At 45.5% G+C, this 288,358-nt stretch overlaps 4 protein-coding genes, 4 long non-coding RNA genes and 2 pseudogenes across 13 annotated transcripts; 8 read left to right on the plus strand and 2 right to left on the minus strand.

Moving 5' to 3' along the window:
* Positions 1 to 11,205: 11,205 nt before the first annotated feature.
* Positions 11,206 to 147,216, plus strand: DDAH1 (dimethylarginine dimethylaminohydrolase 1). The gene is made up of 6 exons (XM_084755466.1): positions 11,206 to 11,686; positions 106,339 to 106,438; positions 112,288 to 112,361; positions 113,218 to 113,337; positions 141,855 to 141,998; positions 144,323 to 147,216. The coding sequence occupies exons 1-6, from the start codon at positions 11,384 to 11,386 to the stop codon at positions 144,437 to 144,439; spliced, it is 858 nt and encodes a 285-aa protein (XP_084611592.1). The 5' UTR covers positions 11,206 to 11,383; the 3' UTR covers positions 144,440 to 147,216.
* Positions 12,042 to 29,389, plus strand: LOC311582389. The gene is made up of 2 exons (XR_014774116.1): positions 12,042 to 12,332; positions 28,892 to 29,389. It is a non-coding gene; the product is annotated as an uncharacterized lncRNA (long non-coding RNA).
* Positions 32,115 to 34,025, plus strand: LOC311582289. The gene is made up of 2 exons (XR_014774073.1): positions 32,115 to 32,686; positions 33,467 to 34,025. It is a non-coding gene; the product is annotated as an uncharacterized lncRNA (long non-coding RNA).
* On the minus strand, positions 113,350 to 143,211 carry LOC311582387. Its single transcript, XR_014774114.1, has 5 exons — positions 142,718 to 143,211; positions 139,377 to 139,675; positions 117,363 to 117,468; positions 114,238 to 114,434; positions 113,350 to 113,577 (listed from the first exon to the last, which is right to left on the minus strand). It is a non-coding gene; the product is annotated as an uncharacterized lncRNA (long non-coding RNA).
* Positions 147,217 to 160,079: 12,863 nt separating the features above from the next.
* On the plus strand, positions 160,080 to 161,312 carry LOC311582382 (large ribosomal subunit protein eL6-like; annotated as a pseudogene). The gene has a single exon. The product of its transcript is annotated as a large ribosomal subunit protein eL6-like (transcript).
* Positions 161,313 to 182,121: 20,809 nt separating this feature from the next.
* Positions 182,122 to 185,716, minus strand: LOC311582386. The gene is made up of 3 exons (XR_014774113.1): positions 185,149 to 185,716; positions 185,010 to 185,058; positions 182,122 to 184,858 (listed from the first exon to the last, which is right to left on the minus strand). It is a non-coding gene; the product is annotated as an uncharacterized lncRNA (long non-coding RNA).
* Positions 185,717 to 185,863: 147 nt separating this feature from the next.
* Positions 185,864 to 196,978, plus strand: BCL10 (BCL10 immune signaling adaptor). Of its 2 annotated transcripts, XR_014774112.1 has the most exons (4): positions 185,864 to 186,082; positions 192,985 to 193,273; positions 195,652 to 196,367; positions 196,401 to 196,978. XR_014774112.1 is itself a non-coding variant. In XM_084755467.1 (3 exons), exons 1-3 carry the CDS (start codon positions 186,026 to 186,028, stop codon positions 196,005 to 196,007), a joined length of 702 nt encoding a protein of 233 aa, XP_084611593.1. In that variant the 5' UTR covers positions 185,864 to 186,025; the 3' UTR covers positions 196,008 to 196,978. The 2 variants fall into 2 exon arrangements, 1 of the variants encoding a protein (XP_084611593.1); XM_084755467.1 differs by having other exon boundaries at positions 195,652 to 196,978.
* On the plus strand, positions 186,098 to 192,978 carry LOC311582385 (small ribosomal subunit protein uS8-like; annotated as a pseudogene). Its single transcript has one exon. The product of its transcript is annotated as a small ribosomal subunit protein uS8-like (transcript).
* Positions 196,979 to 199,511: 2,533 nt separating the features above from the next.
* On the plus strand, positions 199,512 to 206,353 carry LOC311582384 (UPF0690 protein C1orf52 homolog). Its single transcript, XM_084755468.1, has 3 exons — positions 199,512 to 199,840; positions 200,387 to 200,585; positions 205,860 to 206,353. Exons 1-3 carry the CDS (start codon positions 199,568 to 199,570, stop codon positions 205,931 to 205,933), a joined length of 546 nt encoding a protein of 181 aa, XP_084611594.1. The 5' UTR covers positions 199,512 to 199,567; the 3' UTR covers positions 205,934 to 206,353.
* A 38,836-nt stretch (positions 206,354 to 245,189) lies between these two features.
* Positions 245,190 to 282,644, plus strand: SYDE2 (synapse defective Rho GTPase homolog 2). 3 transcript variants are annotated; one of them, XM_084755470.1, is made up of 8 exons: positions 245,402 to 246,711; positions 255,476 to 256,171; positions 261,474 to 262,567; positions 266,540 to 266,666; positions 273,920 to 274,101; positions 275,745 to 275,973; positions 279,840 to 279,923; positions 280,429 to 280,555. In XM_084755470.1, the coding sequence occupies exons 1-7, from the start codon at positions 245,526 to 245,528 to the stop codon at positions 279,896 to 279,898; spliced, it is 3,573 nt and encodes a 1,190-aa protein (XP_084611596.1). In that variant the 5' UTR covers positions 245,402 to 245,525; the 3' UTR covers positions 279,899 to 279,923; positions 280,429 to 280,555. The 3 variants fall into 3 exon arrangements, with proteins under 3 accessions (XP_084611597.1, XP_084611595.1, XP_084611596.1); XM_084755471.1 differs by lacking the exon at positions 279,840 to 279,923 and having other exon boundaries at positions 245,190 to 246,711; positions 255,479 to 256,171; positions 280,429 to 282,644; XM_084755469.1 differs by lacking the exon at positions 279,840 to 279,923 and having other exon boundaries at positions 245,191 to 246,711; positions 280,429 to 282,644.
* The last annotated feature ends 5,714 nt before the right edge of the window (positions 282,645 to 288,358 follow it).

Raw genomic sequence — 288,358 nt, forward strand, 5'->3', positions numbered from 1 at the left:
CACTAGCACCTGCACTCTATAGTAAATAACCATAATTACATAGATAAATCTGTAAATATGGATCCTGATTTTAATTTACAAAAAAAAAAAGTAAAACTTAAGAAAAAAAATTTTTTTTGTTTTTTGAGACAGGGTTTCTCTGTGTAGCCCTGGCTGTCCTGGCCCAGCTTTGTAGATGAGGCTGGCCTTGAACTCACAGCAGTCTGCCTGCCTCTGCCTCCCGAGGGCTGGGATTAAAGGCGGGTGCCACTACGCCCAGTATAAACTTCAGATAGTTTAAGGGAATTTTTGAAAATAATGTTTAAATACTACATGAAAACAATACCGAGTTGATAAGAGAGTCTGACTGACTAGTGGCACACTAGTCTTTTATCAAGGAGTCATTTCTCTCCCTTTGACTCTGTCCAGTGCTGTGCTTACTTTGATCATGGTGGAACACAAACTATGGTAAGAGCTCTTCTCTGGCCCAAGTGCTTCTACTTCTCATCTTCAGGAAGCCACCTGCCAACAAGGAGTGAGACTCTCCTGAGAGAAGCCCAAGGCAGGTGCAGAGGCCCCCAAGGAAAAGCCATGTTGGTCAAACAAGGCCCAAGGACCCTGAGCACAAGCAATGTGAGCAAGGAAAGCTGCCCCGAGAGTGGCTTCTCCAACTCCCGCTGCCCCCAACAAGCTCTGTGAGTCAAAGAGGAAGTGCCTAGGCTTGTCCTTCCTGGTTCATCAATCAGGCACAGAACACAGTGGCTGTTGTAAGCCACTCAGCTTTGAGTGACAGTCTGCTATGAAGCAACGGACAACTGGAGCAAAGATGGAACAAGCAAGTGGACAAGGAGGAAACAGCTGAGCATCAATGACTCAAAGAAGAAAATGGGTTGAAAGACGAGGTCAAGAGAGGTCTGTCACCTGCCATGGAAGCAAGAGTATCCGATGAACAAACGAAAGTGTCCCCAATAATGAGAGAAAAATGTCATGAGAAAGAGCAGGAAGGGTGGCTCTACTGTGAGGTTTTACAGGGTCTTAACTCCTTATTTTCCTATGTCATCACAGAAGTGACCAACTTGTATTAATCCCTTTTACATATTTTACCTAACCAGTGGAGGGCAGGTAGGTGCCACATCTTCATTTGGGGAACTCTAAAACAAAGTCAGATCTCCAGGACCATTCGGATAGTAAGTTGATGAGCATTGAATCAGAGCTCTGTCTTAGCTAGTAGAAGAGAAAAGGAAAACGTGTTAACATCATTTGACTCCCATAATGACTACACAGTGTGAGAAATGACATTTCTGTTTTACAGGTGAGGCCTTGAGGCCCGAAAACCAAAAGCACATGTGTGACACCACACAGATGAGACGGGGAGGCTTCAAATCCAGACTGCGCTCTCCAGCACCACAGTTAACAGACATCTGGAGCAGTAAAGTCACTGACTTTTGGAACAGGAACTGGGCCTTATTTTATAAAAATGGGAAGTTTTATGAAGAGAGGCCAGTGAGAAGATGAGAGGGAAATTCTATCTCCGGGTCACTAATCCATGCTCTACATACCCGAGTGGAGGGTCTAGCAATAAGAGTATGCACCTGTCCCAGGAGCTCCTCAAATTAGCCAGTGACAGCACCTTGTGACAGAAGTTAAATCTGAGATCCAGTTATGTCATCTAGCTTGGGGGATTTGGGGAATGCTTCATTGATTGGTGTCTTTTTTTTTTTAAGCATGTATTATTTGTACAAAACAATGTGGCATGTACTTTCCAAGAAATAAAATGCCATGGGCAGAATCCTAAGTAAGAGACAGAGTGGGAAAAAGGAACAGAATCCAGTCTGGAGAACTGGTGGAGGGTGTCTTATGGGGGGAGCTGGGAGCCATTAAAGGATAAAGAGAATGGCTCATCAGATCTTCAGTTTGGAAAAACCCCACTTGCCATAAGGCTGCTGTGGCCGTAATCCAGGGAGTTAATAATTTAAAGGTAGGTGGTGACAAGTGTTCGACATGCGTGGATGTGAGGTAAACCTGTTAGAACATGTCAATGATTAAATGTGAGCATGCCGTTATAAAAAAAAATGGAAATCCCACACATTTGCTTTTACCAATAAAGACTCAGGAGTCAGATGCTAGGGTGAAAACCTGCTAGCTCAGAGAGGCAGAGAAAGCACAAAGCTGACCTTCCTACTCAACTCACATCTCAGAGGAAAAAGCACAAGAAAACCCTCACTGGCTGCTCACTTGACAGCCCAGGGAAAAGCCAAGAAAAACTAAAAGCCAAAGAACTTGCTAGCTCAAAACTCAAAAGCCCCATTCTTATCCATGCTGTCTTAAGTGCCCTTCTACTCAAAGTCCCTCCTACTCTTTAATCCCTGTCAGATGGTTTCTTGCCCCATCTCTTGACCAGAGTTGACTTTATTAAGTCCTGTATATAGATAGCTCTTGGTTTAAAGGTGTGTGCTAGGGTTAGCTGAACCACACCTTAGTCACCTGTTTACAATAAACAGAAAATTCTTGGATTAAAGGTGTGTGTTAGGGCTCAGCCACGCCAAACAAGAAAAAGAGTTTTACAGTTCACAATCTCGGAGCTCACAATGGGATCAAATATCCTGCAACATGGGGACCCAGATGAAAGAAAAGTGGGCAGCAATAAGATCGCCAGCTTGCTTCCAAAGCTCTATGGATTAAAGGGACAGACTGGAAGGGAAGACAGGTCATTTGTTAGTTTCTTTTTTGCTGCTGTGATTAAAGTAAAGAGTTGGGTATTGTTGAGAGTCATGGGCCAATATTAACCCACCCGACCCAACTGACAAGGCATGTAAAGTTGGAAGAAAAGCAACAGGCAAGAAACAGGCACAGACAGACACACTGAAGAAAATAAGCCAGAAGAAAGTACTGCCTATGAGGTGATGCTTTTCTATGACAGGTGCTTACCAGCATCATGATAAAACAGTGCTCCATCTGCACACGGGCAAACACGACAATCCTCTGTCTGTGTAATTCACTGTCTGTATAAGGAAATATGAACACTTTACAGACAGCCTGGGGTGCACATGTGTAAGCACATTTAAAGAGATATATAACTATCTTAACTGTAGATAAAATGGTTTTTCTACACACACACACACACACACACAAACACACATTTTCAATTTCAAAGGCTTTTCCTTCAAGCTATTCCTTCTTTCCATGAACTTAAGTATGAAATTGTATTAAAAATATTCCTGGAAATTTAGATGTCACAAAAAACTCTGAGAAACTGAAAGTCTGGAGCCATGCCTACCCCAGTGGATGATCATCTTCCTAGGGATAATGTAACAGTTTCTTGATAAAAATTCAAGACAATTTAATGACCCTTTGTACATTTTAGGACTTTATTTTCCTCTGTAGCCTCGAATGTAGGTCCAATGCAGTTATGGCTGTAGCAGGATGGGCTGTTGCACTAGGCAGATAAGCAGCAGGGCAGGATGTGGCGAGGATCAGGAAAATGCAGGGAGTGGGTGTATTGTCTATGCACAAAGGGGTGGGAGTGGAGAAGGTCGTATTTTAGGGAGCGCTGAGGATACTGTATTCATCTTGTCAGTTACAGGCTTTCTATAGGCTTTGCAGTATGATAGGATTTGGGCATTTTGAAGGTAAACATGGGTATTTTACACAAGGCAGATGGATACTTGGTATTGATCACAGTGTGTGGCATAAGGGCACAAGGCTATTAATAGTGTCCACCTAGCCGCATCTCAGCCTTGTGACAATTCTGATGTCCACTTTACACATAAACTCAAGCGACTTTTTCCTCTAAAAGGAAATGGCATACTTAGCTAAGAACTTGAAAGAGACTACTTAATGTTTTTGGCGGTATGGACAGAGTAAAGAGAACAAAGGACATTGAGGCACCAGGGACTAGCAAAAAACAAAAACAAAAAAACAAAAAACAAAAACAAAAACAAAAACAAAAAAACAAAAAACCAGGAAGCTGATGTCACCTGTTGTTAGAGATTAGTGCGTGTCCGTGGCATTACAGACCTCAGTTGAGGGTTCACCAATAGAAACTATGTTTGTAGAGGGAAAGCATTGCTAGAATCATCAGAAGGTAAGAAGGGGCCATGGAAGTCATACTCCAACCTTTCTCTTCTTTCCTCCTAGCTCCCCTGTAGGAATACCCCATAAGTTGAACTCAAAAAAAAGGGGGGGGGATTCGAGGTGACTCGATCCATGAAGACAGTCCTATGGGGGCTATAATAAGATGGAAAATAGCAAAGCATAATTCTTGACCTTGTAGAGGTTACAAAATGCAGCAGGAGTAGGAATCCAACTCAAGTGTGTCAGCATCTAAACTTCGTGCTGAACGGGGAAGGGGTACCTTTTCTCCACTCCACACACTTCTACTGCTTAGCTAGTCAGTAGCTAGTCAGTGCAGCAGCAGACTAGCAGTGCAGAGCTAGTCAGAGAGGAGCCTAGGTATATGTCCTGGGTATTTGTAAATGATTATCATGATTCTCAAGAGTCATTATTGTAGGATCTGGGGACAGGAGGAAAAACACTGCACCTACCAAAATGTCAGAGCTGTGTCTTGACTTTCTTGTCTGCAATTCCCTGCCTGCCCATTTGACCAAACATCACTCATTCCTTCGGGGGTTAGAGGAAATCTTTCACATTAGATTTCTCCACAGTTACCTGTTCTGTAAATGTTCCTGTGTTGAAATCCTCAGGTTTAATGCCAGTCCACTCACTATTCATGGTACTTTCTCGATCCATGTTTCTAGCACTTGTGATGGGCATGAACACCTCTGTGCTGAAGGATGTTTTGTGCCCTGTGTATTCAAATGCTAATTTCTGTGCCCGGAGAACTGGTTGCAGTCTGGACATTGTCCATTGTCGTTGCTGTTATTATTGAAGCATCTCCTGTCTCAATGTTGCGTAAAAGTTATTCTCTCTCACCTCTGATTGGTTAATAAAGAGTGGAACAGCCTATAGATAGGCAGGTGAGTTAAGGTAGGGCTTCAGATCCCAGGTGGGGATGAGAGAGAAAGAGAGAGAGAGAAGAGAGAGAGAGAGAGAGAGAGAGGGAGGGAGGGAGGGAGGGAGAGAGACAGAGACAGAGACAGAGACAGAGAGACAGACAGACAGACAGACAGACAGACACAGAGTCACAGAGAGAGACATAGAGAGAGAGAGAGAGAGACTCCATGAGGACACAGATGGAGCAGGAACAAGGCGATGTTAAAATGGCAGGTAATGGGTCAGTAGAACAGGCCAGAATAGCTCAGAATCTGCCCAGCTGTAGTGCCTAGAGCTATTATTCATAAATGTAATCTCTGTATCATTATTTGGGAGCTAGAGTGAGCATAGAAAAACCCAGACTTTCAAATTTATACCTTTGAATCCTCCATCTCTTTTGATATTCCCAATCCCATCCCAAAAGACCCTCCCCCAAGAAAGCACATCTTGTATATGCCAAAAATTAAGGAAGGAGCAAAGCAGGAAACGTCTTTAATCTTGAAGTATTTTATGTCTAAACTGATTTCAAATGCAGAATCGGCAGAGGAGATTTGCCTCCATCCTCAACAGCCAGTCGGGAAACTAGAAACAACCCCAGGTTTGTCAAGAGAATTGGCCTCTGCCAGTTCTCCACCCTTCATTTTTTCCCCATCCTTTCTTTTAATTTACCCATGGTGCTCTACTTCCTAGAACTGGCTTCAAATATGCCAAAATTTAAATATCAAAATAGTTATAAATACTTTTATATGTCTGAAAGGCCAAATGAGGCAACTGGACAACATACTGTGCTTTGCTACCCACACTACACACCCAACACCTAGCACAGTCTCTGGCAGGGCAGTGGTTCAGCAAATACTCCCAGGATCTATGATCACACCCCTGGTGAGGCTGTGACCATCAGTCTAACTCCACTGTGGGAAAACAGGAGGACACCACGTGACCCTTGTCAGTGGCTGCGCAGGTACTGTTTGGTTTGAAGCCTTCTGTTCAGCCCCTGTCATAAGGAGGTCAGTCAGTGGGGCAAGTGCAAGGACCTGAAACTGATCCCTAGAGCCCAAGGCACAAACCAGTCATGGTGGCCCACGTTTATAACCCAGGGCTAGGGAGGCAGGTTCTTCCGGCTCACCGGCAGGCCAGCCTCACCTACTTGGTGAGTTGCCGGCTAATGATAAATCCTGGTTCCAAAGACAAGGAGGATGGTGCCTAATGAATGACACCTAGGGCTAACATCCACCCAGTTATAATAAACATGGGCCAGCCTGGGTCTAGCAAAAACTGCAGCCAATGCCTGACCACACACAGAGTGCTGATGAGTAATATTTACTGAACATCTATGTGCTGGGCTGCAGGTACCACTTTAAATACTTCGAAAGTACTTTGCTTAGGAATATCTTCAAAGCCGCCTCCTGACAATGGCTTTGGTTTTCCGTTTTATGAATGAGGACAGACTGAGCTAGAGCGCCATGATGTCTAAGGCCATGCAAGAAGGGAAACAACTCCTCACTTTTGCCCACACAGTCTGACACCAGGACCTAGCTCTTGCTTTCTCTAACATGTCTGCCACTGCTCAGTGATGAGAATACAGTCTGCCTGTTTCCCATTCTCTGCACTGTGCTCAGGGACAGGCATTAGCTAGCAGTTTCTGAAGCCTCCTGTTTCTTTCTAGACCCAGGCTAGGCCGTGTTTATTATAACTGGGTGAACATATGCTAGCCAGTAGACCGGGCATCCCTTCCAGGCCTGACCCATCATACCTTCCACACACGCTGCCCGACGTTCTTCCTCATGAGGAAGGTGAACACACAGACCTGGGACCTGTGCTAAAGGGTTGGGGCAATAGAATAAAAGATGGATCCTTGGTGCTGCTTGGAAAAAGAACTGCAGATGGAGGAACATCATTGCTGGGGCTGAAGAGACCAAGAGCTATGCTTCTGTCACCTTGTGCTGCCAAATGAGGTGGTTGTCCTGTCATTGTTACAGCAGCTAGGGCTACTCCTGTGACACTGAGTTGATTCACCTATTGTCCCCTTGAACATGTCTCTAGCAGCTAGCGCATACTTTCCTTAGGATTCTCTTTCCCTCTTTCAATAACTCACATCCTAAAAAAAAAATTATTTGTGGCCTGGGCCAAGTCCCACCACCCTGGAGCAGCGCCCCTCCCCCTCCTGCCAGCCACAGTGACAGCTCTTTCCTCAGCTGCTTACGCTGTTGGGTTGTTTATACTCTTCTTGTGTGCTTATCTTAGCTTGAGTTCTGCGCATCTTGGGTTTCTTTCTGCTAAGGATTCTGAGCGCTTCAAGGTCAGAGATCATTTTATGCTATTTGCATTGCTCTGAAGTATGTGGTGTGGTGGTGTGCCTCGAGAGCTTTTGATAAATATGCATGAGGAAAATGAGCTCATAAATGTCTTAGCTTCAGTAAGTCCATCTTCCTACGAACAGGCTTCCTGTGATGAAGCATGTAGTCTATAATTTACTGGATCCTGGGTGGTTTTCTTACCATTTTTCAGAAGTATACACATTTTTTTTTTGACAACTGCTTAGAGCAGACAGAAGGCACGTTTATCAAATTTCAGATGGCATAGACCAGAAGTAATAAATAATGTACAAGATGACAGAATCAGACTTAGACAAGTTGGAACGAAGCAGATGACATTAAATACGGATAAACTACAAAATTAGATTTGGGAAAAAAACCCGAAGCTCTGCAACTTCAGTATGGGAAACGTGGACAACACTTATTTATGGGGGAGACTTACAGTTCTGATCATTCGCTAGGCTAACACAAACCATGCGTGATACACAAGGCCCCATTCACAGATTAGCTGAGGGCGTCGAGTGACAGAAAAATGGATGAGGCTCCAGTGAGGCACAGACATGAATAATGTCTACGTCATGACCAGCTGAGGGTAGATACAACCTTGTTGTTAAATAAAGTTCATAGGAGCAACAAACCGAAGGAGAAATAAAGGCATCTGTTTTGACTGAGTAACCGAGACACATGGGTGAACATCGGTGTCTTCTATCTAAAAACTATTGGGTGATTTCTGACATTAAGATGATGCTAATAGGGCTGGGCCCCCGGAGAGCTCTGATTTGGAAGAAGAACCTAGCTGGCCTTAGAGGCCTTGCTTCTAGTGGTTAGTCAGTCAGCACTGTCTCACACTGAAGCCTTCTCAATTTGGAAGCTGGAAGGTGCTTTACCAACTGTAAACTCAAGTCATCCCTGGGGGAAGAGAGAAAAGGAATGCCCCAACCACTCTGGGCTTAGCTGGGACAGCCACTATAGCATAGACCAGATGACCTTGCTCCTGGACATTCACAGACGTCCGAAAAGCTACCATTTGAGTTCTATCAAGATGGCACTAGACCCCTGGGGAAATGTGTGCAGAACTGAGAGGCCCTGGCACCTGTCACAAGTGCACATGCGTGGATTGCAGGGGCAAGCCGCCTCAGCGGCTCACATATTAATACTCAATGGTCCTTAGGTCACCCCCATGTTACAGAACATGGGGGAAGAAGGCTAGCACCTTAGATTTTTTTTTAGAGGTGCAGCCTGGATTTTGAATGGTCTCCATGGGCAGAGCATACCACCCCCCCCCCCCACCCTCTGCCACCCCCATCCCGGGTTAAACTGCCTGTCAGTCAGACAAGGGAACAATCATCTCCTGTCTGAATACCACGCCTCAGACGGGGGCTGGTCAAGTCAGTTTTCATGGAAACGAAGACTACTAGGGTGCTAACGGGACTATGACACCAAATCATCATCAGCTTTCTGCTGGGTCAGGCTTCAGGAGTGCTGGGGCCAGGATGGACGGCAGAGATAAGGGAATTGCCTTCAGTCATGCCGCAAGAATGGCGGCCCTTTCGTCAGGAGGCGGAACCTGGAGACAAAGTGGAGTGTAAGCTCACACCGAAGAACTTCTTAAGCACAATAAAGGTTCTCAAACACAGGGAAATATACCTTGTTTTGTTAAACATGGCTCAAAATACACGGCAAAAGGTTGATGCGGATACTGCATAGCCAAGCTGGATTTCAAAACATTAGATAAAAAAAAAAAAAAGAGTCAAATGAGAGGGTTCCTAAGGTCACATTTATTTATTTATTTTGGTTTTCTGAGACAGGGTTTCTCTGTGTAGGCTTGGCTGTCCTGGACTTGCTTGGTAGACCAGGCTGGCCTCGAACTCACAGTGATCCACCTGCCTCTGCTTCCCGAGTGCTGGGATTAAAGGCGTGTGCCACCACACCCGGCCCTGAGGTCACATTCAAATCATACATAGACATGCTTGTGTATGTGTACATATGTGTATACATGTAAATAAGCGGCTTATGTATCCCCTACTGGCCTAGAACTCATTCTACAGGTCAGGCTAGCTCAAGCTTTCCTCTCTGACTCCCTAGTACTTTGACTGCAGACACCTGGTTCATACATAATATTTGGTCATCAAAATGATCTTTAAATTGGTAGTGTGTTACAGAATACAAGGAAAAAGGACTTCGAAGATGGTCCCCTTGGGAAGGGCGTACCCCCTGGATGATTTAAACTCTGATGTATAGAGAGCAAAAGGTAGAGGCTTTGCATCATCAGGAAACAAAGCACAGACTCTTGAGAGGTAAGGAAAGGGAAAGGTCAATCAGTAACAGGAATTCCGCAGTGTGTGCGCCCACAGGAAGGGCGAGGCTGGGAGGAAGCTGGAATCTCCTTTCCAAGGTCAAGGAACTGACTGTACAGTGTGTTCGTATTTCTACCTTAGGGACAATGTGCTTGCTCCTAGCTCTGCAGGCTCTGGAGACGAGCTTTATATCACGTATTCTTCGGAACTGATCACGTTGGGATCCGGTTTTATGTTTTACCTGAGCTTTAGGGTAAATGTCCCCAGCTCTGGGAGTCCCCATGGGCTAGGCTCAGCCACCAGTCCCCAAGAGGAGAGTGTTGCTGAATGGCAGAGAAAGGAGACTTAATGAATGCGGCTTCATTAGAAGTACAGATAAAGGGGTTCAGAGACCCCCAAGTCCATCTTTGGAGTCCTGACAAGAACTTTATCTAGAGGAGGAGTTGGGGGAGGGGGGAGGCTTGCACTGCTCAGATGTCCAGTTGTCCTTAATTACAGTCTCAGTTGTTGAAGGTATTCTGGGGACTGGATAAGATGGTTATTCCTGCTCGGAGGGGGTGCTGTGAACCCACCAGGGATGGTATGTCTCCCAAGCTCGGCTGTTTCTGGCACTCAAGGTTACCACGGGTTTATTTTATTTTATTTTATTTTTGTTTTGTTTTTTGAGACAGGGTTTCTCTGTGTAGGCTTGGCTGTCCTGGACTTGCTTGGTAGACCAGGCTGGCCTCGAACTCACAGTGATCCACCTGCCTCTGCTTTCCAAGTGCTGGGATTAAAGGCATGAACCATCAACACCTGGCTGACCACGGGTTTATTTTAACAGTGACTTTCCAGTGCACTCTGGCCAAGTCTGGAATAGGACGTTGTTAAAGTCCACAGCGGCATTCCCCAGCTTCTCTCCGTGCTGTCTGCCCTGAAGGGAGATGAGATAGCGCAGGTATGCAGGTATGCTGGTTTAGGCGGGAACTCCTTGAATGAGTGCCGCGAGCAGCGAAGAGTTAATCAGATGAAGGAGAAAAACAAGATGAAGGAAGAGACTAGGTTTTCCTCCTGCTTTTAGTTGCCTTGTGGGCTTGAAGTATCAGTGTTTTGTTTTGTTTTTTTGTTTTTTGTTTCCTTGTTTGCAAAAGAGGTTTATAGATATGTATTATATCTGTGTGTCTGTCTCTTGGATTGCTCTTTCTCAGGGGTGGGAAGAAATGTATCCTTTGTACAATATTGAGTTTCACTTGGGCCAATAGGTCACTCTGAAGAAAGTCAAGACACTATGGGTGAAGGACAGGCTGCCACACAGGAATCTAGGGCCCATGAACTGGATAATGAAGGAAGATGAGAGTGAGAAAGTTTAGCCATATCGCGCTTCACCTGGTCCCCTGACCATTACTAAGTCCTCTCCAGCAGGTCCGGTACAGCACTGCTGGAGGATTTCCAGGTCCTTATGGGGGACCTTGTGAGGCATGCACCTGCGGTGGGATACACACACCTAGGCCCAGGGAGGGAATCATTGCTGAGAATTCCCGAGCCGAGTCACCGCATGCCAACTGACCCAGGTCGAGCTGCGGCAGCTGCGGGAGCGCCGGAGTAGGCGCGCGGGCGCTGGGCTGGCGCCCTGAGCTCTGGGCATGCTCAGTGGCGCGGGCAGGGTTCCGGGCGCGAGCCGGGCTCCCGCAGCAGCACATTCATCCGCTGCCAAGAGGAGCTGCCGGGCGCTCGCAGGCTTGCAGGCTGAGCGCGCGCTGCTCTCTGAAGGACGCGGCTGCCGCGCCAAAGCCCCGCCGCCACCGTCTCTCTGCGTGAGCCATGGCCGGCCTCGGCCACCCCGCCGTCTTCGGCCGGGCCACCCACGCCGTGGTGCGGGCTCCGCCCGAGTCCTTGTGCCGCCACGCGCTCAGGCGCTCCCAGGGCGAAGAGGTGGATTTCGCTCGCGCCGAGCGCCAGCACCAGCTCTACGTGGGCGTGCTGGGCAGCAAGCTGGGGCTGCAGGTGGTGCAGCTGCCGGCCGACGAGAGCCTGCCCGACTGCGTGTTCGTGGAGGACGTGGCCGTGGTGTGCGAGGAGACCGCCCTCATCACCCGCCCCGGGGCGCCCAGCCGCAGGAAGGAGGTAACCCGCCAGCCCCGGGCAGGCGACGCGAGGGGCGCGGCCGGGGGAACGTGCGCGTGGGCCCTTTCGCTCGTGGAGTCGACCCCACGGGCTCAGTTCCTAAGTTCCCACTGCGAGACTTGGGGCAGTGTGTCTGGGTGTGGGCGATCCGAGCCAGACAAGTTCATTGTTCACACCTCCAGGGTGTCGGGAGCCTTCGAGGCGATCTCCATTGGAGTGTGGTGACGCGGACTTGGTCGGGCAGGTGGCAGGGCTGGGGACCCATCTCGCCACCGTTTCTATCTTGCAAATTACACAGCGCCTAAGTCAATGCTACTCTGTTTCTTTGCCAGTGAAAACAAGAAGGGACCTCCAGGAGGGCATGTGGAGTCTTGGCGGGGTGGGGGTGGGGGTGGGGGCGCCTCCCAAGTCCTGCTGGGCGCTCCTGGCAGGGCGGCCCACGTGACATTAGGGAGCGCCTGTGCCCAGTGACCTGGGGGTGTCCAAGTTACTTTTCAGTTGTGGCCAGTGAGTCTTGAAGAACGCGCTTGGCAGGCGAATGTGTTTAACGTTTGTTGAGCTGTGTTTAAATGTGTGTGTGGACAGGCCGTGTTTGAAAAGCTGTGCTCTCTGCGGGGAGTTGGGTGCATATGTTTCATTAGCAGTGGTAATTATTATTTTTTTTACAAGTTCTGTAACTTTTATTTTTCTTTCTCTTCCTCTTCCTCCTTCTCTTGTACTCTCTCCCCTCCGTCCCCTCCCTTCCCTCCCCCCTTTCAGCAATTAAGACTTTAGTGTGTGTGTGTGTGTGTGTGTGTGTGTGCATGTGTGTGTGTATGTGTGTGTGTTCGTGTGTGTTCTTAAAGGAGCGCGGAGTAGTGCCTACAAATTATTTTATCTTGTGGAAACGGCTGTGGGTGCTTTAAAAATAATGTAGGTTAGTGGGGGAGAGACACATTGAGCAAGATTAGATTTTAAGATGCCATCTGCCTGGGATTCTTCTTGCTGCCTGGGAAGAGCCTAAGCTCAGAGAGTCTCCTTCATTCTTGGCATCCAGCAGGGTAACAAGATGCAGGTGCTTTCTTTTATATCTGAAGGGATTCCCACCCCCCTCTTTTCTGTCATATTGGAAGTAGTTCCTGGGGCTTAGGATTTAAATATGCTTATTCCACATTTGCTCTGCTTTCCTGGTGAAACCCTTCAGAGCCCAAGTACAATCAAAGTCCACCTATTTGTCACTTAGGTAATCAGCTTTCTCAGCACAAACCAAGAGTAACAGGTCTCATTTTCTTAGCCCACCGGCTTTCCTTTTGTCACACCTTCCGGACTGGACTATACAAAGGCTCCCACTCTGTCTTAACCTAATATAAACCTAGCCATGGTGGATAACTTCTGATGTACTTCTTACCATATGGTATGTGTAAAACAGACTTCAAAACTCTCAAAATGGTGCTCATCTGATGGGAGTCTTCATTTCTTCTCTTGACTGTGACCATCCTTATCCATTGCATTTTACTTCTGTAAGGTACATCTCTGTAACACAAATAACATGTTATTGCTGTAATTAACTTTACAAGCCTTGGTTTTCCCAATGTAAGAGCTAGCAGTAACCTTTCTTTCTTTCTTTCTTTCTTTCTTTCTCTCTCTCTCTCTCTCTCTCTCTCTCTCTCTCTCTCTTTCCTGGTTTTTTGAGACAGGGTTTCTCTGTGTAGCCTTGGCTGTCCTGGACTCACTTTGTAGACCAGGCTGGCCTCGAACTCACAGCAATCCACCTGCCTCTCCCTCCCAGGTGTTGAGATTAAAGGCGTGTGCCACCACGCCTGGCTCTGAGCTAGCAATGATCTTTCATCTGGTGAGATTTTGATATATTAAATGTCACAATTTGACTCCACTCTGCAGTCAGCAGCTCAGTGGCCCACACTTGCCAAAGGTCACCCCAAACTCTTGTTGTGTTTTTCTGTGTAGGGCACTGAACCCAAGACCTTGCCCATTAGGTAATCGTTGTAGTGCTGAACTACAGCTCCAGCTCCAGAAACCACACAGCATAGAGATTAAGAGCACTGGGCTGGGGCTCAGCGTTATTGCTCTGATTCTGTGCCTCTAGGCACGTGACTAATTCTTCTTACTCTGTCATGGGCATACCAATACCTGTTTCATAAAGTGGTGATAAATATGTAAACCCACCTGAACTCCACCAAAAAATGTTGAGTAAACGTTGGTTGTTACTTCATGGTCCATGAATAGTGTCAGCTGCACACTAACGTTCTTAGTGACCTTCTGTGTCCCAGGGTGAAGCCAGGCCACCGGCATGCCTTGGGCTTGGGCGTGTCTGTTCTATGGGACCGCCATGTCCTCTCTACAGAGCACCTGCTCACGCCTGGGGGCCAAGGCTCCCCACCCAGCTAGAGAAGAGATGGGCAGTCATGGTTAGGTGGGATGCTTCTGGTGAGCAGGGTGGTGCTTGCTAATATCTCTTACAGCGCAGTCTGCCAACATCACAGGGATGGATGGCCGGTGAATGGATAAATGAATAAACAAGTGGATGGGTGAAAGAAAAATAAGGAACTTCAAGTGCTGATACTCATTGAGTGAGTGAATGAATGAATGAATGAATGAATGAATGAAATGCTGGACAGACAAGCTGTCTCGTATTGATGCTCTTTGGATAGATGGATGGGTGGGTGGATGGAAGGAAGGAAGGAATGCTGACTTTAGGTATCGATGCTGATTGAACAAATGAGTGAATCCATCAGTCAGTCAGCCAGTCAATGAAATGCTAAACAGACAAGCTAATGGTTGACTCCAGGCTCCTTTTTAGATTGAGATAGGAGTGTGTGTGTGTGTGTGTGTGTGTGTGTGTGTGTGTGTGTGTGTGAAAACCTACAGCATCCCAGGAGTTGTTTTAAAAATCTTATCATTGGTATTCCTGTCTGCAGTCACTTTACTCACCATGGCCACCACCACACCAAGGCCAAGATGGCCAACACAAATTTGATTCTCCTCTGAACAGAGTTCTAGAGCGGCACCAGCTGAGGTGAGCTCTGCTGCCTTCCCAGCCTTAGCGTCATCATCTCTGCATCCTCTTCCTCAACACTTGGCTCATTCATAGGACCTCCTTCCTGCATGCACAGTTTTCCTTCATCTGGAACCTACCTCTCTTCCCTTAACCTTGCTGTCTTGGCCTGCCGTCACCATTAATGCCATTTTAGCTGACATTTACTGGGTGCTTGCCATTTGCCTGCAAACTGCCAGGTCTGTGACATGCATTTCATCAATGCTCATTCAACAGTATCATTATGGATGAAACAGAGTCAAAGAGATTGCATAAATTGCCCAGGGATACAGAGTGGCACCAAGGAAAAACCAGCCTCAGAACTAAGGTGTGTAGGATTCCGGAGCTCTTGCCCCCCACTCACTGTGACATTAGACACCACCTTCCCTGCCTGAATTGTTTCTCCATATGAGTGTCCCCACCCCCACCACCATCCCCACCCACCCACCCCCATCCCTGCCACCCACCCTGGCCACCTCTGCCTTTCTGACGTTTCTCATACCCTGTGATCGCCTGCCTACAGGCCCCTACCCTCTGCTGTCTTGTAAGAGCAGGCATCTTGTCTACATTGTTTCATATTTTGTTTCCAAGGCCTAATACACAAGAGAAGCAGAAAATATGTTGTAGGACAAACGTTTCCATGATTTGGCTGAACTTATTTTTCTCCGCTTAGGAGGGATTTGTATTTTGTTTTGAGATGGGTCTCACGCTGTAGCTCCAGTTGGCCGGCAGCTCACTATATAGCCCCGGCTATGTTCAACTAGTGGCAGTCCTCCTGTCTCAGCCTTCCAAGTGCTGTAATGACAGGCACGGTCCACCACCCTCATTTCTAATGATAGATTTGGTATTTTATAAGCATTCCGAGTTGGTGGAGTCGCAAACATTTCATTATGAGCACGGGTGGTTTATAACGTCAGTCCTCTGCCCTTGCCTGACTCTTCTTGTCATTTATCACTGCTTTGTTTTTAATAAAAAGTCTTGAGAAAGTATTTCTTAATCAAAGCATTGTGCTGTATTTAATAACTTTTCTTCCTTAGAAGAAAGAGCCGAGAGGGCTTCCAGCGATTCCTGGAACTTGGAAGCCCTGTGAGGAAAGCTGTAGAGTTAATGAAAACAACTGTATACACAGAAAGTCAGCAACCATATCCACTGACAGCTCTGTGTCTTCCTGGGTTGGGATATTTTTTTTAATAGGTTTAATAATTAGGAAACAAATAACTTTGAGAAGCCAATCGCGTTTCAGATGTACTCCTAAGGGCAACGCCTGAGAGTCAAAGTCCTATAAATAAACTAAAGCCAGCAGGACTGAAGACAGTGTGAGCATTGGGGTGGTCTAATGATTAAACTTTCCGTGTGGACAATGATTGCCTAAGATCAGGGTGTACCTGAGGACGTGTGATGTCCCAGCCTTACCTCCACTTTTGGGGAAACCACTAAGCCATTTTCTTCAGAAGGAAGAAAGCCATCTTCTTCTCAGAAGGGTTTTAACTGCCAAGGCTTACTTAAACAAAACTGTGAACGGCGTCCTTTCTCAGGCACGTGTCCTGCGGTTTCCAGGAGAAACCACACCTATCTATTCCCACAGGACGATAATGCCTTTAATTATTCTTTCTTCAACCGTTTTGAGTCTTACAGACCTCTTTAGGAAGACGGTGCTTAGCTTAAGGTAATATAAATTCCAAATGGGGAGGAGATGAGTGGGAAAATGGCGATGTTAAGTGGAGGGAGGGAACAGTGTGGCCCACAGCTAGGAGTATACGGACAGCACGTATTGGAGTCAATGGGTCATAGAATTAAAACAAGAAGTGACATGAAGCTGGGGCATTAGGAAGCTGGCAGTGGATCTGGGGGAAGATAAAGGGAGGGACTGAAGATAAAATATCATAAAAACGGATTCTTATGAAATTCTCAAGGAATTAATAGAACATATTTAAAAAATGTACATTTATGTTGACAGTCCCTTTCTATAAGGACACTTAAATATCAGGACCTGTACATTTTGGTTCTGAGTTTCTTATGTTGCCTCCAGAGACAAAGTTTGTGCTGAACAGTAGCAGGTAACCACGGAGTATATGGGTCCTGAAAGATGGTACTATTGCCACTCTCTTTAAAAGTCAAGGAAATCTGGATTTGGCTTGACCTCCAGCCCCAGGCATGTGCTTGGTGTTCCTACATACATGCAGGCGAAACACGCACATAAAATAAAATAGTGAATCTGTAATAGGAATTGTCATTTACATGAACCTTCAAAATTGCGCAGCAGAGTTTATTGATAACTGTGTTGTCTGTGAGCAGAGGAGATGCTTGCTTCCTCCTCCTCCCCCTCCTTCTCCTCCCCCTCCTCCCCCTCCTCCTCCTCCCCCCACCCCCTCTCTTCTTTTTCCGAGACAGGATTTCTTTGTGTAAACTTGATTGGTCTGGACTCTCTTTGTAGACCAAGCCGGCCTCGAATTCACAGAGATCCACCTACCTCTGCCTCTGTGCTGGTATTAAAGGCGTGCGCCACCATGCCAGGCTGAGATGGTTGCTTCTCAAACACATGCATTTCCTCAAGCTTCCGTGTGACTTCAGGTGAGGATGCCACTCACAACCATAGTCAGAAATGCCTCTGGCTGCCACTCATGGGAGGAGACCTCACCAGAGGCCGCTCTCAACAGCAAACCATCACCTCACAATGGCTAGAACAACGGGTTCTTTTCCGGGTGTTTCGTTTTCAACTTTTCTATATGGGCTGGGCAATAACATTGGAAAATTGGTGTGAATCAGAGACAGAGGTGTGTCCACTAATGTAACCTGTTCCAGTACGGGGGTGGGGGGTGGTGGGGGGGTAGGGTGGGGGGAACTCAAATGCTTTGGAAACGAGGAAGAAAGCGAAGATCAGGGACTGACTTTCAGTAGAGAGAGACCCTTAGGCAGAAAACAAAACAAAACAAAACAAAAAAAAACGAGCCCCCTGGTGAGACTCTAGGAGCCACTAGAGGGGAACGGGAACGCAGGGCTGGATCCCTCACAGCTCACATGTCCTGTGGCATTGCTCTTGCATGTATTTGAAATTTTTTTTTATTAAGCTCAAATGTCTTTCCAATCAGTTTTATTATAGTCATGGTAGTAATCTATCCACTATTATATAATCCTTGACTATGGAAAAGTCTAAGATTTGATGGGGAAATGTCTCCAGCTACCTTTCTGAGACAATCTACTGTAATTTGAAGATGTATTTAGTTTTATTTTTCCATTTGGGTGTGTGAGGGGATGGAAAATGCATGTTTGCAAGGTGTGGGCACACCATGTGGGGGTGCAAATGCATGTGTAACACAAATACACAGAGGCTCAAGGTTTATATCAGGGATCATCTTCAATCATTCTTCCACAGTTCACTGGGCTGTGGTCTCAGTCAGACCCAGAGCTCATATATATGGCTCACCTCAGGGGGTCGATCCTCTCTCTCTCTGCTTTCTGGGGCTACAGTTTACAGATGGGCTGCCACACCTGCCCAGCATTTGTGTGAGTTCTGGGGTTCCAAACTCAGGCTCTGACACTGTCTGGGCAAGAGCGTTAACCACGGAAGCATCTCCCAACCTCTAGAGATGCTTATTTAAAAGGTGTGTTGGTTAGCTTTCATTTTGTGGGCCAATGAAAAACCTGTAATCTTTGAGGAGATTTTCTGAATTTGCTGAATGGAGATCTACATATACGGTAGCCATTCTTTCTTCCTCATCAAAATGAATCACAGCCGGGCGTGGTGGTGCACACCTTTAATCCCAGCACTCGGGAGGCAGAGGCAGGAGGATTGATGTGAGTTTGAGGCCAGCCTGGTCTACAAAGTGAGCCGAGGACAGCCAAGGCAACACCGAGAAGCCCTGTCTTGAAAAACAACAACAACAACAACAACAACAACTAAACAAAACAAACTCCCCCCAAACAAGAAGGAATCACAAAGATAAATTAACTAAAGCTGTAATGAGAGAAAATGGCTTTATTAATATCATACATACACATCTCATTGCATTATTAACTCTATGTTGTCTTTAAATATGTATTCACCATGACTGAATCTGCAGTGCTCTATAAAGATGATCAGGCGACCTTTGACATTAGCCATTGTTGCTTTCTTCAGACTGATGCCAGGTATTAAGTCAGTCCTCTGGCTCATTTCGAGAGTAACCTCAAGCAACAAATCTTACTTAAAACTGTGTGTCCCTAAGGCTAACCTAGTTGACTTTGTCATTGTCAAGTAATTGAATAATGTCCATTGTCTTCCTGGAGCTGGTGCTGACAGAGCAGTGGCGTCCATCCCCCAGAAACACATGAGTCGCCAGGCTTTAGACTCCTGTCTCCCAGATCAGCCAAGCAAGAATGACAGAGGAATCCCTGCAGCACAGTGTAAGATTAAAGAACAAAGAGCTACAGGTTTAATTTCCCCAGCACATCCTCTGCTGGGCCTGGCTGTTTGGGCTGAAAGTCAGATGGGGCGGTTCTGTTGTTTTGAGCCCAATGGGCTTAGAAGGGTTAGTTGTTAGTCAGTGGCTTATGCTGAATGCATGCAAATAAGTAACCTTTGCCCTCATCAAAAGACTTTTGCTTTAGTTCTTTGTTTTGGTTTGTTTGGTTTTTTTTAAGACAGGGTCTCTCTGTATAGCCTTAGCTGTCCTGGACTCTCTTTGTAGACCGGGCTGGCCTTGAACTCACTGAGTACTGGGATTAAAGGCATGTGTCACCACACCTGGGTAATTCTCATATTGCTTAATAAATATAGTGTTGTTGTTGTTTTTTTTTTTTTTTTAATTTTTGGATAGCAGTGATTGTGAGTGCGGTGATGGTGCTAAAAACAACTTGGGAAGCTGGACCAGTCGTGTTTGTGTGTGCAGCAAGCGCTTGCATGTGCCAGACCCAATGTTCAGTGTTGGAGAGATTGACAGCATCAGACAGCATCACTGCCCTTTGCCCAGCCAGGGGAGCAGACCACTGGCCGAGTGGGGAATGGGCTCTGGGATGGAACTGGTGGGTGATGGGATGTTCCCGGAGTGTCTGACCCATCCTCGGGCTCCCAGAAGAGCAGTGGTCGCGTAAGAATGAACTAGAACAGTCAGAGGCAGCCTCTCCAGATAAAGGAAGCTAGGTGGTCCAGGATGGGAAGGGCCGCAGTGGGAGAGGAGTTCATTTGTGTTGGGAAAGATGCAGAGAAGCAGCCCTTTCCACAGTGCTCTGTTCCTGGGGTTTCAGGTGCCGGGTTTGAAGTTCGCCGTCACATCTGTAGCTGTTGGATGGATCTGGCTGTCTAGCACGCAGACCCCATTTCTAAGTGGACTTCCTTCCTCCCTCTTACCCAAATGCTCGGCAATGGTCTTCATCTCCTCAGATTCCTAAAGTAGAGCACACAGGAACTCTGGAACACACCCTGAATTGGTCCCAAGTCCTCCTCGGGCCTGAGACTCATCTCTTCTGTTGCTAAGCTCTAGAAGCGTGTACTTATGTGGGTGCTATAAGTTATCAGTGTGTTCTTTGCCGTTCAGTCAGTTTCCCTCTTTGGCCGGTCATTGTCCATACTAGTATATAGCAAGCAACCCTGATCCCTGTACTGTAGCAATTTTACTCATGACTACTGTTATGACTAAAGAATGAAAGCCACGAGATAAGGTAATAAGGTATAAGATATAAGAAGGTACCAGGCAGCAGATATTATGTTATAGGGGAGTTTATTACATGAGCATGGGGGTGGGGGGAGGAGAAAGGGGGAAGGGCTACCCCAGAGAGAGAGAAAGACAGAGGAAGAATGAGAAGAAGAGAAAGGAAGGGTAAGAGGGGTAAGAGAGGGAGGGAGGAGAAGGGGGTAGAGAGGAGGGGGGGGGGGGGCATGTGGACGGCTGTCCTTTTATATGGCCCTGGTTAGGGTCACGCCTCTGTGGCAGGTAAGCAATGACATCACAAGTAGGCAGGCTGAAGCAGAATGCTAACACCTACTGTATGCAAGATTGTCCGTGCCTACTGTACACAACATTACCCATGCCGATGACAGGAAAGAAAACTCTTCATTTTTATTTGGTATTAAAATGCATTTTTACTCACAAATCTCATCTTGGCAGCACTCAGCATGGAACTTCATACTGAGATGAGGTAGCCCACTCCGGAGGCACGTCTGTAATCATGGGCTGAGATCTGTACACACTGCAGTAGGCAGTGTGCGATGGAGGGAACACTACTGCCCAGGAGGATGCTGGTTTTAATTTCTGAAATGGTGTTAGCATAAACATTCTTTTCACTAGAAGATGCTCTTTTTTCCTTTTGAAACTCAGGTTGCATTGGGGTGGGAAGTGTAAGCTGAACAGGATAAAGAGATTGGGGAAACATATGGGGAGGTGATGATGGCTTGCATCCATAAGGAGATAAAATTGCATGAATAAACGCAGGGTCTTCCTCAGCCCAAGACATTATACTTGTTTCAGTTAGTTAACCTATAGTGTAAACTTGTGCCTTGGCTAATGATAATCCAGTATAAGATGAAGCTGAATTTGCTAAATCTGTTCAAAGGCTGTATTTATTCAGCCATTTATGGCACATCTGATAGGTGGTTTTTCCCCATTGAAGAGGTTGAGTAAAAAAGCAGTGAGGTAGCCTAAGAGCCTAGGTCCACGTGGTTTGCGTTCTCACCATCAGCTTCACTCAAGTTTGCCAGTTGTGTTCTGTGGTCACCGTGAGAGCAACGACCACCAGAAAGTGGGAGGGAGTGCAGGGGTACGGAAGAGAAGAGCTTCCAGACACATTTTTGTGGCAAGCCTCTTAACTTGCCCAGGTAATTGTTATAAACTCTCTGTATATTCCATTTGTGCCTCTAGACTCCTGGAGTTGTCTCCAAGATTTTAACTTTTGTCTTCTGAAACTGTATGATGAAGTTATATTTTTTCTAAATAAAGATATAACGTGAGGAACTAGTTGTTTGAGTGTTCCCTTCCTGCAGTTAGCTGTGTACACAGAAAGATTTTTGTTAGTATAGCATAGGCATGATTGTATTTGACTTCCTAATGGATTCTTGGAACAATTACCAAAATCTCAGAAGATCTCACATGTATATCAAACCATGTGTGATTGCCACTCTGTTGGGTTGACTCCTTCTAATGATGGTTTCCTTGCTGTTGGCAGCCCTCCGTCCACCAAGCTGGCATCAAGCCCTCCTACCCATCGCGGCTGCACAGATGCGATTAGAGCACTGGGTAGAAGGAGGAGGGTATATGCTGGTGCTAAACCTAGAGATCCTGAACCTGAAATTATTTTTTTAAAAAGCTGAAATTAGCAAATTTCATGGTACAGCTGTAAAATAATAATAGAGGGCAAGCATATCCATTTTCTTCCCTTAATTTTTTGATTCAGGAGAAAAAAATAATATGATTCCACTTTGGCTGTGGGTCATATTTCAGGCTAATTATGTTTTAATCGTATTTTCTAGTTCAAGAGATTTTTGTGAGAAAGTCAAGCCTACTAATTCATTCTAAAATGCCCATACTATCCTTGCTCTTGATTTTGTATTTCTTAGGACACTCCAGGCTTAGGAGTCGTTTTGTTTGGTTGTGTTACATGTGCATGGGGCATGCGTGGAGGGCAGAGGACAACTTTGGGAGCCAGTACGTTCTTTCTACCCTGAGGGTTCTAAGGATGGAACTCGGGTTGTCAATGTTGGTGGCAAGCACCTTTCCCTGCTGAGCTGTGTCACCAAGCCAACTTTGTATTTTTCTGTTTTCCTTTGCGGTGCTGTGATCCTCGATCAGAATCTTCGTATTTATTACATTAACCCTCTCTGGTTTTGTCTTTTCAAATATAGAACCAGCTTAACTATCATTGGAGCACATTTTTCTGTTTTGTTTTGTTTTTGTTTTTTCAAATCAGGGTTTCTCTGTGTAGCCTTGGCTGTCCTGGACTCGCTTTGTAGACCAGGCTGGCCTTGAACTCATGGAAATCCGCCTGCCTCTGCCTCCCGAGTGCTGGGATTAAAGACGTGCGCCACCACCTCCAGCTGTTGGAGCACATTTTGAAGACAAGGCTCTCTGCACTGTTTGTCCTTCTTCTTCAGATGGCTGTTCTGGCCTCACCAGTAGGTCATGAAATCAATTCAATGGGTCATGACTAGATCTTTTATTTTTTAGAGTAATAGAATTAGTTGTCTTTTGTAAAATCAGCATATTATTGCAACACGGAAAAGGAACTATTTCGTAAAACTTGGCTCATTTGGTTTTGCGTGCATACTAACTTAGTAAATGAAATATAGTTCTTATTCTGGCTCATGGTGAGAACAAAATAGAAAAATCTATTGTATCTCTCCTTTCAACTAGATTGCTCCACTCAGGCTTTTTGCAGAAACCACTGAGGATCATGCCATGGGCCAGGTAGACTCTGGGAATCACAACCAACCTCTCAGAAGGTCCCCCACATAGTAAGCCATGCTGCATTCCCACCTTCTCAGGTCGACTCCTCGCGGTGACTGTTTTCTTACCGTCTGAACCCTGTCCGTCCACCTGTGCTGAATCCCTCCTTCCACTGTGGCTTAGTGGGTGTCAGTGGAGAACAGGAGGAGGTGGAAGGTACCGGTCTCATCCTTAGCTAGAAACCGGTTCTCTGGTTCTCTCTCCCCTTGTGTGACATTTAAGAACATTTAAGGGAAGACTGTGCTGAGTGAGCTGGGAGGACGCTGACTTCCATCAGAGCTGGCGTCCCCTCACATTGTTTTAGAGCAGGTTCGGCAGCAGGAGTCCACCTTCCTCCCCACGCAGAGGTCACACCCTCCAAGAGGCAGCCATCCTCCCAGCACAGACCGTGTGTGTGCACGCGGGAAGCTTTACTGACACCAGCATGACCCAGAACCCATATTGCCTTGGGATGAGGATGAAAACTCGGAGTGTATTTTTCAATTTAGAAAACTCTAGGATAAATCCAAACGCAGGATTGCTACAGCATAATTATGACTTTCGTGTCATTCTCAGAACACATCCCAGAGGCCTGGAGGTGACTTTGAAAAGTCACTCAATTCACAATTTTCCCTTCATATTCTTTCAATACTACATAGAAATTCAGCCTTTGTATACAAATGATTATAGAAAGTTTAGGGATTTTTTTTTTCTCCTAAATAGCCAGCTTCGACATTTGTTGATAATGGGACTGAAATATCGGCAAATATATGTGGCTGTTTGGAGACGAGATAGTGTTGAGGACAGGAGGCCTGGGCTGCATTAGTAGCCCTGTTACCAGCGGAGCAGCTGACTCCTAAGAGTGGGTTGTGTGCCCTCACACACGCGGTGCCCTCAGAGGCCTTTGAAGACTCCGTGGAGTGATGACTCTGTGTGTTTGTCAGAAAGGGGAATTGTGCAACCTGGAGCTAAAAAATGGTGGGCGATAGTGTCGCCATGTCCTAGTCTTCTCCTCTTTTCTCAGAGCCTTGGTTGTCTGCATGAATGCTGAGGGTTACTATAGTCTCTGTATGGGTCCCATAGAAGCCTCTTGTTGAGGGTGAGGAGTATTGAGGGTTTAGTTCAATGGCTTTTCTTGACAGTAAATGTGGGAAAACATATACGACACTGGCCATTGACCTCGGAGCAGCTGAGGGCTCAATTAGAATTCAGAACACGCTCTTCCAAACCAACCCTGCCCAGCTCGAGGTCAGAGGTCAGACTAATGGCTGCAGTCACCACAGCTATAACAACCACTGTCCCTTGGCTTGCTTTAAAAGTCCTGTCTACACACACGCATGCACACATATATGCACGCACATGGTTGGACACATTCAGAATAACGTTGGAATAAAACCAGTTCCTCTAGCCCCTGCCTTGTAAATGACGTTTAGTGGCAATGTGGCTGTAGAAAATGCTTAGAGGATTTCTTGAGTTCCTTTTTTTTTTTTAACGTGAGAGCAGGAGAGATTTTTATAAAATGAGCTGCTTTTTCACAAGCTCCTGGTAACACCTCCATGCTGATTCCCTTCCCTAATGTCATTCTTGCTGTGTCTTTCTGGAACGGTCCACAAAGGAGATCATCCGTGCAGCTCCTGGGGCTGCCCTATCCTCCCTTACCTCTCCCGGTACGTCCTGGGACACTGTGGATTGGTCCTTATCCTGTGACTCTGCGTGGTTATGTTCAAATGATAGGTTCCATTTCATATGTGGATTACAGAGTCCCTTGAGTGGGTCATGGCCAATACTTTTGTTTGTCTGTTAGCAGGTGAGCGTGAGTATCTTGAGTTAGGACAGAGTGTCCCTGATCACAGTGTAGCCAGGGATGGTCAGATGCAGACTTCGCTTCCATTGTACATGGATGCATATGTGCATTCCCTGTGTGCTGTGGATCACACAGTGACATCTGTCTTGTCCTGTGGTTTGTAAAGAGGTTTGAAACCTACTTACATAGACCTAGATAAAAGTTACACATTATTATCTTAGTCTTTGTTGTCAATCTTCACTGTTTTCTTTTTTTTTAAATGTATGTATATTAGTGCATGCCAGAAAGGGAACTAGATCCCCATACAGATGGTCGTGAGCCACCATGTGGTTGCTGGGAATTGAACTCAAGACCTCTGGAAGAGCAGGCAGTTCTCTTAACCACTGAGCCGTCTCTCCAGCCCAATCTTTGCTGTTTTCAACAATGAAATTTCAGCACAGGTCAAAAAGCAGGTGAGTAGGTGGAAGCTTGGTGGCAGGTTAGTGACCCTTTGTGACCAAGTAGGAAGATCAAATCAAGTATCTGTGTGTGGCAGAGTGTGAGAGGCAGAGAGAACGAGAAAATCAGGCTCTCAGTAGACAGAGCCACGGACCCTTCCCAACGATCTGGCAGGTTCAGTATCAACGTTTGCTCACACAGCACCACAGAATCGATCTGTGTGCTCAGACATGATTTGTTGTTTTTAAAATCAAGTTGGGGTGATATTACAGCTGGGGGTTCAGGCACGTGCCACCAGGCTTGTCCTTTTATGTGGGTGGGTGCTGGAGACCAAACTCCAATTCTCTTGCTTGCGTGGCAAACACTGCCCACTGAGCCATCTCACCAGCCCCCAACCTCTTTATTAAGGGCCATGTTCCTGAGGGTTAACACTGACCGCTGTGGGTTTCAGAATGTCTACCTATAAACTAGAGAAGTTTGAATGAAGACATTAATGTAAAAGTAGTTTGTAAGCGGCCGGGAGTGGTGGCACACACCTTTAATCCCAGCACTTGGGAGGCAGAGGCAGGTGGATCTCTGTGAGTTCGAGGCCAGCCTGGTCTACAAAGTGAGTCCAGGACAGCCAAGGCTACACAGAGAAACTCTGTCTCGAAAAAAAACAAACAAACAAAAAAATTAAAAGCAGTTTCTAAGGACTGTGTCTGTGGGTGTTAGAGACTGTCTGATTTTGAGCAGCAAGCTCAGCATCTACACCGTGCTGTTCCAGGACATTTGAAGGTGGACCTTCAGCCTCATGGTTCTCTCTAGAAGTTGAGAGCCAGTGCTAGCCTGCCTGAGATGACCCTTCAGGCTTTGGTTGTGGCTCTGTGTGTGGAATCCTCCCAGGCTAAGAGACTGCTGAGCAAATGGGAAACATTCAGGTCAGCAGAGACCAGAAGGTGAATGATTGTCAGAGTGTGCACCGTGTTAGGATTCGGAGCTGGGAGCACTCTAGGCATGACTGTTGAGTATTACACTCTGTGTGCTGTGCTGTGAACCCCTCTGTCTCATCTCACCAGTGCAGAGGCCCCAACTTACTCCATTTGCCCACATTGTCTCTTCAAACAAGATAACAGTCACTGTCGTAAGATTCAGTAGCTCGTTACTATTATTTACACTTGCCCAGCTGGTTTCTTCAGAACAAAACACTTGAGTCTCCATGATTTATAAGGTGGAGGTGGTCTACAACTCCACTGGATGGGTGGTCTAAGTGTCACAGTGCCAGCATGCCTGTGCGGGCACCCCGCCAGCACAGAGTGAGCTCTGTGCCAATAAGAGGCCCAGGTGTAGGAAAGGAAAAGATGGTAGAACCCAAAGCAGGATGGCAGGAGCATACCAGCTTACTCTCACTGCAGAACTCCACTCTCTGTAGCTAACTCAGGCTGCTCTCCCATGGGATGGTCTTTTATTTTATTTTTCATTTAAGTAATTTATTCAGATTACATCTCATTTGTTATCCCCTCACTTGTATCTTCCGTTCCCCCTCCCTCCTCCTTTCATCCTATTCCCCTCCTCCAGGTCTGTGACAGAAGGGGATCTTGTCCCCCACTATAAGACCACAGCCTATCAGTTCTCTTCCTGGTAGCCTGCTTACTCTAACTCTGAGTGTCACCAGGCTTCCCCATCAAGGGGAAGTTGTCAAATGGGAGGCACCAGAGCTCATGTCAGAGTTAGCTCCTGCTCTCCACACAATTGTGGAGAACGTGCTGTCCATTGGCTAGATGGCCTTACCCATTCGTGAGAGAGTAGTTGTGACCTAGTCACCTGTCTCACAGGGACCATGTTTCCAGACCAGGGACCTTTCAGGGTTACGTTCAAAACAGATCCAAACCCTAGTGATCCTAAGGCTGTGCTGTAGAACCAGCGTTTCTTCTCCAAAGCCAGGGCTTCTGGTACCTCTGCCAGAGCAGGCATGCACACTGAGACTCCTATTAGAGGATCAGGCTTTCCAAGACACTGATGACATCAACAATGCAGCCATTAGCTTTGTGCCCCCAGGAGTCAGCTGAGCAAAGAAGACACAGAGACATGGCCTTCTCCTGCTGAAGACCTTGCTTCTGCCCCTCACCATATGGGCAGCTCAGAAGCCTTCCACACCCAGAGAAACACAGAAGGGGCCGCCACCTCTAGCCATGTTTAATATTTCCTGGCAGAGACCTAGTCCAAATACTTAGACAGCTTGTGGAGAGTGTTGACCTTAACTTGTAAGCACAGAAGAGTGTGGTTAAAAACCAGTTTGAACCGGAGGGCTAAGAATCTTCCCTGCTCCTGGAAGGAGGCTGCCCCCTCAGGGTTAATTCCACCTTTACTCCCACACTAGCTCTTGCTCAGCTTTCCCATAGACAATCCAGGGGAAATTCCCTGAAAAGCACATGGAAGTTGGGACATAGATTGTCATTGTTGTGAAATAACTGTTACCCTGACTCCATGGCTCAGTTGCTGTCACGGACCCCAGGCCACCAATGGGAGCAGTAATAAGCCACAGTGTAACTAAGAAGCTCCTCAAGTTACCCTCTGTGCACCTGTGTTGTGGCTGAGGGGCTACAGGTGCTCATAGGCCCAGATCATGTGACAGGAATGAGGCAGGGTGATATGCGTGGATTCGAGTCCCACCATCCTTAGCCCCATAGCTAAGTTCTTTCATGTCTGTGAAGGCTTGGGTAAGGCCTTGGCTCCACACACTTCTCTCCTCAGACCAGCTATTGGCTCAGAACCAATGTTTCCTATGCTCAAAAGACATTGTCACAAGTACTGTTGCTCCTGTTCGTACAATTCTGATTTTACTCTTATTAATGTCATTTTCTCTGATGGAGGACACTCTAAACCTGCCCCAAATGGTAACCCCACAGTTACTTATCTCTGGCCAGCTGTGACTGCTGGCCAACCCCTCCCCCTCCTCCCTCTCCCTCTCTCTCTCCCTCTCCCTCGGGCAGGGTGTCTCACTTCCTTTTCATTAACTCTCTCATCACTATAATACCACACGCTCCCCAAAGATGCAGTCCACCAGCATGAACTTTGCACAAAACATGATGCTGTCTTGTGCTTGGGTCCAGCTTTCAGGTTTGTAAACTCCCTCCAGTGCAGCTCACCGTCTCCCAGTGAAACCTTTCATTGAGAGGATGAACGAGCAGCGCCATGCCTCATGTGCACTACCACTGCGCTAATGTGTGCTAGCACTGCAGTGTGCACCAGCACTGCACTAATGGTCACTATCACTGCAATGTGCACTAGCACTGCACCACTGTGCACTATAACTGCAAGCCCATCCTTCTTAGCAGCTGGCTTGGCCCTGTTCCAAGCTCTGTGAGCAGTCACTGCCCCACTATTAGCAGAGGAAATAAGAGGTCCATTGGCCGGTAGGTCGGTTGGCCAGCTTGGTCATTTCTGCTGTTTAGCCTGCTCTGAGGTGACCATTATTCCTTCCGTATGCTCAAGCTGTCAACTGGTTTCATTAACTGGGCTTACATTTACTTCCACCCTCTGCTGATTTCCTCTTCTAGGTCTCTAATACAAAACCCACAGATTGATCCCTGAAGTTGTGGAATATCCCTGAAATGTGCAGCCAAGACCTCTGGCGCCATGTTCTGTCAGCCCTCCTCATACACCGGCTTGGTAAATACGATGGGCTGAGCACCAGCCTACCATATGCTGGGTGTCCCTGCCAGCCTGGGTCCTTCTGCGAGAGCTTCTGGTGCCAGCCTCTCCTCCTCCTACTCTCCCAGAGTCGCAGTCATGCCTGGGCAGAACTAGACTTAACCTACCAGGAAGATTAGAGCCACGTGACAGCCGAGGCACAGACCTCGGCTTCCTACTCTCTCTCACGTCTTGTGGTAGTTATCAGTTAGATGTTACCGTTCTGACCAAGTTTAATCAAGGAACTTGGATCTCTCATCAAACTGACTTCAGTGCAATTTAGCAAAATGGCACTTGCTGATGGAGAAGCAATTTTACCGTGTTTAATTAAGCAGAATAAAATATGAACATCTCAGTTGTCAAAACCGTTATTGTAGAGTTCCTGTGTTCTATGACTTTTTTTTTTTGTAAAAGAAAAATTGTTCACATTATTGCAATTCCATACAGCGAAGAATGGAACAAAGGAAGTGACGTGGGTCCTTCAGCAGAAAGGTCAGCCGGGCCAGCGGCTGTCCTCGGCTGCAGTGAGGGGGGCGGTGCGGAGCAGCTCTGGGCTGGACATTCCTTCAGATGGAGACGTGTCCTACATGGGACTTCTAAACATTTGGGCAGAATGCAGTCAGTAGAGGCACGCTGTCTTGTAAACACAGGTGGGCAGTGTGGGGAGGAGGGAAACATTTCACAGACCACTCACATAAAACCTGCTCTCAGAGTCTCTAACTCTTAGCCAGAATCCCTGCTGCTGTTCTGTGTCTCTCAGAGCAAGGCTGACTGAGGGAATTAAAGAGTGTGCAAAGGGATGCTGCAAACACAGGTTCTGGCTGATGAGCAGGGAGAGCCACCTGAAATACCGGGCCTGGCTGTTCTAACAAGGGGCTAATGAGAATGCCGCTCCTGGTCATAATTGGTGGATGTTTACTGCTGAGCACAAATACTGTATGTAATCTTCATGGCCTCCTCAGGAGGCGGAGGCAGAAGTGGAGACAGGAGCACAGCCACCTCCTCTGGCTGATGGCTGTGAAAAGAGAAATGGCCAAAAAACCATTCCAGCATTTGCGTGGAGGGTCGGCCTGTGCATGAGGAAACTCAGAGAGCAAAGGCCAGTGAAACATTTTACATAATTCAGACCCACTAAATCTGTAACTCTTGGTAACTGGATTTCCAATGAGCCAATTTCAATCCATGGCAAGCCTTGGCATAGAATGGATTGGCCTCTAGGCTAAGACAAGCAGTCATATTACTGAGTTGGTGATTTTATATTCTAGTCAGATTTTTTTTTCTCTTAGCCTGGGAACAATAAAGAACTGCCCTTGCCCACTTAAGAAAGAAAAAAACAATTAAGAGTTATACTCGAGTTGAAACCACAAAATTGTTAGGACCCAGGAGTCTGACCTCCCGCCTCTTCTCTCCTTAGGGATTTCTATGGTTCTGTCTGCCCATTTATCTAACTTAAGCTACTCATATCTTGTGGCCCACCCGAATTCTCATGGGCCTATATCAATTTGTTGAGCCAAACAACCAAATCAAACCATTGATAGGTAGCTCTCCAACCTGTAAGTACCCTGGGTTTGGGACAGTTTCCCAGTCTGGATTGGATCCTATTAGTTTCAGGGTTGAAAGGTCAAGAATTGTTTTTCTTAGAGTGGCGGAGTCTGCACGCTAACATAGTTTGTATATAAATGGTCAGACAGTGTCTCATGTGTTGCTGGCCTCTCCTGCTGCATCAATCCAAACACCCAGCCGTTGTGCAAGACAGAGTGCCCTGGGTGAGGAGACCACACCCTCCTGTTAAAAGGTGGCCTGCCTATGGGAGAAACCTAAGTCACCCTCTAAAAGGTATTGCTGCAAGGAAAGCGAACACAAAGAAGGAAAGGGGACAAAGGGAAACTAAAGAAAAAAGGGGGGAGGAACTGGCTAAAAGAGACCCTGACAGTATCTACTCAGATGTCGTAAGATGTAAGTTAGCTTTGGGACTTGGCAGAAGGATTGAAGGAGGCGGGCATGGAAGGAGATGGGCTGTGTGCAAGGGAGCAGAGAACAGGAAGGCATCGCTGTTCCTACCTTGGTCGTAATGTTGCCAGAACGTCATTCCAAAACTGGCCTCAATCCCCCGGGCCGGGGGGCTGATGCTCAACATTCCCTTTTTCCTGAAAGCATGCTCTTAGTCATGAAACCCCGAGCAATCCTGGAGGCAGGACAGCTCAGCGGGTGCCCCAACATCTAAGCAGCTGCAGTGAGAAGTACCGGGAAACGAGTGAGTGAGTGAGCGTAGGGGGTGTTCCAGATGTCTTCCCTGGCTTGTGTTACTGTGAGGTTGCATTCTAAAAGTGGTTGGAGTGGCAGATGGCATTTTAGCCATGGGGTAAATTCATCTGACTCTGAAATGTAACATCACCTTCTCATCACACACGCTGTGGGGAGGGCAGATGGATCTCTTCATTCTTCTGCCGCTATCTTAACCGGCTCTTCTAATTTGTTAACTGTCTCTTCTAATTTGATGCAGATGATCTGGCCTGCAGATCCATAGACGTCAAGGTCCCTAAATACCCGGTCCAGACCTAACACTGCACAAATCAATCCACTTTTCTTTCCCCACCTCCTTTTTCCTGTATCTTCATCTCTTCTTCCTCTTCCTCTCTTCTTTTTCTGCACCTTTCCCTCCCTCCCTTCCTCCTTCCCTCCCTCCTTTCTTCCTTCCCTCCTTCCATTGTGCTGGCAAGTGAACACAGGGTCTGACTCGGTGCCCATTCTAGGCAGCATTCTCCCTCGAGGTCATACACCCACCACACCCTTCTTTCTTGACTTAATAATACTTTTAGTGCTAAGCGTAGTGACTCACACTTGTAATTCGAGCGCTTGGGAGGTGGAGATCTGCTAACCAGGGATTCATGGTCATCATAGCAAGGCCGAGACCATCCGGAGCTACATGCGCTCCCTATCAATAACAGTAGTAACAACAACCATTATTGCTTTGCTTAACTCCTGGATTTATGCTACTAAAATAGCTCAGATGTTTGTCGCTTTTATAGATGCCCAGAGTCATAGTGTCCCATCTGACTTGGACACCATACACTACTTCCTTGTCGTGACTTACTGCATAATGATCTTCCTATGTCTTCTATCAGTTTTCTTCTCAAAGCACCTGTGACCCTTGCTACATGTCAGTGCTCAGTGAATTCTAGGTAATCAAGCAAACTGGGTTCAGTGCATTTTAGGGTTCACTTCCCTCTTTAGGCCCACTCTGGGGGCTGTTGCATAGGTGACAATTTTGGAATAGTAAGAAGAATAGAAGATTTGAGGTCAGGATCCCTGTGTTTATTAAGCCTTTTTTTTTTTTTTTTTTTTTGGATCCTTTTGGATATGTGGCTTTGGCCACAGTCCTCCTGAGCCAGGTTTTCTCATATGTAAGTGGACAGTGTGGTTCTTGTGAAAATGAAAGTAGAGGGCAGTTACTGTATTGGAGTGCAATTTATAGGCAAAATATCATCACTAGCATCCGTGTGGAACTGCAGACCGTAATCCTCCTTAGGTGCTATTCAGGACAGACCTCTCCTTCTGTGAACCCTGCTCAACAGCAAATGCCACAGAGTTGAAAGCTATTCAGAGGCGAATGAAAAGCTGGGCCAGTTCAGTTTATGACATCTGCCGTCTTCAATATTAAGGTAATGTAGCCTTCCCTCAGCCAGTGGGAAGAGAGCAGCTGCAGCTCCCCCACCCCGCCCCACTCTGTGTGTGTGTGTGTGTGTGTGTGTGTGTGTGTGTGTGTGTGTGTGTGTAGAGCAGGGAATCTTCAGCTTTATGCAGGGTCTGCAGCCCCTCTACCTGTGAACCCAGCAGAATTAGTCTCCCGTTGTAATCCTCTCCTCCTTCTACTAGTGTACAAGGGTGGGTCTGAGCTCAGAGGAGCTGCGGGATACCAGGTGAGTGTCACTTTCCTCCCAAGCATGTGTTTTTCTTCCCCTTTTCTCTGTTTGTGTCAGCAAGGCTGCCACGGATGAGGGGGGCTCTACAGATGACAGCCTTCATCTGCAGGGCGAGCTGTGCCTCTATTGGAAGCTCGGGGAGAAGCAGAAGTCGTTCAAGCTCTTGGTGCTAGTGAGCTTTGTCAATGTGTGAAAGAGATTGGTCTGTTTCTCTGTCTCTGTCTGTCTTCCTCCCATTCTTCTTCTCCTCCTCCTCCCTCCTACCCCCTCCTCCTCCTTCCTGTCTCCCCCCCCCCCCCCCCGCCCTCTCTCTCAATTTTCCAGTCCTATTTTTCCTTGGCTTCAAACATACTCAAGAGCCTTGCCAGCTTTAGTTGGAAGAAATATATTTCCGAGCTTAGTTGGACATTAGTTTTTTTTGGGCTCTGCCCAGAGTCTTGACAGAGAAGGTAGTGTTAAGGAGGTTGATGGTGTCTAGACAGTAAAATCAGAAACTGTGTGATTTATGTTGTATTACAGACATCCACTTCCCGGACTGGAAAAGGGAAAGTGGCTTTTACCTACGGAAGTCACATTAAAAACCCAAACCCCTGGGTCCTTCTGACCTATGAAATGTTGACGTTTGAAAGCCTCTACACAATATTCTTCAGCCCCTTCAAAGAGCAGCAGTGTATAGAGGTAGAGATGAGAAATTAACCTCTAGGAGACACAGGCTCACAGGCTCGCTCCTGTCCTTCCTAGCCATGCACCTCTGGCTAGAGCTCTGCAAGCCCACAAGGCAACTTAGGTTGAACACATCAACTTCAGAGGACTATCGAGAAGCAGTGGAGGAGAAGAGTCCAATAAGGATGGAGATTTTTTAGAAGAGAAAAAAGATAGAAAGTCACACTTAAGGATAGGAGAGAGAAAGAAAAGGAAGAGGAAGAAGAGGAAGAGGAAGAAGAAGAAGAAGAAGAAGAGGAAGAGGAGGAGGAGGAGGAGGAAGAACCCCAAACATTGACTTTTTTTTCCTAAAAAAAAAGAAATGTACTTTTGATTCGAAACAATGATAATAAAAAAAAAATTGTAAAGATCTCAATTACCCAATCATCTTCAGAGTTTTGTTTTAGGTTATTTAATGCTCATAAACACCAGATTTACAATGAAGAACAATGAAAAGATAAAATCTTAATGAGCTAGGCAGAGTTTGTGTGCTGCTAAACGCTAAAAACCCACTTTTGTTTTGTTTGGACCTGGACAGTCATCCAGGTCCTCCGTCAGACTCTGAGACGGTACCAGGAAAGCAAAGCCTCCTCTGGTGGAGCCACAAGGTTCCGTCAAAGACTAGGCTCCCAGTTGTTTTAAGGTTGTGTATTTAAAATGCTGTTGTCCTGTTAGCATTAGGAACCGAATCTGTGCTGTTGAGCTGCTCTTTTAAAAATTACTCTTAGGGCAAGAGAGAGGGCTCAGTGGGCTAAGAGCACATACTGTTCTTACAGAAGACCTAAGTATGAATCCCAACATCAGGCAACACAACGTGATGGTAGCTCCAGCTCCAGGGGATCCAATGCCTTTTCTGGCCTCTGTGGATACCCACATGCAGGTGCAAGCATGCACACACAGGCATGCATGTGCAAGCATGCACACAGGCACACTTGAGCTTGTGCACACACACATGAAATAAATCTTTTTCAAAAATAAAATCTAAAGCCCATTATTTTTTACCTAAAGGGGAATAGACCGATTATTTACATGCCCCATATTCTGGGAGGATCTAGAGAAGGCTCAAATAACTGGAGGCTGGCACAGCTGAGTTTGTCTAGGCCCTGCTCTGCATTTCTCTAGGGACGCCCTGTGTGGGCCCTCAGAGGTACCAGTCTCCCTCGTTGGTCTCAGGGTGTGGAGGACAGCAGTTACATTACCTTTTCTAAGCAGCTCACAGATTTAGCAGCATCACTTCCATCCTGTTTATTGTTAGAAATGAGCCATGAAAATAGGGGAAACCCAGGGGAGACAGAACATGCCTTTGCCTTTAGTGGGAAGCACATCCAAGAATTTGTGAACTTGTTTGAGAATTGCTGTGGTGCCTGTGAACTCAGATTGAGTTGCATGTCTCTTGATGACTGTCTCAATTTATACACAAGAGGGGTTGGTCCTGGGCAGTAATGTAGAAGAGAAAGAGATCTCAACAGCATCCACTGTCCACAGCACCCGCTGTCACCAGCATCCACTGTCCATAACACCCACTGTTCCACAGCATCCACTGTCCACATCATCCACTGTCCCAGCATCCACTGTTCCACAACATCCACTGTCCACAACATCCACTGTTCCACAGCATCCACTGTCCACAACATCCACTGTTCCACAGCGTCCACTGTTGTACAACATCCACTGTTCCACAGCACCCACTGTCCACAGCATCTACTGTCCACAACATCCACTCTCCACAACATCCACTGTTCCACAGCATCCACTGTCCACAGAATCCACTGTTCCACAATATCCACTGTCCACAATATCCACTGTTCCATGGCATCCACTGTCCACAGCATCCACCATCTACAACATCCAGCATCCACTGTCCACAGCATCCACTGTGTACAGTATCCACTGTCCACCACATCCATTGTTCCATAGCACTGATTCTCACCTCTTTTGAGGCTTCCTCTTCCCACCAATAATTAACTTTGTGTGGCCATAAAGTTTCTGCTCTGAAACCCAGAGCTTTCCAGCTCTCGAACCCACACCCTCCTGCCATGACCATAGTATTATCTGCTCAATTATTCCCGGGCAGAGCAGTCTAGAGATGGGGGTTGTATTCACGTGGCAGCATCAGTACCATGTACTACCCGAGGCTCACCATGCCACGGTTACCATCCCACATGTTTTCAAAATGCTCAAGATTCATTTCTCTCTCCTGTCAGTGACATACCACAACTTTCCTAGGGTGTTTCACTCAAAAGCTTCATTGTCCGCTTTAGTAAACCTCATTCTTAAGTTCTCAGAAATACTAAGTCATCAAAAGGCAGTCTGAGCTGCCAAGGTGGCTCAGTGGTAAGCACCTGCCACACAAGCATGAGAACTTGAGTGTGGGTCCCCAGGACCCACAGAAAAATCCAGGTATGGCCAAGTGCACCAACAGCTCCAGCACAGAGAACTGGGGGCTGGCGAATCCTGGGAGCTTGCTGGCCACCAGCCCAGTGGAAGCAGGTCCAGTGAGAAACTGCCCCAAGGTGAAGAAAGAGAGGAGACACATCCTCCTCTGGTCTCCACACATGCACACACAGGCAGTGTGCACCTGCATGATCACATGTATACACAGGCAGTGTGTACCTGCATGATCACATGCATTTGTGCACGTGCATGTGCGTGTGTGTGTGTGTGTGTGTGTGTGTGTGTGTGTGTGTGTGTACACACACATACAGTACACACAAGACAACATATGGTAATTTTAAAACACTGTGGTTTGGGAAGTAAGTTGTTTCAGACCATAAAAGAGAAGAAGGAGCCGGGCGTGGCGGTGCACGCCTTTAGTCCCAGTACTTGGGAGTCAGAGGCAGTTGGATCTCTGTGAGTTTGAGGCCAGGCTGGTCTACAAAAGCGAGTCCAGGACAGCCAAGGCTAAAGAACTTGAAGGGGGGGAGGGGGGAAGGCATGCTTCTTGGAAGAAGGGCATCGTGGCCAGAACAAGGCAGGATGTTTCCTCTCTGTTGCCCCTGGTGACTTCAGCACACTGGACAAGAGTTCAGTATTTCCATGTTTGCATACCTCTCCTTACTGCTTATTTTTCCTCACGTTTGTGAGAACGTGCTTAAAAGCTAAAAGCGTCTTAATGTTCCGAGAGGTCACAGGGAAAGCTGTTCTATGGGCTAGTAAAAGAAAGTGTTGTCATTTTCGTCTGGAACAGGCTCTGTCTCATTAGCCAAACATCATATTTTCACTGTGCTCCTCAAGTGGGAATAATCTGCAAGATTCATGCTGTGATAGCCAGTGACTCCATACCTTAATTATGTTATAAATTGCCTTGTGGCCTATGCAGGAACCAGCCTTGTGCATTTTCTGACTTTCAAACCTAGTGCTTGATTTGAGGAGTACAGGCATGGTCTTGAGCTCTTGACTTGGAATCATGACATCAGATGTGAGCAAGAGGCTCGTGCCACATAACCTATCCAGAAGCAGCTGTCCCCAGAGCTAGCTGCCCCCCAAAGGGCTGCCCTGGCCTAGACCAAGGGCTTAGTACAATGCCAGGTTATATGGCTCAGGCACCATTGATTGTGACCACTGAGGGGCGGTTTGTTGTGTGCGGCCCTAAACATGTTTTATTCTAATCCCCCGATGCATATATTAATATCTGCATTTACAGAAGCAAAGTGGAAGCTTTAAGAGACTACTCTAAGCTAGGCCATCTAATTCCCCACCCCTTGTTGGTACCCAATGATTGTTTCTCTCCATCTTCTTACTTCCTCCCAAGGTCTTAGCCTAGGATGTAAAGCTCTCAGTTGCTGAAAGAGGCTTTTTCTTTGAAGAGGTATTGCTAGGAGACAGATGCTTTTCTCATGTATCCAAAGGTAACACACATGGCAAGAGCATCCAAACAGAAATCTGAGGCACCGCAGTTTCTCTTTGCTTGCTGCTCCGATGAGCCTCCTGGGCTCTGGACTCAGAGGAGGCAACGGGCTTGATAGCCAGGCCTAGGCTGTAGCTACAGAATAAGGAGAAGGGGCCCAAGTTGCCTCCACTGCCTTGTTGATAGCTGAAAGTCTTTTATGAGAAAGCCAGTGGGAGACTTGGCGTAGAGCTCAGCGAGTGAGCAGCCAAAAGAGTAGTTTTTCTGAAAGGAGTTAACACTGAGCAAGAATACCTGGGACCTATCACTGGAGTGGGAACCGACATCAGTTCTCAACATCATGTGAACTTTGCTGAAGAAAGGCACGGCTTCCAACCTGGCACCTACAGAAGCAGGGAAAGCCAGGCCCCAGGCTTAGCCAGCTGCCTGGAAAGTGGGTGGCAGTCAGGCCAAGGGTCACACGTTGACGTGCTGATGAGTGTAGTTCTCATTGATGGTGGCTTGTGCTGTTGTCCACACAGCTCCATTGTGTGCTCGGTGCTTCATGGTAGCCTGCTGGGTTTATAGAGAGCGAGGAGGATGGGAGGAGGACGAGGGTGGGGAAGAGGAAGCTGGGAAACAGTAGCAAGAATCACGACTGAGAGAAGCAGCCTATAGTGAATCTGGGACCCTGTGATGGTTAGCTTTAATTGTCAGCTTAACACAACCATAAGTTAGGGGCGGTTGTCTTAATTAAGGCGGCTGATATAAGGAGACCCAGCCCATGGTGGGAGACACCATTCCTTATGCAAGGGGGCCCCGGAGCTGCCTGAAAGTAGAGAGACCAAGGCAAGCACAAGAAAGCACGTAAGCGCGTGTGCATTCACCTCCCTTGTTCCTGACTGTGTGTGACCTCTCTGGCTGCCTCAGGCTCCTTCCGTTGTGGCCACCCCTAACCCTAAGCCTGGAACTGTAAGCTTTCTCTCCTGGGTTACTTAGTGTCTTTGTCTCAGCTACAATCCCCCTCCCCCACCCAAACAGGTAGATCTAAAAGACCGAGCATAGGTAATGGTAAGTAGCATCTAAGATGAGATGCTGAGTTATTTTAAAAGACAAGTTAAATATAGTTGTATGACTTTCATTGGGAGATATTTCATCAAAGGAACTGCCAGCAATAAATTAATGATCCAGTTGCTCATATCTTCATCAAGTTTTTTTTGTCTCATATGTGTGTGAGTGTGAGCATGTGTGCATGTGTGTGTGTGTGTGTGTGTGTGTGTGTGTGTGTGTGTGTGTCTTGTCTGAAACAGACGCTTATGTAGCCCAAGCTCACCTAGTACTTACTGTGTAGCTGAGAATGAACTTAAACTCCTACCCGCCCCCCCACCTCCCAAGAAGTAGGAATATAGGCATCAGGCATTGCCCACCATGCCTGACCAACACCATTATTTTGTATCGAAACTATCCTGGCATGTTTACAATGAGAACTCATCATGGTTTTAATTTGCATTTCCCCCAGCTCCTAATGACATTGGTTCACCAGCTCTACCCTGCTACCCAGGTGAGGTGCAGGGCCCTGTTCTCCTGAGTGCAGCGGGAAGATGAAGAGCAGGGCCAGCTCTCCTGCTCTCGTGACTCCAGGCCAGCACTCTCACCCACTATAGATGGCACGGGACAAGGGATGGGAGAAGGGTGTCTCTCCTCATCCCTGCCATGACAGACAAGTACTGGCTGTCCTGTGCTCAAGCCCTCTGAGTCAGCCTACCTGCAACCCCCACATCCAGGGCAAGCTCTACTGTGCTGCAGCAGGTGCGGATCAGGGACAACTCTCCTGCCTGCCATAGGTGGTGAGAGGTGAGGGTGGGGGAGGGCATCTCTCCCTCACCCACACCACCACACAGAAGATAAGTGGTAAGGCCAGCTCTCCCATATTCATATCCTCGGGGCCTGCTCACCAGCAACTCCTGCAATGTGCAGGCCTTCTCTCCCTGATTACTGCAGCTGGTTAGGGGTGGAGTCAGCTCTCCTGCTCTCATGCTCCCAGGCTCAGCTTTCCCATGATGCTCAGGTAAGGGGTAGGGCCAATTCTGCACAGTCCTTAGACATTATTATCTCCCTGGTGTCTGCAGACCAGACCAGGGATGTCTGCCTGGCCTTTGGTAGTAAAAGACCCCTGCTGTTGCAGGGCCATTGTCCCAGACATGACCCCCAGTGGCAGCACAGGCCAGGACCCCACCATGGCTCTAGGTGACATCACTGGCTACTCACATCAGGCTGTTCCTCACTACCCTCAAGTCTCCAGCTCTGCCTCTTTTCATTGTGCACACATCCTTCTGTTTCTTTCTCTTCCATTTCTCCACCACTTACTTGCTCTTCTTAGTGGCACCTGGGGCCTCTGGGTATCTGGGTCATCTCAGGAGTGGTCTCAGGAGTGTCATGCCTTGCTTGTGCAGTATGGCCCCAGAAAGGGTCATGTTGGGTAGCTCCCTGTCCCGGACCCCTGGCACTGGACTGGTGGTCATTTCCTGCTTGCCTTTTTCAGGGGATGTTAGGCTACCAGCCATTCAGATATTCATACTGAGTATAGACATAGCCTCCCTCCTCTCTGCCACCTACTGATGCACAAGTGACAGACACAGCAGCCACACCTGCAATGCCTCTAGGGCTAGGTTGAAGTTTTCTTAGCAAGACTCTCTGTAATTAATATAGCTTGGGCTGTAAATAACCCATCTGTGTAGATTACATTGGTTGTTAATTTCTTGTTGATTTTTTTTAATAAAAGAGGAAAAGTGGTTTTAGCGTTCTTACAAAAAAAATGGTACAGAATATAAAAATACGATGCTGATACCTACAAATTCCCTAAAAATGGAGCATTAGTGAGCTTTCCCTAGAAATGTCTGGCATATTACATACATAAGATTCGTGTGCTTGGTGCTGCTCACAGCAAAAGCAGGAATTTCTGTGAAGTGAACCAGATGACACATTTCCCAGCAGCCACTGAGAGGAGGTAAGTCCATGGCCAGAGTGACAAAGAAGGCCTCCCCAGCACCCTGTTCATTGCTCTTCTGCAGCTGCCTTTCCTGGCTCTGCAGCCTGCAGCCCCTGACAGACTCATGATGCCTGGTCTCTTCCTTATGAGTCCTCTTGGCACCTTGCTGTTGCATGAGAGATTGCTGAGAGTCACAAAGAAGCCCTTTGTCTGTTTATACATATTAGTTGAAACAAGAGGGAGATATTGATCAGGACTGGGGTTTATTTTGTTTTGGTGTTGTGGATTTGTAAGTATTAGTCCAAGCCTCAGTCCTGTTGTTTCTAATTTTCTTTCACCACATTACATCTTCAAGATGCTAAAATACAGTTGGGTGCCGTAGCGCAGCCTTTAATCCCTGCGCTCAGGAGGCAGACAGGCAGATCTAAGTGAGTTCAAGGCCAGACGGGTCTACAGAGTGAGTTCCAGGACAGCCAGAGCTACATGGTGAGACTCTGTTTTGAAAACAAAACAAGGCAAAAACAAAAAACAAACAAAAAGGATGCTAAAATGCCAGAACTAATGTGAAAAATACAGTTACTTTTCTAAACGTTAAATGTTAAACATCTTAATAACAGTTGAGCTAACATTTCTACATTAGATATTTGAAGGTAGCTAAGCTCAACTAGAAGGCATTCAGATTTCTTACTGGAATATGTCATGTGGTGTTTTGCTGGGAAGAGTCACGTTCTTAATTGTGTTTGGTTTTCAATGATATTAAAATAAGTGCATTTCCTGAGTGCAATTGGATTGTGCCATTAAGGGATGTGATGCCCCTTCAACTCAGGCAGAACAGGATCCACTCTGGATAAAATCTAGCCATGAATAATCCACGCAAAAATCCAGTAGATAGACTCATATTCAGAACCATCCAGAACAAGAGGGTTTGAGTTCACTCTGTGTTCTATTGCTTAGACGTTTCTGAGTCACGATTCTTCTTGAGTTTGCATGTGTAGGCTGAGGCGATGCCTTTGTTAGCCCATGGGAAGGAAAGGGGAAGATGGAGAAGAGACACGCCCAAGGAGCCTGCTGTGTGGTGCTGCTCAGCCTAGCCCCGTGACACCGTGTCCCTTCCATCATGCTCCAGGACCGTGAAGCAAGATGCCACAGGGTCACAGTCTAGGGCAGGGCTTCTGAATCTTCTTCACTTGTTGCCCCCTTCTTTTTTTTTTTTTTTTTTTTTTTTGAGACAGGGTTTCTCTGTGTAGCCTTGGCTGTCCTGGACTTGCTTTGTAGACCAGGCTGGCCTTGAACGCACAGTGATTCACCTGCCTCTGCTTCCCGAGTGCTGGGATTAAAGGCGTGTGCCACCACAGCTTACTTGTTGCCCATTTTAACCTGAGAAATTTTTTACATAGCCTTGAGTATATAGACATACAAATCAAATCAAACATAATCATAAGAAAGTTACATTATATTAATTTACTTATAATTTATCGTGTGTGTGTGAGAGAGAGGGGGGGCGGGGGAGGGAGATATCTGTGTGGGCATGCTCAAACCACAGAGCATGTGGAGGTCAGAGGACAACTTGTGGAAGTCAGTTGTCTCCTTCTGGCCATTTATGTCCGGAGGCTCAGCCTCAGGTCCTCAGCCTTGGCAGCAGATCCCGTTGCCCCCTGAGTCATCCCCTCAGGCCCATGAAAATTTGGTTTGCTGTGAACTGGATCGGTGGCGTGGCTAAAAGTGCCCACTGCTTACATATAAGGACTTGAATTTGGATCCTAACACTCCCATAAACACTGGGCGTGGTGGGGTCACGCCTGCAACCAAAGTGCCGGAGATACAGAGATGTGCAGGTCTTGGGGCTCCCTGGCCAGCCAGTCTAACCCAAACAGCAAGATGTAGGGCCAGTGAGAGACCTTGTCTCAAAAAGCAAAGTGGAGAGTGATGGAGAAAGATAGCTGAGGTTGGCCTCTGGCCTCCAAGAGCCCACAGACAAGTAAGGGCACTCCTATATACATGCAGACGCACACATATGCACGCACACATGCATTTATTTTAATTCAATCTTTGGTATACATGTAATCTTACCATTAGTGAAAGAGGAAAGCAAGTTTGCACACTAACGAAATAGTTGTGCATGTCCCTTTTACATAAAGAGATAAAGCCTGGTGGAGTATATATTACCACAGAGCAAAACAAGTTCAGTGTTTTGGGGCTGGCTCATGTTTTGATTGCATACTCAACCATGTTGAGAGCACATGGATACATGCACATAATGACAGAAGTGTGTTTAAGACTGTTTCAGAAGTTGTTGGAAATTTTGTCAAACCCAAACAGCAATTTTAAAAATCATTCTAACAGAGTACAGTGCACAGGCTTGCAAACTTGATCCGTACATACTGCTAAATGGCAATAAGGAAACATCAAAAGGCTGTGTTTTTCTACAATCTAACATTAGATTTCTGTAAGAGCTTAACACTTCGAATGTGCAATCAAAACACCTCAGTTCGTAACGTACCACAGTCTTGAGCCCAAGTCAGGGCATCTCATACAGACTGGCAGTGTTGCACGGTGAGTTGGCGTGCACGCTGCCAAGGGAGTGAAGTTGCTCCATGCAACATGGGTGAGTGGTGACAGAAACATCTCAGATTCATTTCTTACCTGATTTTAAATTAAGTTTGGCTCTTTTAGGACTCAGGAACATTTTACCGCTGCCAAGCCTCTCATGACCCCCACATTTCGTTACGTGACCTATATAGTTTAAGAAGAGGTTGTGTCTAGGAGGTCACAGGACACCCCCCGCATATATGTATAAGATTTCCTAAAACTGTAATCACCTCATATTTTCTTGAGTGTCTTCTATGGGTACTTTTAATGGTTCTTATAAATAACTAAATTCTTAAGCTATAAAGCACATCACTGTTGAGTGAACATGTATGCTTTCTGTTAGGGTAGGTGACATAAAATAAGTGCCAGGGGTTCTGGGAAAGCATGCCTGGCAAACCCATGTACGGAACAGAGGGACACTGGCACCATGGGCCCTATCTAGTTTGATTGAATTCTTTTCCTGTTGATAAATAAATGCATTTAAGGACTATTGCTTAAATATAGAACATTGACCTTGTTCAGATGGGCCAACTAATCTCCTATAATAGACCAAGGGGCAAAAATGTATCCCTGCTTGAGGGAGAACTTATGGGGTGTTTCTAACACTTTATAGGGGCGTGCTAGTTACTTTTAACTGTCAATAGGACACAGCCTAGAATCTCCTAGGAAGAGAGCAGTTGAGGAACTGCCCAGGTCAAGTTGGCCTGGGGCATATCTTTGGTGATTGTTGAGGGCTACAAGAAGACTCAGTCCATTTGGGCAGCACCATTCCCTGCTTTGGGGCCCTGGGGGTGGGGGGTTGACCGAATCTGAGCAAGCAGAAAACATGATGGTTTTCCTGCTCTTTATACTGTGGATATGATGTCTATAAACTCTTGCCACTGTGACTTCCCAACACAAGGAATTGTAACCTGGAATTACAAAGCCACATACAAAGCAAGTCCCTTCCTCCCCTAAGTTGCTTTTGTCAAGGTATTTGTCACAGAAATGGAGCTAAAATGGTATGGGAGGAAGAAGCAAGAGAGCAAGGGTCAGGCTTGTCAGGCTTCTGGTTGTGAGACATAGGGAGAGTTTCAGCTTAAGGAATAGTTTTTTTCCTCCCTTCCAGTCCCTGAGGCTTTTATCTTCTCACTGTCACACAAGGAGGTAACTGTTTGCCCAGTAGCCTGCTTTGTATCGCAGTCCTTGCTGTCCCCAGCAGATCTGAAAATCCTCCTGTTGTTGCTAGCTCTCCCCAGTTTCCTACTCTTCTTGCCTGTAGTTGTAGGCTTCCAACCCTTTGCCCCCATCCCCTGCTTCTCTCCCTTGTGTGGCTGTCTCTCTCCGTATAGCCACAGTCCTCTCTTTTACTGTCCATACTCAATAGAAGGCTTCACTGGAAAAGGGCAGCCCAGCAGGGCTCTGGTTCCCTGGAGCTGAAATGCTGTCTCTACTGTCCAGACAAGCAGGGGTAAACAAACACCCTGCTGGCTCTCTGTGCTGTCTGAGGCTCCTCGGCCGGAGTCTGATGCAGGAAACTGATGGAGAACAGGCCACCCCCCCTCCCCACACCCCCTCCCCCCAGCCATCTCAGATGTCGGTTCACCGTCCTTGGCTACAACCTTATGCTTAAGTAGTGTTGGTATCCAACCAGAATTCTGCACACGCAACAGTATCCGTCTCCTGAGCTCTGATTCAAGGCAGATGGGTATCCCAGAGGACGTTGAGTGACACTAACTACTTGGGATCTAATAAAAATAGATAACTCAGGGCAGTTAGCTGGGGTGCAGCTGGTTAGCACTGTAACCTGTTACTTTGTCTAATTGGTAAGACTGGAACATGGGTGGGTGTGATAAATGTACCTCAGCTTATAACCATCTCCCCCATGTTCAGCACCCTTCTCTCCAACTTGTGATATTTCTGAGGACAGTTCACTTGGAAACACACACGTGTTTACAAGCTGGAATGGGTGTGAAAAAATATGCTCAGCTAGCAGAGGCCCTAGAGTGACTCTTGTTCACTTCTGCTCTTTCTCACGGCTATGACACAATATTTACACTGTGTTTATGTGTTTTTCCACAGCAGCTGACAGTCATGTAAACATACCCAGTTTAGTGATCAAGTCAGAAGATAGATGTTTGCCCCAGTCTGTCCCTCTGAGCTGGCTTCGTGAACTGGCAACACACAAGCATTTTGCACATGCCATGTCTATATAGAGAACTCAGAGCTGTAAAACCTCGCTTGAATCCAAGTTACCATATGAACCAGTTGGCATCAAAACCCTAAACAAAGTTCAGTGACTAGTTTGTTCCTTCCAAGCAGGCTCCTGGACAGAAATATAAAAGCGGCACACATGCAAACATTGTTTTTCCAGAAAATGAGCAGATTTTTAAAAAAAAACAAAAACATGCCCTGAACAGGATGCCCTCTTCCCTAGTTTCATCTCCATTCTGCCCCTACCCCCAGCTTACTTGCAGGGGAAGAAGGTAAAATAAAGCCCTGCTAGAAACAGAAGAAAGGTGAAATATTTACATCCTGTGGGGGCTGAGCTGGAATTCAAGACCTCTCCTATGTAGGCTATGCTTGTCTAGGACTAAGGATGAAATAGCGACAGACAGGCAGTGATCCTATGATCCAAGGTGGTGGGGGGGGGGGGGTGAGGGGAGGGGTGCCTCACCTCTCCAAGCCTTATTTCAATCCATTATAGCACAGGAAATTTGAATGAAGCTCACTCTTGACATAATAAGGAAGTTGAGAAGTTTTAGTCTAAGTTAGTGAGCCAGGAGAAAAATGTAGTATTTTAAGACATTTAAGATCTCAGGGGCCAGGTGTGCCTTTAATCCCAGCACTTGGGAGGCACAGGCAGATGGATTGCTGTGAGTTTGAGGCCAGCCTGGTCTACAAAGCCAGTCTAGGACACCTAAGGCTACATAGAAAAACACAACAAAAGCAAAAGCAAAACAAAACAAAAATAACTCAGATAAACTGGGTGTGGTGACAGAGGCCTGTAATCCTAGCACCCTGACTCAATAAATGAAAGAAAATAACCAGAGATAATTATCTGCAGTTGTTGTTTTGTTTTTATTTACATTTTCACTGTCAAATATATTTTCATGCACTTACCCATTACCAAGACCAAAACAAAAATAATTGTGACAGAGTTAGGAAAACTATTGCATGCAAACACAGTATAACATGCATGAAAGAGAACAAGAAACAATGAGTATTGCGGATGTGGAAGGGCTGACTGCAGGGAATGGATGAGTTATGAAAGAGGGTATGAAGCTACGCGCAGGAGAGCTGGCCCTGCCCCTCCCCTGGGCAATACAGTGGAGCCGTCCCTGGTGGCTTGGACATGGGAAAGGCAGCCATAATGGCATGAATGCCAGAGATCCAGTTCTGCCCCTCAACAGCTGGCAGGAGAGTTGTCCCTGCCCCTCACCTGGGCCAAGTGGGAGAGCTGGTTCTGGTGGTGTGGATGCAGGAGAGCTGACAAGCTGAACAACACAGCCACAACCCAGGCCCAGATCCAGGACTCTGAGTTGGCCCACCCTACCTCTACCTCATCTGCGGACTGCTGGAGTGCATGAAGATGCTGGTCCTGCAGAACCAAAGTGGCAGCAGCTCCATGACACAGGATAACAACAGGGTATCTGAGAGGAGTCCTAGTGAGGATCCAGTATTGATAGTGTAGCAGAAACCAGAAGCCTGGAAACAGACCAGTGGCTCATTGCAATGAACATTTCTAAGTAAAGCTGTTGGGCAAAAGGGTGTACTGTGCGACACACTGTGACACATCACAGCTTCCACCATGAATGGGCTTGTTATTTTTATTTTTTGTTTTCTTTGGAGGGAGGTTGCAAGGGTGGAGGGTAGATATGGAGGGATGCGGCGGGGTAAGTGGGTTTGGGATGCATGATGTGAAATTCACAAAGACCCAATAAAAAGATAAAAGGAGAAAAAAGGTCTTCCACAGGATATAGATGTTTATGTGTGGGTGGTCAAACTTAGAAAAAAGATTGTTTAGTTGAATGAATACTCTGGTTTTTCTGTTTAAAATGTTCTATAAATTGGGCTGGAGAGATGGCATGGTCATTAAGAGTCCCTGGTATGCTGAGTTCAGATCCTAGCAGCCACAGCCTAGTGCTATTGTGGAGAGAGACAGGAAGGTTTCTGCAGATGTTGGCTGTCAGCTTAGCACTAGGCTCAGTGAGAGTCCTCCCTCAGTGGGGTAGGTGGAGAGTGATAGAGCGATACACCGATGTAGTCCGCTGGCCTCTATATACACAGGAGTGGGTAAGGGAATGCATGGCTGCACACACAAACATGTACATACACCATACACACACACACATATGCAGGCATATACCACACACATACACACATGTGTGTACATACAACATACACATGTGCATACACCACATGTGTGTGCACACAACACACATGTGCATACACATGCATGCATGGACATACAGCACATATGTGTGTACATGCCGTGCACACACGTGCAGTGCACACACCACACACATGTGCATACAATGCACACATGGGCAGTACATATACCACACACGCATACATACACGTATGTGCATACAACACACACATGCAGTGCATACAATGCACATACACGTGCAGTGCATATACCATACCACACACGTTTGCATAAACCACACATATATACTATGCACACACATACACACACACACATACACAAATGCATCCTGTAAACATGTCTAACAGTTTAGAGGATTTTTTTTTAAACCAGTGTCATTTTAAACTAGGAAAGTGTAACTCCATTTACCCACTGAAGGACAATAAATGTCTGAGATGTTGTAACTGCAGAAGCTGAGATTGGGGCTTGGAGAAAAGGAAACACATTCATTTCCTCTCTTCCTCTCCTTACTCTCCCCTCTTTGCCTCACTTCCTATCCTTTCCTCCCCCTTTCCTTCCCCCCTCCCTCCTTTCTTCTTCCTTGTGATTGAGACTGAGCCCTCATGCCCACGTCTCCAAGAGCTGCACATTCTCCTGCCCAGAGATGATGTCGAGCTTGTAGAAAGACAGGGGTGACAATATTAAAAAGTGATGGGTTATCTTTGAAAGTGAAAATCAAAAACTACAATCCTGACATGAGATTTAGTTTCCACTTGAAAGAACTACAGTGTGAGATGTAGCGCCTAATTACACACAGCAGCTGATACGACTTGACAACTCACCTGAAAACGAACTGCAAAGGAGGGCTTAATCTAAAAAAAACGGTACCACCTGGCCTCGATAATTGAAATATTGAAAACCTCTTAGCAGAGCACAAATAAATATTTCAGCATGAGAGCTATATATTCTCCCCTGCAGCCTGTGACAACAGACTAATGGGTGATCATTTTCATTATTTTTTACATAACTTATGTTCTGTGTGTTTGTATTTTCTTCTTGTTATATGTTGACACTAAAGAAAGGAAATATAATAGCGATTCCTCTCTACTTTATAAATCTTATATGGGAATAAAACTAATAAATAGATAATCATTAGAGAAAACTTGAATACAAAGGCTTTTAACTTAAAATCCCAAAGCTTAGATATTTCCATTAGAGAGGCCTCATATTTCCCTTTATGAAATCTTTTAGGAACTCAAAACTGTAAGTGATGCTTTGTCATTACACACCTCCATGAGCTAAAATGTAAGCTGATAGTGGTACCCACTTTATGCTTGAGAGCACAGAGATGCTGGCTAAGGGAAGAAGGTAAGCAAATGTTTTTTAAACACCTTCCAAGAACCCCTCCCCCTTCCTATATTGATTGTTGACCATTAACACCTTAGTTTATACAGAAATCAAAGCTATGTAAGGTAAAATCCATACTTGACACTTCATCTCAGTTTTATAGATCCTGTGCCTTCTCCATCATAATGTCATTAATAATCTTAAAGCGACAGACATAGAGGCAAGTTGCTTTCATTAGCAGGTTCTGCCAAGTATTTAAAGAGAGAAGAGATACCAGTTTTCTGTGGTCAGTAAAACAGAAGCAGAGAACACATGTTAACTGGTCCTTCAGAGCAATATTAGTCTAATACCGAATGGATAAAGACATTGTAAGACAAGCCTAGAGGCCAGTATTAACATGAACATTGACTTTAAGTGGAACCTTTGTGGCTGGAGTGGCGGCTCTGTGGTTAAGAGCATTTGCTGTTCTGTTTTTTTATTATTTTAATTTTATTAATTTATTCAGATTACAACTAAATTGTTATCCCATCACTTGTATCCTCTCATTCCTCCCTCCCTCCCATTTCATCCTATTCCCCTCCCCTAGGTCTAAGACCTAGGGGGGCCTCCTCCCCCCAACTATATGGTCATAGGCTATCAAGTCTCATCTTGGTAGCCTGCTTATTCTTTCTTTGAGTGTCACCAGGCCTCCCCACCAAGAGGAAGGAGTCAAATATGGGGCACTAGAGTTCATGTCAGAGTTAGTCCCCAATCTCCACATAACTGTGGAGAATGTCCTGTCCATTGGGTAGATCAGAGTAGGGGTTTGATATTTACTACTTGTATTGTCCTTGGTTAGTGCAGTAGTTTGAGCAGACCCTCCTGGGCCCCAATCCACTTGTCACGATGTTCTTCTTGTAGTTTTCTAGGGCCCTCTGGGTCCTTCTATTTCCCCATCTCCTATATTTCTCTTACCTAGAGTCTCGGTAGGATGTCCTCACATCTGTCCCAATCTCCTGGTAAGTGAAGACTTTTGTGGGACATGCCTTTTGGGCTAGTGCCCAATTATAAGTGAGTATACACCATGTGAGTCTTTCTGCTTCTGGGTTAACTCACTCAGGATGATCATCTCTAGTTCCATCCATTTGTCCACAAATTTCAGGATTTCCTTGTTTTTAAAAGCTGAGTAGTTTTCCATAGTGTGAATGTACCACAGTTTCTTTATCCATTCTTCAACTGAGGGACATTTAGGCTGTTTCCAGGTTCTGGCTATTATGAATAAGGCTGCTATGAACATAGTTGAGCAAATATCCTTGCTGTGTGGTGGAGCATTTTCTGGGTATATTCCAAGGAGTGGAATAGCTGGGTCTTGAGGAAGCCTTATTTCCAGTTTTCTGAGAAAGCACCAGATAGATTTCCAAAGTGGTTGTACAGCACTTGCTGTACAACCTGGGACCTGGGTTCATTTCCCAGCCCCTCGCATGGCAGCTCACAACTGCCCATAACTCCCGTTCCAGGGGATCTGATGCCCTCTTCTCACCACCTCAGGCTCCTGCATACATGTGCTGCACACATACACACACACACACACACACACACACACACACACACACACCAGGGCATAAAATAAATAAGTCTTTTTTTAAAATCCCTTAAAATACTAACAAACAGAACCCAATAATAAGTAACCCAATTATATACCATGTCTAGTAGCATTTATCCCAGGGATACAAAGATAATTGAGCTCCTGAATATCAGCATAACCTAACAAATCAGCATGCAAAAAGAGGAAAAATCTTACATACATGTCAACATATACAGGGAGAAAAAACTATGTGAGGAAACGCCCATTCACAATTACTAACAAACAAACAACAACAACACAAGCATACACTCTCAACAAGCCTGAAATGGAGAGAACGTCTTCAACTAGACAAAGAACTTCCACTAAGGGGCCAGTGAGCTGCATTAGAGGGTAAAGGCTCTGAAAACCTGGATTTGGTCCTCTGGGACCCACATGTAGAAGGAGAGAACCAACTCTGCGAATTGTCCTCCGACCTCCACACATGCACCATGGCAGCCACGCCACCACCCACCTCCGAGCACAATAAAAGTAATGAAATATGACAAAATATCTTTAAAAAAGAGCATATACCAAATCCTTACAGTAAGTACATGCTTAAGGGTAACCAGCTAAATATTTGTCCTTTAAGATTAGGAACAGGTGCTACAAGTCTTAGCTAGTGTAATAAGACAAGAAAATAAAATGAAAGATGTATATATTTTTGAAAAGGAAGAAAACCTAAACTGCCTTTTATTTTCAAATGACATGATTTTCTACATGAGAAAATTTCAAAGAATTGACCTTCACACATACACAAAATTCCAAGAATTAGGAGAGAAATATAGCAAAGTTTCAGGGAAAGATGTTTATACACCAAGTCAGCCACTTCGGTACCAGCAGTGAACTCAGGGATTTTTAAACCAGAAAAAATCATGTAAAAATAAAGCCACACAGGTATAGTTAACTGGTCTTTGACAGGGATTTTAAAAAAGTCTCTTATGTTAGTCTTCTCAGATGACTACCATAACAAAATCCATTGCTAGGTAGCTTAAACAATGGGGCAAAATTCTCAGCTCTAAAGGCTGTAGGTTTGAGATAAAGGTGCCAAAGTGGCTGCATTCTGTTAAGTGAACAGCAGATAAGCTACAGACAGAGTAACAGGATTTGTAGAATGCATACCTGGAAGTAGATTTCTATATAAAATGTTTAAAGAACTCTTAAAGGTCAACACTAGTGGTGAGCAGTGGTGTACACCTTTAATCCCAGCACTTGGGAGGTAGAGGAAAGTATTTCCTCTGTGAATTCTATGCAAGACCAGTTTGCACAGAAAGTTCCAGAAGAGCTAGAGTTATGTAGAAAGATCTTATCTCCAACACCATCACCACCACCACCAAACAAACAAACAAACAAAAAACAAAGGTCAAAAATAAGAAATGGTATGGTTAAAACTGACTTCTCCGCCAAGCGGTGGTGGCGCACGCCATTAATCCCAGCACTCGGGAGGCAGAGGCAGGAGGATCGCTGTGAGTTCGAGGCCAGCCTGGTCTACAAAGCGAATCCAGGACAGCCAAGGCTACACAGAGAAACCCTGTCTCAAAAAAACCAAAAACAAACCAAACAAAAAATTGACTTCTCTATAAATAAAACATACAAATGTTAGCAAATTATAAATTAAAACGAGAGACCATAACTTGCCTAATAAGACGATAGAAAAAAAAGAAAAGAAAAGAAATGTCACTACCAGCTCCTTGGCAAGAATATGACGAAGCAAGGAATTCTTACTGCTTATAGAAATGTAAATGGCACAGCCACTGTGGAAGCTTCTTGCAAAGCCAGAAGAGCCTTACAATACAGTCCAGCAACTACTTCCAAATTGTATGCCCACACAAATGCTGGTGTTTAGCTATGTACAGCAGCATAAACATAATCACCCAAACCTGGAAGCAACACAATACCCTGTAAGTAAAGGAGCACACTAACTATGGCACATTCACAGGAGGGAAATTATTTAGCAATAAGAAATGAGCAGGAATGTGTGTAAGGCAAAACCATCTGGAAAGGCTAGATACCACGTGATTCCTTCTATATGACAACTTGGGAGACACAATCACAGCAACATAAAGGAAAGGATTAGTGAGTGATAAGGTGGAGACTGAATAGGTGAAACACGGGATGGGGACAATAATACCGCTCCGTGTGGCATGCGTGGGGTTTGTGGTATTCATGTGACAGCACCAGAGAAACTATGCAAATAAACACACGAATGGCATGTCTCAGTATGGCAAACCGAAAAAGTATTCAAGAGGTGGGGAGTCCACAACGGAAACCAGTATTGTTTTTTTTTTAAATCTATTTATATTGCAGCGTATGAGACAGCTTTGCTAGGAGGGAGGGAACTGCTGACCTGGGTGACTTTGGAAATGAGGAAAGCCCATTAAGTTAGAAGCAGAAGCAGCTACTGAACACAGTGGTCTAGTTAGTGGTGGTCCAGCGCTGATGCGGGTGACCAGATGGGCGAGTGGGCGGCGGGTGGTGGAACAAGGGCGTTTGCAACAGTGGATCAGAGCTGAAGAGATTGATGTGAATCCGTATTTGATTGTGTAGATGCTTATGGATGTTTGTATGGGTTCGTATACTAATCATTATATATGCATTTACACATTCACATATATTTCTGTGCTCTGTTGGCTGAGAGAGCGTAGAAGAAACAGTACCCCAGTAGTTCTGACTAGGTGAATTGTGTCAGGGTCACCAAAAGCCGACTAAAAGTTTGCAGTGGCCAAATGGAGCAGTTCGGAGCAACAAGATAAACTACCCTTGGGTAGCTTAGTGTTGTGGACATCTCTGGGTCTCTCCTGATATGAACAAGTTGCATAAAAGGCTCATCTCCCACATAGGGTTTATGTAGGCATTCTGCCTTCGGGAAGATAACCCACTACTCCCTATGTGTGGACAGCACATACCCGTCGTCCTTTCAAAAAGGCATTGTGGGAAAATGGGCCAAGGAGGTCACGGAAGAAACTTGGCAGGGAGAAGATGGACAAACACTTCCTCAGTGGAGTGGTCCAGGTCAGTGTTCTCGAGGTAAGCTCCTGCAAAGAGGCTGCTGTTGGTGTGAAACAGTGCACGTGGTCTTCACCTGCTTCGTTCCCACCCTCCCACAAACTGTAAACCTGATGTCTCGAGAGGAAAAGACATCGATCAGATCCAAAGTTTGAGACATTCTAAAAAAAAAAAAAAAGCATAAAAATCTGACTGACACTCCTTACTTCTGTCGGGTTTTCAACACAAGTGAAGTCTAAAAACAATTACAGCCAAGAGGGGCCATAGGGAGCTAGGGTGAGTGAAGTGTCCTAATCTAGACTTGATTCTGCTTTTCCTGCTAGTTAGTTGTCGGCAATGTAGCAACACACCGTAATGAGTGCACCACAGTAATTAGCCTGTCAGTAACTGGGGGAACTGGTTGCAGGGTGCGTGAGAACCCTCTGCACTGGCTTGAGGTTTTTCTGTAAATCTAAAACTGCCTCGACAACAAGGCTTATCCAGACTCTTTCATTGTTACCCTGTGACAGCACAGAATTCCAAGAGACACCATTCATGTGAAATTTGGGGTGACCAGTCTCCCTGCGAATCTCTGCACCCCACAATTACAGAACCTCCCTGATTGCTGTGCTCAGGATGGGATGGTCGGGCTGAATCTGAGGCTACCCTTTTTCGGAGGGTATGTAAGGGTTTGCGTGTGTAGCGTCCTCCAGGGGCTCATGTGTTTGAAGGCAGGGGCAACAGCTGGTGGCACTGTTTTGGGATACTGTGATTCTGGAAGCTTTGGAAGGACCTGACCCTCCCAGAGGTAAGCAAGCAACCTCATGGACAATAAACCATTCTCCCTTAAGTTGTTTCCTGTTGGGTGTTTAATTACATCAATGGGAAAGTAACGGATATAGCATAGGGTACTTAACCTCTTCACTCTGCTACACAGAAGATGACAAAGACGGAATCCAATAAGGGACATATGATGGGCTACTCCTGGCCTGTGATGCCTGCGCCTTGCCTTTACCTCGGAGAGGGCTAGGAACCTCAGCGCACCATGAATGGCAGTCCTGGTGCTTCAGTGCCCAGCACCATGTGCAGGGATGTGGGTTGAGAGGAGGCTGCAGGGTCTCTCCAGAGCACTGAGGAAGGTCCCAACAATCAAAGAGATGCTCCACACTATGACTGCTTGAGCAGGAGCCCAAAGGGCAAAGACATTTTGTTGATTCTTCTGAAAACATGGGCACCTAAACTGAGATATGTAAATGAGATTTTAAACCCCCGTAAGCTGTGAGGCCTCTTCTTAGTATTTGGTCCATAAATTATGTCCCACCATAGCTGTAGGTTGTAAAATTGCCCCATTCCAGCCAAATTAATGCTCTTTTGCTTTCTGTTTATATAAATTACAAACCCCAGATGTGTCAAAATACGTAATGAAAGCCATATAAAAAGAAATTTGTATTTCAAAGAACTTAGTCAATTTCTTATTTTGCTGGGGTTTCTTGGTCTTATCTTAATGGGAGAGAAGAAAAATTAACCTTTCGTTCTTTCCCTTTTTTGTTGCAATGCCGGGAGAGCATGAATTGTCAGGGAAAATGCTTTTCCTGGGCCAATTTCTAAATAGAGGAGGGCCAGCTGTGGAGATAAGCCTGCGCGTTGGTGTTTGGTCTTGGATCTTATCTGTCCGCAGCAGCAGCAGCAGCAGCAGCTTTATAACAAATGAGGTTCAAAGAGACGCAGCCCGTGTTTGGGCCTCTCTGTGGAATATTTTCCTAGAGCACCGTAGATTTCGTCATTGTGTCCATCCCTACTCAAACTCTTTGAACGCTTATCATCCACCACCATTTCCTCCTGCCTGGCCCCAGATCAAGAGTCATCTGTAATCATTAGCAGAATGGAATGTGCTGTGTTAATGTGTCGACCGCTTACATTTCTAAGACACCCTACAAGGCCAGGGATACATCTCAGCTGTATAGTGTCAACCACCAGTTCTATCAAAATGAGTAAGCAAATAAATAAAAAGATCATGGCCATCCCTTAGGACCACCCTTTTTAAAAAAGCATCAGCTTGACCACAAATTGGAATACTTCTCAATTATTCTCGCAGTTGCTTACCTGAACCTAGAGTTTCTGAGAAGCGCGCGGCTTTTACCGCAGATAAATTAAACCGATGCCACTTGGGATACAGAGAAGGCAGCTGGGGATTGTTTCTCTCTCTCTTGTGTAGGAAGATGGCACAGACTACAGGAAGAACCACAAAGGGAGGCCTATAAAGAGGGATGCTTTTAGGATGTTCAGATTTCTCTAGGACGAGATGGATCCACAGACCAAATGTGGTTTTCTGCAAAGAAGCCATTGTGCACATCCTCAGAAAGCATGGCTGGACTGCACAGACAGCAGAGCTGAGAAGGGAACTGGGAGGCCTGGGGAGGGGACCAGAGACTGGCTTGGTGGGAGGGATGGGACCAAAAGCCATGCAAGCCTGTTGAGCCCACTGGGCTGGGAGTGGAGCTCCTGACCTGACCGTGGCCTGGCCTGGCCTGGCTTCTCTTCTGACCTCTTCCTCCTCATCAGGCAGACTCATCCAGCCCAGCCAGGAGGTGGCTGTCCTTGGTCCCATCCAGCTTCCGGCTGCGTGCTGTGCTCCACACAGCCATCCAGCCAAACAACTTGCCTTTGGGGGACCTTCAGATTTCATCTCAAGGTGCCATAGTGTCCCATCACTAACGTCGCATTTCCCCCTCCAGTTTAGTAATTTGGTTGTTTTATAGTTGGTGGGTTTCATCCACATAGATTGTATTATTAAAAAATAAAATCCAGTGTGATCTTTCATCATGTTCTGTGTGAGACTTACACCACCCACCGGAAGTTTTTCTAAGACTTGGTTAGGAAACACTGACTGTCTGTCCTACTCCATAGCTGGCGCCAGGGTTCCGAGTTCCTCTGCAGAAACTGGAGAGACTTGTTTATAAAAATAAATTTCAAAAGTTAGTAACTGCATAAGCAAATAGGGATTGGGGAGATGTCTTGGTAAAGTGCTCGCTGTACAAGCATGTAGACAAGAGGTTAACCCCCCAGCATCAGATAAAAAAAAAAAACAGGCAAATGGCACACACCTGTGATCTCTGCGCTAGGGAGGCACAGACAGCCAGATCCCAGGAGCTTGTTGGTTCTATGAGAGGCAGTCAAAATATAAGGTGGGGGGCAATTGAGGAAGATACCCCAAACTGACCTCTGGCCTCCACCACACACACACACACACACACACACACACACACACACACACACACACACACACACCCCACAGAGGAAAATAATGGGATTGGCACATGGCACTTATCTAGTTGTGTGTTTGGTCGCTGGTTGGGAGGGAGAGCAAAAGATAAAAAGGGAAGGAGGGAGGGAAGAAGGGAAGGACAGAGTAGAGAAGGAAGGAAATAAAGGAGAAAAGGAAAATACTTTATATATTCAGAAGTCTTAAAACTGTAACCAGCATAAAGAAAGGCAATAAAATAACACATGTATACTTAGTACCCAGATGAGGTAATCAATACTTGGGAGGTTCCTGTGTCCCCCTCCTAAGGCATAGTCCTTCCCACGTTCCTCTGAATTTTACATCAGCCTGTTCTTACGACCTATGTATTGCTCCCAAATAATAATATTTAATCCCTTGGGCTGGAGAGATGGCTCAGTGGTTAAGAACTCCGTCTGCTCTTCCAGAGGTCCTGAGTTCAATTCCCAGCAACTACATGGTGGCTCACAACCATCTACACTGGGATCTGATGCCTTCTTCTGCAGATAAAGCACTCATATACAATACATAAATAAATTTTAAAAATATGTAATCCCACTGAACATCCTGTAACTAGGGTCATTACACATCATGCACCTTCTTTCTTTGCGCTGCTGTATTTTGTGCTGTGTTCCTCGTTCTCCTGCCAACTTAACACTAGAGTTGTTTCCAGGTTTTTGCTGATGTGACCGATCTGCAATCAGTAGTTCTTGACATCTCTCTTGGGCCGTGTGTAGAAGATTCTCTCAGATCTATTCCCAGGTGCAAGGCTGGATCGTAGGATTTTCAGATATGTTAAATTAGGCTAAAACACCTTCCTAAGTGGCTGCCGCACCGACCTTCGCACAGGCAGAGGCTAGGGTGCCCGTGGACCACATCTGCCTGAGACTCCAAATCCCTTGATTTTGGTGTTTTCTGGAGTGGTGAACATGAAATGCACGGCATTGTGGCTTCCTTCTACTTACTTCTATCATATTATCTTCTTGTGTGTTTGTGGCTGTTTGGGTTTTCACTTGTTCTGCTTTCAAGTGCAACACCTTTACAATCCTCCCCGTATGCCAGAGGCACTCTTTGAGTCTCTGCTTCCTTGAAACTCCTGAATCTATCAGGTGAGTTCTTAGTGTGTTCTGGAAACTTCTCTTGCTACACACGCTGCAGTAGTTTTCTCTGAGTTTGAGGTTTGATGTTCTACTTTGGGGTGTTTCCTGTTGCATGGAAGCTCTGTTTTAAAGTAGAGCTTTAGACTTCAACCTTGCACATTTAAGACCTTCCTTTCATTTGAAATATATTCTTGTGTGTTGTGTAAATAAGAGTCCAATTTCTTTTTTTTACCCATTTCTCCAAGAGCTAACTCTCACAGCACCATTTTGAAGAGCCTGGGTTTTTTTTTTTTTTTTTTGGCCTAGTAATCTACAATGCTTTCTTTGTCCTGAGTTATGCACTCACCCTGACCTCATAATATCCTATATATGTATGTTTCTGTTTCTGAGCTCTTCTATTTATCCGTGTCAGTTCCTCTCTGCCAGTGTGCCAGTGTATCAGTTACTCATAAGAAGAAATGGATAATAAATATCATTTTCAAACTTAAACTCACAGAACTTGACACGTTAAATAATTATTATCCTAGTAAGGCACACATTTTGGTGCCCAAAATTGTGTAGAAAGTTGGTAAGCATTGAGTAAAAACACAACCACTCTTTGCATTTGATTTGTGTTGCTTGTAGGTATTTTGAGATTCAATAAATGCAGCTATTCAGCCATTGACTTTGCTCATATTGGGGTTCAACAAACAGCATTAGTGTATGACACCTGGTGTGGTGAGTGCTTTGCACAAAAGGATATTGGGAAAACTCTGAGATGAAGTTTCTCTGACTGTCCCCCTTCCTCACGTCTCTTCAACCTGCTCCTCCCCTAAGGGAGTCACAGAAAATTGCATTTCTTTTCCTCTAGATGTGTCATGGGAACTAGACCTCCACTCATTCTCGAGAGTAAGCTGTGAATCTCAGAAAGATCACTCTCTCTGTTCTTCCTTAAAGACTGCCACCACGAGGGTTCTTTCTCCATCCCCACGAAGACGGAGTGATACCAAGAGAAGCCAAGAAGAGTGTAAACAAACAAGCCTCACTTGTCCCTCCTCATCCACCATCAAAGCCTTTTTTTCCAAGTCACATTTTAACACAGGTGTCTAAGTTCACTCAACCTAAACATAAAAGGGTTACCCGGTTCTTTGGGTCTTCAGTTCTGATGGCTCCTGTGCCGTGGAGAACGTGAACGGAATAGATTTGCTCACCCACCCTTCTCATTAACTTATTGTTTATTTGTTTGTTTGTTTGTTTTGATGGCCAAGGGATGAGGAACCTTCCTGCCCCAGAAGTTCTTAGGTAAAGATGAGACTACAGAGTTTGTCTCTTCACTCAGCATCCCCAGAAAGGTTTAGTTAGGAAGGCTTTGCTTGGATGTTTGTTTGTTTTTCGGAGCTGAATTTACGATAAGAGTAATGCCGAAAGCATGAAGAAACATATTTAGGAAATGCATTCAGTTCATTTGCTGCACTGTGATGTCTTCATAGTCTACCCAGGATAAACCGGACTGGCACTTTATCAAAGAAACCCATTTATTTGATGGAAGAGAGGGAAGCGCTACATTTTAACTGTTGCTGAAAGAAACGTTCTTTGCTCTGTTGGTCTTGGACTTCCACAGAATGCTCACATCCAGATGTTAAATTGTTGTTTTTGTTTTGTTTTGTTTTCAGAAGCTTTGCTAAACTGCCAGAGGGTTAGATTCTCCAAGGCACTTCCAAATTCTGGCCTATTATCACAACACACAGGAATCCAAACTTTCAAAGCACAGCTTTGGCTCAGAACTGGATCAGCAGCTGCAAAAAATATGTGCAAAGGCCCAGGTTCGGAGGACTAGGATGCAGCGCCCTTGGGTGCTAAAACTGTAAACAAATTGCCTTCCCTTCCACCTTGTCAAAGAGTCACCTCGACTTTTAAAGTATCTGAGATCCCTGATTCTATCAGGACTTGATAAAGAGAAGCTGACACTTGAGTTCTGCTGTATAAAATTATGGCAGTTTCAAAAATTCCCAGTTTTAATTTTATTTTAATATTCATTTTTCTGTTTGACAGAATCTCACTATGTAGCCCCAGGCTGGCCTTGAACTGTGATCAGCCTGCCCACCTCAGCCTTCCAAGTACTGAAATTGCAATTGTCACCGTGGCTTGCTTTCTTTTTTTTAACTCTTCTATCAGTATTTCCCTGGAGTTGGTTTTATTTTACATTTTACTCTAGTTATATCATGATTCCTCAAACACACCAATAAATCAACCTTTCATCAAAACATTGTGTACATACTACTTGCACTTTTACCGAGATATGTCATTGTTGCCTAGGAAACTGATACTGTACTTTTCCAGGGATGGAGAGAAGGAAGGTCCTCTCAACATGCTGAAGGCAGGAAGCGGGGACTTAGGGGGAAGATTAAGTTATACTGCACTGACTGGACACATGCAAGAATTTTCTGTTCAGGAAATACCCAGGCAAAGGCAGAGATGGTAGTGATAAGAGACTAGCCACCATGGGAAGGTTGCATTACCCTGAGGGGAGGAGCTTTATACTCACAGCTTCGGTTTGCTATTTTTGTTTTTGTTTTTTTTGTTTTTTGGGTTTTTTTTTCTCCTTTATTAATTTATTCTTGTTACATCTCAATGGTTATCCCATCCCTTGTATCCTCCCATTCTTCCCTCCCTCCCATTTTCCCCTTATTCCCCTCCCCTATGACTGTTCCTGAGGGGGATTACCTCCCCCTGTATATGCTCATAGGGTATCAAGTCTCTTCTTGGTAACCTGCTGTCCTTCCTCTGAGTGCCATCAGGCCTCCCCCTCCAGGGGACATGGTCAAAGGTGAGGCACCGGTTTGCTATTTTTGAGACAGGATCTCCTGTAGGTCAGGTGGCCTCACAGTTGCTTGTAGTCCAGGATGATCTTAAGGCCCGCATCTCATGTGCTGGGCTGCAAGCCTGTGGCACAACTCCTGGTTAGAGAAGGCACTGTGGTTGGTTATGATGATCTAGTCAGAAGAGGCACATGAGCAAGCAATCAGTTCCCCACTAGGTAGGGTCCACTGGCTCCAACAGCAGGCTAGTCTCTGTTTGTTTGTATCATATAATAAATAACATTGGCACGGGTAATGGGATATAGTGGACTTCACTATAAAGTAACATGTGCTATCAGGCCAAGCTGAATTATGCAGATATTTTATAGTCAGTTAGTCTACCTAAGACCTTAAAATAAAGCCTTACAAATGTTTCAAATTGGTTTTCAAAGACCTATTTAATTCCCTGCTATTGCTGCTATACTGGGAATTTGGTACATACACAAATTCTTTTTTGACCAAAAACTCAGTCTTCTTTGCTTTTAAAAAATATTTATTTACACATATATTATTTATTTATTTGAATGTGTGACTGTTATTGGTACATGCACGTGTGTCTGCACATGCCTGTGGGAACCAAAAGCCAACATGGGTTATCATTTCTCAGGTGTCATTTGTTGTGTGTGTGGGGGCGGGGAGTGCGTGCGTGTGTATGTGTGTGTGCACTCAGGTTGTCATATTTGCACAGCAGGTGCTTTGCTGATCATCCTCTCTTCTCCCCATCTCCTACCTTCCTTGAATCAGGGTCTCTTCCTTGTCTGGCTGACCGGCAAGTTCCAGAGGCCAGCCTGTTCCAACTCTCTAGTGCCGCGGTTACCGATGTATGCCCGCACACCCAGCTTTTTTACACGAGTCCTAATGGATCACATTTAGGCCATCCTGCTTACGGCAGGGACTTCACCAGCCAAGCTCTCTCCCTGGCCCAATCCTCTTTCTCTCTTAAACTGGGCAAGCTTGTGCTACGCAGGCAGGATGACGCAGAAGGAAAGGCAGTGACAGCATTGCCGGACTCCCTGTGTGGGTGACATTTAGCCCTAAGTCCTATCCCAGCTGCTGATTGGCCCGAGGTGGTAGCTGATCCTTCTATCTCCAAAGACCCCTCCACTCAGAGCAGAATCCAGCGTGGCTAAAATACATGTGGGGGAATCCACCCCAAGGAGAGCCTCAGAATGACAGTGGACCTGCACATACCCTCAGATGCCTCAGCAGGGTGTCATCACGGCAGCTGTCTGGAGCTGTATCTGGACTCTGCTGCTCCAGCTTCTGGACCTAGATAGATGTGCAATGACTGGTCATTTGCTCAGGGCTGGGGACCAAGGAATGACTGGCGTGATAGCCGTCAGACGAGCTCCTGCTGTCTATCAAAGGACAGTGATGACCATCAGACGAGCTCCTGCTATCTGTGAAAGAATGCACCACGTGGTAAAGAAACACAGCATCAACATCCCCAAAGAAGTCACCATCATTGTGTTTGCCAGGAGAAGGAGCATCCAACTGCAGGCAGATCTCTTGCCTTCCCGGCTGGTAGGAATTCCTCTCTTTGCTTTTTCAGCTGTAGCTCCTGGTTTGTTTTCTTAGTCTGACTCTAAGCTCCCAACTTCCATCTTTTCCCCCCAAATGCTTATTTAATTCAGCCAGCTCATAGCAATTTATTACTATGTCTCAGACTCCCTCCTCTCTACCAAACTGCTATTGGTTTCTTTCCTGGATGACAGCAGCTGAGTGTTTTCACATACCCTGGGTGATTTGGGGGGATAATGTAGCGAAGCATGGAGGACACCAGGCCTGACTGCCGACGGTCCTTGCAGGGAGATGGCTTCAGTGTAATTGTAAAGAGTGTTCCTAGGTATGACAAGCTCCCACAGGACATCTCAGCCCATGGATGAACAGTGGAAGTCACACCAGCTCGCCCTCTCTGTCAGGGCCTCTACTCTTCCAAAGGATCTTCTTCCTCCTCACGCCTGTCATCAGAGCTCCTCAGGCTCCTGTCCCCAAGGTTGCTGCACCCAGTAGGGGCAAACAGCCTTAGATGCTGCTGGAGGATTGAATGCCACCCGCTGTAGGACTCATCAGAGAGCCAAGGCTCTGCTGAGGCATGAGGTAGACTTCACTAAGGGGGCCATGTCTGACTGGGTCTAAGACCATGTATGGGAGGCCACTTGGAGAACAGTGATACTATTTTAGTCAGCACTGGAAAAAGAAGAGAAGTATACAGAATCTCCACAGACCAGTAAAGTGTTTTATGTAGCTGGAACTCAAAGGTGAAAGAGAAAAATTGGGAAGTAAGGCTGTGAATGTCAGAGTAGGGAGAGTGTGGTTTGCCCTGTTCAAGGAAAGATAATGAAGGCTGTCCGTTTGGGCTACAGTGTGATCAGACCTTTGGAGATATCTTTGTTGTTGATGGAAGAGCAAGATGCAGGACTTGGGGATGCTGTGAAAGTGCCCTGCACAGAAAAGCCCAACTGTGACTGTGGGAACAGAAAACAAAGGATGCAGGTGTGGGCTGCTCACCTGTAAGCTCTGAAGGGCAGGGGCATGAGGCTCTTTCTGTCTCCTTCCTATCTTCCTGCTTATCCAACGTAACAAGCCCACTTGCACTGCTAGTAGAAACATAGAATTATCAGGAGGTAAGTGAATCAAAAATTAAATGCCAAACATCTGTATTTTTCATATTCTAGGTTTTTAAAAAATTCATCTTGGTTAACATTTAAAAAAAAAAACAAAAACAACCCCCACCAATACATGAGTGGGACTTGACCTATTCCAAATACTAAGCTATGTGCTACAAAATACAAGGTTTTTGGTTTTTGGTTTTGTTTTGTTTCTGAGACTGGATTTCTCTCTGTATAGCCCTGGCTGTCCTGGAACTTGCTTTGTAGACCAGGCTGGCCTTGAACCCACAGAGATCTGCCTGCCTCTGCCTCCCAAATGGTGGGATTAAAGTCATGCACCACCACTGCCTGGCCTGGTTTTTGGTTTTTGGGGGGTTTTGTTTTGTTGTTGTTGTTTATTTGTTTTAAGGTAGGTGTGTGTGTGTGTGTGTGTGTGTGTGTGTGTGTGTGTGTGTGTGTAAACATAAGTGCAGATGCCCTTGGAGACAAAAAGAAGGTGTTAGCTCCCCGGAAAGCTGGAGTTAAAAGCAGTTTTGATCAGCCTAATGTGAACGCCGTGAACCCAGCTTGGGTCCTCTGCAAGAGCAGTGTGTGCTCTTGTGTGCTGAGCTGTCTCTCCTGCCTGCCCCACTTACTTTTTGAAAAGCAAGTCGATTTATATGTATGTACAGAGCTAGTAAGATATTCCATATATTTTTAAAGCGTTTTGTATTTTATTCAAGTGAAATTTTAAAGTAACAAAATACATGTCAATATATTAAAAGAGAGAAAAGCACAAATCAAAACTATGTTTTTATACATAGAATTGTGTATATACCAGTTTGAAAGGAAGCAGTACAAAATGATGGATTACCAATTGAAGAGCCAACAATAGAAGGGATAATATCTCAGTTAATTTTTAGCTTGGATGAAAATATTTTTTAAAAAAGAGGAAGAAAAGTTAGGAGTGCTTTCTGTGCCCTCATGAGGACCTGCGTCTGGATCCTAGTACCTTGTGAGGCAGTCCACAGAAACCTAAGACTCCAGTCCAAGGTAACGAACACCATCTTCTGGTCTCCATGGGTGACTGTACACACGTGTGCACATACATTCACATAGATACACACATTTTATTATGAAAGGGAAAGGGGAAATAAATATGAAGTAAAACAACCTAAGACAAAGCTCTTTCTTCAAGGCTCCATTTATCAAGGGCAGAAGAAATCAGGATGTCTTTGTCTAACACTGGGGAAGAAGGATTATGTGTCACAAATGAATTTTTTTTAATTACAGCAGTTAAAGTTTTGAGTAGTATTGAAAAGACATCAGTCTAATGCTGTGTTTTAAACTAGAAAAATTCATATTGCAACCTGGTCCTATCTTAGGACAGTTGTGACTTCAGTAACAGTTTAAAGTCCCATGTGCCTGGTAGTTCAGTTTCTAAAGCAAAAATAAGTAAGACTTGCCCATAAAAAGGATGCCAGGGGAGGCACCAGACGTACGTAAGTGAACTGCTGACCTCTTCCGAGTCATAAATACGATATGATGTGTCGTGGTATGCTGTGTGTAGTCACACACTGACAAACACTGGGTGTACCTTATATAATGTTTATCAGTTTCAAGTGTGCAAATTATTATTTAGGTTAATCCTTGGGTCAGTATTAAAACACACACACACACACACACAATCAGTTTTTTGAGATTTTTATTTCAAAAAGCCTCCTTTCAGATATAAATGGAATAGACAGCCATTGTTTTTATTGCTTAAACACACAGTGGTGCCCCTTGGAACGCTCTCATTCCTGGCCGCTGTTGTCTAATTAGGTAAAAACAATCATTTAAGAGAGTCTATCGGTTGCTGTAAAAGTAAGATGTTTATAATCCAAGCCATCTTTCCAGATGCCTGAGAATTGCTGGAAAGCTGTGAGCTTAGCTTCCCACCCTGATAGGGTTTTAAAAGAGGTCAGGGTACGTTTTACCATAGCGTCTAGCAATGTGAGTTTATTCAGACCGCTTGGCAGACGTTCCTGCCCACTCAGGCCGAATCAATGAATCAACTATTGTGGGCCAGCTCTGCTCTAAGTTGCTAAGAAAAATTTCAAGCATACTAAGGTCTTTTTCTATGTGGTCCAGAGAAAAGGCAAAATGCATTAAACCTTAAAATGTCTCATCTTTCTTAAATTAGGAATTAAAACTTGCACAGAGATTTAATTGGGAGCAATGGAAAGTCTAAAGGCAACGGAAAGATTTCTGATTGGGGGGAAATACAAGAAAATGACCTGCCCATAACACCTAGGGGGCGGGGGAGCACATATGCAGAGGAGACCCGATGTGGATACAGCCATTGAAAAACTCAGCAAGGGGTGTCTAAACCTTTAAAGTAACACGATGCATTTGCACTTAGGTTTCAAATGAAGATTTTCTTTAATTTTTACTGACTATGGTTTAATCACTCTACTTTCATCTTAGATTTTCTTTGCAATTTAGCATATTATTTTCAGATTTTGCTATAATTGTTTTTTGGAGAAACAACTATTGTAACAATGTCTCCAATGTGCTCTTTATAATTGTTTGTAGTTTGTTTTACAATGACAATGCATTGGATACTTAGAGAAATTGCTGAAAGATGAGATGTTTAAGACTACTTGCCATGAGTAAATGGTAATTATGTAAGGTGATGCACATGCTAATTAGTTTGATTTAGCTACTCCATAACACATATATGTACTTTAAGCATGTTATTGCCCATAAGTATAATTCCTGTTTCTTGCAATTCCTGTAGCTTGTAAAAAAAGTAAAATTTAAAATATAAAGTTTATCGTAACCTGTATAGTCTTAATGAATGTTGCTAAATGCCCAACAGCTGTTCTGTTGCTCCTCCCTGTGAACGTGGCAATGATTTCACGGTGCTGATTTGACCTGCCCTGATGACTTGAAAGAGATAATTGATAATATGAATTCAAAACTAGGGACCGAGTACAATGCATCTGAATATATCTAAGATGTTTGAGGTCTGGTAGGCTCAGCAGTGGAACACTTGTCTAACATACGGGCTAGCACCCTCAGCACACCACACACACACACACACACGCACACACACACACACGCACACACACACATACACACATACACACACATATGCACGCATGCACACACAGAGACATATACATGCACACATAGACACACACATGCACACACGCACGCACACACGCACATACACACAGTTTACTGGATTTAGATCTAATGATGAGATAAGTTTCCTGTGCTGGTTAGTTGGTTGGTTGATTGGTTGTTGTTGTTGCTGTTGTTTTTTAACTTGACACAAGTTAGGGTCATCTGGGAGAAGAGCATGTCTGTGGAACATTTTCTTGATTACCAATCAGTGTGGGAGGCTACAGCCCACTGTACACAGAGACACCCCCTGGGCTGCTGGTCCTGAGGTCCATAAGACAGCAGGCTGGGTGATCCGTGAGGAACAAGCCAGTGAGCAGCACTCCTCCACAGTCTCTGCCTGAGATCCTGCCTCCAGGTTCCTGCTTTGAGTTTCCTGCTCGGACTCCGCTTCATGATGGGGACATGTAAGCCAAATAACCCCCTTCATTCCCAGCTGCTCTGCGGGCATGGTGCTGTAGCACAGCAACAGGGAGCAAAATCGCAGGTAGTCGTGGGGTTCAAACAAGGAGTCAGTAGCTCCAGCGAGGACTCTTGGATGGGTGCCCACTCTCTGCTTGTCTGAGGTGGTGAGGGGCACTTGTCAGCACGTCACTGAGCATTCACAACCAAGCCCTGCTTGTTTTAAGTTGGCGGCGTGAGTGTTTTGTTTTCTATCTCACTCCAGCAGGTGTCTGGGAGGTGGTGAGGACATTTGCAGCAGGTGAGGGGGCTGGGGCTGAAGGAGCATCACACCTGCAACCTCTCTTTTGCAGAGAAACAAATACTTGTGACTCTTAGGTTCTTTTCCCCCTGTCCTCCTAGATGCCCTTTTCTTTCTTTTTTTTTTTAATTTTATTAATTTGTTCATATTACATCTCAATAGTTAGCCCATCCCTTGTATCCTCCCATTCCTCCCTCCCTCCCATTTTCCCCTTACTCCCCTCTCCTATGACTGTGACTGAGGGGGACCTCTTCTCCCTGTATATGCTCATAGGGTATCAAGTCTCTTCTTGGTAGCCTGCTATCCTTCCTCTGAGTGCCACCAGGTCTCCCCATCCAGGGGACATGGTCAAATATGGGGCACCAGAGTACGTGTGAAAGTCAGACCTCACTCTCCACTCAACTGTGGAGAATGTCCTGTCCATTGGCTAGATCTGGGTAGGGGTTCGAAGTTTACTGCACGTATTGTCCTTGGCTGGTGCCATAGTTTGAGCAGGACCCCTGGGCCCAGATCTGCCTATCATAATGTTCTACTTGTAGGTTTCTAGGACCCTCAGGATCCTTCTGTTTCCCCATTCTCCCATGCTTCTCTCACCTAGAGTCCCAATAGGATGTCCTCCCACCTGTCCCACTTTCCTAGTAAGTGAAGACTTTCATGGGACATATCCCTTGGGCTATGTCCTTTTCTTAATGGGTGACCTCATCTTCTCTTCAGACTCCTGGCCCCTCACTGCAACAGGGAAGGCATCAAGCCTTGCTTCTAGAACAGTTGCTGTTGACAGAGCATCGCTCTGTGTGTGTGTGTATACATAATTTTTAAATTTCACATCAGGCACCCAATCCCACTCATCTTTTCATCCTCTCACACTTGCCCTCCAACCTTGTAACCTCTCTCCAGCAGAGAAAAAGAAATGTCATTTTGGAAGCTGTAGTGTGTCACGTTGTGTCCCACAGCATACACTTATGTCCGCATGTCTTTGCTTGCAAATGTTGGTTGCAATGACTTGGTGATCTTGTATGAGGCCTCTCTCTGCCTTCTGCTACTTTATCAATACTGGAACCTCACTGGGACTCCTCCAGGATCTTCTGTTGCCCTATGTATTGGAGATCCTGTAGGTTTGGATCTGTAGGACTGGCCCCATCTCTCGCTTCAGCAGTTCATGGATGGGATAGATGTTGGCATGGGCCAGCTCAAAGCTCTGTCCCTGGGCCTGAGAGGTGTCTGAGTTGGTCAGTCCGCCAGCTCTCCTGCAACTACACCACTGGCTTGACCTCTCCTGTTCTGGATGGTCCATCTGATGCCACAGCCAGCAAGGGGCAGAGACAGCTCTCCTGCTCGCAGGCCCTTGGGACCGGCTCATCCACAACCCTGTACCCAGGGCCAGCTCTACAGTACTGCCCAGGTGAGGTGCAGGGCGAGTGCTACAGTAGGCGAGGGCCAGGGCCAGTTCCCCAGAGACAGAGCACTGTGTTTAAGACCATAAAACAAGCTTACTAAAAAATAAGGAGTGATCCTACTCACACACTCTAACTTCTGGACAGCTGTGTTTGCTTAAAGGCTATATCTCATGTCTGCATTGACAACCGACTAATGCTAACTCCTATACAGCCAAGCACCAATGCTTTTGTAGTACGTTGTTGTTGTTGTTGTTGTTGTTGTTGTTGTTGTTGTTGTTGTTGTTTGAGACAGGGTTTCTCTGTGTAGCGCTGGCTGCCCTGGACTCACTTTGTTGACCAGGCTGACCTCAAACACACAGAGATCTGCCTGTCTCTGCCTCCCTGAGTACTGGGATTACAGGCATGTGCCACTGTGCCCACCTGTACATTTTAAAAATTAATTTATTTATTAAATTTGCATCCCGACCATGGCCCCCTACCCCACTCTTCCCCCATCCCTCTTCCTTTACTCAGAAAAGGGGGACCCTTACCCCCCAACCCCACCATCAACCCTCCCTAGCACACCAAGTTGCATCAGGATTGAGCACATCCTCTTCCCCTGTGGCCTGGTGATGCAGTCCTGTCAGGCAGAAGTGATCAAAAAGCAGACAACAGTGTCCATGTCAGAGACAGCTCTTGCTCCACTTACTAAGGTACCCACATGAAGCCTGAGCTGCCCATTGGCTCCATCTGTGTATGGAGAATAGGTCTTCAGCTTGTCACAGAGATGTCCCCTCTCATAGTTTCTCTTCTCTGCAGGCCCTCTGTCCTCCCATTCGTTCTCCCTAGGTCTGACCTTTACCCTCATTTCTCTCTGCCTCTCTAACCTTGTTCCCTCTCTGTTCAAACACTTCCACTGTCTATTCTATTTCCCTTTCTTGGGTCTGTGAGTTTTAGTATGTTAATCCTGTACTATATGACCAATATCCACATATAAGCAAGTACATCTCATGTGTATCTTTCTGGGTCTGGGTTACCTCACTCATGGTGATCTTTTCTAGTTCCATCCATTTGCCTGGAAATGTCATGATTTCCTTGTTTTTAATAGCTGAGTATCACTATGTACCATAGTCTCTTTATCCATTCTTTGGTTGAAGGACATCTAAGTTTTTTTCCCCCCAGATCCTGGCTATAAATAAGGCTGCTATGAACACAGTTGAGCAAGTGTCCTTGTTGTATGGTAGAACATCTTTGGGGTATATGCCCAGGAGTGGTATAGCTGGGTCTTGAGGTTGAGCTCTTCCCAATTTGCTGATAAAAACACCAGATTGATTTCCAAAGTAGTTGTACGTTTTTTTTTTTAATAGTAGAAAAAAATGTGAGTGTCTCGATGTCTCCCTCTAATATTAGGGATGGCCTAAGTCCCATTTCTTTTAAGTGGTCTTTCCTATGCTAGACAGTGGGCAAAGCAGAACCATACCTACTTGGACCACCTACTTAAACCAAAGGGAACTGTTAGCAGATTTGCTCTCAGATTAACATGAAGTAGACACTAGATAGGCCTGACACAGAACCTTGTAGCCTCTATAGAGAAAAGGAGAGGCCTTGTAAGCCCTTGTCAGGAGGGGGAGGAGAATGGCAGAACACGGGTGGCATGTGAGCGAGAGACAACATTGATCTGAATCATCCTCGTTAACTTTACTTGTGAATCATAATATCTAGTTCTTAAAGGTTCATACATTAGAATTTTGTTGAGGGGAGGCTTAAAATACTCCAGAAATTCATTATTAACTAGTTATAATATGGTGATTTATTTTTTAAGTGTTGGGAGTTGAACCCAGGGACTTGCTTATGCTAGGCAAGTATTCAATCACTGAGCTATATCCCCAGAACTCTTCACTTTCCTTCACAGGGGCCCATAGTGTCACCGTCTTGCCAAGGCTCACTTTGAACTCACCCTGTAGCCCAGAAAGGCCTTGGGTTTGCCTTCTTGACCTTCTTATCTGGGCTAATAGGCTGGTGCCACCAGGCCTGACTCGTTGTAAGGTGGTGTTGGCTTATTAAAGGCATCAGAAGAAGGACGCGGTTGCAGCTTAAGATACAGAAGTTGGCGTGCTTTACCTACGGCAGTCACTACACTGCCAGGCTCTCCTCGGGTTGTTACAGTGTCAACCGTCCTCTGGCAAAAATGAAACGCAAGAGAATCCAAAGGCAAGAAGCTTGTGTTTAATGGCTGAAGAATGATATTTCCCTAAGCAAAGAAAATCAGCACAATATGACTTCAGTTGTGGTGCTGGGATTCAACAAGAGACATGGAACAACTGAGGGAGAGAGAGAGAGAGAGAAAGGAGATTTTCTTTCTAAATTCACTTTCTAAATCATGGCTCAGAAATGTGTTATAAAACACCAAGAACGGAAAAGCCATTACATAGAGTATAAAGAAATACTTGAGTCTACAATGCCATCGGACTCTTGGATCCGGTTTCCGCAGACATGCTCTTATATTCCCACAAGTGTCTGGAAAATTGACTCCCTTTTTTTTTCCTGTCTGGAGGTGCAATTGGTGTTAGTATTTGCTGCATGGCTCACTCTGGGTCAGAGTGTTCTACGGTCACAAGCGGATGCTCCGACGGGGAGTCTTGAAAAGACTGCAGAGGGACCTGCTTCCCCAAGGCAGTTTTGGGTGGCAGTTTGATGGCAGTCAGCTCTGGTAAGGATGACAGAAGCCCAGCCTACCTTCTTGTCACCCATGGACCATAGGCAAAGTTCACCTACGGAGACTCATTGTGAGTCGTTGGGCATCGTCTGAGTGAATGCTAAAACAGCTGTCATTGACTGCTTAATACTTGTGAGTTCCAGTGTTGATCTGCACTTTTGTTTGTGAATTGCAATATGTCGGGGGAAATTCTATCAAAACTGTGTGTGTGTGCGCTTAAAATATTTGTCAAATGTTAAAAAAAGAAAACTAATTGTAGAATACTTTCTTATCTTGTTAAAGGAGTAGAAGTAATAGAATAGCTATGATTTTTGAGATATAGAAATTGCTTTGTATCAATAGATGTGTTTTATTGTCAACAAATATATTGTTACTATCTAGTAAGTAAATTTTGCCAAGAGTATATTGTATATCTATTTGTGAGCAATCACACAGAGGAAACTATATTTTATATCTTCCACTGAGTGAATTATTTTTCTGGTAAACAACTTGATATAAAAGAGAGTGAAACATTCATTGATTTTTAACAGCTATGCTGAATTACAGATTAATGGTCCAAAATAAAATATAAACTGATTTAATACACAATTCAGCATGAGGGAGGGAGGGAGATCTTTTTCCAACTGAGTGTTCACATGATTCTTTTCTTTTGAGGATAACTGGTTTTCCCCTTAATAACTGTAAGACTGCCCTGAACCACAGCCAACCTGGGAACCCTTTGTTCAGAACCGTTTAATGTCGTATTGACTAAGGAGCAACTTGGGAGTTGAAAAAATAGATCCATATTTCAGTTTCTGACTTGAGACTGTTTTTAAAAGTATAGTGCTAAGAGTTCCAGTCGACAGACTGCGAAAGCTCCAGGCCACTGTGCCTGCGAAGGAGATTCTTGGAAGAGCCATGCTCGGGGGATGCTGAGGCGGCCCTCACAAGAACGAGCCTTTGAGTACATCTTAGGTACGGTGTGTCTCGCACGTTGGAATGACTCTTCTCAGACATTTCTTGGATGCAACTTGAATTTAATTTTTCCTTCCCCCCCCCACCCCACCCCAATCCCTTCTCTGTAACTTGGCTTGGTAAACGTAGGTGTTTACATGCCCAAGGGAAAAATTCCCTGAGACTTATTACTCACCAGATCAAACACCAGACACTGCTATGTGGGGGAGGGAGGGTGGGGTGGCTGCCAGACCACGGCCAACACACACATCCTTCTTATCACTGGCAGCAGACGCTCCACGGGGCTGTGTACCCAGCTCTCTTAAGAGAATGGCTATCTGGTGGGGTTAAGCTAATGTTATTGGAGCAAAAAGATGAGAATTCTGAGAATATTTTTATTAGTTGTGTTTTCCAGAAATGGAATTTTAGGTGGTGTGTATTTCATTGGAAATCCACACAGCAATTTTATTATTTGTGAGTGAAATGACAGAATCCAAAAAACATAACTTAATCTGCAGCTAAAACAGTGAAGGGAGGTGCATACACACTGTCTTTGAGAAAATATTTTTCTTAAAAACAGAAAGCCATAGTCTCTTAATTTGAGAGGGGAAAAGGCCATCTCATTGCTATGAGCTCACAATGGAAGAGGGAAGATCATATTGTTTCCCTAACGGCAAGAAAGAAATAAGAGATGGACTTGAAACAAAGCCTGCACATCCAAGACACATTAAAAGTGTGCTGAGTTGTTTGGGAAAGCCCATTTCTTCCAGGTGAAACAGTAGTAGCACACTATTTTAAAAAAACACAAAACTATGTTTCTATCTGTGTGGGGGTATTTGTGTGTGAATACTGGTCCCTGTAGAAGCCAGAAGAGTGTGTCAGATCCCCTGGAGGTGGCGTTCTATGCAGCTGTGCACTGCCTGACACAGGTTTGGGGCCTAAACCCTTACACAGGAGAAGTGTGTGTTCTTGGCTGCTAACCCTTCTCTCTAGCCCTGTGGTGCTGCCCTTAAAATCAGCTGTACCTGAGTACCTGGCTCTGAAGCCAGATGCCGAGCCTTCTAGGACACCTCAGGGCTGCTTCTTTGACATGGAAGGAAAATCACTCCCTAGCTCTGAGCACCTCTTTTTCCGTGAGGAAGGTGTTAGCCACGGTATTCTGCATACACAGCTTAGTCTATGTCTGATTTGTTCAGTCATGCTCCAATGCTCCTAGGAAATGGATAAATCTAGGAGAAAATGTCAATAATGAAAGATTGAACTTTGCCCTGAGTATCGAGGTCTCGAGGTGGGCTTCCTTCTTTAGGGGGGCTCTAGGCTTTTGGAGGGAGGAACACTTCTCGGTCTATCAACACAGTGCATTCTCATGGGTCCTTAACCGCCATTTATTTCTAGAAGCAGCAAGATGTAATGGTGAACGGTGTTCATTGACTGTGCTTAGAAGTGTGAGCATTTTTTTTTTAGTCCAGTGTGTTGTGTTGTGCAGATAAAATTTGAGTACCCCAGATGTCTGCCTATTGCATCTTTGAAAGATGCAATCACATCCTGAATATGGGTCTAAATCAAACCCCTGGTTACATTTTTATGTTTCTCTTTTATGTGCGATCATAGTGCAGAAAGGATATAAGACAGCTTAGCAGGATGTATAAAATATAAGGGTCAATCAATCAAAAAAGATGGACATAAACCTTGCCATCAGGTAGAGCCAGGAACGTGGCTAATGGCATGCAGGCCATGTGCACTGTTGTAGCTGCCTCACAGAGGCCACACAGCCTTTTCAGTGGCCTACAGAGGTAGCCTTGGTGGGCCCTGTGCAGACCCAGACAGAAGCAGGTCGGTTAGTGTTGGGGTAAGCAGGCAGTCGGGGATTGGAAAGCTTCCCAAGGAAGCAGCTGGAAACTTTCAAAGCCTTAACTGCTCATAAGCAGTCCTTAAACTGCCTGCCATTGCGCAGTTCAAAATAGAGTAGAGGCGCAGCTGGGAGCTGGTAAGTGGGAGGTTAAATAGCAACCAGTGAAGGGGGCTTTGAACTGGCCACAAAGCTGAGGGGTAAAGCGATGAGAGTAGATACTGTTCCTTCTTGACCCAGAGGTAACAAAAGCTAATCGCAAAACCTGGCGTGATTGGTTCACGCCTAAGTTATATCTCCTATCTAACATACTTGTTGTGAGTTCTGAGCCCCCATAGAACAGCCTTTAAGTGAACAGTGATGCAATGAGGTTATTTCGTTCTGTGATGGCTCTAGGAAGTGCAGCATAGTTTTTGCACCTAAGGCTCTTGCTTCTTGAGTCAAATGCAGTGGGGGTTTTTCTTTGGTTTTGGTTTTGTGGCACAGTCTCACACAGCCCAGGCCGGCCTCAAACCTGCTATTTGGTTGAAGGTGACCTTCGTCTTCTGATTCTCTCGGGTCTGCCTCTGGAGCGCTGGGACTCTGGGGTGAGTACCACCGCATCCTGTGTGTGTGGTGCTGAGGATTGAGCCCGGAGCTTCGTCCGCGCTAGGCAAGCCTTCTACCTATATCCCCAGCTTGGCTTTCATGCCTGCCTCACTGAAAGCCTCACTAGACAGATGAGGTGACTGATGCTCTGCCCTGCTTTGGTTCACCCACTGTGCTCCCTCCCCCGTCACACTTACACGCCCCCCCTCCCCCTACGTCCTCTTCACCTTTCCTCTGGCCTCTGTTTGCTGTGGTTCTTTGTCTGGGAAGATGTTTTATAGGAGGTGCCCTCAGCCTTAAGCCATCTCGCTCAAAGATCAGGTGGCTTTCCCTGCTCTCCAGGAACATGACTGAGGAGAAGATAAATTCAACATGAAGTTTTTGATGACATCACCTCCTGCAGACTCAGGCAGACAGTGTACACTGATGTGAGCAACAGCACCTAGAATGTCTTTACATTTGGTGTGAACCTCAGAATCCAAGATCACTGCGCTTGAACCCTCTGAATTCAGGTGTACATTTTAGAATTTCTGGAGGAGAAGACTATGTTTTTCGGGCAATCTTCTGGGGTTATTTTTTGATAAAGTGTTCTAATAACCCTAAGATTTTATTTTGAAGTGGCTGAGACACAGCAATATAAGGCCAAAGTTCTCCAGTATACAGGACTGGGCCCTATACTTTGAGTCCAAAATACATACACAAAGATAAAAGTGGGCCCTCCTGGCTTGACATTCCATTTAACAGTCTCAGTGGACTTGATCTCAGTAAAATAGCTGCTGGGGTTAGGCAGGCCGTGGCCGCTGGGTTCGTCTCCAAGGTGAACTCTCCATGAATATGGTACCCAGGCACTAAACTTGCTGAATTTCATTTATGTAACAAGCAAACGATAGAGCAACTTTGGGTTTAAGAGTATTTATTATTGAGACAGGGTCTCCCTAGGTAGCTTTGTTGCCCCGGAATTCACTTTGTAGACCAGTCTGGCATCGAACTCACCGAAGTTCACCTGCCTCCACCCCCAGAGTGGTGTTGAATTAAAGGCATTCGACACCACGGCCAGCACTGATTTTATGGTATTTTAAATAAAGCCCCTCCCCCTTTTGGTCTCTAGCAGCTTGTAAACTTGTCTTCTGGATCCAGCCCTAGTTAGAGGTTCTATATTCATAGTGAATACTGTAATATGCACTTTCAAACTGCTTTAGCTGGAAAGCATTGACGCTTCCCCGGGGCCAGTTAAGTAACTAAAAGGAGGACAGAAGCCAGGCACCGCTCGCTGCCTTTGCTCTGCGTCTGTTTCTTTAAGTATCTCAGATCGGGTTTTTAATGTGTCCTGTCCCAGTGTCACCCGAAGTTACTGTCTTAAACCTGCAGTCGCCTTGGATTCTAAGAATGGCAGGTCTGAGTGATAAGATGTTCTGACAAGAAACCAGCCCTCCTTCCCTCCTCCCCTGCAGGCATCAGGTCCCGGAGGGAGCAGTCCTCAAAGTGAGGGCGATTGTCCATGGTGGTGAGGCTGCGCCTGGACAGGACCCCTCACTCTCCTCAGGCAACAAGCAGCTCTTCAAGCTACGTTGACGAGCCAGGAGAGGAAGGACTGAATAGACCAGACTGTCTAGTTCTGCATAGTTCTTGCCCCTGCCCCAGTTCTAACTGGATTTCAATGCAAATCTCATCTTCTCCCTGGAGACGGACTTGAGTCATTAGGCCTCCCCATGCAACTCCTGGTTCCCATTTGCCACATCGCCCCATCTCCTTTCTCTCCATTTCACCTTCCCTCGTCTCTTTATTTTTTTTTTTAAGATTTATTTATTTATTATTATGTATACAGCGCTCTAGCTACATGTGCACCTGCCTACCAGAAGAGGGCGTCAGATCCCAGTATAGATGGTTGTGAGCCACCATGTTGTTGCTGGGAATTGAACTCAGGACCTCTGTAAGAGCAGACAGTGCTCTTAACCTCTAAGCCATCTCTCCAGGCCCCTCGTCTCTTTAATTGACCAGTCTAGTCACTGAAGACTCCCCAAGCCAAGGCTTTGCCCTGAAACTCCAGCAACAACAGTACCGGGTATGCGGACCCTATTCATACTGATCATTATCGGTTTTGTGTTCAAACTCCAGGTCTGACAGTACCGGAGTGAGCCAAGTGAGCTTTGGATTCTGTGAGGTTAGGGTGTGGCCCCTCGGGTCGGCCCCCACTTCCCTTGCTGATCGCCAGTCTGCACTTCCTACATTGTTTCCGCTTGCCTTTGCTGATTTGTTGGACGAGATCACAGGATGATTGCACTCACCAACTAATGATCGAAGATAGAACGTAGGCATAACTAGGGAGAAATGAACTACAGGCCAGTGTATGGAGGCGAGCCAAAGGTTCCGTGCTTTTTCTGGATGCACCATTCATTCTTCCAGTACCTTGGTATGTGCACTAACCCGGAAGCCCACCGAATCTTACCATTGAATATTTGTTACAGAACACAAACTCTAGCCGCTGCCGCCCTTTTCCTGGAGATCACTGGGTGAGTCTCCACATTCCATCGCTACAATCACTTGGTTTTCTGACCAGCTGCGTTTGTACCCAGTCCTGCCGGTTATAAATTCAAGTGCAGTGGAAGGAGGCTTGTTTTGAATAACAAAAGGGGCTCTTATCAGGCAGGAAATCCCAAGCTCATTAGAAGCTCAGTGCCAGGAACTGGAGGCAAAGACCAATTCAAAAAATAGTGTACTAAGACCGCTGGACTTTATGGTACCTACAGCAGAAACTAGCACATCTCTTGAACTCAGACATGGTGTCAGGATCAATTAAAATCAAGTGGAGCCAGAGAGTGTCAAGTCTAATATACTTTTATGCTTTCCTTTCCTTTCCCTCATAAACAAAACAAAACAAAACAAAACAAAAAACACAGAGTATGGAAGGCAGGGGCCCCTGGCTCTCTGGTCCTTTGTGCATGGAGGTGTCTAGCCGTGTGTCTCAGCCACCCACGCTGGAGTGGGTTGGCAGGCAGGTTCACTTCACCAGCTTCCGTGCCTCGGGACAGCAGAGCTAAACAGCGGAGGGGACCGTTGAGATGTTGAAGATTAGGCTGTGCTGGGGTCTCCGCAGAGGGGCGTGGTGTTTCTCCATCTTGGAATAGTTTGGGGCTTGAGGTAAGGCTATGTGAGGGCACAGTCCTTTCTTTCTGTAGATTCTTCTTCTATAAGTAATCAAAATGTTCATAAGAGGCCCGGAGAGATGAGTGGCTCAGTGGTTAAGAGTTCTGGCTGCTCTTCCAGAGGACCTGGGTTTAAGTCCCAGCATCCGCAACTGTCTGTAACTCCAGTTTCAGGGTAACCCATGCCCTCATAGAAACATACATGCAGGCAAAAACACTAATGCTATGACATAAAAATAAATCATTTTAAAGCCTTTCTGGAAGTGCCAAGTTTGACTACACATTCTTTTCATTATTACTGAATTACATGCCATAATTATAAAGCAATTTGGGATATTTTACTAACTGCCATCCCACTGCCTGAAATTCCCTCCCACTTTCATTCCTTTTGTGGGAGAGTGGCTGATTCACCTAGAATGTGAGCTCAGGGAATTCGTCTGAGTGGGCCACGCCACTCACTCACCCTTGCCTTATTTATTCACTCCACAAAAGCATATTAGCATCTCCTATTTGGCACACACAGGGCTAAGTCCATACATCAGATGGTAAGGTAGCCATTGTGACGAAGCCATGGGTCTAAATGGCTACATTCAGTCTGTAGTGACGATGGTACCAAGATGTGGGTTTCAAGAACGTAAATAAAGCATTCACATGGAGCCTCACACAGGGCCTTCTGAGGGCTTTCTATACATTGTGTTTATTGTGTCAGCGTGTAGTGTGTATCCTACAGCTGAAGACTCTGAAGCTGGCATTATAAGCAGCTTGCTTGATCAGCTGAGAAATCAGAGTAATGATTTGAACCAAGTACCAACTTAACCATCTGGATGCAGAGCATCTGGGGACTTGAATTCCTTTGTGATGCATAGGCCAGTGAGAATCTATATGGGGTCCAAACACTCTATAGTAAAAGTCAAAGATAGCATCGTGAGCAGAACACAAAAGTGACACCTTACCCTAACCTTTTTTTTTTCATTTATGTGGCTTCTACCAGTGAAATTCTTCTACAAAATGTAACCATATCTTTATCACATGGGTCCTAATAAAACCAGATAGCAGATCTAGAGTGAAACCGGGAGGAGGGAACAGACAGCGTACTGCCCGTGCTTCCGGTATCCTTTCTTAGGAAAAATGTGCTTCCGGTATCATTTCTCAGGAAAAGCAGTGGACCCGCCTAAAGTGAGGCTTAACATTTTTTTTTTTTTGTCACATTTTATTTGTTTATCTTGTGGCTGCGTTCCATGGGGCATGCGTGGAAATCAAAGGACAGCTCTAGGAAGTTGATTTTTCTCCTGCCACCATGTGAGTCCCCTAGGCATCTGCTGAGCAGGCCCCATGGCACGCACCTTTCCCCCTGAGCCATCTTGCTAACCCATAAAATAACTTTTATAATATACTTTTTAAATATGTATATTATTTTTGTAATGTCGCAGTGTGTGACATTTACTCGCTCTGTGTTTTTATGTAAATATCATGTATATTACGCTTTACTTACTTGTTATTCCAAAGGTTCATGATCAACGACAGCTTATTTATTTTTTAACAGCTGTGAGGGAGGCCAGGCTGGGAGTACAGCTCAGGGATAGAGTTCTTACCTAACATATGCAAGCTGCTGGGTTTGATGTGGAATTCCAAGAAGAAAAATGAAAAATAAAACACAACAGAGGTAAGAGTTATAGTGGCTAAAATTGAGGGCATGCTGTGTTCTAGCCTATGTACTGAGGCCTTTTCATACTTTCTCTTATTTAATCCTAACAGCAGCCCTAGGAGATAGTTGCTCCTGTTATCTCCACTTTACAAACAAGGAATCAGAAGCTGCAGAAGTTGAACAATAACTTAGTGTCACATGGCTAGTGAGAAAGTAACAGACCCTGTTCTGCAAATGAGGTCTGTCTGATCCCCTATCCTGCCTCTCCCCGCCTGGCTGGCCTGTGACACCCTATGCTCCAACCAAGTAGTTTCCCAGGCAAAATCATTAGAAGAAAATGCTAGCAAGCCTTCCAACTTGATAGCAGTCTTTTAAAATATGTTTCAAATCAGGGAGCTTTCCTCAAACCAAGCTGTTAAAGAGCTAATCCTTTATTTTCTTCTAATAGGACTCTGGCTTTCTTCACTAGGGACAATGGGATGTTTTTGCCCAAGACAGTGTAGGTTTGGTTTTGCCTCATGCAGAAAAGCTGCCGTGGCGTGGTGTGGTTCTGTTTTCCCAGCTGTGGTGTTGTGTAGTTCTGTGTTCCCAGCTGTGGTCTGGTGTGACTTTGTGTTCCCAGCTGTGGTGTGGTGTGACTTTCTGTTCCCAGATGTGGTGTGGTGTGGTTCTGTGTTCCCAGCTGTGGTGTGGTGTGACTTTGTGTTCCCAGCTATGGCATGGTATGATTCTGTGTTCCTACATGTGGTGTGGTGTGGTTCTGTGTTCCCAGCTGTGGTCTGATGTGACTTTGTGTTCCCAGCTGTGGTGTGGTGTGCTGTGGTGTGGTTTTGTGTTCCCAGCTGTGGTGTGGTGTGGTTCTGTGTTCCCAGCTGTGGTGTGGTATGATTCTGTGTTCCCAGCTGTGGTGTGGTGTGATGTTCCCAGCTGTGGTGTGGTGTGACTTTGTGTTCCCAGCTATAGCATGGTATGATTCTGTGTTCCCACATGTGGCGTGGTATGGTTCTGTGTTCCCAGCTGTGGTCTGATGTGACTTTGTGTTCCCAGCTGTGGTGTGGTTCTGTGTTCCCAGCTGTGGTGTGGTATGGTGTGGTCTGGTCTGGTGGGATCCTGTGTTCCCAGCTGCTTTGCTTTGCTCTGTGCAGTGGTTCTGAGTCCTTCGTTCCAGAAAGGCTGTCTGGCAGCAGGAGCTTAAGTAGACACCATAGAGGAGGGGGAAGGAGTCAGCAGCGGTTCGTAAATGGCACTTCTGGCTCTCTTAATTTCAATATAATGATTAAATTTGTTCATCAATCACCTTGCAATTATAGGTACACTCCTCCCCTCCAGAGCCCTGACACTAGATGCCACAGGGTTACAAATGGTCTCTTTAATTAGCTTTTCAGGTCTTCTGTCAGCATGGCCAGCCATAGTGGAACATAGCACTTCAGCTAACATACACACACATCTCATTTGCTGATCCATCCCTTGTTCTGACAGAAGTAATTGCAAGACTGTTGATTTGTTATTTGGGGGCTGCGGGGACATGCTGGTCCTCACCATTGCGATGAGAAGGAGAACGCGCTTGAGTTATGAGAAATTATACAATGTTGTCAGAGTAACCATGTGTATACACTATTTAGATGAGCAATTCACTTCTGTGCATGAAAGATTAACGGTCGAAGGAATTTCCCTTTCGCTGTAAACAATTATAAGCCTGGACCAAACATATGCAACAGCTCTTTTCAGACGGTGTATACCAGGAAACAGGACCATGTTCCGTGAGAAAAGGAAAAGTAAAGCAAGTGTCTGGTGGCAGTTTCCTGGCAGCAGCAGAGGGAGGATGGAGCAGAGCAGGACCTTCCCAGGACAGAGGCACAGAGAAAGGCGACGGTCAGGGAGGAGTCAAAGATGACCTGGGCTTCCCGGTTGGTGACTAAGATAGTGCTGGCAAACAGCTGAATTGGAAAGTATGTGTAGCAGCAGGTTAGGGAGCAGAGGCATGCATCAGAGAGCACACTGAACAGAGGGGCAGCAGATGGGTGGGCAAACCGAGAAAGACCGTAGTGTTGTCATGGTCAACATAGGTGTGTGGTATGGCTTCTGCACAAGAGAGACAACAGGGGCTGGAGAGATTGCAGTGGCCCAGGTTGGATTCCCAGCACCCACCTCATGTGCCTCATAACCATCTATAACCATTGATGCCCTCTTCTGGCTCTAACTGTACCATAGGTACATACAACAGACACTCGCACGGATACACACACACACACACACATACACACACACACACACACACACACACACAAATAATAAATCTTCAAGAGTGGTAAAAAAAAAAAAGCCCACAAATTTCATGGCTTTATTACAGAGCTTGAATTTCAATTAGATCATCCAGGAGAAAGGTCTCGAATGATGTCATCTTTGACTGTAGCTACAGCTGCTGGTGGTGAAGGTGAGGACAATGCTGTGGGTATGGTGGAAAGAGCACTGTTCTCTTGTCTGTCTTGATGAATGGAAATTTCTGGAACATAAGAAGAAGATTACACTCTGCTGTAGAAAGCAGGAAGAGTAATGGTAAATGAGTGAGTGCCCTGGCTACACAGCCTGGGGCCCCTGGTTAGTAGGGGGTTGTCTTGTAGCCCGCGCTGGTCTTCCCATCTCTACCTTCCAAAGTCCAGGATTGATTACAGAAGTGTACCACCACTTTCAGCTCCTGGCGATCCCTTTACTAGATGAAATCTTGGCATGCCACATGCCCTGGATGGCAGAGGGCAGCTCTGAAGTGCAACCAGCCGATGCCTTCGAATGGGAAATTCAGCGGGGCCTCTGTTCATGTATGAAACAAGAGCCTGGAAATTTCTCTAAAAGCATCTTCCAGCCAATTCTCAGTTGTCACACACTTCCCTCAAACTCAATGCAGATAAGGCGTGCTGGACGCCATTCATCCGCATACAGTGGAGAAAGCAGTTAAACACTGTCAAATACCTGCATTTCTGACTGTGGTAGTTTATATCAACTGTCAGGGTGGCCAGATCTGGAATCACCCTAGGAGACAGGCCTCTGGGCATACCTGTGAGAGATCATGCAGATGAGGTTACCTCTGCTCATGCCTGTGAGAGATCATGTGGATGAGGTTACCTCTGGGCGTGCCCGTGAGAAGTTATCTAAACTAGGCTGACTGAGGTAAGACCAGCTGTGGGCTAGGGCTGTAGACTGAGGATGAAGGAGAAACTGAGCTGGGTGCCAGCAATCATCACTCTCTGCTTCCTGGCTGTGGACAGATGTGACCAGCCACCCAGTTCCTGCCGCCATGACTTCCCTGCAAGGATGGGTTGTCCTCTCCAAGTGTGAGAAAAATAAACCCCGTCCCCCTTAAATTTAGTTCTCATCTGGTATTTTGTCCTGCAAGTGACAGCATGCAAGCCTAAGACACAGCTTTGCATTTGAAGAACTGGAGGGAGATTAGGAATGGTAGAGCAATAAGCTCTTTGAAATTTTGCCCTGGAGACTTATTGGATGTGGACTTTCAGCCACGCCTTACTCTTCAGCTGTGCTTGGCTTAGTGATGCTGCAGAACACGTGTGCGGATCCCTGCTTCTTTTGCAGCTGTAGAGCATTGCGTTTGTCAGGATTTCCATTTGCTGAGAAACAAAAACAAACAAAAATGCTCCACAGACAAGCTCACTTACTGCGAGCATTGTGGGGTTTGCTTCTCTTCATTATTAGAATTTTTGTAAATCAAGGCATGCTAAGTGCACACACAAAGGTTTGCATTGGGCATGTGTGGGAAGAAGCCCTGGGCAATGACCTCCTCTCCCAGCCCTCCTCACCCGCTCTGCAGCTTTGCCTTTTTAGAACAGATTTCATTCACCCTTATTAACTTCTTTTATCACCTTCTGCTTCTCAATAAAGCACACCCACTCATACGTACTGGGGCAATGTGGTTGGGAATTGTGGAATTAATCCAGTAAGGCAACTACAAAAATCAAACTCGTTTTGTGAAACCGGTATGAGTTTCTAATGCTGAAAGCTTGTTGCTGGTTAAAGTCCATTTTCACTGTGATCCACTGTGAGAATTTAGACATCAAATGTCAGCTGTGTCACTGTGTGTGTGTTTTCCAGTCTTCAGACCGACAGGCTTTCAAATATTAATGAAAAGATGGGGCGTATCAACTTATCTGGGAGGCTAAATCCTCAATCCTCAAATAAGTCAAAAAGTCATACGACAAGTGGCAAGGCACGGGGTTGTGTTTTTGCTTGTGTGTGTCTGACTGTGTGAATGTGTGTAGAAAAGAGAGAGACTCAAGAAAAAAATACGTCGCTTCCCAGAAGAATCATTTTAGGGAAAATCTTGACAATGTTGTAAATAGTGTTGCTTTTAAGATTTCTTATCAAAAGCAGTTGGAAAATGCCTAGGCCATTAATTTTACTTTTGTGGAAACTTCTAAAAGTGGCCGGCCTTGCCTGGAACATGCCATGGTGGGCCATGGCCCTCACTCGTGTCTTCATAGGACAAGCCACATGCATTTCATGGCCTTTGGGTTTGATCAGACGGTAGGTGGTTCCTCCTCTGGAATCAGAAGTAGGTGAGCTCACAGGCAATGTAAAAACCTCAGGAATCAATTTAAATATGTGCTCATAAACAACTAATAACTTATTAGCCATCTCCAAATTATTTGAGTAGAAGCAATTTCTTATTAGTAATCTTATTCTTGACTTTTTAGCTCAATGACCTTTCTAGTTCATCACAAATCTTGTCATACAGTCAAGAAAGGGAACCTGTGTCCTAATAATTTTTTTTCTTGTTGTGATGGGAGACTGTCCCTTAAAACTAGACTTAGTCACCTGGTCTGATTGAGCACAAGGCTTAATTTTTTTTCTGTTAGTCCCATTTCACAATTCGTCAAGCACAATGTATTGTACTCAGTTGTTTTTAGTTAATTCTCCAGTTGGGAAATTTACTGCACGTATATCTGCATCCCACTTGGACACAAAGGTGATCAATACACACTTGTCAGTGCAATGAATGGTATCTTTCTGTTTCTGAAGGATTGTGAAGTTACCGTATTTTCCATGGCTTTCAATACTGGAACTATTACTCATTTTTATTTTTGTTGAGTCATATTATTGTTGCTTTAACATTTACTTTCCCTCTTCTAAGGCTTTATTCATGCATTAGAGTTGTTTTTTATGCTTCCTTCCTAAAGGGCCTTTAATCTAGAGAGGAAACTATACCTAAGCTTGGGGGGGGGGCAGTTTATTTTCCTAATCATAAACTAATTCAAGAAGTTTGTTCTACTTTACAAAGTATTTTAATTACTTTTTTAATGAGTGGGGAGTGTGTGTGTGTCACCGTGTATGTGCCATGGTGTGGACATCAGTTTTCTCCTTCGGGCGTGGGTTCAGGGATGGACTTGGGGTCTTTAGGCTTGCTGGAAGGCACCTGCCCCGTCCATCTCACTCGCCTGCATTGGCCTTTCATTCAGCTTGATTCTTCTGATAAACAACCATATGGGGCACATTAGCAGTGTTTCCAACCACCCCAGTTCTGGTCACTGGAACCTGTCAGGAAAGAGACAGGCATTTGGTACTCACCTGGGGTTTGGGAAGACATTTTTCCGAGTTAGGAGCAGAAGCAAGGAAGTAATTGCCATGTGATAACAGTGTTTTAAAACAAAGACATTTATTCCCTTAACTTTAGGATTTTTGTTTTTCCTTACAATTTCAATTAATTGTTAAAATAAACCAGCAGCATCGTCCGACGGTATAAGTCATGTGCTCATCCTTGCAAAGGTGCCCGCCTCCACACAGAGGTCACCCACTCTGCTTCCTGTGTTTTCAGGACGTACAACTCTAGCAACAGCAGTGACGTAATGTGATGTGTGTGACGGAGGCGGAAAACTGGCCGTGCCAGTCAAAAGCACACTTCACAGCTTTTAATGTGTTCTATATCGCACTCGCTCTGAGGTACTATCAAGTGTGTGATGGTTCATTCCGAACCCCAGAATAAATGAAGGGACGGAGAGGCAAAGCCTCTGTGGTGTGAAGCCAAGTGCACGCTTCCGGACTTCATGAGCAGCGGTGCCCAGGGCCATTCATTCAGAGACCGGGAACTTACCACCCCATACTTAGGCTGGGTTTTAGTTTTAAGGAATGTTGGAAGTTTGTGGAGATGAATGTTTTATTTTCTTTTCTTTCTCTCCTTAATACCTCATGGATCCCGACCTTTTCCTTCAGACTGGCTTAGTGTGTGTTTCCCTTAAAATTGGTCATTGACCTCAGAATAAGTTTGATTTTCTTTTTCCATGATCTGCTCTAAAGAATTCCATTAATAGCATAGTAAACTGGATTACAACCTCCCTGAATAAGTCCTTTGAATTCTGGGCAACCTTGGAATAAAGGGTGCAGAGAAAGCAATACTGCCCAGAATGACACCGGGCAAGCTGGGAGAGAGGCATGGAATGCAGCTATCGCCTGGCCGGACCAACATCTCCGAGCAGGTTTATTAGCAACTTAATGGAATATGGTTATTCAGACATAATAGTGGCCTGGGCTGAAATGTCTGCTCTGTTCTTTTTCCCATACACTTTGGAATGAGTAGAATGTGACAGCTGAGCTTTCAAGCGGCCTCATGAATTTTAAATCCTCTTTAGTTACAGAACCGGGTGCGCGGCACATAATCAGTGTGGACAAGGAGCTGAGTGCCACAGGATATCGGGTGTCTCCAAGATAATGAGGGTTCAGGTTAGCCAAGTGCATTCTGGGTCTGTTCTGCATGTCTAGCTCATGACTGTGCAGTTGTTCTTTTGACATAAGACTTAAAAACCTCATGTCATCACACCTTACTGATGTCTGGAGACAGCAGCTTCCTTTAGCAGCTTAACATTTCTGTTTTGGTTTTATTTTTTATTTTATTTTTTTTCTCTTGCTGATACAGGTACATTTAGAGTCGCAGGGATCTGAATTAGGGTATGCCTTTGAGTTCTCAGACTTTAATATATATATTCTACATGAGTCCTTAAGTGTTCCCATAAGTATTTGAATATTTTATAAAGTTGTTCTCAAAATATATAGCCATAATAAAAGTTTGAATCTGACTTAGGTTAAGCCTTGAATTATTCTAAAATATAGTACAGGAAGGCTCACATTTGACATACCCTCATAACAAAATACCACCTTCAAAGATAATTTTTTCAGAAAATAATGTTATTCCTATATTAAATAGGATGGGTTGATTTCTAAATTGCTTTATATTAACTCCCTATTTTTTCAACTAATTTGACTTCTGATGTTGTGTGAACTCATGGTGTGTGTGTGCGCACCACAGCACAGTGCAGAGGCTGGAGAACAGCTCCTGCAAGTCAGTTGTTGAACTCAGGTTGCCCGGTCAGGTTTGCACAGCAAACACCTTTACCCTCTGAGTTATCTCACAGGTCCTGTCTCTACTTATTTATATCGTTGGGGTGAGGGGCCGTGTTGTTTCTCCTGGGAGTCGCAAGTAGCTGAGAGAGAATACCTTGTTTCATAGTAAAAATCCTAGAGATACAGCAGTGAGGGCCCTGTTGAGCAGGCTGGCAGAGCTCCCATGAGGTCCGTTTAAAGATGGTTGAAACCTGGCCTTGGCCACACACCAGAGGAAAGGAACGATGCCACCATGAGAGCAGGGTTTCTGAGCAGTGGTGGCTGCTTCGGTCCTCAGCCCTAATCTGCCACTGCTGCCCGTGTTGCCTGTTGAGGTCACCTTAGCTCAGCTTCTCCTCCATGTTTCATTTAAATGTAAAATGTGCATGTTTACAGTCTAACTTAGTAGTGTTACCAAAAGTGTATCCATGAGCACACTCAACAGAAATATCTGCAAACCTATGTTACCGGTGTTGGCCGGATGGTAGGTACACTGGCATATTGTGATGGCGAAGATTTCTAAGACAACAGCCCAGGAACCCATAGGAACAGTATTGACAGCCTATGTGGGCTAAGCCACAGATGTTTGGCTGATAAACTAAGCAAAACCAACTTCCATAATACCGCTTCAAGGGTCCATGTCTCGCATCTGGAGTCACACGAGCATTTGGATGACTGGATAACAGAAGCCTCTACTGAGCACCTTGTGTGCTGTGCTCTGCCTGGTAACAGAGCACGGTCGTTTGTACGGTTGTAGAGAGCGAATGCAGTTTTCCAGTGTGTAGGCTCTCAACACACTTTGGCTGTTGCCCCATAGCCAACCTTAGCTCTTTTCATTTTGCACATTTCCTTTGTTCTGTGAACCGACAGGCTGTTGCTGTCCTAGTTTTTCTGCTTGTCTGTTTTCTGCATCATGTTTGAGCTGTTAACTATGTCCACTATTTCCTTCCCCTCGGGCACGGGTCAGGGAGCTCTTGGGTAGTCCCTGCATGATGTATGTCCAGTGGCTTCCATTCCTAAGGAGGCTGCATGTTGAAGGGTGGTGCCCTGCAGACTACAAAGAGCTAACCTTCTTTCCAGAGTTTCTTTCCAAGAGAAACCGAAGCAACAAGAAAATCCAGCCTAAACTATATAGTGTCCATAAGAAGTACATTTGTCAGTTACATTAACCACACTCAGTCATGGCAAGTACAAATGAATCTGTTCTTTGGGGGTTCATCTCAAGATTTGAAGGTCTAACTTATATCATATTACGTATAGTTAAGAAACATCATAAAGCCTCACGGATTGTAACCACTATTCAGGTAAGTGGGTTTTGCCAGCAGATCATCTGCTTTGCCGGACTGCAAAGCTTTGCATTCCTACTGTGAGCAGGAATGCGTCTGAGCTGTAATAAATCTGCTTGACAGAGAGCGGAGTCCAGTGCAGCTCTGGTTCAAGGAGAAGGACAATACCCAGGGGGCAGTGACACTTATGGGAATCAGTCTCATTGTGCCCCGCCCCATCAGAAGCGTATCTAGTTGGTGTTAAAGTCACAGTGCATTCAGCATCGCTTAGAACCAGGGACCACGTCACGTCCCTCCTGTGTGGCATCTTTAGGAGCTCGTCCTCAAACGATGTTTTAGTTTAAAATTGCTATTTAGTGATAAGGTGGAAACAGAATTAAAGGATTTTCTCATTCCTAAGAGGGAAGAAGCACCACAAACGCAAGAAGCTTATCATATTTTTTTCAAAAGTAATTTGGGAACAGCAAAACTCATTAGCTCAACAGTAATTCGTTTTCCTTGCTAAAGCATTGACTGTTTCTGTTAGGAAAATATTACTGAGCGTTTCCATTCTCAGCCCAGCTGAAGATGTTCAGATTTGATAACAGAAAAGAGAAACTATTGGCTGGTTTTGTTCCTATCACGTGAGAGCTTGGGCAGCCGTCAGGGACAGTTCCTTGAAGCTGAGCATCTGTGTGCGTGTTCAGGGTATTTATTGAGCCAAGGGTCTTGTGCACGCAGGGCGAGTGCTCTGCCACCACTCTTCCCTTAGCCCTCAAAGCTAACCACTGTGTACAACTAGTGTTAGAAATGAAGCCTTCCATATTATCCACAAAGCTGTGATTAGTCAGCTAGTGTTTAAGCAAGCCGAACATGATTAAGTATGAGTTTCCACAAAACCATTTGCCACGCTGCAGCCTGGAATCAGATGGCAGCTTCTCAGAATCAATTACTCTGCACTCTACTCACTCTTACTGGGGCCCCTCATAGCCCCTCTACTGAAGGCTTTAAGTAGCAACTCACAAAGGGAATCCAGGATTAGGAAGGAAAAAAAATTAATAAGCATCAGGATTCTACAAGTAAATAAATAAACAATCTCATCTTCCTGCAGACTACATTCAGCCACTGGGCAGTCCAAAGCACTTGCTCACGGCCAGCATGAAGATTTGTTTCAGATGGGGAAAACCTGATATTTAAATGTAGCCTCACTCCCTCCCACCTTTTAAAATATATACAGTCATTGCAGAGAATATACTAATGAAGGGTTTCGCAGTCAAGATCCTTATGGAGCTCGGTGTTTAAAGGTGCTGGCTGCTCTTTCTCAGCACACACATAGCTCACAGCAGTCTGACTCGGTTCTCGGGACTCTGACATCCTTTCTGGCCTCTGGGGGCACTGCATGCACACGGCGCCCAGACGTACATGTAGACACACAGACCCATTAATTAAACACTTTAAATACTTTTCAAAGAACCGTTTCTTAGTAGGCACAGAAAACAGTCATTTCATCCCGGGCTGCCATATGGTGTAGACACAATCTGGGCCCATCGATCCAGACCGTGTTACGAAGCTGCGGAGCCTATCATCTTGCTCGCCCCATTCATTTGCTTAGTAGACGTCATCTTGCATCTGCTCAGGTGGTCACAGGATTCATGGTTTCAGAGAGGATGACGCCCTGTGTTTCTGCTACAGCCACGCAGCACCTACAAAGCCAAATTTAACAGGAACACGTATAGACAATGGGCAAGTAGCAACTGAAGCCAAAGCCATCAGGTACCTGTTCCTGCCACAAAGTTCAGTAACCATCCGTTTATTTATTTTGAGACCTCTCCCCTAGATCAGTGGTCTCATCCTTCCTCACGCTGCGACCCTTCAACACGGGGATCCCCCAACCATGCAACTATTTTGTTGGTATTTCATCACTGTAATGTAAGTATGTGTGTATTCTGGTGGTCTTAGGCGGCCTGTGAAAGGGCCGTTCAATCCCCCAAAAGATGTTGGGTAGGCTCAATTTTCTTAGCAAATATGTTTTACTATGAACATATCAACCGAGAGTACCTCACTTATAACCCGACTAACCTAAGCAATAGGAAAAGAAGATTAAAGAATACAATAATGAAACCATAAGGATATCAGTTCCGAGGAACAATTCTGGCGTAGTCAGCAGGATTTCTTCTGCTGGAACCTGGAGCAACCAGAACCCGGAACCTCAGCCGGAGCCCGGAGCCCCGGAGCCCAGAAGCCCCGACGCCTTCCCTCAAGTGGTTCTTTTGTGGAGCCATGAACAGCCAAACCTATCCCAAGTCTCCAAAGGCCTTGCCTCTTGTTTTTGGCTCACATTTATACCTCCTCTCAGCATTTGTTCAAAGATGTTTTTCAGCTGCTTAGTAACCAATCTCCCCCACATGGTGGTTCGACTTCTAAGGGGATAAACATCACCTGCTCTCTCACAAGTCTTTTTCTCATCCCCCACTTGTGATCTAAACAAAAAAACATGTCTACCTCTCCTTCAATGTTGTGACCCACAAGTTGAGAACCGCCCACCTAGATCCTGTCTGCACAGTCATAATCAGGATGCTCAATAAGTAACCCTTCCTGCCAAAGAGGGATTTTTCGGAGCCTTGTTTCTAACAGCCACCACCATCCACAAAGGCAATAAGTGAGCAGTGACTACAAGGCTGTCTTCCCTTAACCTTAGCTATGGAAAGGCCTATATGAGGCAAGTTTTCTGAAGCCCTTCCTGCAGATCACAGTCTACTTCCTCCCCAGCTCGTGGTTGTTGGTACACTGTCATGCCACTCACCCCCAATTTTGTTCTTTCTTGTCTATTATCCTCAAAGAAGCCCAGACCAACACATTCAGATTTGTTGACATCTGTCCATTTGAAGAGAGAACACTTCAAATTCAATAAGGCCAAAACATTTTTTTTTTAACACCTCTCCACCCTTACTGTGCTGAATAGTTTTATGTCAACTTGACACGAGCTAGAGTCATTGGACAGGAGGGGTCCTCAATTAAGAAATTCCTCCATAGGATTAGGCTGTAAGCAAGCCTGTAGGGTATTTTCTTAATTAGTGATGCTTGTGGATGGGGCCATGCCTGGGCTGATGCTCCTGGGTTCTACAAGCAAGCAGGCTGAGTGATCACCCCTCTATGACCTCTGCGTCAGCTCCGGCCTCCAGATTCCTGCCATGCTTGAGGTCCTGTCTTGACTCCCCATGATGAAGTGTAAGCCTCCCTCACCCCCCGAAAGTTGCTTTGGTCATGGTGTTTCAGCTTGCAGTAGTAACCCTAACGTAGACACTTGTTCTCATAGCTCCCTGCCTTTTCCATACGAGAAAGTGGTACCCTAGTCTGTCCCATTGTTCCCAGCAAAAAAAAAAAAAAAAAAAAAGTCATCGCAATCCCTCTCCTTCCCTCTCCACATCTAATCTACCAATCCCTGTCAACTCTCCTTTCGAAACACAAGCCAGACTCAGGCACACTTACTCATCTCCACTGTCACCACTGTTGTATGGACTTAGCCCTGTCATCTCCCTCTTAGATCATGGCAGCCGCCCCTCCACTAACTTCCCGGCTCCCGTTGTGTCTTCCTGTCCCCGTTCTACAAAGCAGCTATTCAGGATCATCTTTGTAAAATAGGCTATGTCCCTCCTCCCCTTCAGACTCTTCAGTAGCTTCCTATACACTTAAAATTCCAGCCCCGTAAGCTTGCTCGCTGTGGCCTGACCCCTCGCTACACACTCAGTTTTCTAGAACAGTCAGAAGGAAGTGCAAAACGTCTGGGAGGCTTCACCAACAGGGAATTATTTCCTTACAGGTCTGGAGACTGAAAGTCTAAAATAAAGCTGTCTGCCCAAGGGGCCACTGGTTTTCTTCTTTGTCTTCTCTTCCTTCTTCATTCAATGTCTATTTGTTTACTCAGTGTATGTACATGCACATACACATACACATGTGTCTGCGCACACACGTGTGTGTGCAAATCAGAGAATAACTTAGCAGAAGTCTATTTTCTCCCTCTACCATGTGGATTCTAGAAATTGACCTTGTGTCACAGACAGGCTTGAGGGCAGCTACTTTACCTGCCGAGCCATCTCTCCAGCCCAAGGTTGCTTTCTTTTTGAGGTGCCTCACCTCGCCTTGCAAACGGGCGCATTCTCCCACTGTTCTTCCAAGGCCTTCTTCCTCTGTGACTGTGTTCTAAACTTTTCTTGTCTTTGAAGCAGAGGCCCAGTGTAAAGGCCTCGTTTCAGTAGGGTCCACTTCTTATGCGTGTATTTTAAACTAATTACCCTTGAAGAGACTGTGTCTAAATACAGCCACATTCTGAAGTGCTGGGAGCTTTCAGCATGTGCCCTTGGCGGGGACACAGCTCGCACGTAACACTCGCCCTCTCACTTCAGCCTCATACTGCCTACCTTTCTTTACCTTGAACAAGTTAGGCTTGTTTCTGCCCGAGAGCCTCTGCAGTGGTTCCTGTTAGTCTGCTGCTGGCAGCAGCCTTGGCCTTTCTGGTTATTCTGGCTTTGACACAAATGCCACATTTTCAGAAAGGCTTTTCCTGACCTCCCACTAGTTTTATATTGAGATCTCCTGAATTAAATCTCTGTCCAGCACTCACTACTGTCAAGTTTTTTTTCTGTTTATTATTTATTTCCTGTCCCCTATTTCCCCAACAAAATAAACACAGTGGTCTTTTCTTTTTGATAATCTTGTCCTGATACTAGGACCAAGTATATTTTTTTAAAAAAATGAGTCGAGACTTACATAATTACTAGGTAACTGAGTGAAATTATTGGAGGACAGTGGTGGGCTTGTCATCGTTGAAACAAATAAATGAAAGACACTACTCTCTCTCCCTGGGAAGTGCTTAGAGACAGAATGACTCTACCCGCCCATGACATGCTGTGAGTTTGCTTATACATCATTCCTCCCTATGCCTATACCATGGCTAAATAAGCTATATATTTTTGCCTTGTGCATAAGAGTTTTTATTAAAATTTCTAGGAATTATGTTTAATTCACAGAGTTTTTTCAGCTTTCGTTCAATAAACATGTAAAGAGAGTTGACCAAGGCCAGTTATTACCTTGGAGGGCTGCTCTAGGAGATAGAGGAATACACAAAAGGAATGCCCACCATGATGAGGGCCTATAATTGGGGGTAGGAGCAGAAATATATAAAAAGGAGTCTGAGACAGGAGAGTTACTATGAGTTCAAAGCCAGACTGGACAGCACTCACATGAGCTGTAGTCCAGTCCAGACTGGGTTACAGTGTGAAGTTCAAAAGAAAACCAGCTGTGTGTGTGTGTGTGTGTGTGTGTGTGTGTGTGTGTGTGTGTAAAAACACTGACTTTGCAGGCCTGGCAACCCAAGGCAGTCCCTGGAACCCACAGAGTAGAGGGAAAGAAGCGACACCCAAAAGTTGTTCTTTAACCTGCACATGTACACTACTCCCTCCCTCCCAAATAAAAAATGTAATATTTTTTTAACTGGCTGGGGGTCCTCTGGGGTGGCTTAAGACCTATAATGTATTAATTATGTCCTGAAATTCAAGATGTTTCCCATACTTTAGCTCTATTTGCTTTTATGTTATAAATGGCAGTTGGGCAACGTTTCCAACATCTCAGAAAATCATGGCATTTTGAATGCTGTATCTGTTGCTTATTTTGGATGGCATGCACAGCAAATTTCTATGGTTCTCAGATTTCTGGAAAATTAGCTTAAAGTTGTAGACACTTGTCATTTTCCTGATTTTTTTTTTTAACATGCTGAATTTTGCAGGCCTTTTGGCAGCTGACACTTATTTTTATTTGGCCTTTGCAGGCAGAATATCAGTGGCTCTTAGGTACTGAATGCATGCCTTGTGGCATATGGTCTAACATGGGCTGGGAGCCACTTAAATGTGAATCTTACATATGAAAAGAATTAAAAAAATAAAAACAAAAAATTTCTGGACAAATGGATTGAACTAGAAATGATCATAATGAGTGAGCTAACCCAGAAGCAGAGAGACTCAAATGGGACTTATAACTGGACAAGGGGCATGTCCCATGAAAGTCTTAACTTACTAGGAAAGTGGGACAGAGGTGAGGACATCCTATTGGGATTCTACGTGAGAGAAATATAGGAGATGGGGAAAGAGAAGGATCCAGAGGGTCCTAGAAACCTACAAGAAGAACACTATGATGGGCAGTTCTAGGCCCAGGGGTTCTGCTCAAACTATGGCACCAACCAAGGACAATACGTGCAGTCAGAATCAAACCCCTACCCAGCTCTAGCCAAGGGACAGGACATTCTCCACAGTTAAGTGGAGAGTGGGGACTGACTTTCACACAAACTCTGGTGCCCCATATTTGGCCATATCCCCTTGATGGGGAGGCCTGATGGCACTCAGAGGAAGGATAGCAGACTACCAAGAAGAGACTTGATACCCTAGCATCATATTCAGGGGGAGGAGGTCCCCCTCAGCCACAGTCATAGGAAAGGGGAATGGGGTGAAAGTGGGAGCGAGGGAGGAATGGGAGGATGCACAGGATGGGATAGCAATTGAGATGTAATATGAATGGTTTTATTTTTCAATAATAATAATAATAATAATAATAATAATAATAATAATAAAAAGAAAAAAGAAAAGAGAGCTATGGAGACCAATGGAGCTGACTGTCACTTTGAGCCTTCCTCCAGGAGAGAGACTCAGTATGACATCATATGGAGTGGCTTTGGTCAGGGTTTCTATGTCATTGTTTCTCCTGACGGTGAAGGAGTATTTCTGTTTTGTCAGAGGGGTTTTGTTACCTCCGCGCACTCGGCCCCAGTGGACTTCCTTCTGCGTTTCTGTCAATTCCAGGCACAAACATCCATATGCTTGGCATCCAAAGGGAGATGAGGGCTTTTGTTTCTTCCTCTGGCTATGGGAACTACACAACAGATTTCCTGTTACTGGCTAAACTGGGTCACTTGGAAAAGAGATGGAACTGACATAATTGACTTAGACCGGGAGGTACCTGGAGGGATGTGGTGATAACTAAATGGCACATGCACTGTCAAATCACTTAGAACACCAGCTTGATAAATTTCACATGTAATTGCTAATGGAGCATCTGTGCTATTAAAATCATAAAAGAGCCCACGTTGTAATTGGTTGATGGATAGGTTCCTTAGTTCTGATTGATACAGATTCTAAGTCAAGGAGATGGAGCAATGACAAAGAAGCTGTAGTTCTGTGTCACAGAGCAAAGGCTCCATTCCCTCAGGAGAACACAAAGCAGGACCCTCCATATAGGAAGGAACTGGGCTTTATTAGTGCAGAACTCCAAGGGAAAGAACCTCCATGGTACCAGGATTGTAATCTTATGAAGGATTGAGCAGAAAAGATCATGTGATCCTGGGTATCAGAGTATGGGCGTGGAACTATGTAAATCCTCCATTCTCAGGAAGATTGGTCCTTAGAAATGAGTAAGGAATGAATGATCCCAGCATTGGTGAAATCTGCATGAAATATAGGTATATGAAAATATACAGGGGTTGATAAGTGAGAGGTCTTATTTATCTTCTCATAGAACACCTATCAGCCGGTGACTCACAGCCATAAAGAAACTGTGATGGGTGCAACTCCAAAAATAAAACATAATTATCAGTTAATGTTAGGCCGACACTCACCTCCTTTTCTATCTGGTTTGTGCAGCAGACCTGTTCAGCTCTGAGGACACCCATTCCACTGGGACTTTCAAATTCACTTTTGTTACTCCTATCTTTCTTCCAGCCTCTTGCTTCTGGCTTAAACGCCAGAGTCCTTGACTCTTGAATAACCATCTGGGGTGTTGTCAGTAACCTCAGTGGGAGGAAAACACCATCCCACATTTGTGGCTGCCAAAAGCAGTCTTGAGAGTACAACTCTTAGAATCTAAAACAGGGAATGACCTCATCTTAACCTCTGCCCCTCATATCCCAAATATAGGTATAGAGACGCTGAATATCCTGAGTAATTTTTAGTGCTTCTCACTAGAAATAAATCAGTAAGTGTAGAATCCAAGGGCTCAGTGAAGAAAAAATGCAACAGATACTAATTCTGTGGGAAATGTCTTAAAACATCTTATTCATGTAATGGCTGTTTTTATAAAGATTCATTGAGAGGGAAAATGAACTGTTGATACAACAGTTATATATATTGGGCATTCTATAAATAAGAGGAGTTCCCAGAATAATCAGCAGATAAAATGGCATTTGTTTAACTATGCCTGGTAACTTGAAATATTCAGGGAATAAATGTTTCCAGCTATGCAGGCCACTTTTCCAATACAATGATTCTTTTGTTGATTTATTGGCCCCTGGGGTGAGCTGTTTAGAGTCTGGGATCATCTGAGAAACCTCTTTTGTTACTAAGTTAAGGTAGGATGCCAGCACAGGTTAACAACTAGAGTAAACATTTTGCTTTCTTAACTTAAATGTCACCTCCTCAAAGAGCTCTTGTCTAAATAATGCACTTGCCTTGTTTCTCAAACAAGAAGTGTCCCACACATGAAATTATCATAACAAACGACTATATATGACTTGTGTGGTTTGGTTTTTGTAACTAAAAAATACTATATATGTAATATGTGTGTATGTAAATGTGTATATAAATATGTGTATATATTACGAAGATGGGGCCATATATATTTGTATTAAATTAAAAACTATTCATCTTTGATAACATCACACATGTATAGTGTAATTTGACCACTTTCTGCACCATTGCCCTCCCTCATCACCCCCCCGACACCCACTGAACTCTTTCAAGTTGTACTCCTATTTTCATGCCTTTTTGTTTGTTTCATTTGTTTGGGGACAGTTTGTGACTCACTGAACTTAATTAGGGTGGCTTGCATGAGCATGGGAGGGTTTTTTTGTTTTTTTGTGTGTGTGGTTTTTTGTTTTGTTTTTTTTTTTTACTGTCAGGCACAACTTAAGAGTGTCTACAGCACTGAGGAAAAGGCTCTCTTACCCTCAGCAACCATTAACTGCCAGTAGCTCTGTCAAGGCATGGGGAACTGTGAGCCCCTCCCCCACCCATGCTGGAGCACTGAAGGGCTAAATCTTGTGCAGGTCACCACAGCTGCAGTGAGTCTGTGAGTGCAACAGTCATGTTGTGTTCAGAAGTGTTCACAATACTCCTCCCATCTGTCAGCTCTGACATTCTGTGTTCCTTGAACCACTGCCCACAATCAATCATGATGTCTATCTCTCAATAAACATTCATCATTTATTGAACTGAATGAGTAAAAATAGATTGTGGTGACCCGGGGTACATTTCTGGAGACACACACACACACACACACACACACACACACACACTTTTTTTTCTAACTTTCATTTCTTCGGGCACCTGTTAGATGTATAACAACTTGTTTCAGGCAGTTTTTAATTTGACTGTATTTCAGAGTTATTGATTAAGAAATTTTTGTGCATCCAGGACCCTTGTGTAAGAAATTGGTATCAGCGCAGGACTTCCAAGATCAAGTTCTCAGCACAAAGGAGATTTATTTCCCCCAGAGGGACAAAAGCAGGGAGTAACAGACAAAGATAGGAGATAGAGGACAAGGCAGAGGGGAAGGAAACAAAGGAGTATTTGTCCAGGGCGGGGAGGAGTATTTGTCTTGGATGGACAAAGATGCCTCTGGACAGAGAGAAGACAGACGTGGCACATGGGCAAATGGCAAATGGTGGTTTATAAAGGGGAAAGGGGAAAGCCCCTGTGAGGATAGGTGCTTAGTTTTAACTGGGCGTGTTAATTAGGGAGGCCAAAGGGGACTTTGGACTGCTGGACTTCAGTACTTTGATAGCTAGACCTTGGTGGTCAGCCTCTGGAGGAGAAGTGGCCAAATAAGGGAATAGACCAGGAATGCAATCCAATGGGTTTTAGCAATGGAGGGGGGGGAACGGGGGTGGGGGGGGCACAGGCGGGGGAGGGAGAGCAGCAAGGCCTGCAGGGTCGTAACCAACATGCTCACGCTGACCAGAGTCCCTTCACCCAGAGCATTTCAAATGATTTTCTTGAGACTCTATTAGAAATGTCTTACAAATGGTGTACCATATTCTAAGGAAACAATTTAGAATGAGTCATATAAGTTTCTTTTTGCTTCTAACCAAAGAACTTTCCAAATGCAGACTTAAACTAAAATCTGTTTAAACTCGGGAGTTCCCTGCATTCCTTTTCTATAGCTACACAGTGAATTACCTAAATGTGGGCACATCTGTCTGTTATCTCAGTCTTTGCAGGTCACAGGTTTGAGCATAGCATATCTGTGTTTTGTTTTGTTTTGTTTTGTTTTGTTTTGTTTTGTTTTGTTTTCAAGGTCACACAGGGCTACAGTCAAGGTATTTTCAGCTCTCTCTCTTCTGAACCAGTTCAGACTGTCTGTAGCGCTTAGTTCCCTGTAGTTGTAGAACTAACCTGGATTGGATGCTTGGGTTTGGTTGTTTCCATTTTTCTTTTTGTTTTTGCTGGCTGTTAGCCAGCATTTGTTTTCTCTGCCTAAAGACTAGCCCAGTCTATAGGCAGTCTCACTATGGCTATGAAAGGCTATCTGGTCAACCTTGGGATTTAGAATAACTATGGAAACAAACCTCTGAGCCTATGAAAAAGGTTCTAGGTCCCGATATGTGGACCACACCATCCTCTGTTCTAGGGTTCTAGCATGAATTAACTTTGAGGCAAAACAAAACCCTCTTTTGGTTTTTCTGTGTTTCTCTGTGTAGCCTTGGCTATCCTGGACTCGCTTTGTAGACCAGGCAGCCTTGAACTCACAGCGATCTGCCTGCCTCTGCCTCTGCTTCTACCTCCCCAAGTGCTCGGATTAAAGGTGTACACCACCATGCCTGCCTAAACCCTTCCTTCTGAAGTTGCTTTCATCAGGGATTTTCTTCCAGCAATAGCACAGTAGCTAAAAATAACCTCTTCTTTTTTTAGCTGAGAACATCACAGTGTTATCCTGACCTCTCTCTAATCGTGAAAAGCCCTTTCAAGAGCCCCAGATTAGGTCAGGGCCATGCACGCTAAGCTCCCTCTTGATTAGCGTAAGTCAACTGTTTGGCCACCTAAATCACATCCTCAAAATATCAGTCACGGGAGTAGTAGGCCTGTCCCATATATTAGTCTTTTCCACTCTCAGAGGAAAAGTTAACGCAGGATATTTAAAGACATAAAAAGCAGTTTTAGAGTTGTGCCTGCCTCTTCCCACCATGGCAAAGGCCCTCCTCATTTTTGGAAAGTTACTATACTGTTCTGGAGATGTTTAAAGTGTCTTAGTTTTTTGTTTTGTTTTGTTTTTGTTTGTTTGCTCTTTGTTTTGTTTTGGGGGAGTATACCTGTTTGTTCATTTTCTTTTGTAACTTCATTGCCTTTAAAATACATTGTTGATCACTTACTTAAAAAAAAATTGCACAAATAACTACTTATAATTTAGTGAGTGAAGGAGTAGCGGACAAGCTCCCCAGACGCACTAGCTTCAGTTGGTGCTGTGCTTAGCAAAGCAAAATTCAAAGTTCAGGATCTTTAAACACCAACCCTAGGTTTTGGCCACTGTCATTTGGCCTTCAGGGTGCCTGAGTCCACCTTCTTATTCAAGTAAATGATAGCAAAGACACCCCGTTTCTGGTGTGCTTAGGGCCTCCCCATGCTCGGCACTCTGATTTCCCTTTGGCTGCATAGGAATTGATGTCCTGATGACTTTTTGTTAGTGACACAAGCTTCAGCGTACCCCAGAGGTTTCTGCCTGAGCTCTCTTGCTTACTTGATATGAGACTTCATCAGGCTGTCTTCTCCACTCAGTTTCCTCACGAGAAAAACAGGAAAAATGCAAGGACATGCTTCATCCGATCGTAAGCACCTTCTGAATTAAGCGCGTGTTCTTGTTAGGGCGCCAGGCATATAGGATGATCATATGTGTGTTTGCAATTGAAGACGATCCCAGTCTGGCTTCAATTAGAACTGAAATATGATTTTTTTTTATTAAACCACTCTTTGATCTTTTGTTTTAATAATTTTGGTTAGCTTTAGTAATTTAATGAACACATGTGGAAAATCCAAGAAATCAACCACTGAACAAATCCAAGGCATCCCAAGACCGAAGGGTGGTGGTTAATATGTGGGTTGCCCTCAGTCAGTGTTTCCTGGGGTGGTTTGTACATTCCACGCCTATTACTTTGTGCCCTCGATCACTCTGTAACCTGACATCCTACTGCTCAAGTACACAGAAACTCCCATTTATCTCTGGTACGGAGACCATTGCAGAATCTAAAGAACCCTTGGCATATGGTCTCATAACGCCAAGTTCACTTAAATGTACAGAATTCAAGAGACTCTCTGTTCAGATGCTAGCATGGCCTATACTGACTCGAGGGACACCGGCCTCACAGTGTAGTGAATGTGCAATGGGAATAGGCTCACAAGAGTCAATCAGCCTCCCTCAGCCTCAGTTTACTCACGTGTCAAATGGGCATCCTAACACCCTAATTCACTTTCAGAATAATTGCAAACACCACAAAATAATCCCCCCCCTTTTTTTGTCACTGTATATGTATACTCACAAGTTGAATCTGTCCCACTAAAACTTTACATTTCAAAGCATGGGCTTTGGTAGTGGTGCGGGAACTCTGTAGTCTGATAAAAGTAAGTTGCTGTTCACTCAGTGTTTGTTGGTATTCACTCAAAGACGTTGATTACATGAGAAAGTGTCTAGGAAACATGACACAGATAAAAAGCACTGACGTAACAGTAGCCGAATGTACCAGACCAAGTGGCCACAAATGTGCTGATTATCAAAGAATACTAATGTAGCATAAAGAAAGGACAGTGTGGCTTCTCAGAGGCTGCCATGCATGACATAGTGTGGCTTTGGTGCATCAGCAGGCTCCCAGCCAACGGTGCCCTGACGCACTAAAGGCCTGACAGAAGCTTCCCAGTAGCTTCCTCAGCAGTGCTCTCATGTCACACTTCACTTCCAAAGGCACAGCAGAAATCAGCAACAAGGGAGGAAAGAAAACCATTTCACTAACTAACGAATGATGGGGGCACCACTGACCTCATTGGCCAGTGTGACAGCATCCTGTTAAAAACTCTTCAACATGACTCCTGCAGAGACTTGGGAAATTGAGTGAATGTTGAAAACAGTGGTGTTACCAGGTTTCCACTGCATAACAAATGCTTGAGATGATCAACTTGTAAAGAGAAAAGGTCATTCGGGATCCCAGGTTCTGGGGTTATGGTCCAGGAACACTGGGTCTTCACCAGGGCAGCACAGCATTGGCAGGAGTGTGTGCTGATCAGACGTCTCATTCCATGCCTGGGATGTGAAACAGAGAAGCAAGGGTGGACTGAGGTGCACACTCCAGAGTGATCGGAAGCCCACTAAGCCCAACCTCATAAGCATTCCACTCCCTCCCAGAAGAACCCCAATCCAGGAACCATGGGCCTTTGCAGGCCATTCTGAATCCAAAGCATAAGAAACAAGTGAAGTTGCTGGTGACAGCGCGTGGCAGAACTGAGGGCGGGGTAGACATGCCACCTACAGCCAGGTCAGCTGGTCTCACAATCACGCCATCTGGAAGTCCATCAGACAGACGTAGGTGAAGGAGAAGGCGGCTGGGCAGACAGGCTGATGGGTATTCTGTCTGAGACTGCAGCACAGAGGTGTCCATCAGGCCCCTGAAGCCCGTTCATAACGTCCAGAATAAAGGTGTGAAACCTTCTGCATGGTGTTGCTGAGAATTCTCAATAGAAATCAGCTGTGGAAAGAGTCTGCGGGAAAACACTGAAGCTCAGTAGAACCCAGGCCATCAACTGTGGGACTCTGGGAACCTTTTTCAATGCAGCTTCCCAGGACAATGCTATGAGGATTTATGTTTAATTTGCTTTTACTTCATATTTGAAACATTTGTGGGAGGGGTTTGATTTTGTTTATATTAAGAAAAAGGGGAGTTTGCTCTTAAAAGGTTTTGTATAAAGTCTGTATTTGTATCTCTCTTCTTCCTTTTGAAATATAATCAGAAACAAAAGCAATAAATAAGTCACTTTAGAGTAAAATAACAATGTCATACACTGGGTTGCGAGCTCACTGTGCCAGGCAGTGAGCTAGGTGCTTCCAATGGGTGGTCCCGTTTGTGAATCACATTATGACCATGACAGAGAAAACATTTCCCCCTTTTCCCCTTTAAGGATCAGGAAACCACAAGTCGTTTCAGTCCTCCATTGCTTATTCAATCTGGGACCCCAGAGGCTTGAAGAGACACAATAAGATGGTGATGTCAAGGTGACAGGAGAAATGGGGGAACAGAGCGCGAGCCACGCAAGAAGGAAGGAGAGGAGGATGAGAAAGTTAAGCAAGGAAGCCAGGCACTGAGAAAGAAAAGGAACTCTACAGGCTAGTGTGGCAGTGTGCTCATAGCCTACTCAGCCTGTTGTCACGGCTAATGCCCTTTTGTGGGACTGTGCAATGACAGGGTTTGTAATCACATAGGTGACAAGCTTGGGGATATGGGGGTGGGAGTCGGGGGCATGCTGTGAGGGGTTGGCTGACTGGTTAGCTGAAGTGGGCAGATCATTCCCTGGGTCTGAACCAGGGCTGTATGAAGGTAAGAGGTCAACAGCACCAGCATTGCCGTGCCCTGCTGCTAGGAAGTCCCCTCAGGGTGGCCTGGAACCTCCAACAGTGAGCCAGAACAAGCCTTTGCTCCCTTAAGCTGCTTCCAGAGGGATGTTTCATCAGAGAATCAGGCAAAGGCTGCTGAGGAGACTCTTGTTCTCTTAAGTTGTTTTTGTGGGTAGTGTTGGTGTTTTGTTGCCTTAGCTTGTTTTTGTGGGTAGTGGTTGGTTGGTTTTGGCATTGGGTCTCTTTTTTGTTGGTTGGTTGGTTGGTTGGTTGGTTGGTCAGTTGGTTGGTTGGTTGGTTGGTTGGTTGGCTGGGTTTTAGTCAGGGGAATCCTTCTGTGTAACCCCCACTGACCTAGAACTTCACAGGTATCTTTAGACTGCCCTCAAAACGCACTACCCTCCTGTCCCATCAGCCTGGCTCTGCCTGTGGAGTGCTAGGACGAAAGGCAAAAGGCATGGTGCCCAACCTTCAACGCTTGTTTGCGTCCTGTGGGGCATCTTACCAGACAGGCCCACCTCTCTCTTGGTGCTGTTTCCGTCTAAGGTTAGTTCAAAGGACAGAGTATAAGAAACATGCCTCATCACGACAGCTTCTGAAGCTGGGAGGAAGTAAAATCAGCAAGATTTTAACATGAATGTGCCCTCACTCTGAGTTGGCTTGTGGGAAAGAATGCTGATTTGCAGCATAAGTGTCTGTTGCCATGGGGACACAGGCTGGTATTTCACCTGTCTGATATTTATTGGGCAAGTATAGTTCTCTGTGTTTTTAATGGGCTTCACATGAGTCTAGTGGTCAGAGGGAGCTTAAGAAGTTGGTGGCAGTATAGATAAGAAACCCACTTTAAAGATGTGCACACTGAGGCCCAGAATACCCAGGGGCCAGACAGGCCTTTAGAATAGAGTTGGACCATAAGCTAAGGTTTCTCTGATTTCTCTTTTTCATTTCTGATCTTGTGTGCCAGCAAAGTCCGTTCATGCCAGTGTTCAGCTCAGTAAGTTTGTTTTGATGGTTTCTCTTGGGAATGTAGAGTTCCACTGCAGACTTGGTGTCTCTGTGAGAAGTGACACATTGGTTGCTTTGACTTTTCCCTGCCTCTTGAATGTAAATGTAAGTCCACATTAGCCATATTTGTGTAACCACGCAACAAGCAGATCTGTGAAGGCTACTGGTTGGATCTATTCCTGTAAAGGTACCCTCTGTCATTACACTTAATGTCCTAACAACCCCGATAGCTGGCTTGCTCTGGGCTGGTGTGTCAAGGCTGTGCTAGGCCTATTGTGGGAGACTTTGCGTGATTCCTTGGAGATCTGTATCACGAGTGGACAGCCAGCACTGTTCCGCTCTCTCAGTGGACGGCCTGCAGGGCTCAGTTCTTCTGTTTTGTTAGACATCTCCCTGGAGTTAGCACCCCCAACTTGATGCTGCACAGCCCTGCACCTCTCAAAACTGCCTACTTTATACTTAAAATTCTCTGAAGTCTTATTCGTACATTGACTCTGAAAGTAATCTAGTACCACCTGCATGTATGATGCAGGCCTGTCCAAGCGACTGGTGATACAACAGCAACAGAAAATTCAGGTTTAATGTAATGCCGGTATACCTGGTTTCACGTTTAAGAAACCACAATATTTTATCCTCTAAAATAATTTTCCCTTTAGATTTATTTTATTATCTATTATCCAGCAACTTCTTAACCCTACACGTGCACTCAGAGTTTCCAAAGCAGAATGTGTGTGTGTGTGTGTGTGTGTGTGTGTGTGTGTGTGTGTGTGTGTGTGTGTGCTGCATGCGCGCATGCTCGCACTTGGGTTCAGGATCTCCCGATTCTTGGTAAATGTTGTTTTGGTCCTGTTGTATGATATGACAGTTCCTCTTCCTGTTAAAAGAAGTCACTGGGTGTATTTACTATATAAAGACCTTTTTACCCGTGGAAATAATTTTTATTGTTCTGAGTCACTCTGGTGTGTGGAAATGTAACATGAGTTCCCGGACAAGGATGAGGTGATGTGTTTATTTTACTTTATCCCCTCTCTAATGTTTTCGAATGCATGAATGTCAGTATTGTCAAAGCATTTCCATTAGTTTAGAAGCAACGTCTGTAGTGATATCTTTTCAGAGACAGTCTGCCCTGTGTATTGAGCATCTTGGCAGAAATGCCTGTTCTGCCTAGTGTGATGTGACCTCTTGTTTTTCCCGTAGCCCTGTTCATCTCTTCTTATAGATGCTTACTATTTTAAAGATCGTGCAGATCTTAGAAAATATGAAAGATGCTTTTGTGGAGCTGCTGGAAAGATGTGAATTACGTTGTAAGCTTTCGAGGGCACACTTTTAATCCCGGTACTACGAGGGTCATAAGTTCAAAGCCAGCCTGGGTTATCTAGTAACATGCTGTCTCAAAATAAAATAATTTTAAAAGTTAAAAATAAAGTAAGCCTCAGTAGTAACATTTTCTAATTCAGCCCAGAGTGTCCCCATGAGGGACAAGCCCAGACCCAAGGTCCTGACTGTTCTTCAGTTTGATGACTACTGAATTCGCCACTAATCTCTAGGGAGCTAAGTTTGAAAACACACCCGAATATAAATGTTAACAACAGAACAGATGAGAAGCCTTGGGCAGATGGTATTATAGAAAATATTCTTCAAAGAAGCCAGTGAGTCTCCTCCATCTTGACTGAAATAATGAGTTGTCATCACTGTTCCATTAATACTCCCAGGTCATGATTTTGACCATCTCATTTGGGCTTAAAATTATTTCTTGCACTTTGTTGCAAGGACAGGAGAACTGGGTGATAGGTCTCCTGCCTTCTTGGCCTCTCAGTGTTCTAACTGTCCAGCCTCCAACAGAGCCCTAACTAGTTAACCTTCTGAGGCAAGAAAAGACTACAATATTGAGCCACCCTTCCATGAGAACAGAGGTTCTCAACCTGTGGGTCATGACCCTTTTTTGGGGGAGAAAGGATCAACTAACTCTTTCTCAGGGATCACATATCAGATATCCTGTGTAGCAGATATTTACATTATGATGATTAAAATTAGCAAAATTACGGTTCTGAAATAGCAACAAAAATAATTTTGTGGTTGTGGATCACCACAACATGAGGAACTTCATTAAAGTCTACAGGTCACAGCATCAGGAAGGTTGAGAACCACTGTTCTAGGAGAAAGACTAAACAAATATGGTTCTATTTTTTGAAACAGGGTATCATTCTATAGACCAGGCTGGCCTTGAACTCACAGCAGTGCAGCACCCCCACCACCACCACCACCACCACCACCACCACCACCACCACCACCACGTAGCCTCCTAGGTGCTGGGATTACAAGCAGGAGCCACCATACCCAAATCTTTTGTTGTTGTTGTTGTTGTTGTTGTTTTTCCAGACAGGGTTTCTCTGTGTAGCCTTGACTATCCTAGACTCGCTTTGTAGACCAGGCTGGCCTTGAACTCACAGCGATCCGCCTGCCTCTGCCTCCCGAGTGCTGGGATAAAGGCGTGCGCCACCACGCCCGGCTCACACCCAACTGTTTAAAGAAGTACTTTCTAGCAAATAATCTCACCTCTTAGGAATGATCATGACTTATTCTGCTATCTATTGTATATCTCAGCGACATGCACTCCTATACCCACAAGAGCATTGTGTGCTTTCGGGGAGCATTGGGGGTGGGCATGGGGGTAGGCGTTGGGGGGCTGTCTACATCCAGGGATGTGATTCAGCCCTGAGAAGTTGTGCAGAGCTGGTTTTGCACTGGGAAGTGGTCGACATTAACACAAATTGTTTTATTCTCAACAGGTTGACATGATGAAAGAGACTTTGGAAAAACTTCAGCTCAACATTGTGGAGATGAAAGATGAAAATGCAACCCTGGACGGCGGGGATGTCTTGTTCACAGGTATGCACACATGGGTACCGTAGGTGGCAAGGATGTCTTGTTCACAGGTATGCACACATGGGTACCCTAGGTGGCAAGGACGTCTTGTTCACAGGTATGCACACATGGGTACCCTAGGTGGCAAGGATGTCTTGTTCACAGGTATGCACACATGGGTACCCTAGGTGGCAAGGACGTCTTGTTCACAGGTATGCACACATGGGTACCCTAGATGGCAAGGACGTCTTGTTCACAGGTATGCACACATGGGTACCCAGGACGGCGGGGATGTATTGTTCACAGGTACGCACACATGGGTACCCAGAATGGCAGGGATATATTGTTCACGGTATGCACACACAGGTGTTCTCCTCTAATAACTGACTCATGCTGGCTTGTTTCCTTAACATGTTTCTTTAGTCGTCGGATTGATACACGCCAAGCACAGGGATCTAAAGAGTTTCAGAAAATCCCAGTGAGGAAGAAAGAGTGGCCTTCCATTCGGACATAGTCACTGTAACATTTCCGTATATTTCACGTTGACATATGTTACCTTGCAGTGCAGCTCTTTTCTACCAGAGTGCTCATGTGCATGATTTGTTACTCTTTACAGGGATGTTATTGATATGTAACATGTTTTCCTATAGCTGGGTTTATATATTGCATAATATTTCCCTTGTATACTGGGTTGGGGCTAAAAGGTTCTTAATTCAAAAGGAGCATCATTTATAAATAATTTCTTTCCAGATGGCAAGATGAAGTCAAATAAATTTCTATGCAAATTGATTTGGCTTTTTGCCAGCATAACTCATTGAAATACAAATGCTAATATTATTGTTGGTGCAACCAGAATCCTTATATGGTGACTACTACAGACACAATAATTATAGCATTTGACCTTTCCACTTCTTCATGCTGATGGATTATTCCATGAAGTCTCCATTCTTGGACTCATTCTAGTTCTAATGAAAAGCATGATAGTTACTTGAATTTTAATTTATGAGATTTTTGTCTGCCCCTCAATGTCAAGGAATTTCACCAGTGTAGTCCAAATACAGACGCTGCTCCTGGAGAACCAGAGAAAGTAGCCCCGTATGGCCCACTAAGAGCGCCGAACTTCTTGGGAGGAAGTCTGAGAGTCTAACTGACACATCCCGCACATATAGCCCAAGTATGGCCACCTTTGTTATATAGGAAATGCCTTGCTTTAGTAACATTAAGATTTAGCGAATGTCCCTGGAGAAGGAGGACTGGGAGAAGGAGGAGGAGGTGGTGGCAGCTTTAATCTGGGACATTTTAGTGTCTTCTGGCTTGGTGTCCTACACCTGTGGCTGGAGCTATTGTATTGCCCATCCCAAGGAGTGATGTTCAAACTATGGCTTTTGTGAATAGCATCCAGAGATGCTGTGTGTTGTGCAGCCCAGTGGGGCTGTCTGACACAGGGTAGGGCCCTGCCTCTATAGAGTTTGGGGTGCATGTACATTGAACCCTTAGAACGTAGAACGAGGGGTGTCAAGGGAACTGACCATGCATTGGTAGCTCTGCTTGTGCCTGAGCCAACTCAGCCATTCTCTGAATCTCCACAATAGGATCCTTGCAGAACAGGCTTGGCGCCTCCCGTGGATGCTACTTTCACTCTTTTTGACAGACTAGTGTGGCAGCCTGTTTCCTCTTAGAACATGGGCTTCTGTAGAAAACTAGATGCAAATCATTTCCTTACAATGCAGCACTTACATAGTGACGTGGTTTATGGAGACCAGGTTCAAATGTCCTTCAAAACACTGCAGACACAAGGCAGTGTGTTTACAGTGAGTTAATGATCTGAGCAGTTCATGTACTCTTAACACCTGGCGCTCCCCTCAGTGTGGCCACACCATACACCAGGCACCTCTCTTCCTTTGGTCAGCGTTTTTTCTACAGCATGCCAAGCCTGCTGGCTTTGCCTCACTGCACACGGAGTCTTACCCCCATCCTGTCTGAGCCTTTCTTTGCTCACTCAGTAAGTTCATATCTTAAGGCTTATTTTGTTCAAAAACTGAGATAAGGGACTCTGGGTTTGACTCAGTGAGTGAAGCACCTGCCGCTCAAAGGTGAGAGTCTGAGCTCTAGTCCCCAGAACCCACATAACGCCGGCAACAGAGGCACACACCTGTAGTCCCAGGGCGTCTGCAGTGAGGCGGGGGCTTTGCTCGCCTGGCTCCCACACCTGTGACCAAGAGGCAGCCCCTGCCTTATTCAAGGTGGATAGATAGTTCAAGGACCATCACCTGAGGTTGTCCTCTGACCCCTACACTTGCGCCCCTGTTATCTCTCCCATCTCTCCCTCCATCTCTTCTTTGATAAAATTAGGGCCGGGTGTGGTGGCGCATGCCTTTACTCCCAGCACTCTGAAGGCAGAGGCAGGCGGACTGTTGTGAGTTCGAGGTCAGCCTGGTCTACAAAGTGAGCCTAGGACAGCCAAGCCTACACAGAGAAACCCTGTCTCAAAAAACCAAACCAAAACAAAACAAAACCAAAGCAAAACAAAAACCATAAAATTTGCCATCTTCCCCATTTGTAAGTGTGAAATTCATGAATCGTAAGTTAGATTCCCAATATATGCAAGCTTGTCGCTCAGTTTTTAGGTGAGACAGAGCTGCGTGTGTTCTGTGTGCCCCCTGCTCTCCATGACGCAAAACTGTGTTAATAATTTATCAGGAAATGGACAGAAGGAGAGCTACTTTCCAATTCCACTTCCTGCTGGGAAATCTGTCAGTCACACAAGCAGTTACTGGCCAAAAAAAAAAAAAAAAAAAAAAAAAAGTTGTTTCCATCTCATTTCCCTCAGATAGATAACATCAATTTACCCTTTTATTTATTTATTTTTGTGAAATATAGACTTCATATAACTGAGTTGAAAATGTTTTCAGGCTGTTTAAAAAACTAGTAATAAAATAATCACAGCCACCCCTGGCTTTTAAAGCGGAGCCCTGCCAGGACCAGAGAGACCCCATGTGGTCCCAGTCTCGTCCCACTCCCAGGCCCAGGAAACCATGCTCTTTACTGCTTTGTGGGTCGCTTGCTGATCTTTCTTTGAAGTTTGTCTCAGCATATGTATTTCTAAATTATGTGGTATCTATAGGTTTCTATTGCTGTAGTATCCACTCTATGACTTCGTGCATGACTTTTGTACTTTTGACCTACGTTGACAGATGTAACCGTAGCAGTTGTCTATGCTGAGCAGTGTTGTGTGGAATATACCACCGAATGTGTATTCATTTTGCTGATGGTGTGTGGTGTGAATGCTTCTTGGATTGGTCTTTTATCACCTCTAACACTGTTATGCCTGTTCCTGTGTGTGTCTTCTGGGCTCATGTGTAAGAGATACTCTAAGGCTAACACTTGAATGCTGGGTTATAGGACAAACTCTTTTCCTTCTTCAGTATGATGAGTACATGATTTTCCTTCTTCGTTTCAACTTTCTGATACTTGATCAGTCTTGCTTATCAGGGATAAAAATCAACCTATCGTTATTCACTTTTTATATAGTGTGGGATTTAGTTTGCTAATATATTAGTTTCCATGGCCTATACTTTTTCTCTCTTGTTTTCCTCATCTGGTTTTGATAAAACTGTTTTGTTACCTTCTATTAATAACAGAAATTTATACCCCGTTGTTAATTAATAATTATTAATCGAAAATTAATAAATAAATATCAGTAAATAGTATTCCTTCTATTTTATTAATTTAATGTGTGGATACATTAACTATTATTAATAAATCACTAATGATGATTGATAGCACATTAAGGGGTGCTTGATATTTTTCTATTCTTCAGAATCAGTACAATTTATATTGCATGTTCCTTCAGCTTAGTACAGCAAATGCACAAACAGTTCCTGGCACTTTCTTAGTGGGGAGATTTTAGCCTGACTCAGTAACTCTAATGATTATACACCTACTTAGGCTTTCCTAGGCCCACACTGGTGAGTCCCATTTTCTGACCTTACCTCTTTTACCTCAGTTTTCAAGATGTTGGTTATAAAGATCATTCTGGTGTCTCTTCAGACTTCGTATCAGCTGTAGCTAGACTCCCTTCTCATTTACACGCTGTGCCTGCCTGCCCTCCTCAGTGCCCTCCCAACCCAGAAGTTTGTCAATTTTATTAATATTTTAAAGGACCAAATACTGGCTTTTATGAACTCCTTTTTTTTTTTAAAAGTATTTCCTTTATCTTTCTTTGTTTCCTTCTTTTAAATCTCTTTATTTATATTCTATTCTATTTTCCTCTAATAAATTGGCATTTTATCTCATCTCTTTTGAAATGTACACTTCTATAGATTTCCCTCCAAATACTTTAATTAAATCTTTTTTCTTTCTTTCTTTCTTTCTTTCTTTCTTTCTTTCTTTCTTTCTCTCTTTATTGTTTGTGGCAAAGTCTTATACAGTCCAGGCTAGCTCCACATTCACTATATAGTTGACGACCAGCTTGACCTCCCAACCCCTCTGCCTCCACTTCCCCAGTACTAGGGTTACTGACTTGCTCCTCCACAACTGTGGGAATCGCTGTTTGGTGTGAGTGTCTCTGATACCATTTAGTTCTCAATGTTTCCTGAATTTCTGTTCTGATTTAATCATTGACCTATTAGTAGGTAATAGTGGATTTATTTTAATGTGGCCATTTTTGTAAGTTTGGAGACTACCAGCTCTACTGTAGTTGTAGGGGGGAATGCATTTACCATATATTTCCTTTATGAATTATATTTCAAATCGATCAATTTTTTCTTCTTCTTAGAGTTCTAAATATAAATGCAGATCCCGAGTAAGACAGTGGGTCTGCACCTAAGCATCAGTGGAGACTCAAGCCACAGTGTGGAAGCTTAGTGGGAAGACACAGTGCAGGAACCAGGCTGGTGTCAGTGAACCCACATGACCATTCCAGTTCCACCATACTGAAATATTTGTGACCATTCGTCTTGTGCCTGGTGTGAAGCAATGGACATATGGAACCCTCTGGAAAAAGAAAAGGCTTAATTAGCCACCTCTGGGAACTGTCAATGCAATGCAAAGAGCACAGGGTCAATGTAAATAAACCCCAAGGAAGCCATTAGCCAAATCTGGAACATAGGATTGTTGACTTGATGAAAGGAAAGGAAAATTGATTTTTTTTCTTACATTTTGTGGGTTTTTTTTTCTCTTTAGTTTTTCATACAATATGTTTCGTTCATATCATTTCCCACCCCCAAGTCCTCCCCAAATCATAGAATTATTAACTATCCCATGTGTGTGGGCATATGCCTGTGTGTCACATGCATGCCTGGTGCCTGTGGAGACCAGGAAAGGACACTGGCTTCCCTGGAGCCACACTGTTGATATTTCATGGCTGTAGCGCCCTTGTCATATCCAGAAAGGGCTCCCGACAGACATCCTACTCCTCTGGCTCTTAAAGTCTTTCTGCCCCATCTTCTGAGACGTTCCCGGAGACAGCATGCATTGTAGGGTTGTGCTGTGTGTTCACAGCCATTTTAAGGGTACAGTAAAGAGGCAGAGTGGCCCCTCATGTATCTGGGCAGTGACCACCATGCATCGCCAGGCATCTTTTCATCTTCCCAAGCTGAAATGCCATCCCCACTCAACAACACTACCCATTTACCCCTTCCGCCAGCTCCTAGGAACTGCCCCGCTAATTTCCATCTCTGTGTCAGAAAGGCTTATTTAAGGGCAGTCATTTGAGATTCAGTTTTTGGAATGGGAACAGGGGTCTCTTTTGTGGAACTCTCCAGATGGAGACGAGAACCCTGTGACACTTTAGGATCATTATTTATGGGTAAAGAAACAGTCTACAATCCCCAGGGCCACCGACTCACTGTGTTCTATCCCATCTATTATAGGCAGAGAATTTTTTGTGGGCCTTTCCAAAAGGACAAATCAACGAGGTGCTGAAATCTTGGCTGATACTTTTAAGGTAGGTGAAGGATCATTTAGGCCTGGCTCGGAGTAATTGCTTAATAAATATTCATAGCCCCATTGAATCAATATGTCGTGAGTAATTGTGTTTATATTTTAGGAGCTTTACAAAATTCTTCTTGGTATTTGTACATTTACTAGGCATTTTAAAGACTATTAAATTCAAATTTCCCGATAATTGGGATCCAGTGAGCTCTCTTGGGAACAAGAAAGTTAGTGTGTCCACCTTCGTGCTTTTCCAAGTGCATAATCACACAAAACACCAGCACCTGTCCCTGACAAAAATCACTTTAGAAAATAAAGTCTGGAGACCCAGATATGTCTAATAAAAATGTGATTTTCAGATTAGATTCTGGGATCTTCTCTACTGAGTGCTTACTGTGTACTGGAAACCAGATGAAGTATTGTGTATGCCTTCCTTTACTGCTCATGGAAGAATGATTTACAAGGCTGCTTAGTAACGGGTAAACATACATGTATGTGTGTGTGTGTGCGCGCGCGCGTGCATCTGTGCGCATGCGTACACACTTACCCAGGGCTCTCTGTTCCCTGTGAGGATGTGAAGCTCTGGCAGACACAGTATCTACAAGGGATTCAAACAATCCTCCTGGAGTAGACTGCCCCTCAGGCCAAGGAGCCAGCAGAACCAGTGACATAGTCAACTCCGGAAGCAAACCGTCTTGGTTCAGCTGGCAGTACCAATACCTATGAGTCACGCTCCCCACTTCACCTGCTTCCCTGATAGGGCTGGCAACCTTCCAATGAGCAACCATGGTTCAGGCAGTTTTTAATCGGTCTTGAGAATTGCTCTGCAGTAACAACCAACGTGTCTTTCTTTCTGTTTGTCTCCATAGGACTACGCGGTCTCCACGGTACCCGTGGCTGACTCTTTGCATTTAAAGAGTTTCTGCAGCATGGCTGGGCCCAACCTGATTGCAATAGGGTCCAGCGAACCGGCACAGAAGGCCCTCAAGGTAAAACAAAACTGTGCCCCTAGGTGCGGCAGGCCGCGCTTGGCCACAGGCTGGACACCGGGGAGGGGTGGTACATACAGGTGAGACACCTGTGACAGGCACCGTGTGCTCTGATCTCATTCAGAGCCAAGAGCTTGAAAGTGTAGCAAGAGCTCTTGGGTGGTAAACCATTCTCCATCACCGTCAGACTTCCTTACATGCCTTCTGAAAGCTGAACACCAAATCCGTCATTTCTACACCCTGGGAATAAAAAGGCATGCACTAGCCAGGACCTTTGCAGTTCTCTCCCTCCCTCCCTCCCTCTCCCTACCTCTCTCTCTCCCTCTCTCCCTCCCTCCCTCCCTCTCTCTCCCTCCCTCCCTCCCTCTCTGTCCCTCCCTCCCTTCCTCCCTCCCTCCCTTTCTCTCTCTCTTCTCTCTCTCTCTCTCTCTCTCCCCCCTCCCTCTCTCTCCCTCCCTCCCTTTCTCTCTCTCTCTCTCTCTCTCTCTCTCTCTCTCTCTCTCTCTCTCTCTCTCTCCTCTCTAAGTGGGGGAGTTGGCACACTAAGGGCTTGTTGCCCTGTCTTATCCTTGTGTTGTGCCTATACTTCCTGATGGTTATTTAGAAAGCTGTGGTTCTGAAGAACCTGGAAAGTTTGCCTTCTCCACTCTTAGTTAGAATGATAAGTTTTAGCACAGGAAATGCCCTCATTTTTTAGGTGAAGCTGTGAGAGCCCAGGAATACTAGGACTTTCCCGCGTCACGGAGCTGGATCTAGAGTGGAAGTGACCGAAGGTGGCAGCACCATCCGTTGTTGCCATGTTTTCCCTTTGATAATAACAACGCTCTTCTCTAGGCTGTAGCTTCACCCACGGGAGAGAGTGCACAGGCTGAGGAAGGGCAGAGACCAGGCCTTACTCACCCTTGAATTCCTTCCTGTCTGGCCCTGTGGGGGGCCTGAACGTGTTCCGGGTGAGGGATGGGGTGGCATTGTCTGCTTTGGGCTGATAAACTAGATGGAGATCCTTGCTGAGGTCACGAGGCTGGCACTGAATGGTCTGGAGCGGCAACCCCTTTCTTTCTCTGAGGTGGCCCTCCCTGATGGCAGGCATGACTTATCTAGGAATTAAAAAGTAGAGTCCTCTTAAGCAGAGAGCACAAGGGCACCCGGTACACACCACGCGCTGTGTGCCCAGTACACACCATGTACTGTGCCCCTGGAGCACACCCCGTACTGTGCACCTGTGCATTGCCTTTCTCTTTCAAGTCTTTCCTCTTCCTCTGCTAACCCAGGGGCAGCTTAAGTGGGAAACAATAGTTGCCTTGAGCAGATTCCTTTGTGGAACTTGCAAGCTCCTTCAGCCTTTCTGTTTCCCGTTTTTTTCTTTTTTTCTTTTTTTTCCCCCTAACTGTATCTTTGACAGCATTCAAATCTTAGGGCTTTTAACAGTTGTTGCTGAGTTATCTCCAGAGTTTGGTTTGTATTAGAATGTCTTTCTCTGATTTCCTTTCGAGTATGCCTTTTGTTTCACTTCATCTGGAAAACTGTGTCAGCTCTCTGTGTACAGGCAAGATAATGTCTTTGAAAGAAAGCATTTGATGAATGGTGCCATCCAGGGGACCGGGGAGGATGGTATTTCTCCTTGGGGAGTAACTGTGGTATCTGTCCATGACAGCCGAGTTGGTCTGCACGTGTTTGGAATTGATTATAAGGGAAAGGGAACGTAAGCTGGCTTGTACCCTGCCTTTGTGTGAGTGAGCACAAAGAACCCCTTCCAGATAAAGCAGAAAAAAGTAGTCCTTTGTGCCATTTGGGGTACTGGGCCCTAAGTCCAACAGCATGATGGCCACTGCCTCACCAGGGGGTGACTCTGAGAAACTAGCACGCAGAGTAAGAGATAAGGTGAGAAGGCTAGTGATATGAAAAAGGTTCTAAAATAGCTATTCAGCGGCCAGCGGAGAGCAGAGCGCTCCCTATTAGCTAATCAGAGAAAGCTGTGGGAGAAATAGGGCTAGAATGGGGTCAGAAACCACGCGTAGCACGTGTCAGGGGCGGGACTTGGGGGGGCGGGACTCGGGGAGACAGTGCTGCAGGTGGTGACGTAGTATAAGCTGGAACTGAACAAAGTGTGTTCGTGAGATGCGAGCAGCTCGCCACACTAGTGAACGTGTTTTCTTGCCAGCCTCTGGCTGAAGCGGGTGAGCTCTAAAGATGTGGCGATTCAGAAATCTGGAAGAGAAGGTTGTCACGGAGGGGAGTCTGGGTACCCATACGTTTCTGAGCGGAGTGATCGTTCCTTCGGAGAACAGACCAACACTCCTCTTTCCAAAAATGCTAATTATTTCCATTTTCTAATTGGAAGACAAAGACCGCACAGCCAACAAAAAGAAAAAAGGAGGAACACTGATAAGCTAGCAGAAACAGACAATCAAAAATCAGGTTCACATGCCAGTTTCCATTGTATGTCTTGGTGTGTGTCCCATTTTCCTTCATCCTTCCCTTCCCATTTGACAAGATCGGTAAGATGGCACCTCTTAGAGCAGTCTGTGGAGGCTTCCTAGTCCTTCCTGCAGAGCTGGCCTGAGGATTAAAAAGGATGTCTGTTCTCACCTGAAACCCTCTTGTGTCTGAAGCTATAAATAGCCCCCGCTAGCTCCAAGGGCATTCTGTGGAGATCATGTCTTCCAACAGCAAATGTACTGCCTAAACCATGAGCCTGCAGAGTTGGTGAATGTCCACCTGTCTTGTTGCTAACATCAAAACGTGTCCTTTTACTTTGCAGTGGGCACATGACAAACTCAGCTGGTGGATAATGGGCTTTCCCTCAGGGGGATGGTCTCAGGTCAGAAACAGGTGGTCGGAGGCATTCACATTGCAAGTGACCCGAGATGCTCATCTATTTGAGAACAGTTCGTTACCTGTATAAAGCTGCCAATAAAATCAATAGCAGAATAAACCTGCTACTGACATGAAGATGTGCATTCTGAGGCTCATGCAAGAGGACAGACAGGGTCGTACATATCATTTACATGAGCAGAAGCATCATTGACGTTATATCCCCATAGAAAATACTGAGATTGGGTGAAATAAATAATTTGAGTAGAATCTTATGTCTCAGGGATCTAATCTCTTGGGCCTTGAATCTTCTTTCTTGGATCTCCCACCATGTTCAACATCCTACAGGTGCTGTGGCAAAGACCTGAGATACATCAACTTAAAAGCACTCAAGTCTCATGGTTTTAGCAGCTTCAGTCCATGGTCACTTGACCTGTGGCAAGCCAACACCGTGGAAGGGAGAAAACGGTGCAACATAGCTACTCACCTTATGACAGTGGAGAAGCAGGGGCTGAGCACCCCAAATCTCCCCACAAAGGCACTTAGAGTGAGCTGACTTACTCACACTAGGCCCCGCATCCTAAAAGTTCCATCACTTCCCAGTAGTGCTACAGGCAGGTGGTCAAGCCTCTGATATATGAGCCTTTGGGAAACATCCAGAATCAAAGCATAGCTCCTGCCTTGTTCAACAGCCATTCTTTTTCTATTGGGAAATCTTTCTAATTCTTTTTTTTTTAACCAGACATTTGTTCTGCTGAGCTCCTTGGTCTCCCCTTTCTCCAACCATTCCCTACCGTTTGTTTGTCTGTTTGCTGGATGCCTTGGTTTTGCCAGTATGCAGAAGTTGACTGGTTTCAAGGACTCTGTGGGTTTGCTTCCAAGCACTGTTTTTCCTCACCAACCTTGTTGTCTCTGTTACTGTCTTTTGAAGAACTCACAGCCACTTGGGCATTTCTTTAAAGGGCAAATTATCCAAACAGAGGCGAATTGTACCTTCCTGTGCCACACACTGAAATCCGTCCTTATCCGGCACTCATCACTAATTCCTGTGTCTTCCAAATCTGAACTCTTCTCACGTGTTCTCTTAAAGCTGAGACCCCGGCGGGGAGTGGGAAGGGGTAATGTTACTATATCTGACACACTTTCCTGTGGCTTCTGGTCCTGTCTTGGTTGAGGAAGTGGCTTCTTCAGCATATGGTCATCTTACATACCTAGGCTGTAGTGAGGCTGAGATCCCGGTTTGAATGAACCTCTTCTCTCTCTGCAGTTCAGCTTGGGTAAGATGAAGCCAGTTGGTAACTTTTCAACCTTTGACCCCTGTAGGAGAAGATAACAGTGCTGGAAAGGGGCCTCGTCCAAACAGGAGGAGTTCAGTACTGTCCCTGGAGGCCTTCTTCGTAAAGTTTAATCTGTACCCATCCTTGCCTTCTGTTTCATTGTTGGATCAAGCAGGGTCTGTGATGGCCGTTCTTTAATAGTCTATGGGAATTCATTGAGGCTACTGACTTAAACTCTGAGCTTCTCCTCCAACAAAAGCCCTGAATACAAGAAACAGATACCCACGCAGCACCCCTCATGGGCTGAAGCTCATGCGCATAGAAGCTGGGGGACTTTTAGGCCGTACCCAGAAACCCAAAGTCCACAGAGACTTGTTAGTCGTGAAAGCCTTGTTTTCTAGTGCTGGGCGTTAGACATGCCTCGATGGCTTTAGTGTTATCATATGTCACCGTAGCTGTGGTAATTATGCCTTGGGGGCTCCACTTGGATTGTTTGGGTCCTGTGAGGCATTAGGCACCAATTGTGTAAATCCACTGTGCACTGCCTATCCCTTTGCGTTGTTCTGATTCTCTCAAAATCACCTGGGTCTGCCCACAGTGACACTGACATCTTTCCAAGGAAGCTCATAAATTTGGGGGCAATGATGAAAATCCTTTAGTATAGCTCTCAAGATCACCAAAGAAACTGCCCAGATACTGCTTAATCTGCTTGAGGGCATGTATAGAGAAATGTCATTGAGCAGGAACATGTCCATATTCTATAACGCACCCAAGCAAAGGAAACTACAAATAGTATTCGTAGTAAAGGACTGTGGATATGGGGGGTGGGGCGCACTGGACTACATTTCCAGTAGGTGGTGATGTTGCTAAAGGCTTTATTTCTCCCAGCTTATCAGGAGGAGGGAGTATCTCTCAGTTTGAGAGTCTTATTTATGCCAGGCAGTGGTGGCACACGCCTTTAATCCCAGCATTCGGGAGGCAGAGGCAGGTGGATCTCTGAGTTCGAGGCCAGCCTGGTCTACAGTGTGAGTTCCAGGACAGCTAAAGCTGCACAGAGAAACCCTGTCTCCAAAACAAAGAAAAATAAGTCGAAGTGTTCAATCTTATTTATGAGAACTATTATGCTTTTATCCAATTTACATAATTAGAATAAATCTAGGTCTTCTGTGAGGAAGAGGCTTGACAGGACCAGGAAGGGACTGAGAGAGAGCAATGGGTGATGAAAATAACCAAAATGCATTATTATCTTCATGAAAGTCAAACAGCAGTACGTTTTAAAATAATATAGAAGTTAATTCCACATTTAACCTGTCTCCTTTCTCTCTGATTATATTGTGACCATGTGTTTTGTCTATGTTTTTTTTTTTTTTTTTTTTTTTTTTTGGTTTTTCGAGACAGGGTTTCTCTGTGTAGCCTTGACTGTCCTGGACTCACTTTGTAGACCAGACTGGCCTCGAACTCACAGCGATCCATCTGCCTCTGCCTCCCGAGTGCTGGGATTAAAGGCATGTGCCACCACGCCCAGCTGTTTTGTTTTTTATAAAAGAAAAAAGTCAAGCCTCTGTCTTTTTTTAAGATTTGGGGACCAGGTTTGTTCCAATTATGAATGAGACATGAAAGAGGCAAACTGAAAGGAGCTGAGGAGAAGCAGCAGCTCGTCTGGAAGAGAAAGAATACAGGAAGTTCGTCCCAAGGAGTCTGGAGGTGCTCCTTTCACTTGAGACTTGTTAAAACACCAGTGAAGACTTGAGGCATACACACCCTATGGGGGGTAGTGAGGGCACTAGGAATCAGGTACAGCACACACCCCATGTGGGGGGCACTAGGAATCAGGTATAGCACACACCCTATGGAGGGCACTAGGAATCAGGTATAGCACACATCCTATGGGGGACACTTGGAATCAGGTATAGCACACACCCTATGGGGGGGCACTAGGAATCAGATACAGCACACACCCTATGTGGGGGGCACTAGGAATCAAGTATAGCACACACCCTATGGGGGGCACTAGGAATCAGGTATAGCACACACCCTATGTGGAGGGCACTAGGAATCAGGTACAGCACACACCCTATGTGGGGGGACACTAGGAATCAGGTATAGCACACACCCTATGTGGGGGGCACTAGGAATCAGGTATAGCACACACCCTATGTGGGGAGCACTAGGAATCAGGTACAGCACACACCCTATGTGGAGGGCACTAGGAATCAGGTATAGCACACACCCTATGTGGGGAGCACTAGGAATCAGGTACAGCACACACCCTATGTGGAGGGCACTAGGAATCAGGTATAGCACACACCCTATGTGGAGGGCACTAGGAATCAGGTATAGCACATACCCTATGTGGAGGGCACTAGGAATCAGGTACAGCACACACCCTATGTGGGGGGACACTAGGAATCAGGTACAGCACACACCCTATGTGGAGGGCACTAGGAATCAGGTACAGCACACACCCTATGTGGGGGGCACTAGGAATCAGGTATAGCACACACCCTATGTGGGGGGGCACTAGGAATCAGGTACAGCACACACCCTATGTGGGGGGACACTAGGAATCAGGTATAGCACACACCCTATGTGGGGGGCACTAGGAATCAGGTATAGCACACACCCTATGTGGAGGGCACTAGGAATCAGGTATAGCACACACCCTATGTGGAGGGCACTAGGAATCAGGTATAGCACACACCCTATGTGGAGGGCACTAGGAATCAGGTACAGCACACACCCTATGTGGGGGGACACTAGGAATCAGGTATAGCACACACCCTATGGGGGGCACTAGGAATCAGGTATAGCACACACCCTATGTGGGGGGCACTAGGAATCAGGTATAGCACACACCCTATGTGGGGAGCACTAGGAATCAGGTACAGCACACACCCTATGTGGAGGGCACTAGGAATCAGGTACAGCACACACCCTATGTGGGGAGCACTAGGAATCAGGTACAGCACACACCCTATGTGGAGGGCACTAGGAATCAGGTATAGCACACACCCTATGTGGAGGGCACTAGGAATCAGGTATAGCACATACCCTATGTGGAGGGCACTAGGAATCAGGTACAGCACACACCCTATGTGGGGGGACACTAGGAATCAGGTACAGCACACACCCTATGTGGAGGGCACTAGGAATCAGGTACAGCACACACCCTATGTGGGGGGGCACTAGGAATCAGGTATAGCACACACCCTATGTGGGGGGGCACTAGGAATCAGGTACAGCACACACCCTATGTGGGGGGACACTAGGAATCAGGTATAGCACACACCCTATGTGGGGGGCACTAGGAATCAGGTATAGCACACACCCTATGTGGAGGGCACTAGGAATCAGGTATAGCACACACCCTATGTGGAGGGCACTAGGAATCAGGTATAGCACACACCCTATGTGGAGGGCACTAGGAATCAGGTACAGCACACACCCTATGTGGGGGGACACTAGGAATCAGGTATAGCACACACCCTATGGGGGGCACTAGGAATCAGGTATAGCACACACCCTATGTGGAGGGCACTAGGAATCAGGTACAGCACACACCCTATGTGGGGGGACACTAGGAATCAGGTATAGCACACACCCTATGGGGGGCACTAGGAATCAGGTATAGCACACACCCTATGTGGAGGGCACTAGGAATCAGGTATAGCACACATCCTATATGGGGGGCACTAGGAATCAGGTATAGCACACTCCCTATGTTAGGGGGGTGCTAGAAATCAGGTATAGCACACACCCTATGTTGGGGGGTGCTAGGAATCAGGTATAGCACACACCCTATGTTGCGGGGGGGGGGGGGGGACACTAGGAATCAGGTATAGCACACCTCACCCAATCCCAGAATTGCCTTGGCTGATAAAGAGAGATGCCATGGACCCTCTTGCAAATGTGTCGGTAGACCCTGGTACATGTATGAATGGCCTTCTCAGATACAGCAGGAACTAACTTCCTGCACAGTGAACTGAGAGTGAGAGAGTGAGCTGAGGATCCAGCTGAGGGTAAGGAAAAAGAGAAAGAACCAGAAATCCTGGCCAAAATGTATTAGAGCCTGTAGGCCATGGAAGAATTGCTATGAACCAGATGGCATTCCATACGAAATAAAATCCTCAAAAACAAAGGGACCTACCTCTTGAGGTTTGGTGTTATGTCATCAGTATAATATAGAAAAATGGTGACTTTAACCACATGACAATGGTGATACCCTGTCACTGGAAAAAAAAATGGGCATTCCAGAAGTTAGTAACAAACTTTTTTAAGTTGGGCCTAGGAAGGAAAGCCTATTGGAGTCCCCAAAATAACTATGTGATTTGTAAGAAAAGTGGTGCATTTATGGAGACTTGGTGACAGAAGATAACCAGAATAGTAGCAATATCAAGCCCAAACCAAACCAGAAAAAAATGTTAGATAATTCAAGGAAGAGAGTGTGAGCAAAGCAGCTTTCTACAATTGGGTCTCATGCTGGCAACAACAATTTAAAAAACTAAACGATGGGCTTGAGGCAGAGACTGCACAGGCACTGCTACCCAGAGGTAGGTCAGCACAGGGGCCTGAGAACAAACGGAGCAAAGTCGTGAGATCGGAGGAGCCATATAGTCCCCAAACAGGAAAGCAGAGAGACCCCGCAGCCTAGCACAGATGTGCAAATACGAAGTTGTAAACATGAAAGAGTAGGGAGCCCCATGGTCTTAACACAACTAAAGAGACTCCATGACATGCTACCACGAAGATGAGAAAAACCTGACCGTACCAGGCTGGGAACACCAAAATGGGTCATCCTCCTGGTCCTTCCAGTGCTCATGAAAGAATTAGAACAAGACAAAGAGATTGTGGTGTAGAAACTAGGCAGAGTAGAGCGTGCAAACAGTGGTGCAGGTGGGCAGTAGTCAGGGAAGCCATTGCCCTGATCAACATTTCAGACTGCGTTATTTTATAATATGTCTCTAGAACTATCAGTCACCTTTTCCTGGGGGGCTGCCCTGTTTAGACTGATTTTGATCGATGCAGAAGAGGAATTGTATGTCTTTCTTCTTCATTAGAAGGTGTCTGTCTGGTGGGCAGTTGTCCTATAAGCTACTGCTAGAGGGGCCAGATCAGCATGGTTAACCATTCATGACCTTCCAGAAAGTTCTGGATGTCATGGTTCCCTCCAGAGCCAGAGATGACACAGAGCCCATTCTTCTGACAATGACTAAAGTCCTACTTTCCTAATCCTTTGTTTAAGTAGTTACCAACAGTGGCACACTTTGTAATATGCACTTTGTATATTTAAATGAAACCGTCCATCTAGAAAGACTTTATCAACTCTGCTTTAAAAAAAAAAAAAGCTCCAAACACACTTTTACTGTGGAATATTAAACTGGGAAAGGAAGGATGAAGGGCATATTACTAAACCTATACTGATGAGGCCCAAGGCACTAGAAGTTGGGTTGAGTTGAATACATTCTTAACGATATTTAAAATCAAATCTGATCCCAGAAACACTATTGTTTAATCAAGCGCCATCTATAGAGCAGCCTGCCGTTTCTCTGGTTTCTCTCCTGTGGTTCCATCATTCTTTTCAGACTCTTGGCTAGCTTCCACCTTCAGCCTGGCCCAGGGAATAGTGTAGGATTAACTAGCTGGCAGCCAGGCATACCCCCATACTACCTTCTAGAAGAATACCTGCTTTCTCTCTGTGCAGAGAACTCCCTGCGCTGTAGTTGGAACTCCTGGCCCCACACATAATGAGAGCAAATTAAGCCATCTCCAAAGAACACACACCCTGCTCCTCTACTTATGAATTCACAGGCCAGACAGCAACAGTGGTCACATTACAGAGTGGGTAGGAGCCATGGTCCAGAGGGCCCGATGTAACTTGAGTTACGACAAAAGCCAGGTCTCTTATCATCCCCAAGAAGCTAGGCTCTGCCACCTATCCTGATAGGCCACTAAAAGAGATGAGTAATGATAATAAATAGATTTAGTCAACATGGCCACATTGGGAAGAAAGTAAATAAAGGGAGCTAGTGGCCCCACGTCCATGGATGGGGTGCTCATGTGAGTGCTAGGCTTACACAGAGGAGGAATGGGGTCAGGGAACAAGATGCATAGAGAAGAAAGTTGCCTTGATGGAAGTGTGTTTAGCACTGTTGATCCAAGTATGGGCTTGCTGAGTGTTGTCTGAACTCCAACCCAGAAAGATGACTCAAGCAAGTCCTCCCTGCTTCCAGGGACAAGGTGGCCCTTGGGAAATGGTTACTGCCATTGTAGGGTGTGACCTATGTAGCTTCATGGATAATTGTAGTGTGAGGTTTTCCTCCTCTTGTAAAACCAGGTGACTGCAAGGCTAAGACTATGCAATCCCTGTGCCCTCAGCCTTAAGAAGGATGCTGACCTTCTGAGGTAGGCAAGGAACTCACAGAGGAGGGGACAGACACAAAAAGACACCAGGGGTGTTAAGCCTTTGTCTTGCACTTAGTTAGAGGTTGGCTGTGTCCCCACAGGCTCTGTTTGGACACTCGGTTGTTTGCTCATGCAGCTCGTGTTGGCGGTTGTGGAACCATCGGGAGCTAAAGCCTGGCATAAGAATTAGGCAGTGGTGAGGCAGGAGCTGGAGGGCTGTAGCCTGGTTCTGCTCCCAGCTTACGTGCTACCTCCTGGCTACCAAGACATGAGAGGCTGTAGCCACTGTTCCACCACCATGAACTTCAGCATGCCTTCCCTTCAACCCTGGACCAGAATAAATCCTTCTTCTAAATGAGTTGCTTTTTATCAAGCATTTGATCACAGCTGCCGGAAAAGTAACTGGCAAAGTCATCTTGTGGGCCCAAGTGAGAGAGAAGTCAGTACTTTTAGCAAAAGCAATTTCTAAGTGTGTGTTATAGAAATACATCTGCCGTTGGAAGTGAGCTATGATTAAATTGCAGAACTACCTAGGTACACCTTCTACAGCCTTACTTCATCTACCATGTGGGCCCCACCTTTGTCACAGACTAGCTTGTTGGGTTTTTTTTTTAATAAAGGAAGACATAAAAATTAATTTTGTGCCATCTCTTACCCTGTTCTTTTAGTTCCATCTAAAATCAATCACTTTCCTCTCCACAAGCCTGGAGTAATTACATGCTATCTGTCACCGGAGGACAGTTTTTAATATCTGCCCTCAGGAGAGACGTGCAATAATTCTAACTTAATCTCCTTCCATAGCATTTGGTCCTCCAGTCAGCTAGCTGGGAGAAGCAGAAAGGGACAAAGGGAAGAGAAGGAAGAGAATTTTAGAAAGAGAGTGGAAGGGAAGAGAATCCGTCGTACTAGGGAAGCCTGGGAGCAAACCGTAGGCATGGCAGCTGGAGCAGGAAGCCAAGGCAAGCATGAAGCAGAGTGAAAACTGGAAGGTGACTGAGGCTTTTAGCTCTCAAAGCAGGCCTCAGTGCACGCTCCCTCCAGCCAAACCTCCCCAAGCTGCGCCACCAGCTGGAGACGAAGGATTCACACGTCTGAGTCTATGGCCATCATTCTTATTGAGACAACTGCATGGCTCTTAGATAAGATTCCGGAAACTAGGAATGAGGAAGTTGCTGACTCAACCTAGAAAGAAAGGTTGGCCTGTTGAAGGGCTCCACCATCTGCCGGCCAGGCAACACGAGGAATAGTCTCGGCTTCCTTGCTCTGAGCTAGAGATCAGTTGTTTACTTCTTTGAACACCCAAATATTTCCTTCCTTTTTATTGATAATTCTGTTCTTAGCAAGGTGTGGAAATACATCCTTGAATCTCAAGTTCAAGGTCAACCTTGGCTACATAGTGAGACCTGTCTCCAAAACCACAAAAATGAAATTTTCTGTCCTTTTGTATGATAATGAATTAATATTATTTTAAGAGTAGGGAGAACTATGAGAACTCCATCCCATTTTCATATTTTTGTCATGTGGATGAGCTGAAGTGGAATTCCAATAGGCTTGGAACTGTACATTAATGCTCTAGGAGCGTTTCAATGCAAGCGCCCTTTAGGCTTCCGATCTACTTCCTGAAATAACTGAGTGCAGACGTAAGTAAGATTCCTAGGATGAAGGCACGGACATGGCACACAGCTTGTTTTTCTCTGAATCACTAACTGTACAGTACAGATCGCTCAGACTCTGTTTCCTCTTGTTTTGGCTGAGCGTCACCATTGATTTTTATGTCCAAAAGTGTCTGTGGCATTTTATAGGTGGCCATATTAAAAAGAAAATGAAGACGGGGGAAAAAAACCGTAGGTGTGTTCGAGTCTTACATGTTTGTCTGGATTTCCCTTTGATGACACTGCAACAACAGCAAAGCCAACGGGACAAGTGAAGATGCCCTAGTATTAACGGAGTGGCTAAAATGGAGAAATAAAGACACTGTCTTTGCGCTTGTCCCACAGAATTACAGAGGGAAGCCACCAGCCTTTCCACTTAGGACCATCCTATTACAGTGTAACTCAGACTTGTTATCGGGACATCCACTCCAAGGGTAATAATCAGATTCACAAAACACTAGTTAGTGTCTTTTAGTCTACCACACCTGTATTAAGAGAAGAAAACACTAAGCAAACTGCTTCCAGACTTATACCAACTGTGTGTGCTTCTTGGCAGCGGCTGCCTTATCTGACAGGGTTCCCAGTGCTGTGTGCCAGCGAGGCTGGGCTGGCCAAAATAAAATGCCTTGGCACGATAAGACGATAAATAATCTGAGGCTGTGAGGCCTGAACAGCCAAGGCAGGAAGAAGAAAACAATTGGCCAAGTGGGAGAAAGGGGAGCATGGTGCGCACAATTCTTTTTTTTTTTCTTCTGGGCTTTCAAGAAAATGTCAGGAGAAAGGGGGAAGAAATTATGTTCCAAGTCTTGTTGGGCATGTCCATCATACACTGGGACATCAAAAGTGCTGCCCTGACTCCATGGGATACTGTGGGGGGAGGGCATCAGAGGTCAGGCACACGCCCTCACACGGGGCTTTGCGGTCCAAATTTCACAAAAGAAAAAGGCAGAAATTAACCTCAAAATAGTAGTTCCTAGTGAGAGATGTGACTTACAATCACCTGAGAGCCTTTCTGAGAACACATTGCTTTGGCCAGTCTCAGAAAATTCTGGGGATTTAGGTCTAGGAGAAATTGCAGCAGCCTCCATGGGAGACCAAGTTAGGAACTTTTGGTTGAAGGATATGAGCAACTTCCTAGGCATCTGTCTTAGAATCCCAAATAAAGTGGCAACAAGTTAGGTAACATGGGTGCAAAAATAGAGACAGTAGCAAGCTAAAGCCATGGGAATCTGGAAATCCTACCCTTAATTGCTGCCTAAAGTCCAAAATGACATGAACTTGAAATATGATACCTAACTGGGTAATCATTTAGATTCCAGCTTTTAATCCATTTGACATGCTGAAATTCCTTCTTAAAATATCCTATTTTACCAAAACTCACAAATGTTATCATTTTCTGAGAACAGGAAGCTTGCCCATGAGTCACATTTCTGTATTTCTGCACCCCTCCCCAGTCTCTCTGTCTCTGTCTCTGTCTCTCTGTCTCTGTCTCTCTCACACACACATATGCACACATGAACATACACACACACACACACACACACACACACACACACACACACATACACCACCTAACAGAGCAGGCCTGAGCTTGATGAATGATATTTTTTCAAAAAAAAGTAAAAGAAAGCTGAAGTTTCAAACCCTTCTAATGGAAGGGAAGAATTTAAAAAAGGATCCTATGTTGATTTCACTAAAATGGCATGATTGCCACAGAGTCAAACAGGCCATGAGGTCAAAGAGTCTAAAGCCATAGACTGTCATCCTAGCTGTTCCTGTAGCTCTCCCCATATGACCCCATGTCCTGTACTCGGTCTATTCTTGGAGAAAAAAAAAAGTTGAATCAGCCTCGCTAAGGAAGGAGAGCATCATTCTTTCCTGCTGGGCACTCCACGATGGCCAGGCAAGGTAATGGCCATGCATTGAGTGTAAGGGTGTGCACCTACCTGAGCATGCATTAAGTGTGCAACTATCTGAGCATGTATTAAGTGTGAGGGTGTGCAACTACTATGTAATCATAAAGCAACCAATAAGGACGATTTCAATTAGAAAGCCCACTGTCTTCCCTAATGTGGTTTTATCCTTCTTGGCCACAGGAATTGGGTTTTTCCTACCTACAATCTGTAGAGAACTGCAAGTGTGTGTGTGTGTGTGTGTGTGTGTGTGTGTGTGTGTGTGTGTGTGTGTGTCTGTGTGTGTCTGTGTGTCTGTGTCTGTCTGGTTTCTTGAGACAGGATCTTAGCCTTCAGCGCAGGCTGGCCATCCGTCCCCCTGGATCTTCTGAGCTCCGAGGTTGTGGGCATGCACCACCAGCCCAAAGGGTTTTTTTTAGAAAGATAAAATCAGAGTGTGGCCTTTCAAAAAGATACTGTGCTCTAATGATTCAACGGAAATAACAATTACTAGTCATAAAACTAGTTAGGAGCTCTCTTTCCGGGATAAATGAGAAAAAAGACAGCGTGAGAATGGAACGCTCATTCCTTCCCGTGAAGAGGGAAGGTAGAGGCGTCACTGAGCCTGTGGCTGAGGGCCTCAGTAGGGGAAAACAGTGCTGAGCAAAATGACCTGAGGAGACCTCCAGAACAGGGTGGCCTCGGGGGCTTGGGGAAGACTTCAGACCTCCCTCGTGCCTCTGAACTGCCGCCTCCCCTCCCCCATCTCCTCCAAAGGAACAAACCATGAAGTATCGCTGGGCAAAGTACGTTGCTGCATTTCACTGACCTAGATTCATGTTTTGGAACCTGAGTGATACTCAGCCATGCCCAGAGGACAGCTGTCCTGGAGGACAGCCAGGGTCTAAGCCTGTACGACACCAGCAGGGCTGGCTTCCACTTCACTTTCCATTGGCAGCAACTGAGGTCAGCGTTTGTCCAACTGTGGAGTCGCTGGCCTTCACTCTTTTCTGTCTTTTTAAAAGTTTGTATTCACCCACTGTCAGCGCTCATCAAAAACAAACAAACAAACAAAACCAACTCATTTTGCATATCTTCTATCTCTACCAGCCTCCAGTTTGTTTTCTTGGCCTAACTGAATTGGCAAAAGATTAAAAATAAATAAATAAAAGGATGATGCCCCATGGGGAGCTAAAGTCGTACATCGCAGCTTAGCCCCTGTGCCCTCCATGTTCAGTGATCCTCCGGCCGTGCCAACAGCAGCACGGCTGGTGTCGAAGGGATTAGGAAACGGTCCGTTGAGATGGAAGGAGCGTGGTTGAGTTTTGGGTTGCTGATCCTCTGAGGAAGTCACATGTGTTAAATGCTTTGGTGTTGATGGGTGCTGTGTTACTTGGCGGAACATCAGTAAAGCTTGTGGTGAAATCCTGACGCTAAATTGGAGGTGGTGTTTAGACTGGACTCTTCTCCAGTCCCCGAGGAGAACTTCCTTCCTCTGCGGCCAACACTCCTGCAAAACACTCCTCTGCCGTTCCCCGCTCTTAGTCATCACTTACTATTTCTCTTATTTTCATCTTTCAAGATGTCACGTTATCCCGGCAACAACCTTTAAGGATCTTCCTGAGCCTCATTTCTCTGTTATGGACCCTGGGTGGTTGTACTGTATTGGATTCCTGTATTTCTCCCACAGCATTGTCTCAAAATACAAAAGACAGCTTTGAACCAGGCAGTGGTGTGCTCATCTTTAATCTCAACATTCAGAAGGCAGAGACAGATGGATCTATGTGAGTTCAAGGCCAGCCTGGTTTCCAGAGTGAGTCCAGGACAGCTAGGGCTACATAGAGAAACACTGTCTTGGAAAAAAAAAAAACAGAAAAGAAAGGGGGCAGGGAAATAACTTTGGAGATAGGTCTCAGTCGCCATAACCCTTTAACTTCTCATGCAGTAAGACCAAGTTCAATGCTGTGACCACATACATATCCAGAGGTGACTAACACTTATAGAAATCAAAATTTAAAAAAAAAAGAAATCAAAATAAAATACATCAGAACTAAATGAAGGTATTGAAGGAATTATAATTTCTTTATGTTTTCCAGGCATTTGTTTCATTTTTACCCATACCCTGGCAAGTGGTAAGAGCTCAGTGTAGGTCAACTATTAGTAGTTTATTGTCCAGAGGAATACTAATAATACTATTTTAGCTATGAAGACGACACTGATCTGAATAATCTGTGAGTGGTTCTCACGAGCACAAGAGTTATAGAGAGCCACATTCCGGGGTTCACCATGAGAAATGGTGATTTGGCAGGACCTACATGGAGCTCTGAGACAAGCTGATCCGTAGACCCTGATCTCAGGGTCACTGGCTGTGTCTAGATTTCACCAAGCACCAGTTCCTGCTCTAGCATTTGAGGGCAAGAGGAGAAGAGCATTTCTACTGTAAACTACTACATCTTTGGGCAGAAAACGCCACCTAAAGCCATTGGAGGGATGTCACACTGAGTACAGTTACTCCAGAGCAGTGGTTCTTAACCTTCCTGATGTTGCGACCCTGGAATACAGCCAGCTCCCCAACTATAAAATTATTGCGTTGCTATTTCATAACTGTAATGCCATTTCTGTTATGAATTGTAACATAAATATCTGATATTCGGGATATCTGACAGGTGGCTCTGGAGAAAGGTCTCTCTGAGCGTTTCTAGAAGAAATCCTAGTATACACACACACACACACACACACACACACACACACACACACACACACATACACACACACACACACACACACGTTTACCGTTCTAGCCAGCAGAGGGACCCGAGAGAATGGAGCCAATAAATGAGACCGGCTAAAGTCTCATGCAATAGCCAACTTTATTCGGAGCTTCAGACAATTTATACTCTGAGGGTTGCAATGAGTCCCCTGAGCAAAGTATACAGTCGTAAGGACAGGCTGCACATGGTGGACAAGCAAGGCCACATTTTCCCACAGAGTCACATAAACATATAACAATAGCCAGTTCAATCAATAATCTGAGGTAAACTCACTCCTGTCCACCGCACCTGGGAGAGGCAAGACAGTATAAGCCAAGAACGACTCTGTGTTTCCAAAGAAACTGAGGCCACAAGACTCTTCCTTTGTTTTCCTGGATTTTTCTCACAATCGCTTAGAACTCCCCTTGCGGGACTCCGTTTTTAGTCTGTGTTCTGACGCTCCCCTGACTAAAGACACATCGAGTCCTTTCTTTTCCCAAAATGCCCTGCTGTTCCTTAGTTTGTTTTTAAGTGGGAAGTGCTAATTTTCCATATAGCACCCTTCTCTGGGTTGATAGCACTTGCATATTAACATACATGACTCTGCCATGGGTTCTAATTTCACTTGGCTTTCTTAGGCATGGAGGCAGACCCTTGCCTTAAAGAGAGTCTGTCTCCCTTTCCAGCTCTGGAGCAGACAGATCCTGAGTTAGCGTCACAAGTGGTGTAGAAAGGAAGAAAGCCTCAGAAGCTCTTGGATCAGAGGTCAGTCCCATCCCTGACTTTTGTCAAGGAGGAGTTGAGGAAAGTTTATGGAAAGCACCCAGAGCTGACTGAAGTCACAGATTTCCTAACCAGCACAATTACACAAAAAAAAGTGCCAGCTGGAGCCCCGCCCCCCCCATGCTCCCCACTGAAGGGTTAGCTCTGAGTGAGCGACTTCTAGAGATTTGCAGCAGGAGACTTGGGGGTGTAATTTAGGAGTTGGCAGGATGCTGAAGTGCACTGTTAAAGATCATGCTTTATTTAACATGTAGCAAGTATATCAGGCATTACCACAAGCCCTGCGTGAGGAGCCTCCTGGGCTTTTAGTAAAGAGCAAAGGGCAAAATATTTGCAGTGCAAGGCTGCGGGTGCAGCTCAGTGGTACAACAGCTTTGACTGTGTGAGATCCGGGGTTCAATGCCCAACTTACACACTTTATACACTCACACATGCTCATTAACACACATGCATGCACTCATACACACTCACACTCACCTCATGCACACACACACACACACACACACACTTACCCACACACACAAGCATAGTGAAAGTTGGAGGTGATACTCATCGAGTCAGGTCATCACAGCTAACCTTCTCCAGTTTCCATTCCACCCTAACATCCATTAAATAGACCTTGCGTTTCAAATAAGCACATTGTCACTTAGAATGAAATCTACATTCCCCAGCACTTCAGAAAGTTTCAAAAGAAATATTGCTGGCTAAGGATCTAGCTCAGTGGTAGAGCACTTGTCATAGCATGCTTAAAGGCCTTGCGTTCAACCCCCAGTACAGGCAAAAAGAATAAGAAATAATGATATTTTTTGCCCCATCAAGTAATAATAACAACAACAACAACAATTTATAGTTGGGGCCCAATCATCTGTGGTTTTTGAAGGTTGCCAGATGATTCTGTTGTACAGCTAGGTCTGGCCTAGGCCATGCCTCAAATCATAAAACAGAAAGCAACTGAAGTGCACCTCCCTGGCCCTTAAATTCTGTTCACAAAACCAAAACAAACAGAGGAAACCTGCATGACAGCCCAGGCTCTGGGACTCACTTTACCATTCACAGCCTTCCAGTGGGCTCATCACCCAGTCTTCACTCTGAGCCTCTGGGGAGTAGACCCACTAAGTTTCAAATCCTGCCTACATCCCAAGGGTTTTACGCCTGGTTTTGTACAAAAGGAAACAACTTTTCCAGGAGTTCCAAATACTTCTTCCTTGTTCTCTATCTGCTACCAATGAAGGCCACAGTCAGAAGCTAAGATGAAACCTCTTCTCTCAGAGCTGTAGAGCACCTAGGTACACTCTCGGCCTGAGAAGACTCAACTTCCTTCCTCATTAGCCAGTTACGTTATTTAGTGGGGATTTGGGTTACTTGGAAAAGAGATGATAGCAGCTGTTTTCCTAAATAACAATCAATTTCCTGTCGGGGGATCTTACCAATTTGAAGAAAGACTAGAAAAGTAAATGAGTCGGGAGAGGATCCACGGGCAAACTGGTTGCCATGCAGCCATGAAAACCTGAGTTCAGATAGCCAGTACCCAGTAAGAGCTGGGTGTGGTCATGCATGCCAGTAGCCCCAGCACCGGGAGGAGTGGACACGTGCAGATCACAGGGCATGCTGGGCAGCCACCCCAGCCACTGGGCAAGCTCCAGGCTGAGTGAAAGAACTATTCTCAAAAATGTAACGGAGAACAACAGGATGACAGCTCCTTCATCCACCTCTGGCTTCCATCATGAGTACATACACCTTACACTTAGCCTACACACACACACACACACACACACACACACACACACACACACACACACACACACACACACACACACGAGAGAGAGAAACAGAGAATGAGAATTATTTAAGAAACTAAATGGTATCCTTATTTGAAGTTTACTTTCATTATCTTTCTTTGGTTTTCTTCCTGTTTCTGAGAAGTATCTTCTTTCTTCTAAAATGTGAATGAATTTGAGGCTCAGTAACTCTCAGACAGAGGCAACTTCCTCTCTCAGGGGCTACTTGGCAACACTTGGAGAGATTCTCAGCTGCCATGGTGAGGGGGGAAGGGCACCAGAGGACATGCCTGGCGTGTAGGTCTACACTGAATAAGCCAGTGGAAAACCCCTATACACATAAAATAATAAGGTAAAAAAATTTTAAATACATATATATTTTTTAAAGAGTCTAGAAAGAGAGCTGGGCGTGGTGGCGCACGCCCTTAATCCCAGCACTCGGGAGGCAGAGGCAGGTGGATCGCTGTGAGTTCAAGGCCAGCCTGGTCTACAGAGTGAGTCCAGGACAGCCAAGGCTACACAGAGAAACCCTGTCTCAAAAGACCCCCCCCCCCAAAAAAAAGAGTCTAGAAAGAAGGGATATTAAGAGCACTTCTCGCACAGAGGACTTGAGTTCAGTTCCCATGTCAGAAGGTTCACAGCTACCTGTAACTCTAGAGAGGACCTGACACCTTCTGGCCTCTGTAAGTGCCTTCTTGCATATACACATATACATATACATAAACAATAAAAATAAACATTTTATTAAAAATAGCTTTGGGCCAGGCATGGTGGTGCACGCCTTTAATCCCAGCATTCGGGAGGCAGAGGCAGGCATATCACTGTGAGTTTGAGGCCAGCCTGGTCTACAAAGCAAGTCCAGGACAGCCAAGGCTACACAGAGAAACCCTATCTCCAAAAACAAACAAACAAACAAAAAGTGGCCTTCTAAGGTAGGCCACTTACACTAACATCAACTTATAATAGCTACCCATAGTAGGCCACTTATGATAACACCCAGAAACCAAGTGGCATAAAACTCCAAGGTCTCATGAAGAGGGCGTTGGTTTGCTGAAGAGAGCTCCTACTAGCCTCTTAGAACTGACTATAAAACTTGGGTAAACTTTACAAGTTGGCTATTAAACATAATTGCTGTTAACTATTAATTCTGTGGTTGGGTACAGCGGTACACACCTGGAATCCCAGCCTGTGAAAGGCAGAGACAAGAGGATTTTAAACTAGGAGGCCAGCCAGGGCTGTCTATGTTAACACTGTCTCAAAAAAGAAAAAGAAAAAAAAAAGAATTAAGGTTTTCAGAAATGGCTCAGCCAATGGTTAAGAGCACTAGTTGCTCTTTCAGAGAACCCAGGTTCAATTCCCAGCACCCTCATGGCAGCTCTCAACTACCCATAGCTCCAGTCCTAGCAAATCTGACGCCCTTTTCTGGCCTTCACAGAAACCAGGCACATACATGGTGCATAAGTATATATGCAGACAGAACACCCACATTTTAAAAAATTTTTTAATTCTACACACTTAGAATTAAACAAATTATATTAAAGCAAAAGTAGTAAATATTCAAAACTTCTAACTTCCTGGCTGCATTAGTGTGTTTTGCCATCGGCTGTGTTCTCGTGCTTATTTGTGAGTTGTCTCTTTGTGTACCAGTAACGTCACATAGGTAGTTCAGAACTGACCCAAGGCTGGGAGTAGGGTTGTGGGTAGTTATTCCATAGGAATTAGCAACTGTTAGGAATCAGGATTTGAGTTGCTGTATAGACCAATGCCTCTAAGCTTTTCCGCTCATGACTTCTCTTCATCTGATGAGTTTTTACATTGCCCTGGGTGTGTAGGTATATGAAATAGATGCACAAATAAACATTTGCTGACAATAAATTTTGAAAAAAATATTTAATGTTCTTTGGGAGACACACACACACACACACACACACACACACACACACTAATTAAAGGTCAAAGCAATTTTGCACTCTGATGTCATGGGTGTGCCCATTTGTCTAACACAATGCAATCCAAAGATAAACTAATTCAATACTTACATGCAGCAAAATGGTAAAAGGCCATTTGTAATCAAACCTTTATGTCTCGACAAGAGCAGAAACCGTTGCATGCAGCGTGAAGACTGCAGTTTCTAGCACAGAGTTGTCAAAAGTCTAAGCTGAGATGTTTCATCCAGCCTTCAGTGGCAGCGCATGTTGTGTCAGCATGTGCGGTTTAGAGTTCACATTTTTGTGTTCAAGTTCAAGGCTACAGTGAAGTCATGTAATACAATAAGGGCAGATATTTCCAGAAACACCTTGGATTCATCACACATTTGATTTTGAATTAATTTGTAGCTGTAACGCTTTTAGAAACCTTTTACTATTGCCAAATAGTAAAGGGCCCTCCCACATTCAGTTACATGACACCATGTGGCATCACGCCTTTAATTTACAAACCTTTGGACTAAATGTAAATAATGGAGAAAATTTGAATAATCCAGGATAAATTAAAAAGTGTGTTAATCCAGGGGTGACCATATATGCCTGCAGAACCAGCTACTGTGCAAGGCTGGCCCCAGCCACATAGCCAGAGCACCTTTCAAGGGGAGAAAAGAAACCTTCAAATGTGTTGTGTGTTTAGCCATAACTCAGAGGGAGAGATGATGAAACGTTCTTCCAGTATTCAAAGGATTGTGCAATTCATCATCCCAACAAAATTCCAATCAATTTCTTCTTTGTTTCACTGGTATTTCTCATTAGCATAAATAGCTCTGTGGACCAGCAGCTATGCAGGCACACTGCTGATCTGTCACTTCCCTCAGACACATAAGCTCTGCAAGTTCAATAAAAGGAGCTATTTAATTAAAGAACTAAATTTCCAGTGAGGAGCATTGGAGGTTTTAATCTTGCCTACAAACTGTATGCTGCTCATCCTATAGCAAGCCTGGATCCAGTATATTAGTCCAGCGTTTCCAGTAATTTATCAGTACAGTACTTCTGAAGATACAAGGGCTAAGCAAGTACTTTGGTCAGGAATAGTGACATCAAGTTATATAAGTGAGAATCCTATTGATGACTTTCTTTCCCCTGATCCAGAAAAAAAAATTTTTTTTAATGCATTTCTGTGTGCACAAACTCTTCCCAGTTCTTCAGACAAGCCTTCCACTGCCAGGCAGGCTGAACTGCCAGAGTGGGTCACAGTGGCCAAACTGATCCAAGACACCATTGCAAATAGGGTTTGGCTATTCGCCATTTTTCACCTTGGCACCTGCTCCTCACTGCTCTAGAGGTCAGAATGCCCTTCACTTGCTCCCTCTTCCCTTCCAAAGGATTTGCTCTTTCTTTTAGAAAGAAAGGAAGGAAGAAAGAAAGGAAGGAAGGAAGGAAGGAAAAAAGAAATCAAGAAAGAAAGAAAGTTTCAAACAAACCAAACCCTGTAAGGCCAATCAAGAACTCAGATGGCTTCAAACACCAGGCTATACCAAATACATTTGCACACAAACTTCTGAAAATACACAAATGCCAAGAAAATTCTGTAGGGAGCTCTAACCCCACCACAGGCTGCCAGGGAATGAACTACAAATGTAGGCTTTCGGGTGACAAGATGGTAGTTTGGTGGGTCAGGAAGAAGGTCGGCATTTGAAGACAGATACATCCAGCCTTGACACCTAGATTTCCTGTCTAAATGAATGTGTGATCTTGGGCATATTACCGAATTTCTCAGCTCTTGGTTTCCTTTCACATAAAGATAGAGATGACGTCACCCACACCCAGGGTTGCTGTGAGAAACGGGTTGAGAAGGGGAAGAGTATAAATGCACCAAGAGGTACAAGTTGGAATGATGTCTTCCATTCTTTCTGACCAATAGAGATCTATAAAGATGAGCTGCCTCCAGAACCCAAGGGGTTAAGTTTCTGATGGTGGGATTTAGATTACTGAGATAGTTAATCTTGTCAGCCTAGTAGGCTTTGGAATCACCATGGAGGCATACTTCTGGGTGAATCTATGATTTCCAGAGAGAGCAGGGAAGACCCAGCCTGAATGTAGGTGGCACCAGCCAGTGGAATCAGGTTTCAGACTCTGTGTGTAAGTGTGTGTGTGTGTGTGTGTGTGTGTGTGTGTGCATGCACACACACACAAAGGAGAAAGGGTCCGGGTGGCACCAGCACTCACCTCCCTCTGCTGCCCGCCTGCTTCCAATGAGCAGGGCTGTCCCACAACCCTGTACCTTGCCTTCTGTGCCTTGGTTGACTCATCCCCTAAGCTGTGAGCCAAAACTAAACCCTTTGTTTCTGTAAGTCACCTTGTGGGAGCCCATTAGGGCAGAAAGGAGTTGCTTCTTTCAGCATTGGTCAGAGAGGCTTTGTTTCCGCAGAGAGTGAGCAGAGCAGCTAAGGCAGAAAGGCATGGCTGTTAATGACAGTAAGGGCTCAGCTTTAAATGAGATATTGGTATCACCGCCCCCACCAAGCCTCAGGGGACAGTGAAGGATGTAAGGAGGACTGGGAAGTGCTGTGGAATGTTGTCCTCTGCACAGGACAGGACACTTGAACGGCTGTGGTTGCCAGTAGATCAAGCCGGTCAGCATTCCAGTGTGGGTGAGGAAGAACCCTTGAAGCCGCCCCCCCCCAGCAGAGGCGCTGTGGCAGCTGATGGCTGATCAGCTGATGGAGCCCCATATCCCTTCCGGAGTGTGGACATCGGTAGATTACCCATAATCCTCTGAATAGCCCCGCACTTGTGCTCATATGTGTAATATTCTGGGTTTGGCGGGTTATATTTTTTAAAAAGAAGAGGAAGGGGAGGAAGAAGTAAAATTGAGAAGGGGAATGTGTCTGGAATAAGGAAGAAGAGGGGTATGGGGTGGATATAGCCAAACTGTGTTGTACACGTAATATGAAAGCCTCAAAGAATAAATGGATTGTTTTTTTAAAGTACACATCTGAAGCCAGGTGGTGATGCACACCTTTAATCCCAGCTCTCAGAAGGCAGGGGGACATGGATCTCTGAGTTTGAGGCCAGCCTGTCCTACAGAGCAAGTCCCCAGGACAGCCAGGGCTGTTACACTGAGAAAACCTGACTCAAAAAAAAGTTTTTTAATTAAATTAAATAATGCACACCTGAGCCAGGCATAGTGGTGCTCACCTTTAATGCCGGCACACGTGTGGCAGATTCAGGCCGGTAACTGAGAGTTTGAGGCTATCCTAGCACACGTGTGGCAGATGCAGGCAGGTAACTGAGAGTTTGAGGCTATCCTAGCACACGTGTGGCAGATGCAGGCAGGTAACTGAGAGTTTGAGGCTATCCTAGCACACGTGTGGCAGATGCAGGCAGGTAACTGAGAGTTTGAGGCTATCCTAGCACACGTGTGGCAGATGCAGGCAGGTAACTGAGAGTTTGAGGCTATCCCAGCACACATGTGGCAGATGCGGGCAGGTAACTGAGAGTTTGAGGCTATCCCAGCACATGTGTGGCAGATGCAGACAAGTAACTGAGTTTGAGGCTAGCCTGGTCAACATAGTAAGCTATATACAGAACACACAGAACTACAACGTGAGACCCTGTCTCAAACAGAACAAAAATATAGCACAGCTTTGGCCTAGATATGTAACTTAGTGACAGAATGCTCACCCTGGGTCTAACCTTCAGTACAGTTACTTACTTAATTAGTTAAAGACGTGGCTCTCAGGATGCGTTCATTCTGAGTGCACCTGTGAGAGCCCATAACATGTGAAACCATGATAGTGATTCTGTAATATTATCCAACGTTACATTGGCGAGGCCCTAAAGGGACTGGCAGGACTTGGAGCCTGCTCTACGTTGCCAGGCTTTCAATAAACTCCTGATGCATGAGAGAAATCAATAAGGAATTATTTCAGATAGCAATGAGAAGTGACTTGCATTGTACACTGTATCTCTCAGTGGACTCTATAATTAATCGCTTTTAATATTGATTTCATTTTAATGTGTTGAGATGTATATATACATACATATCATGGGAAGATCAATTATGACCAAGCCAAAAATATGTTTGGAAAATTTCCTAAATATTTTTAAATACCTTCTTTATCTCTTTGCCCAGTATTTGACCAATTAAGCCTTAAATTGTTCAGTCCAACCACACAGGCCAGGTTTTTTTTTTTAATGTAATTGCTGTAATACAAAGAAGGCATGAGTAAGAAGCTGAAGAATGGGGCTGCCTTCCAATCCTTTCAATGAGAAAATTCCCAGAAATGTGGGAAACTGCCGGAAATGCCTGGCTAATGTGACTGGCTGTGCATATTCTGTCAGGCTGAAAGCCAGCATGCTCCCACTGGTTCCCAGCATCTTGTGGCAACTCCACTCTGCGGAGCAGGGCCAGTCCCTCCAAGCCAGCAGCTATGAGAGAGACACAAGGATGCCCAAAGCCCCTTCCTCTCCAGGGCAGGTAGACTCTGCCCTTCCCATGGTTGGCATCACTCAAATAAAAGATTGCCACCTCCTAGAGGCAGCACTTAGCGTACCCTTGCATCTCCCCATTTGCCACCTTACATGGCCACTGTGCCTAGCCCCACAGGGCACTCCATGAAGCCTGTTGAACTGGACCAGACATCAGTAGCTTCCGATCCCAGTTGTCACCATTATAATTAAGTTACTCAAAGCAGAATAATAATTCCACTGACAAAAGTCAGAAACAGCATTTGGAATGCAGCTGCCTTTGCAAATCTTACCCCACAGACTGATAGCACAGCACGTAGGTGGATGTTTCCTCTTGGGATGCAGAGGAGTCGGCTCCAGGAGGAATCTGGTGACGCACAGGTGCTTTCTGCTTCCGATCTGGTGTGAGGTGCTGTGACAAGCAGGAAGTTTTGTCCGTACTGTTTCACGAACACTTTGCCAAGAACTCGGGAAGAAGGCCACTTCCTCCATCATTCTTAAGAGGAGCAACTCCGGAACACAAATCTGCACAGCAGTTGCATTCTCGGGATGCCTAAGATGATGCTCATCTTCTCACAAGACTCTTGTAAATCTGAGCAGGGGAGAGAAAGCCTGTTGGTTAGCCTCGCCTTGGCATGGTCCCTGGGAGCCCAGGCCCTTCCAGGGTGGGACAGTGTAAGTTCATTCTGTAGTACACGCATACACACCTACGCACACTCACACACAAACACACACACTCACACATACACCTACGCACACTCACACACAAACACACACACTCACACATACACCCACAAACACACACACAAACACACACACTCACATACACACTTGCACATACACACACACACAAACACAAACCCACACACTCAGACACACACACAAACACACATACTCACATATACACACACAGTCACACAAATACACACACACACATGCACATGCACACACGCACGCAGCATGAAAATATGTGATCCTGCACCTTTTTCTACCCCCTAAACAGCAGATTCACTCCATTATGTATGTATATGCCTGCGTCTCCTGCACACAGCTGTAAGTAAATGACAAACCGTCTCACCATTCAGTGAAAAATGAACACTCGGACAGGGAAGGGGAAAGCTGGTCCTCAGCCAGCATGGCCGAAGTTCTTCATGTCTAGAATAAACACCTTCGTCTTTTCCATGAAAAAGAACGGTTGCTTGTTTATTATCTGCAGTTACCATTTCACAGTCCTCTAGAAAGAAAGACAGACAGGCTACCCCTGATATATGGAGCTTTCGGGTTTTGAGTTGAACAGCGCTGTTCACAGCTCCATGTGGAACCCGCTCGTTATCAAAAGTCATTTCTTACAGCATGGTTTATAATTTGCCACAGAATGATAACCAAGGAGGTCTTGATAAATGAATTGGAAGGGTTCTCCCGAGGTAGCTCTGGTGCTTTGTTAAGGCATTTATTTTAAAAGTAATTCTCAGTAGAATTTATCAGTAAATTGCTTCATAGATCCTCAGCATTAAATTATTCCCCCATTAGGAAAATTGTAATTCTTTTTGTCCCAGTAATGAAAGAAAAAATGAAACTATCTTCAAACTATTCTAGCTTGGCTGTTGGCCCTTGTGTCAGTAATTTCTGGAATGGTCCCTCAGAAGCTATCATGCACAGAGCTCGGGGAAAGGGATAAAGAGCAGAGTGAGGAAAAGCAGAGATTAGAATTCAAATAAATGCCACCAAGTGAAGAAAGCTCAAGTAAGGGCTAGAGAAGGAGAGGACCTGCTCCCTCAGGGAAGCTGCTGTGGGGGAGGGGCTGAGCAGGAAGGAAGCCTACTCTCCTGTTGGTGCTTGCTGAGACTGCAGTGTGTTCCCTGATGGTAAACAAGGAGTGGGCACCCATAACGAACTGCCTTTGTGCCCTGTAGTCACCCCTGGGCACGCATGAGTCAGAGGGACAGGTGGGAGATGTGCCCACCGAGTGGAGAGGAGACCCCAGTGAGACCACAGAGCGAGCAGTGTACCTTGTGTTTTCTCTTCCCTGTGAGTAGAGAATGCGTGAATCCTGCGCTTACTGAGAGCTCAGCTGCAGCCACCACTCACTGGCTCTTCCAGGGCTCTTTGAAGGTGGAAGGGCCCAGCCTCAGCGGATTAGGCCAAAACCTGCCTCGCCAAGCCAATGAGCATAGTGGATTTTCTGGGGTTTGTTTATTTGTGTCTAGTCTTGAGTGGGTAGCAGTGGCCATTACAGACTGTGTTTTGAGGATGTCTTTGAGGTGTCCAGTCACTGGGTCTCTCTCTAGTCCCCTGTGGTGCTGTCTCAACTGTTGACCGCTGGGAAAGAGTAAAGTGAAGTAAGAGATGTTTTAGTAGTATAGAATTGGTTTAAATCTCAAAATGGATCAGAGAAAGACACGAAAAGTAGAAAGGGCAGGAGTCAGAAGGAGAAAGGAGGTCATTAGGAGTTGACTGGGCAAGAGTAAGTGATCGGGGAGTGGCGACCCTGATTGTTTCATGTACCGCTGCTGTGTCTTAGGAACGTGCCAAAATCAGAGAAATTTTAACCGTTAAAAACAGAGATAAAATGCAAGCTCTAAGAGACCGAGGGCACTTACAAGATCACCGCTCAATCAGGCTCTCTTCGTCTGGTTCCAAGTAGCTAGCAGTGACATCCCGGAGCCTAAGCTGCGCAGTCTAAGGTGGCCCCTCACAGGTCTGTCCCACCCTGCTGCCATTCTCTGCGTGTTTGGGAGGCCCCACTCAGCCTGCTTTGTTTGTTCTTATAGATCATGCAGCAGATGAGCGACCATCGTTATGACAAGCTCACTGTACCCGACGACATGGCTGCCAACTGTATCTATCTAAATATCCCCAGCAAAGGCCATGTCTTGCTGCACCGAACCCCAGAAGAGTACCCAGAAAGTGCAAAGGTAAAAACCCCATCTGTCCTGCAGCTAGCCACTCTGGGGACCTTCCCACGGTGACAAAAGAGGACTCCATTTTGCTGTACGTATCAAAACACCGAGGCAGCAGAAAGGACCGTCGAGAGTAAAGGGGCCATTTATTAAGTTTTTCTCACACACGCTGTCAGTCAGCTACGCACACACAGTGATTGAGGAGGTGCTGCCTGCTAGTTAGAGTGCTTCAGATAAGAGCTCCGAGGCCTGTGGCGGTAGCTTGACTGGAGAGTGCTAGCTTAGCAAGCACAAAGCCCTGGCTGTAACCCTCAGCGCTGTGCACAAGCAGGGTGTGGTGGCATACACCTGGAAATCCTCTCACTTGAGAGGGAGAGGCAGGGGATTAGAACCTGCAGCCCGACCTCAGCTGTACAGTGAGTATGAGGTCAACCAGGCCTACACAAGATCCAGCAAGCCCAGGGATCAGACCGCAGGTCTCCACTGCCTCAGTGCTAGGGTTACAAGTATCAGTCAGCACACCCGGCTTCTTCTACGTGGGTTCTTGCAAAGAGCTCAGGTCCTCAGGCATGCCAGGCCATCGCTTTGCCAATCAAATCATTTCTCCAACCCTCGCTTTGCTTTTTACGGAGACTAGGTTTATGCTCTGATTGGGGTGGGGGGGGCAGGGGGGTCACCCTGTTAGCACATGAAAAGAATGCTGGGAGAATGCAGCGGTTATTTTATTCTCTTACCATAATAGACCTGAGGAAAATAGAGGACTCCCGATCTCCGACAAGGGCTACAGTGGCTCGTAGATGAACAATGGCTCTTACACTCTTACACGCCAGGGTTGCTCACGCTGCAGGTCTCTGGGCCCCCAGCCTAGAGTCCGCAATATGAACAAGACCCAAGTCCACAGAGCCCACTTTGAGGACTTCATGCCTCTCCCGCCTCATCGATCACCTAGCAACCGAATGTCATTAGCTGCCTCTCAGTTCAGCCCTGTGTCCATCAACAGCAGAATAACATCAGTAACGCCCTTGTTCACCAGGGGTCTTTCTGGGTCAGGCACCGGGCTGAGCATGCCCGAAGCATATCTTTAGTCCCTATAACAGCCCTAGAGTAGTAGTGTCGTCAACAGGCTTGGAAGGAACGTCACTTAACTGCAATGGCAGTAGGAAGTTGATGGGACTGGATTTGGAACCCAGCCAGCTCCTACACTGCAACCCCGTGTGCTGAATTTTAAGGAACACAGTGTTTCTGAAAGAATCAAAGCAGGTTGCTTTTGAGCAGCATTTTCAAGTACTTTTGTTTTTTAAAGTGTGTTTTTGATCAGAAGGGGGAAAAAAATCTGTGGACTGTTAATTTGATGTTTTGACACATACTTTCCATTACGGTTGAAAGATGCCATAAAATTCACACCTATAATTTAAACACAGTGTGACTGGCAGCACGCACTTAACTTACATTCTGTCACATTTTTCTAGTAGAGTTGGTAAGGAGAGCAACCTAAGAGTGTAGTTAAAAGTGCATTAAAGTGAAGGGAGGGAGGGGTGTTCAAACTGAACACACACCCGTGGGGTTTTGATTACCACTTAATTTAGGAATGACAATGTCAGAGCGAAGGCAGCTCTGGCAGCAGTCACATTGGTGACACGTCCTTCACTTTGAAGTTAAAGCACAGAACAGGAGGTCAACCATGTGTGATCAGCTTAGTGAAGGTCTGTGGACATGTGCACCTTGGACTTAAGTGATGGAAAAGCTGAATTAGTTCTCTGTCCCTAAGAGTGTTGACATGGGCCACAGTGTAACCCTCATCTCCTCTTCCCTGTTGGTCTGATATATTTTGATGCTAATTAATAAAAGGCCACAACACCTGGGCAGGGTAAATGAGATAGGCGTGGCTAAGGTTCCCGGGGCATGGGGAGACAGAGAGAATCTTGGGAAGGCGGCCAGAAAAGAAGAGAGGAGAAGAAGGTTGCGCCATCATTGGTTAGGTGAGGAGAAGCACATGGCCTGTGTGGATGGAGGACTTGGCCCAGATGAAGAACATTAGCAAGTATCTGGGATTATGGATGGGAGGTAGCTTAATAGAAATTATTAGAACACGATGACGTGGGATTAGGGTAGGTATCCCATACCTGCCCCACTATGGGAAATAGTTTAGAAGATTGATATCTGCCCTGCCCCAGGTTAACTAAGGCTATTTTAAAATATAACAGGTGTCTGTGTCTTGATTGATTGATGGCAGGTAAGAAAATACTGTTGTAATAATGACTATAAGCCTGATAATAAACATTATTAGGCCATACTGCTAAGTTAACAACACCTCCCTCTTGATTCCCACAATCTCGCAGGTTTATGAGAAACTGAAGGACCATCTGCTGATCCCTGTGAGCAATTCGGAAATGGAAAAAGTGGACGGTCTGCTCACCTGCTCCTCCATTTTTATTAACAAGAAGATGGACTCCTGAGGCCGAGTCCCTCCCCTGTGGCCAGCAAGTGGCCTAGGCCAGGCTGGCGACTGACTCTGTACCCACACCCCTTGTTTTCCTTGACAATCTACTGTGCCACTGTGCTACTAACTCTTGTTTACAAAAACAAAACAAAAAAAGCAAAATTAATTCCAATTTTAATTGCTTCGTTTTCCACACCCTCCTTTTCCTCACGGTGGTACCTAACCTGTGGATTTGCTAATTGAATTAAGCAACCTAGAAAATACAAAACTAATGAATCGTTGAAATGTGATTAATAGTGTGGGAACACTCATTTCAGTGTTTGTGTTATTAGCGTGGAAATGAAATGAAATAGTTGCAGGGTATTGTAAAGACTGTCTTCTTGTTCAGCCAGAGAAGCAAGGGACTTTTTTCTCTCTGTGTCATGAATCACATTTGATTCCTGTGAAATTCCCTGGCCCATGGGTTTTTCCCAACCCCTGTTCTTCTCAACTCTAAACAAACCTATCTGCTTTCATAGCCACCTCGACCTTGGCTTTATCCAAGGTCTTGCATTCTAGATACCTTCCTGAAGACCCACTCTGTGCATCTCCTTCTCCTCTGTCTCATGGCCACATCTCCTACCATCACCAGCCCTCCCTCCCTCCCTCCATGCTTTCCTTTCCCTCCCCTAGAGGAGAACTGTGGGTCCTCAGCAGAACTGGCCAAAATCAGAGTGACTGGTGAGACAGGTGTCTGCCATTAGCACATCTAGGAAGGTATTTGGCCCCAGGAGATGGGTTACGAAGCCTCGAAACACCCCATGTGTATATCTTAGAGAGATGGCATGATTTTGCCTCATGGCTGGTCCTATGGGAACACGGAGGAATTTCTTTTCCACTCGACCTCCCACCCCGGGGCCCTTTCGCTTCTTTCTGACTCACCTTGTATTTACCCATTAGAATCATCGTGACCTTGAAAAGTCATTTCCTTCAAAAGAGGCAGAGCATTATCTGAAATGCTTGTTGATGGTCTGGTGAGAGCCAGAGGGATCTGCCCCCACCCAAGGTCTAGGAGCGCAATCAGGAAACGGTTCCTAAAGTCAACCCCAAACAATGTATGAGTCTCCTGTGAAATATCCGTGAATGTTTGCTGTGGAATTCAACTGAAACTCTCATTTCCTTTTTAGCCTTCAAATTACACCAACATTCAGCTAGCACAGGTCTCTTACAAAGAACAATGCCGCAGGAAAGGAGAGAGCATTCCTTCTCTCAAAGCTGGAGGCTCAGGCGAGGGGCATGTGTCTTTACAAGGAACCGAACCAGCACGTCATCAAACCAACCAGGCATGTCACTAAACTTCTGGTCCCTCCTGCCTTTGCTGTGTAGCCTGCAGTTTGTCCTTCGCTATTTCAGGTTGGGGAGACAAAAGAAAGCTCACTGCAGGGCTGTGTCTCCTCCTCGCCTCTCTAGGTGATCAGTGTTTCTTATCTTGGTGAGCAAGAGAGAATTGCCTTCGCTGCATTCCCCCTCAGCAGAAAGAAGTGAGAAAGGCCCTGGAAAACCAAGATATCCTTTACTATTATTCCTCTCTAATCGACACCTCTCTGAAGAAGTCAGCCCCATCTCTTCCTCACTGTCTAACTTTAGACTCACATCACATGTGGATATCTAACTATGTGCACCCTGTGAATGGACCATATCTTGATCACTATCGTATCTCTAAACATCTCATCATGCGTGGATAATATGTTCCCTCCCCCCAGGGCAAATGAATGTGAGCCAATATGCCCAAAGTAAGAAAGAAAAAAAAAATGTTCTCAGCAAATATGGTTGCCTTTTAGGGTTAAGTCTGGCCCTACACTGGCAAAAAGTGGAAATTCTTCCTGTGAGAGGTGAGCATCTCAAAATCAGCCACAGGGGAAATAACCACCCACTGAGCTGGTGTGGGCTAGCCAGCACGTGTTGTCACTAGCAACGCCTTCTATCACCCTGATTAATAACTGCCCTCGTTATGTTTAGTCAGTTACACATGAATAGGCTTTTCATTTCGACAGTTTCTTCTACCAGCAGCGGTTTCCAGTTCCCCTTTCCTTTGCTTCCTTCCTTCCTCATTTGTCTTGAGAAAAGGATGAGAGTCTTGGCCCCTTCCCCATCTTCCTCTGCTCTTTGGACGCCCCGTGCGGTACGATGATGTGGAAACTCTTTTGAGAAGGAAAGATGTCACTACCTAAGTTCCCCTCTTGTGTCTTACGAAGACAGGAACACTAACAGCAATGCCTTCTGACATTATAAAGACATGAGGAATTGATGTTTAAGTCTCAGTTGAGTTAGAATCATTGGGTCAATATGACTTGGTTTAGTGAAAAGGTTATCTGGGAGGACGACGTCATTTAGCGCTGTCTTTAGCTGGTGGGTTGCCATAGGGATCGGTGGCTGACCTCTCCACAGTGTGTTACTTGCTCTTATGTGCTACTACTAAGGCCGTCATCTCTGCTCTCTAAGAAGGGAAAGTCAGATAGTCTGTAGTTTCACGGTGTGGCTTATGTGAGGTTGCATGTTGGTCCCTGTAACCATTCACTCTTTAACATGCTACAGAATTCAGACATGATTCACATGGGGTGTTATCTTCGTGCTTTTTTTTTATCTCCTTGCCTGTCATCTTCCAGGCAATGTATGGTTATCCAGTCTGTGTGCCAAAGCCAGTCACACCTCCCACAACCCCTTAGTCCAGAGGAGCTCTGCACCGACACTAGTTTCCTGCCACCCACTCCTATTGTCCATGGGTCGAGACAGAATAAAGTGCATTGTGCTGTGCCTGGTGGTGTCCGTCTCTTCTTTCCTTTAACCATGTTACACAGCTGGCACATTCCCGCATTTTGTTTTGGGCTAAGCTGAATTATTTCTCTTTCTTTGGTCATGATGAGAAATTAAGGGGAGTAGCATGAGGAAGGGAGAGAAACAGGAAAGGCTAGACGAGTGACTAGGGTCAAAGTACACGCTGTACTGACAGGAAAATGGCTTCCTGAGACCTGTCTCTGTGTAAGTGAACACACAGGGACCAAACTGCTTTGGAATGAGTTTTGGTTTTCATTTGTTCTACAGTAAGCATTTTAAAGGAAATTTGAAGGTTATTTTTTATGAGGTTCTTATATTCCAGTAACTTCTCGTAAGCCGAAAGAGCTGTGTTTTATTAAAAACAACAACAATTTGCTGTAAAAATAAAATCCAATCAATACAAAAAATACTACTTAAAAGGTAAAGATGGGGGTAGCAAAATAGCTCAGCGGCTAAAAGCCCTTACCGCAGAAGCTTGACACGCAGAACTCAACCTCTAGGGCCCCATAAGTTGTCCTGTAATGTTCACATTTGCAAGGTGGCACGCACACAGCCATTGATGTATCTCATACACACACAATGCTAATAATAAATAAAATGTATTTAATTTTTTAATTAAAGAAGAATTACCCAAAATTTCATCACCCATAGATACTACTGCTAACATTTCTGTTACCACATATTTATGAATAGATGTTAATGTAAATTTTTAATAATTTAACATCCTTATAATGTTCTAGAGTCTACTTTTTTTTTTGCTCAGCAATATTTCAAGGCATCTCTCCAGCTCAGTAAAGACAGATATATATCATCAGCTATAACAGTCCCAATATTCCGCAATACAGTTAGCATGGCCCTGTCCAAGTCACACTGTGATATCACATACATCTGTTTTGTCCCCATTGCTATTAGGGCTCCTTAGACTGTCAAAACTTGCCACCTAGAAGCTTCCACACAGCCTCATAGACCTGTTGTAAGGGGATGTCACACGACACTGTCCACCAGATGCACAGAGCATCCTGACGCTCCTTGGGGAGGCGTTGATCTACTCATACCCTTTCAGATGATGTAGTTAATGAATTCTCTACTATTTAGGTTGACACTGAAATTGCCAGTAGAGCTAAGAACTGCATGCCAAGTGACACTCTGCACTCTTGACCCAACAGAAAATGAAACCTAAAAATAAAAAAATAAAAAATAAAAAGCAAGAAAGAAAATGAAACCTTCCCTCTCTGTCTGTGGCTCTCTCTGTTTCTGTCTCTATCTGTGGCTCCTCACCCAGGGAAAGAGGGGCCCTCTCTATGGGAAGCCTGCATAGCAAGGGCTCCCTCACTCATCTTGCCTGAAGCTTCTCCTCAGGTGAACTAATCCTTCTCATGATAAGCTACAACTGGGAATGCTACTGAAGAATACAAGCCTACAGTAGTTTTAAGCCCCCAGCCTTGCCAGGCCCTGAGCCACAGCCCCTGTCTTCTGAGAGCTCCCTGCTTGGGAGACGCAGGGAAGTAAGACCTCAAGTGCACAGATTTGGACTGAACAACAGGCAACATAGAACCTTACAAGGGTTTGGTGGTGTCTGGACTGGGTGTTTCCACGTCTTGTTCAGAGGAGTGATGCTGTGTCTGTCCACAGCAAAGTAGCAAAGAGGTTTTTTTTTTTCTCCCAAAAGCAAAACAAAGTACAGGCCAGAAAACAGTGGGATATCTGAGTTGGAGTGGCGGAGCACCAGGTTCCTGTCTGGGACTTTCTTTTATGGGTCCAAGAGGAAGAGGACTTGGTTGCTAAGGAGCAAGACATGATGACTTCAAGTATTGACTGACAGGTGTAGGTTCCATAAGGATTTGTTCACTATGCATGTCTTTTCCCATGATGCATCTGATTTTAATCATATGCACTGCTAATCAAATATAGATATGAGATGATACATGGAGGTTCCCCCCCGCCCCCGGAAAAAAATTCACTCCTTATTGTCTTCCTTACTGAATATACACCCAAAACCAGTCCAGTCTGGATGGACCCATTTCTCTTCATTTCAGGACGTGTTTGATTACAAAAGAGGAATCACCTAAAGAGTGCTCAGGACGCCTAACCTATTGCTTGCTACAATGAGGTTTACACATGGTTCACAGTTCTGTACAAGGAAGGTCTCAGGTTGCTCAGTGCTTTGTAAGAAAGGAGTGTGTGTAGCCTAAGGCAAGTGAGGTCCTGGCCTGGATGGATGAGCTACTGCTACGCTTACTGCTTGCTCTCCTCTCGGTTGGGCTTCCCGGGTGGAGGAGACCCAGAAGAGTCTGGAGAGGGCCAGATTCTCCTCTGGTTTCAGCTGGATGATGTGGGAGTAGCAGGGGTCCAGGCAGGACGGGCACGTTGAGCAGAAGCACAGTAGGCGCATAGGCTGTACAGTCTAGAAGCAGATGTGCTCTTTGGGAAAGGAGAGTCACGGCTCCTGCCTTCCTGAAGATGCCATGCAACAAAAGACAGGGAAGACAGGCACTAAAGCCACAAGAGCGATGGCATCATGAAAGGGTGCTCGGAGACTGGAGAAATGGCACAGCAGTTAAGAGCACTGACTGCTCTTCCACAGGACCCAGGTTCAATTCCCAAAACCCATATGGTGGCTCACAATATCCTGTAACCCCAATCTCAGGGATCCAGTGCCCTCTTCTGGCCTCTGCGGGCACTGTATATACATCGTGCACAGAGATACACACGGCTCACAGACATGCATACAAGCAAAACGCGTATACACACTATATGTAAATCAGCTTTAAAAAGGTAAAAAAAAAAAAAAAATGGGGGGGGGAGGGAGGTTACACAGAACAGACAATGGGGTCAAGGAAGTAGATCTATTTGGCTAAAATCAATAAGTATAAAAGGATGGTGAGGCAGTGCCTGTTGGAATGTCAAGGGCACTGCATGCTGAGGCCAAGTACTTGGACAGCACTTGTCCTCTGTTAGGGTTCTCCAAGGACGTTTGATTTGAGTCACGCCGTGATAGCTGGCCTGGCAGCATTGTAAGTGACAACTGGAAGCTGAAAAAGACTAGTGTTTCTCTTTGTTTTATTTCCCCAAGTTCAGTTCATTTAAACATTTCTTCTTACCCTCAGAGTGGCACCTGAAAGCCCAGCAAGCAGCTCTTCTTCTATCCGCTCTTCTGAAGAAAAAAAAAAATTTAAAACGATTACTAACATCTGCCTTCCGAAGGGACATTTTCAACCCAGATGAGATAAAGGCACTGCTGGGATCTTGGGAAGGAAGGTATAATGTAAATAGCATTAGCATCATCATTATCCTCATTAGCTCCCATCAAAATGCCAGTTTCTATTTGAAACATCAATCAACCGCTCCAGAAATAACTGGAGGTTTTCATCATCGATGCCTCTGAGCTGGTGTGACAGCTTCCATGGTGAGTTTCCCAGGTTTCACAGCATCTGAGGTGACTGTCCCATCCACCTATTCCATTAGAAAAGCTGGAATGTCCCTATCCTCTTCCCGCCACAAGCACGTATTTCCGATGCAGTGGAAGCTGGGTTACTTTTAGCATGTGGTGTCTGGGTCTATCGGCTGTTAGAGGCTGTTGAGCTGCCAAGTCTGCTACTGTCACTATAAATAAGCAGACGACTCAGGACTGTGCCAGGCAGACACTCGGTAGAACGCTGCCTGGGTTGACTTGCACCGTGATGCTTGTAAGCCATCGCGTGCTGCTAGGTGCTGGGAAGCCCTCTCTGTTTATATGCAGATGCGTCAGTGGCTTGATTTTGGGTGCAGACAAAGAGCTTCGCTCTGTTAATATGGCCATCAGAAGGCAGTGTGCTTTTCTGTACCCTAATTTTTTTTTAATTTGGGGTAAAAGACAAAGGCCATTTAAATGGCCTATATCTAAGTTTTGTCATTTGATATTTTGATGTACCTATAAATTATAAAGTAATGGCATAATACAGTTGGCATTGTGTAAAATGTTTAAAACATTTCGTTTTTCAAGATTTTAAGTGTGCAATGCAGTATTTTTTTTTTAGCTGTGATCCTATGTCTGATGTCAGCTGTGATCCTATAGAGATGACTATATATTAAGCCTCTAGAACTCATTGAGTATATGTATCTGAACTTTGTACCCCTTGACCCACACCATCAATTTGTCCACCAACTGTTTCTCCCTTTAAAAGTAATTTTATGTGCCTGTGCATGGACAAAGAAGCTCATTGGCTGACATTTGAAGGTTAAGCTCCCCCAAAACACAACCAAAACAGCAGATGCTACGAGTTGAAACACCCTCAATCCCAGCAAGGCACAATAACTGCTTCTTCCACAGTGATCCCAGAAAGGTTCAGACAGCAAACAAGGTCTGTTCCAAGCGAGAGCCCAGCTCTGTAGAAATGTTAGCTTTATTGCTTCTGGAAGAAGGTTGTGGAACAAACACTGATTCATGCACCCAGCAGAGACTCAAAATTCCAGGGCAGGATGTGAACAAAGTCATCTGTGTTGTTTCCTGGGGGCCCGGAGGAGTGTATATGAGATTTCCTAGGGCTAACGGTAGGGCAGAAACACCAGTCCCTCTCTCTTGTGCTTTACTTCAGCTTAAAAATAATGGGACGACAGAAGCAACATTGTTCCCCGGGCAAGATGGCCACCAGGGCCAAGAGCCCTCTCTCCCACTTGTAACCGTAGTACTTTAGGAGTTCCAGGCCATCCTGAGCTACAGAGTAAGAACCTGCCTCTTAGATAAATTGATTTGAAAGTTAATAATAAATAAGGGTGAATTCTTAAAAGGGGTCCAGTAGGAAACAGAACTCACTGTCACTTGGGGGAGAGTATGGTGAGCATCCTGTTCCGAGGTCTAAATGCTAAAGATCTACTCGAAGGCCAAATGACACCCTAACCCCAGCTGTCAGCAGCAGTCCTCAGCTCAGCAGGGCAAGGGCAGGGCATTGTACTACCAAAAGTAAGACCAGAAGGTAGGTCTTAAAGCCAGAGCAGGCTCCCAAGCAGAAAAGACACATACCAGCCCCTCTGTCATCTCACCCTGATATGCTGCTCACGCCATTGGCCGTGCCGTGCTACCAACATCCAGGTGATGATTGACAGGGTCAGCCTCCCACAGCAACGAGCTGGCAGAGATGCCCAAGAGGAAGCTGGAGAGGTTAGAGGGCATCTGCACAGAGCCATGATGGAGAGCAACAGCCTGTCAGGAGGCTTGGGGATGGGGTGGCGCATCTCCAACACTGTCTCACAAAGCTGGCACTGGAATCCTAATTCTTGGCACATTTCTGAGCTGCAGGCCTGTTTTGTGGCCGGGTTCCTCCTCCACTCAGTATCAGAAAAATGACTGGATGCAAATCGGCCGCAGAGCATGAGTATGGGTGGCCTCAGAGAGAAAGATCATCGCGACCCTGACCTGCCTGTCCCGGGCCCTCTTCAATGAGCCCTGTGTTCATTCTAAACTTAGAAGCGCCTTGTGGGCACTTGGTTCCAAACCTCAAGTTGCCACTGTGCAGCTGCTCCCAGGACCTTCTGGTCACAGGAAGTTGTTTAAAACTCTGAAGCACCCACCTTTTCTGTTTGACCTTCTGTTTAGCCACCCAGCCTGTGTAGGCGGGGACTCGCTGTTTGGGTTTTATGTGGTTGTACTGTTCATGGGGATAGTAGTTTAAAATCAGTGAGGTTCCTTTCACTGGGGTGTTTATGAACAAACAGAAGAACCGCGTGTAAGAGTGGAGGCAGAGAGACGGCCCCAGCCAGTAACACTGGGTATGGGCAGGAAGAACAGCAGGGTAGGGTGTTGCTCCTTTACTGCCCTTGGTGGCTTTCCATTCCCCTCTGTCACCTCAGACTCCCAAACAGATACACACTGTCTTAACCTAGAAATGATAACACCAAGGCTTCTGCACCCTGCCTGCAGTGTAAGATTCTACTTTTGAGGAGGAAATGGTGAAAAATTACTTCCAAAGAAACCAGCAGTTAGTGTTTCTGATAGTGGTTAATTGGAGAGACCAACCAAATGTTTCTTCAGTTCTACAGTACAGCATGTACACAGCCCTGGGTTTTACCTTTAATGAAAAAAGGAAGGGGAGAGGAAGACAGGAAAGGAAAGGAGAAGATGGATAAATTAAAGAGAGGAAAGGAGGAAGAGAAGGAAGGAAGGAAGGAAGGCTAAACTGGTGAGGTCAGTGAGCAGCTGTGGCATTTGAGCGACCACCACGTCCTTCCTTCTCACTCGCAGTTCCATGAGACAGAAGCCCGCTGCCACCTGACAGAATAAAGAGCAGGGCTCTCTGAGGCTCACACAGCTCCCCAGGTGAAGTCTGTCTTCCAGAAGAAAGGCGAGACATGGGTGATGCTCATCTTAGTCCCAGCCCATCTGCTGCTGAGAGGCAGGTGTGGTGAGGAGACTGGAGGGGGAAACGGATCTCCTTCCTTCACCCAACCCCTTCCAGAAGGGTGGAGGTTGTTCTCTGAAAGGACAGCACCACTAAGAGCACAGAGGCATCCCTGAACAGCCTTGCCCTGCTGGCAAGCTAAACTGTCTGCTGATAGAGCTCAATGCTCAGCAACAAAGCACAAGTCTCCGGAGAAAACTTCCTGCCCCACGCCCACTCCCCGCCCCACCCCTGGCCAGAGTGATGCCTCAGACATCTTGTCCAGCCGAAGAACTATAAGAGGAAAGAGCTAAAGTTGGTTTTTTGTTTTTTGGGTTTTTTTTTTTGTTTTTGTTTTTTGTTCTTTTTTTTTTTTTTTTACAGATCAGCTGAGTTCATCAGCCATGGAGTAAGCAACACTAAAGCATCTCTCTTTGCAGGTCATGAGGTCTATCCACAAAATCCTCAGGGACGTGTGAAAAATATCAAAACTAATAATTGAACTCGGCATTTTGAGACGCAAGATCAATATTTAGATGGTATTTCTCTGCATGTAGGATGAACAAGCACACTCATAAGAGAACGGTTCCCCATAGAACAGATTCAGAAATATGAACAAACTAATAAAAGCAATATAAAGCATGTTCTCTGAGGATAACGTGACATTTCCAAAAGAAATCAAAGAACTAGCAAATGGAAAGATGTAGGCTTTGATCTTTTCCAAACCTACTTTATTGGGGTCCTTTAATGCTTCATCCTCCCTTGCAACTCACCTACCTGAGAGAGGAGAAAGAAGAGGCTAATGTGGCAGGAGGAGTAGGCCGTGGGGACTCAGGTCCTTCGGCGGATTCCACGCTTCATCACCAGGATTCTAGCAGGCTGTTAAACAGCAAAGCAGGAAGTCATCAAAAGTGACTGCGGCTGTGGCAGCTGAAACCCAGAGCAGCAGCCGGAACCTGGAACCTTGAAGTGTACTCTGGAGTGTTTCTCTCTAGGAGCATCTAGAAGTTGGGCAATGAACATTCAAACAATGTAAATCAATGCAAAGGGCAAAACACCAAGCCTCTGGTTTTGGACTCATGTATCTCCTCTCAGAGTCTGTATTAGGATGTTTATCAGCTGGCAAAGACCATGCTCCTGCAAGAGGCAGTTCCTCTTCTAGCCGACAAACACCACGTGTCCTCTCACAAGTCTAATTCCAGTGGACAAACACTGAACACCCTCACACAAGTCTGTTTCACACCCCACACTTGGTATCAAACAAAGCCATGTTTACGTCCAGTACAGAAAGACCTCTCCTGGGGTTAAAGAAGGTTGAGCTGTCATGTGAATGCTGGGAAACGAACCTGGGTCCTCTGGAAGAGCCCAGTGCTCTTAACAGCTGAGCCATCTCTCCAACCCTGGACACCAAGTTTTAGTGATTTCTATAGAAGCACTAGGTAGCCTGAACAGCCAAAACATTACTGAAAACTGGAGAGGGGGGCAGATGGAGGACTCCCGCATCCCAGTTTTAAAACTTCAGAAGTAAAGAGACAGTGTAGGACTGCGTAAGGATAGGCTACAGATGAGCGATTGACTGGAAAGCCTAGAAACAAAGCCATGTGCCCGCAATTAGCTTATTTTCAACAAGGATACCAAGGCTGTGAAATAGGGGAAAGATAAAATGGTACCCATAAGAGGAAGAGTGAAACTTGCTTCTCCCCTTCATGTCACAGACAGAACTTAACATGAACTCTAATGTAAGGACTGTAAAACATAAAACTCTTAGAAGAGGGAGCTAGGGGCCAGTTAGTTCACAGTGCTTTCCTAGCATGCACGAAGAGCTGGCATAGAGTCACAAGGCTGCACTAACTGGGCATGGTGGTACCTTCCTATAATCCTAGCATTTGGGGGGTCGCAGCAGAGGAATCGGAAGTCCAAGCTTATGGTGAATGTCATAGTAAGTTCAAGGCCAGTATAGCTTACATGAGAGCATGTATCCAAAAAAAAAAAATCATGTCTCTTAGAAGAAAGCCTATCAGTAAATCTTCATGACTTTGCATTTGTCATTAAATTCTTATGACACCAAAACCACAAGCAACAACAACAACAACAACAAAAACAAGTTTGACTTATTGAAACTGAGAGTGGGGTAGTGGAGGAACATGCCTTTAATCAGTACTTGGGAGTCAGAGGCAAGCAAATCTCTGAGTTTGAGGCCAGATTGCTCTATAGAGTGAGTTCCAACACAACCAAGGCTACACAGAGAAACCCTGTCTTGAAAAAAAAAACATTGAAAAAAAAAACCTGAAAGTGTTTGTACTTTGAAGGAGACAGATAAAAAAGTAAAGAGACAATTTACTAAATGAAAGTATTTACAAACTGTATCTAGAATGCATAAAGAATTCTTGTGACTTGATCATAAAAAAGACAGTTTGAAAATAGGCAAAAGATTGAAGAAATAATTCTCCAAAGAATATATGCAAATAAATAGCCAATAGCCATATGAACAAATGTTTGGCATCAATAGTTACTAAGGATGTGCCAACTGACATCACAGAGAGGGCTGGAGAGATGGCTTAGCAGCTGAGAGCACTTGTTTTTGCAGAGGACGCAGGTTCAATTCCCAGCATCTATTTGGTGGCTCAAAACCATCCTTAACTCCAGTTCCCGGGAATCCAGTGCTTTCTTCTGACCTCCTCTGGCACCAGGTACACACGTGGTGCACAGACACACGTCAGCAAGGCATTCACACACGTAAAATAAACAAATCTTTTTTTTTTTTTTAAATCAAATTACCCCGAGATACTACTTTGCATTCACTAGATGTTGGTTGGAGTCAAAAAGTCAGCCAGGGGACTGAGAAGACAGTTGGATGGGTAATGCTGCCTGCCGCACAGGTACGAGGACCAGAGTATTGAAGAAATGGCTCAGTGAGTAACGCTGCCTGCCGCACGGGCAGGAGGACCTGAGGCGGAATCCCAAAGACTCGCATGAAGCGCTGTGCAGAGCCACACTCACACCCGAAACCGTAAAGCTCTGAGATCCGGCAGAGGAAGGTCACCGGGGCTTGCTGGCAACCACTCTAGTTCTAGGCTCAGTGTGAGAGAGAAAGAAAGAAAGAAAAAAAAAAGTAAAGGGAGAGAGGGAGGGGGAGGGAGGGAGGAAGGAAGAAAGTAACCAGCACTCCCTTTTCATTTTCTAAAACTCAAGTGCATGTAATTACCGCAGATGCCAAGTTCCTGAGACAACATGGGAGCCCAGCTACTTGGAACTGGTTCCTTCCCTGTCAGGGTCTCAGATGTAGCCTCACAGGTGGGTGACTGCTGGGCCCCTCCCACTGGGGTGAACAGTGAGTGATCTGAAACGGCAAACGGACATGAGAGCGAAATTGGCTCAGAGTGGTAAAATTGACAGAACTGTGACAGAGCAACTAGGTCAGGCGAGTTCCGGAATGCAACAGCCTTTCAGTGTCTGCCTAGGCCAAAGAGACAGGCGCCACGTTGCGCTCTCTAGTGGCACTTTTCTGGTATGGCATGTCTTGTCCATCCTACTCTCCAACCCTCCTCAAATCCAGCTGAGTTCAGCTTTGGACCACAGCCCACCATAAGCAACAGCCGGTGCCTTCTTGATCAAAAGAAAGCAAAAAACTGTAAATGTGCTATGGAGACACATGTGCTCAGTGGATAAACGCTTGCTGAACAAGAATGAGGACCAGGGTGTAGGCCCTCGGCAAGTAAATGCTGAGTGGGTGTGGCCACCCACCTGAAACTCCCATGGGCCTCAGATGGTAGTCACAGAGCTAATGGGCTTGGATCTGAGGCTGTCACCAGCCCCCATCCGCCCGCCAATTCTGTTTGGCAGCACAGCCCTTACCTTCAGCATTGTCCTCTGTCCAGCATTGAAAACAAGTGCTCTAATAGAGTTGAATATCTCAAATGATGGCACAGCAAGGCACTTTCAGATTGTTTGCTACACTTCTCATCTCTGCTTTTTCCTGTCTCACCTTCCCGCCCCGCCCCCACCCCCATAAGTGACCCTTGATTTCTCCTAAAAACAAAAGAAATCTGAATAACCATGTTTGCAAAAGACAGGGGGAAAAAAGTGGAGTCGTGGCGCCCTCTGGTGGTGGTGGTGGCGTGCTTGTTTTCTTGGTGTGGAGAGATGGGGGAAAGCCTGGTGCTGCCATCCTCTGGGAGGGCCAACCCAACACGGGGAGTAACCTGCAAGAAGTCTGCCATGCGGTGAAGCTGACTTTGCCATTCTTTCATTCTGCTTTGCTGTGAGACCCACAAACTTGACCCCAATAGAACCAGGGAAAGACAGGAAGATGCCGGGATGTGCCAAGGCATAGGGCTTTCCCGAGGCAAAGCAGTGATGCCACCAAAGCCACTTGTGATCTTGGTAACAGTTCTAATTGTCAGCTTATCACAATTAGAATCATCTGAGAAGAGTCTTACAACTTGAGAAACCAAGGCACGCGCTGGCAAAGACTTGTAAGGTAGATATATAGTGCTAGTGCTGGCCTCCTGGGGTTGGGATGGGAATTAAATTGGGGGGAGGAAGCGGGGGGGGGGGGGCAGTCCTCACAGAGTGCCTGAACTGGTGGTGCTCAAGAAACAGGTACAACACACAAGAGGCTGAAGATGAAGAACTGGAGGAGGAAGAGGAAGCAGATGGAAGAGATGGGACCACGGCTTCTCATGAACAGAAACTCTAGTTTGTGTTTATAACCATGGCCTGTGGCTATAGAAGGAGAGAGAAAGGGAGAGAGGGAGAGACAGAGACAGTGAGAGAGTGACAGAGACAGAGAGAGACAGAGACAGAGAGAATCAGAGAAAGAAAGAGAGAGACAGAGAGACAGACAGACACACACACACACACACAGAGAGAGAGAGAGAGAGAGAGAGAGAGAGAGAGAGAGAGAGAGAGCAGTCAAGCCACAAGCCAGAGCTGGGCCAGACTATAAACACCAGGCCCACTGTCCTCCGTGACCCACTTCCTCCAGGCAGGCCCTGCTTCTCAGGGCTTTCACTACATCCTCAGGCATCTTCATCAGCTGAGTCCAACCACACAAGCCTATGGAGGACAGTTCACAATCAAAGCACAGCACCACGCCGTGAGCTGACACAGCATCCCACACCGCCTTCTGAATCACAGCCCCCAGCCCTTTCCTAGCCCTCCCGTCTTCAGAGAATGAGCTAGTGGGGAAATACAGCCTCCCTGCTGAGGGGGACTGGAGGTTGGGAGCAAGGACTAGCAGTATTATCATCCAACAAGAAAAATGAAAACAGATTTCTCCTTGCCTGAAGTACCCTTGTCTGCAAGCCAACCTTGCCCTTTTCAATCCTTCCCTCTGATCTGTCGAAATGGCAGATGGGACAGCCACCTGTTCAGAGCCCATGCCGCTGAGAATGCCACACATGCTGGTGGCTGTAGAGTCAATACAGACGTTAAATCACGAGGCTTGTCTGGTTGGACTCGAATACATGTCGTACCGTCTACTGTCATTGCAAGAACGGTTCTCTGACATCGACACAGTTGGAAGTGGGGAGTGGGCTGTGGAGGGTGAGAGCGAAGAGGGTGGGCAGGGGAACCAGCCTACACCTGGGGCTTGGGTGAGACCAGGTAGAAGAGTGGCATGGTCATCGGAACCTTGAGGGAATTCCATCTGGAAGGGCTGTGGTTACCGCTGTTTATCAGAAAGCCAGTGTGCCCGGCAACGATGATGGGCATGAGACGGGGTGTGATCAGAGCATCTATGCTGTGTAGTGCCGCACATCCTGAAAGCCAACAAAGAAGAAAACCAACTGAAATGCTGTGAGAGAGGGTCCTTTGCTAAAATGCTGCTTCCGTCCTAGCTAGACACACTGCATTTATGATTCTCTTCAGAACTGCAAGACTCAACATACTCAGTAAAAGAATGTCAGGCTTCCTTTTAAATTCTTTTTTTTTTTTAATTTCAAGACTCTTTGCAGAAATGTTGCACAATAGAACAAACCATGCTCTTATGTCCCTTTCCAGTTCCACTAAGGTTGACATCTTACCAAGAATGGGAAACAGGAGGGATGAATAAAAACAAAGATGATTATGTGCAATGCAACCATACACAGTCATCACATATGGGACACCAGGAGTCAGCGTCCATGGTCTAGCTAAACTGACCGCCCTCTTCCTTCTTCTGGTTTCTGATGTGTAATGGCCAAGTTGTGAAACCCTGAGAGACCACCAGGAACCAGACTAATGCAAATCAAACAGGGTCTCGTTTATTAGTCAAGCTCAGAGCCTGGACCATCAGCCCCCTCGTGAGGAAGGAGGATGGTGGCCCCTAGTGCTAGGGAAACAAGGGTTTTAAAGGAAAAAACTGCAGATGGGGATTTCCAAGCCTTGCTGTTACATGATAGGTCAGAGGGGTACAGAAATGTTGCCCTTTAAGCTCATTGGCTCTCCCTAGAAACTCCATGGGCAGGGGGGCGCAGGGGGTTCAAGTTCTCAGGCCCTGAACACAAAATAGCACTGGTTTGGTCTCTACAGAGGTTTCCTCAATGAATTGGAAATCACCATTATACCATAAGGTTGTAGTATAAGTCAGAGTGGGTGTTAATGGTGCCTTGTTGTCTGGAAACCTTGATACAGAACTTGGGATATCTGAGCATAATAGTATCTATCTTTAACCTCAAAACTTGGGAGGTTGTAGCAAGAGGATTGTAAGTCCAAGGCCAGGCCTGGGCTACCTAGTGAGGAAGGATTGCTTAATGGGTACAGTATTTGCCACACAAGCGTAAGGAACTAAGTTCAAATCCACAGCACCCATAGATTTGGGTTTGAGCTGGAGAGAGAGAGAGAGCTCATTAGTTAAGAATGTTTGTTGCGAGTCCTCGTTCTCATCTGGCAAGATGGTGGGTGAAGAAGCCAAGAGTCCTGACACAAAGGAAAATAAACCTGTAGCCAAGAAGGCTGGTGGTGATGCGGCTACCCCTGATGCCCTGGCCACTGGGTCCAGCCAAAAAGGGTGAACCTATGGTTAAAAGGCCCAAGAAGGGGAAGGCCCATTGCAGCTGAAGTCTTCCTTGCCCTAGTTAGAGAAATGGACAGGTACTCCCGATTTGCAGTATATTCCAGAAAGGCCATGTACAAAAGGAAATACTCAGCCTCAAAGTCCAAAGTTGAAAAAGAAGAAAAAGGAGAAGGACCTTGCTACTGTCACAGAAATAGTCAATGGTGACAAAGAATGGTGATACCCTGGTGGTGACGCTCCTAAAGATGCCCGGGTAGTATCCTACTGAAGACGTGCCTTGGAAGCTGCTGAGTCATGGCAAAAAGCCCTGCAGTCAGCACATGAGAAAGCTTCGTGCCAGCGTCACTCCAGGGACCATTCTGATGATCCTCACTGGGCGCCACAGGGGCAGGAGAGTGGTTTTCCTGAAGCAGATGAGAAGCAGTTTGCTACTGTGACTGGACCTCTTGCCCTCAACAGACTTCCTCTGCACAGAACACACCAGAAGTTTGTCGTCGCCGCATCTACAAAAGTTGATGTTAGCAAGGTTAAAATCCCCAAACACCTGACTAACGCTTACTTCAAGAAGAAGCAGCTGGCCGAGCCCAGGCACCAGGAGAGCGAGATATTTGACACCTACGAAAAATACAGAAATATGAGATTACAGAGCAGTGCAAGGCTGCTCAGAAAACTGAGGACTTGCTGATTTGCCAAAGATCAAAGCTGTTCCTCAGATGCAGGGCTAAATGCGATCTCAGTTCTCCCGGACAAGCAGGATGGATCCTTACAAACTGGTGTTCTGAGTTGAGAATAACCTAATTAAACAGCTTTGTATGAGAAAAAAGAAAAAGAGGAATGTGTGCTGCTTTTGCCCTGTTTTACTCACAGCCACATGCACCTACTGGCATATATACATATGGGTAAAAATCTTTTTAAAAGCTGAGGTGGAGAGTGACTGATAATCCATGTGGCCCAGTGACCTCCACAAGCACATGCATACAGTGCACATACTCACTAGTTGAGAGTCTGCCCAGCTGAGGCCTAAGCTTTGAAATATTAAGGTCTTGGCATCTATTTTTATGGCTGAAGGGCTACCAGGATCTCATAACACTATCCATGGTCATTACAACAAAATTCATTACAATCTAAGGCAATTAGAATCCAAGCTCACAGCCTGAGAAGGCCCAGGTAAAAGGTAGGAAAAAGTCAGGCTAACCAGACAAGAGGTAGAGAGGAATGTTAATCCAGAACATGGCTGTTCTGGCAAGAGATCACATCCAAAGACCTTCTACGTCTATGCAATCCCTCTAGAATAATAACATGCCTTTAATCCTGAAGACATAGGCAAACATATCTGAGTTTAAGACCAGCCTGATATAGAGCAAGTGTCAGGTAAAGAAAAGCTGAGGTCCAGGAGTGGTGGTGCATGCCTTTAATCCCAAATGAAGGTAAAGTTGGTTTGTAGAAGGAAGCACCCACATTGGAATGTGATGTCTAATTGTGTGGCAGAAAAGGTGACAACTCAGAAAAGATTTGACGGAGTAGGATATGTCCAACTCGCACAAAAAGAGAGAGGAAAAGGAAGCTACTTAAGAGTCAGTTTTACAGAGAGAAGAGGCAGTTTTACCAGGACAGTAATAGAGAGATGGGTTGCAGAGAGAGAGAACTCAGGTAAAGATGGAACAAACCAGAAAACGAGAAGAAGCCAGAAGATTAGAGTAGATTACTGGTTTAGTTTTAGGTCAAACAGAGCAATTCTGGGCCAAGAGAGAAACCAGATTAAATTAGCCTGCTGGGAAAAGAGTTTGAGCCAGAACAGCTGAGTTGAACCAGCCAGCCCAGAGCTCAGAAAGAACAAGTAAGGGTGAGCTTATTAAGCAGTAAGTCTCGGAGGCCAAAAACATTCAACCCTAGGTTAAATTGTCCGGAGGCTAGAAGCTTCCAGAACTAGACCTAGATTAGTAGAAGGAGGCAGTAAGCCTCCCAGACAACATTTGAGCTAGGAGAATGAAAGTAACTTTTACAAAGAGAAGAAGAAGAAGAAGAAGAAGAAGAAGAAGAAGAAGAAGAAGAAGAAGAAGAAGAAGAAGAAGAAGAAGAAGGACAGCAGCAGCAGCAGCAGCAACCCAAAGCAGCCTCGGGCATGCTAGAGAGAGCGAGGCCTAAAGCTGCAGGTGAAATGGCAAACACTGGCAGAAGGCACTTGGATCCTGTATAGTTTCATTTAGCTGTTGTTGTTGTTGCTGTCATGGATCTAGTTACAATATATTTAACAATGATCACAGATTCTGTGCCCTCACTAAATAAGTTCAAAATAAAGCAGGCTTAGGTAAGGAGAGAACTGAGAGATCAAATGCTGAATAACAATAAAAACAGAGGAAGGAAAAGAGCTCCTCCTGATAGAAGAAAGGGACTCAGAGCTCTCTGGCTGAGAGATACTTTTCAGCTCTTTTTGCTAAAGGCCCAGCAACACCTAAATTCCAAGGAATAATAGACAAGGCTTCGCTACTACAGCATGAGATAATACATCTGACCCAAAACTTAAAATTTTTCTTGTTTTGGGCTGGAGAGATGGCTCAGAGCTTAAGAGCACTGGCTGCTCTTCCAGAGGCCCTGAGTTCAATTCCCAGCAACCACATGGTGGCTCCCAACCATCTATTGTGAGATCTGGTGCCTCCATCTGGCCTGCAGGCACACACGCAGACAGAATACTGTATAAATAATAAATAAAATCTTTCTTTTTAATTCTTGTCTCTTGCCGGGTGTGGTGGTGCCTGCCTTTAATCCCAGCACTCAGGAGGCAGAGACAGGTGGATCCCGGTGAGTTCAAGGCCAACCTAGTCTACTGGGAAATAAAAAGAATATTTTTATTGTTTTGCATTACTAAAACTAGAGATTTTTAAAGTTCTTAATTAAATTCAGAATGTCACTACAGTTCAAAATCGTTGTTTTCTAAAATTATAGCGTTACAGTAATTTGGAGTTGACGTGAAATATTTGAGTAAGGCAGTGATGGCACATGCTTTAATCCCTGCACACAAGAGACAGAAACAGGCAAATCTCTGTGAATTCTAGACCAACTTGGTCTACACAAGGAAGTCAGGGTGGGGCCCCTGATGATAAGATTAAACTGCTTACAAACACCAGTCTAAAATTTAAAATGACACATTTTTTCCTTAAAGGTTCTATGTAGGTTTTTGCTTAGTAATAAATAATAATGTCCTTACTGATCTAAAAGGTAAATACACTTCTATCTTAAATTTATATAAAGAGAAAGGGATGACACACTGCTCTGAGCAGCCAGCCTGTCTCCTTAGGATGTAGGGCTCCCACAGAGAAGTAGTGCCAGAACACATTTTGACCTAGGAAAGATATATTCTGTTAGTCAATGTAAGGACCCATAGTTAGGCTGAGAGACAAACATGTAAGCTGCATGGTTCCCGAAGCAAAGAGTTATTGAAAGCTAACATAAGGTGGGGTGTCACACTGCTCAGAGCACCCAGCCAGTCTCCTTAGGATGTGGAGCTGCCATGGGAGAACTGATGGCAGCTCAGCCTAACTCGAAATTCAGAACACAGACCCAAACCTCTAAACAGGTACAAAATACTTAAAAATGTGCTTGAGCACTAATACAAAAGGGAGTTTAGATAAAGTTGAATACAAGAAGGATGTTAAATTAAAAGAGAAAAATAGAAGGATAAATATATCCAATTAAAAAAACTTTTTAAAAGATTTATTTATTTATTTATTTATTTATTATGTATACAGTGCTCTGCCTGCATGTACACTTTCAGGCCAGAAGAGGGCATCAGATCTCATTATAGATGGTTGTGAACCACCACGTTGTTGCTGAGAACTGAACTCAGGACCTCTGGAAGAGCAGTTAGTGCTCATAACCTCTGATCCATCTCTCCAGCCCCTAAAAAAATAATTTAATACATGCCTTTGATCCCAATAATTTGAAGACAAAGACAAAGATGGATAGGTTCCTTGTGACTCCAAGTCCAGCCTGATCCACAGAAAAAATTCAAGACAGCCTGGGATGCATAGAGTAACCCTGTCTCAAGGATAGAGGAATGCAATATTGGACATTATAGCATGGAAAGTGTCCCAGATATAACTTAGAATCCTACAGGTCAAACAATTATAGATAGATACTGATTATGCACTATGTAAAGGCTACAAGTAGATAGATAGTCTATCTATTGGGAACACATACACACGCATGCGTGCACACACACAACACACACACACACACACACATACAATTGGAGAGGAGATTTTACATTTGTTCAACAAGAAAAGAAAAGCTATGTTTTCCATCCAAATGATTGGAAATCACATTTTATAGAGGGAGACTTGAAAATCTTGGATGCAGACAGGAAGAAAGAAATCAAGAGGAAAAATAGGACATGTAATGTACATGTTGGTCACTCTATATGGAACAAGTCTGAAACTGACTGTGACATGTAAATGTCTCCAGCCAGAACTTTAGCTATACATGGCCAATAAATTCTTGGCTACAAGCATCCTCAGGACTCATCATGAAATCCTTTCAGAAGACATAGATAAAAAATTATATGTTGCAAGTTTGTTATATGGTCCAAACTAACTTACAGGGAAAGACATATGCTGCGGTTTGGTTATATAGTCCAAACAAACTTACAGAGTAGTGTGTGTGTGTGTGTGTGTGTGTGTGTGTGTGTGTGTGAGAGAGAGAGAGAGTTAATATGTTTACAGAATAAAAGGATGGAACACCAATGCAGTTAGAGCGACCTAAAGCGTTCCAGCATCCTGTACAATCCAGCATCAGATGGCTGATTTATCAAAACTTGCTTCCAGTGTAACTTCAAAGCTGCTAGCTCAAATCATCCAGAATCACAGACTATTACAAACAGGACTTCTCTTAAGCCTGCATTTTCACAACCTTTAGAGACTGGACAACAAATGCTACTGCAAGCTGACTTAGTCGTTTTTCCCAATTTTATTTGGGCCCCCAAAAAGGAATCCTAGACTCCCAATGAGCAGAATTCCATAAGAAGAATGATGTCCCAGTCCCTTAAGTTGGGGTGGGTAGGTTTCGGTTATTCTGTTGGGCTATGGATATTTGATGTGATTTAGGGGAGATTAGCTTAGATTTCTATCTTTCCTTTCCTTTTCTCTATCTTGTTGAAGGAAAATAAAAAAGGGGGGATATAGGAATATTGTGTAAGATAATAGGAGGAAAAGGAAGATTATTGAATCTGCTCCTTCACTTTGTTACTCTCAAATATTTTGATATATTGGTATATAATTTTATATATTTATGCAGAAATAAGGTTATTTTTGATACATTAGTATAGATTATTGTTGTTCAGCATCCAGTGGGTGGGTGGCCAGGGTCCCATGTCCTGTTGGCTGGTCTAAGCACTGCTTGCCTCCAGATAAGAACAGACAGACCCTGGGATCAAAGGTCCCAAGGGCCTATTTCTCACTCAGGGGCTGCTAGAGTACTTTAGGGTGAGGTCTGTTGCCTGGGCATCTGACATCCTCCCGTCCCTGGAACCCCACCAGTGTTGTGTTGTGGGGGGGGGGGGTGAGCAATCTATGAGAAGGGCCTGGTTTGGGTGGATGCTGTTGCCACTGTCACCAGTGTGATGACCCGGGCAAGGGCTGGCAGTGCCACATAGCCCAAAGCAGGCTTTGGACTCATGTGCAGAGTAGCCAGGGCCCACATTGAGGCCAGGGAGGGTACAGGCAGGTTGGACTTTTGTTCTGTGTCCCTACCACTGCTGCCAGGTGGGAAACAGCAGAAAGGGGCAAAGGGTTGAATGGAGCCCAAGCCATGCAGAAGTGAGGGTCTGCCCTGACTTGGGCAGATCAGTGGCCGCCTGGTGAGCAGCAGGTAACAGAGGTTTGCTCAGAGCTCTGAAACAGAGAGAGGCAGAGGGAGAGACCAGTTCTGTCCAGGCGGACAAATTGGTGGCTAATAACGGGGATGGCTGGGAGCATCGAAACTGAGAAATAATAATCAGATCATGCTGACCTTTGCTTGGATATTGATTGATTTTTGTTGTATGCTTTATTTTAGGTTATATAGAACTGTTTGTATTTCTTTGTTACATTGTTTTCTTGCTCTGCTCATTTTTTAAAGGCTCTATTGATTGTAAAAGATGAAAAATCATGATGTAAATTATAATGAAAAAAATTGAACTTCACTTTAACTGGGGTTGGCCCAAGGAGCAAGCAAGACAAGGAAAAGCAGAAGAAAAATAAAGTTCTCCTGCGATAGAAGACCTTTCATTTTTGCACCACTACTTTTGTCTGGGTCTCAATATTTCTTTTTTCCTCTGTCCCTCAATATCTCTCAACAACTAGTTCCTCTAGCTAGTTATTCACCAACAGTTGGTTTCCCTTAACCAGCTGTTCACCGCCTGCTCAATTCTCCCTACTGTGGGACACCAAGACTTCCTCTTCCCTCCTCTTAACTGTTTTCCGAAGCTGGACTGCAGGACCAGGTTCCCAGTCTGGGGGGTGTGGATGCAGTAGAGCCGACTGCCAAGCTTTGCAAGGACAAGGTAGGCAAGTTCTTTATAATTCCCACTTCACAAAGAAGTCTGTCAAATGTTCTAGGCCAGAAGGCTGAAGATGATGCTCCAATGCTATAGAAAAAAATTGAGGGGCTGGCTGTCCAGGCAGCAAAATATCTCTGTTATTTCTATACTTTTGGAAGCTGCTTACCTGCATGTCATACATATTTAGGTAATAATTATTCCTTCTTAAGTCTCTGATGGGGTTGAAAACTAGATATTTATAGTTTCATAGTTAAATTGCTTAAGATGATAGAACTTGGTAGATAGTAAAATACTTTATACAAATGTAGGTCTTAATAATTTTCAATTGTTATTTTGCATACAGTTTGTTATTGTAAGAAAAGGAGCCCTTTATTAGACTAAAAGAGGGAAATGGAGGAAAGGTTATTGTGCAGTTTAAATTCATATTTCCTGTCTAAATGTTGTATAAACTCTGCTTCCCAATTGTCTCCTTGTTACATCAATAAAGCAGTTTATAGCCAATAAACAAGCAAGGGAGAGAATAGGGCTGGACTTCCTGTTAGCCAAGTGGAGAAGCATTAGGAAAGGAAGCAGAAGAGAGAGCCAGTGATAGAGGTCCAAGGAAGATCAGGAGGAAGGAGCTGGGGCCAAGGAAAGCTACAAAGTGCATCACTGGGATGTTTGCTGGAAGTGAGACAGATAGCATAGAGGATTAAGAATAGACTTCAACCACTCAAGATATGTGAAGCTTATTTTTTTTTAAATATGAAGGAGCCTTGATTATTTTTGTGATAGCTAGAATAAGAAATGAGTTAAGAGAAACAGCACTGTTTTATAAAAATAACTTCAACATAGACCAAGCACAAAAAATGATATCCGGAGAAGTCAGACTTCAACCTTATCCAGCAGAGTCACACAGATTATTGTATATTGGAACAAATTTTAAGTTATTTTTGGTACACATATGTATAAATGTTTCTACTCTTATACAAGGTATTGAACCTTTGCAACTCATTTATAAATGCAAGTTTTACTTCCAGTCCTTTTAAAAACTGCCATTGTAAATGTTTAGAATAGGTAAATATTGCAAGTTAATAGTCATTCAAATTCATTGTCATTTCAGATACTAGATTAGATTATCACAAACTAGATTAAACAGATACTAAACAGCTAAGACAAGCATGCTTACTTAGATGGATGGTCTTCAAAAACCTCAGAGACCAACAGAACATAGCATTTAAAGATGTTTTCATTAGTTTATGGCTTTGTTGACTTGAAACATGTCAACTTCTGGCAGCACCCCTTTTGACTTGAAAGAAGATGATAAACATCAAAGAATCTACATTAGCAGATGGCTTCAAATGTGGCAAGGTAGCCACTGGGAAAAAGAGAAATGCCCTGTTCCCTCTGCAGACAGAATGCTGTCCAAAATGGACAAAACTTGAATGCAGGCAAGGCTGACTAAGGGCCTGGAAGTATGTGTACCTAGCCACGTGGCTGGCTGAGATTAGGCGGTCAGAGTAACTTAGATGAGCTAGTTGAGAGTCTGCCCAGCTAAGGCCTAAGCTTTGAAATATTAAAAGGTCTCGGCGTCTTTATTTTTATGGTTGAAGGGCCCCCAGGATCTCATAACAATACCTGTTGTCATTACAGCGCATTCCAGTTCACTAGGGAATGGCAGCACTTTGAAGCTAGCTGGCTTTCCAGCATGACTGAAATACAGATACGGTTCTCCTGAGTGAGGCTGCTTACCTTGGGGTAAATTACCTAGACACCCTCGAGAGGACATCTCAACCACAAACTAATGACTTTAGCACTCAAGCATCAACCCCTGCAACATTTCCTTAGAATCACACATAGTGTTGTACACCCTTTGTCCTAACACATAAGAATCATCTCTTCAGATTGGCAAATGTTTGGGCTCTGCCTGCTTCTCATTCTTTGACAGCTCTGAAGACTTTGAGATGTGCCTAAGTGATGATATTTCCCTTGTATCCCGAGTTCACCCCAAATTTACTGAGAAATACACCCAAGTTGTACTTAGTGCTGAAGAGCATGGGGGAGCCCTTTCTTGTAGCTATAAACAATTGGAACTTCAGATTTAGAAATGACTGTGGAAGGCAGAGCTGAGCCAGGCCACAGTCCCCATGGGGTCAGAGGCTGCCTGGAGAAGCTGAGTAAACCTGGGCTCACTAGAGGACAAGCATTTCTCCCAAGGGAGAGAGCAAGGCATTGGACTAAACTGCCAGCTTTCCTTCCAAACCTCAGGAGCACAGAAGCCACTCTGCTGTGAAGCAGACCTAGCCAAGGGACCTTTCTTTTCTCAGAGCCTTTTCAGGATGGTGATTGTCACCGTTCTTCACAAAAGACATCGGGTCACTCTGCATCCTGCTGTGCTCAGAAAGAGTAAGTCAAACCCTCTCTTCAGAGGTGTCTGGCATTCAGTCCTCCCAAGGACTGTAGTCACTCCTTCCATTCACCTAATGCCTAACACCTCCTCACACCAGCTGTCATCTGAGGGCACAGAAGGGTCAGTGCCTTGAGTCTAACATTTCCTTTTAAACAGTTTAAAGGATACAACCTGTCCTCTTTTGCCCTTACACAGACATTGATTGTTGGTGGCATCCAACTTCAATATTATTAAGTGTCACATAGACCAACAACGATAAGAGGTAAAACTAATCTCTCTGTCTCTCTGTCTCTGTCTCTCTCTCCCTCTCCCTCTCTGTCTCTCTGTCTCTGTCTCTGTCTCTGTCTCTCTCTCTCTCTCTCTCTCTCTCTCTCTCTCTCTCTCTCTCTCTCTCTCTCTCTCTCTCTGTGTGTGTGTGTGTGTGTGTGTGTGTGTGTGTGTGTAAAGGCTGTTCCATTTGAATGAGTCATGCTTTAATACATAGTTTAGCATTAAACTTTGATCAATTACATAAATAACAAGGGCTTGACTCTGCACTTGTGTGTTTGTCCTTGTCCTGTGAGAATTTCCTTCCTGTATTACACATTCCCAGGGAAGACTGCCAGCACCTCCCTTTGACCCCAGGCCATCTTTGACCACTGTGTGTGTGTGTGTGTGTGTGTGTGTGTGTGTGTGTGTGTGTGTGTGTGTATGTGTGTGTGTGTGTGAGATGTCAGCATCCTGGACCAGCAAATAAAAGTCACCTTTCCTGTTTCTGTTTCCTAGCAACTTAAATGGATTCCAGCTCTCCCCTAGGTTGCACAGTCTTTGCTGCATTATCCAAAGATGCTTAAAATACAGTGGAAATTTCTAGGGTAACCAGTGCAGAAAGGATTGAGCTGGGGATGGGGGGACCTTCTTGATTCTTCAGAGATCTATCTGCTCCTCTGAGGATGCAGTTTGGATAGGTGCTTAGAAGAACCTGTAGACTAGTCTGTGCTCTCCTCATCCTTGCAACAGCATTGCATATTTTCTCCTGTGAAGTGCACACCATCCATATTCTAATTATTTGCTTCTCTTTCTCCTTCCTTGGCCTGTGAATCCCTCCCAGGCAACCACTCCGTTCTGTCCTTTGGATTTGTTTCACCTGGTCCTTAGCTGCTGCAGAGTTCGGTTCATAGTTGAGGTGAACAGGCAGGAGGCAGCCCCAGAATCCTGGAATGCAGCTTTGAATGCTATCCCCTCTCTAGAAAGCTGCTCCCACACACTTCCGGCTGCCTGCGCGCTCTCTCTCTCTCTCTCTCTCTCTCTCTCTCTCTCTCTCTCTCTTTCTCTCATTCTCACTTAGTATCATCCACACTGAGTGACACTTCCAAGCATCCTTTCTAAGGTGTGGCCACATACAGTTGCTCTGTTTCTCTTTCTCAGTCTTCTTGGTCTGATACTATTTTAGGTGTTTATTGCCTGGATCCCTCCACTATAACATAAATCCTGTGAGAACCTTATACTCAGGATCTCAAGTAGGTCCTTGCAAACGGAAGCACCTGACAAGCATCAGCTGAATGGGTAAATAGAGAAAGAGGGAGGGAAGACAGTCTCAGCTCTTCTTTTTACACTAAAGAGATCTGGTACTACATCATAACAGGGGAATCTCCCCACTGGCTCATACTTTCAATGCTTGGTCCTGAGATAGGAGCACTAGTTTTCATGTGGTAGTACTTTAGGAGGTGAGCCCCAACTGGGAAAAAGACACCACTGGGGGCATAGCTCGTGAAGTTACAACTGGTCCCTGGTCCCTATCAGTTTCTTCCTGCTTCTTCTCTGCCACTAAGTGAAGAACTTCTGCACCACGTGATCCCTCTACCACGATATTCTGCCAAGCACATGGGGCCAACCATCAAGATCTGAACCCTCCAAAACAATGAGCCAAAATAAATCATCGTTACTTTAATCTTTGTTACTTTAAGTTATTACAGTAAGGTAGACTGTGGGACCAAGAATGCATCTTGGCTGCGAGAATATGTGCACAAAGTGAGAAATGGATTGTGCCTCTCCTCTTTCAATACTCAAAGACCGTAAGGAATGTGGTGACCTGGGAGGGAAAACCTTCCTAAAGATGGTTCCAGGCATGTGACCTGTGTTAAGTAGAGGACAGACCATTTCTGATGGAACAAGGAGAAGCGCATTTTCCACAAAAGCCCACAGGTGTGCATCAGGGATGGGCTTTTCTTTAGACACTTGTGAACAGTGCCAAAAGGCACTCCAGAAAGAACTGGTCACATTATTTGGGTATGATAGCATAGAACTCAGAGAAGGGACATTTGGATGGGGACCACTCAAGAAGACAATGGCCATCCTCGTTTTAGCCGACAGCTAGTTCAGGCTCTCATATTTGAGAAGCTTGTTGTCATTTAGTGTCAGATGTCCAGAGGCTGGCCATCCATTCCCTGTCGCTAACCCACTGTCACCTAGCACCAATGTTCTATAATAAACAAGGCCACACTCTGGAATGTTTGCAGGGTCACTAAAGTCACCACACACGTGATATCACAGGCCAGTGACAGAGAACTGTTGAATGCCTCGACAGGCCTAGGGAAGGCAAAAGGCTGCCGGAATCCGTGGGCAGCCTCTGCCTTCCTGTCTTATCAGCTTCACATGCAGACATAACAACCTCTGAAATGCACCCGAGTCCATTAGCTTTAACAAAATAAGATCAAGTCTATTCTTAAAGCATTCAAAACACACCTCATGCGGGTCATGGCTCACACAGGCCTCTCTCCCTGGCTCAGTGACTGAGTCGGAACTCAATAGGTTTCCTGACATTTTAGCCCAGTCTGTATTATATGACCAAACTAGATAAACTCACACTCTGGGTTTTGTAAACTGTTACTGATTTAATAATCTTTATTTTTGTTGTTGTTGTCCCTTTTCTGTACATTGGTTTGTTTGTTTTTTCTCTGATTTAATAATTTTTAACTCAACTTTTCCTCTACTGAGGAGCTCATCTGATGGACAGGCAGGGAGATAGCATGACTGGGACTTAAAGCAATATAGTTTTACAGGCAAGGGCTCTTCTGCACATTAACATTGGAAATTGTAACTGTGGAGAGACAATGTGTCATTTCTGAAGAAGAGGTTTTCTTTGGAGAAATACTCTTGCCATGGGGAACACATAGCACATCATAGGTTTGTGGCTGCCACCATCGTGGGCTGTTGAGAGAGTTGGGACTGTTCTGTCTGACCCCATCTTGCCCAGGAATAGTTCTGTGAAAACCAGGTAACAGAATCTTCCATCCTGCCACTCTTGGGTGAGCAGAACTGTTGGAGAAGGAGTGAGGGAAGAGGGCTTTCTACATAGTGTGGGAAGGACCAAGGATGAGCAGAAAGAGTAAGCCCAGGTGGATGTCTTTAGGTGGACTGAACCTTCACTGTGTCTGCAGCCCAAAAGCAATGTTTACCATAGGCTGTCTTTGTTGGTATGCCTCCAGCACTTGTCATCTCTTTTAGAGTATTTCAGAGTCCTCAAAACAATGGATGAGTCATCTCTAGTTTATGGACGAGGAGGAAGATCCATAGGGTGAAGTGAAGTGTGAGAGCTGGGGAAGGTGGGAACACAGAGTCAGGTCTTTCGAATGTTGTCCTGGTCCACAGGAAGGATTGAGACTGTGAAAACACAGCTTCTGGTTCACATGGTGTCTTAGTTACTTTTTTTTGTATTGCTATAATAAGACACTATGACCAAGACAGCTTATAAAAGAAAGAGGTTTTTTTTAGAGGCTTACAGTTTCAGAGGGTGATGGATAACCATCATCACAGAGAGCATGGGACCAGACAGACAGCACTGCAGCAGTAAAGAACACACACAAGACAGAGAGATCTGACTGGGAATGGTCTGGGCTTTTGAAACCTCAAAGCCAAGCCCCAGTGACACACCTCCTCCAACCAGGCCATGCCTCCTCCAACCAGGCCACGCCTCCTCCAACAAGGCCACGCCTCCTCCAACAGCTGGGGACCAAGTGTTCAAGCATAGGTGCCTATGGAGGCCGTTCCCACCCACACCACCTTATGTGATTTCTCTAGAACTAGAGGACAGGTGCGGGTTTTCACATGTCAAAGGAAATGGGAAGAGTAGTGGAATCTGGCTTAGTTCCATGCAATTAGGCACAAGCTAAGACTGTCCTACTGATGAGCTGACCAAGGGACCCTGATCTTGTGATACGAATACGAACGGGTAACTCTACGGCATCTTCTATACCACCGCTGTTCCACAGAAGTCTAATGTGAAATATGTAATTTCACTTTAGTAGTCACACTTAAAATAGTAAATGAACCAGCTGAAGTTGATTTCAGCCATTTATTTAACATTACATACCTAAAACATAACAAGTTTATGTGCTTGTTGTAAAAATTAACAGTGAGGGGGTTTGCTCTGTTTCTTTGCAGTGCTGTGTAGGGCTAACTCCAACGTCCACCTGATGTTTGGAACACAACTCGGTTCTGAGTAACTGCATGCCAAACATTAGCTAGCCAGCCATGGTTAGTGGTTGGTTACCATAGTGGTCAAGGAGCTCTGTTCTACCTCTCAAGACTTCCTCGTGCAGGCTGGGGAGACGGCTCCGTGGGTGATGTGCTTGTCTGGCTAGCACGAGAACATGAGTTCTGTCCCAGAACCCATGTCAAAAGGCAGGGGGATTTTTGGGACTTCCTGGCCAACCAGGTGAGTCTAACAGACGAGCTCAAAGCCAATGAAAGACGCTTGTCTCAGGACAAAGTGGATGATTACTGAGTAGCAACACCCAAGATTGTCTTCTGGCATCCACACGGTCACACACACAGTGAAAGAGGGGACCATCCCGCCCCTGAGGCCAAAGTGACAGTGGCAAGGCCAGCATTGCTACTGAGACAGCAGCATGGGGAACAGACCAGTCGAAAAATCACTCTCACACAAGATGGCCCTGATGTCACTTAGTCTGGTGACAGCTTCCCATCACCAAACCTAGGGTGCGGAGTGCCAGCTATCATAACTTTATACTGAAATGCAAATGTAAATTGTAGGTGTGAGTAGCATGGGAAATAAGACTCCATCTTCCTGTCACACAGAATGGCATCAGAGAACGCTCCGTTTGTTGCTCTGAGAACAGTAAACAATGAGATACAGTTGTCACTAGCACTGCTCAGAAGGTCCCCTAGAAAGATCACTCTAAGGAGTAAGAGCATGACTTACAGTGATGTCAAGCCTGTGAACCAGCTCTGTGGAGGTGCACAGCAAGGCTGAGAGACAATTTCACATCAGTGAGCACTGAAATATCCATAGAAGAAGCCTAACCTACAATGTCTGCACAGATGACTACAATCTCCTGTAGTGCATTTGCCTAATGAAATGCTGAAATCTCCTTTCTTCCTATTTGTTCTCTCCATCCAATTCTCTTCTGCAAAATGGAGTAGTCCTCTGAGATATTTCCAGGTGCACTTTTCCCCTCAAACTTTTATTTTACCAAGTAAAAGTTAATATATTTCAATATCTACGAGCCAGACAAGTGAAAAAAATACCGTAAGATAAGGCTAACACTATCCTCCCCGCAAGGCTGCGGCTAACCACACCCCTCCCCTGCCATGTACCTGCCTTACTTTATGCAAACAATGACTTTAAAATGCCAGCAGTAACCTTTCATTTTCGCTCCCACCATGCATGCCACTGACATTATTTCTCTAAGGCTACAGATGACCAACTGCTTTGAAAAGAGAGGTTTTTGTCTCTTCCTACTGGAGTTTTCACACATTTTCTTTGCTCATTCCACTTGACTAAGTACCTACCTAAAAGGTATTTAAAGTTAGAAACCAAGCCCTGTGACTAACATCTTAAAAGACTCCCAAAATAAAACTAAGCCCCCTGCCCTTGTGGTATTTACCCTCTACCATGGACCACACTGGTAGCAGTAAGTAGGCGGTAGAGCGTTTTGCAAGGTGGAGACCAAACTGCCTTTTTCAGGACTGAAAGGAAGCTCTTGAGCACTGGGGACAGGAGAGTGTGAGCGAGAAGCTGGAAGACGGCAACATGAGCGGTCCATCGTGTCTCCCCCCCCCCCCCCTCTCTCTCTCTCTCTCTCTCTCTCTCGCTCTCTCGCTCTCTCTGTCTCTCTCTCTCTGTCTCTGTCTCTGTCTCTCTCGCTCTCACACACACACACACACACACACACACACACGATCTTGAAATTAAATTTTTAAGAATTATTTTTATTTCTGTGTATGTGTGCGAGTGAGTGTGTGTGTGTGTGTGTGTGTGTGTGTGTGTGTGTGCTCGCGCATGCGCGCATGTGCCTACTTATCTGTATGAGCCCCCCACGCATGCAGCACTAGCTGTGGCCAGAAGAGGGTGGCAAACCCAGGACCTGAAATTAGAGGTGACTGGTGACCTACCTAAGTTGAGAACTAGGAACTGCACAGGGTCCTCTACACAACAGCAACTGCTCTTAACCACTGAGCTTCCTCTCCAGTACCTAGCAATGTGCTTTCTAAAGATAATGCATACACTGAAAGACACCGGCCCATCTATTGGTACACTCCTACTTAGAAAGAGCACATGCAATCATTTGCCTTTATGAAACAAAAGCAAAATACTAGCCCCATCAAAAGCCTTTTAGTCCCGGCACGTGGATGGCAGAGGCAGGAAGATCTCTGTAAATTCAAGGTCAACCTGGTCTACAGAACTAGTGCCAGGACAGCCAAAACTACACAAAGAAACCTGCCTCAAACAAATAAAAGAGCAAGTTGATAGACTTCCTATAGGAGTTGTATGGGCTTACATCAACAGCAGATCTATGAGGCTGTCTGTGGTTGACTGAGTGTAATTAATATTGACAGCGACCCAGGGTGACTTGGAACTTCTAGAGTTAGTACCCAGCAGGTTTTGTTGTTGTTGTTTGTTTGTTTGTTTGTTTTTGTGCTGTTAACTACATACTTTTAATGAAAAATTCAATAGCAGACCAAATATCTGAACAGCTGCAATCAGCTAACACATCAAATGGCCTATTCAACATCTTTTTTTAAAAAGCAGATACACAAAGCATGAAAATGCTGATTGAGACTGTATGTGTAATAATAGAAATGTATATGTAAAAAAATAAATGAATAATTTATCATTAAAAAAAAAAGAAAAATAAAAAAATTCCACCCACATTCTTTCTTTTACTCAAGGGAACTATTCTAATTCCACAAAGCCACTGCAAAAAAGAGAACTGAAGCCAAATTCTGTAACACCGAAGGCTATGACGAATCTAAACTGTAGCATTGTAAGTACTATATCTTATTTTAATGAGAAAAAAAAGTCCAAATTGATATTTAGTCACCTGACAGTTGTGCCAAGACACACAGCTATACAACAAAGACTGGTAGATTGCCAAGTACCCAGCAGTTTAAGTCGTGTGAAGTGAGCTCGCTGCCCATTGAGTTGAGGAGCTACAAATGTACCCTCACACTCATCAGCTTGACATGGGCAAAAGCAAACAGGGCACCCAACCAGTCCATCAGAAACACAACGGTGGGTTTTGCTTCTGCTCTGTGGGCCATCCAGTGGTGTGAGCACCAGCCAGAGGGAATTGGCACAGACAGAGAAGGTAGGCTGGGGGTGTGGCTTGCTGGAGGCAGCATAGTAGAGAGGGAAAACTGCAGAAGAGAGGAAACAAGGTCATCGTCAAAATGGGACTGAGACACACAAGATCTGAAAGATGTGTTAATACCGATAGTAAGTCTCAAAAGTGAGACTGTAGCAATGCCTGGCATATGCCTGCAGGATTTGTGCAGGAAACTAGCTACCGAGTGTCTTTTACATCTATTGGCCCATGAGACGAGGTTGCCCTGTTTCTTTCTGTTCAAATGCTACTGTTTCCCAGTGTTTTATGTTTACTCCTTGCTTATCTGAGCGGCGTTTGCTGCGTGGATGAGGAACCTGGGCACGGAGCAGTTATGCGACTTGCCTGAGCTTGATACAGTAAGTGGTAAAGGAATGACTCACGACAAGGAAAGCAAAGCTGAAAACCAGAAAATGAGGTTTGAGTCAGAAACCACAGAGAGTGAGACCAGGGTGGAGGCTGCGGCGAGGGATGACTCCATACAAGTGTGTTAGAACTAAGACCAGAGGACATTCAGGTGCTGGCTTCTCTGCAGTTCTTCCTGGTGTGTCACAGAAGTCATACCGGCAGCCAAGAGGAGCCTGTGGGGGAAAGCACGCTGCCATAAAAGGGATCAAGCATGCCTTTCTAAGGTGAGCCTCGGGCACAGCCCTGTAGCCTGGCTGCCCAAGAAGTGAAACAGAAGGATCAATTTGAGTTCAAGGCCAACCTGGATTACCCTAACCCAAGATACCCACGCCCAATATAAATAAATATAGATTTTAAAGGAGAATGCCTTTCTGTGTAGCTCCTCGGCGCTTATCACCTTGACGGGCGCTGTTTCAGAAGCATTGCTGAAAGTAAGGTGCTAGCCTTGCTGAGGCTTTGGTCTAGCAGCATAGACTCAATCTTAATCCCTTCACTCACAGTGGTGCTGAGATAGAGAAATTCGAGGAAGAATAAAGAGAAAATTGACTGCTTTCTCCCTTTAAGCCAGGCCTCTGCTCTACGCTGGGTTCTCTGGGTGGCTCTGACAGGAAGAGCACAGAAGGTGGGAGCTGGGAGCTGGAAGCACTCACAACCACTAACCAAACCCCTCACCTTCTGGCTTACCTCCTCTCAGTCCCACTCCCTTTCTCTTACACACACACACACACACACACACATACACACACGACGGAGAGATAGAGCAGGTTTCTGAGCTGTGTGTGTTTGCCTTATGTACATGAAGAAAACATCACTTCTCGACAGAACCCATTACAGAGAACTGTGGTTCTTGAACTGCATTTCATTTGCTTTTTGCTGACCTCTGCTACAACTCATCTGAGGCCCGAGTCTTGTCATTTAAATTACTTTATAGTCCCTGCTTTGCATTATCCACAAGTTAGAGAAGATGCCATCTTGCATAAGTAGATCCAGGCAATGCTTTGTAAGGCTCTAAGGGTTCCGAGATGGCTCAAAGGTGGGGAGGGAGGAAGACAGGAGAGAAAAAAGTCCTACAAGCTCAGCGACAGAGCCTGTGGAGCACAGCCTCTCCTCGGGCGACATGTGGATCAGTTGGGCTTTTTCGGTTTTATCTTTAAGCTTCCATGAGGATTTTATTGGAAGAAGGGGCTCTACAATTAGGAAAAAAGACTGAGGGCTTGGAGGGGATAGCTCAAGTCATAAAGAGCTTGCCACAAAACCGTAAGGACCTCAGTTCAAATCCCAGTGTCCCAGTGTGGTAATCCTAGTGCTGGGGAGGTAGAGGTAGGTGAGTTCCTGGGGCTCACTGACCAGCTAGCCTGGACTAATCTGTGAACCTCGGATCCTAGTGAGAGATCCCTCTATGCTGCTTTGATACAACACCCTGACACAGGCAACTTAAGTGAGGAAGGGCTTAGTTAGCTCTTCACGGAGAGTCCATCATAATGGGCACGTTATGGCCCAAGCCCCTGAAGCAGCCACGGTCAGAAACCAGAGGGTGTGAACATCAGTGCCCAGTCCCTCTGCCCTTTGTGTTCAGTCCCGGACTGCAGCCCGAGGCATGGTGCTGCCAATATTTAAGGCAGATTTTCCTACTCCAATCAACCTAATCAAGATAATCTGTCACAGGCATGCCCGGAGGCTAACCTAATCTACAGAATTCCTCTCAGTGTACACAGAGGCTTCTAGATCCTGTCGGGCTGATAATTAGTATTAATCACAAAAGAATTTGTCTCAAAAGAGAAGGTGGGACCAACAAGATGGCTCAGAGGAAAAAAAGTACTTACCACCAAGCCTGACCTAACCCATTCATTCCCAGAACCTACATGGTAAATAAAGAGAAATCCATAGGCTGTCCTCTGACTTCTACACATGAGCTGTGTCACATGTACACACACACACACACACACACACACACACACACACACACACTGAAACGAAGAAATGATACCCAAGGTTGTCCTCTGTCCCCCACATCCTTGGACACAAAGATGCCACATAGAGCAATAGACATACAAGCATGCACACACACACACACACACACACACACACACACACACACATACATAGAAAAGAGAAAAAAAAGCACTGGTGTAAATGTGGACTCAGGCAGAACTGGGAACAGGGTGGGTGCTAAGGCGCCTTGGCTGACTGTGCACAATAATCCCTCATGTCTTAGAACCAGACAGAAATCAGCTGCGAGCCCACCCCAGCGCTATGGAGGACTCTGCAGATGTCCCCTGGAGCTGTCAGAATGGATCCCTGGATTCACAACTCCGTATGTGTCATTGGCTCTAGGTCCCAGTTCAACATTAGGACCAACCGAGAATGTAGGAGAGATAAACATAATTTTGTGTTGATCCCAAGTGTGGGATGGGGAACAGACTTGTGAGAGAGCCGGATGTTTTTCCACTTAGAAGTCGAACCACTTCCTGGGGGAGCTTGGATGTTGCCAGCCGAAAACATCCTAGTAGAGACTCTGAGAGGGGATACATATATATGAGCCCCAAACAAGAGGCTTGAAAGAGAAGACTTGGGATTGTTTTGGCTGTTCATCAACACTTGGAGAGATGCTCCTAGACAGAACTGCTCCAGGGAAGGCTTCAAGGCTCTGGGCTCCGGCTGAGGCTCTGGGCCTTGGCTGCTGTTCCAGGTTCCAACCTTGGTTGACTTGCGGCTTTGCTGAGGCTCTGCTGACTACACTGGGAGAATGGTTCCTTGGAACTGATATCCTTAAGGTTTCATTATTGTGTTCTTTAATCTCCTTTTCCTATTGTTTGGGTTAGTTGAGTTGTAAGTGAGGTACGCTGTTAGTAAATTTATAATAAAGTATAATGTTAAGAAAATTGAGCCTACAGGAGACGTTTTGAAGCTGCCACTTAAAAGGTTAAATATGGTTAGCCGTGACCCAGAAATTCCACTTATAAATCTGTGCCTAAAAGAAAGGACAGCATATGCTCACATAACTTCATGCACAAAGTACTAATCCCTGTTCCAACTTAAGCTGTGTCTTCCTCTTCATGACACACATGCTTTGTGTATCCTGTTCCTCCACCAATTACCTTCCAAAGCCCTGAGCATGCCTCTGGCCCCTTCTACCTCAAGTCCACTGGATGATCCTGTCAGGGAATCCATAAAGGAGCCGAGGGCTCCTTTCCCAGCCAGTCTTAGGCTGTTCGTTTTCTCTTCTAGGGAGTTGGACAACCACACGATCACTTTCCTGGGTTTGTCATTCCTAGCTTCTGCCTAGACAGCAGACCTGAATAAATTGTACATTTTTTGCCTTGCCCCAGGGTCCGACCAAGTAGCCTAGTCTCTGAATAATTGTGTCCTGACAGAGCTACCGAGTCACTGCTACTGGTTAAGAACAGGGGCTTTGTTATCACAGAGGAGTTGGAATTCTGATTCTTCTACCTGCTGGGAGAGTGGCCTTAGGCAAATTGTGTTTTCTATGCCTCAGATGGCTCACTCATCAAGTGCAGATAGCAAGTCTCGCTAGAAGCACAGTCAATTGTCAGGATGAAATGCAGACGGTCAGCTGGTTTCAGCATCTGGCACCCTCCTGGGCCTCCATCCTAAGCAAAGGACCACCTCTGTAGACATGGCTGCCTGTACTCTTCATAAAGTCCTTGTGGCTGAGACACGTGAATGTCCTCCACACTTTGCTTTGCCATTAACCCCAGGGATACCACTCTCAGAGCTAATAACTTTCATCTCCTGTCTACAAGAAACATCTTGCTCACAATCACCTGGAATTCAATTTTTTTGTGCACCACAGTATCATTATATCGGACAGGGAGTTCCGAATGCAACATTAAGAAGTAGTCAAGGCTTCGCTAGTAAAATCCTTCCACTCAGCTTAAAGCTTTGCTTTTATGATGTTGTTCTCACATCTTATCAGGTCTAAATGATTTCTTCTTCCCTCCCCCCCCCCCCCCCCCGCATTCCTAAAAAACGAAACAAACAACAAACAAACAAACAAACGAAAAATCTCCCTTGTTCCAAGATCATACAGCCAACGATGAATTACATTGGACAGCATCTCCCAACAATCCACATCCACTGGAACATGATCCTATTTGGAAATTCATTCAAATGCGGTGTCCCTCAACAACAAGGAGACATTCTGAGAAACTAAGTAATTTCATCACCGTCCCAGCATCACAGGCTATGAGCCTCCTGCCTGGTGTTTACAGCATCTAAAGTGGGTCTACGGCGCACGGACCAGGCATCTGGTGTTCCACTGCAGGATGCAGGCACACTTAGAAGCTGAGATGGGATGCAGGTTCATTAGTGAAGAGGTACTTACTGCAGAGAGCGGCCAGGCTTGTTGGCTTAGAAGCTATGCCTTTATAGTCTAGCCCTGTGACTGAGGAGAAATGGGGAGATGTGTTTGCTAATGGAAGAATGCAAATGCATTAGAAATCGAGGGTTGAGAACCACAGGCAAGGATCATGCACAACGCTGAAGTGTGAGGTAGCTTGAATCCAGTTCATCACTTGCCTTAACAACATAGACCTTATTTCAGAAAGAAAAAGGAAGATTGCTTGACGATTTTTATTTATTTATTTATTTATTTATTTATTTATTTGACAATGGAGAGTGTTCACGGTGTTCAATGCACGCCTAGGTGGCTGGAGAATAAAACTTCCAGCTGTTTCTCTTACTTCCACATATCCTTCTGCACTCTACTCTTTTCTTGCTAGCTTTCAAAAGAAAGTCAAACCCACCGTCCCCTTTTTATCCAGATGTGCCCCCACCTAGTCGCAGCCTCCACCTCCTGGGGTCTAGGTTATAGAGGTAGCTGGACTGCTCCTCTCCCCCTTTTCCCTCTTCCTTCCCCTTGGAGAAGAGTGAAAGCAATCCTCAAATCATAGATTGCATCTGTCACCTCTCTGCTCTGAAGCCTCCGGTGGCTTCGCTTCTGACTCAGAGGAAACCTGTATGACTCAGAGCCAAGTCAGATTAAACTCTGACCGTAGCACACAAACGTTCATCTTCCCAGCCGCGCTGAGCTGCTTCTGTGCTCTCCACCCCGAGAGATCTTTCAGCATCTGGCTGAGGGCTCATCCTCCCTCGCAGTGTGCAGGTGGGAAATGTATCCCTTCTGGCAGTGAGGCCTTTGTCACCACCTTCCCGTGTCCCTGCTTTACTTTTCCTCTTAGTATTCCTGAGCCTTCTAACATGGTAAATACCTCACACACACAACTTACCAAATGTCTACCTTTCCACCCCAAACATATACATGCTATAATATAAATTCATGAGGAAATGGATTTTGGTTTTGTCTTTCTGCTTGTTGGAGACAGGGTCCTGCTACGTAGCACAGGTTGGCCCGGTAATGTATTAAGTAGCCCAGAATGATCTTGAATTTAGACAGTCCTACTTGGGCCTCCCAGGTGCCTACAACCGTATCTAAGCTTTTGATTTGGAGACAGGATACTGCCATCTACAGGGTTAAAACACAAAGACCACATAGTCAAGATGCGATGCAAAACAAACAAACAAAAACAAAAAACGTCACAATGTTTTACGTAAGTTTAGGGCTTAGTCCTGCTAATAGCTGGGCCAGATGCAGGCACTGGTCAGACTGCACATCAAATTAGTTTATGCTACCACACCCCAACTCAAGGAAAGGGGTGTTTGATTTGTATTACTCACCAAGATCTAAAAGAGCATCTGGGGTGTAGTTGAGTAGTTGGCATTCAACAGATACTTGCTACATGAAAGAGCAAATCATTAAGCAAATTGGGTTATAACAAGATGCTGGCTGGCTCTAGTATACTAGACATTAGTGTGAGAAAAGACACGTGATATAATGTAAAAGCCAAGATTCCTGTGTTCTGATCAAAACTACATGGATGTGGCATTAAGCCTTTTCTGGTTCTTTCCCACATTTGCCTTTGGTCCTCTTGTCATTTAAATGACACTTGCAGATTTGCCATATTGTCCATACAATCATTTTCTGCCTAGGACTCTATGGAAGATCCTCATCCACCATCTCATGTTTTGCACTCACTCCTACGGGTTAAAATACCATTCTGAGAATAGCCATTTGGCCTCCAAAAAAAATAACTCCTGCATACCTGCAATCCCAGCACCCGGGGAAGCAGAGGCAGGTGGATCTCTGTGAGATCCAGGCCAGCCTGGTCTACAAAGCAAGTCCAAGACAGCCAAGAAACACAGACAAATCCTGTCTCAAAAAACTAAAAAAACAAAACAGACAAACAAACAAAAAAAACCCACAAAAAACGCAAAGCAAAACAAAAACAAAAAACACCCAACAACAAAACAAAACCTTCCCCATCACAAGAGGCCTAGAACTTACTTAGTTTTTGGTGAGTAGCGGTAAAGTGTAACAATATATGAGAGTGCAACTGTGTGCCAGGTAGTTTCAGCACCTTAAATTTACTCCTAAGGCCCTAGAAACTTATTGAATTTATATTGCATAGATTAATAAGGAGAAATGTTCCTAACGAACAGCGACTTAAAAATACACAAACTGGTTGATTAAGTAAACAGAATGAGTTAATTGGCGACGAGCCTATAATGTATAAATGCAGGCTTATTGGAAGCGGCACGGGAGGGGGAACCGAAGGGGGAACGCCTCCTGGGGGTGGGGGTGGGGGAAGGGAAGGAGAGAGGGTAGGTAGGTGTGGTGGCGGGGGAAGGAGGGGGAGGGAGAGGGGAGCCCAGAACCAAAATGTCTGGTTTATATAGTGAATCTCTGGGATAGGGGAAAACTTCAGTGTTAGGATTTTGCTTCAGTCAGCCTGCCTGCGATGTCATTGCTTCCCTGCCATGGGGGCGTGGCCCTGCCCAGGGCTATATAAAAGGACAAACCCTCGTGGTGTGTGGCCCCTCTCTCTACTCCCCACTCTCTACTCTCTCTTACCCCCTTTCTCTTTCTTCTGTCTCTGTCTCTCTCTGGGGTACCCCTCCCCTCTTTCCTTCTCCCCCATGCTCACTTAATAAACTTTCATATAACATGAAGTAGGTAGAAGGCGGGCCATGCCAGGCACGCCCTGCAGCAGGACCTAACATCCCGGCCTTTTGTTGATAATATATGGATAAGGGGTGCAGAAATCTGGTCTTTTGACTGCTTTAGGCTGACAGTAGAACAGCATCAGGGGATCAAAAGGCTGAAACGCTGGCCAAGTCCAGGAAGAGCAGGCTGTTGTATTTGCTGGTCAGGATCTGTGAGACCATCTGTGGCTAAGAAACTGCAGGTCCCGCTGACACAGCCTGTGGGGTTTAGGCTGGAGCGCCTGCGTTCTGCACGTAGCATCTGGCAGGGTGCTGGGACACCACATATGTTAGGGGCAGGAGATAAAGTTAAGGAGTTTACATTTGAAACTTTTAGGCACATGGTCTTGGTAATTGGGGGAGGGGAGTCCCAAAACTTGGGAATGGGGGAGGAATCCCACCCTTTGAAATAGGAAATACTTACCTGAGTGTGATCTGTAGATTCCAGTGGATCTCCTGAAGCTTACAAGAATCTTTTTAAGTTAGACAATTTTGAAAATTGGATTAATGTAAAGTCTAAATACAACAGTAGTATAGTGACGGAAAAGTATTCATATACTTACCTTAAAACACCTCCTCACGATCGAACACTTCTTAGATCCTCAGACCTTACACAAACATTGCTTTTGGTGCTAAAGTGGTGGCATTCCACGTGCTTTTTAAATCTTTAACACTCCTCCCCCCGCCTTTTTTTTTTTTTTCCTTTCTTTATGTTTTGTTTTAGGCTCTCACCACCTTCGTTCTCCTGTTTACCTAGTGGTAGGTGGTAAGTGAGAGCAAGGCCCGGGACCAAGTCCCCAAACATTTCAATTCTGAAGTTACAGTGTGAGTGCGTGTATGCGTTTGTGTTCGATCAGGCAATTGTAAAACCTGGCCCAGCACAACGACAGGAAATTGTCCGCAACATCTGGAAAAGAGAAGCAAATCAGAGCCCCGGTGGACTCAGCCCACACTCCACCCTAATGAGGAGTCTGCGAGGGCGGGGAGATCCCGCTAAACTGAGCAGCCGACGCCCCGCCCACGGAAACGAGTCCTTCTCCGGAGGCCAATCCACAACCTTATGTAAATAAGAAATGGGGCGTGGTTACTGAGAGGCCCTCTGTGGGCGGAGCCACTCCGAGAGAAGATGGGAGGAGAACCGGGAACTTAGTACTGATTGGCTGGTACGGAGGTGGGCGGGGCCTGAACGTAGACCCGCCACGCCGAAGGGCGGTGCCTAAGTCAGGGCTTCACGCCAAGGGACGTTGAGGAGTACGGAGCGCGGCGCCGCAGGCCCCAGGGGCGGGGCCGGAAGTGGGTCGCTGAGGTTCCCCACCTCGGCGTTCCCTGAGCCCCGGGATCTGGTCCTGGTCCCCAAAGTCACAGCTTGGTTCTTGGAGACCAGAGCCCTCAGTCGGGCGGGACGGCGCGGGCCGGAAGGACGGCGTCCCGGCCTCGGTCATGGAGGCTCCCGCGCCGTCCCTCACGGAGGAGGACCTAACTGAAGTGAAGAAGGACGTGAGTAGCTCGGCCGGGCTGGGCGCAGCGGGGCGGGTGGGGGCGGAGGAAAGCGGAAACCCGGAGCCGAGCGAGCGACGAGGAACTTCTGGTTCGGAAGAGCGCAAGGTCCGGGCACATCACGACCTGCCTGCATCCCGGGAGCTGGCTGGAAGTGACCCACCAGCGACCTAGGAGTCCATGGTTAATTCTGCCGGCGCCGGCTTAAGTTCTTCCAGCGTCCTGCCATCCCTCCCTTCTCGCCCGCGACTCTCCATCCTGCGATACCCCACCCCACCCTACCCCACCCCCGCGGGAGCTGCCAGGCTATGGAGCCGTCCGAAGTCTCTGTGAAGAGCAGATTGCAGGACTAGGTATCCCCAGGCTATGGTGCAGATAGGTAAAACAGGGGCTGTAGAGAGCTCGCCAGCTGAAAGCACGACTTGGAATTCCCCTAGCAATCAAACGCCCACATATTTAAATGAAGGGGGCGCGCGCTGTTAGCACATCTAGCTGAGACTTGATTCCCAGGTAAACGTTGAAAATACTCAGCCGCTTCTGCTTAGACCACGCAGAACTGCACGTACACCTTAAAACTTGAGAAAAATGACTCAAGGCATGATATGTTTCGCTTTTCTTTTAGTTACGGCTTTTGCCAGGAAAAACAAAAACAACAAAAACCAGATGAACACCACTTAGATAATTTACCTGAACTCACATTAAAAACAGTAACTCGACCTTACTTGGCACCACAGTGCTTTTGAAAAATCGTCCTTGCAACCTTGACAGCAAGTTGTTGCCTCAGATTCCTTTTTTTCCTCATACTTTACCTCTTGTGAGGTTTATTGCACTGTCCCCATAATTACCACTGGCATGGCTCACTACCAGAAGGAAATGGCATGACCCGGGTTTGTACGGTAGTTTTCGTGTTCAGTGGAGTTGGTAGGGCACTTACTGCACAGAAACTTTACATTCTGCTTGAGACTAGGTCTTTGGTAATGCTATAGCCTTAAGATACCAGTAAAACCATAAGGTATGGCGGCTGTGCTCCCAGTTGTATCACAGTTTTGAATTTCCTATAAGCAAGAGAATTACTTTTCATTTTATAGCTGGCAAAACAGGACAAGACCTGTCTGTCTTAGAGATACGATGGTTACTGCTTCATTGGTGTTATCCATTCTTAGAGTTCCAGATTAGACCTGGACCGGATGTTCATGACCTTAGAAACTATGGATGAGTTTCAAAGTGTCTATAAAAAAAGTTTTTTTCTTACTTATCCTATTGTTTTAAAAACTGCTTATGACAAGCTTAAAAATGCGTCCACATCACTTGAACTTCTTCTTTTCTCAACTCCAGGCTTTTATTCCCAAGTGTCTACCAGGACTCAAGTTTTAATACATAAATTTATTTTGTTTTTATTTAGTTTTAGAAAGAATTTTTCTCTGTGTAGCCTTGGCTGTCTTGGATTCACTCTGTAGACCAGGCTGGCCTCGAAGTCAGAGATCCGCCTGCCTCTGCCTCCTAAGTGCTAGGATTAAAGGCATATGTTTTCAAAACTTGAATTTTTAATTATCCTTCCTCCAAAACTGTGTGGTACTCTTTCTGCAGTATCTCTCCTGATAGGCGGTAGGAAGTCGTTTATATGGGGCTCCATCTGTTTCAGGGTTTGCTTTCTGTGGCTTCTATTGCCTGTGGTCAGCCTTGTTCCAAAAATATTTAATGGAAATTTGGTATATTCTAATAGTACATGTTGAGCACTCTTCTAAGTACTATGATAAAATCTTGTACCATCCCACTGCATCTGGCCAGGGGCATGAGTCACATCTTTCCCTGGGGTGTCATGCTGTGTGTGCTCCCTGCCCACTAGTCCCTTAGGAGCAGCAGTCTTGGCTATTAGATGAGGTTTTACGGTGGAAAGCTTGGGATGGGGTTGGTACCATGAGATTTCCCACATCCACGGAGAGCCTTGGTGCATGTCCTCATGTTAATGGGGAACACTGTCCTGCTGCTGATCCCCGGGACCCAACTTCAGAGCTCCGTTCCTTTCTCATCTGTAACATGCTCTTTTTTATTGAATTTGTTTCATTTTAGCAAATAGAGATTCCTTGGTACTCTGAAGTTGATAATGTAATTTGGTTCTAACAGTTAAATTAGAAACTGAGATAAAATTTTGGCTTTAAAATACCTAATTTCTTGAGTGAAGTAAAGTAGCCTTAAAGCGATAATCTTGAAATATTGTAATAAAATTTTCACTCATCCAGAACACTGCATTCTGAAGTATAGAGGATACAGCTTTAAACAGAATATTCCTGGCTTTCCGCCATCCTTCTGGGCCATCACCATGGTTCACATGAATGTCCTGGCAGATTCTCTCAAGAGCATCAGCAATGCTGAGAAGAGAGGCAAATGCCAGGTCCTCATCAGGCCATGCTCCAAAGTCATCTTTCGGTTCCTAACTGTGATGGTGAAGCTTGGCTACATTGGTGACCACAGAGCTGGGAAAATCTTTGTGAACCTCACAGGCAGGTTGAACAAGTATGGATTTGATGTGCAACTCAAAGACCTAGAATAATGGCAGAATAATCTGCTCCCATCCCATCAGTTTGGCTTCATTGTACTGACAACCTCAGCTGGCATCGTGGACCATGAGGAAGCAAGGCAAAAACATACAGGAGGCAATATCCAGGGATTGTTTTTCTAAAGATGTACAACATAAATAAAAAGCCTTCATGAAGCCCCTTCCCCCAGTCAAAACAACAGCAACAACAATAACAACAACAAAAATTCTCACTTCTGGCCTGCTTCAAATGTATGTCATTAAAGCTGAAAAACACATATATCATTTAAACACTTACATTAACAGAGCTGGGGGAGGAACATTTAAGGCAGAAAAGAATTTGACAGGGACCTAAAAAACAGCCAGGACCTTTGTAAGTGCAGAATATTGAAGGAAGGCAGAGGGTAACAAGGTGAAATAGGAAGGTGGGCTAAGTAAACTCATGAAGGGCTTTTTTTTCCCCTTAGTAGAGACATGGTAAGGAATAAATGGGGTTTTGTTTGGCTTTTAAAAGATCCTTCTATGGGCTGGAGAGATGGCTCCGCTGTTAAGAGCACTGACTGCTCTTCCAGAGGTCTGGAGTTCAATTCCCAGCAACCACATGGTGGCTCACAACCATCTGTAATGTGATATGGCACCCTCTTCTGGCATGCAGGAGTACATGCAGGCAGAGCAGTGTATACATAATAATAAATAAAATAAAATAAAAAAAGATCCTTCTGCCTTTCCTGTGGGTCAGGGAGATGAGGGAAGGTGGAAGAGGCCATGAAAAGACTTGACTGTAAGTATTGAAAGGCAGTGATGATTCAGATCAAGGTGAACGCAGTAGACATGGACAAAATACAAGTTCAAGGTGCATTTTAAGAACATAGAAATAGCCGGGCAGGGTGGCTCATGCCTTTAATCACAACAGTCAGGAGGCAGAGGCAGGCAGATCGCTGTGAGTTCAGGGACAGCCTGGTGTACAAAGGGTGTCCAGGACAGCCAAGGCTACACAGAGAAACCCTGTCTCGAAAAACCAAAAAAAAAAAAAAAAAAAAAAAGAAAGAAAGAAAGAAAAGAAAAGAACATAGAAATGATGGGACTTGGTGGCAGACTGAAGTTGAGGAAGAGTTGCTCTGAAGCTCAGAAGAGAGCTCTGACCTAGAGGCACAAGCATGCTGTTGGAAAAGTTGAGAACTAGGAGATGAGGCGCCTGGAAGCTTTCAGGTGCTCTTCTGCGGTCCCCATCCATGGGGATGCTAAGACAGAAGGGCCACAGGCTTAGGGCCATGCTGGGTTATGTAGCAAGGCCCCAGTGAGGGGGTGAGGAGTGTAGAGAAGTTCCATAGAAATCAAAAGAAAATCACAGCAGCGTCATATTTGTTGAGCAAGGAAAATGTGTCTGGAAGAAGGAGTGATCAGCTGTGTCTCTGCTCTGAGAAGCCAAACAAGACGAAGGTGGAAAGGATCTGTGTCATTGGTGACTTGGGGGAAAGCATTGGGACACAGTGGAAATATCTGGGGAAGAACTGGGAAATGAAATGAGAGGAGGAGAATCTGGTGCTGCAAGACAGGTGTGCCTAGCTTACCCTGCTTATTAAAGAAAGGCTCTCCAGGGATGACCAGTGACCTCAGCCTTAAAAAATGCAGAGGGGCTTAGGGTATGGGAAGAGAACACCAGGCCTATAGCAGCAGGAAACACTGTCAGTCCTCAGCTGCAGGTGGAGGGAAAGCCCTGGGGTAGAGACTGCTGAATTAAGCTGGAGAGGTAAGCCAGAACCATATTGTCAAGAGTCTGCCGAGTATGGTCCCAAAGTCCTTGGTCACTGAACTTTTACTATAGATAAGAGACTGGGCTGAGCCTTCATACCCACTCCCAGTTATTCTTCCTAGTCCTTATTTTTCAAGGGAGCCCCTAAGGTACAGTGGTTAAGTAATTTGCACCAGTTCTAACAATATGCTGCAGATTCAACGACTAACAAAAGTTTATCTCGGTCCAGAGCCAATCTTAATTGTTTTTTAGATTTTTTTTTTTAATGTGAGTGTTTTGACCCACATGAATGTATATATACCATGTGTGTCCCTGATGTCCACAGAGGGCAGAAGTTGGTGTCAGATCCCCTGGAACCAGAGTTGTGGGTCATTGGGAGCCATCATGTGGGTACTTGGAAGCAAACCCAGGTCCTCTGCAGGAATAGCAAGTGCTGCTAACCACTGAGCCATCTCTCCAGCCAAGTGCACTCAACTTGACTATTGTGCCATGGATCAAGAATATCCAATAAGTCATGGAAAGAACGCAATGTGGTATAATTTAACAGTTCAGATTTCTACTTTCTGTTGAAAAATTGTAAAATATAATAGATGTGTGAAAGAGAGATTTGAAAAAGAGGAGGGAATTAGAAAATGCTATTTTTTCTGTTATCAGTTCATCTAGGAGTTAAGGACCTGAGCTAGGGCAGTGCCAGGAGTGGTGCTGAGGTGATGGTGACTGGCAGGAGTGAGGGAGGAGAGTCGGGCTTGCAGGTGTAGTGCAGTTGACTGGACGGTGGAGTCCAGCTGAGTTGAGATCAGGAGCTTGATAAGAAGTAAACTTAGTTGTGAACATGTTGAATTTGAAGTGTCTTGGAATGCCAAAGTGGAAAACATCTTGATCCCAGATGTAAATTTGTGATTTGTCAACATACATGGTAATAAAGACCACAGGAGACGTTTTTCAAGTTCAAGTTTTAAATAGAACCTTTCATTCCACACCCATAATGTATGCAGTACATTCAAAATACCTTCTGTACAGTCATTGTTGCAATTTTCTAATTTGCCTCCTTTGACCCCAGTTTTGGTTTCCCCTGGTCCTTTGTAAGTTTCTCTACTTATGCACGTTTGGTGGCTATTCCTCTGGGTTAAAGGACACACTCCTTGGTGTGTCATGAAGTTCTTCCATGATCTAACTCCGGTGTTCCTTCCCAGCTTCATTCCTTCCCACCCTCGGAGGCACGTTGTGTAACTCAGCATCTTCCCTGCTGCTGTCCTCATCCTCTGTGAATTCTCCAGGTGCTGGAGGCAGTTGCTCACCTGTGCTTTCCTAGCTCCTGATCAGTGAGCGATCCTTCCTGTCTGAGCTGTACCACATGGTCTCACAGTTACTGGCTTGTGTGTGCTGTGTATCTTCCAGCTAAACCAGGGGCCCTTTGTGCACAGTGTTAAAATCTTGTTCATCTCTTCATGTTCATGCTAGACACCCATGAGAAATTTGCTGTGTAGATAAATAAATGTGTGGGAATTCAGACAAAACCTGTAAGAAGCCTTCACAGGGGCAGCTTTCCTGTCATTAGTTGCTAACTAGGCTCTACTGAACTCTTCCACTGCCTGAGCTCATTGTAAATGTGAGTCAGATTACTCACCATCGTCATTGTCCCTAAAGGACCGATCGCCATGTACCGTGTAATTGCTGAGCACTTTGCATATAGTAATTTATTCCTTTGAACCGTCACATGAGGAAACAGGGTCAGAGGAGTTGAATAACTTGCCCAAAATCACATGTCCAGTAAACAGAGGCACAAATACGCAGTGACTGGCATCAGAGTGTCACCATTTATTAAGACACATGGACCTGACTTAAACATGGCAATGCGCACATTAACATTAATTATCTGCTACTTCATTAATGTGTACATTTTTTGGCTTATTTCTCAGTAAAAACTAATGAAAATTAAAGTTAAATACATAAAGACCAGCCTGAGCTGTCTTTCCTCAATGTGGGGCTTTCGTCTGGCCTCCTTTGTGTTAGGTTTTCTCAGCACGCTGTTTCTTTACGCTCCTCCCCATACATCCCTCCCTTCTCCGTGCATGAAGACTGACCCAGTGAGTTGTAAAGTGTTTCTAACTGGCCTCAAAGCAGAGACATATGGGCCCTTCGGAGGAGTTGGGTTTTGTGTGTGTTTTAATGGTTTCACACTGAGTTTACGAAATGATTAATAACACACATGAGAAAGTTGCAAATTGTGAGACTGTGCACTAAGTTGTCCTGGTCCTAATTCTGAAAGTCTTTACTTAATAGTTACTAGAATGTACAGAAATGTGTTTTAGCTTCACTCTTGAACTAGGTGACCCTCTGCAGACTTCTTCCTTCTACAGGTCTCTCCTCACAACAGCTGCGTGTTGGTTTTCAGGTGGGAAGCTGAAACAGAACAGACTGAGGACTGCGTGAGGCCCGCTGTGTCTGCTGGGACAGCATCTCACTTAGCATGCGCTTTAAAGGGCCCAAGCCTCCTGCCTTCAGAACACTGATGCATACCAGCTGAGACCCCCTAACTAGGAACCAGTCACCTCAGGGATTTTCCTGCATGTCACAAAGCAACACTGAAGCATATTTTCTTTTGTCTCTTAGGCTTTAGAAAATTTACGGGTTTACCTGTGTGAGAAAATCATAGCTGAGAGACATTTTGATCATCTGCGTGCAAAAAAAATACTCAGCAGAGAGGACACGGAAGAAATTTCTTGCCGAACTTCAAGTAGGAAAAGGGCTGGGAAGTTGTTAGACTACTTACAGGAAAACCCCAAAGGGCTGGACACCCTCGTAGAATCCATTCGTAGGGAGAAAACACAGAACTTCCTGATCCAGAAGATAACGGATGAAGTGCTGAAGCTGAGGAATATAAAGCTGGAGCATCTTAGAGGTGAGTGATGCTGGACCGCAAAGAAGCAGCCGTGCTTTCCATTCTCCTCCCAAAGCTTAAGGGTCAGAATTATATTCAGTTTCCATTTCTTACCAGCTACATTACCACGTCACAAAAGTGATACAAACTCAACCGGCTGTTTTGTATTCACTTAACAATAATGTTTGTAAAAGTTATTTCTAAAATATGGCATAATCCTTTAAAAATAAACTTAGCAAACACCATTATATTGCATTTAAAGAGAAGCTATGTGGCTTATGCCTGTATTCCTACACTTAGGAATCTGAGACAGGAAGATTGACATAAGTTCTAGGCCAACCTGGGTTACATTGTGTGTTCTAGGTCAGCCTGGTATGTAGAGTGAGATCCTGTCCCAGCAATGGAAGAACAATGCATGGGTGATGGATTCTAAGTTCAACTCTGTTTTTCCTTGTATGGATCATAAGCAGTGCTGGCACATGCCTATAAGGACCCTGTGTAAAGTACACGAGTCTAGAGCTAGAAGAATCAGTTTGTGAGAGACGTGGGAGCCGAGACTGGTACAGGAGGGGCAGGTCAGCTCTTTCCCCTGCAGCCCAGGGCCAGCCTGCCCCGCCCACCCCTTCCCGGTCTCCAGGGCAACAAGTTACATGTGCTTAGGGTACATGTGTCGGCTGCTCTTGACCTCGTTGGAGATAGATGAGCAACTTACGGACCTGTCCATAAGAAACTGAACTCTGGATGTCTTTGCTATGTGTCCCCTCCATGAGCTTCATAAGTACTGTCTGAGTCAGGACTGGTGGCACACAACTATAATAATTCCAGCACCTGGGGGCTTAGGCAGGAGGATTGTCATTTATGGGGTCAACCTGGACTACGCTCTAAGACCTTGTCTCAGAAAAACAGAGAGAGGGGGAGGAGCACATCTAATATTGAAAAAATTAGAAAAGATGACACACAAATTCACTTTTAGACTTCATTGGTTTTACCTCAGGGGCTAGCCCAGAGGTTCTTATGCTTGTAGACAGCTCTGCTGACTATTTGCTAAGTCTAGCAGTGTTGGTGTTCGTCCTGTCATCCCAGCATTGACATCAGACCCCCAGGACGTGATAAAACCCAGTAGGAGGAGGAAGCTTGTTTTTTCGAAGCAGGACAGTCTCTGTTGACTTGTAGTTTCCAGTCTGCACAGCCGTCCTGGAGTGCTAGCATGGCCGCCTGCTCACTGCCTGTTTCTCATCCCTAATAGTAACCCAGATGTGTCAGGTAAACTGCTAAGTCCCCTTAAGTTGAAACACCCTCGTACTCAAGAATCAGTAACTACCATTGGCTTGTGAGATTTGAGGATACGCCTGCTTACATTTTGTTCTGTTTCTATGGAGTAAGTTTTTTGTTTCTCTTGTTTTATGAGGTGTTTTTTGTTTGTTTGTTTGTTGTCAGAATGCTGAAGAGTGTCTCTTAGATAAGAACGATAGTTGCAGCCAGCCAGGCATGGTGGTGCACGCCTTTAGTCCCAGCACTCAGGGAGGCTGAGGCAGGTGGATTGCTGTGAATGTGAGGCCAGCCTGGTCTACAAAGCAAATCCAAAGACATGCACAGCTATGCAGAGAAACCCTGTCTCTAAAACAAAAGATCCCCTCCTCACCCCCACCCCCGCAGAAAAGGTAGTTGTAGTCCTTGCGCTCAGAGTGCTGAAGCAGGAAGGTCTGCATTCTAGGTCATGCGGGGCTGCTTAACAAGTGCGCAGCTAGCCTGGGCTGTGTGCTGAGACCCTCTCTAGGGAAAAAATGTACCCATAAAAGTCACTTATTTATAAAGAATTGCAAGACCTTTTTTCTTTTTTAAAGATTTATTTTTATGTGTCTCAAGCAGTTTGCCAGCCCTCGTTTGCCTGGTGCCTGCAGAAGCCAAAGGAGAGCACGGGATCCCCCGGAGCTGTGGTTATATGGTTGTGAGCCGCCATGTGGGTGCTGGGACCTGAACCACGTCACTGGGGAAGCTGTGCTCTTAACCTCTGAGCCATCTCTTGGCCCCTGGCCGTGCCTCTCCACACCCAGATCCTTCAGTCATTTAATATGCAAGTGCTCATTGGAGTGTGGCATTTAATTAGCTTCCTTGAGATAGTGACTTTAGCTGGAAAATGTAATCAGTAGTATTCTTACTGAGAAAAGAAGCAAGATCTGGGTTATGGTGACAGCGTTCATACAGTGCAGCTGCAACTGTAGTGCTGAGCATCAGGGCCACTGTAATCTCAGTTCTTAGGAGGTGGGAGTGGAGCCAGCCTTGGCTAAATAGTGGGTTATATGAGACCTTCCTCACACAGAGTGTTGTCTTGTAACTACGGGGTGGGAGAGCTGTCTACGTTGGTTTCTTTCTCATTAGCTTCTGAATGTTTGTCGTAGGCCTGAGATGTAGCAGCTGCGAGCCCTTTGCTGCTGGAGCCACCAACAACTTGTCTAGGTCCAACTCAGACGAGAGTAATTTTGCTGAAAGCCAGAGAGCATCCAGCGTCATGTACCACCCGGAAGGGGAGTCCAGCACTGCTCCCTTCTTCTCCACTGAGTCTGGCCTGAATTTGCCAGTCCTGGAAGTTGGCAGAACTGAAAACAGCAGCTTCTCTTCAGCCTCACTTCCTCGGCCTGGGGACCCTGGGGCTCCCCCTTTGCCCCCAGAGCTGCGGTTAGAAGACGGTGGAACTTGTGGAAACTCAAGTGAGATGTTTCTCCCCTTGCGGTCACGCGCTCTTTCACGCCAGTGACTAGTTTTTAATAGTGATATGTTGTAAAGGGTGTAATCTTTTTATAGACACTTCTGTAACAGCTCACTCAGGTTTGATTTGTGCCTTTTAAATCACAGTTAAATTACATTCTCTGTAAATAGGCTTTTTAGAGCAAAGCACACTCCGGGGGCAACGTACTGTAAATCATGGTGGTCATGTGCTTTTCAATATTGTCCTTTTCTGCTATTTTTTAGGTGTTCTAGAATTTTGAAATGTTGGTATTATAAGACTAATTTTATCAGGATATTTCTCAATTTCGGAAATCAACTCATGGGCTGAGAATAATGTTTCCTAGCACATATATGCTACAAATGTTCAGTCTGAATTTATGCTACAAATGTCTCCCAGTGATCTGGCAGTACATTTTAGCAGAAAGCTGTTCTGACTCACAGTAAAGCCAGGTACTGGGAAGGCTGCCCACACCAAGGAGACACTTCCATTCCTTAGTTCTGAGAAAAGCTGTTGGGTTCTGAAGAAACACCTGATGACATTGAGCCACCAGTGACCTCAGCCAAAATGTGTTTTACACTAATCTGGCCAGTCGATGTGACTGTCTTTGCATATTACAGCCTTCATGTCACAGTTCTAATCCCTGAAGAATATTCTGGTGCGATGCTACTGTAATTAATTGATAATACTTGGAATTGATTAAAAATACTTCCTCTGAGCCTTTAATTCTTTTTCAGTGGACACTGCTGTGTGGATAAAATAACTAGAATAATTGATTTTGGAATGCATAACAATTGTTTTTAACATTTTCAGCAAGCAGCCACTAGCCAATCTATATTTTTATTGTATTAGAAAGTTTGACTAACTTTACACATTAAAAAATGCTGTTTTCATTTAAATTATAATTTTACCTATTTCCTGAAAGCCCATCCTATGTATTTCTATTATTTAAAAATTAAGAAATGAAAAGTTGCTATTAACAATAAACGTTTTTTAATGTAGTGATGTTTCAGAATCAAAAATTCAAAATGTCTGATTTTCAAATGCCTAGTCCTTTTTATATGTACTAGTTCTAATATAAAAAACAGTGTTTCAAAGCCAGATGTGGTAATATGTGCTGGAACTAGGACAGGAAACAGGAGCATCATGTGTTTGCGGCCAGCCTTGGTGACATAGTGAGTTCCAGGTGGACCAGAGGACATAGTCAAGACTGTCTCCACAAGGGGCCGGGAGGGAGGAGGGAGAGGATAGCCTCACTCAGTAGGATATAATGTGTTACTAAGTCAGTGGATACAGTAGTTACTTTTCAGGAATATCAGATTAACACAGTATAGGAATCATACATAAATACTCACTTTTTATTGCCTTTTAAAATTCTTTAATTTTTAAAAAAAATGTACAAAAATTGCCTTTTTGTACAGTTGTAGGATTAACAGAAAAATTGAGCAAAAGTAATTATTAAGTACCTCTTCCTCCCTGTTCCCAATACTATTTACACTGATGTAATAACTTGTTATAGTTCATGAGCCAATATTAACACTTGTTATTAACCAAAGTCTATACTGGGGTCCTCCCTTCATTATAGAACTTGCAAGTTTTTAGAAATGTGCAATGTTACATTTCTGTCCACCACCACCACCACCCCGAAAGTCATAACCAAATAGTTTTATTTTCCTGGTGCACCTGTTCAGCCTCCCTTCCATCCAGCCCTAGCAAGACCTTTCTAGAATGTCTTATTGTTGGGGCATAAAGAATGGGGCCTCTTCAGGCAGTTTCTAGGGGTTAGCTTTCACTTTAAGCTCCTCAGGCCTCTCAGGAGGGTCCCTCTACCTCTAAGAAGAGGCTTATCCTTAGAATAGTACTTGCCAGGTCAAGCAGGGCAGAGTAGGGGCAGTTAATAAGTTAGGCTGGTCTTGTTTTTTAAATTCTTTGTTTTTAGGTTTTGTTTACATTTTTCACTTGTTTTAGTGTGTGTGTATGTGTGTGTGAGATACGTGTGGGTATGTGTTTGTGTGTGCGCCTGTTACGGAGTTCATAGGTTGAAGTGTGGTGATGTCTTCCTCAGTCCCTCCCTATCTCATTTTTTGAGACATTGGCCTGCTCAGCCTCCTGGAGCTCAGCGTTTGGCTAGACTGGCAGCCTCCTGGGATCCCCCCTGGCTCTGCTTCTCCAAGCCCTAGTGTTACAAATGCACTGCACTACACTCAGCTTTTGTGTGTGTTGGAAGCCCAAACTCGGGTGATCTTGGTGTGTGCAGCAGGCACCTCTCTGACTGAGCCACCTCCCCAGCCCTAATAAACTGAGTCCATATTTTTAATGTTAGAAATATTCGTCTATCGAAGAGACTTCTGCCACCCCAGAAGAGACCTTACTCTTAAGTTTTTTTAGAAATTCTGTTGTTCTACTTGTCCATGTAGCTCTCATTGCTGTCTTGTTTTTGAGACAGTCTCACAGTAACCTGGGGTGGCCTCAAGCTCACTATATAAACCAGCTTGGCCTTGGGTGTCTGATCCCCAAGCATTCACCTCTGTCTCCTCAGGGCCGAGAATACAAATATGACCACCACGCTGCTGTAGTAAACTGTCGTCGTGGATATGGTTACTCAGTTCTCAGTAAGTTCTGTGATTAGGTCACATCAGGCCTGAGGATGGTTGAGGGGGCCCTGAATTTGCTGATGATGACTTGGGGGACCCCATGTCTGTACTTGGAGAATATCTTGGTCAGTATGGTAATTGGGTGGAACTTTTTAAAGAAACAGTCAGACCTATTTTCTCATCAATTATAATCCAATCGTATTCATGGGTGGCCACCAAAATAAATTTTAGGGATATAAATATGAACAAGGCAGTCTTGGCCCAGTCTGTCATCATCAAACTCACAGCATTGTCCTGTAGAATTGAGGGGATAAGAATCAGACTGAATGGCAAGTTAATCAGTGTGTCACCCCTGACCAGGCATCCTTAACTGGGATTTAAATATTTACAATGATACCAACTTCATTAGGGAAGGGGGCAAAATTACCACATTGGCCTCTAGTTTGTGGTAATCCTCCTGCCTCACTCTCCCAAGTGCTGGGGTTGGAAGTCTCTGCCCTGTCCCCGTGCTTGTTTGCTTTGGTTTTATTTTAAGACTGTGTCTCCTACATAGTACTAGCTGGCAAAGAGCGCCATATGTGCGCCTCTCTGCCCCTCAAACTTTCAACAGCCCACTAGGGACGACCTAGGATTCTAGGTAGGCATCACCATGCCTGGCTTTTCTGTGTCTTAATCACATGTCTTAATCACAAGCCTAGAGTTTGGCGATGGCCACTGGTCGTGTGTTCCCCTCACCTCAACCCCCGGGGGGTGGGGGTGGGGATCCTACAGCTCCCACTGCTTTCCCCCTGGGATCCTAGGGCTGCTTAGGGAAAGGGAGATTTAATATTGATTGATTGTGGAATCCCGCCTCTGCCTCTTTTCCTCCGCCCAGAAGTAGGAGCGCAGCACTGCCGCTAGGGGGTGCAGGCGGATCACTTGCCAGTCTTGGGGGGCGGGGCGGGGCCAGCCGCGGCTTCCGGCTTCCGGCCGAGAGGGTGGCCGCCCGGAGCCGTCATGGCAGCCGAGGAGAAGGACCCCTTGAGCTATTTTGCGGCTTACGGGAGCAGCAGCTCCGACTCGTCGGACGAGGAGAACAGCGAGCCGGAAGATGCGGGTCGCAAGGAGGCGACCCCGGCTCCAACGGCGGGCGGCCGCGGGAAGCAGGCGGAGAAGCGGCTGCCGGGCCCGGACGAACTGTTCCGCAGCGTGACCCGCCCGGCATTCCTCTACAACCCGCTCAACAAGCAGATCGACTGGGAGCGGCACGTGGTGAAGGCGCCCGAGGAGGTGAGGTCCCCGTCCCCGCGCACGCCCCGGGGCCCCGCGCACGTCTCCCCCCGCACACGCACGCAGCCCGCGGGATGCCGCGCGTCTCCCACGGCCCCGGGAGCCCGGGGGGTATCAGCCCGGGCCCGCCCCTCCGCGCTCGGGGCCCTCCAGCCGGGCGACGACTAACGGTGGTGACTCCCCGCCCCCCGCTGCAGCTTCTCCCCGAGACCCCTTCCCTTTGACGCCGAAGTGCCTGCGCTGCTGCCTCCAAGACAGTGTCTCTGCTGCAGCCTCCTGAAGGGGTCAGCCTGGCCGTAGTATCTGAGACTCTGGATTCTTCTTTGGTAACTAAAAGTTATTAGCTTTGTTTATATAGGGAGCCCTTTGACTTTTCACCTAACAGTGTTGTGATGTTGATGGAAAAGGAATGTGTCTTTTAAGCCTAAAGGATTTAAAAAAAAAAAAAGCCAGAAAGATGAGCACTCGGTAGGGAGGTGCATGCGCTCGTATCCATGGCTGGAACCTCGGTTCGTCACAGGGCCTCTTACTGTGCTTACTTGACAGCCTCCGAAGGAATTCAAAATCTGGAAGTCCAACTATGTGCCGCCCCCGGAGACCTACACTACGGAAAAGAAACCGCCGCCGCCGGAGCTGGACATGGCGATAAAATGGTCGAATATCTATGAGGACAATGGTGATGATGCCCCACAGAATGCTAAGAAAGCCAGGCTTCTGCCGGAAGGGGAGGAGACAGTGGAATCAGGTAAGAAGGGGAGCTGGGAAGATTTCAGTCCTTCTCAGTGCGAAGTACCCAGTGAACAATGTTTAAATCCTAGTGAATCGGAGGAACTGACTAGAATGGTCTTTGGATGTCAACAAGAAATCATTTCGATCTTTTGGGGTTGTTTTTTGTTTTGTGTGTGTGTGTGTGTGTGTGTGTGTGTGTGTGTGTGTGTGTGTCTGTGTGTGTCTGTGTGTGCGCGCGCACACAAGCCAAGGTCTGTGTAACCTGGATGTTCTGAAACTCACTATGAAGACCAAAGTGTTGAGTTTGAGGCCAGCCTGGCTCTGCCTCTCAGTACTAGGATGTAAGGCGTGTGCCTCCAAAGCGGGCTCTGCTCTATTTGTAAGTATTCACCCTGAAAGCAGAGTCCCAGAAGTCTCCAGTATGCCCTTTACGATGCCGTGTTAGGGCAGCGCGTTCTTGTCCCTGCACTGGAGTCGAGCTGAGGGCATGTAAAGTTAAGGCAGTTGAGCTTCAGGGTGGCAGAGTGAACCGAACTGGCATGGAGAGGTGATTTGATTTTTATTGCCTTGATAATCAGTTTCTCTCTGGCTTAGACTACCACAGTTATCTCTGCCTGCAAACTCTTAGCCCATCTCCCTGTGTCTCCAACTACAGCTGTGGTGAGCTTGCAAAATTCATATCTGATTGTATAACTGGCTTGCCCCAACCCATTTTGAAGAGCTCCATTCCAGGATTTAAATAGTGAAATTCAGACCTGAGTATACCACACTGTCATATGGGTTCCTGGCTTTTAAGTATACTGCACCTTAGGCTGGACTGAATGGTGTAAACTTTTGCCTGGTAAAGTCATTCGTCTTACAAAATCCAACATGAAGTCAGTTTCTAGTGCACTCTTGATTGGGACTTTACTCTCTTTTACCTGGGATGCGCTAATGCTGCTAGTTCGATTGTGTGTGGTTACGCTTTCATATGGCTTTCTGCTTTATGAAAACGAGGTGATCAGCAGCAACATTGATCAGGCCTGTGTGTGGTATCAGCCGCTAGGTCTTTGTGAGCACTGGCTGGATGCCTGTTGGGTTGAGCTGAGCATTTTGGATGTTTTTAAAGTCATTTGCCCTTTTAGTTAAACATATTTCTGATCTTCCAGTTCAAGGGGCCAACTTTACAGAGACCTTTAAGAGAAGGGGTGTCCCTACAGAGACCTTTAAGAGAAGGGGTGTCCCTACAGAGAGGCCTTTAAGAGAAGGGGTGTCTCCTGGCGGGAGTCTCTACATGCACACTTTTGGTGCTGTTTAGCAAGGCAACATCTCACCCACCTGAAGATGACCTTCAACACCAGTTCTCTCTGCTTTTTCCTCCCTAGCTCTATGTCCAGGTTGTTTTTTGGTTTTTTAAAAAGATCTTAAATGAAGTATGAATTGTAATACATTATATGGCACTTTAATTAAAAAAGTATTTTTGAATAAATAATCCTTATAAAGTCTTACACAACCAGAACGAGTAAATGTAAATATACGAGCTTATGACTTATCCAAGGTCATAGTAAATAATTCATACACATTTCCTAATTTAAAATCCTTAGCAACCGGACACAGCCGTGACTCACAGTTCATTATCACTCTTTTAGATGAAAAAAATAGTCTGATATGAAAGAATTTGCCTAAGTTCACACCATTGGGAGCCGACAAAATAAGACTTCCAAGTTCAACCTTGAAATAGGATTTATGTCTTGTTAAGCTGGGTTTTGGTCCCTTCCTGTTTTCACAGTTTAAGAAATAATCATGTGTCTCAAGGGCCCAGGGTGATAATCCAGGTCACCAGAGCCTATTGTCTTTGCACCTCCTCTGTCCCTTTATGAGAAAGGACAAAAATTATATGCAAGTAAGCAGGAATCTCCCTTTTTTCTAATTTTTTTGGTTTAATTACCAGGAATTAGAGTAAATGGCAAATGGCATCCGTGTTACCATAGCTAATTCTGTTCTTTTGCTCAGAAAGTGAATGTCAGCAGTAGGAAAAGACAGACCGACCGACCATGGTCTCTGGTTTAAAGCTACGTCTCGGGACTCAAAGGTGCTTCTGATCTGAGGCCGAGGATGTAGCACTGTCATGAAGTGCCTCCCTCACGAGCAGCATCCCCCAAGCTTGGTCCCGGGGTCCACCTACAGATGCTGGTGCGGTGGTGCCCGCTTGCAGCCCTGGTCCTGGCAGGTGGAGATGGGAGGGTCTGTGGCCAGCCTGACCTGATTGGCGAGCTCCGCGCAGACGAGAAGCCTTGTCTCAGGAAGTGTGTGTGTGTGTGGGGTGGGGGGAGGGTGAGGTTTCTGGGGCTTGCACATTAAGAACAGGTAAATGTTAAATTGTTAGTGTGGACTTGCACGTTGCTTAGCCCCACCTTCTCTGGAGCTTGGGTCTGAAACTCACTGTGTAGCCAGATGATCATGAACTAAGATCCTCCTGCTTCTGCCTGTCAAACTGATAACAAGCATGCACCGCCCTACCCGTGTGTGGTCCTAGATGGTGAGGAGAGCACTCTACCAGCTCAGCCACACCCCCAGCCAGCAGTTGCCTTTTGAGAAGTGATTTTTGCCATCAGGCTCCGTATTCTGTGAAGTCACTGAAATTTCAACTTGCCTGACATTTTCTCTCTATGGATGCAAGTGTGGAGACCAAAGGACAACCCTGGGCGTTGGTCCTTGTCTTCTGTGTTGGGACTTTTTCTCTGCTTTTTATGTATTTACTTTGAGCTGGGAGTTCTGTCTTCTGCCTCTCACCTTGCCATGCCAGCACTGAGATTACAGATTTGTATTAACTCGTCAGGCTTTTTACAAAGGCTGTGGGGATTCAAATTCAGGTCCAGACGACTTTTTTTTGCCTATAGTTTGGAATTAATGAAGCAAGTACTGCAAAGTGTGCCCACTTGATTATATTTTAAATTAATTATTAAGCTACCTTGCTTTTATTTTGCCTTCCTGTATTCCTCTTTGGCCTTTTCTGCTGCTTGGGTTGGGAGTGTAGAGGAGCTAAGCACGGTTAAATGCAGCCTGACCCCCACTGCTTCCCAGGTGACAGACTTTGGCGGAGATGGGGATAAACACAGCGCAGAGGCCCACAGCCTTAGGAGCAAATAACTGCAAGGCCTAGCTGCTGGTGCAAAGGGCTTCGTGGATCGTTTAGTTTTACAAGTGCACAGTGTTAAGTTAGTGTTGCTGATTCAAGTTGTGTAACAGGAAAACTTTTCAGGCCGGGCGTGCACCTTTAATCCCAGCACTCAGGAGGCAGAGGCAGGTGAGTTCGAGGCCTGGTCTACAAGGCGAGTCCAGGATAGCCAAGACTAACACAGAGAGACCCTGTCTTGAAAAACCAAAAAGACGAAAGAAAAAGGAAAATGTTTCATCTCTGTCTGTACTGCGTTCGATTAGTCATACTAACCATACGAGCTCTCTCAGAAAGCTAGTCAGCAGCTTTCCCTGCTCTGCTGTGCTGGGGTCGAGGCAGTGGCCTGCTGTGCCGCTCATGGGAGGGAACTCAATCCTCCAGTTGTGTAGTATGTGGCTTGAGTGTTTTATCAGTAGATTTACCTGTAGTAAATGTTGGAATAAAAGCAGAAATGTCTTTTTTTAATGTGTGTTGATGTGTTTCATAATTTTTAAAAATGCTTTTAACTTTTATATTACTATTTCTGAAAATAATTTCAAGATAAACATGATAATTAAGGTCCACCTAAAAAATCAAAGTTTTGTTTTAGTGAGTATAGTGGCTTCACACAATAATCCTGTGCTTCAGACAGTCGCACCCAGCCTGGCTTTTTCATTTTCTTCACCTGATTTGACCTCAACAGTTGCCATAATTTTTAAATATGAAAGCATCTTAAAACATCAAAATATTTTATATGGCACCATATTATACTTGTTGGATTATGGATATCCTCTTGATCAAAAAAATAAAGTTAAGCCAGGTGCAGAGGCTCCTGTCTGAATTCTTAGTACCTGGGAGGCTTGAGGCAGGAGGATTATGAAATTAGGCAAGTCTAGGATGCATAGGAAGAAAGGGGAGGGGAATAAAGTAAAGGGAAAGGTGTTGAGTGTAGAGTGTTATCTGGAACGTACAAGGTTTAGTCCCTGCTGCATAGAAGTAGGGAAGCCACAACTCTGTTTGTTTATAGAGAATTCTTCTGAGGTGGCATGGTGAGCCTGCTGCTGTGCATAGCCGGCTGGCTAATACTCATTGAAGCCCAGGGTGGCCTCAAACTCTTAGCAGTCCTCCTATCTCAGCCTCCTGAGTGCTGTGACTACAGGCATACCACTGCCAGCCTCGGCTGGAATTCTTTACATCACACATTTTTAGGGAGATGGAAATTAGCAACTAGTCTGTGCTAGCCTGTGTTTATTGAGCCACATAGTGTTTTATTTTGGGTGTGTGTTTGTTTCAAGACAGAGTTTCTCTGCATTGCCTTGGCTGCTCTGGATTTGCTTTATAGACCAGGCTGGCCTTGAACACACAGAACTCCACCTACCTCTTCCTCCTGAGTGCTGGGATTACAGGCATGTGCCACCACTGCTCGGCTTTTTGTTTTGTTTTGTTTTTAATAGGATGAAAGGCCCACTTTTTCAGGTTTGGCATTTTTATTAGTGGAACTTTTCTGTGGTCACAGACAGTAACTGTGTGTGTGTTTATAGTATGGTTCTGTAGTTTTCCTCCATCCAATTTTTTCTCAGTGTGACCGGCGGCCTGCTTACTCTGTTGCTGCTGGTAAGATGTTCTGACCCCCTAGAAAGGAGTGGTCCAAAATTAGAACAGGCACCTGTGAGATTCTCTGAAGCTTCACTTCCGCTTTTAACCTTAGAGCATGTGGTCTGTTGATAAGACTGCAAGAGGAAATCTGGGCAGACGGGAGCAGCTAGTGACCACTTGCTAGTGACCACTTAGATAGCATGGCTAGAAGATGTCTGCTCCAGCCTGTGAGGTATGGAGTGGATCTAACTGCATGCAGTGTGTGCGCTGGAGAATTTGGGGAGTGGCTGTTTCGGAAAAGGCTGGTTTTCAGGGAAATGGCTTATGTCATATTAACATGACTGCAAAAAGTCAATTTTGCAGATACTGTATTGCTGTAATTAAAAAGAAAAGCTGCTTTTTAAATGTAGTTCATATCAGGGTTCTGAAATCTTGTATTTAGTTTTTATTGGTATGCTTTCAAACAGCTGATGAGTGTTTTGGCAGAAAGCTAATGTGTTTTTTTCTGATGATTTTTAAAGACTTACTAACAAAGTTCCTTTTTTTCCCTGCTTCAAGATGATGACAAAGATGAGCGTGTGTCTAAAACACGCAGAATAGAGCCAGGAGAATCAGCCAAGAAGAGGAAGTAGAGGGACGGTGGCTAGAACACCCGGGCGCTGCGCTCCTGAGACGTGCCGTGCAGATTGTTTGCAATTGTGTGTTGTTATGACAGACATCTCCATGAAAGTATTTATGTTAATGAACTAACGAGTATCGCCTCAAGACGCTCCACTGTAGAATTCGCTTCTTTATTTAAAGCCTGTGTGTATTTACAACTCTCATGGTGACCTGTGATTATGAACTGACAGTTCTTGGAAGCATTCTGCCTATCACAAACTGGTGACAGGCTTCGAGAGTTTTGTCACGTGGACATGCCAATGTTCTATGAACCTTTTATAAAGGAATATATTTTTAAAGTAAATGTATTGTACTGTGAACTTGTGGGTGCTTTTCATTAGTGTCTGTACAGTGTAAATAGATGATCATGGAAATAAAATTACTTAATTCAACATTGCTATTACTGTATGCCACTACCATGAGTATTTGTGACAGGCAACTTGCATGCTGTGTGACATTTAAGTTCACAGTAGGGGTTAGCATGTAGGGAGAGCCTCCCATGTTCAGGTGCCTTGTATGTATTTTTCCCCAGCGGTCCTGGAAAGTAGACATTAGAATCCTCAACTCTGTAGGGAGAGCTTGAAGAACTGGGCGGCTACACAGCCAGTGAGTGAAGGCTAGCGGGCTCACTCAGGACGCTGACTCCAGAATCCAGTTAAACCACATGTCCACTCTTCGGCTTTAGTCATCTCCAAGAACATTATGCCTCTTCTATGTATGTGTGTCTTCTATGTGTACTTCTGTCGTTGGGGGAGCTCTTTTCCTCTGATTATGTGGCTGCACTTAACCATATATGCCTTATATAGTATGATTATTTGTTCATTTCTTCATTAAATATACCGAAGATAAGGCTCTTCTGTGAAAGATTATCAGATTCAGCAAAGAACATAAGGTTTCCAGTTAAATTTGAATCTTTGAGTATACGTGATAAAAGAGACACATTAAAATTCCATCTGAAATTCCACTTTCACTGAGCATCTTGTTTGTTTGGGGCTATACTAATCTCCATGCCTGTCCTCTAGCACCCAGGCCTTTCTTTACCTAGCTTCTGTGTTGATGCTTTGGTATATATAGCAAGCAAAGGAAAATCCTCTCTTTACTCTGGCTGCTTCCTGGGTCCTCTGTTCTCCGTGACCTCCCCCAGCCTCCCTGAGGCCAGCATGCCCTATGCTGCTCTTCTTCCTGTGGGGAATGCTGTTGCGATGCCCATGGTGTGAGGTTTGCCTTAGACTTCATAGCCAGGTCTCTATCACCACTTGTCTCAAAAGCCACACCATCTCCCTTGTTTCATCTTTTTCCTGCTGAACCATCTCAGGTCTGGTGGAAACATCCTATCCAGTTTTAAGGGATGGTTTACAGCTTCCGGTGCGTCACTCTGACTCACACCCTTGACCCTTGGCCTGGCTCTTCTCCAGTGACCTAGTCAACTTAAGAGCCAGTTCAAGTGTTCCTCCTTCATATTCATGGATTCATTTCTATCTGATACTACATCTGTCTCCTGGACACTAAGTGAACTAGCCAAACTGCCACATACTTACTGTAGGCCAGGCTTTGTGGTATGTTCTTCACAAGATGTGCAAATATGTCTAATTTGATAAGAGGGATTATTACTACTTTTAAAGGACAATAATGAAGTACAAAGATGAATTAAGGGTGGAGGAGAATAGCCCAGTGGGTTTAGTAAGCTGGTAAGCTAGTCAGCCTGAGTCCCATCTCCAGAGCCACATAGGAGACCGACATGGGCTGTCGTCTGGTCTACACATGTGTGCACCCCATACATACACACAAACCACATTTTTTAGTGTCTAAAAAGTAGGGGGAAAAGTCACCTCTCAACATTTAAAATTTTTAAAGATTCAAAAATAAAAGGTAGAAATAAATGTATTCGAGGGAGACCCAGGCAGTGTGTCCAAGGCCAGTACATGCACAACACTGAGGAATAAATACCAAAAGTCACCTGTAATTAGTTTAGTCATGTATTTAATTCAAAGAATGCCTTACCCTGGGAGTATTCAGAATCCAGAGAAACAGCATCCAGAACTGAGCAGAGGAGCCATATTGCCATATTGATCCAGTGTACCAGAAACACTTTCAATAGACCAGATCAATACAAAGGCAACATAGAAATGTCTTAGGAAAATCAATACATATTTCAAAGACTTAGACTTGACATTTTAAAGATCTTTATTTAAAACCAGTGTGCTGGTGCCCACCCTTTAATCCCAGCACTCAAAGAGAGGCAGGTGGGTCTCTACGTTCTAAGGCAGCCTGAGCTATAAACCCTAGGCCAGCCAGGATTGCACAAATAAACCCTGTCTCAGAAGACAGACAAAACTACAGCAAGCCCGAGACTAATCACCCTCAAAAATAGTTTCAAGGGTAAAATGGAGCTCAGTGCCCCTTGTTTGATGTGTACAAGGTCCTGGGTTCAGTCCCTACTACAGACAGACTGGGGTGTGTGTGTGTGTGTGTGTGTGTGTGTGTGTGTGTCCAGCATTTCGATTGCTGAGGATCAAACACAGGGCCTGACACACGTGCACTGAGCTCAGTCACCAATCCTCACTTTGTCTCGAAAAGTCAACAGACTCCAGATAGCCATAACTTTTCCCTGAAATTTTTTTGTTGGGTTGTTGTTGTTGTTTGAGACAGGGTTTCTCTGTGTGTAGCCCTGGCTGTCCTGGACTCTCTTTGGATTCCAGGCTGGCCTCGAACTCACAGTGCCTGTCTCTGCCTCCCACTTCCCTGAAAGTTCTTTGGTTTTCCCCTTTCATTTCTAATTATGGCTTGAGTTTAAAATTGTCGCACCTAGACACTCACACCCAGAGGACTTACAAGGGCAGCCTTCCCACAGCTGGTATTGTCTTCGGTGTGAGCACTGTCGCTTTTTTGAGCTCATGAAATGACAGGCTTACAAAGACTGAAATGGTACTTCCTGCACGTCTGGAGTATTCTGGTACACTGGGTCTGGCAGTGCCCTCTATCCCTGTGCTTGCCATTTCCTGAAAGAGGAAAGGAAACAGGATGCATAACACGAGGAAAGAGGACTGTTTTCCCAGCATAACCCCCCTCTGCTTCTAAAGGCACTCACACCCCAGCAGCCCTCTGGCACGCCTTGGTATTTGGATTCACATTTTAAATTTAGAACCCCCTCAGGAAGGTGCCACGGGAGAACTGAACAACCACCTCCAACTAAGGCAGGGACTCCGCCAGCAAAGGACAAGCAAGCCCCTGTGGGAGTGACTCCAGGGGTGTCAGGACAGCAAAGTTCCTAGTTTTCACTTTAGGGACACACACACACACACACACACACACACACACACACACACACACACACACACACGGGGCTTTCCAACTGCCAACAGGAAGTTCCCTTTCCTTACCAAGTTCAGCCTTGAGGCTTTTCCCTCTGATCATGTCCTAACTACGGAAAGTGGTCCTAGAGCCTGCAGCAGGATTTCTTCCATACATCGGGAGCCTATATGTCAACTTTATAAGTCAGCTTACTCTATCCTCTCTGTCCTCCTCCGCCTTCTATGTTCCTTCCCCCTCCCCTGCCCCCTCCCCTGCCCCCCCACACCCCTTCTCCTTCTGTTCCTCCTCTCTTCCTACTTCTCTTCTCTCCTCCTCTTCCTCTGTCCGTCCTACTCCTCCTCTCTTTTCCTCCCCTCCCCCCTCTTTCAATTCAGCTTAATTGCTTGAGTTCTCCAAAGCTCCCAGGCCTGTTGTCCTTCCATACCAAACTAATTAGTGCAATTATCTGGGCCATCCATGGCTACAGATCAGTTAAAGCCTGTTATTGAGGTTAACAAATGAGAGAGTTAATTTTTCATGGCTGCTCCATAGCTGGGAAAGAAAGATAATGAGCCCTTGTGTTTGTGCCTTTGCATCTTCAAGCTCCTGTCCCTTGAGCCCCAGCTGCCAACCAGAAGAGGGGCTTACTGTGGGTGGCTCAACTCTGAACCAAAGTGTAGAATTCACCACTACACACCAAAGGGCTCCCGGCCTTGCTGTTTCAGGATGGAAAGTGATTTAGGTGCATTTGAAAACAGATTTCCAGGTCCTGGAGCCAACTAAAGACACAAACTTAAAGCCTTCCCCGGTAAATGGCCTTTTCTAGATAAACAACTTTTATGTATTTTTAACTGTCTTAGAGAGTGCTGCACTCACTCACTGGGTCTGGCTGGTTAGGAGCTACTTGTTCTGTTCTTTTTCCACTTGTTTTCACTGTAACCCTAGGAAAGCGATCAAATGCCACCTTGGCTTTGGGCTTGTGTGTGGGGGCAGGGCTGGATCACCTTGGCTGGGGAGGGGAGGGGACAGGGAGGAAGGGGAGCCCAGGACCCTCATTTCCTTGCTTTTGCCTGAGACAAGCAGTTGATGGAGCACTCAAAGTTTCTTGTTTTCACAGTTTCAACTAACTTTTCCAATATGAATTGTAGGAATTTGGTAAATAGAGAGAATGCGTATCAACGCTTCACAAAAATGTCTCAAGCTAAGGAAGTGGCCCACATGTCACAGAGGCACACACACACACACACACACACACACACACACACATTTGTGCTTGATTTTTGCTGTGTTTTGCTACAGTCTTTAAAAAAAACATATCAAAAACTAACAATACTATTCTTGAGTTCAGTTGCTTCTATTAATACACACACACACACACACATATATATAACTCGCCATATATATGTTAGACATGAACTCTGTAATATTAATATTCACAAAGTTTTTCTGATTATGAAAAATAATACTTTCTCATTGTAGAAATTCTAAAAACAGAAACACAGGGCTGGAGAGATGACTCAGAGGCTAAGAGCACTGTCTATTGTTTCAAAGATCCTGAGTTCAATTCCCAGCAACCACATGGTGGCTCACAACCATCTATAATGAGATATGGTGCCCTCTTACGGCCTGTAGGCACATACAGGCAGAATACTGTATAAATAATAAATAAATCTTTTAAAAAATAAAAACAGAAACAGGAAAACACTACGGACAGGACAGAGAAATCTATTATACAGTATTTCTTAATTTTCCTCATATATCATGTACATATGCTAAACAAGGTAGATATTCTCTTATTAACATTTAGCCTTTTCAGTCCTATAAGAATTCATCAAAATTTACTTTTGGGGTGCTGGAGAGATGATGCAGCCGCAGACTTGGGTTCAAGTCCCACCACCAATACTGAGTGGCTCACAGCCATCTGTTCCAGGGGCTCTGATGCCCTCTTCTGGCCTTTTGAGGGCACCTGCATGTACATGGGGCACATACACTCAGGCGCGCGTGCACACACACACACACACATATTAAATATTTTGAGAACTATTTTACAATTATTCAACTTCATTCTATCACAATTTATTTATCATTTAGCTATCAGACAATAAAATAACTTCCAGAAATAGTTACCATTATAAAAAAAACACTATGGGTGGACATTTTAAGTCTTTGGTAACAGTGTTGATCATAGAATCTCTTTTCTAAGTTTTCACATGAAATCATAAACACTAGAGTTCTATAGTATGCTTGAATTCATGGTCCTAACTTCTTTTCCTGTTAGGTATGGTGGTGAGGACCACTTGGAGCCTAGTCTCATTGATCCTAGGTAGTCTTCCAACTTGCTGTGTGATAGAGGATGGCCTTAAACTCCTGGCCGACCTCCTGCCTCCCTGCCTCCACTTCCCCCATGTTGGAATTATAAGCCTGTACCACCACACCCAGCTTCTGCTGCTAACTACTACTACTACTTCTCCTTCTCCTTCTCCTCCTCCTCCTCCTCCTCCTCCTCCTTCTTTTTTCCGAGACAGGATTCCTCTGTGTTAGCTGTGGCTGTCCTGGACTTGCTTCATAGACCATGCTGGCCTTGAACTCACATCAGTCCACCTGCCTCTGCCTCCCAAGTGCTGGGATTAAAGGTGTGCACCACCATGCCTAGCTTGCTGCTGACTTCTTGAGGCTCCATTTGAACAACCACTTTCAAAGTTTGTGTGCACCCTGAGATTCTAAATGCTCAGCGTCTTACCACACGCTAGCTCTTTATAACAAGAACGTAGCGGTTTCTTCTATGTCCTCTCGTAGCTCTTCTCAGAAGCCATACTCCTGTTTTCAGACTGCTTCAACAATGGTACCTGTCAGAGCTCCCATCAAGAACCTGATCATTTCAGCAATAGAAATTGATAACTGATGTGTATAAGACACAAATTTGGGGTGAAAAAAAAAACTCCAGAAAGAAACAACGTTGATTAGCTCCAATCCTAAGACTTTCATATTACTAAAACAGTAGCAATTAGCAGAGACAACCGTAGGTGGAGCCAGAGGCTACTGAACGCTGCCACTGCCTAGGGCCCCAGACTATCCCTTGGCTCTGGGTTTGCTTCGCTGCAGGACCTGAGCTACCCCCAAGAAGAGAGAGAACCAAGCCACATCTCCTCCCTCCTGCTGGAGGAAGCCACCTGCTCACTGCTTGTGGGAACCGGGAAAATCCCTCAGCCCCAGCTCCTGATAAAGTTAGCCAGGGAATTAAAACGCAGTGTCCAAGAGAGGATCTCCCAGGAGGAGTAACAACCCAGCCTCTTGTCTGGTCAGAAAGTCCCGTTCACTCCCCTCCTAGCAGGCCACGTCTGTCGTCTGTGTCTGTCGTACCTGCTTAATTGGCTTAGAGTGCTGGAGAGCCTTGCTGTCCTATGGGAGAGGCAGGAGGCTCCTTGTGATTAAGGACACCCCGCGGTGCTCCCTCCTTCACCTGCCCCTTGCCTGATCTTTGAAACACAAGTCTTAAGAGTGTAGTTCTCTCTGTTACAGTCCCCTCGATAGACGTCCCTGCCCCTGCCCCCCCCCCCCCCTTTTCTGCTTGGAACAGGAACGGAAACAGCAAGGCGACGCTTCTCTCAGCCTCTCGCTCCTCACTGAGCATCCGGTCTTAGAGCTGGAATTACAGGTGTGCGCCACTGCATGTGGCTTAGGAAAATAGCGTTGACAGTTAAAGGCTAAATAGAAAACCCAACTTACCTGGGCCCCCAGCGTCCCTGTCAACCCCCAAATCCCCGCTCAGGCCCAATATCTGTTTAACTCTTTAAAGACAGAAGCATGGCACGGTTCCAGCACTCCTTCTCAGCCACTCTGGGTTTTCCTTCTCCTAAGCACACTTATGATAAAAGAAGGCACGCGGGGGGGGGGGGGTTTGGAGTGGAGTGGGGACAGCAATGTGCCCTCCAGCTTCATGCTAAATGTCCCCAAACTTCTGTGCTGAAAGGCTCAGTCACTCAGCCTGTGGCATTCGTAGGAGGTGGTGGTGCCTTTGGGACCTTGTGGGAGGAAGTGGGGAACACTGGGCCCAGCTCCTTCCTCACTCTCTCTCTTTTTTTTCTTTTCTTTTTTTAAAAATTTTATTAATTTATTCATATTACATCTCAATGGTTATCCCCTCCCTTGTATCCTCCCATTCCTCCCTCCCTCCCATTTTCCTCTTACTCCCTTCCCCTATGACTGTGACTGAGGGGGTCTTCCTCCCCCTGTATATGCTCATAGGATATCAAGTCTTTTCTTGGTAGCCTGCTATCCTTCCTCTGAGTGCCCCCAGGTCTCCCATTCAAGGGACGAGGTCAAATATGAGGCACCAGAGTACGTGTGAAAGTCAGACCCCACTCTCCACTCAACTGTGGAGAATATCCTGTCCATTGGCTAGATCTGGGTAGGGGTTTGAAGTTTACAGCAGCCTTATTCATAATAGCCAGAACATGGAAACAGCCTAAGTAGAAGAATGGATAAAGAATGGATAAAGAAACTGTGGTACATTTACACTATGGAATACTACTCAGCTATTAAAAACAAGAAATTCCCAAAATTTGTGGACAAATGGATTGAACTAGAAATGATCATAATGAGTGAGTTAACCCAGAAGCAGAAAGAGTCAAATGGTATATACTCACTTATATCTGTACACTAGCCCAAGAGGCATGTCCCACGAAAGCCTTCCTTCCTCTCTTTTGTTTCCCAGGGATTTGTGAGTTAAGCAACTTTGTTCCACAGTTCCTAGTACCATGATGCTCTGCTTCACTATGGTCCCAGATGGGGCCAAGGGGCCGCCACCTGAAAACTCTGGTCCATGAGCCAAAATATACTTTCCTTCTACAAATTGATTGCCTTAGGTGTCTAGCACAAAGATGACATAATTTTTAAGTTTGTAGCTGATTAAATTCCCTTCTTTCAACTTATCATCTCTCCTACTACAAAACACTAGATTTTTCTCCCACCCATATCCCCCACCCCACCGCCTTCTTGCCAGAGCCTAGATATAACCCACTTCACACTTTGCAATGTCTTCCCCTTTCTGGCTGACTAGAGCTTGGATGTGGCAGCCTCATTTTGTTGACAAGCCTTAGACGTGATTCCTAGGAAGAAACCTAGGTCCCAGAATGACTATGAAAAGCAAATCTTTCCTGAAGTCATGGACAGTTTATTCACATTGACATGAGGGAATGGAAGGGGGGAACTTCTCAATTATGGTATGTCTTCACTGCATCTTAACACACGCAGTTCTTTTCAGGAAGGTGGAACTGTATAAACCCCAAGACGTTCCCAGTACTGACATATTGGAGGCAACATTTTATCTCTAGAAAAGGCTATATAGACTTTGTCTCCCAGCTTGTTTATTGTATAAAGTGAGGACATGACTGCTCCAAGGTATGGTTGAGAGAACATCTTTTATTGTAGATGAGAGAGAGAGAGAAAGAGAGAGAGAGAGAGAGAGAGAGAGAGAGAGAGAGAGAGAGAGAGAGAGAGAGAACAGTCAAACTGTAGATCCCAGAGAAGAGAGTTCCGAGTGGGGGAGAGAAAGCAGTAGGCTGAATGTGGCCAGCCTATGGGATGGACCCTGAGAGAAGGGGAGGGTAGAAAAAGGGGAAGAGGAATGGACCAAAAGAAAGAGCAAAAGAGAGGGCTAAGAGAAGAAGACGAGAGAGAGAGAGAGAGAGAGAGAGAGAGAGAGAGAGAGAGAGAGGGGGGGGGGGGGAGGGAGGGAGGAAGGGAGCGCTGAGAGAACACAGGGCCAAAATGGCAGGATTATACAGGCATGAGAAGCTAGGGAGGGAAGCCCATGAGCCAGAGAAAGACATTTAACATGGCACAGGAGAAGAAGAGCCAAGAAGAGGCACCTGTTACGCTGAGAGAGCTGAAGGCCAGCATATGCTTTGGTACCCTAATGGGCACCATTTGTCACTTCTGACAGTGATGAGGAAATGACTTCTTTGGTAGAGGGGAGCAGAATTTGGGGGAATGGAGTTTCCTTTGAGCCTGACGTTTATAGAGCATGGCAGGACTATTCTGTCCCTGGCCTTGGTGTTCTAGAACCTCCCCTTACTAGCCATAGCTTCAGCTAAGCGCTTAAGCTCTCTGGCCTTGTTTTCTTATCTCTTAATGTTAGACAACACCGGGAACTATTTTATGACAGGAGATAGTTAAGGCAAAAGTCCTTTTGTTCCTCCCTTCTTTCTTCGTCTTCCTTCTATGTGAGTCTAGAAGTATTTAACTGATAGAGTCCCAACTTTTTTTTTTCTTATCAGTGTTGTTACTGTGGTATGACCTTTGTCATGAGCATAAACCTCAACAGTAACACTGCTTAAATCAACAGCTTGGATGGAAATTTTATTATATGTTTTAAGTTAGTGAACAGAAGCCAGGTGTACAATTGCATGCCTCTAATCCCAGAGCCTGAGAGATGGAAGAAGGAAGATGGGGACTTCAAGGTGGTCTTTTCTCAACTAGCTTATCCAGTTCAGGGCCAGTCCCTGTTTCAAGAACCAACCAACCAAAACTAAAAATGAATGGCTAGAAGGCATCACCACAAATGGAAATTCCTATGATGGGTGAGTGGATGTGGTAGGTGCTGCTGCTTTCTGTCTGGTACCTCTCTGCTTGGAAGATAGGAAGAGCACTCTTCCTAACCCCTTTGAAGGCAACCTAGGCCTCATGACTGCTCTCATCAAGGGAAGTCAGTCAAAACCATATGTGACAGTAGGGAGAGACCTCTCCCTGGTCTCTTTCCCTGAAGCTAGTGCAAGTCCCTGTGGAGCTGGGTCCTGGAGAGGCTCTGTGGAACACTCGGCCAGGTGCAGTGAAAAATAAACCTTTATCACATTGACATTCGTTATGCAGTTATATTCCCTGTCCTTTCCCAATACAGGATGTAATTAGAGTGGGTAAGGCTTCAAGTTGCACTGAAGGACCCAACAGCTAGCTGTCTATCACGATAGACTCTTTCTAGAATTTTCCATGGCACTCTCACTTCTGTTTGTTTTTACTTTTGTTTCTGTTCTTGTTGTTTTTGAGATAGGATGCTATGATTTCAAACTGGAAATCCTCCTGCCTCAGCCTTCCAAGTGCTAGCTAGGGTCACTATCACCTACCACCATATTGAGCTCTGTGACTGAAATCAGGCCACTAATGCTAACATTCTTTTGAGATTTAGAACATATCAAATGTTTCCCAAGAGCTTCCTATGTATACTATACATTCATACAGGCCTCTGTTTAAAATCTTTTAATTGGAAGGCTGTGGAGCAGGGATGACTCCCAGACCTGGTGGCCCCTGCTACTCAAAGAAAAACTGACAGAAATAACAAGAATAAGCATAGCCAATTGGAAAAGTACAAAAACAAAAAACAAACCGACAGCAAAGTAGGTCTTTCCACTTCAAGTGGCCTTAAACAGTGTAAGAAAAGTGAAATGTGGTGTCCTAGGCACCCTTTCAGAACACTCACTGCAGGTGGCTGAGGGTCTGCCTGGAGAATCACAGAACACCCACCCAGTCCTTTAGGGCTGGAATGCGCTTCATCTAAGCCTATGTTTCAATACCTTTTCCAACCCCATCAGCAAGGAAGCTGAGAGGCAGTGACACTGAGGAAGTAATGCACTGAAAGAAGTAAAATCAGGCTTCGTCCTCAGGCCATCCAACTCCCCTGGAAGTTATGGAGCTCCCAGCTACACACACACACACACACACACACACACACACACACACATACACACACACATGCATACACACACGCATACACACACACATACACACACACACTAAATATTTTTAATGATAAGATTGTTTTAAAGGAAAGAACCTCTCAACATGTTATAGGTAGAAGAATTTACTATTACAAACGTTAATGCTCCTGTCTTAAGCCCTATTAGTACAACCAGTGGTGTAAATAACAGTCTTAGTCCCTGTTGCTGTGAGGAAACACCACGTCCAAGGCAACTTATAAAAGGTAGCATTTAACCAGGGGCTTGTTTACAGTTTCAGAGGGTTTGTCTTTGGCCATCAAGGTGGGAGCACGCAGACAGCAGCTGAGGCAGTAGGTGAGAGCTTAAATCCTCATTTGAAGGCAGCAGGCAAAGAGAGAGTGAGACTGGTGTGGGCTTTTGAAACCTAAAGGTGACCCCTAGTGACACACCTCTTTCAACCAGACCACACCTCCTAATCCTCCCAAAACAGTTCCACTTCCTGGGGACCAAACACTCAAGTGTAGGAGCCTGTGGGGGCCATTCTCATCCAAACTACCACAACCTAGAAGCCCACTTTTCCTTTTGTAAATTTGGGCCATTCTGGCTGGTAAGGCGTTGAACCACACACACCCACAACTCAAGCTATTCCTTTTTTTTTTTTTTTTTCTTAATACTTGGCCGTGTCTGCATCCAGCCATTTCCTTCATGAACTTTAAGGTCTAAGGTTGGTTAGTCACCTAAGAACTAACTGGTAACACTGAGATTGACAGCAGTAGGTTGCCCATGAGTGATCTTAGGATGGATATTCAGAGAAGAGGTGTTGCAAAATGGATCCAGCCACAGCAAAGGCCTCAGCTCCTTCTCCCAGAAGCATTTTAGTTGTGACAAGTTTATGGGGTTCACCCTAAAATAATGGCCTGTGTAGTGGATGTAAACATGTTTTTGTTTTGATCTCAAGTGTGGGATGGGAAACAGACTTGTAAGAGAACAGGTGATGTTTATCCACTAGAAGAGGAACCACCCCTTTTGGGGGCTTGGTCTTTGCCAACTGAAAAACATCTTAGTATGTATTCTTAGTATGTTCCGAGCCTTTTGGTCTTGGCTTGCTTTCCCATCATTTGGCTGCTCATGGCTTCACTTTGAGACTCTCCTAGAGGGAACTGCTCCAGAGAATGCTTCAAGGCTCCGAGTTCCAGCTGCTGCTCTGGGTTCAAGCTACTGCAGTTGCAGTCACCTTTGCTGAATTGCTGGTTTCCTGCTTTGTTTGTTTTGTTTTTTCGAGGCAGGGTTTCTCTGTGTAGCCTTGGCTGTCCTGGACTCACTTTGTTGACCAGGCTGGCCTCGAACTCACAGCCATCCACCTGCCTCTGCCTCCCGAGTGTGGGGATTAAAGGCGTGCAAAACCACATCCGGCTGCTGGTTTGCTGTTTAATGGATCTGCTGGTATCCTGCTGACTACGTCATTGGAATCACTCCCAGGAACTGAATCTAAGAAGGTCTATTTCTCCAGTTCCCATTAATCTTTCTCTCTTATCTAGGATAGGTGTGTTGGAAGGGAGATACAAGCATTAAAGAACCCCAAATAAAGTAGGTTTGAAAAAGTTTGAAGCCTACAGGACTGTGTCTAGAGCAGTGCCTCAGTTGGTAAAATGCCTGCATACAAGTGTAAGGGTATGAGTTCAATTCCCAGGACCCATGTAAAAAATCCAACAACAGAAACACCACACCTGTAAATCACAGTGTTAGTGAGGTGGAGACAGCAGAATCCCTGGGACCTGTTGTGAGTTGGTGAGATCTATGCTTTAGAGGCCCTGGGCTTAAAACACCATGCTTGGCAGCGGGTGAGGAAAACACTTGATGACAACTTCCAGCTTCCATAAGAATGTACAAACAGGCTCGTGTATACACACACACACTCGCGCACACACACATGCACACACCCACGCATGCACGCACGCACGCACGCACACACCCACTCACGCACGCACGCACACACACACCCACGCACGCACGCACCCGTACACCAAACCAAACCCATAAACAGCAGCACAAGGGAACTGGACCAGGAAGTCATTGGCTGTAGCTGTTCCTAGAAGAAGCGGTAACTTTAGGTGAGTGGCTCTATGATGCCGAAGCAGTCCTTGGAGCAGGTCGCTCTGAGAGCTGAGAGCCGGGGGGCAGAGAGCGGCAGTTCTGCAGGGGCAGCTGGTCAGCGCACAGTGACTTTACTCCAGACAAGACCCAGAAGCTGCAATATCATTTCTAGGATTTATCCGAGGAGCTATATTCCTGGCTGACACTTGTGTTGCTGAGGGGGAATGGAAAGCTACGTAGTAAAAGAGAAAAGTTTTTTGTAACACCCTTCAAAATTCATATAACTATATTGTCTATACAGAAGGAACAGTTTAGAGCTACATAAACAGGATTTAAAGGACACGTGTAAGAATAAATGTATGAGAGTAGCCAAGAAAAAAAAAAAACCACTAAGAGTCTCAGATACTAAAATACTCCAAAGGCCTGTGAAATTAGCACAATATGGTCTTGGCAGAGGAACAGACAAATAAGTCATTGAAACAGAATAGAGGAGACAGAAATAGCTTCGAGGCAGGACTGTCATCCTCTCGGTCTGCACAATAGCCCTGTATCTGTGCTTGGCAGACAGCATCGGTCCTGCCTGGGTGCCACCCGGGCTGTTTTAACTGCATACTTTGCAGATGCCCCGGATGCTAGGACACGCAGGAGGAGGACGTGGCAACAGGGCACGGAGGCCGGAGGACAGCGCGTGGAGTGGGTTCTCTCCTTCCACTTCTACTGTGGGTTCCTGGGATCAGACTCAACTCACCAGGCGTACATGGTTGGCGGGCAGCAAGTCCCTTCACCCGCTGGTTTATCTCACCGCCCATTGTTTGCTACTTTAACAGCAATTCCGTTTGTCTGTCAAGGAGGGCCCACTCCCCACATGCCACCAAATAACTCACCCTACGGGCGGTAAAAGAAGGTGACACTGCTTGCTCCTTTCCACTATGCGCGGCGGCAGCAGCGGCGACAGCTAATCTTTGTTGTCACCCTGGCTAGATTTAGAATCACCTCAGAGACACACTGCTGTGTGGTTTATGGCATTTCCAAAGAGGTTTAACTGGAGAGTGAAGGCTGATCCCAAGGGCTAAGTGTGCGGACCGAATGGAGCCCGCACACAGAAAGCGAATGTTCTTCAGCATTGCCCGTTCTCTGCGTTCTGGTCCCAAGGGCACTCCTGCTGCCCTGAACTGCCCCCCACCCCACCCCCAAAGACTGTGTAGTCTCTAACTGTGAGCCCCAACAAACCTCTCCTCTCTTTATTGCTTCTTTTCAGATACCAGGCTGTGTGTAGCCACGAGTGACGTAACTAGCACACCATATTAACAATTTTCAGACGAATTTGAGACAATAAATTCAAACAACTAAGTAACAGTACGAATTTAGCTCGTAAAAGTTCAGGTAGGTAAGAAGAATGAGTTGAAAGATCTGTTGTATTCAAGGCAAAAAAAAAGAAAAGAAAAGAAAAGAAAAATCACTGAGAGTAGATTTTACCACAAAAATAAACATGGTAAGAAATATCTATGTTACTCGGCTCAACTGAGCTATTCTCCTTTATGCTGTTCTATGCCACAGTGCACAAACATCTGAAAACATCACATTGCACATGGTAAATATATGGAGCTGATGAGCTAGCTCAGCTATTGAGAGCACTTGCTACTCTTGCAGAGGACCTGACTTGGTTTCCCAGCACCCACATGCCAACTCATGGGGTACACATATGTACATGCAGCAAACACAAATGCATATTAAGTAAAAACAAATCTTTAAAAGGATCCACATGTATGATTTTCCCATTAGTAAACAGGAAAGGCATTTAATCATACATAGAAGAAATTTTAAGCAGAAAACAAACCACAAAACAATAAAGGTAAAGATAGATAACTACTGAGGTGCAAAATTTATTATAATGTCAGGAAAATGCAGCAGCTACTTCAATAGATAAATAATAGATTAGGATAAATATTTAATATGTGTGTGTGTGTGTCTGTGTTAGAAGTTTCACTATGCAACAAGGGAAAAGCTTAAAAGACAATAGAATCCTAAAAGAAACTAAGAAGTGGTACACTCTTCTAATCCTAGCCACTGGGAGGCAGAGGCAGGTGCATCTCTGTACATTCTCAGATCCCTTTGAGCTCAGTACCTGTGCAGTCTTTATAATGAGCTGAGTGTGGTGCTGTACTCCTTTAATCGCAGCACTTGGGAAGCAGAGGCAGGCAGATCACTGTGAGTTCGAGGCCGACCTGGTCTACAAAGGGAGTCCATGACAGCCAGGGCTAAAACAGAGAACCCCTGTCTCTGAAAAACAAAACAAACCAAACAAACAAGCAACCAGTATCAGGTCAGCCATGGCTACATAGTGAGAATCTCTAAATAAATAAATAAAGCAATGAAGTAATTAAGTAAATGAAATTGAAAAGTGGAGCTGAGAGCTGTTGCAGATTGGACCGTGGTTAACAAGCATGTGGTCCTGGGTGTGATACCAAGCACCACTCCAAAATAGGATGATTATGCAAATGAACACATTCAAGATGGCCACAAAACAAAGAAAAGTTGCTAAATGACTCATTTCATGAGGCATCAAGAATTTGCTGTTAAAGTAACAAACAATAGGTGATGAGATAAATCGGTGGGTAAAGGTACTTGCTGGTGACAAGTCTGACTCCAAGAACCCACAAGAAAAGTAGAAGAGAAGCCACTCCACAAGCTGTCCTCTGGCTTCTACACACTGTTGCCATGCCCTCCCTCCAAAATAATAATAAATAAAAATATACAAAGTAACAAACCAGATATCCTTTTTTTAGACACAGGATTGGCAAAAGTAAAAATGAGACACATAGGTAGCTATTCCTTTGAGGAATATTTGGGGGGAGGGAAAGGCTCCTGACCCATTGCTGTAAGAAATGGGTTGTTATAGTACCTTGGAAAACAAAATTATAATTAAAAACATGAATAATTTTATCCTACTTGTAGGAATTTTCCTGTTAACATAAAAACACTGGCATAAAATAATATACATGTTAGAGATGCTCACTGCATCCATTTGTGATTGAAAAAAAATTAAACCTTAGGTGGCAAATTGATTAAGTAAGCTGGGCATGATGGTGCCTGCCTCTTATCTCAGCACACAGGAAGGAAGAGGCAGGTGGATCTCTGTGAGTTTGAGGTCAGCCTGGTCTACAAAGCAAGTCCAGGACTGCCAGAGCTATACAGAGGAACCCTGTCTCAAAAAACAAAACAGAGCAGAAAAAAATAAATAATAAATAAATTGTGGTTCATTCAGAGCCCAAGATGAGATGACTCCCACCTGGGCCAGCCCAAGACAATCACAAGTCTCGGAGTAGGGACCTAGCCTGAGATAACCACCAGTTGGGTATCAAGCAGGCCATGCTTGAGATGACATTTACCTGGTGCCATACTGCACAGGTGGGGCACAGCACTCCTGAGACCACTCCTGAGATGTCTCCAGGCACCTGAGACCTCAGGCACCACTAAGATGAGCAAGTAAGTGGTGGAGGAATGGAAGAGAGAGAAACAGAAGGATGTGGGACCAATGAAGAGAGGCAGAACTGGAGACTCGAGATATGGCCTGATGTGAACAACAAGTGATGCTACCTAAAACCTGGCCTGTGCTGCCACCAAGGGCCATGTCTAGGTCTTTGGCTCTGCTGCAGCAAGATTCTCTTACCACCAAAGGCCAGACAGACATCCCTGGTCTGGCCACCGCCTGAGACCATATTGTTGCATTAGAGCTGTGCAGAACTGGCTTCACCTCTCCCCTGTCCATTGTGGAAGAGCTGGTCCTGAGAGCATGAGAGCAGGAGGGCTGGTCCTGCCCCTTGCCAGTTGCAGCACTTGGGGGAACAGGTCCTGCACATCACCCAGGAAGCACAGCAGAGTAGGCACTGGTTGCAGGAGTTTCTGGTGAGCTAGCCCTGCTGTCTCCAGTTCAGTGGCACGGATGAGTGAGATATGTCTTCCCCCTATCTCTCCCTTTGTCACCTGCAGCAGGTGAGAGCTGGCTATGGGGTCATCAATCAGGAGAGTGTGCCCTGAACCTCACCTTGACATCACAGTATCCCTGGTTGTGGGGATGTGGGTGAGCTGGCCCTGAGAGCAGGAGCCCAGGAGAGCTGACCTGCCTCTTGTCTGCTGTTGGGTGGTATGGCTAAGGGAGAGATGTCCTCCCCTCCCACCTTGCCCTTGCTACCTGGGCAGACAAGAGAGCTGTCCTTGCCCCTCACCAGCTGCAACACTCAGGAGAGCAGGCACTGCACCTCACCTGTGCTGCTCCTTGCCTGACCCTGATGGTGTGGCACAGATGAGCCAGCCCCAAGGGCATGAGAGCAGGAGAGCTGGCCCTGCCCCTTGCTGGCTGCAGCATTGGATGAGCTAGCTGGGGCAGCGCTGGAGACCTTGCCATGGTGGTGTGGGTGGCAGAACAGCTAGCAGGGTGATGGGTTCAGATACTGCTCAGGCCCAGATGGAAGGCTTTGAATTGGCCCACTCCAATATCTACCCCATTAGTGAATTGCTGCAGTGTGTGAAGGGGCTGGTCCTGCAGATCCAAAACTACAGGATCTCCGTGATACAGGGCAGCAACAGGTTGTCTGAAAGGAGTCCAGGTGGGGTTCCAGTACTGATAGCAGAGCAGAAGCCAGAGGCCTTGAACCAAACCATTGACTCCTTGCAATGAACATTTGTAAGCAAAAGAGTGTGGACAAAAGGGTGTCCTGTGGGTCACATTGTGGCACACTGTAGCTTCCACAATAAGGCTCCCTGGCCCCCCTCTTTTCTAGAAGTTGCAAGGTGGAGGGGTGAGTATGAGGGATGGGGAGGTGAGTAGGAGTAGAGTGCGTAATGTGAAACTCAGAGAGAACCAATACAAAGTTGGTGTTTTTTTAATGTGGTTAACACAACCTGTGGACAGTGGGAAAATTGCAAAGCCATTTTGAAGACTGAGAACTATCTGGTGTTCTCGGAAGGTGCTCAGGGAGGTTGAAGCATTCTTGCCCACCGAGTCCACTCCCCGCCTGGGAATGTTGGCATCATTTTATTTGTTCCCGATTTTGCTTTTTTAAAGATAAAGTTTCACTTTGTTGGCCAGATTGACTTAGAAATCACTATGTGCTAACCTCATTATGGCAATCCTCCTGCCTCAGCCTCTAAAGTGAAGATGGGACTACAGGCCTGAGCCAACAGAGCACTGACGTTGAGACGCTGTCTGGCTTACCCTAAGCATTCCTCCAACTCACTGTGTAGCCAAGGATGCACTCTAGCTTTTCACCTTCTGCGTCACCACCCAAGTGTTGGAATTACAGGCATGCGCCGCAGGACCTGGCTTTCTGTTCTGCTGGGGATGAAACCCAGGTTTTTCAAACACCATCTCCCGACTGAGCCACATCAGCTGAGTGTGTCCCCTCCACTGGTAACTTTTCTCTTAAGTTCATTTGTTTGTTTTGTGTTTTCGAGACAGGGTTTCTCTGTGTAGCCTTGGCTGTCCTGGATTCTCTTTGTAGACTAGGTTGGCCTGGAACTTACAGAGATCCTCCTGCCTCTGCCTCCTGAGTGCTGGGGTTAAAGGCGTGCGCCACCACCACCCAGCTAAAACTTCTTTTAACCAAGTGCTATACTGACTATTAAAGGCCAGCTACATGACTCCTCCGTACACTGAAGCCACGCTATCAGCAAAGGACAGTTACTAGTGAAAGAAATAAACCCCAACAGATTGGAGACACCAAGAGATAGGGCTTTGTTTTCAACAGACCAGCAAGCGGCACCTACCAGGATTCCTCTTCCTGGCTCCCCTGGGTTCCCTCACTGTAGCCCTCCTGACACTGTCTGCCGATGCTCAGCCTTTCCCTCCCTTCTGCAAAAATCCCCAGTAGGGAGAGTTTAGTAAGGAGCTATGGATGATCAGTCAGCCCCAGCATCTGGGCTTCCAAGAGCACCAAGGAGCTCTTTCTTCCTCTAGGCCAGTGATTCTCACCCTCCCTAACACGGCGGCCCTTTAATACAGTCCCTCATCTTGTGGTGACACCAACATAAAATTACGCTGTTGCTATTTCATAACTGTAAGTTTGCTACTGTTAGGATTGGGGTGTAAATATCTGATATATAGGATGTCTGATATGCGACCCTTGCGAAAGGGCCATTCAACCCTACTGGGGTCTCGACCCACAGGCTGAGAACCACAGCTTTGGCTGACAGCCTCGCTTTCTTGTGGGCTGTGGGCTGGACAGTCATTTGCTCCCTGACCTAGTCCAAATCGACCTTTCTAGAGGGAAGAAACATTCGTGGCACTTCAAAATTGGAATCTGCAATAACTGTCTAGTTGTGAAACATTAGCAGTGCTTTGCCAACATTATCCAAGCCGCTGCCGCTGCCGAAGGCTGAGGAAGCCCTTCAGCCTCTGGTGATGCAACAGGTAAGCAAACAATAGCTGTTTCTGGTCAGTCTGATCACTGGCTATTAGAAAGCAAAGATCTATGGTCTGTCTCTCCTTAATAAAAGTTGTGTTCCACAGCTCTCTACAGGGTTGATTACCGGCACATTTTTCCAGCCGGAGATTTGTTTTGTTTGGTTTTTCATTTCACGGTTTGGAAAATTCCAGCAGCACTCTGCAGCTTCCTTATTGACAGGCACTATCAGGCTTCCCAAGAGGGTCTTATCTGCAGCAACAGCCGTTGACTACCGAGCTGCCAGACAGGTTCAGTGGGATTACACAGCTGGCTGAGAGCTGCAGGCCAGGCGGGGTGAACTCTGGCTTTCTCCTCTCAAGGCCTGCAGGCTTTGACCTGTAAGGAGGCGCCTTAACAGTCTGATCTGTCACACAAATATGCCTCAGCAGCCAGTAGCAGTGCCCTTTGTTACGTGGCTTAGCACTGCTGCTTCCAAGGCACGTACTAAGAGAGCTGCTTGTGTAAATCGCCGCACTTGAAGCTATTCCTGGTATTTCTATAAAACCCTTTCAAGACATAATATAATGATTCAATTTTTTTATTTATAACAGCCAATAGGAACAAGGCCTTTCCTATAGTGCTAGCTCCTAAGAGCAGCCATGAAGTAACAAGCCAACAAGGGCCCTTGACAGGGGTCGATGACCTTTGGTCTGAACTCAGGAGCTCTGTGCTTGGAGGATTGGGTTTTATCCCCTTGAGGTGACCTCTCCCTTCTCTGCCTATGGTGATTGATAATTTTTATTCTTGTGTCAAAAAATAAAAAGAAAGAAAGAAAGAAAGAAAGAAAAAGACTCCACCAGATTTCTGATTTCAGTTTGTTCTTCATAGTTTAGAGAACTGCTTCCAATTTGTGACTTTGAAAAGAAAAGAGGAAAAATGCCATAAAGATGGCCTCATCTTTAGACATTCACCATTGTAGAGTGAACTATTCTTATTAACTCTGAGGTGGAGCATATTGACAAGTTGTCAGGTTGAACAAAAAAAAAAACTGTTATAATTTTAGTAACAAATAAGCAAAAAGTTTTTGGTTTTGTTTGTTTGTTTTTCGAGATAGAGTCTCTCTGTGTAGCCTTGGCCGTCCTGGACTTGCTTTATAGATCAGGCTGGCCTCCAACTCACAGCAATCTGCCTGCTTCTGCCTCCTGAGTGCTGGGATTAAAGGCATGCGCCACCACACCTGGCCTCAAATGAACAAATTTGAAACAAGTTGTTTGATAACAACCTGGAGCGACCAACATCCTGTTCACTGGAGACCAATAATCATGAGGTTTTAAAATGGTGCCTATTATTGCCAGCTTGGGTTTTGTGGTTTCATATTTTTTCCCATGTCTTTATATATTTGTTTTCAAATCATTACCTTTTGTCTCTCCTTTTGCATTCATTCATTCATTCATGCATTCATTCTTCAGTTATTGACTAAGATGCGTCAGGCTCTGAGAATTCTTTCGATTCTCAGTATTTGAACTGAGACTTGAACACAGGCAAGGTTCACGTATGTTTGGTCCCTGTGTTCTCAAAGTTCACACACTAGTGGGACAGATATAGACAGCAAATTTATCAGTTAAAAAAAGAAAAAAGACCATTACAGTTTATCGTACCTACTGTGATCAGTCTTTGTGTCACTACAATGACATTAGAGACACACCTGGAGGATGAACAAGAGCCAGCCCTAAAGTCTCTTCAGGGCCACTAGCAGGAAATGCTTCGGCAGGTTAAGGCGTAGAAAGGTAGCCAGCATGGCCGCAGGGCCTGTTAGCTTCTTCCTCTGTTACTGTGATAAAATACTCTGACAAAAGAAACTGAAGGCTAAAGGGCTTACAGTGGCTCACAGATTGAGGGTGCAGCCCTTATGACCAGGAAGTCAAAGTGGTGGGAAACCGAAGCAACCGGTTGCGCATGGCATTTTCAGGAAGCAGAAAACAGTGAAGGCAAGGTGTTGCTTACTTCTCCTTTTCCAGTCAAGTGGCCCAGAGTCCCAGCCAGGAAATGGTGCTGCTCACAGTGGGGAGGTCTTTCACCTCAACAAAGGACCTCAAGATAATCCCCAAGGACTGACAAATTGACAGTTAACATTATCCTTTAAGAGAATGAAAGGATGGCATCAGAAAATGGTCTGAGCATCCTGAGCGCTGCCCCAGCTCCTCTGTAGGAATCCTAGCCCTCAGTGTGCTGGTGTCAGGGACTTCTGAATGGGATCCAAGTCCTTATGAAAAGAGGTCCAAGGGCTGGCTACATGGCTTAGTGGGTAAAGGCACTTGCTGCTATGCCTGGCAACCTGAGTTCAAACCCCAGGACCCACATGGTAGAAGCGAAGAATAGACTCCGAAGAGCTGTCCTCTCTGTCCTTCATAGGCACACAGTTTAATGCGGGCACACACGGAATAAAAATGTAATTTAAAATAATTTAGAATAAAAGAAGCCCGTGAGTGGCTCTTGGCCCATTTACCAAGTGTGGACACAGGAAGCTGTGGGGGTAACTGTCGCTTGTACCCCACAGTCATGGTTTGTTTTTGGTTTTTTGGCAGCCAGAATAGATTGGAGCAGTAAGGATGAAGAGATGGCAAAAGTCACATGCTGCGGGCTCATTGGCTTAGCTCAGGGACTCCAAATGTGCCCTGTGAGCACTAGGACTCTAAGGGACTCATGGGGACTCAGGCAGTTGTACAGGGTGGGGGGACATTTACCATGGAGCACTGCCACTTCTGAAGACAAGGTCATTGCTGAGCAGTGGTGGTGCAGGTTTTTAATATCAGCACTCGGGAGGCAGAGGAGGTGAATCTCTGAGTTCGAAGACAACCTGGTCCACACAGAGAGAGTTCCAGGATGGCCAGAGCCACACAGAGAAACCCCGTCTCCAAAAACAAACAAACACAAAGACATCCAAGTGTGATGAATCTGTTGACATTTAGGAAAGAGCTTCAAATTTAAAAATTTGTACTGAAATCCATAACTAAATTATGCAGCCTTTAGCACCACAAGTATGTCACTAGCCAAAAAGTAAATGATAGCCCCAACGTTCAAAACTTTGGAACTCTGTAGTGTGCCAGTGAGACCCAGCAGAACAGACTGATCATGCTCCAAGAATCAGATCACATGAGCTACGCAAGCAACTTAAAGGACTACAAATAATATCATTCCCTTCCTTTTATCTAGATATAGGAAATAAAAAAACCGTAAGCGCTTGTTGATTTTATTGATACTGAATCAGAAATGGCTGCCTCTCTACAGAGTTGGAGCGGTCACTGGGGTGCAACCGCCCTTCCTGTGTGCTCATATTAGACTTAGAGGATACAGTTTTATTATTTCCAGGATTTGGAAGAAATTAGAGAGAACTCTGTTCATTGTGCCCTTCTCGAAGCCTTTTCCATTGAAGCGAGCTGAACTTCATTTGATGCGTTCGTTCACTGCCTCACTGGTGAAGGGATCGGTCTCAGGGGGAGGTGCTGACTAAGGTGCTTTAGGCAGCTCTCTGGCTATGTCATCTTCTTCACTCTTCCTGTCTGTCTGTCTGTCTTGGTCTGTAATTTCCCTTGTTCACACATGCTCCTGGGGCCTCTGTTTCTCCAAGAGCAGCTCTGGAATGTTTGCCCGGAGAATTCGTTTGCAGTTTGGCTCATCCTTCTGTTAACATACTACAATGGAACGCAGGCCTTGCTTCTCGTCAGCCTTGGCAGGTCTTGGCCGGAACTGCTCCTTACTGCACTGTGATTTCCATTATGGGGGAAAGCAGTGACTTTTCTTTTCATGCACAGCTTTGCCTCAGACCTTCCTCTTGGCTTCTGCTATGCCTCTTCTCTCTGACCAGCAGTTGGCTTCAAGTGGACAGCTTCCTATTTCCCAGACATTTCTCTATGCCTGTGTACTCACTGTCCAGAATTCCCCACCCCCTCTCTCCCGCCAACAGTTTGCTGCGCCTTCCTATCCCAAGTCCCTTTGGAACCCTTTCATCAGAATCTGTCTGTCTGACTTCTCACTGAGCACTTCTTATAAGACTCTGAACTCACCTGTTCAGATTTCCTAAAAACAGCAGATGGAAGCCAAGGTCCAGTGAAGGGAAAGCCTGTGGCTAGCCTGGGGAGAAAAGTAGTCAGTCATTTAGAGAAGGAACTGGATAGAAAGGGGAATCTCAGCTTAGAATCCAGTTTTAGTTGGGCGTAGTGGCTCACACCTTTAATCCCTGCACTTGGGAGGCAGAAGCAGTCTCATCTCTGAATTCAAGGCTACAGAATGAGTTCTAGGACAGCCAGGGCTACAAAAAGAAACCCTGTCTAAAAAGAAGAAGAAGAAGAAGAAGAAGAAGAAGAAGAAGAAGAAGAAGAAGAAGAAAGAAAAGAAAAGAAAAGAAAAGAAAAACCAACAACAACCAAATAGAAAAACAAAAAGGAAAGGAAAAGGGAAGGAAGGAAGAAAACAAAACAAAAGAACTCTATGAACTCTAAAAGTCACTTACTGCTTCTGAGCTCTTGGGTGAGTTACCCTCCCTTCTTGCTCTTTAGGCTTCTGGACTGTAAGGTGGGGGAGGGTACACCCTTTTCCTCACAACTATGAGGATAAGTAAAACAATTAAGAATTTTGTGCTTGATGCAGAGTGAAAGCCCCAAAGATGTCGGTTTTTCCTTCACTGTATTGGAAGAGAACCAGGTGACTGGTCTATAACTGCCTACTGGTACAGAGAAACTCCCATGAGGGCCATGTGTGTACATTTGGAAACAGGTACAAGAAGGGTAAGGACATTTCCAAGTTGCAGACCATGGCAGGAAGTGGGCCAGCAGCTGTCTAAGGGACCAGCCAGAATACTGAGGCTCTCAAATGTGAAGTGCCAGCTTGTCTCAGTCACAGCACAGCCCAAAGGAATTAGCTGTGAATTCAGAACACATGGACTAGAAAAAGCCGAGTATGTTTACTCAGCCAAGATCTTAAGATTTCCTTAGCCCCACTGGAATGTGGCCAGAAACAACATGGGCCAAAAGAGGCATGCTGCAGGCAACTGCTTCACCATCTTCCAGGAAGCAGAGACTGCCTGACAGTGAACTACCTGGATCTACTGATCCACAAACAGAAAGAATTTTGAGACGGGGTTTCTTTGCCTAGCCTTGCTGTCCTAGAACTAGCTCTCTAGACTGCTCTGGCCTTGAATTCACAGAGATCTGCCTGCTTCTGCCTCCCAAGTGCTGGGATCGAAGGCCTGTGCCACTAACACCACCTTGTGAGTCCATTCCTCTTTATACACCTCCAAAATTCTGTAGTTGTCATGTAGTTCCTGTGGAGGTCAGAAGAGGGTATCAAATCCCCTGGAACTAGGGATCTCGAGGTACAGAAGACTCTGAGCCACCATGTGGGTGCTAGGGACTGAATCCAGGTCCTTTGCAAGAACAGTGAGATCCCAGTGGTAGAATATGTGTTGATTAGACTCAGATCTAGTTATGCATAGCTTAGTGGTGAACTCAGGTGAAAACCATCTCCCTGTCCTCTCCAGAACTTTCCAAGCCCCCACTATTCCCCCTTTTTGGTTCTCTTGCCATTAAGTGAAGCAGCTAGTTACAGAGGAGAGAAATATACAGCGTGGGCTTGTCCCATCCTCTCAGCGTTTCTTCCCGTAGGCTTCCATGGCAGGCTCTGTCACCATCACGGCTAGACTGTTTGGAAGGTGGAACACAAGGTCACTGAGAGAAGCCTGGGGATCTCAAACCTCTAAACAGTCACGTGAAAGAGTTAAATTGTGTTACTTGAGTAAAAAGACCAACCCTAAATGTGGGAGGTGCCAAACCAAGGTCCGGGACCAGGTGACAATGAAACCCCCACCCTCCCTATTTCAGCATTCATTTCTCTCTGCTTCCTGCCTGTGGATACCATGTGACTTCCTGTTCCTCCTGTTGCCACGCCCTCCCTGCTGTGATGTCCCCCTCAAACTATGAGTCAAAATAAACCCTCCCTTCCTCAAGCTAATTTTGTGGGGTATTTTGTCACAGTAACAAGCCAAGTGACCAGCACAGGACCTTTCCCCTTGCTGGCTCCAGCACCCAGTTCTGGGTTTGAAGATGCATTATAGTGAGGTAGAGAGATACCGAGAGACTCCATGCTTCTGCAGGCCAGCTGTTGCTCTCTGCAGAGTACTCACACAGGGGCTACACACATACCAGTCAGGTTTCATAACTGAGAGACGCACTCCAAAACTCCCAGTTTAGTTATTTCATACTGAACTTGTCATGACTACATTCTGGGGCATGTAGCCAGACCCGTGGGTGTACCTTCGGTTTTCATGACTACATTTTATCAGAAAGATTTCTCCTGTGTTCTCCCTGTCTGTAGCATGTAGACTAAATATAACCGTGATTCATGTACTAAACATGCATCCATCTAATACACTCTTGGGAAAACAGAGACATAAAACTTCTTATGCCTCCAGGCAGTCTTGACTTGGGCATTGAGCTTCGTCAGGAGCTGTGTTCCCTCCTTATTTGAACAATCTTTGGGTGTGTAATTATGAGGTTGCCGACTGGTGTGCATAGTGAAAAACACACACACACACACACACACACACACACACACACACACACACAAAGATTTCAGGTTAATGAATGTCTTCTCCATTTAAAGAACACTTTCCTTCCCCTGGGTTCCTGATAGCAATGACATTCCTATTGGATCACTAAATTATATGAAAAAAATTTTCTTAAAGATACATATTAGATAAAATGTACTAAAAATAAAACACTGTATTCTAAGGTAATTACTCTTTATTACCAGAATATTATTTTAATACTGCTAATGATATTGTTGAAGCATTTAAAGACATGTTTTCCCAGCAGCAAGTGCTCATGGGAAGGATCCACTTTGTTAATTGTTTGTGTGCGTTGAGGTGGTTGCATGAGGTGTTTTGCTTTTTGCTTATTTTTGCATTTCTACCTGTCTTAAGTAATCTATGCCTTAAGACCTCACTTTTACCATCCGATAAAACAATGCTTGTAAATGGGATGGAGTTTTAGAAGTGGGGGTGGGCGGTGGGGTGTGGAGGGGATGCAAGGCCGCTTTTGAGATAAGGTCACTGTGCAGTCAGGCTGAACAGCCTCCTGCCTCAGCCTCTCAAGTATTGCGATGACTGATGTGCACCTCCATGCCCAGCTTGGGAAACTGAGGCAGGCTCTTCCTCAAGCCCATGTAACCAGCACTCACCCATAGTTTTGCTCTGTGGCTCTCGGCTTCCTCATGTGAACGTGTGGTTGTCCCCTTTATGCCACTTATTTACCCCCAAAATTTTCGGTGAGGCTCAGAGGAGAAGCTAACCACTCTCATAGTATTCTGTGCCCTACCTGGTTTCCTGCTGAGTCTGAGATTGTCATGGTGAAAAACAAGAAAAGAGCATGTGGTCATTACTCTTGGGGTTATACGGCTAATAGAATATTTAAAATTATGACACTGAGTTATTTAGTGCTTTTAAAAAACAAGTTGCGGAACCAACTTCTATGCTCTACTTCCGGAAGATCAGGGGAGGGGGGGGGGTGTCTGGCGGGCGGGGGGTGGGGCGGGAGGAGGGGAGGGGATTGGGAGGGTGGGCGGGAAAGTAACAATTAGCATGCATATCCAGTTGGCTTACCCTTACAGTAGCCTGGATAGTAACCTTAAGAATTCCGTGACTTGAAAGATGGATGAGAGCTTAAAAGTGTGTACTGCTCTTGCAGAGAACCTGAGCTGGGTTCTCAGCACCCAGGATCAGCAGCTCACAATTGCCTAGAACTGTTGCTCAGAAAGCCCTGGTGACCGAGCCGGAAGTGCGCGCGCTTCTTCTAGCAGTAAGTCCGGGGTCTTGTGTGCTGCTTCCCTCAGGAATGATGGGCTCCGGACGGGGAAGGGTGGAGTGAGGACTGCGTCTCAGGATTTCCAATCCTGCTGAAGATGCAGGAGAAAGATTTTTCCACAGCAAAAGTATTCCGGCTCTTTTAATTGGAATGTCAGCCCCAGGCAGCCTGACATGCTGCTTCGGGAAAGGCAGAGTTTCGGCTCTTTAGCTAAACAGCTGCTTTAGCCAGAGACGATGGGGGAAAGTGTAGGTCACCCACACCGGAGCATCTGGAATAGAGCAAGCCAAGCAGAACCCCAACTTGGCGCTGACGAACAGGATGGCCAACTGCTTCAGGAACAGCCAATAGCTCGCTACCACAGATGGACACTGCAGCGAGCAGAGCAGTGTGAAAGCCGTTAGCCACACTGACTCGCAGATGAACAGCAGATGCTCCTGTGGCCAGGCGAGCTTCTACAGTTCTACAGTGGCCTCAGAAGGCCCCTCAGTGATAGCCTGGCCTGCAGTCAAGTCCAGGGTTCCAACGATGAATTCTTCAGGGAGAAGGGAGTGCCCTTCTTTCCCCAATGTTATAGGCCAGAATAAACAGCCAGTCTCAGCTGATTTTCAGTGAAATAGATGATACACTCTCACGTGATTATTTCATGTGAAATAGGGGCTTATAAACTTTGGGCAGTGGTGAAGGGTTTTGAGGATGAATGACTTTCGTTGGCTGAGACTAAGATGCTAGTGATGCTCTATTTACATGGGGAAAGATAACAGTGGCAAGCTCACGTGACTGATCACCTGTAGCCGCCTTGGGGCTGTGTCATGTGCTCCTGAATCGGGCATTGAAACTGGGAGAGAGCTTTGTCGCACACTTTCCGTTCTCAAGATGAGATTTTAAATCTCAAGTTTGAGATTTGCGGGGTTTGAACACACTCCATCTCTACGGTTCCATACCATTTCCCCTGGACGTTCCGTCCATGAGCCCCACATGTAACTATTACTCTGGGGCATCCAACACCCTTTTCTGGCCTCCATGGCACTGTGCACATATGCACATAACTGTAGACCAAGATAAAGATACATATACATATAATTAACAATACAATTTTTAGGGGTTGGAGGGCTCAATTGTTGAAAGCACCTGGCCGCTCTTCCAGAGGACTTGGGTTCAATTCCCAGCGCTCACAGCACAGCTCACAAATCTTCTTCTGACCTCTACAGGCACTTACATTGCGGTACACACACATACATATGAGCACGCGAAAACACCCATCCTCATACAGGTTAAAAATAAAGAAATAAATGAAATCTTTTAAAAGGGGGATATAAAGCTCACTCCCTCAGCCGAAGGCTGATAGAAAAGAGCACAGGACAGGGATAAGGGATGGGCTCTTGGTAGGTTTCCATTTCCTCAGCTGAGGAAGTCACGATTCCCTTTCCCTAGGCAATCTTGGATCTCTGCCATATTGGTAGAACATGTGTGTGGCTCCAGAAGGCACTGCGCTTGGAGCCCTCAGAAACGCAAGATCAAGTTATCTTTGAACAAATTCAACCGCTATCCCACTCCCCCCTTTAGAGTAATTACTGACTTTCCATAAGGGCTTTGACATTTGTAGTGCCTGTCAGCGGCCATGATGACTCTGGGTCCTTAACTAGGAAGCCGTCTGGTGAATGCGTAGAACTGAAGTTCTATTGAACACCTAGGATGTGGGGTGTGACAGCAACTAAGATGAGGCAAGGCCTTTGCATCTCTAGGAGCATCCTGGGAAATTGTCATCAATCTGCCTTGGTAAGTCATAAGAGATGTGATTTTGTCTATGATGAAGGAAAAAACAAAAAACAAAAAACAAAAAACAAACAGATGACCCCCAAGCTTCACCTTGGATCCATCACCAATGTGTGCAGGAATTTCACTCCTGGATGAACTGGATAGGAAAACCGGCAAGAAGGTTATTTTTGGACAGGAATGTGACTTGAGTCTGGTGTTCAGAGCTTAAAGCTTGGGTAGAAAAGTAGAATGACAAGCCCTGTGGATTCAAAGAGTAACACGGAGTTTCAGCCTTCAGAGAAAATATAATCCAGGAAAAAATTCCCTTGGTAATGGCTGCTCTGTCATGAGATCTACCCAAATAGAAACAAAAGCTAAATATTTTGTTCTTTGACTCTTTTACCCTTAGAAAGCAAGTTACTTTACTACTTTTTAAATTAATCGATCGATTTATTAATTGTGTGTGTGGGCAAGGGGGTGGGGCTTGAGTTGCCATGGAGATTGTGGGTGTGTCAGAAGATATCCTTGCCTCCCTGTTTGTGCTGCATGACACTGAGCTGTAGGCTTCGTTAGTCCTCAGGCATCCAGCAGATTCTCCTGTTCCGGGTTCCCGTCTCTGCTGGAGTGCTAGGAGTACGGATGCTTGCCATCCCTCCTAGCTTGCTCTGTGGCTTATGGGACTCTGATGAGCCATCTTCCAAGCTCCCAAACAAGTTACCTTAAAAACACAGTCTGAGCTGGTGAGATGGCTAAGCTGGTAGACGTCCTTGACACCAAGTGGGATGGTCTGCAGAAGTATGGCCCTCATATTCAAATGCATAGGGAGTGGCATTAGGAGGTGTGGCCTTCTTGGACCACACCTAGTATGGCCTTGCTGGAGGAAGTATGTCACTGGGGGATGGGCTTTGAGGTTCTAGAAGCTCAAGCCAGGCCTGGTGCCTCATTGTCTCTTTCTGTTGCCTGCAAAGCCTTCTCCAGCACCGTGTCTGTCTGCATGCACCAGGATGACAATGGTCTAAACCTCTGAGCTGTAAGCCAGCTGCAATGAAGTGCTTTCCTTTATAAAAGTTGCTGTGCTCATGGTGTCTCTTCACAGCAACAGACACTAAGAAACCAAGCCTGATAACTTGATTTCAATCCCCAGGGCCCACATAGTGGAAGAAGAGAACTAACTCCTGCAAGGTAGGCTCTGACCAACATATATGCACTGTGCATGCTCATATGTGCGCTCTCTTTCTCTTTCCCTCCCTCCCTCTCTCTCTCTCTCTCTCTCACACACACATACACAATAAGTTAAAAAATGTAATTTAAAAATTAAGCAAAAAGGAATATTTACCCATATGTCCTTCATTATAGTAATCTCATGATTATAACAAGGAAAAAAATTAAAGGAATTATTTTCTCCAAGACTGAGACTTCATTAATTTTAAAAATAGGTAATAATGTATCTCCTTCCCCTTTAACCATCCTACAGGGAAAGCATTTAAAAAGATAAAGACTCTTTCATCAAAGATCATTTTGCTCATGAGCCTAGGTGAGGCTCTCCAGTTGTTCTTTGTTTTGTTTTGTTTTCCTAAAGCACCTGATTAGAGCAGGCTATGAAAGGGGCTGCCCCTAAAGGCTGAGTGTGTTCTGGACATAAGCGGCTGTCGGCTCAGAAAACTCTTACTGTTGATTTAATTTGTAAGGATTTAAATCCTTTGGTAATTAATGAGTTCCACTTTGAGCGGCCTCAAATTCAATTTACATATTGAATATGTAGAATTGAAAGCCCAGTAAGAAGACAGGCATTTTGGATGCTTGAGGTGAGACTTGCTCTTCTGTGGTAGTGGTGACAGAGATCCTAGTGGCTTTAAGAGTGTGGACATGGTTGGTAGATTAAAAGGGGGGGGGGGGAGGAGAAAGTTTTCTCCTAAATTCTATTTTCCGAAGGTATAGTGGTTTGAATAAGAATGGGGCCCCAAGGCTTATATTTTGAATGCTTAGTCATTACTTGAGAAGGATTAGGAGGTGTGACTTTGTTGGAGGAAGTGTGTCACTGGGATTCTGTCCAGGCTCCATTTCCTCAACCCTTAGGTTCAGTTAGCCTGCCTGAGAGAGGCAGAAAGAGTGTGTGTGTGTGTGTGTGTGTGTGTGTGTGTGTGTGTGTGTGTGTGTAGACCTCGTGCCCTGGATAGCCCCACGAGGACAGACTCTTCAGTGACACAGCTCATTTAATGGGGTTGGTGTGGGGAAACAAAGGCTACTTAAACTTTTGGGGGGCTTTTAGGGATAAGTGTACATCCTTGTTGGGGGCCAGGGCACTTAGGATAACTCATTTGCATGAGGAGAAATTCCAGGTCCTTCTGACGTGACCTTATAAGGATAGAGGAAGTCTGACCTGGCTACCAGGTGACATGACCTCCAGGCAAGGGTTGGGGTGCAGGGCTACGTGCACTACATGCTGGCCTGGGGCAGAGGGGAAGTTGCTCTACTCCTGTGATCTCAGGTTGAGATTTCTGAGGTTTGGACATGCCTAAAAGCTACTTTTACTCCTAGTAAGTTCTACCCCCGAGGTCCACAGCTCCCTGAGGCTTCAAATGCTCAAACCAGACCCAGTTTTTTCTCTTCCTGCTTCCTGCAGATCCAGATGTAGAATTCTCAGCTCTTTCTCCAGCACAGTGTCTGCCTGTGTACTGCCATGCTTCCTGCCGTGACGATAATGGACTGCATCTCTGAACTGTGTGTGAGCCAGCCTCAGCTAAATGCTTTCCTTTATAAGAGTGACCGTGGTCACGGTGTCCCTTCACAGAAACAGAACAGTGATTAAAGACACAAGGTAACAGGGAGAAAAGTCACAACTGAGTGAAAGGTTGGTGGAGTTCGGCACATGCCTGTCAGAGAGATGGGGCCCACAAGAGACCAGAAGGATTTGGTATTTGGTGGTACTGCATGGTGGTCTTGGTGGACCTTGGATGCAAATGCAGAGAATGAAGAAAAGTTAGTTTGAACCAGAGTTGAGGTTTCACCCAGTGAGCAGGGCAGTGGAACAGAGGGAGTCAGGATGCGCACAGGAAACGCCCTTTGCCCCGGGGAAGCAGGAAGAAAGGAGAAGGGACAAGGTGATCAAATGTGACTGCTGCCTAAGTGACAGGAAGTGTGCTAGGACTGAGGAGGTGGTGTGCCGAGTTGGAGTTAACTGGTTGTGACAAGGGTTAAGGTGTGACTCTGACACGGGGTTCAGGAAAAGTTTTAAAAAGTGGGACTCATGAGTGGTGGCACATGCCTTTAATCTCAGCACTTGGTTAAGAGGCAGAGGCAGGAGGAATTTTGAGACAGCCATAGCTACGAAGTGAGACCCTTATCTTTAAAAAAAAAAAAAAAAGGAAGGAAGGAAGGAAGGATGAAGGAAGGAAAAGAGAAAAGAAGGACAGGCCTAGGTATTAGATATATCCTTACATAAGTAATGAATCACCAAGACAGCTAGAAATGACAAAAGTAAAGTAATGAGGTAGATTCTGGAATGAACAGAGGAAGCTGTCCTGTGACTACAAAAAGCAAAAACCTGTGATACAGCTAGCCGCGAGACAGTTCCCAAAGGCATGTGCAAGCAGCAGGGGAGAATGTGACCAGGACAGGTGTAAACGCAGGCCAACACGAAGCCCTAAACGTGCTGAGGTTTTTAGTTGGGTGATGACTATAGCCTTTAATTTCAGTACTTGGGAGGCAGATCTCTGTGAGTTTAAAGCCAGCTTGGTCTACATAATGAGACCCTGTTTAAAATTTTTTGGGTTTTTTTCCCTCAGTATTTTTCTTTTGTAATTTTTGAAAACATTGAGTCCCCCACCCCCGCCCTGCACCCCTCCTCTCCCCGCCCAACTGTGTTTTTAGTAACTTGACTATGCAGTTTTCTAGCTTGAACTTGGTGGCCGACCACATTGTTATCTCATCATGAAAAGACTGGACATGCCTGGAAGCCAGGCATTTCAGAAGTGCAGTAGATTTTTAGAGGGAAAGATAATGGCGTGGCATTGGCGGAGATGGGTCAGGGGTCAGTCCCACGCTCCGGTGAAGGCGGCACTGGACTGAGTTCTTCTCGTAGCTGAGGTTCCTTTCCACCACTGCGGGGCTGCCCTGGGACTCATCTGGCTGGAGGCCAACTGTCAGCATTCCCTTCCTTCTCTGTGTCTCACTTCACACTTCTGTTGCTTTAAAAAACAGCCAGGGCCTATAGCCAGTGGCTGCTTCCTGTGAAGCTGAGATACTTATATACTGTAAAATGTACAATAAAATAAACATAAAAAGCATAAATATATAACTGAAACTGAGATACTTATATACTGCAACATATATAATAAAATAAATATAAAAGCATAAATATAGAGCCAAAATATATTCTAATATATATATATATATATATATATATATATATATATATATATATATATATATATTCAAATTTCAAAGACCCAGAAGTAAAACTCAAGAATAGCAAAGTCCCATTACCTGTCACCTGGTCTGAACTCAAAGCCTGCATTCCTTTCCTTTTCAATCATTTTGAAGCAAACCTTTGCCTTCATATCACCTTTCAAGTACTTCCATGTTTACTTCTAAGTGATAAAGAGATAATTTTATAAACATCTCATCGGCATTGGGCATGGTGGCTCATAGTCACCACAGCACTCCAGAGGCTGGGGCAGGCCTGTCGCAGGTCTGAAGGCAGCCTGGGCTGCCTAGTGAGTTCTGGTCTAACCTGAGCTGCAGACTGAGATACCCTCCAAGCAAAAGGGAGAAGGAGACTTACCCGAAATCTTGAGATCTTAGGGTTACAAATATTTTGCTTTTGCAAGACTGGGACAGGGGCTGGAGAGATGATTCAACAGCTAAGAGTGCTTGCTGCTCCTCCGAGGTTTGGTTCTTAGCACCCCTACCAAGGCGCTCACAACCACCTGTAACTCAGGCTCCCGGGGGACCTGACTCCCTCTATTGTTCTCTGTGGGTACAGTTGGCAATCCACACACTTGGCAATCACACACACATGTAAAAAAGAATTCTTTAAAAGCGTCTTTGTGGCCAGGTGTTCTGGTGCACGCCTTTAGTCCCTGCACTCGGGAGGCACAGGCAGGGGGATCTCTGTGAATTCAAGACCAGGCCAGGTCGATATAGTGAATTCCATGACAGCCAGAGCTAGAGAATGAGACCCTATCTCAGACAATCAAAACAAAACAATACAAAAACACAACAAACTAAAGTAAAAAGAAGTCTGTGTGCTAATCCAGGTGATCTGGCAAATACTTGTGACCCTAACACTTGGAAATCAGTGACAAAAGGATCAAAGTTCAAGGCTGTCTCTGACTGTATAAGAAGCTTGAAGTCAGCCTGACACACAGACAAAGTTTCAAAATTAAGTTAAATGAATTAAAAGAAAAAGAAAAACTTGCAATGGCTAATGTTCTTCATTAACTTGGCTGGATTTAGAATTACCTAAGAGATCTCAAGGCACGCCTTTGGCTGCATTTGTGATATTTGATTTAAAAGAAGGATTAGCTTAAGACAGGAAGACTAAAACCTGAACTGGGTGGCAGCATCCTGTGTGCTCTGGGATTGGATGGGATAACAGAGGATAAAGGAAGAGGTGAGCCGAGGACCTGTTTTATTGCTCTCTGTTGGGTTTTGAAATGTGAGTAAGTTGCTGGTGACCCATGTCTTACCCTCCACTGTGGACTGGAGCCCTCAAACTGTGAGTCAACAAATCCTTCCTCCCTTAGGTTTCTTCTTATTGCGTATTTGGCCACAAAACCAACCATAACAGTGACTACTACAAAAATACTAAACCACATAGTCCTCCTTTTAAAACCAAACTCCATTTTTTTCAGGATGAAATTCTATTATGTGTTTGGTATTACGGTTTTTTGCAAATAAACTCACAGGTAGTGGGAATGTGGGCTGTAGCTCTAACGGCCTTGATGAAGGCTCCTTTAAGAACAATTCACATGTCTGGTTGTGTTTCCCACGAACTCATAAAACATTAAACTCTTTTCTGAAGGGTGATCAGCTAATGTGCAGCAAAGAATGTTCAAGTAAGAGCAGACACCATCTTAGGAAGAGTGCCTCTCATCTATTTCTGTTCTAGGAAATGCCACAGGGGTGTAGTGGCTTTGCGATCAGACGCTGGGGGAGGCGGTTGACGGGTTGTTTCCCATTTCATCGTGGTGAATGTGAGCAAGCAATTATATAGATGGTATAAGATTAGGGAATATGCAGTGTCAGTGAGTATTCTAAAACATGAGAAGCCACATGCAGATTTAGTAAAAGTCTTCCTTTCATTACTTTACAGGACGGTAGGAGGGCATGAGGGATGCGGCAAAGTGCCAGATGTTAATCAAGGACCTCTGTGTGGACAAGATGCTATCTGGGTCAGTTCAGTGTGGTCATGTGTAGGCTCAAGCTGCTGTTTATTCAGTGCTGATGGAGTTGCGTGGTACACCAGATGGGTCTATACCCTGGGCTTCCGGTGGGGCAGTTTAGGAAGAGAAAACTGCAGAAATTCCAGGGCTAACCTTGTCTTCCTCAGTTTCCTTAAGAATATGATGGAAGCCTGGGACCCAGTGAGATGCGGGCACATCAGATTATCTAGAGAATAACTGAAACATTCAGTTTCAGTCCCGTCCATGGCTGCTAAACGAACCCCGTGCCTCAGCCTGCCTGTTTGCTCCCTTCTCCCAGGCTGAGTCAGGGCCATCCCAGCCTGCTTGGCTTCCTGCCTTCTTTGAGCCCTATGATCCCATCGCTGTTAAATCTTTTATGGCAGCGCCAGTGTGGTAGTTGTCAATTCATGAGGCACCAAGTGATTGCCAAGCCCCTCAGGAACACGTATAAACACTGGAAGATGTCTTGGCTACCCCCTAATTTCCACGGGAATCTGCAAGATTAGACAGAAAAGGAAATGGAGATAACTGAATGGATCAAAACCTTGCTATGGTGAATTATACTGTAGATCGTGTCAGGTCTGTGGGTACAGCTCAGAATGACATGTTTACAGACTTTTTATTTAAGTATAATACACTTAGAGAAAAAAATAGGATTTATATATTCAAGATCATTAAATAGTGTTCATGGTCACAGTTGTAGTATTAGTTTCTGTGACCCAAAATAGAGTTAAAATTGTGATTTTGAGTTCTAGAACATTCTCAGAACAACATAAACTTCTCATCTTCCTGCTTGTACTTCCCACATGCTGAGATTACATGCTGAGGTGACCCCCACCTACTTCATGCGGTTTTGGGGTTAGAATCCCAGGTTTTGTGCCTGCTCAAAGCAATCTACCAACTGAGCCAAAGCCCCAGGCCAGTTCCCACCCTCAGTTTTAGTAGTATTAAATTTCACTGTGATATGCTATGTTAAGCTTGGTTCTGAGTAATGTCTAAAGGATTGCATGGCATATTACAGTGACCAGTGAATTTCCTGACTCCTAAACAAGTTAGCAAGTTAAATTAAGGACAGAGTTCAATATATAGATTGTGAGAGAGAGTGTGTGTGTGTGTGTACATGTGTGCAGCTTATGGCATTTTAAACTCTGTTAACTACAAAGAATAAAAAGATTGTGCAACACAGTTGGAAGGAAAGCAATTTCTGAGATAGAGATCAGATTGTGTTTATAAAGCCCATTATTGGCAGCTTTGCTATCACTCATTTCCTGTGGGAATATTTTTATGTCTTGACTATTCATGAAGTAGCCTCAGGTTCCTGCAATACAATCTTAGCACAGTTGGTATTAACGTATGAACACCATAGTGTAACATTTCATAATACAAACTGAGATTGTGTTGAAATCTGTTTTCCCTGTTTGTTACTGAGAGACTTTTAAAACAACCCCAATGCAGCACGGTCCTAGTGCAGAGTTGAGCAGCAGACTGGAAACTGTCACTACTTATTTTCTGTAACATTGCTGTCACTTAAGAAAGGTTCATCACTCTGGTGCCCCATATTTGATGACCTCCCCTTGATGGGGAGCCCTGATGGCACTCAAAGAAAGAATAGGCAGCCTACCAAGATGAGACTTTTTAGCCTGTGACCATAAAGTGGGGGGAGGGGATCCCCCTCCGTCATAGACCTAGGGGAGGAGAATAGGGTGGGGGTGGGAGGGAGGAAGGAATGGGAGGATACAAGTGATGGGAGAACAATTGAGTTGTAATCTGAACAAATTAATTAATAAAAAAAAAACTAGGCAAAAAAAAAAAAAAAAGAAAGAAAGAAAGATTCATCACGTTCAATGTTTAAGATGCTGTATTTACCACAGTACAACAGGGAACTGTAGTTTCTGTCCTTAGGGAGGTGGGTGAACTTTGAATTTTCTTGTAAGGCAGACAAAACATATGCACACAAATTATGTAAAACAAAGTAGCTACAGCAATCTGTCCCAGCAAATATATGATAAAGATTTGTGTGTGTGTGTGTGTGTGTGTGTGTGTGTGTGTGTGTGTGTGTGTGTGTGATGTGTATATATGTTTGTGGTGTGGTGTGTGATTTGCGTGGTATGTGATATATGTGTGTGTATGTTGTGTATGTGTGTGTGTGGTATGTGATATGTGATATATATGTGTGTATATGTATGTGTGGTATGTGTTATATGTGTGTGTACATGTAGTAGTGATATACATGTGTGATGTGTGTGTGTATGTGCTGGATAGTAATAAAGGTCTATTGAGGGTTCATAGAACTTGAGGTCATGCCATTCTGGGAGTTGACGTCATGGTGAAGAAGGCAGTTGAAAATAAAGGTGGGTCAGGCCCTCCACCTCCTTTTCACATTCTTATGTTTTTGAGTGTGTGCCACAGCTGCGGGTGGAGGTCAGAGCAATGGGTCCCCGCCCTCCATGATGTGGGTCCTGAAGAGGTAACTCAGACTGCAGTCATCCAGCTGGAAGGCAGACAGACAGACAACCTTTACAGCTGAGCAATCCTGTCAGGTCCTGTGTTCCACTGTTTACTTGGTTGAGAGAGGTTCTCACGAAATAGTTCAGGCTGTTCCCCCAACTGCCCATGTCATGCTATGCCTCCTCCTCCCCCAGTGCCGAGATTATGAGCATGTAGACCAGCACACCACGACAAGGATGGGCAAGATTGCCACAAACAGAAGGCAGAGAGCCAGGGGCTAACAGAAGGAGCACAGAGCCGAGTGAATTTAGAAGATGGAGCCTTGGGTGCAGAAAACAACAGGAACGTGTGGACCAAGTCCATCCTATTTTGTAATCTAGTCCTGTTTACTTAGCTATCATTTTTTGAGTACTTGAGTACCTACTAAGTGCGGGTATGTGTGAGATATTTGTGCACTGTACGTAGCTCAGAGGTCATTCCTAACACATAAAAACTAAAGAGTACAGCTGAAGTCAGGGGCGATGGTAACACTGATTCTTATCGATCGTCGGTGTCAATTAAATATGAGGGACTCGGGTTTGGCATTGCTACACGGAGCATGAGCCTTCCTGTTTTGTGAGAGTAGGTGTTTCCAAATTTCGCCCCTTCTCTCTTTCAATCCAGCTGTTTCTCAACAGGGAATTGAAACGGAGAGTATCATTTTTACAGTTAAAAGCTGTAAATTTAGCGGGTTTTGTTCGGTAGTCGTACTCGGGACTCTGGTATCTGTGGCTCCACTTAACATGTTTTGTTTGATGTAGGAAGGACAAACGTTGGATGAGCAGGCATCATTTTTTACAGAAGGAAAAACAGATTTAAAGGAGAGGGACCCGAGGTGACTTAGGACATAAAGGATTCAAATAATTCCTTATCAAAAAGGAGTTGCTGCAAATCCCCCTTTTTATTATTTATTTCTATGTACATGGTTGTTTTGCCTGCACCTATGTTTGTCTACAACACGCATGCTTGGTGCCAGCGGAGGCCAGAAGGGGGCATCGGAACCTCTGGAACTGGAGTTACTGAAGGCTGTGAGCTGAGAATCGAACCTGTGTCCTTTACAAGAGCAGCCACCTCTCCAGCCCCGCAAATTCCTTTTCAGCAGCTCCGTGGGGGAGGGAGCTGATCGGAATATCTCTGGAACCTGGCTCCAGTGAGATACACCTGCACTCACACTGGGTCCGTCCAAACAGTCTTTGTTACTCTCAAGCTAGGACTTGCTGCACTGGAGCCACGCCCCACACGGGGGGCAGCGGGGAGGGGCCGGGGAGGGTGGCGGCGTGGCAGCCCGACCCGCTCCACCTTTCCCTCTCCGCAGCTGGCCCCGCCCCCGGAGCGCCCACCTCTGGAACCCAGCTCTGTGGCCCGCGCGCCCCGTCGCGGCTCCAGTTCCGGGGCATGCGCGCTGCCGTGCCCGCGCCCGCGCCCAACCCCCAAGGCCCGCCGCTGCAGAGTTATGCCAAGTATGTGAAGAGCTGGCGAGGACCGGCCGCGGTCATGGAGAGCCGCCGCCTCCGCCCGCGCGGGACTCGGAGCCCTCCCCGCGCCCTGGGCGAGCCTGGCTGCTGAAGCGGCGCGTATGGCGGAGCCCCTGCGGAGGAGGGCGTTCGGCCCGCTCCGGGAGCTGCGCGGTCCAGGGGCGATCGCGCTGCACGCGGACACCGTGGTGGCCTCGCGCTCCGAGGGACGCTCGCCACTCTGCGAGCCCCTGGGCCCCCGCATGGAGCATCCCTCCTGGGGGACCGGGGCGCGCCCCGAGCCCTCAGGCGCGCGGGTCCCATGGTCTCGCAGGGCTCAGGAGGCCGCCGCTCCCAGCCGAGCGCTTGTTCGCGCCTCCCTGGGCACCGAGGGCAGCGGCGACGACGGGGAGGACGAGGGCGCCGACTACTACGAGAACCTGCCCTCGGGCTTCGCGCCCGAAGGGGCGGAGGCGCTGCAGGCCTCGCCTTCCCCAGCGGCGGGCTCCTCCCCGAGGATGGAGGGCGGCCTCCTGGAGACCGGCAGGCTGCAGACCCAGTTGCGAGAGGCCTATTATCTGCTGATCCAGGCCATGCACGACCTGCCCCTTGACTCGGGCACGCGGTGGGGCGGACCCGCGGGAGCCCGGGCTCAGGGCCAGGAGCCGCCTCTCCCCCGCGGCGCAGCCGTGCGCCTAGCCTGCAGCCCCCGAGGCGGCGACCGCCCTCCGCGGCAGGTGTCCCCGCCCAGATCGCCTGTGAGGGAGTCCCGGGTCGGACTGCCGGCCAGTCCTCGGACGCGGCTGTCCAGCTGCAGAAGTCTCGAGAGCCTCCGCGTGAGTCCCCAGCCGCCTCTGCTCCAGCGGTGGGCGAGCGACAGCTGGATCAGGTGCGGTGCGCAAAGGAACAGGGACGAGCCCCCGCCACGTGGAGGTGGGATGGACGGCTGGGGCCAGGGCAGCCACCGGGCTGCTGCGTCCGTCGCCCTGCTGCCTCCCATCTGCCAGGACTCGGGCCGGTCCTCCGAACGTCCCTTTAGGGATTCTGCGGGGACCTCTGTGTTATCCAGCAGCCAAGAAGACCGTCCCGAGGAGCCTGCCCTCCTCAAGCCACCTGCGGTGACAGTCAAGAAACTACAGAAGTGGATGTACAAAGGACGTCTGCTGTCCCTGGGGATGAAGGGTCGCGCTCGTGGGGCAGCACCCAAAGTTCCCGGAGCGCAGGCAACCTCTCCAAATTTGGGCAGTTGGAAAGTGCATGAAAACCACGTCCTCTCGGTGACAGCGGACCAAAGAATCACACTGACAGGTAGGGCACTCTGCAGTCAATATGCTAAGCAATTCCGTTTGCCTCCAGCGCAGCGGTTTTTAACCTTCCTCATGCTGCGACCCTTTAATACAGCTCCTCAATGTTGTGTTGACCCCAGACTACGAAGTTATCCTCGTTGCTACTTCACGACTGTAATTTTGCCATTGTTATGAGCCGTAATGTAAACCTCTGTGTTTTCCAATGGTTTTCTGCGGCGACCCCCGTGAAAGACTCCCTCAATACGCAAAGGGGTCGAGACCCACAGGTTGAGAATCACTGCTCTGATGTTTGCCAAGTGGGCTTCTGCCTTCCGCCAGTGTTTTTGCAGACGGTCCCGTGACTCTGCCAATGTCATGCACTAAATCTTGTGTTCTTCTCGTCCTCCCTTCCCCTCCTCCTCCCTCTCTTTCTCTCGCTTCCTGCCTTTCCCTTCTTTCTCTTTTCCGATGTTTTTCTCTTCTCCAAGAGTCAGCGAGTTTTCTCCCTTAGGACAACAGTGAGTCAAGTTCTTTCTGGAGGCTTTGAGACCGGCAGGCGGCTGCCTTAACTTTCCTCTGTAGCTCTAGGCAAACCCTAGGACTTGGTTTGTGAGCCTGAATTTGATCAAAGGTAGAATTGTAAAGGCTTCATAAGCCGTCATTTTACTTATTAGGTTCATTTTCTTCTTACCCAGGCTCTTACGCATACTTGAACTCAGACATAACCCGTGGAGCGTGCTGGGGACACACACACACACACACACACACACACACCACACATCTCAAACTAACCAAAGCTAAGGTGTCATTTACTTGTAGGAAAGCTAGGATACCGGTATTGCAATGAAAGTAAATGTCACCCATGACCAAGTCCAAGCACCTGAGTCACTTGAAAACTTAGGAAACACTATTTATAGTAGAAAAAGAAATGTTAACGTTGTTTGTCCTTATATAGTATTCACATTCTTTTGCTCTGTGCGTGGTTTTAAATTATCACTGAGGATCTAGTTTTAAACATCTCTGAATTTTGTTATAAACATCAAAATTATCTGGTGAAAGAAACAGATCAAAACCACGTAACGACTTGACACCCCTTTCGGGAAGAGTTTAAAAATAGTAAGCTCTGATTCAATGAGGGTTTCACAGTAAGAATGCGCATCCAGCCCAGGCTTGCTTTAATCACAGCACTCTGGAGGCAGAGGCAGGTGGATCTCTGTGAGAGGCCAGGCTGGCCCACATAGTGAGACTGTTTTTAAGAAAAGAAAAGAAAGATTACGTACTCCACAGGATTGGATTTCTGCACACTATAACCAGTAAACACAAATGTGGGGAGAAACAAAGTTCACACAACTTATAATTAAAGAATGATTTTGTATGATATATAGACAGTAGGCATTCAACAATAGACTCTAATTCTCTTTCACCTGAAAAAAGGAATAGTAGACTGTATTTGCCAAGAGAGGCACACTTTACCAAGCTCACATCAAAACAAGCCTTTTAACCCAAATCTAAAGTATTTGTAGTCACAGCCTTACTCTCACAACCTAGTTAAGGTCCCCTGGCTTGGTTAATCTTACTGGTAACAAAACTGGATGGAAAACATTCACCATGGAATTACTTTAGTAGTTGTGCAAGTATCTCAGAAGTTAAATAAATGTTTCCTCATAGGATGAATTTGTTGCTTCTTCCATTCTGACATTAAATCTGGAAGTGTTAACAGCTTCCAGAAACTGAAACCAAATAATTACAATGACTGTAGCAGTATTTTATAAAAAATCTAACCTGAAGTGAAAATAACAATGTAGTTTTTAGGTATCTAAGGCTGTGGTTGGTTAAAACAGTTTTTTCTTAGTTTGCTGGATCTTAGACCATTCTGGATTCTTTCCTCAGGTCTTCTCTCATCCTTTCTCCCCCATGCAAGATAAGGCCATTGTCACTCAACAACAAAGGGTCCTAGAGGGCTCGGAGTTTGCTGAGGGGTTCTGCTGAAGCCAGATCAGTCTGTCCAGTGGATTCACACTCAGTTCTCAAGACTAAGAACCTATAAAGGGTCACGTACACTCAGAAGTCTCCAGAGGCTTGAGCCAATTAATTTCATTAAACGGCTTGGCCTGGGAAGATGGGTGGAATTTTTTTTATAAAACACCTTTCAGGATGCTAAGTAACTTCTTGCAGGAGGACGGGGTGAGTGGTGGGTAGGGGTGGGGTGGCCCTTCACATTAAAAAATTTTTTTAATAATTTAATTTAGTTCAGTTTTCAACTAAAACAATTTTTAAGATTTATTTTATGTGTATGGGTTTTGCCTGCATGTGTGTATGTGCGTGTATGTATTTCTGTGCATAGCATGCCTGCTTGGTGTCCTTGGAGAGTATAAGATCCTCTGGAGATGAAATTATAGAGGGCTGTGAGCTACCATGTGGGGGCTGGGAGGTGAAACCTGGTCCTCTGTGAGGACAAGTACTGTTTGCTACTGAGCTGTCTCTCCAGCCTTGCTATGTACCTACCTTTTATTTACTTAGAGTTGATGTGATTTGGAGTCCCTTTGAGTCCTTTTGTTGGGTTGCTTATGTAGCTCAGTGGTAGAGTGTATGCTTAGGAGTTTCAAGACCTGGATTTGGTCCCCCCCCCCCATGAAAGAGAATAAAATAAAAAACTTAAAGCTGTTTTCTGAAAAAGTATACAGTCTGTTTTGAGCAGCACATTCTTAGTTGTGTAAAAGACAGTATTTTAAAAGTTTTATAGCACATTTTCTATCTATTCATATGGATATTTCTCTTTCAAAGTAAAATTACAAGTCAGGATACATAAGAGCTATGCAATGGGGTGGGGAAACCTAATCTGAGTTTTTTTTTTTTTAATGTTTGGAGACTATTAGGACAAATGCACACAAAAGTGGTTTTCTACTCTGATAACTGGCTTCTGCCAAGAACCACTCAATTTGATGGTATTTTAAAGCCAACAGTCGGATGCGTTTAAGTGGGCTGTAGTCTTCATAAAGTGGCCAATTTGTTCCTAATTGAGATGATTATTTAAGAAATCTAAAGTCATTATACATAGTAAATATTGTCAAGTTTCTGCAAGCCTTAAGGTTATGAAAGAACCATAGTTTATTTGCCAACTGTTCTTCATTATAAGTCTTTATTTTTTTTAAAAAAAGTTTTAATTAGCACTCAATTTTTTTTTTTCCGAGACAGGGTTTCTCTGTGTAGCCTTGGCTGTCCTAAACTCTGTAGACCAGGCTGGCCTCGAACTCAGCGATCTGCCTTCCTCTGCCTCCTGAGTGCTGAGATTAAAGGTGTGCGGCACCATGCCCAGCTAGCACGCATTTTTTAGGAATATATTTTGGAGCACCATTTGAGCCACTTTAGCTGTTTATTGTGTTAAAAGTGTACTTGAGCCTCTCTGACTGCACTTTTGCTTCTGTGAAAGAAGACACTTAGGGTAGTTTAACTGTTAATAATTGCCTAAAGATTTTAAGGCAGTGATAATTAGATAGCATGATCATTTTTGTTGCTGTTTTTGTAGCCAGTGCTGGTCTTGAACTCCAGATCTGTGTATGACCATACCCAGTGTATGAGGAGCAGGAGATGGTGCCCAGGGCTTTGTGCACACTAGGCAAGCACCACACCCACTGGGCCACACCCCCAGATCCCAGCTTGTATGATCTTTTTTGTTTGTTGGTTGGTTGACAGAATCTACGTGGCCCTGGAACTCACTGTGTAGAACAGGCTGGCCTTGAGTTTACAGAGAGCTGCCTGCCCCTGAGTTTATTAATTGCTCATGCCACCATTACAAGCCCTGCCCCTTACCCCTAGCTTATTCCCTTCCCCCTTTCTCTTTTTTTTAAGATTTATTTATTCTTATCTGTATAGCTGTTTTTTTGTGTGTGTACCACTAGCATGCCAGGTGCCCACACAGTTAGAGGTGGTTGTTAACTGCCTTCTAGGGGGCTGAGAATAGAACCTGGGCCCTCTGGAAGAGCAACTGGTCCTCTGAATCGATCAGCCATCTCTCCAGACACCCCCACCAGCACCTCCTTACTCCCACCCCCAAGCTAGTGTGATTTTCAGGCATCTTAAGTGAAGTTGATACTGTGGAACAGATTCTCATCTGTATTTTTTTTTTAAAAGTATTTGAAACTCTGGTTTCACTATTGTTTTTGTTTTGTTTTTGTCTTTTGCTCCCACCCTCCACGCCACCAGTACCCCCAACGTTAGTAGCAGCAAGTGTGTGGTTTCTGACCGTCTTCTGCCTTTCAACCCTGTGCTGAGACAGTTTGGCCTTCCGGCCTTTGGAAGCAAGTGCAGCCTTTTTGTTTGTTGCTTTGGAAGCGCGCCATGGAACATTGGAGTTGCTGGTGGCGGGCAAACTTTGAGAATCACAAAGTCAGCAGAGAGCAGAGTCGTGTTGGTTGGAAAGTCCTGTGCTTCTAGACCAGTGAGTGGTTCTCAGTCAAAGAGGAGATAATCTGTTTTGCCTCTGAGAATGGCTTGGGCTGTTTTCTGGGCCCTTGCTGCAGAAAGTGTGGCTCTCACTGTTGGAGAAGGATTACTTGTCAGACAGTGTGTGTATGGGTTCCTGGGAAACCTCCTTCCAGTGCAGATTCAGTAAGTGTGGCCAGGGCCCCGGGATTCTGCATTTTCACCGGCTTTCAGTAGACAGGCATCACTGTTTGGAAGGCCACACTTTAGTGAGGATCCAGGGTTCTCATGTCTCTCAGGTTTGGAAACACTTCTTTATTTAATACTTGATACTTAAACTGACCCCAGCTAGAGCAAAGCACAGGACCCTCCTTACTTCACTCTTTTTTTTTTTCATTTTTTTTTACTATGTTTCTTTTTTAACATATACATTTATATTATTACACATGAATAAAATAAAATGCGTACAGCAGGAAGAACCACGAGACAATCAGGAGTTATATAAATGTTAGATTCATAGTGATTTGGCTATTTGTATTTGTCAAACTTGAAATAAACATCTTTCTTGTCTTGTTGGGTCTAAATTTCTGAATAGAAATCAGTATCTATCATATCTCATCTCTATTAACCTAAAACATCTATCTTGATCTTAAAACATCGTAACTGCTAACCAACTAAGCTTAATTGAAAGACTAAACTATCTAGTCTTCAACCCCATCAGAGACTTGAGAAGAATAAAACTTAAATACTTGAGTGAACTGGAAGTGCAGGTTATCAGCTTCCAAAATGAAAAAATGACTGAGACAGTTTACTGCCTGAATAGTCACCCAACACTCTCTACAATCAACACCTTTAATCCCAGCACTTGGGAGGCAGAGGCAGTCGGATCACTGTGAGTTCGAGGCCAGCCTGGTCTACAAAAGCGAGTCCAGGACAGTCAAGGCTACACAGAGAAACCCTGGCCAAAAAAAAAAAAAAAAAAAAAAAAAAAATCCATCACTTAGGAAGCAGAGGCAGGCAGCAGATCTCTGTGAGTTCGAGGGCAGTCTAGTCTACAGAACGAGTGCCAGGACAGCTAGAGCTGTTAAACAGAGAAACCCTGTCTTGAAAAACCAAAACTAAACCAAACAAAAAAACAAAACAACAACAACAACAAAAAGGTGGTCACTTCATTCTTGCGTGACTTAATAGTGCTGAAAGTGTACAATGTATTTGAATAGTTGTCTTAATTGATCCCATCTCCCACCAATCAATCCTGGGAGATTTTGGAATCTGCCGGAGAGGGGATCACACAGGAACAGGGGTGCCCAGGGTCTGCATTTCTGGACAGATTTTTACTACTTCCTTGACCTTAGACAGTTAGTCAACTTCTTGTAGCTTCTTTCCTTGGGCTTCTGTGAGAAGTCTAAAATAATTGGGTTCTGTGTAGGCACTTGGCAGACTTTGGGAGGACACTGCCTTGCCCCGGGTCATTAGGATTCTGCTGGGTGAGCAGGCTGGACGCTGAGGAGTGAGGCGAGCTGGGGGAAGCCTGCCAGCCGACCTTGCCTGTTCTGCTCACCTCTTCCGTGCTGTGCTCTCCCACACATCCTATTACTTTTGTGGAATTGAAAACAGTCGCAAAGTTTTCCTTTTTCCTTTTTCAGTCTCAAAAGTTAGCATGACAAATGCAAAACATTTGCTTGAGGGTTTTAATTGCCAATCACAAGGAGAGAGAGAGAAAAAAAAGTATCTCTACCTTTTTCTTTTTTCTCTCTCTTCCTTCCTTCTTTCCTTCCTTCCTTCCTTCTTTTCTTTTCTTGGTTTCTCGAGATAGGGTTTCTCTGTGTAACAGCCCTGGCTGTCCTGGACTCACTTTGTAGACCAGGCTGCCCTCGAATTCACAGAACTCCTTCCTGCCTCTGCCTCCCATTCGCTGGGATTACAGGTGTGCATTATAGAGGTACAGAGGCCGTTACACAGAGACACCCTGTCTTGAAAAAGGTAAAGACACGGCGCTCAGCCAGGTTCTCTTTTCCTAAACCAAAACCTAAGCATAAACTTCAATATCTGACACTTATAAGAATATAATCTAAGCGCTGCCTGCCTCTCCTGGGATTAAAGTTGTAAGCTACTTTTCAATTATGTGTCTGTGTCCACATGAATACAGTGAATATTGTCACCCGTGGAGACCAAAAGAGGAGCGAGAGGCCCTGGAGCCGAGTCGCAGATGTCGCCGGCTTCCGGTTGTGGGTGCTGGGAATCCAATTGGCTTTTGCGCAAGAGCGGTAGGCAGTCTAAACAACTGAACCTTCCTTCCAGCCCCAAAGAAAGACACGTGAGGCAAGCTTTCATTAATTAAACACGTTAAAAAGGAAACCACGTCAAGGGATTTACTGAGTCTGGGTCACGTTTGCATCTTCAGTCCTGGAGGATGGAGAACCGGCTCTTTCTTCCCGTGCTTCTGCAAGGCGTGAGTCAGCGCCTCTTCTGTTTACCAGCTGCCTGGTCCCAGGCGCGTTACTTGGCTGTTCTGAGTAGAGTTTTTTTTTTTTAATTTTTTTTTTTTTTTTTACCAGTTTTCATTGTATTTCAAACATAGATTAAGCCCTTTACCAGCAGCTGCCTTATAAGGTAAGATGCAGTGTCTCATGTTCAGAGAGTGGCCTTTCCTTATTGCCAATGGGTGGTCTTTGGGAAATGGGTGAGAGTGTTAGTTTTAGGGTTAGAGAGGCTTAGTTTTGTCTTGTTTTTTAAAAAGATTTATTTATTTATTATTATGTATACAGTGCGCTGCCTGTATGTACTCCTGCAGGCCAGAAGAGGGCGCCATATCACATTATAGACGGTTGTGAGCCACCCTGTGGTTGCTGGGAATTGAACTCAGGTGGAAGAGCAGTCAGTGCTCTTAACCACTGAGCAATCTCTCCAGCCCAGAAAGGCTTAGTTTTGAGGATTGCTGTAGAGCCACGGTTGTCAACCCTTTTTTTTTTTTTTTGGATCCTTTCACAGGCAGTTACCTTGGAAAACACAGATATTTACATTACAATTTATAACAGTGACAAAATTACAATTATGAAGTAGCGATGAAAATAATGTTATGGTTGGGGGTCACCACCACGACACACAAGGAGCTGTATTAAAGGGTGGCAGCGTTAGGAAGGTTGGGTACCGCTGCTGTAAAATGTCAGGGGCCCAGAGCTTCCTTGCTGCTTTCTCTCTCCTTCCTGGCACATAGCAGTCACTCATTGAGTAAATCAACAACTTACGTAGTAGGAGCTCTTGAGAGTTAGCCTAGTTTATGTGTCTAGAAATATTTGAACTCAAACCTCAGTTTGTGATAAAGGTTTTGCTTTGATTAAGCTGCTTGGTTGGGTACAAGTTTAGGATTTAAAAACAGAATGGTAAATTTACATTTTAAAAGGATTTTTTTTTCCTTCAGTAGACAGAAGGTTACTAGAAGCCTTGATAGTACATGGACCTAATCTGTTGTTTGTTATTAAGCTCATCAAAGCTTAATGTTGGCATCACTGCTATTACGTCACTCCGCTTTATTTGCTGTAACAAGATGAATCAGCCATATAGACACTCAGAGTGTCATAACACTATAATGGCATTATTTAAAAACATGATGCCATCTCGGGTTTCCACAGTTACGGGTGTACTTTAACTGTGTGCAGTGAACTGTCGTGATGCATGCTTGGCTTAGTCACGGCCACTTAACCCAACTCTTGGAATCATAAGTTTCTTTAATTGCAGGTCATGTAACGTTCTTATACCACTGCAGCACTCTATTCACACACACACACACACACACACACACACACACATAAGTTTCTGGGGGTCTTTTCTGGATTGTGGGAAAGGATTTATTTGCTCCTTCGGTTTGTGCCTTAATTAAAGTTTTCAATTTTTAACAAAAATTTTTGTTAAAAATTGAAAGCTTTTATTAAAAATTAATCTTTATGAAATTAAAAAAATGTTTTTTGTTCTTGATTATGACTTCTGGTCCTTTTAATCACGAGTTGACTACTATTCAGATATCAATAAAAGCATATTGTTGTATAAAAAGTGTTCTTTAGGAGCTTTCTATAAATTAGATATTTTGCTTAGGGTTAAGTCTTGAATACTGTTGTATTTTGCAATAGACAATGCTAGCTTGTATTATTTTTCTTAGAACTTCATAACATTTAAATACCCACTTGGATTGCTAAATTGAAATTTACATTTCAGTGGAAAGTATTAAAGTTTTTGTGGTTTGACTTTGATCTATGAATATCATTGGCATCACTTTTAATTCTTAGCCATTTTAATAACTGGTCTTCAGTGACATGCCTTTCCTGCTACACCCGACATTATTTTCCTCTCTCTTTTCTCCCTTGAAGCAGACTTATTTGAAAACGTCTACGGGTCTCCATTGAAGAAAAGAGAGCCTGAAGATGCAAAGGACACGGCTGCGCTCAGAGGCCATCAGCCCCTCAACAACATCACTGTTTCCAAGAAACGCAACTGGCTGTATCAGAGCACTGTGAGATCCCAGAGTCTGGAAGAGAGTAAGCGATGCCAAGACAGAACTTACTTCTCCCTCTCCCCAGTGTCTCCACCAAGGCATCAGCTATGGCAGCCTTTCTGTAAGTCCCCCGAGGGCCACTGTACGCACGCGGTGTGTAATGCTGCCAGCTCTCCCTTATCAAGAGACTGCCCTCTGGACTTTAGTGAGGACAATGATGCTGATGATGAAGGAGAAATCTGGTACAATCCCATCCCTGAGGATGACGACCTTGGCATAGCAAGCGTCCTGAGTCTGGAGGAGGCAAACACGGCTGGCCTGAAGCTCCCTGCTCTCGATGTGAGCGTGCTGTCTGCTAGAGACCTGATGAAGGCTGAGTCTCACAGTGAAGAGTTGCTGTGTCCTTCCCAACGCACAGGGAATGTCCAGGGTGCGCATTCAGATGGAATTAATTCTGTAGATTCCACTCATTCTACAGAAGTTACGCAGCAGGGCAAGCAGAGGTTGGGACACAGGACACAAGAAGGCGTGACGGCAGAGGACAGCCCTGTGTTGAAATCTGCTTTTACAGGTAAAAGTGATTGCACACCAGAGTTTCCTTTTGTCCTTTTTGGGTCTTTGCTAGTTCCTAAAGCTGAGCATAGGTGATGTCTGTTCTGTGTATCTTATACTCTGTCCTTATAAGGTGAAGACATTTTGGCCCTGGAGAGAGGTGGCTCAGCATTAAGAGAGCTTGCTGATCTCGGAGGGGACCTGCTGAGCTTGAGTCCCAACACCACATGAGCTGGCCCTCTATAATACCAGTTCCCAGAGGATCCAGCACCTATTAGCTTGGTGCATAATTTTGTATATTTAAGCATTTTTCATTTTATACTTGTTTCTCATAGCTGTTTTGTCATTTGTTTGGTAAGTTGTAGTTTCAATGGAAAGAGAGTTTTGTATTTTTAAATGTTAATGGATTTTAAAGATCAAAGCAATTTGTGTGTGCATACATGTGTGCATGTGTGTGCATGTGTGTGTGTGGGCTTGTTCCTGTGTGTAAGTCGGGGCACACGCATGCTACAGAACTCACAAGGTCAGCGACAGCCTTGGGTGTCTGTCCTCATCTTCCACCTTGGGTGAGGTAGGTCCCCTTTGATTGTTTCCCATCTCGCTGTGGAAATGCTGATCACAGACACACATAAGCAGACCCGACTTTACATGGAGTCCAAGGGTTTGAACTCAGGTTCTAACACTCATGCAGCAGACTTGTTACTCACTGAGCCCTCTCTGCAGCCCCACACTTTTGTGGTAATAAATAAATTCCGTCCTGTCTGCAGTAGAAGCTCTAACATGTAAAATATTCATTTTAACAATTAAGGACTTAGGAATTGTTTACTAACAATTTATAAAAAGAATCAGAATATTATTTTTTTAATTTTTAATTTTTTGATTTTTGGGGTTTTGAGACAGGGTTTCTCTGTGTAGCCTTGGCTCTCCTAGACTTGCTTTGTAGACTAGGCTGGCCTTGAACTCACAGTGATCCACCTGCCTCTGCCTCTCAAGTGCTGGGATTAAAGGCATGTGCCACCACGCCTGGCCAAGGATCAGAATATTAAATTTCTTAATAATTTAGAAAAACTCAGCAGTTTAACACACCAGATAGCCTTTCTAGGTTATGATAAAATAGGTTAATGTTAGACAAAGCAGGACTCTGATTACCACAGAAAGTTCTAGACCAGTGAGCCAGTAGGACGCTTTGTGGTAGGCAGTACCAGGGACGCTTTGTCCTGTGTGCAAGTCTTCTACTCCTCATTAGCTGTTTACCAGTAAAGCCCAGGATGCATGCTAATCACAGTTGCTTTTCTGTATGCAGACAACACTTGTCACTAGGATACACAGGTGGGTGGGACGAGACTTGTGTGTGAACAGACACGCTCACATTTTATCCCTGAAATTGTTTGCCAAGAGTCAATTCTGGTATTAAGGTTAGTAAGATATTTATCTAAAGGATAATAGAAAATTGAATACTAAACAGCTGGAATGAGACTATTATTTTGTAAAGGAAAATTTAAGTTACATGTTTAAGAACATATTTTTGTGTGATTAATTTGAAATCTTAGGAGCATGTTCAAACTCAAAAATAAAATTGATTAACTTCTTGTGTTTTTTTTTAATGGGGAAATTTTAGCATTTAATATGTTCTATCAATGTTTCGCCAGAACCAGCTTACCAGGAAGTTTAATTGGATATACAATACCCTGAGACCTTTAGAACAAAGGCCTCTTAGCTGCCTAAATTATAGACTTGTTTGGTTTTTAACTTTTTTTTTTTTTTTCTAAATCAACAACACTTGGCTTTAGAGGGAATACATACAGAAGCAGCATTGTGATATAGTTGTGTTTCCAGTTGGATGTGCTGAGATGGAGACAGCCCTTCCACAGCTCTCCACAGCTCTCCACAGCTCTCCACAGCCCCTCCACACACACCCCTCCACAGCCCCTCCACAGCTCTCCACAGCCCCTCCACAGCTCTCCACAGCTCTCCACAGCCCCTCCAGAGCTCTCCACAGCCCCTCCACAGCCCTCCACAGCCCCTCCACAGCTCTCCACAGCCCCTCCACAGCTCTCCACAGCTCTCCACAGCCCTCCACAGCCCTCCACAGCCCCTCCACAGCTCTACACAGCCCCTCCACAGCTCTCCACAGCCCCTCCAGAGCTCTCCACAGCCCCTCCACAGCCCTCCACAGCCCTCCACAGCCCCTCCACAGCTCTACACAGCCCCTCCACAGCCCCTCCACAGCTCTCCACAGCCCCTCCAGAGCTCTCCACAGCCCCTCCAGAGCTCTCCACAGCCCCTCCACAGCCCTCCACAGCCCCTCCACAGCTCTCCACAGCCCCTCCAGAGCTCTCCACAGCCCCTCCAGAGCTCTCCACAGCCCCTCCAGAGCTCTCCACAGCCCCTCCAGAGCTCTCCACAGCCCCTCCAGAGCTCTCCACAGCCCCTCCACAGCTCTCCACAGCCCCTCCACAGCCCCTCCACAGCTCTCCACAGCCCCTCCACAGCCCCTCCAGAGCTCTCCACAGCCCCTCCACAGCCCCTCCACAGCTCTCCACAGCCCCTCCACAGCCCCTCCACAGCTCTCCACAGCTCTCCACAGCCCCTCCACAGTCCTTCCACAGCTCTTCACAGCCCCTCCACAGCTCTCCACAGCCCCTCCACAGCTCTCCACAGCTCTCCACAGCCCCTCCACAGCCCCTCCACAGCTCTCCACAGCCCCTCCACAGCTCTCCACAGCCCCTCCACAGCCCCTCCACAGCCCCTCCACAGCTCTCCACAGCCCCTCCACAGCTCTCCACAGCCCTCCACAGCTCTCCACAGCCCCTCCACAGCTCTCCACAGCCCTCCACAGCTCTCCACAGCTCTCCACAGCCCCTCCACAGCCCCTCCACAGCTCTCCACAGCCCCTCCACAGCCCTCGACAGCCCCTCCACAGCCCCTCCACAGCTCTCCACAGCCCCTCCACAGCTCTCCACAGCCCCTCCACAGCTCTCCACAGCTCTCCACAGCCCCTCCACAGCCCCTCCACAGCTCTCCACAGCCTCTCCACAGCCCCTCCACAGCTCTCCACAGCCCCTCCACAGCCCTCCACAGCTCTCCCCAGCCCCTCCACAGCTCTCCACAGCCCCTCCACAGCCCCTCCACAGCCCCTCCACAGCCCCTCCACAGCTCTCCACAGCCTCTCCACAGCCCCTCCACAGCTCTCCCCAGCCCCTCCACAGCTCTCCACAGCCCCTCCACAGCTCTCCACAGCCTCTCCACAGCCCCTCCACAGCTCTCCACAGCCCCTCCACAGCCCCTCCACAGCCCCTCCACAGCCTCTCCACAGCCCCTCCACAGCTCTCCACAGCCCCTCCACAGCCCTCCACAGCCCCTCCACAGCTCTCCACAGCCCCTCCACAGCTCTCCACAGCCCCTCCACAGCCCCTCCACAGCTCTCCACAGCCTCTCCACAGCCCCTCCACAGCTCTCCACAGCCCCTCCACAGCTCTCCACAGCCCCTCCACAGCTCTCCACAGCCCCTCCACAGCCCTCCACAGCCCCTCCACAGCCCCTCCACAGCTCTCCACAGCCTCTCCACAGCCCCTCCACAGCTCTCCACAGCCTCTCCACAGCCCCTCCACAGCTCTCCACAGCCCCTCCACAGCCCTCCACAGCCCCTCCACAGCCCTCCACAGCTCTCCACAGCTCTCCACAGCTCTCCACAGCCCTCCACAGCCCCTCCACAGCTCTCCACAGCCCCTCCACAGCCCTCCACAGCCCCTCCACAGCCCCTCCACAGCCCTCCACAGCCCCTCCACAGCTCTCCACAGCCCCTCCACAGCCCCTCCACAGCCCCTCCACAGCCCTCCACAGCCCCTCCACAGCCCCTCCACAGCCCCTCCACAGCCTCTCCACAGCCTCTCCACAGCCCCTCCACAGCTCTCCACAGCCTCTCCACAGCCCCTCCACAGCTCTCCACAGCCCCTCCACAGCTCTCCACAGCCTCTCCACAGCCCTCCACAGCCCCTCCACAGCCCCTCCACAGCCCTCCACAGCTCTCCACAGCTCTCCACAGCCCCTCCACAGCTCTCCACAGCCCTCCGCATCCCCTCCACAGCTCTCCACAGCCCCTCCACAGCCCCTCCACAGCCCCTCCACAGCCCTCCACAGCTCTCCACATCCCCTCCACAGCTCTCCACAGCTCTCCACAGCCCCTCCACAGCCCTCCACAGCTCTCCACAGCTCTCCACAGCCCCTCCACAGCTCTCTACAGCTCTCCACATCCCCTCTACAGCCCTCCACAGCCCCTCCACAGCTCTCCACAGCTCTCCACAGCTCTCCACAGCTCTCCACAGCCCTCCACAGCCCCTCCACAGCCCCTCCACAGCTCTCCACAGCCCCTCCACAGCCCCTCCACAGCTCTCCACAGCTCTCCACAGCCCCTCCACAGCTCTCCACAGCTCTCCGCATCCCCTCCACAGCTCTCCACAGCTCTCCACAGCCCCTCCACAGCCCCTCCACAGCCCCTCCACAGCCCCTCCACAGCTCTCCACATCCCCTCCACAGCTCTCCACAGCTCTCCACAGCCCCTCCACAGCCCTCCACAGCTCTCCACAGCTCTCCACAGCCCCTCCACAGCTCTCCACATCCCCTCCACAGCTCTCCACAGCTCTCCACAGCCCCTCCACAGCTCTCCACAGCTCTCCACAGCTCTCCACAGCTCTCCACAGCCCTCCACAGCTCTCCACATCCCCTCCACAGCTCTCCACAGCTCTCCACAGCCCCTCCACAGCTCTCCACAGCTCTCCACATCCCCTCCACAGCTCTCCACAGCTCTCCACAGCCCCTCCACATCCCCTCCACAGCTCTCCACAGCCCCTCCACAGCTCTCTACAGCTCTCCACATCCCCTCTACAGCCCTCCACAGCCCCTCCACAGCTCTCCACAGCTCTCCACAGCTCTCCACAGCTCTCCACAGCTCTCCACAGCCCCTCGACAGCTCTCCACAGCTCTCCACAGCCCTCCACAGCCCCTCCACAGCCCCTCCACAGCCCCTCCACAGCTCTCTACAGTCCTTCTACAGCTCCTTAAGACTCTGTGCTCACTGCAGAGGGAAGTGTGGGAAAGGAGCCCGAGGCCCCACCCCAGGCTTCATAACAGCAGGTAGACAGAGGCCACTTCCTCCTGTCAGCATCCGAAATGCCATGCTGAGTGGAGATCCACCTCAGCTCCCACAGAAGCAAAGAGGGAGGTGTTTCAGTCCCTCTGAGAGCCAGTTTGCTTATAAAGCAGGAATAAAACAAGGAGTCGGTACACTTTTCTTTATAGTATGGTTCTTTCTTCTTTTTAAGGTCCTGGGATCTTAGTTTCTACACATAGGACTGAACTCAGAGCTATGGAGCCGTCTTCTCCAAGCCCCAGCCCTGTAAAGAAAGGCAGCTCAATTACTTGGTCTTTGCCAGATAAAATAAAATCTCCACGTACTGTGAGGAAACTTTCTATGAAAATGAAGCGGTTGCCAGAATTCAGCCGAAAGCTGGGTGCCCGGGGAGCCTCACACCACGTCAACAGTCCGGATAGTTCCCCTTCGCTGTCTAAGTGTAGCTGCCGAGAAATTCCTCATAGTGTTATTCTGCCTTCCGGGAACCCGACCAGGAACGTGATAAGCCGCTACCATCTTGATACCACTGTGGCTTCTCAGCACAGCTACCAAAAGAAAGTCCCCAGGAGCTCAAAGTACTCCTGCAAGGGCGGCTACCTCAGCGACGGAGACTCGCCCGAACTGCGAGCCAAGTCCGGCAAGCACGGAGCCGAGCACAAAGTGTGGAAGGGGCGAGAACCGGTTTCAAGTGGTTGTTGTAGCAAGGGTGATATAGACACAGACGCCTTCAGACATTACAGCTTTGCGGACCAAGCCAGGTGCTCCCAGTACATATCCGGGCTCCTGAGTGTGCACTTCTATGGCGCAGAGGGGTTAAAGCCCCCCAGGATGGACTCTAAAGACGTCTTCTGTGCAATTCAGGTAGACTCGGTGAACAAAGCCAGAACGGCGCTGCTCACCTGCCGCACAACGTTTCTGGACATGGACCACACTTTCAACATTGAGATTGAAAACGCACAACACTTGAAGCTGGTGGTGTTCAGCTGGGAGCCCACTCCGAGGAGGAATCGAGTGTGCTGCCACGGCACAGTTGTACTGCCCACTTTATTCAGAGGGGCAAAAACACACCAGCTGGCCGTCAAGCTCGAACCCAGAGGGCTTATCTATGTCAAGCTGACCCTCATGGAACAGTGGGAGAATTCTCTCCACGGCCTGGATAAAAACCGAGAATCTGTAATGTTTGGTGTGGACATTCAGAAAGTTGTAGAAAAAGAAAACGTAGGCTCGATGGTGCCGCTGCTGATACAGAAATGCATCGTGGAGATTGAAAAGAGGGGCTGTCAGGTATTTCACTGTTTCTCTTGCTCTGTCCTCTGTTGATTGGTTAAGTCTTGGGGAAAGGAATTCAAGGTAAGGTTAAAAAAAATATATATATAGACATTTCCCCAGCCCGAAGTTCACTACTTCTGGAGTGTGTTCCACATCTTAGCTCCTGTTGCCATGATCTGAGAGCGTGCTAGCCAGCGTCACAGTTTACGTTGTGAGGCAGCAGCGCTTGGGCTTTCATACTGGAAAGGACTGTCTTCCTCTGCAGTGACTTGTCTAGAAAAACTGACAACACGGAAGGGCTCCATCCTTTAGCATGCATTTCCGCGTGCTTTGAAGTTGTGGGGCCAGTCCAGCAGTGGGTGCCAGTGTCTGGCTCTACACCGCACCGAGGTTAAATGCTTACTCCCTGCTCTCCCTCGGCCCTACTCTTTGGAAGCCCACGCTCACCTGGCCCTTTCCTCTGGCGCCACATTTGAGATGAGGAGAGCCCCCATTGATAAGAACGCATGTCCACGGTTTGCTTTGTTGCTTATTTTTATTATTTACGTGTATGAGTATTTTGCCTGCGTGATGTGTGTCTGGGGCCCACAGAGGCCTGAAGAGGGTGTTGCATGCCTTAGAACTAGATTTACAGATAATTGTGAGGCGCCGCGTGGGTGCTGGGAATTGAACCGAGAGCGCCTCTGGAAGAGCAGCCAGTGCTCTGAACTGTGGAAACGTCTTTCCATCTGTCTAAGATAGTACAGCAAAGGCAACCAACCCATGGAAGAAACAAACCCGTTGTTATTTGTAACACAGTTTGAAAATGGTACCCAGAAGTAGGATGCGTAACCTAGAAGGACTTCAGTTCAGACACGCGATTCTGTCTCTAGTTTACGTTGTCTCGTTGGACAAACTGTTTACATTACAGTCCAACTTTCAGTCAGTTGACTTGACTGACATAAAGTTTTCTACTTCCTCTTTTACCCCCAACCCCATCTTATGTAAAGAGCTCAGAGATTGAGTAGATAGACTTCAAAGTTAATCTTATTAAATATACACTTTTCAATCCAAAATTAAAATAAGGAGCGTAAGCAGTTGTGTATCTTAGCTTATTTTCTGAGAGATATATAAAACTGCGGTATAAAGACTGTTATTTTTTTTTTTATCAGTGATTCTTATTTGTATAAATGTTTAGAAAGGTTTCTATTAAGAAAGATTTCCTGGGGGCTGGAGAGATGGGTCCATGGTTAAGAGCACTGGCTGCTTTTCCAGAGGACCCGGTTCAATTCCCAGCACCCACATGGCAACTCATGGCTGTGTGTGACTCTAGTTCTAGAGGATCCAACACCCCCATACGGTCATCCATGTAGGCAAAACACCAATACATGGGAAATAAAACATTTAGTTAATTAAAAATAAATAAATAAATAAATATTTCCTGCAACAGCAAGGTGGTTCAGCAGGTAAAGGCTGTTGACCTGAGTTTGAGTCTTGGGGCCCACATGGTGGAGGGAGGAAGTGAGTCTGTGACCTCCATACATGGAATATGGCACACTTGGTGTGTACACAGATAACTAAGTGATTGCAAGATAAACCAGGTAGGTACCTGAGGCTAGTCTTGAACTCCGATCCTCCAGCTTTTCTTCCAAAGTACCGATATGGCAGGTGTGCACTACCACATGGTAGAGAGGTGGCTCAGTGGCCAAGAGTTCTTGCTGCTCTTCCAGAAAATCCACGTTCTGTTTCCAGCACCCATGTCTGGTGGCTCATCTCAGCCCCTAACTCCAGCTCCAGGGGAGCCTCTGGGTCTATACTCATGCACAGACACACATATAGTTACAAATACGTCTTTGGGGCCTCAGAAGTGGTTCAGCAGTTAAGAGCACTGGCTGCTCTTGCAGAGGACCTGGGTTCGATTCATTCATAGCAACCACATGGTGGCTCAGGACCACCTGTAACTCCACTTCCAGGAGCCCTAACACCCTCTTCTGGCCTCCACGGGCACCTGTCATGCACACAGTACAGTCACATATGTAGGCAAATGCCTATACATGTAATAAAATGATAACTAAGAAATCATTTTAGAAAGCTGTCTGCTTTCAAGAAGTATTTGTTCTGAGTCCCTCCTTTCTCCCTCCCCTGTACACATGTGTACAGAGAGGCCAAGCCAAGAGAGGCTCACACCGGTACTGTGTGGACCACCACACGTCGCCACCATTCAAGTTTCTCCTGCCCTTTTGTTAATAACTGTTCTGGTTTTTTCCCACTGTGCAAACCACTTGAGATTCCTACACAGAGAGGGCGTGTCGTGGGCATGAGCTTCTTGTGTGTGCTGCACTGGATGCTGCTGCCCCTGCTTCATGGCCTGTCCTCTATAGCTGAAGTGCGGATTAGCGACCTGGGAGGCCAGCCTCTGAATTGAGGGCTGTATCTTAAATGTCCTCACTTTACGGTGCATGTTAGGTCTTCTGTATCTTTAAATCTGTGTTTGTAATCTGAGTTGTTGGGGGGATAAAATGTTTGACCAACTTATTGTCTCCTGTCTTAAATAGTACTTTAATCTGCTGTGGGTTATTTTGTCTTCGAATTCAAAGGTATACATATATCCTTGGTATAGGATTTTATTACACGTAAATGGGCCTATATCCAAAGGGCTATAATAACTTGCTTTCCCTTGATCCTATTTAATATTTGGGCTTTATTTTTTTGTCATGTATATATTTTAAAAATAGACTGTTGCCGAAAATATTAAACTTTATGTGTGGTTTCTCTCAGTGAATGGTTTCTATTTGCTAGTCAGGACTGTGACAGAGACTTGGCTCTTCTAGATTTTATATCTGCTAGCCACCTGGTTTGTCTTATAATTGCTATTTTATTTTAGGCACATGGGTGTTTTGCCTGCATGTATATTTATGCACCATGCATGTGCAGCTCCGTAGGTGTTCACCACTTGCCTCTCGAGATGGTGTGCTAGCCCTAACGTGTTGTTCTCAGTATGTATGGCTCAGGATAACATCAAGACTTTGGAAATGAGAACTGTTTTTCTAGCACATTCCTTGGTTTGCGTGGACATTTCTCTGAAGCAGGTCGAGTTTCTGACCATCAGACAGTCAACTGAGTACTTTCCCATTTGCCCGTGCCACTGTTGCTGCTGGCCTGTGTCAGAGCCACCACTCAGGTGATCTTGTAGTTGTGTAAGTAACTCAGGGGACAAGCAGCCAGAAGTAAACCCCGGCATTTCGTGTGTCCTCCTCATAATCTGGATAACTTAAAATTATATGGAGATTCCTAATTCAACGAACATTGAGGAATGTTCATGTTTCCTTACTGCGAAATAATTTTCTGTATCTGTTCCTTCAGCTCAGGGTGACTGCTTGCTAAATCTTCTTTTGATTTGAAAGCGTAGGTCACAAGCCCTTATTCTCTGAATTTATGGCCTTTCCCTCCCTCCCTCCCTCCCTCTCTCCCTCCCTCCCTCCCTTCCTCCCTCCCTCCCTTCCTCTGTCCCTCCCTTCCTCTCTGCCTCCTATGTCTGGGCTTGTGTAGTCCAGGCTGGCTTTGAATTTACTATGCAGCTAAGGATGATGTAAATTCTTTGCCCTTTGCCCTCCTACCCCGACCCCACAAGAGCCCGGCCTGCAGCCATGCCACCACACCAGGTTGTGTGTGGTGCTGAGACCAGGTTGACTTGCTGGATGTGTACGGGGATAATTAGGAGAGCCAGCAGCATTTACCTAGCAAGTGTTTGCACTGCAGGTTGTGGGACTTCTGTATGAATTTTAAAATAGGTTTCATTTTACCTTTTTAAAAGAATTGTACTTATTACCTACTTTACTAAAGTTGGTTTAATTTCTTCCATCACTGTTTACAGTTAATTTGAGGTTTCAGAAGCTGCGTGTGAGCTGTTATGATGACATTAGGGTACTTCTGACTGACAAGTTCATGTGATTTATATTGTATCATTACATGCATTATTGTCCCCATAACATGGCGTTTTGTTTCTAGGTTGTAGGCCTGTATCGATTGTGTGGTTCAGCAGCTGTCAAGAAAGAGCTTCGAGAGGCTTTTGAGAAGGATAGCAAAACTGTTGGTCTGTGTGAAAACCAGTACCCAGATATAAATGTAATAACAGGTAAAACATAGTCTTTATTTTGTGTTCATTCTATAGGAAAGAAGGTGGAAATACTCCTTTATAACCTACATTTGACTAATATTGTTCTGAAGTCTTGCTTTCCTTCATAAAGGACTGACTTCTTTTCTGAGGGGAGTTATTAAGACACGGCTTCCATTCCTAAGTAGTGAAGGAATGATGAGGAAGACCTGGATTGTCTCCCGTGTCCTTAGGGAGAGAAATAAAATGACTCAGGAGTTCAGCCCGGCTGGCCCTCGGGTGGTTGAGGAAAAGGAAATGCCTCACCTGATGAGAGAATTTAGGTTGCCTGCTAGGTGTCAAGTGACTTATTTTCATAATCATAAAGAATTTCTTAGTACAACGGTGGAGTCGTTAACGGCTGTTTTGGGGGCTGCTCATCTGGCAGCTGCACATTGTGGATTGAAGAGGAGAGAGGGAGAAACTCAGGGGACCTTGGCAACCTCCCAGTGTTACCGTGTGCAGCTTGTGGGGGCGGGGCACAGCACTGGGGGCCAACACGCATCCGAGGACAAGCCAGACAGACGTGGTTGGTCATGTGATGGGAGCTGGGATATTGTGTTAGCTGCAGAAATACCGGGAAGTATTGTACATTGGGTTTTTGAAGTAAGAGACATGGATGGAGAGTTCAAGTGAGGTTGAACGTTCTCATCTCCTGCTGAGGAAAAGCTCTAGTGGGAATTGAGGTGGTCCTCTCTCTTCTCTGAGACAGCATCTCACTCAAATGTGCAATCCTCCTGCCTCTGCCTTCCGCTTCTTGGCATTGTGGGTCAGTGCTGCCATGCCCAGTATGAGGAGACTATTTGTCCAAGCGGTGACCATAGCCCAGTGTACAGCTTTGGAGGCAGTACCAGCAGCTGCGACTATCCTTGGATTGTCCACAAAAGTTTGAAAAGACAAAAACTTTGGAGGTCTCTAAGCTTTAGAGGCAGGCAAGGAAGGAAGAACCTTGGAAGGTTCTGGAAACCAGAGGCAGCAGAGGTTACGGGCATGTGTGGTAACACTGTGGTGCGGAGGGGCCTTCTGAGAGCACGGGAAGGGTGCTTGAGTTTGTCTGTGAGGAGATGGCTTGCAGTCTTACCGATGATTTTCTGGGTCTCATCTTCACCTACAATTTCGTGTGGCTTTCCTTTTTTTAATTACTAAAGTTTTGGAGCCAGTATGGAAGCAGAATACTGCAAGATACATCCATTTCATTTGGCTGCTTTTTGTAGTGTTCTGTCCCCTCTCTGATCGTCTCCAACCCAAGATCGTGGAGAGGCAAACCACAGACATCAAACCCTCTTACCTGTAGATGACTCAGGGCATTGATTTCTCTGTCCTCAGTGGGTTTTGGTAGTTTTGTTTTCTTTGCTCTATTTCCTGACATTTTCTTTGTCTTGGTGTATTGGTGTTTGCCTCTCCCAATTTATTTTCTTATTTCATACACGGTTAAGTTTAGGTAAGAATGTAAGGCAAGTTCACTCATAAAGTGAAGCGATCCTGCGCCTTGAAGTTTACTTTTAGGATTGTGGCTTTAGGAATCGAGTGGCTATATTACACACTATTTATTATCTTTCATCTTGAATGCTGTAACTTTGATCTCAAGCAGTTTACCATTAAGAGAAAGGAAACAAAGGTATTTTTCCTTTTTTATGATCATTTTATTTTATTTTGAGACAGGATTTCACTATGTAGCTCTGGCTGTCCTGGAACTCGGTATATGTAGACCAAGCTGGCATCAGACTCACAGCAATCCTCCTGCCTCTGCCTCCGATGCACCATTGAACCACCTCACATGAATTTTTGTTGTTGTTTGTTGTTTTTGTTTCTCTGTATAGTCCTGCGTGTCCTGGGACTCAATCTGTAGACCAGGCTGGCCTTGAACTCACAGAGATCTGCTGGCCTCTGCCTCTTGAGTGCTGGGATTAAAGGCATGTGCCACTACTGCCCAGCTCACGTGAATTTTTAACGAATCAGAAACATTAAATTTTTGGTAAGGAGTGCCTTATTACTTAAAAGCATAAGATGATACATAATTTGCAAAATTAGCAAAGGATTCACTTTAAGAGTTCACTAAAGGAAAATTGCATAGATACCTATTTCTAGGAAAGTATAAACAAAAGTGTTTTGTTGTTGTTTCAGCAAAGCCTTAGCTTAGAAATAAAAGTGATGCTAAGTGTTTATGGTCTAGGGATGGAAGGTGTGATTTGAGTTGACTGTTTTGTTTCAGAAAGGATCCTGGCTTTGCAATGTTTGTAGACATGATCATAGGTTAGTGAAAGTCTGGTTTGTAGCATTCTTTTCTAAATAGGAGAGTCTAAAGCCACAAACTAGATGGTTCTTGCCTCTGTTATTTGCACTGTTCCATCTCAGTAAAGCTATTTTTCAAAAGAATTTGAAGTAGTTTTCTTTCTTGATTAAAAATACAAAAAACAATGAAATGATTTGTCTGAGAAGCAGTGACTGACACTGGGATAAATTACACATGGAGCCACTGTGATGAACTGCACACAGGGCCACCGTGCCTCCAGAGAGAGTACTGTGGGCCTGCGATTGGCCGGTGGTGACGTTACCTCATGTGTTTACTCTGCTTGAACTCACATTTCTGCATAAACTTTGGAAAACAATAGCTAGTGAGTCTGAAACAGCAGAAATAATGAAGTGAGAGTGCTGCATGTTCAGAAGTTAATGCGTTTTTAGGAGTTGTTTTGTCTGGGACAGAACAGAGTGGTCCAAAGTGTTCTGCTTGAGAACGGGACAGAGTTTCACATATGAAGCTCACCTACTGGAGTCTTCGGTACCTTGTTTCTGGTTATATTTTCCATCATTTTAGGCCACTTGAGCGTACAGCCAGCCATTTCAGACACTAGATTCTTCGTTCTTTGTTATCCCAAGGGGTTGGTTTGTTGAGACGGAGTCTCACAAAATAGCTCAGACTGGCCTCAAATTTACAGTCCTCCTTTCGCTCCCAAGTACTAGGATTACAAGTGTGTGCCACCTGCCTTGGCGCCCAGTGACCTTTACATCAACTCTGCTTTAATGACTCACTCGTAAGATCTAACCCGGTTTTTGTTGTCCAGATTCCCTTTGCTGCCAACACTTTCAAAGGATTCCCTGTCTCCTTTAGGCTTTCCCTCTGTCTCTTTTCAGTTGCTTTTCCCCCTAAGTCAGCCTCCTTTGACTTACCTTTACTTTCTCCTAAGCCCCCGCTGTCAAATATTCTTTTTCATGACTCATTAATACAGCCTCTTCCATTAAATGTCCGAAGTGTCCTTCTCATGGCCACTGTTTTGTTCCTCCCACCTGGCAAAGATGCGACCCAGAATGCCAGCGTTAGTCTCACATAACAGCTTTATTGAGGCATAAGGGCCATAAAATAGGATGCATGTATTTAAAGTATGCAGCTGGGTGTTTTCATATATAAGCGCCACCTTATGTCCTTCATAGTCTCTCCTGTCGGCACCGTCACCTCTGTTGCCCCTATTCTCAGGCAGCCATAGGGTCTTCCTGTTACTATAAATTGACTTCATTTTTCTAGAAGTTACATAATAGAACCATACAGGGGAGACTTTAATAAATATTTATATGTATGTATGTAAATTCATGATTTTCTTTACTAGCAAAATTATCTTGAAATTCTCTCATGTTATTGTAAGTGCCTATGGCCTATTTTCTTTTTAATGCCCAACAACATTTGCCGCTGTGGATATAGTAGACATGATGTTATTGGCGCATCCATTCATCTCTTGCCCAGCTTTGACCTTGTTTCCAATTTGGGGCTGTTACAAGTAAAGCTGTTGTGTTCTAGTCAGCATATGCTTGTCTGGTGATGCCTAAAGTCATACTGTCTTAATTGTTTAAGTTACACAGTTAGACTTGAACTTTTAGGTGCTGTTACAGTTTGGATTGGAGATGACCCTTGAGTCATAGTGTTCAGACACGGAGCTTGGGGGACATGATTGAGTATTGAGGACTCTGGCTCTGTCAGAGGATTAACCCATTGATGGGTTTATAGTCTGATATCATTATTGGGAGATGGTGGGAAAATGGAAGGGGTGGCCACTATGTCACTGGTGTGTGACCCTTAAAGGCTACACTTTGTCCCCAGCCCCTCTCAACATTCTGACCTTCCCAACAGCTTTGAGGTGGGTGGCTCTCCTTCTCTGTGGTGTTTCTGATTTACCACAGATGTAGCCATGGAGCCAGCCAGCAAAAACGGAAGCCTCCGAAATCATGAGGCAAATTAAACTCTTTAAATCATTACTTGTCTCAGGCTGGACATGCTATCACATGCCTGTAATCCCAGCTCTCAAAAGGCAGAGGCAGACAGATGTCTGTGAGTTTGAGGCCAGCCTGGTCTACAAAGCGAGTCCAGGACAGCGAAGGCTACACAGGGAGACCCTATCTCAACAACAACAACAACAAAAATTTTGTGCATTTTGTAAGGCATTTTATTAGTCTTTAGCAAGTGGATATCTGCTTGTCATAGCTTCTGCTGAGTCTTTTTTCCCCATTTTTAAAACTTACTATTTATTTTGCCTTGTGTGTTTTGGTTTGTTTCCATGCATGTATGTGCACCGTGTGCATGCCTGGGACCCAATGAGGTCAGAGGAAGAATTTGGAGTCCCTGGGATGCAGTGAGGGCCACGTGGGTGCTAGGAACTGAACCCTGGGCCTCTGCGAGAGCAGCAAGTGCTTGTAACCACGGAGCCATCTCTCCACCCCCTGCTTATTTTTAGTGCTTTGACTGAATGTGGGCTCTCATTACTGCTCTTTTAGGCTGCCCGCCTTGATGCCTTGTCACCTAGTGACAGAAGCTCAGCAAGAACAGCTGAAATGGACAGGTGTTGGTTCTCACGGTTTCTTTCCAGGATTTTGGGGCTATTTCTTACATGGAATTTTTAGCATCAGTTTACAAGTTTCCACGACAGAGCTAGCTGGACTTTATTTATTTGGTGATAATGGTGATCAGACTCACGGCTTGTACATGTTAGGTAAAGAGGCTACCAGTGAGCTACGCCTCAGCTCCCAGCTGTGATTTTGGTAGGATCTGTATTGATTCTGTTATCAATTTAGGGTGTGCTATCTTCACAGTGTTATCTTCTGGTGCATAAACTTGGCCTATATTTGCATTGTTTTTTGTTTTTGTTTTTAAAGATCTCCTATAATTTGCTTTTCAAGAACGGTTGTTCGTTTCTGCACCTGTTTCTTTCCCTCAGGTATTTAATTCTTTTTGGTGCTAATGTGTTGGGGTTGCTTTTTTCTTCCTTTTATCCTTCTCTCCCTCCCACTAGGCTTCCCTCCCTCTTTCTCCCTCTCCACTCTGTCCTCAGGGTTAGGGTTAGGGTTAGTCGTCTCCTCCAGTGTCTAGCATCTTACCCTCCTCATGACACACCCACAGCCTTGCTGGTGGTCTCGTCTCCCCACTTCACAGAGAGATGGACGCTGACCCACGGGAGCAGTGCTGTCTGCCTTGACTGGGCTGTTAGTATTTGGTTCGTCCTTTCCGCTTCCCACTTCCCTAGGTGTTGGGTGCAAATGATCTTCCTGAGGTCTTGAGCTGATTCCCCTCCTTCCTGTTTTCTCAGGAGTCTCTGCTTTCTTCTCTGGGGACTTCCCCAGATGGCTGCAGTCTGTCTCTCCTGGCCCTGGAGACCTTTGTGCTGGCTCCTTTCAGGTGCATTCCTCTTCTGACCCACTCTCTGTCCTTTATTCCCAGGTAACCGCCTGCCAAGACCGCTGATTTCCTTTTTCTTTCCCTTATCTCTGGCTGCCTCTAGCCATTGTCTCCTATACCTAGCCACAAACCCGGCTGCCATTCCTCACAAGAGGAATTTGTGTGTAAATGAAGGGGCCCTGGCAGTGGATCACGATGCAGGGGCTGGAATGGGCTGCTCCCCGTGGCATCTGCGGCCATAGGTATCTGACCTAGTTATTATTTGCTATCACGTGACACCTCGGGGTCGCTGTGTCTTGAAGCAGTTTTTCCTTGTCTTCCTTGGCAACATATAAGCCTTTCCACTCCTCCCAACACCTCCTCTTTTAACCACACGGAGTCCTTTGTTACTCTTCCTTAGTGGTGTTTGAGGGAGCTCTTCTTCCCTCTGGAGTTATTTCCTAGTCATCTCTTGATGCTGCTTATCGCTTCTTGATTCTCTGTCTGTCTCTTTTGGGGGGGTTGGGGGTAGAAGATAGCGCCCTTGTTACTAGGCTGTCCTGGATTTGCTATGTCACAGAACATGACCTTGAAGTTGAGGTCCCTAGGCTGCCACCTTCCGAGCAACAGTTGTCTTTTAGTCGCTCATCTTCAGGCTCAGCTCTTTGGTCATGTCTTTCTGAGCCTAACAGTTTTGTATGAAGCAAACTTTACGTGTCCCACAGACACCCTTCTTCCTACCTGCTAACCTGCGCTTAACTCCTGTGTTCCCTGCTTCAAGCAATATCCTGAAAACTCACTTGATTGGCAAAGCCCTAGATTTGGAAAAGAAACATGCCGTGCCTTCTTTTTCCTGCTACATGGCAAGATCATACACAGACTTCTCTCTCTCTCTCTCTCTCTCTCTCTCTCTCTCTCTCTCTCTCTCTCTCTCTCTTTTGGTCTTTTCGAAACAGGGTTTCTCTGTGTAGCCTTGACTGTCCTAGGCTTCTCTTAATAAGCTTACTATAGACAGTATTCTTCAGCCTTCTCTTACTTTTACAGGGACAAGCCTGCTGTTTTCTGTTCTTGACCTTTGTTTGAATTTGCCTGGTATTAGGGACAGTCTTTCCTTTTGTATGACAGTAGCACCAGAGACTGCAGAGCTAGAATAGCTGTTTAAAATACGTGTGCAGCATTAGAGAGGAGATTCGTTGGTAGCCCTCGATGATTTGCAAAGGCTTTGGACCGTTGCTGCCCTTTCAGTATTCCTTAAAAGTTTCAAAGTTCATAATTTGGATAATTTACTAGTTTCCAGCTAACATTTGTATTTCTTACTTTCTTGTACATGCAGGGGGCGGAGTCAGTAGGGTGTACATCATGACTTAACAAAACTGTGGGAGTTATGTCTGTACTTGGCATGATCCAAACAAAGTCACTAAAGCAGCTTACAGGAATATAAGTTGCCATGTTTTGTGATAATGCTTTCCACGTTGTTGTTTTTGTTATTTTTCAGAATGTTAAAGTTGACTGCCATAGTGTTTGCATTTTTAAGGAGTCCGCTACACTGACTGCACTGTGAAGACCCATCACCACTGTCTCTGGTCTGTTTTCACAGGTGTTCTTAAGGACTATCTAAGAGAACTTCCTTCCCCCCTAATAACAAAGCAGCTGTATGAGGCTGTGTTAGATGCAATGGTGAAAAGTCCTTTGAAAATGTCATCAAGTGGTTGTGAGAATGAGTCCAGTGACTCCAAGTTCACTGTTGACCTATTGAACTGCCTGCCAGACGTTGAGAAGGTAAGTGTGGGTGACAGACTCTGCCTGAGACTTAGCACACGGGCCAGCTCCATCCCCACACGGCCCTTAGGTCTCTGACATTTGTGGCACTTGGACCTTCACGACTTCTTAAATGTATCTAGAAATCGGCTATGTTTTCTCTGTATAACTTTAGCCCAGGCATGAATGTGCCTTCTGAGTTCTGCTTTAGCGATTTATTTCATTTGATTTGTATTTATGATGCCTGCATGTATGTATGTGCACCTCACAGAAGAGGGCTCCCGATCTCCTGGAGCTGGAGTTACAGGCCGTTGTGAGCTCCTTGCTGTTAAGCATTAGGAACTGAACTCTGGCCTTCCGCAAGAGCCATTTCTCCAGCCCCTAAATAGCAGCTTTAAATGCACAGTTATGTGTTTAATATAATTTGTAAAGAAATTATATCTCATTCCTTAAGATGATGACAAAATATACTACTACTTTAAGAAAAAAAACCACTTTTCTTTCTGAAGGCGGTTAAAACTTACATAACTTTTCTTTCTGAGCCGACTACCTTTATTCTTATTTCCTTTTTAACTTTCAGTCTTCTTTCGTACGTTACATTCTAACAAGTGTCCCCTCCTTCCACTCTTCCCAGTCTCTCCCCACACATCTCTTTTCCTCCAGATTAACTCCTCCTTTGTTTCCTTTAAAAACAAAAACAAAACAAAACAGCCTCCCAGGGGTCTTCACTGAGCTTGGCCTAACAAGGTATAATAAGACTAGGCATAAACCCTCATATTACTACTGGACACGGCAAACCAGTAGGAAGAAAAGGATCCCAAGAGCAGGCAGAAGAGTTACAGACACCGTACCCCACTCCCGTTGTGGGGAGTCCCGCAAGAACATTCAGCTACACAACCATACAGCATGTGCCGAGGACCTAACTCAGACCCATGCTGGCTCCAAGATGGTCGCTTCAGTTTCTGCGAACCTCTGTGAGCCCTGAATAGTTGAATTTGGGGGGAGGGGCCTGTTCTTGTGGTGTCCTTGAAACCCTCTGGCTCCTACAATCCTTCCCCACCTCTTCTGCAGGGTTCCCCTGGCTCTACCTAGTGACAATTTCCTTTTTTGGTTTAAAAAATTTAAACAATGTATTTTCAGGAAGGAAAAATAGATTTGGTTTTTCAAGACAGGCTTTCTCTGTGGGTCCCTGGCAACCCTGGAACTCGCTCTTTAGACCAGGTTGGCCTTGAACTCGAGATCCATCTGCCGTTGGATCTGGAGTGTTGGGATTAAATGCATGCGCCACCACACCCAGCTCAGGACAAACAGTTTTTTTTTTAATTCTATTTTTCTCCCTTTCATAATTTTGTCTGCCTGAAATATTTATTAGTTAAAAAGCATGATGGGAAAACAAGAAAACCAAGTTGGCCTTTAAAAACCATCCTTTGACTTTCATAATAGTTATCAGGGTCCTGGCCCAGGCCCTGGCTTCAGGCTTCCTCGTGTGGCAGGCCCCACTTGCACCCCGACAATCATGCGTGTTTGACGTGCATTCTCCTGCCCTTCCCAGCAGCTGCTGTTGTTCCTTTAGAGAGGGGTCAGGAGAGAGTTGAGTGTATTGCTAAGTGTTTTGCACGGACACCTAACGTCTAGTGCACTGGACTCTGTTTGGGCACACCTAGGCAACCCTCAAGATGCTGTTAGATCATCTGAAGCTGGTGGCCTCTCACCACGAGGTGAATAAGATGACCTGTCAGAACCTGGCTGTGTGCTTTGGGCCCGTGTTGCTTAACCAGAGGCAGGAGACCTCCACCCACAACAGAGTCTTCACCGATTCCGAAGAGCTCGCAAATGCTTTGGATTTTAAAAAACACATCGAGGTTCTTCACTACTTGCTCCAGCTCTGGCCAGGTAAAGGCTTCTGTGGAGGACAATTCTTTATCAGCAGTGGGGGTATGTGGCTTAGCTAGTGATTGAAATGCCTGGATCACATTGGGAAACAAACAAACAAACAAAAATCTAGATTTTTTGCTTTTTCGGTATTGAAGGACGGACTGCTCTGCAGCGCTTGTATTTTGCGTTTGCTTGTAATGTCGCAGACGTTTGAGCCATTTTAACATTCTGAGTTTAGTAAGATCTGGCTTGGAACTCTGATTGTACCACACAGGGCACTCTGACCTTGGCAAAATCCTCCATTTTTTTTCTTTTCTTTCTGTATGTGTGTGTGTGTGTGTGTGTGTGTGTGTGTGTGTGTGTGTAGAGAGAGAGACAGGGTTTCTCTGTGTAGCCTTGGTTGGCCTGGACTCGCTTTATAGACCAGGCTGGCCTTGAACTCACAGCGATCCACCTGCCTCTGCCTCCAGAGTGCTGGGATTAAAGGCATGTGCCACAACACCTGGCCTGGCAAAATCCTCCTAACTGCAGATGCTACTATTTCCATCTTCCGAGTAAATAGCGTTTATAGACTTTGTGAAAATTAAGGTACAAAGATGTTCTTAAGATGCTCACCACAGATTTTAGCACTTAATACTCAATTTTAGTTTATTTTCTCACCTTCATTTAGTTTGTTACAAAGCAAAATTCATTTTTAAGCTTACTCTTTTTGTATTAAGATTTATTTTATTTTTACTTATGTGATGCACTTGTGCATAAGGGTGCCTGAGAAGGCCAGAGAGGGCACTGGGTCCCCTGCGGCAGGAGTTGAGCAGGCAAGTTTGAGCCACCAGATGTGGGTCCTCTGAAAGGGCAGCAAGTGCTCTTCCCCACCATGCCATCTGCCCAGCCCGTTGTGTGTTTTCTCTGACAGAGTTAGTGTACGAATGGGTATTTTTAAATTACTTCAGCCCGTGCGCATTTTCTCTGACAGAGTTAGTGTACAAGTGGGTATTTTTAAATTGCTTCAGCTCATACTGGCAGTTGTTGTTGATATTTTGGGCTTACAGTTTTGGTTTGCACGGTGCTGAGGAGGAGAATGGGTGGTTAGACCACTAATGGCTCTTCCAGAGGTTCAGTCCCCAGCACAATGGCCCATGACTCTGGTGCCAGGCAATCTGATACCTTCTCCTCAGCTCTACAGGCACCAGGTATGCATATAGCGCACAGACATACATGTGGACAAAACACATGTAACAAAAGTGTGTGAAAAAATGGGCATTTACATTTTGTTTACTTATTTTTATAGGTGTGTGTGTATGAGTATGTGTGTGTATGGGTGTGTGTGTGTGTGAGTGTGTGTGTGTGTATGGGTGTGTGTGTGTGTGAGTGTGTGTGTGTGTATGGGTGTGTGTGAGTGTGTGTGTGTGTATAGGTGTGTGTATGTGTGTGTGTGTGAGTATGTGTGTGTGTATAGGTGTGTGTGTATGAGTATGTGTGTGTATGGGTGTGTGTGAGTGTGTGTGTGTGTATGGGTGTGTGTGTGTGTAAGTGTGTGTGTGTGTATGGGTGTGTGTGTGTGTATGGGTGTGTGTGTATGAGTGTGCATTTGAGGTGAGAAGACAACTTCTCTCTTTCCACTTCTTGGGTCCATTGGTTGGAACTCTAGTCCTCACCATTGAGCCATCCACCCTTCCCTCTGCCTACCTGTCTGTGCTACACACACAGACACACACACACACACACACACACACACACACGCTGCATTTTACTTATTTAGGATTTATTTTTTATTTTGTATGTTTGTTTTGCTTGCTTGTCTGTCTATGCACCACATGTGTGCATTACTGTGGGGCCAGAAGATGGTGTCAGGTCCCCTGTAACTGGAGCTACAGGCAGCTGTCGCATCTGTGTGGGTGCTGGGATTTGGACCTGCGTGCACCGAAGGAGCAGCCGACTCTTAACCTCTGAGCTCTCTCCAGCCTGGTGACTGTATTTTAATGATAACTTGAACAGCTGTCTCACGGTCAGCATCTTAGGCCAAAGGCTTTTGTTGCTGGCTGTAATAACCTTTTTCTATACCCTGTTATTTTCCTTGAAAGTACCCTAGGCGAAAGACAGACCTGGGCAGAGGATGAGAGGAAACAATAGTTTTCCCCTCTAAATTGCTTGCTACGGATTTTAGGAGAGGTGGACATCGTGTAAATAAGGGGAAACCGAGGAATGACATAGAGAATGCCAGGGCCACCGAGCATCCAGTGGGAGGAGGAGCCTAGCTCGCTTTGCTGTGGGGAATTTCCCCAGCTCCAGAGAGGGGCCTTACCTCCAGCCTCCTTCTTCTCTCTCTCTTTTGTTTTTGTTTTTACACATTTTGCTTTTGTGTTTCTTTTGGTCCCCCGCCCTCTCGTTTGGGGGCAAGAATATAATTTACTCTGAGGTTTATGTTTGTAGAGTCCTGTCTTCAGAGTTAGAAGCGCTTTACATTGGTGAAGGTGTCTCTACCCCGCCTTCATCGGCCAGCGCGCCCTGTGCTTCTCTGCCCATGACTTAGCGTCTGTATGAGCAAGGGCTTCTGGGACAGCAGAAACATTTATGCATCTACAGGGCAGTCTTCTCCTTACATGGTTTGTGTTTAGGGCTTTAGCAAACAATGGGGTTGCTGTTAAGAAGAATACTGGATGCTATTGTGAGCCCCTCCGTTCACTTTCAGAGGGCAGCTATAGACTTTAAGTTGTTGCTGTCCCACAGTCTCCATGATGGATACGTTTGGGGCGGGGTTTCCTTTTTCTTACGAGGTTATAAAATTTGTAAGGCCATAGATGATATTTATTATTCTTAGTTCCTGGCAGAGAACCTGGCACTAACATCATGTAATATAATTCTATTAAATAAAGATGTTTTCTAAATGAAAGTAATAGAATGAATAAAAATCTGCTGGCACAAAACATAAGGAAAAATTAGGTTTCTTAGTACGTATCACACGTTGAAATATTTTCAGCAACCTTTGCTGGCTGCATTTCACTTAATTTTGTTGAAAACAGGCAGTCAGGAGTGAGAGAACACCAGAACTTGTAGGGTTAAGATTAGCCATTCTCCATACAGATTTACAGAAAGACACCTCAGTATGAATAGCTTAAAAAGACAATGACACTGATGTCTCAGAAATTGAATTTTTAGTTTAATGTAAAATAATGTCTTACTGATGTCTCGAGTGCTCTCCAGGAAACTGTGTAAAAGCAGAGTTTGAAAGAGTCCTGGAAATGAGCAAAAGACATGTGGGCTTCTCTCCAGATTAGCAGAATGCAGTTCGTCCGCCTAGACCGAGAGAAAAGTACTAAAAACAGGGATAACAGAGATGAAGGTGCACATAAATACACAAACTCAACCTGTAGAAACGTTTAAAAACGTATAATACACAGTCACTAAAATAAAACACAAGTTGAAATATAGCTATAAGTAAAATATCTTTGTGAAATGTTGGGATTATTATTTTAAGTCTGGAAAACTAGGATGTGTGTATCATTCTTAAGTTGCTTTCTTTTGCAAATAAACTTTCACTCTGCTTTATCACTGTCTTATGCTTGCTTGTCTTAGAGAAAGAACTGTAAGGGAGAGGCGGAACAGAATAAACAAACAGAAAGAGATGGGCAATCTTTAATAACTAAGTCTTAGAATTTTACACAAGTCTATTCTGTCTGCAGAACCTTAGGCAAATGCTTTGTTCTGAGTAAGCACTGCAGGTCTTACTTGTTTTGTGTGAAGTCCTGTGTGTCTGACCAGTGCAACGTGAGAAGACAGAACGCAGCTTCTCTCAGAAGAAAATAGTTTAAATACAAAGACTGTTTATTTGAGGTTGTTACATCTCTAACCAGAATTGAGAAATAAAATATCTGTGCTATTTCCAGGCCAAAAACAAAAACAAAAACAAAAACAAAACCCAAAAAACCAAAATGAAGACTGGTAGTAGCTAATGCTGTGTAGTCACTCAGGTAATCATCGGCCGAGTCTAATATTCATGCATTTTATCAAAGTGAAATTTGGGCTGCTTGGGAGATAGTGACACACTGCTAACTGCAAAAAGCCCGCCAGGGTCAGAGCTCAAGTGATCACTTAAGATGGCTTTGCCTCGGCTACGTGTGCACACCGTGCCTTGCCTGCTTTTTGCTGTAGTTTTTAATGTAAGAGGAGCTACTGCCTTAGAAAACAGCTAGATAGCAATTAACTTGCACAGAAGATTAATCAGTGGGGGGAGTTTTATTGGGGAATGTTATTATGTAGCATGAAATAGCACCACTGAGCATTGTACTAGCCTGTCTGCCTAATCTCAATTACATTTGGTGGTAGAAGATGATTGTGTGATGCTTTCTTTTCAGTAGAACAACGCATGTCTCTCTTAAGTGCATGTTCATAGTTGATTATTAATAGCTTCGTTGTCCCCTCTGTCTTTCTAAGGCCAGTGGCTGTCACTAAAGTGCGTGTATTGTTCATTCCTAGTGCAACGTTTAACTGTCAAAGAACCCACAGACAGTTCGTGCCTGGAGCAGCCATCTTCTTTGAATTATCTGAGGCGAAAGAAAGAGCGACCGTGTGTATTAGATCTGAGCAGTGTGGCTTCCTCAGGGGTGCTGAGGCCAAGGCAGGTCAGACTAGACAGTCCACTCAGCAACCGCTATGCAGGGGACTGGAGCGGCTGCGGGGAGGAGTATTTTTTAAATACAAAAGAACATTTCAAGGATTTGGATTACGAAGATGTTCCCTTAGAAAACGGAGAAAATAGAGATTATAGCAAAATGGATGGAGCGGAAGTCACGATTGAGCAGCAGATCCCCATGCCCAGAGGGTGCACGTTTCAGACGTACTTGACGGTGGAGACGCTTGAGTCTGCAGTGGATCAGAAAGCCAACCTCAGAGATCTTCAAGAAAGCATTGATACTTTGATTGGCAATCTGGAACGTGAGCTCAACAAAAACAAACTGAATCTGAGTGCTTGAGGTGCAGGGGCTGTTGTCTGTGTGATGATCCCATCACGTTTCACGTCAGCCCTTAGTCCTCTCATGGCCTCCTTCTGGTATTTTTGTATGTTGGAACCTTAAGTTAATTCCTAATAAGTTCAAGTAAATTCATTTACAAACGCTGTTCGTTAATATGGTTATTTTACTTACGAACTGGCCTGGCGCATAAAGATAACTTGGACTTGGGGGATGTTTTAGTAAACCTTGCCGCTGCAAGGAGGAAAGGTGCAGGTGTTTATAAGGGCTGGGTACATTATTACCCTGTCAAGGCTTTGGTGCAGTGTGAGAACTGCTCTTCTGGAAGGTGGGACAGATGTTCACTGCAGCTGGACCGGCCGATTTGCAGTCAGAGTCCTTGTGCAATGTCATTTGGTCATACTTCATTTGCAAGACGAATGCTGCTATAAAAATTTTTATAAATGTAAAATTATACAGATATTAATGTATTTTGTATTAACATTCAGTCATTATTTAAGCTTATGAAAATTAAATATTTTTATGATTCTGAGAATATGTGTGTGTTTATAAGTGCATTACGTGTGTAGGGTTCAGAATGAGGCAAGGTGCTGGCTATAGCATTTCATGTATTTTGGGAATTATGTCACGAGGCCAGAATTATTAGCTTAAAAATGTCTTATGCAGAAAGAATGTGTAAGTTAAAGGATAAGTTACATAGAAACCACTTGAATAAAACCACACTAAAAGTATTTGAGTAGAAATAGCAGCCTTTCTGTTTTTGCTTCATAGACACAGTATCCCTGTCAAAAGTCACGTTTTAAGTTGAATTCCTTCAGCTACATAAGGGGTGGAGGAGACAAATTCCTGAACTGGTGACCTAACAAAAAGTGACCCATTCTGTGCATTTTTGTTTCCTATGATGCTTTATTTATTTGTGGTGGTATACTTAAAATGTTGACTTCATAATTGTCCTTATTTCTAAAGAAATTATCTTACCAGGATGTTACATATTACAATTAAAAAATTAACCTATTTTGGTTAAGTACATTTATGAGGCAGTTGTTACAGAAATCATAGTGGTGTATGAAAATGTAAATTTGGAGAGCTTTTTTGTTTTGTTCTGTGTTTTGTTTTTGTTTTTCAATACAGGGTCTCTCTGTGTTAGCCTTGGCTGTCCTGGAGTCGCTTCGTAGACTAGGCTGGCCTTGAACTCATAGCAGTCCTCCTGCCTCTGCTTTCTGAGTGCTGGGATTAAAGGCATGCACCACCACGCTTGGCTTAGAAGGCTTTTAAAAATTAAATTGGAATGTATTTTCTTTAAAAATTTTTATACTTATAGAATGTATAATTTTAAAATTATAAATGAAACTTGAGTTACCAAGTTTAAAGTGTGACAGCCATAAAAAAATGACTCCTTAATGTCTCTCTAAATATTAAGGTACATAACATAACAATGTAGCTACTTCTATGCAATATATATATAACATCAGGTATTTAATGTGAAAGCCCACTAGTATGAAGAAAAACAGCTATTTTTATATGAGATTTTGTTTAAAACTTTGTGTAACAAACACCGGAGACTATGTAATAGATGTATGTCAGGAGTAAACCAAGTATTTTTAAATAATTTATAAGGAAACTATCTGTTTCCTTCCTTTTGTGTGCTATGTCATGTATACTATATAAATCAAGTAAGTGGCTCCAGAAATGTAAATGCCTTATTAAAGTATTATAACAATGCCATGCTATTATAATTGACTTTAAAGATCACTTTGATATTCATTTGTTTGTTTTTTTTGTTTTTCAAGACAGAGTTTCTCTGTGTAGCCTTGGCTGTCCTGGAACTCACTTTGTAGACCAGGCTGGCCTCAAACTCTAGAGATCCGCCTATATCTGCCTCTGGAGTGCTGGGACTAAAGGCATGCTCAGCTCACTTTCATATTCCTAAATTATTTATACACACACACACACACACATATATGTATATGTATATCTTTGTTTAAATCACTGTCATAACTACAGGCCTTTTTAAAATTGCCTCTGCTGCTTCCAGAATTGCCAAGTTTAGGTGCCTTTACTTAAACATTAAAAAAAAATTACACACACACACACACACACACACAAAACATGTGTACATGCATACGTGTGCGTTTTGGGTGAGTGACACCTGGCATTGCATGTGTGCCAAAGTCTTCGAGGCCGCACTCAGGCCTCGTGCTTGGCAGTACCTTTACCCACTGAGGCATCACTGAATGGAGCCCAGTCATCACTCAACTGTGTTCAGCCCACATTCACCAGCCCTGCATCCTCTGTACAGTTACCACAGTCTTTAGATGCCCACTGGGCACATGGGAGTCCTGCCCAAAGATTCATCCAGGCTTCATCAGAGATAAACATGGAGTCCCTCCCGGTCTCACCAAGCCCTTATTTTTCCCCAACCTTCCCCATTCATCATTTTGATTGGGCTTGCAGTCCTGGGTAGGAACTAGTTCAGAATGTTAAAGGCTTTTCACATTAGGTAACAATGTTCCCAGTTGTGTAGTAAGCTAAGATGGAAACATAGTTATTCAGAGAAGAGAAGTAGCAGTAGAGGTGTGTGTGTGTGTGGTGTGTGTGTGTGTGTCCGTCTAAAAGAATCTGCTTGTAGGCTTTTGACATATAGCCCAAGCAGTAGAAGAGAGTTGCCAAAAAAATATTAAGTGGCCAGGCACACATGTTTGATCTCGGCACTCAGGAGGCAGATACAGGTGGATCTCTGTGAGTTTGTGGGTAGCCTGGTTTACATAACAAGTTCTAGGACAGCCAGGTTACATAGATCTTTTCTAAGACAAAAGCAAAAACAAACAAACCCAAAGATCAAAATGATTTCTTGTTAAAATGGTCCTTAGGTTAGGTATTAATAGTAGCAATAGTTATGGAAATGCTATGTAATGCCTTGTTAGCAAGCAACATAGTTGCCCTGTGTCTGGTCCTGATTCTCAGTCACCGTCAGACTCTGGAAACAAAAGACTTGATTGTGCCTCTGTGAGGATTCGCACATTGCATATAATACCTGTCCATGGAAAATGGCAGATTGTGCAGTTTTAAGTTAGGGACTGAATTTGGAGTTTCTTTCCTGAACACGGTCATTTTATAATTTAAAACCATAATTTTTCAACTACTTAGAAATGAAAACGTTGGCTTGCCCTTACAACTATCTCCAAAGGCTGGAGAATCAACTGCAAGTTCAAGGCCAGCCAGGGCTACTTAGTAAAAGCGTTTCTCAAGAATCCCCACAAATCCTAAGTTGGTTGCTGTTTACCTGAGCCCTTGCAACAAGAAATGAGCTTTGACACTCATCTTCTGTTTGCAAAATCCATTTGGTTCATAGTTGATGGAGCAGTGGATTGCCGCAAGTTGGAGACCCTGGTTACACTGTGACCTGAGTTCAATCACCAGAATTCATGTGGTGGGAAGAGGGTGGTGCTTCTGACTTGGGTGGGTGCCCAGTATTACACACACACATGCATGTACACATGCATAATAAATGTTTTTTTTAAAGCATTATAAGCTGCAACACACTGTCACTGGCTTATTCCCATTAAGGCGTTTATCTGAAGTTACCTTGTTTTGTTATGTCTCTGCCTTTCAAACGTAAACAGTGTTTTCATGGCAACAAGAAGCTTGTATGTCTAGCTCATCACCATATACCTATGCCTAGAGGGGCAATAGCTTAGAAGGTAATCAGCGATTTATTAAAAGATGGATTACTGGGAAAGATACTTTTAGGATGGTTGTCTCTTTATAGAGGAAAGATGAAGACTAAGGGCTACAACATGCAATTTCTATGCGACTCAAAAAGTTAATTCCGTCTTTGGGGCTGGAAAGATGGCTTGGTGGTTGCGAGCACTTGCTGCTCCTGCAGCCTCTTCTTGAGTCACCGGTAGCTACAGCACCAGGGACCTGATGCCCTCTTTTGGCCCCATGAGCTTTGGCGCACGCAGGCACGTGAACACACACACAGATAGGAAATGCCCCTTGATGATAAATTACCCGTGTTTTGTCTTAGTGATGTATCTTTGGTTTGGAATTTTGGAATTGGAATGGACTTGGGGAGATTAGTCACTCATGAAAGTTAATTGGTAAATTTTGGGTAGTTTTTCTGAGTGAGAATGATTACTTTAATGATTTATGTATGAAAAGATCTATCTTGCCACAAGACCAGTCTCTAAAGGAGATTTTATTTAACGAAGCCTTACACAAGCATGATTAAAATACACCCTTTTGGCCTGGTGTGGTGGCACACGCTTTTAATCCCAGCACTTGGGGAGGCAGAGGCAGGCGGATCACTGTAGGCCAGCCTGGTCTACAAAGCAAGTCTAGGACAGCTAAGGCTACACAGAGAAACACTCTCAAAAAGCCAAAAAATAAAATAAAATACACCCTTTTTATTTTGGCCCAGTTCTCTTGCATACATATAGATTTTTTTCTAGAAATGCATAGTTCTGTCTTCCTCTTTATTAAAAGGAAGTAGTTTCATAAGCTTGCACAGGGCTTATAAGTAGAACGTTCTCACTGGGCGGTGGTGGCACACACCTTTAATCCCAGCACTTGAGGAGGCAGAGGCAGGTGGACCTCTGTGAGTTTGAGGCCAGCCTGGTCTACAAAGTGAGTCCAGGACAGCCAAGGCTACACAGAGAAACCATCTTGAAAAACAAAACAAAAAAATAGAATGTTCTCATTAGAGTAGCAGGGAAGCCATACAGGGAAGCAGATATAAGGCTTGGTATCTTATCTTTCCTGTCCTGTGTCTAAGCCTCTGGGTTGGATTGTCCTCATCCTTGCTTGTTCAGGCCTCTCCATACATTTTCAAGTCATTTGTGTTTATCTCTGGTTTCGCCTGATGGAGACATGGGCGTCGTGAAATCTTGGCTTTGCTTCTGGATCCCTCTATACTTCTGTGGAAATTCTGCTCATCAAAGTAAACTTGTATGTCGAGGTTAAAGTCCCAGCTTTAGAACTCTACAGTTCATGTTAAGTCGAGAGAGGGAACCCCCTTTCGCATCCAGGGTGTTTTTTTGTGATGTTACCGGAGCAACCTGTAGCTTATGTAGTTTCCCAGCTGCAGGTTGTGAACAGAGGCGCTGTGTTCTTGATCTTCTCAAGAAACAAGGTGCAGGCCGCCAGCTTGTTGGTGTCTGCTCTTGCCTACCCATGCCCCTGTGGCCGTGTAGGCACACTCTGCCCAGCTCACTCTGCCCGAGGAGCGAGTTTGGATCGTTAGGTAAGTGAAAACTGCCTGTCTGGACTGGCAGATAAGGCATGGTGGCAGCACAGACTGCCTGCTGTCCAAGGTTACAAATCTGCAGTTGATCGTGTCTGGCTTCTCCTGGGCAGACATGAACAAACGTCTGCTCACTCCAGGCAGTGCCCACAACGGAACAAAACCGATTCCAAGTCAAGTGTGAACAGCTGGTAACTTTATGAGGTTTGTGTGTGCACGAATGACTCAAAGGCAGCGGTCCCTTCAGAAAGCCCACGCCAGCAGGGGTGCTGCACCCCCGGACTGCATCCCCTCCCTCCAGTAATTCTTTGCTGCTTACAGACTTCAGGGTGGCATCTTGTTAGTCTTGCAGCTTCCTCGCTTCCGGGTCCTGTAAATTTGGCCTCTTGAGTATGACGTCTTCCTCCTTCCTCTAGTAAACAGTGCCTCATCGGAGGAACTAACTCCACAACACGTCTGTGTGGCGCGTTAGCCCAAAGCCAAGCAGATGGATGTGAGAGAGGCTGCTGCATCTGTGTCTTTTTGCTCCTCAGCATTTTGTCATAAACACTTTGACATACAGAGCAGAATGCCACATGAACACCCTTTACCCCCTATGAGAACAGACGTTTTAGGCTGCGGAGACGGCTCAATGATTAAGAACACTTGTTTATGCAGAAGTTCAGAGTTTGCTTCCCAACACCCACAGGGAGGCTCACAGCTATAACTCCAGTTCAAGGGCATCTGATGCCATTTTCTGACCTTTGCAGGTATGCACTGGGTACACACATGAACATACATGCACATAAAACTCATAAGCTTAAAAGCATTTCCTATAGCTGTTCAGTCATGTTTCTATCCCATCTATCTTAATTGTGTGTGTGTGTGTGTGTGTGTGTGTGTGTGTGTGTGTGTGTGTGTGTGTGTGTCAGGGTTTTACTATGTAGCCCTGGCTGGCCTGGAACTCTCTATGTAGACCAGGCTGGCTTAGAACTCACAGAGATCCGCCTGCTCTTCCCTTCCCAGTGCTGGGATTAAAGGTGTGTATCACTACAACTGGCCATTAAGACTCTGATTTTTCTGAGTCTTTTTTTTAAGGACCAGCAAGATGGTTCAGCAGGTGTGGTGGTTTAAATGAAAACAGCCGGGCGGTGGTGGCGCATGTGTTTAATCCCAGCACTCGGGAGGCAGAAGCAGGCGGATTGCTGTGAGTTCGAGGCCAGCCTGGTCTACAAAAGCAAGTCCAGGATAATCAAGGCTCCACCGAGAAACTCTGTCTCAAAAAAGAAAATAGCCTCCATAGGCCCATAGGAAGCGGTGCAGATTAGGAGGTGTGGTCTTGAGGAAGTGTGTCCCTGGGCGTGGGCTTTGGGGTCTCAGAAGCTCAAGGTAGGCCTAGTGGCTCCCTCTTTTCCTGCTTCGTGCCAATCCAGATGTAGATCTCTCAGCTACGGCTCCAGCACCAGGTCTGCCTGCGCGCCACCTTGCTTCCCGCCATGACAGCAATGGACTAACCCTCTGAAGGACAGCCCCAGGGAAATCCTTTCCTTTATAAGAGCCACCGTCCTCAAGGTGCCTCTCCACAGCGTTAGAGCGTGACTAAGCAAGGAAAGGCACTGGCGACCTGAGTTCGATCCCTGGGACATACGTGGTGAAAGAGAGAACTGACTTCTGCCAAATTGTACCACACACACTGTGGGACACACTACACACATATAAGCCTATAATGTAATTTCAAAATTAAAAAAAATCTTTTAAAAGTGAAATTTGGAGTAAACCTTATTGTTCGGTGAGTAGAAAGCCAGTACCGCTTGTCATCAGCAAACATATTTTTTTCCTACACATAACAATACATTCCTAAGTTGTTATATGTATAGTGATACACACCCTGAGCTGTATGCACACAGTAACTGCGGGAATGTTGTACCTCCTTCCTCTCACATACAGAGGGGCATAAAAGTCAAAGCTGCTCTGGGGTTGGGCACAAAGCTACTTCCAGGCCGTTCTTCATTTTAGGGATCGAATGGACCTTGTCCAGATAAACACTTGCCCAAGTCTCATCTTGAGGCGGCACTGCAGAGCTTAAGGTTTCCCAAGGGCCTACTCAGGAGGATCTGTCTGTCTGCAGCCTGTCCAATGCTGTGCCAGCATGGCTTCCCACCCCCACATTCCCCACCCCCCACCCTACCACCTCATGTCTGTCACAGGAATT

This window comes from Acomys minous (assembly GCF_964271855.1).
Source record: "Acomys minous genome assembly, chromosome: 14".
Lineage (NCBI taxonomy): Eukaryota > Metazoa > Chordata > Mammalia > Rodentia > Muridae > Acomys > Acomys minous.

Bases quoted from the DNA above. Each gene is read 5' to 3' on its own strand.
- DDAH1 (XM_084755466.1), top strand. From the start codon at position 11,384: ATGGCCGGCCTCGGCCACCCCGCCGTCTTCGGCCGGGCCACCCACGCC. The intron at 112,362-113,217 runs GTAGGTGAAGGA...TTGTCTCCATAG, and splicing joins TCTTGGCTGATACTTTTAAG to GACTACGCGGTCTCCACGGT. The intron at 113,338-141,854 runs GTAAAACAAAAC...TTGTTCTTATAG, and splicing joins CGGCACAGAAGGCCCTCAAG to ATCATGCAGCAGATGAGCGA.
- BCL10 (XM_084755467.1), top strand. From the start codon at position 186,026: ATGGAGGCTCCCGCGCCGTCCCTCACGGAGGAGGACCTAACTGAAGTG. The intron at 186,083-192,984 runs GTGAGTAGCTCG...TTTGTCTCTTAG, and splicing joins TAACTGAAGTGAAGAAGGAC to GCTTTAGAAAATTTACGGGT. The intron at 193,274-195,651 runs GTGAGTGATGCT...TGTTTGTCGTAG, and splicing joins AAAGCTGGAGCATCTTAGAG to GCCTGAGATGTAGCAGCTGC.
- LOC311582384 (XM_084755468.1), top strand. From the start codon at position 199,568: ATGGCAGCCGAGGAGAAGGACCCCTTGAGCTATTTTGCGGCTTACGGG. The intron at 199,841-200,386 runs GTGAGGTCCCCG...CTTACTTGACAG, and splicing joins TGGTGAAGGCGCCCGAGGAG to CCTCCGAAGGAATTCAAAAT. The intron at 200,586-205,859 runs GTAAGAAGGGGA...CCCTGCTTCAAG, and splicing joins GGAGGAGACAGTGGAATCAG to ATGATGACAAAGATGAGCGT.
- SYDE2 (XM_084755469.1), top strand. From the start codon at position 245,526: ATGGCGGAGCCCCTGCGGAGGAGGGCGTTCGGCCCGCTCCGGGAGCTG. The intron at 266,667-273,919 runs GTAAAACATAGT...CTGTTTTCACAG, and splicing joins AGATATAAATGTAATAACAG to GTGTTCTTAAGGACTATCTA. The intron at 274,102-275,744 runs GTAAGTGTGGGT...GGGCACACCTAG, and splicing joins GCCTGCCAGACGTTGAGAAG to GCAACCCTCAAGATGCTGTT.